General features: G+C 35.7%; 7 protein-coding genes across 15 annotated transcripts; 4 read left to right on the forward strand and 3 right to left on the reverse strand.

The window, feature by feature from the left end:
* The first annotated feature begins 1,396 nt into the window (after nucleotides 1-1,396).
* On the forward strand, nucleotides 1,397-13,022 carry LOC106057527 (uncharacterized). Of its 2 annotated transcripts, none has more exons than XM_013214761.2 (2): nucleotides 1,397-1,520; nucleotides 9,144-13,022. In XM_013214761.2, the coding sequence occupies exon 2, from the start codon at nucleotides 9,147-9,149 to the stop codon at nucleotides 10,623-10,625; it is 1,479 nt and encodes a 492-aa protein (XP_013070215.2). In that variant the 5' UTR covers nucleotides 1,397-1,520; nucleotides 9,144-9,146; the 3' UTR covers nucleotides 10,626-13,022. The 2 variants fall into 2 exon arrangements, with proteins under 2 accessions (XP_013070215.2, XP_013070216.2); XM_013214762.2 differs by having other exon boundaries at nucleotides 1,411-1,544.
* Nucleotides 13,023-17,339: 4,317 nt separating this feature from the next.
* On the forward strand, nucleotides 17,340-93,203 carry LOC106057528 (uncharacterized). 4 transcript variants are annotated; one of them, XM_056032207.1, is made up of 6 exons: nucleotides 17,340-17,698; nucleotides 41,473-41,576; nucleotides 68,853-68,972; nucleotides 78,101-79,542; nucleotides 83,119-83,281; nucleotides 85,394-93,203. In XM_056032207.1, the coding sequence occupies exons 4-6, from the start codon at nucleotides 78,800-78,802 to the stop codon at nucleotides 85,658-85,660; spliced, it is 1,173 nt and encodes a 390-aa protein (XP_055888182.1). In that variant the 5' UTR covers nucleotides 17,340-17,698; nucleotides 41,473-41,576; nucleotides 68,853-68,972; nucleotides 78,101-78,799; the 3' UTR covers nucleotides 85,661-93,203. The 4 variants fall into 4 exon arrangements, with proteins under 4 accessions (XP_055888182.1, XP_055888179.1, XP_055888183.1 ...); XM_056032208.1 differs by lacking the exon at nucleotides 17,340-17,698 and adding an exon at nucleotides 31,692-32,116; XM_056032204.1 differs by lacking the exon at nucleotides 68,853-68,972.
* A 6,161-nt stretch (nucleotides 93,204-99,364) lies between these two features.
* Nucleotides 99,365-113,724, forward strand: LOC106057570 (somatostatin receptor type 5-like). Its single transcript, XM_056033497.1, has 6 exons — nucleotides 99,365-99,491; nucleotides 103,165-103,444; nucleotides 105,883-106,041; nucleotides 107,472-107,588; nucleotides 108,585-108,644; nucleotides 113,552-113,724. The coding sequence occupies exons 1-6, from the start codon at nucleotides 99,442-99,444 to the stop codon at nucleotides 113,678-113,680; spliced, it is 795 nt and encodes a 264-aa protein (XP_055889472.1). The 5' UTR covers nucleotides 99,365-99,441; the 3' UTR covers nucleotides 113,681-113,724.
* A 6,185-nt stretch (nucleotides 113,725-119,909) lies between these two features.
* LOC106057530 (uncharacterized) lies at nucleotides 119,910-125,245 on the reverse strand. The gene is made up of 5 exons (XM_013214766.2): nucleotides 125,113-125,245; nucleotides 123,781-123,917; nucleotides 123,168-123,370; nucleotides 121,765-121,882; nucleotides 119,910-120,166 (listed from the first exon to the last, which is right to left on the reverse strand). The coding sequence occupies exons 1-5, from the start codon at nucleotides 125,174-125,176 to the stop codon at nucleotides 120,059-120,061; spliced, it is 630 nt and encodes a 209-aa protein (XP_013070220.2). The 5' UTR covers nucleotides 125,177-125,245; the 3' UTR covers nucleotides 119,910-120,058.
* Nucleotides 125,246-129,122: 3,877 nt separating this feature from the next.
* LOC106057531 (superoxide dismutase [Cu-Zn]-like) lies at nucleotides 129,123-131,786 on the reverse strand (the record flags this gene model as incomplete). Its single annotated transcript, XM_056033356.1, has 3 exons — nucleotides 129,123-129,292; nucleotides 129,533-129,650; nucleotides 131,707-131,786. Coding segments are annotated over 3 exons (306 nt in total), but the record flags the coding sequence as incomplete, so codon positions are not given.
* A 27,992-nt stretch (nucleotides 131,787-159,778) lies between these two features.
* Nucleotides 159,779-250,550, reverse strand: LOC106057486 (tyrosine-protein phosphatase 10D-like). 5 transcript variants are annotated; one of them, XM_056031704.1, is made up of 39 exons: nucleotides 250,352-250,550; nucleotides 244,951-245,243; nucleotides 226,881-227,172; nucleotides 223,806-223,906; nucleotides 220,509-220,680; nucleotides 219,564-219,652; nucleotides 213,180-213,363; nucleotides 212,231-212,509; nucleotides 210,182-210,298; nucleotides 208,727-208,870; nucleotides 206,088-206,214; nucleotides 205,239-205,357; nucleotides 200,845-200,990; nucleotides 198,977-199,100; nucleotides 198,230-198,508; nucleotides 196,887-197,049; nucleotides 196,463-196,596; nucleotides 195,486-195,586; nucleotides 194,552-194,723; nucleotides 193,510-193,779; nucleotides 192,343-192,627; nucleotides 191,517-191,777; nucleotides 190,219-190,506; nucleotides 189,662-189,804; nucleotides 188,849-188,932; nucleotides 187,921-187,984; nucleotides 187,585-187,723; nucleotides 186,599-186,712; nucleotides 183,762-184,006; nucleotides 180,231-180,411; nucleotides 178,318-178,402; nucleotides 177,501-177,668; nucleotides 176,579-176,713; nucleotides 176,312-176,434; nucleotides 175,371-175,519; nucleotides 174,171-174,306; nucleotides 171,252-171,354; nucleotides 170,997-171,056; nucleotides 159,779-165,936 (listed from the first exon to the last, which is right to left on the reverse strand). In XM_056031704.1, the coding sequence occupies exons 2-39, from the start codon at nucleotides 245,005-245,007 to the stop codon at nucleotides 165,905-165,907; spliced, it is 5,865 nt and encodes a 1,954-aa protein (XP_055887679.1). In that variant the 5' UTR covers nucleotides 245,008-245,243; nucleotides 250,352-250,550; the 3' UTR covers nucleotides 159,779-165,904. The 5 variants fall into 5 exon arrangements, with proteins under 5 accessions (XP_055887679.1, XP_055887678.1, XP_055887681.1 ...); XM_056031703.1 differs by lacking the exon at nucleotides 250,352-250,550 and adding an exon at nucleotides 249,393-249,555; XM_056031706.1 differs by lacking the exons at nucleotides 170,997-171,056; nucleotides 250,352-250,550 and adding an exon at nucleotides 249,393-249,555.
* A 12,395-nt stretch (nucleotides 250,551-262,945) lies between these two features.
* On the forward strand, nucleotides 262,946-270,230 carry LOC106057571 (molluscan insulin-related peptide 3-like). Its single transcript, XM_056031709.1, has 3 exons — nucleotides 262,946-263,064; nucleotides 265,734-265,978; nucleotides 270,034-270,230. The coding sequence occupies exons 2-3, from the start codon at nucleotides 265,765-265,767 to the stop codon at nucleotides 270,183-270,185; spliced, it is 366 nt and encodes a 121-aa protein (XP_055887684.1). The 5' UTR covers nucleotides 262,946-263,064; nucleotides 265,734-265,764; the 3' UTR covers nucleotides 270,186-270,230.
* Nucleotides 270,231-280,969: the final 10,739 nt, after the last annotated feature.

Raw genomic sequence — 280,969 nt, forward strand, 5'->3', positions numbered from 1 at the left:
TTCCACTCATTTTGTTAACAAGCTATGATTTCTCAAAAAAATGATATAGTAATTCCACTCATTTTGTTAACAAGCTATGATTTCTCAAAAAAAATGATATAGTAATTCCACTCATTTTGTTAACAAGCTATGATTTCTCAAAAAAATGATATAGTAATTCAACTCATTTTGTTAACAAGCTATGATTTCTCAAAAAAATGATATAGTAATTCCACTCATTTTGTTAACAAGCTATGATTTCTCAAAAAAATGATATAGTAATTCCACTCATTTTGTTAACAAGCTATGATTTCTCAAAAAAATGATATAGTAATTCCACTCATTTTGTTAACAAGCTATGATTTGTCAAAAAAATTATATAGTAATTCCACTCATTTTGTTAACAAGCTATGATTTCTCAAAAAAATGATATAGTAATTCCACTCATTTTGTTAACAAGCTATGATTTCTCAAAAAAATGATATAGTAATTCCACTCATTTTGTTAACAAGCTATGATTTCTCAAAAAAATGATATAGTAATTCCACTCATTTTGTTAACAAGCTATGATTTCTCAAAAAAATGATATAGTAATTCCACTCATTTTGTTAACAAGCTAAATGATTTCTCAAAAAAATAGGACCGCCTCCTTCAACTAAAGGGTTTAGGTGGGAGGGGCAATAGATGTATCCGCCCCCCTCCCCCCTATAGGCCAACAGGGGAACGACATAATATAAAATGGATTACAATATCAATAACAAGTTTTAATTATATAGATATTTAATTGATTCTGTTAACAAGCTGTGATTTCTACAAATAAATTTGACCGCCCCCTTTTGGAAATTTATCATCGCCCCCTCCCCATTCCAACAAATTGGTCAACATACTAGAAAAGGGGGGGGGGGGCGAAATAATCTAAAAATACGTTGAAATACAAATAATTATTATATATTATTAACATAAATAATAAATTCTTATACATATTGTGTGATTTCTTTACTAAAATTTGTCCGCCTCCCCTGTGGGGGTGGGGGTTGGCCGTGTGATCGCCCCCCCCCTCTTAGATCCGCCAGTGCATGTGTTACTCACATTTTGGAGCTACACTTTTATAGGCATTATATTAATTCATGACCATGATATGACTTTCTCTCTCCATTCCTATGATAATCTAATTACAGTCAACTCATTAAAAAAATTTGTTGTATGGCTTGACTTGGTGGACACCCCCCACCCCCTCGATTTTGGTGACGTGGTGTCAAAGGTTGCTAACTGCAGTCCACCCCCGCAGTGTCGTCAATGAATAAAACAAACAATAATTGAAGATGCGGAGATTTCCGAAAGAGTTTTAAATAGAATATAAAATTAATTAGAGTGATCTACCCTGTACAGAAAACTAAAAATATATGTTAAATTTTCCAGAGATAAAAATCCATAGAATTCTGGTTTCAGAATATAGATCTAAATAACGTTTTTGATTAATTTCATTTAATTTTTAGAACACTGCAAATACACAAGACTCCAGAAAACGTTAAGAACTTTTTGTGAGTGTTACTGTTAGATTATACGTATATAGATTTAGACTATATACTATATTAACTATATATATAGACGCCTCCAGTCTAGATTCTAGATCATCATCTAGATCTAGAATCAGAATCTAGATCTATAATCTATCTAGATCTAGTCATTCTTAGTTACTTGACTTAGTCTTAGTAGTTAGATCTAGATCTAGTGGTAATAGTTTAGATACGCAGATACCTTTGCCGACCACCATGTTGTTTGTTAAGCATATTTATCTCCCTTACCTATATTGAACTTTCAATAACTTTTTTTAAAGAGAGTTTTTGTTCTTATGCTGTCAACTTATGATTTTTTAAGTGTATTTACTGAAATGAAGGTCTAAATAAAATGTTATTAATAAATTGATGAACTTGTTGTTTCTTCTTTTTTTTTCTACTTATGAAATTATTAATTTAAAAATATATGTTAACAATTAGTTCTATAATTAATATATTAACTCACCAAGCAAAGCGAAACAATGATAAAATAAAAAACAAATATGCATGAATTAAATGAAATGAAACACGCATCGAGATATAGATCTACATGTTATGTTTAATTATTATTATTTTTTGAACAAAATTATGCATTATGACTTAGTGATCTTTTTAGAGCAATGACAATAAATGATATAGATCTAGTACGGGAAACTTATTGCTATAAGAAATAATACTTTTATGTTTATCTGTTGATGATTAAGACTAGAGTTAGATCTATACATTTCTAACGAATTTTGAGCGCTCTCTATTTTCGTAAAATCACACCACGAAGAGAAAGAATTTTACGAAGCTAACACAGATCAGTGTCCCTTTCTCTTTCGCCGTGAGGTCTTCTGAGTGGAGTCTACTGTCTACCAGAGATTGTTTGGCGTGTGTTTTATGATCAGATAGGACTAATGTCTGTGTTTATAACTCTTACCACTACCTCTGGCTCCACCTCTCTTGGAGGGAGGATAGGTCGAGTGTAACTAGATCACGAACGTCTTTGTTAAACGTTACGTAGCACCTGTTAAACTATCATGTTTCACAATCTGAAATTTACTTCGCGTAGAGTGGGGAACAAAAGCCAATGTATAAAGAAACAGATAAGAAGCATATACACTACTATTTAGATAATTTATGCATCTTTACTTTCGGAGTTCATTAAAAAAAAAAAAACTCCTCACCTATTACACTAAATTTGTTTAAGATGTGTAGTTGTGGGGGGGGGGGGGGGTTAGCGACTCCACCTACCAACCCTTCTCTTCACATGGATCCACTATTAGCGCCCATGTATTACATTCCGTTACGGAGTCCAAAGCAAGTTTTTCTCTCCCGCCGTACCGTACAGATGGCGATTGTCTCCGTTTATTCTTTCGTACCTTTAAACCCTCGCTGCGCCGGCCGTCACACGCGATCTTTGTCTTTATGGCAGAACTAGGTGTGATGTAACATCACCTTCCCCTGCTCGGAGCTTCGCCGGCGCCGTGGTCATAGTACGTCATCTACTGCTAGGATCGCTGGTATGCTCATAAAGGGAGAAGGGCAAGGTACGGTGTTTTACTTGGTCAAAATGTATCCTTCTTCGCTTTCTTTGTCGGTTCGTTTCACCGACATGCAGTTCAACTGAGGTCTACGTGGGATGAGACTAATACTGAAACGTGACGCAACATAACGATGTCATAATCAAAACTCTCTTGGTTGTATCCTATAATGTCGGCCAGCTTCTACAGATAGTTATGTACGACAAAAACTCCCGTGGTTGGATCATATCGTGTTGGCCGGCAGTCTATAAGTAATTACATCAAGAAGTAGTTACGTATGACAAATACACTCTGATTGTCATAGATTCTAGTCCCCCTCCCCTATTTGGTCCACAGAAGTAGTGACATAGTATTTTTATCTTGAAGCTCTTTCATCTCATTAAAGAGATTTTCATCGCCCCATCCCTATTTGGAGCCATCACAAGGTTACTAACTGTGATGCCATTGTAACATTTCCCGAATCTGTTATAAAAGGAGTTCCCTTCCACTCTTCAGTCCTATCATTACTTTCTCTTCCTTGTTGTAGATATTGCTTGTTCTTATATTGTGCATTGTTTTTCATTCAATATGATTATAAGTTACCGTACATAATAAGAGAAGGATAAAGAACTTGTACTTATAGCTACCATATTTTTTTTTAACAGCAGCATATGGAGCTGATGAAAAAAGATACAACATGGGCCACAACTGCAGAAATGCTTGCAGCTGCTACACTACTGCAAAGAGACACCTATACATTCTCACCAAACCACAACAAAACAAAATACTCATGGCTATTATTAAAACCTTTATTTCATGATGCAAACACATACATACTATCTCACACAGACAACCATATATGCTGCAACATAACACTATTGCATACAAATGGTAATCACTTTGATGTGGTTGTACCACAAGAGGCCACATGTAACTGTTTTTTGCCAAATCCACTGCTTGGAGTATGATGCTTTAGCCTAAATTTTTAAGTGTTGATTAATATTTCATCTTACAATCTATTCATATTAGATCTATTTGGCTATTTGATTTTTTCTTGCATGCTTTTAATATCTTAAATAACATTTAATGTCTATTATTTTCATGTATTTAAAGTCAGGGTACCGGTATCTATTTATTTAATTACTTTTATTTTGCCAATAAAAGATATTGTGTTAGGCTTAGAGTTATTTTTTTATTTTTCTATTAATTTTTTTGTCTGTTGTTATTACTTTAACTACATGATTTTAATTTCGATTTTTAGTTATTTTTCAAAGTACAAAAGATTGTTTGCATTTTAAATGAATTTTAATATTAGATCTAATAGCTGTTAGAAAGAAAGACAAAGCAGCAACAGAAAAAAGTTGGCAAGTAATTCAAGGGAGATAGTCTAGTACTAAGCCTTAAAACCAAAATGGCGTATTTCCAATGACAATATATGGTAATAAGAAATAAAACTTAAAAATATATATTTTAAAAACTATTTATCTCCGAGGAAATCAAATTACATATTTGTAATCTGCATTTTTTTCTGCATATTCTGAAAATATAAGAGAAACCTAATTTAGCGTTTCTAGTGTCGTATACTAATACCGATCTAGTTATATATAGATTCTAGTTAAGTCACTAGAATAGATCTCTAGATCTATGATCTATCATCTAGTATTGGACTTCTTGGCTGAGACTCAGATTGTTCCTAGATAATTATAATAGATCTAAATCTAGATCTAGATCTAGTAGTAGTCTAGTAGTATTAGTAAGTTATTAGTTGTTAGTGTTAGTGTTACTGTAACTGTTACAAACAAAATTAAGTAACACTAACAGAGTCAGAGTAATGTCACTTAATGTGTAATTGTAAACACTATAATAACTATAAAATTAGATAATTAGTTAGTATGTGACTAATGCGACTGACTACAGAGTTTTTGTTAAAATCATAATCATATTTACATAAAAATGTTAACAGAATGTTGTTATAATCATAACCATAAAAATGTTAAGCGTAAGACTATAAGTGCTATTAGAGCATGGAATGGGTTGCCTGAGCTAGCTAGGAAAACCAGGGACTTGGCTAAGTTGGCAGAATTTGGGTCATGCATGACTGAATGCTGGGCGCGTAGGACGTAATCATCTTCTTTTTTGAAGTAACGTCTGTATTATATAAGATAAGTAAGAGTGTAAGACTAGAAAGAGTATATATAATATACACTAATTCACTAATATAGATCTACTATACTATAAAATAAAATATTATAGACTAAAATACTAGATATAGTCTAGTCTAAACTAGAATTTAGGTCTATAACTAAACAACCAAAATACAAAAAATACTTTAAAAAAAAAATAATAAAAGATGAAAAGCAAATTATGATTATTATCTATATTAAGACAGTGTATCAATTAGTTTGGATCACTAATGCAATGAAATTTGTAATAAGCCTCAGATGACATTCTATAAAGGGGACTAATTCAGCTTATACCATCACTTCAGTCAAATGCTATTTCTTTCCCTTTTTATTACCAATAGTTAACAAACTAATTGTTTAATTTTTTTTTATTGAATGTATTGTGTTGTCAGGTACAAGAAATAATTGTGCAAAATTTTAACTTGATCTTAGGAAAGTCAGGAGCCAATGATCCTTAGGCAGTCTGCAGCACACAGCAGTGCTACATTCTGGAAGAGTCTGAAATGCCACTGACCCCAAACTGTATCACCACTTGTCATTCTTTTGGATACATCAGCTCTGTTGAGTTGGGCGCAACATCTTTCTGACTATAGATAATGCCTATCTGGCATTCACTGAGATGATTAAAAGTCTCCTCGCAACTCATAACTTATATTACTATTTTTAATAATTAGACTATACCTTAAATGTATTTTTTATACTGTTATAATACTATATGGCTGAATTTTTTCTGAGAATAGCGAAAAGAAATGTTAAGAAAATGTTCTATATATATATATATATATATATATATCTATATATAAAATAAAAAAATGCTTGGTTTTATAATAAATTAAAGAAACTTTGTAAACAGAATGAAAACCTATTAAAAATGTAAAGAAACTAAGGCAAAAAGAGTTTTAAAAAAGTATATTAGAATTAAACACCTAAATCAAAAGGTGATCAGACAGCTGCAAAATGAATTCATAAACAATGTAATATCTAAGGATAACAATAAAAAGATAAGGTCATATATTAAATATAAGAAAATAGAAACAACTAGAGTAGTGCTATGAAAAGAAGAAAACTAAAGCATAACATTTTAAATAAATACTTCGCATCAGCATTCTCAGCCCCCGGAGATAAAGACATATTACTTAATTTGGAAAGTGGGAGCTTATCCCCAATTTCACACTCGGCATTGACAGTCGTTTGGAACCCATAAGAGATATAGATGTACAAGAAAAATGGATCCGAAAACTATTAGCTAACATAAAACCAAATAAAGCATCTGGACCTGATGGTATATTCACCTAGAATACTCAAAGAATTAAGCAATGATCTAGAATCTTTGTTCAAAATACTTTCTCTGGCATCTCTTAACCAGGGCAGAGTACCAAGGGACTGGAAAGAAGCTTACATCACCCCCCATATTTAAAAAAGGAAAAAAATCTGACCAAGGAAACTAAAGACCATCACATGTAAAATCCTAGAACACATAAGAAGTAGCAGCACCATAAACCTCTTACTCCATACCAACATATGTTTAGGAAATATGAATCATGTGAAACACAACTAATATAACTGATTTATGATTTTTCAAAAGGCTTAGATGAAAATGAACAAAACGATGCTATTTTTTTTTTAGATTTTTATATGGCATTTGATAAAGTTCACCACCATAGTTTGCTTTTGGCATTGCTGGCTCATTACATCAATGGATTCATGATTTTCTGATAGGGAGAGAACAAACTGTAAGAATAAATAGCTCTAAATCAGCACCAATAACAGTTAACTCATTTGTACCTTAAAGAACAGAGTTATGACCATTATTATTTTTAATTAACATAAATTATTTACCAAATTAGATTAGTCCAGGAACCAATGTGCAGATCATTGCATAATATATAGATAGAACAATAAAAACAACACAAGATTTTATAAAGAGAATTAGATGAATTACAGAAAAGGAATACAATTGGATTGGCTTTCCACCAGAAAAATGCCTGAGTAACAAAAAACTAAAACAAATAAAAACTACTTATCTTATTCATGGCAAACCAGTAACACAGACTAAAAACGCAAAATACCTAGGTGTTATAATAAATGAAAAACTGTCATGGAATCCACATATTGATGAAAAAAAATCAAACAAAGCATTAGGGTTTATTCAAAGAAATTTCTACAAATCAAATAAGAACATAAAACAAAATGTAACTTAACCTTGGTTAGGCCAATAATAGAATAGAATAGAATAGATTAAGGATACTCTTTTTGGGACCCCTCCACTCAAGAAAACACTAAGAAACTAGAACAGCGGTATTCAGAACTAATGGATATTCACAATTGATTAGAGTAAAACTTTTAGTAAAATCATTAATTTAGAGATCCTTAAGGATAGAAGACTAAAAAGTAGAATAGCAATTATACATAAAACACTGAATGATATACTCCAAATACAAAAACAAAACCTAATAAAATATTTAGAAAGACACAAAGATAAAGGCACATCTGATGTTCCATATGCTAGGACAAATTTATAAAAATACTCCTTCTTCCTTAGTGCTAGTAGAGCATGGAATGGGTTGCCTGAATCAGCCATGATAATCAACGACTTGGCAGATTAACGTGCATAATTAGATTGACCTCAGGACATGCGTAGGATGTAATCATCTTCTTTTTGAAGTAACATCTGTATTTTATAAGATAAGATATTAAAGTGACAAAACACAAGACCGGATTAATGTTTAAGAGGATAGAAAAAAAAACAACAAAAAACCCCCAAAAAACCCAAATGCAATTAGAATCCAATTTATGAGTTGCACCATTTATCATTTCAGTATTTCAGAAAAATAAAACTACAAATCTATTTAAAAAATCATTTCTTCCTTAACTATCAGTGATGCTATCACTCATTCTCATCTAGTGATATTAGTTAATTAAGACTTTGGCCAATATCTTAATTCTTGTTAACTGCTATAGTAATCTCAAAGCTCAAACACTGCCCAAGTAAGACTATATTACTGTCTTGTGTTTACTTGCTATGGAGTGTTAAAAAGCAAGAGAAAAAAAACTCATTACTGTATAGTTGTTAATCAATAATAATAAAAAAAAAAGAAATTATAAGCAAGAAATCAAACAACAAAAACAACAAAAAGAGAGCTTAGTCAGTTCACTTTTGCCTTATAGTTTATCATTGACATAAAGCACTTCAATAGGCCTTAGCATTTATCTTTTGTTGACAGTATCTAAAAAATTCAGCAAGTAAACTTTTCACTATGGAATTGTCTAAACAAAATTAATGTGATTTGAACTAGAACAAAAAAGGAAATTAAGATAGCAATAGCTACATAGGGCTTACTAAAGAAAAGAAAAGAAAAAGAACTTGCAAAATAATCTTTTATTTAAATTGAATAGATTAAATTAAAATAAAATTTAAATTGAATTAAAAAAAAAAATGTTATTGTTTCACAATTATGGGTCCAAATACTCCGCATAAAAACATAATAAAGAAAAAAATAAAGGCCATAACTTTAACATGTACCTTAATTTATTCCAGAAACACTTTTCTTTTTCTTAACCAATATATGTTACTTATACAAGTTAGAATGTAAAGTTCCCATTTCAAACCTTGCGATTTATAGGGCAGATGATGTATAGGTCATCTGTTTTTGTGGCCAACAGTTAAAGAGGGTGTAATGTGTCCAGCACAATGATTACTTTTCCCCAACTATTTGTTAGTTACCCATTAGAGTATGGTGGACTCAAGAGGTGCCCAAAGATCCTGAAATTAAAAATCGCAGTCTGCACCAGGATTCGAACCCAGGATCTCCAGTTCAGAAGCCAAGAGCTTTACGCTTAGCCACAGCGCCTCCTTCATAGAAGATACTTTTTTTTTGTTTGGGCTACCAGCATTTACATTATTATTTTTCTATTAACAGGAAATGGGAGAAGATGCCAACTTAAATTTATCAGCCTGGTTTAGAAAACTGCTTCAGGACAGAAAATTTGAAAGCTTGACATGGATAAATGAATCAGAACAAGTTTTCAAGGTGCCTTGGTCAAATCAAAAGAAAAGACAATGGCTACCATGTGGCGACGATTCAAAATTGCTTATTGAATGGGCCCAACACAAATATGGATACAGGCAAGGTCAAGAGGAACAACTCCCAAAGTGGAAGACCAACCTTCGCTGTGCGATTAACAAATGTCCTGACATTGAAAGAATCAAAGATAAGGACACGGACTCATATATGGCCTGCCAGTTTAAACTACACCATCCTGTTAGAACGGACTCTACCTTGTCATCGTGTAGTGGCACTAGTCTGTCGGACATGGACTATGCTTGTGCTTCATCGGTTTCTTCATCAGCCATGTCGGAAGTTGATTACTTTCATTCAGACAGCAACAATGTCCCCACTGTTGTTCTCGACACAGAAATGTCTTCCTTAAGCAACGACTCCTATAGTGAGGCAGAACTTGTTGGTAATACTGAATTTTTCTCCAATACACAGGAACCACTGCTTGATAATAACAGTGATTTTAACACATGTAAACTACAAGTTAACAATGAAAATTGTTTTAACACATATGGGCCTTTATCAAGAGAAATCACCACTAACAATTCTACATATTTTCATGCAGAGTCTAATGTTAATGTGCCATCTGTTGACCCCATCAACAGATGCCAAGCAGCAATAGAAAATAACCAATTGGAAAATATGGCACAAATACTTCCTGTGGAACAGGAAGATGAAAAGCAAATTATGATTATTGAAGCACTTTATGATATTCCCCAAAGACCAGTTATGAGTTTGTCTATTGAAGCTCAATATCCTCATCTTAAAATATTCTCAGAGTTGGTCACCGACACAAGGTTGCAAAGTAAAATGTATCATCCTGGTGAATTTCTAATTTCTTTACCTAGCTTGGAGGCAGTGGCAGATTTACCAAACTCTAACAGAGATAAAATTAGTGAGGTGCTAAAAAATTTTACTCGTGGCGTTAACGTTCATTACGTTGATCACAATATATTAGTAGAGCGTAAAAGTAAAGTAAAAATATTTGCTACTGATGAAAAGAAATGGTGCAATGAAATCAAACGCAAGCAGAACTCTTCTGATCCAGACATTATTGTCAAAGTCTTTGATTATTTAAATTTTTTAGAGGAATTAGAGCAACATTTTAAGGACAGATCTATTCCTTGCCCCAAAGATTATGTTTTATTGACTATTGGACATCATTGCCGGTTAGATCAGCCTAGTCCTCTTAGTACAGTGCTAGTCGTCATTAAAATCCGTCATGTGAAAGCAGCCAATGACCTTAAAAGACTTTCGATCGGAAGCGATATACCCCCTGACCCTATGATTTCTGGTGGGGATTCCCTTGACAGACAACTAGAATTACTTAAATTAGAAATGTAAGGGTCAGTCAATTTTTTATACTTTTTAAAATCCTTTTTATCATTATTAATGACAATAAATAATGTAATACAGTAAAAGTATTATTATTTTAATTTATTAAACACATTCTTGATGTTAATTGCATTAGAAAAAATAACTTAATTTTTAGAGAACCAAGATATTTTCTGCTGCAAGGAAAACAACTAGCAAATTCAAATCATCCATCTCTTCTTTGTTCCTTTGTAATGTACATTACACAGTTCATCCATTTGATAATCTATAATCCATATTTTAAATTTTTATTCTGTGGAAAATTAAATTAATTTTCATTGGTCATATTTGCATTATTATCCTACTTTTGTTTATGTATTCTAATTTTGTTAAAATCAATTGAAAGTGTACTGAATTGACTTAGTGTATAGGCTCCTTTTATTTATATCACAATTAATATATTTTGATAAATGTAATCTTTGTAAGTTGACTTTCCGTTTAAGAAAACCTAACCCTCCTCTTTTCCCAGTCAGCATATGTCCTTAGCAGGACATTCTTCGTTAACCAGCCAACTTTTTTTTGGACGACCCTTTCATCATGCTCCCTTTACTGTCGTTTGAAGAATGACATTTGATAGTGAATTGTGTCTTACATTATGACAGAACCAGCTTAATTGACAATTAACGTAGGTGTCCCCATTGTCATGCTTTTTTTTTCTTGTAAATGTTTGACTCACTTTAATATTTTTTCTAGCAATGACATTTTCTACATAATAAAGTTATAGTTTTTTGACTGTTTTTAGAAACCTAATGTCTCTATAGATAATCTATTAATGTATAGGACTTTCTTGTACAGGGAAAGTAGCTAATTTTGGTAAAATATACATTTAATTATAAAGAAAATGTTAGTTATCACTTGCAATTAAAGAAAAGTAATTTCAAAATAGGTGTGTATTTTATTTAATGTAGAGATCTACATATATACATTTATATATTTTTTTTTTTATAGTAGAAAATCTATGTATTTGAAATGTTCAAATGAACTTTTCTGATAGCATTAGAAATGTATATGTCCATATTGTTACATCTGAAACAACATTTTAATTCACACCAATAACTTACTACATCCTCATTAAGACCAATGTAAATTATCCTGTGTTTTCTTTTTCATGTCAATATGAACCGATATTGAATATACTGGCACTTGATATTGTGATATTGCTAATACTTGCTTTACGAAACGCATTAATTATTTCAAGTTAATGTATATTGTATTTTTTTTTTATTTAAGATTTCACCATTTCACCTTTAGTATCTGAGATTAGGTTGAACTACATATATTGAAAGTAATCAAATTATGTTTTGAACTAATCTACACAAAATGAATATATATATATATATATATATATATATATATATATATATACTGCTGGTTTGGTAATGAAGGCAGAAAGGTTAAGCATCCTTCTTTTTTATCAAGGTTCTGAAGTTTCAATTTTCATTTAGACAGTTTAATTGCTCTATACACATATATATATATATACAGTGCTTTTTTTGTAAACAAAATAGGTGCTTGTACTCAGTGATTAGGTGCTGGTACTCAGTAGTTGATTGCCTAACTTTTAACTACTTAAAATTAATATTATACGTTAAAATACAAGAAAAGTAATAATTTTTTTAAAAGGTGTCGGTACGCCATATCAGTGCGTACCATCACAAAAAAGCCCTGTATATATATATAAATGTTTTCGAGTTTTCCCAAAAGTCTACCCAAACTTTCAATAATGATCTAAAATTACTAAAGGAAATTTAAAAAAAAAAAAAAATTGAAATATTTTAGTCTTACACTACCTGATATATTTTAGCTTTGTGAACCCCAAAAAAACTGAATTTTTATGTTTTCGTTTTCATGTTTTCCAGTTAAGACTGCTAGGTAAATGTGTGATACTCTATGGCTGTGTTTGACTATTATTTGAATTGTAATGATAATATTTTTGTAAAAAGATATTTTAAATAGATTTATTATAATTCTTTTTTTTTCTTGCCTTCTGGTAATTAGCTGAGACAATAAATTTTGTAATTTTTATTTACATGGCCTGCTTTTGTAAAATAGTTTTCAATTATTTTTTTAATTTTATGATTGCTGTATGTATACTTTTGTACTTTGCATGACCCGTTGGACGTTATCATCTTCTTTTTTGAAGCAACGTCTGTATTATATAAGATAAGATAAACATATCTGTGTACTTATTATCTTATTTATTTTGTTTTATCAATCAGTTTGATGTCTAAACATAAGTCATCAGCTGCTGTTACACTATGTACCAAATAATTCCATTTTTTTTTGTTGATATCTTGAATTATGAATATAAATAATATATTAAAAATGTTTATTACCACTAACAGAATTAAAGTTAGCTTTTTAAAAGTGTCTGTTTAAATATTATTAATCTACAACACTGGAGATAATACGCATTGCATAAAAAAAAGCTGGTTCGTTTCCGAACACTTAGCAGGACCTATATAACTCATCACATCTGTAAATGTTCTTTTGCTTTATATTAAACTATGACCTGCCGACTGATTCAAACTAAATGACAGAAGTACGCTTTATGTAAGCTTTGTTTTGTTTTTTTTTTTATTTTCTTGTTAAGTATTTATTATCAAGTTAGACTCTTTGTAAGTGATGCTTGCCTCTTTGATAGCACCCAATAAGTCCTAATACATTTGTAAGTTTCAATAGCCTTTTTTAAAACAAATTGGGTAGGTGATGAAAAACATGGGCAAGCAACTTTGTTTATACTATGGATTTGTGTGTTTCAATGGATTATTTCCCTTTATTTTCTCCACTAACATTGTGCATACAAATAATTATTCCTCTCAATGTAACGTTTTTGTTTTCGACAATCTCAAAATTAAATTAATACCCTCCCTTCCTCCCCTCCCCCCTCCAAAAAAAAAAAGAAATTAGCAAAGAAAATTTAAGAAAATATGAATTCTTTTTTATAAGGACACTCTTACTAACAAGGACATAGAGATACGTAGAAAAAGTCATACGCATGAGGAGAAAAGACAAAGCCTTACACAGGAGGATTGAAAAAAAAAGAAGGGAAAACTGTTAAAAAAAAAGTTACTTCAGGTTTCGGAAATTGACCTAAACATTTCTAATCTGAATCATGGAGAACCATTTTTTTTTTCTGCAGCCCAACAAAATGGTAAATTGATGAACCGCCAAAAAACCCCTCTATTATGGAATAATTTTATCTGCTGTTCCTGACTCCGGGTGTGAAAGCACATATAGAGGGCATTGAGGACAAACAGGAAATTGAAAAGGGGGGTTAATATCTGTACGTGTGTTAGGGAGGGGGTCTTCTACTTAGAAAACGAGAAACAACTGAATATAATCAAACTTATTCCGGAGACTCCTGACCATTTTCATTTGTTTGTTTTTTTAAAGTTAAGGGACGCTACTCAGCCTCGGGTACTCTGGTACCTCATACATATACGCCAATGGGAAACAATAAAAAAAGGTTTGATACCTGCACTGGCGAAAATGAAGAAAAGGGAGACATTTAGCCCTACAGTGCACTACACGATGAGGCATGGTTAGATGACGGATGTTTATTTATTATAAAGAATGATCACAACTAACACAAAACAGAGTGTGTCAGGCCTTGGTTTCGCTTCCGCCGCACATTAATTCTTAGATTCACGAATGCATTCCGACTTTTCACAAATTTCCTTCGTGCGGCACCAACAACACACTTGTTTAGGAGTAGCACTAAACATTTTTTATTTGTTTCGGATGTTCCTTCAGAATTGAAGATAATTCAATTCCTAGTCCAAACCTATCACAGGACGACGGGGGATAGGGGATGGGAGCGTGCAGAGTTTGAACCCCGAGACTAAAGAGACGACCTAACGACAATCCAGCGCGCATACCAAACAACCAGTCAGCCATCCTTGGACTTCACAGTGTTTTTATCAGTCTATGATGATAGCCTCTAAATGTCACAAGGCAGGATGCGGGAAGCATCTCTCTTTTTGTTCCAGAACGCTAGACTCAGTAAATTTCCAGTTTGGTGCTTTGGACGGAAGGAAGCTTCTCCTCTATCACAACAGCGTGTCTCTGCTGAACAGTGCCTTAATATGCACCATAAAGGTCGGTGCTGGGACAGAATTATAAAATTATTTTCATTGATATATTCATTAAGAAGCATATAGTAACTGAAGAGCTGCGGTGGCCAAGTGGTAAAGTGCTTGGCTTCCAAACCGAAGGTCTCGGGTTCGAATCCTAGTAAAAAGTGGGATTTTTAATTTCGGGATGTCCACCCAGCTCTAATGGGTATAAGTTGGGGAAAGGAAATGCGGTTGGTCGTTTTGCTGGTCATATGACACCCTCGTTAACCGTGTGCCACAGAAATAATGATTTTTACATCATCTGCACTATAGATCACAAGGTCTGAAAGAGGAAACTTTTTAGAAAATGAATTATATCCTAACCCTGATATGTTTTTCATACATACTCTTTATATATCTTCAAATAATGCATCTATAATTAGAATCCGATTAAAGAGTTGGCCTAGAACAGAAATGTCTCAAAATAAATAAAAATGATAATAATAATAATAATAATAGTTCCTCCTTCGTAAACGAAGATCAGCTCATTTCTCACATCCTACGAAGATGCCTATAAAGTCCAATCCTCGCTTTGAAAAAACCGGCCGCAAACCTGGCTAGGGTAGGTTTGGTCAGTTGCAGATAGGCATCTATATGCGTTGTGTTGGTTCGGCGCTCTTTCAATCTGGCCACTCTTCTTGCTTCATATCTCGTGACGTTCACAGCTTCACGCCATGAGGAGCGATCGAGAGCTAGTGCTTCCCAGCTATGAATGTTAATATCACACTCCTTGAAGGAGCTCATAAGGGTGTGTCCTTACAGCGCTTGTATTGATCTCCATGGGAGCGCTTTCCTGCACACAGATCCCCGTACAGAAGTCGTTTGGGAAGGCGATTGTCTGGCTTGTAGACACTAAAACACTTTTAACGGTAAGGCATTTATTATTATTGTTTCATTATTATTATTATTTCTTTATAAAAAATGCATCCTTTTATTTTTTTACCAAATTAACAATCAGCATTATATATTGTATTCGGCGAGGTCTGGGGGATGGAGGCGGGCAGGGTTCAAACCCGGGACCATCGAGACGACAGTCCAGATGCACAACGCCCGACCAGGAAGCAAGGTAAAGTTATTGATACCCCAAAATATCAAAATAAAAAAAAATCAATGTCTTCATCAGGATTTGTCCTCGAGATCCTATTTTAAGTACCGAGCATTACTCTGAAAGATTTTTTTAATGAATAAGTTTAAATGTAGGCGATAAATTTCACTGCATATTTTAAAAGATTTGTTTCATTTGGCACAACCAACTACGAAAGTTGACAACTCAAGACAATTCATGCTTTTTTAGTGGCCCCATAGATAGAGTTGCTATTGTGTTAATGTTGTTGTTGGTTTTTTTTTGGTCGAAAGCTTTAATGAAATCCCACTTATTAACAAAAAAAAAACAAACAAACTAATATCCAAGGAGTATGATATGCTATAATAGAAAGAGAGTTCTCGTAAATTAAATTTCATTTTCCTTCGTTTATTAACTTTTTTTTTAAATGCATATTTTCATCATCATCATCATCTGTCCATTGACTTTCGTCCTAGGGGGTGCTCTGACAGTTCGCGTAACCAAACCCTTCCACTTTTCCCGGTCAGCAGCTCTTTTTTTAGCAGGATATCAAGAGAGAGGCTGGTCAATTCTTTTATGTTGTCCAGCCAGCTTTTCTTCCTGCTCCCTCCCCTGTACTTTGAGGTATAACTTTGATAGTAAGTCATGTGACAATACGACCAAACCAGCTCAGCCTTCGTCTCTTCACAGTATTGAGGGATTCTTCCCTTTTTGCCATCCAAAGTTGTTTTTTTTTTCTGGTATCTGATACCCAGCATTTTTTGTTGTAGCATTTACTCTCAAAAGCTTTAATCCTTCTTTCAGCCTCAGGGTTCAGTGTCCAACTTTCACAACCATATAGAAGTACAGAGACTACTAGCGAAGAATAAAGTTTTAATTTTACTGGGAAGCTAATTTTACTCTTCCAGATGTTCCACAGTTTGGTCATGGCAGCGAATGCCAAGCTTAAACGGGTTTTCAGTAACAAAAAAAAAATGTAAATTTGAAGGGTTTACCCAATGTAGTAAAAAATAAGAGCCCTCTATAAGCCTTAGGGGGGCGCCACAATCAATAAAGTACTTTGCCCCTATCGCCGGTTTTGCTCACTACGCCTCAGCTATAAGCGGACACTATTGCCGCGACAGTTTTGTCAACTTAAAGATTTAAAGTATTTTTAGTAAAAATGCCTAAACAAATATTCAGAAAAACAAGAAAAAAAAACAAAACAAAAAACGTCGGATTTTCTCTCTATTGTGGGGGCCCCTTTCTTGTGGTAAATCTGGCTTTGCACACATACATATATTTGAACAAAAAGGGGGGGGGGGAGAGGACGAGGGATTTTTAACGTTAACTATAAGGACTTAAAAATAAATTGCACCCTTGTACCCTCTGTTTCAATGGAACAAATTGAAGTGGCAGCACGCCTATGAAAACATCAGTAAGCGGTGAACCGGGACAGATAGAAACCGGCCCACAAACACAGACCTATAACATAGTGCGACACCGTGTGTTGAAAGCTCGCGACAACCTCGTCCGATCGTCCCTCACAGCTGGTTGTCATTCGGCGGTACGAATCGCCGTGCTAAAATTAACTGTGTAAAGTGGAAAGAACGACACCGGTTTTTAGTGTGTGTCGTCATTGCTTTGTTTATGTACAATGTACTTTATTAATAGCCCTAATCATTCAATAGATACGGTGACAATTCACTGTATTTCTTAACTCTTACATGCCTGACCTACGTGGATTGAAAGACGGATTCATTCATGCCGTTTCATTCAATGGATTTGTTGTGAAATCGTTCATGTAATCTATGTAACAAGAGTCAAATCAGACAAGTGGATAAGGCTGGTTGTCAAGACATTTTGATTTTTTGTTCTCGCCGGTAAGTTGAATAAATGCCGTTTTTAAACTGAAAGCGATTTTAAAAAATATCTAATCTTGATCAAAATTCTGGAATCAAGAAATAATAGACTATACATCTAGACCCCTAAACTAAATGTAGGTAGTTCCTTACAAATTCCAAATACAAACAAAGAGGAGATTACTGGAAAAACTGGAATTCAAGATCTATAGATAGATTTAGATCTAGATCTAATTTCTATATTAATGTTTTTGTTTTTACTTGAATTTAGATAGTTTATATCTAATCATTGAAAATCTATTTCCTAATTAGAGCTAGATCTAGTATTAGATCTACAATTCATTTGTTCATGTTCCATTATTAGATAGACGTAGGCCTACATCTTCTGAATAGTTTAATAAAAACAATTTTTCCTGTGCATTTAGCTTCAGGCATATGGTAGTAGCCAAGCCAAGTACCATTGGGGGCTCGGGTTCTAGGCCTACCACCTCCACCTTAGAAACTCAAAAGAGTATAGCAAAAACAAACAAATCATCCTGCATGAATCAGAACCTATTTCCACCGTAGCCATCCAAAAGTAGATGTAATTCCTTTTACAAGAAATAGATCTCTGGCAACATAGTGTCACTCAATTCATTGCAGTCATTAAGGTCCTTTTACAAGTAACAGTGCCATGACACATGATTTCGAAAGGTCCTTTTACAAGTAACAGTGCCATGACACCTGATTCCGAAAGGTCCTCCTACAAGTAACAGTGTCATGTCTCTCAATTCCATAAGGTCTTTCTGCAAATAGCAGAGCCATGACACAAAATTCCATAAGGTCCTCCACAAGTGGCAGTGTCACATCTCACAATGGCATAGTTAGGCCCCTATACACGCGTAGGACGTAATAATAATCTTTTTTTGAAGTAAATCTATATTTCATAAGATTAGATAAGATGTTAACGGGATCTTAAAATTTACGGTATAACCAACGCACAGATTACAGTGATTAACTTTAATGCGAAAATCCCCAATATTATCACGTGTGCTCATTATTAACTAGGCCTATTAGTTAGTAATGTTATTGTTTAGTTCCCAACAGCCAATATCTTTCACTGTGACGTCCTTGACATTGTTTATTTTGTCTATTTCAAAGGTTTCAGTATATCACCACCGCATTTTTTTTTCCCTAGCGTCTGCTCCTGTTTTTCTCTTACCTTTGATAGTTTAAAGAACGTAAACAGAGAGCAGGTTACCATGGTTTTTAGTTCGAACATCCACAGTACTATCAGAAATATTATTATTATAATATAAGCATGTAGGGACATATTAATGAAACTATAAAATAAAATCCAACAAAGCATTAGGATTTATTAAAAGAAATTTCTATTAATCAAAAAAGAACTAAAAATGTTATTTAGCCTAGGTTAGGCCAATAATAGAATATGCATCCTCTGTTTGGGACCCCTCAACTCAAGAAAACATTGAAAAAACTAGAACAGACACAAAATAGATCAGTGAGATTCATAACAAACGAATATTCACATTTGACTAGAGTAACACCTTTAGTAAAATCACTAAACTTAGAAAGGCTTCAGGATAGAAGACTCAAAAGTAAGGTAGCTATTATACATAAAACACTGAACCATGATCTTCAAATACAAAAACATTCCTCTTTCCATATGCTGGGACAAATGTGTACAAATGCTCCTTCTTCCCTAGAGCTGTTAGAGCATGGAATGGGCTGCCTGAGCTAGCCAGGAAAACCAGTGACTTGGCAGAATTTAAGTCATTGGTTAATATGCATTTCTAAATGCATGACGCGTAGGACGAAATCATCTTTTTGAAGTAACGTCTGTATTATATAAGATAAAATATTTATGAGAGGAGGGGTGTGGACAACTATGTAGATGAATAAAATACATGTAGACATAACCACAGAAATCCTGGTTTTCGTATTTCCCAAAACAAAAAAAGTTAGAAAAATGAAATAAAAATGTAATGAAATAAGAATTCCTTATCCTATCTTCGAGACCAAACCTGGTGTATCGAGTAACTCAAATCAAATTGACGTTATCAGCAATCGTGCAACGTTGCGCTACCATTATAGAGCTGTTCAGAGGGCCTCGATACATGTATCTTATGACCCAATAGCGCTCCATATCCAGGCAACATCACGAACCTGTTCGACTTGAGAAGTCCAAAGCAATCTGCGTCCTGGTGAGGGTACGAAATAGGGGAATATTATTGTGATCAAGATCACAGGTGTGCTAGGCACTTCAAGTGACATCAATGATGTTGTCAGGACACGATGGGAAGGCTGATATTCTTAGGTTGAAACACTTAAAGCATGAATCATCGGTATGTTTACTAGTTAAAACATGAATCATCAGTATATTTACAAGGTACGCAAAACAATAAAAAGAAGTATTTTTTTCTTTTATCACAAGCACCACTATATAATATTTCCTCTCGTTACATATCCCTTAGTCTGTTGGACCGTTGGGGCGACCGTCTTTCTCCATTCCTGTCTTTTGCCTTAGTTAGAACCTCTTTCAATGGCAGGCCTGTCCATTCTTTTATGCTGTCCTCCCATCGCTTTTTCTGTCTGCCTCTTCTTCTTTTTCATGGTACTTTTCCCTGAAGGAAGGTATTTGCGAGCCCCGAAGATCTTGTTATATGGCCATAGATTTTTAGCTTTCTTTTTTTTACGATGTTTAGCATGTCATCATGGGTTGAAATCGCTGCAGTAACCCTGTCTCTAATCTCTTGGTTTGATATAAGTTAATAGAAGACATATTGGACGTTAAATAATTGGACTTTTCCCCCTCGTAACAGTTCATGTATAAGAGATACATAACTGCTCCATCGTGGCACATTTCTCATTTCCTATGAACTCGAAGATGGCTATGGAGTCCAATACTCGCTTTATAAAGCCGACCACATACAGGTCAGGGGTAGGTTTTGTCTTCTTCTGTGTTCTCACCCTTTCAGTCGTTTGGATCTTCCTTCTCTTATGACGGCCTATTTCCTTGCCTCGTATCCTCGCCTCGTATTTTGAAACTCCGACACTCACGGCTTCGTGAGCTAGCGTTTCCCATTCGTAAATGTCAATCTCACACTCCTTAAGAGTGTCTCTGTAGGCCTGGTATCGACCCCCCCCCCCTGTGAGCGCTTTCCTGCACTTAGCTCCCCATAAGAACGCTTAAGATGGCAATTTTCAGGCATACGGACTACATAAAATAGTTATATTAACTTATATTATATTATAATTGAAAAAATGAATACAGTTCGGGTGGGATACCCCATTCAGACCTTCGATCTAGGGGACATGATGTAACGCTATTTATGTGGCAAACCACACGTACTTCCACGACGTCTGTTAGGTTAGAATGACTCATGAGCGTTCTCTAAATCTCGGCTCCAAAGCCCATCTTCAGCGGGATTTGAACTCCAGACCCCTTGGTTCGAAAGCCAAGCGCTTTACCATTTAGCCTGCAAGTCTCAAGTTCATATTCAGATATTGGTGTAAATTATTTGTCCACACTTTCCACTTGGTGTAAATTATTAGCCTACACCTTTCGCTTCAATAGCTTTCAAAATGACAGTATTTCAGGTCAAGACATTGACGTTGTATATGTAAGCCTCTGTGGCATTGTATTCTCGCGATATAATCTATTCCTTTTGCAACATCTCATGTGACTTAAGAGGCCAATCTTTGATATACAGCTGCGGTTACAGGTTGGGCATCTGTAATCATCAGACGCTGTTGCATTTTCATCCTTCTTTCTACTTCATATGTGTAAACCATCTACAATCCAGGACACCTCCTTTATGTTTGTTCTCCATGTGGATCTATCCAGTGCCTCTTTTTCCACAACTGTCTGTGACTATTTTGAAGAGTATCATGGCACGTTTGCATACATCAGTATAACTTAAAAAGTAGATGACCAGCGGCACACCAGCCTTCCATTAGATGTAAGCACAAATGTAATGATTTATGATCATTGTCTGGGCTCAATGGTGAGCAAGCATAAATGAAAGGTCCTGGAAATAGAAGCAAAGTTGAAATGCCACATGTCTGGGTTTTCGAAGTCATGTGACGCACTGGCTCACTCTTTATCTTTTGACTCGAAGTCATCCATTTATTATTATCTAATCCAACACATAAAGCATTAAACTCTCTGTTGTAAAAAAAAAAAGGGGGGGGGGATGAGTAAGAGCGACTGTAAGGAAAATGACAGACACTACACTCCGAGTTGTTTGCGCATCGGACTGGCATCACAATGTTCCGAGTTTAAAACCTTTCCGCTGACTTCACCTGCTGTCCAGTTTTGGACGTAAGACATAATAAGGCCTAAGGATTAATTTAGTGAATATAATATACGTAATATAAAACTACAATAGAAATATTGATACATTTACTTTTATCTCTTTAATAATATTTTGTTCCTATGCTTTCTATGTATCTTTTTAATTTCCCTTGTGCGACCCTGGTGTTTTGTTTAAACAAACATCTCCTGGGAGCCTAAACAGGAATAATACTGAGGTCATTGTGTTCCGCTGAAGCTTTTTATTCTTATTTTCATACTTGACGAATATATCAGGCTGTCGATCTTCCGTGGCTATGACACGTTTTATAGCACTTCTGCTCAGCAGATCCCAGACTGATTATATCGCTTTAGAAGAGAACTCTTCTTAGTTAAAAGCTTCATAAATTGAAAAAATGTGCTCGTTTAAAAGTTCAAGGTTTTGTTGAGGTGCTATCTGGCCCATCGAAACTTCTGCTAACAACGTATAATGAAGTCTCAGAAGATAAGTTTCGAAGATATTTTTCGTGAAAGGGCCTTCATTTAAAAGAAAAATTGGGCGCAGAAAGGAAAATTGAAAAAAAAAAATAGGATATGAAGTGCGAAGACAAAAATGATTTCACAAAACTAACGTCTGCATCGTTTCGTTTAGGCGCCAATAGTATAGCAACAAGAACCAATCAGATGCTCACGATACCGTGACTGCGCTATTCAGCAGCACATAATGATAGATCTATATGCTGAAGCTACCCTCTGAAGATCGATGTTTTCTGTTATAAAATTGTGTCCGCGTTGTAATCTGTGTTTTATGATCCCTTGCAAGGTCTTGAGAGGTCCATTCATCTGAAATGTTTTCTGGCACGAGGCAATAAAATGGCGTCTGGATTGACCGTTTTGATGTCCTAGCGCTGTATACAACGTTCGGCGTTAGATGTCGCTGTGTTTGGAGAGGCAAAGGTCATGGATTTATTTTGATCTGTTCTTGTTAAAAAAAGACCCAGTCTTGTGCTTTATTATATTCTTTATAGTTTCGTGTCCGTTGCCCAGATGGTAGAATGCATTTTAAACACGCGGTCGTTTAAAAATATGGAGTATACGAAATTAATATAAATAAAACAAATAAATATAAAATATATAAATGGGAAAATAAAATTAGTTGGGATTTTCATGAATAATTTTCGTTTCTAATCAAAGTCAAGGACGCTTTATAAAAAAAAAAATAACTGTTGCCAACTAATTAATGAAAACTAGTTTGTTCTGCAAGTGAAAGATGTCAGAAATTTTTTACTAATTTGAAAAGTGCACCAAATTTTCTTGTGTACTTTAAAAATTACATAGTTTGTCAACTCTACTTATATTACTAAAAAAAAATAATAAAAAAAAGCTAGATATTTATGGTTATACTCAATAGTGAACAAACTCAAATAGTTTTAAATTACATTTATCATTGTTCAAATACCCTGCCCGCCGCCTCCCCAGTTGTCCTACAGTGGGTTTGGGCAAGGAGGTAATAGTCTTCATTTCTGAAGAAACATCTGAAAATTGCATTTCATGATTCTTGTTCAGCTATTGCGAACCGTAATGTTTAACTTTGTGATTGAACCTCCGAAGTTGTGTATTTGCCTGGCCAGTGAAATCATTCCTTCTCCCAGGCAATGTCATTCGATAGTCAGTTCATGGTCCCACATACAGAGATCACAAAAGGATTCCATTTTGTACGGACGGGGTTTGAGTTTCCAAACCAGCGTCACTTGGGCAAGGTGTTTTTGAATTGTGGCAGTTACGTGCTGACAGAGAGGACAATTTTTTCTTTACAAAGAATCTGTTACAGCGCTAAAGGTTGAATCATTAAGACATATACTTACAAATATACATATATTGATAATAATACTTAGAGCACTAAATTAAATTTTACATTCCAACCCCATAGTTGTATCCGTCCACTTTTTGGCGTATGCTATTTTAAAATGACTCAATTTAATTCTGCGGCTAAACGGATTTCTCTCTCTGTGGCATTTTACGTCTCGAAAGAAAGTGTTTTCCCTTTGCAACTTCTCATGTGACTAAAGAGGCCAATCCTTGATACACAGTAGCTGTCACAATTGGGCATGTGTAATCACCTGGCGCCGTTGCATTTTCACCCTTCTTTCTACTACTGTTAAAGGAGATCTAGCTCTGTATTAAGGGCGTATTGTCAATACAGTTAATGCCATGGAGATTTTACAGTTAACTAATTGACTCACTGGTCTGCAAGGCATGTGTTGGCGACTGTCAGGTTTGCGGTGCTATGTAGATGTCACGAGGTTACCATGTACTTGCTATAACAACTTCCGTTCTTTTTGGTGCCTAGTGATTCTAAAATTGTTCAGTAAATTGGTTCATTTTTCATCCCTAAATATTTATACAGCCGTGAAGGTACAGCAGATGTGTAGATTGAAAGAGAAATACTTTATAAAACTTTTTTTTTTAAACATAATCTCGGTTTCCGACATTTGCATTAAATCTTTTATCTTTTTAATGCAAAGTCTGAGTTCTCAGTCTAAGTTCATGCAAGCACTTCTCAAGACTTGGCCTGATTGTCCTGCTGGGGGCTGTTACTTATATGACCATACCTTATTACTGGAAATCTATAACATTTGACTTTACTATTTTCATTTTGGTTTTATGCTCAATAAGAATCAGAACAAAAACAAAATATACACAAATATTAAACAAAAGCTGAGAACAGTATTGCAAAAAAAAAAAAGGACACACGCTGAAGATCTACAGTGTAAAATATAGGCACCGTATTTAGGAATGGTACACAGCCAGCAGAGTGAGATCTTGTTTAAAGCTGTCGCTACGTTGGAATAGGCGAGGGGAGTTACTGGTAATGATTGTTTAAGTACTGACCGTGTGTGGCTTTACTTTTCATCCATCATGGTCTGACATCTCTTTCTCCCCCTCCCCCCCCCTCAGGTTGAGAGTATGGTAATGCATGAGTCTTTTTTTTTTTGCTCTTATACTTATTAAATAAACTTTGAGTATGAAATTTATTGCGATTATCTTTCTTGTTAATTGTAAGTTGTTGTTTTTTACTAAAAATATAAACGTTATGCGCTATGCCTTGGAAGGAAAAAACAACAACAATTTTCATTATATCGTTGTAATGAAGCTCGAAAAAAGAAATAACGGCAGAAAAGAATTTGTAAACTTTAATTACCTTTTGTACGTTATAAATTATTTTTGTAATAGACATAATAATCAACTAAAATGGGGTCCCCATTACCATAGTAGACCATATAGTATCCTCATTAGCTATATCGTTACGATGGAGGTCTTCTCTTGTTACTGACGGGCGTCCTTCAGGCGATGGGTCTTAGTTTTTAATCACCCTTTATGTAATGCTTGCTGTTCGCGAAAGCTGGAGATCACTCTAATATCGGTTTTGTACTATAATATTGGTAGAGTTCGCATGTTATTGAAATAGAGAGAGAATGCACCTATCACTACTTATCTCACAAAGTAAGTGAAGGGGCAAAAAGTGCATGATTTGATGTTCACTAATTTCACTGCTTCGGAAATCTTACACTAAATACACATATTTTTCAAGCCTCGTTGTGGCTGCTGATACTCGTATCGGGGAGTCCCTGCGTGCGTGTAGGTTCCGTTGTCGCGGTTAATTAATCGTGGATTAAATCCGTGTGTTTCTTTAATGAGACACTGCTAGCGTACTTTAAAGAACAACGCGATTGTGAAGGTAGAACAGCATCAAACGACATGGTCTGTCTACTGTATATATACATCGCCCAGCCCTTGTTTATTTTAGTTTTATTATATTTTTAGATTGGCCCACTAGTAGGCTTAGTAAACAAGCATTTTAATGTAACTCTTTCTCTCCTAACTGACAATACCAGCGTTGATTCCACTAGAATGTGGTAAATAATTACGGAGAGAAAGAGTTAAGGTCCTCAAAATCGGAGAAGAGTGGGATCCTACTTCTTTTGGTTTTATATATAAAGCTGACGCTTATGTATTTGACTTTATAATGTAGTCGGGCAGGAGGGGCTCGTTAGCCTTGGTTGGCTACACATCTAGGAGAAGGAAAACTCTGAATCCAAACCTCCGCTGCCTTGCGGCTATACCCAAACATGGGAAAGGCTTCGGGAGACAATCCTGAGGAAAAGTCAGGAGCTGGTGACCCTTGGGCAGATTGCTGCACACTGTGCTACAGCCTGGCAGTGCTTGTGGCGCTACTGATCTCAAAATGTATGGTATATTCCGTTCCTTTGGTCTCGTCAGCTGCGCGGAGAGGGGGAAACTGCTGTGTGGGCGACATCGTTCCGACCATAGACAATGCCCATGCTTTCATCTCCCGAAAATCATTCTGTACGGGCAACTTGCGCCTGGCTCAAAAAAAAATGGTCGCCCCCACCGCCGTTACGTTGATATGATAAAAAGGGATTTAAAATCAGTAAACATTGATACTGACTATTGGGAAGACATAGCCTTAGACCGCACTAGTTGGAGAGAGACGTTGACCAAGAAAGTTATGGACAGCGAGAAAACATGGGCCTCGATTCTTAAAGAGAGCGTGCTACACGGAAAATGGCCAGCTCCTCTACCACCAAAGCGAAAGAAAGCCACCTTGACATGCAATATATGTTTCTCCAAAATAGGGCTCCACAGCCATACTAAAAAGTGTATGAGATGAACCATAGTCGTTTCACGACTGAAGGAAGCCAATGAAGATGAATGTAGTTGAGTCTTGAGTTACGGCAAATGCTGACGCATTAAACGTCATAATGATAACAATAACAATGATAGTACAAATAATAAAGATAATTGCTTGACATATGACTCTTCTTATCCGAGGGCGTTTCTGCTGTAGACTTGTCACATTGTAAAAAAAAATTGTAGAGCGGATAGCGAAATATGTTGTACTCAACATTTTGTTTCCCAGTAATCGTACTGTAACCAAAGGTTTTGTGGAATGTGAAAATGTTGCTTTTTGTTTGAAGTGTTACTTTTTATTTATGTTTTGGAAGAGGTGATTAGGGACTTGAATAATAGCATTTTTAAAATACACTGTCTGACAATGTTAGAAATTGAATTGATGAGGAAAAAAAAACGGGATCGCGCAAAAAAAAAAAAGGGGGGGGGGGAGGAAATTCGAAAATTTATAGATTAAAATATAAATTTAACATAATATTAATTATTACGTTTAAATTAATACACTGATTAATTTATACAAAATGTATATTTTGCTTCTCCCTAAAAGTCGAAATAATTTTGGAACTGATGCCAGTGACCCTACCGTTCCATCCATTCTTGGAATAGTGCAAAACTATTTTGATATTTGATATGAAAAGAAGCATTTAAAACATGCACACATACAATAGCAACCACAATTAACTCATACAAGCTAGATAAACTTCAAAGAAAGACGCCAATTAGCATTATCTATTAAATAAAGAGTTCAATCGTTTTCTGAAGTCATTCGAGATTTATTATATAAAATAGTATCACTTACCAGGGAACTTTAATGAAGAACTGGTATGTGGATATACAATCAGAAGGAGTCTCTTATATATTAAGAAACTAGATCAGAGTTTATGAGTACAGAAAATGAAACTGCTTGGAAAATGAAACTTCCACGCAATACTGGAAGAACTATGCCACGTCATCTTTCCATTTCTTATCTAGTATTTCTCTTAAATTATTCTGTATTATAAATATTTCTATATTTGTTTTTTTTTTGTTTAATTTATTACATTTCGTGTTTTATTACCGATCTTTATATAATTAGCATGACAGGGTTACATGCATAGAAATGGAAGTAGAAAAAAAAAAGACAAATTGAGTTTTCTTTGCTGTATTGTTTTAGTGAATTCACTTTTCTTCAGTAACATCAAAATGATAGCAATAGTGAATGGGAGAGAAAGTAAGAAAGAAAGAGAGAGAGAGAGAGAGAGAGTAGGAAATGTGCGAGCTGAGACACTGAGAGATACTAAAAGAAGAGAGAAAGAGAGAGTAGATTCCTGCAACGAACCAGCGAGTTGTTGCCTGTACATAATCTTTGAATATCTTTATTTTAAATCTTCAACACATTACACTCATTTATTACCACACAGTTTCTCGTTTAACAGAAAACAACAACAACATGTCACCTACGTATCTTTTATACTGGACTACTGGCACAATTCATTAACTCGACAATATTTTCTTTTGGGCACAAAATGTTCTACATCAAATGATTTTCTAAGTTCTAAATGCTTGAACCCTCTCCTATCTCGTCTACCACTCCTTCCCAACCCGGGAAAACATTGACCATAAGTATTGTCCACTCCTAAATACCAATCGATCGACTCTATGGAGCAAAAGCTAATCTACAAGAAAAAAAAACAACAACTACAAACAAACATAAAAAAACTGACCTCACAGCTGGCAACGTATGCCGTCTCCTAACTGACCTCACAGCTGGCAACGTATGCCGTCTCGTATCTTCCTCGTCACCTCCATGTTATCAGAAAACAAGTTATAGTAAACTGATATAATTAGTCATAGTAATAGTCCTCTTTTCTCTATTTTGTTTAATCACTGTTGAATGCAGAATCCAACCCTTACCTAATTGCATTAGTAAGAAAGAGCGATATATCCACATTTGAAAGCAACAATTGCTAAGATAGTAATCATCACCGCTATAAAAATTAATCTGTTCGAAATGTAAAACGGGTTAACTAGTCGTAAAGCAGTCAATCACCTGGGGTTTGATCTTGGAGATACATATCTCCCTGCTGGGAAACAAAGGGAATGGCCAGCCACATTACTAATACCTGGTTTGATACAGCAATGTGTCAGTGAAGCCACAATTCTGTTGCCCGCCCACCTCAGTAGCCTCGAGGCCTTACTTTAGCTCGATAGTATTTTAGCTCAAGTTTGTAGGCCTTCATTGCAGCAGAGAATAATAATTGCTTCTAAGCTGCAGGCTCCGTTTGCATTCTGTGCAATAGTTGTAGGCATAGTAGAAGTTACTGCGCAACTCTCATGCTTATGGGCTATGGTCCAATCTCATTTGTAGACCAGTGGGGAAGAGGAGACATCTCATGCTTATGGACTATGGTCCAATCTCATTTGTAGACCAGTGGGGAAGAGGAGGCATCTCATGCTTATGGACTATGGTCCAATCTCATTTGTAGACCAGTGGGGAAGAGGAGACATCTCATGCTTATGGACTATGGTCCAATCTCATTTGTAGACCAGTGGGGAAGAGGAGGCATCTCATGCTTATGGACTATGGTCCAATCTCATTTGTAGACCAGTGGGGAAGAGGAGACATCTCATGCTTATGGACTATGGTCCAATCTCATTTGTAGACCAGTGGGGAAGAGGAGGCATCTGAGAGGTTTCCGTGCTGCGCTCAGCAAACACAACTCTGATCGAATCGGGATTCGAACTATAGCACGCTCGATAGGTGGTCAAAATGTTGCCAAGAGGTTCTGGCCTCTCAGCCACACATTCCCACAATTGAAGCTGGCTAGATTAAAAAAATAGAAGTTTGCACTACGCAGCCTTTCTTAATACTTGTTCAAATAGCCGCTGCTAAATTGTCAGACAATCTATTGATTGGTGTCCTTAGAACGAGACAACATACGTGTCAATGTTTGTATCGTAAGTCAGAAAGATCAAGATTAAAAGACATTATACAATTTTTGAAAACTAAAAAAAAAACAAGAACAAATCATATCTAAAGGGAACATCTCGGCAGTTTCAAAGGTTTAATAATCTGTTGTAAAAGTTATTTCACTTTTTCGGTATCAAACAAAATAAATTGCCAGTAATTAATTGACTTATTGGATATTTTTCTTGTTAAAATTGATTCGTATTTAGTTAGGTAGAATACATAATTGTGTTCACTTTCAACTTCTTCCAAGAATGGGTGTGGTGGGAGAAATAACGTGCTCAAAATTTTTACCAGACAGATGGGGTTGATATAAGCTTTGTAGCTTTGTAATGAAGATTAAAGAAGGCTATCTATTTAAGTCCTCTGTACCTGTCTTTAGCATTACCTTTTATTTTGGATCTTAAACACATGTATCTCGGTCTTTCTAACAGTTCTAATAGCTGTATATATACATTGTATATACAAACATGGCGTAGAGAGAAGAGATACCACCTGATGACACCGGTAAAGAGCAATTCATTCAGACGTTATTCATGTATCACTAGGCTTAACATCTGTCCATCCTCTTTAAAGCTATTTTTATCTAGTGATTAGTCACAGAGCACAACAAATTGTGAAAAACATTAGCATAAAACACTTCATGTAATTTTCCAGACATTACAAGTGTGTGTGTGTAACTTAAGTTTATAGTCATTGAATAGGTGTTTTCACTCAGGACTTAGTTTTTGTGGACAATTCGTATTTCGTCATTGGGTGAAATTCAGTTCTTATCCAACTTTATGGAAAGGTATATCGTAAAAAAAAAAAACCGCAAGCTAAAAATCTATTACCATATTACAAGATCTTCGGGGGTCACAAAGTCCTTCCTTTAGGGACAGTACCCTGAAAAAGAAGAGGCAGACAGAGAAAGCCATGGGAAGACAAAGAATGAATGGGCCTGCCATTAGCAAAAGGCACAAGACAGAGAAAGGCGGTCGGCGAATCCTGCATGGTGCCTCAACGGTCCAACAGACTAAGGAAAAGGTAACAGGTAACAGATACTATGATTGATGCATCCTTTTTATACGACCACAAATGCTTTAAGACTTGCATGTTATCCGAGTATCACTGGTGTGCACCTGCGCTGGGTCGGACACTTATCCCGCATGGGAGACGACCGCATGCCCAAAGCGATCTTCTTTGGCGAGCTTAACGTAATAGAGGTGCCCCCTCCCGTAAGCGATATAAAGATACATTTAGTCACCATTTCGCCCGCACTGGCATAGAAGAAAGGAGTTGGCAGCAGATGGCCTCTGAGACAGTTGGAGAGATCGTACAAGTTAAAGAAAAGCCATTATTGAAGACAGGCGCAGAAGACGGAAAGAAAACTTAATTAGACCGCCAATGGACATCGGCTTTGTCTGCACGAGATGTAGGAAAATGTAGGTCGCAACTGAATCTGCATAGGCTACTCATGTGAAACTCTGCACGCACATTTAATCTTGGGAATGGGAGACCTTGCCATTAATATTGAAAAAAATAAATAAAGAAAACCAAAAACTAAAAAAAAAAAAAAAACAATAACAAAAAAAAAAAAAAAAAACCCATCAATACAGAGCATAGATACACATTAAATAAAACAATTTTTTTGCATCATATCATAAACTAACAATTAGAATCTAGAAAGTGATGACCTCTTTGTATGTGGTTTTTTTTTTTTTTTCGCAAACACATCTATTAAAAGCTATTACATCGCACCAGTGGCGTTGCTAGGGTGGGGGAGGGGTCCAAATTTTTAACTTCCGTCCAGGGCCCCATCATGAGGGGTCCTTGAATGAGTGTCTCGAAATTTGTATTTACATTAAATATTACTCAATTATCTCATGTCATGATGTCGAATATCAAAACGCAGGGCCCCCTAAAAAGTCAAGTCCCGCGGGCCCGCAAATCCCTACGCCACAGCATCACACCATCAGACGACTTAAGATCTATTTGTTTCTGAATGATTTTCAAATTTGGCGCCTTTTTTTTTTTTTTAAGTAATTATAAAGTAGGCCGTATGTCGTATGCTGTAAATAGAATTCCTGCTTTGGCCTGTTTCTCCGCCCGCTATGAATAATGTATGGGAATTGATATTCAAAACCTGTCTGTGTTTCTTGTACTATTTATTCGCAGCACTCAGTCGACACACTTCTCTCGGCAGTCGATCAAGGTGTGCGAGGGGAAATAACTCGCGCCTTTTACAAGTTGTCAATTTAGAAAGTCATTCGGCTCTTTGGCCTAAATATTAAAATTGATCGTCAGGCACATTACGGATTAATGCAGCGTAACAGTAGGACTGACTGTGCTACAGATAAGAGTGTTCAATGAATGTGTGGATTACTAGCCTATGAGTGAAGTATTTCAAGCGACGATGGGTCTAGATCTATAATTCTATCCATCGTTCTTCCTTATTGTTTTTTTTTTAAATTCCGATCGTTAGGTCAGAATGAATAAATTTCTGGTGAGTTTTTTTTTTTTTTTGCTTCTTTTCGGTTTAAAACCATTGAGACTATTCTTATCTTATGTTATCTTATTTGCCTGATATCGTGGTTAGATAGCAGACAAACAGAGAAAATAATTTAACACTCGCAGAAACTGTAGGCTACATTAAAATGCCATACAGCGAAACTAGAGATCTAATAGATATACTTAGATGTATACATACTAATTGTTGTTTCGTGAATCCAAAATTGTAGGTCAAAATAACAAAACTATCGTAGATCTATTTAACAAGGGCACCACTGCTAGGGATTGGGAGGCCCGCTGGGCTTGAGCTCTTTAGGGCCCCCTATATTTTGACATTCGACATTATGACATGATGATGATGACGTAATACTTAATGCAAAAGCAAATTTCGGACTCATTTGGGGGACCCCCCTCAAGTGGAGAAGTAGGGGCCCGCGTGATTTGCAAATTTGCACCCCCCTCCCCCTCACCTTAGCTACGCCATTGAAGGGAACGTGTTGGAGCCCCAGACTTATGAGAACCTCGTTGGCCCTAGGGAGAAGTAAGACCTAACTGTGACCTAAATCATGTTTTCGTTAGTTGAAGTGACTGTGTTTGTAATTAATCCCTAAATTGTTCATTCATTCCTTCTAAGTTTATTTCGATTTCTTGTCTGACTGCCTGTTCAGGTCTATTACAGATAGTCGTCTATCCAGGGACATTAACAATTCTACATTGTAACATTGTGTATCGACCAGCTTGGATTTTTCGAGATCTATTCCACGTTAGCCCCTGTTGTATTTTTTAACTTTTATCTCCCGTAGTTCTGTAGTGAAGTGAATAAAGTTGTCAGAGGCATCATCGTGTTTCAACAGTGCAGTAACTAAATCTAAATGATATAAGTCTATCTCTATTGAACCCCCTCGCCTATTTATATGACATTAATGCCCATTGTTATTTCTGTAAATCCGATCGGAACAATAGATGTTGCCAGTTATTAGGTTGATAATATCTATCTATCTATCTATCTATCTATCTATCTATCTATCTATCTATCTATCTATCTATCTATCTATCTATCTATCTATCTATCTATCTATCTATCTATCTATCTATCTATCTATCTATCTATCTATCTATCTATCTATCTATCTATCTATCTATCTATCTATCTATCTATCTATCTATCTATCTATCTATCTATCTATCTATCTATCTATCTATCTATCTATCTATCTATCTATCTATCTATCTATCTATCTATCTATCTAATCTATCTATCTATCTATCTATCTATCTATCTATCTAATCTATCTATCTAATCTATCTATCTATCTATGGCCTCCTTTAGTCGCGAAGCGACTATGGACCGTCTCATGGAAATGAAATGAATGCCTGGGCATTAGCTGTGGTCGGAACGATTTCGCCCACACATCAGTTCCCCCCTCTCCACGCAGCTGATGTATCCAAAGGAACGGCAGTGCCGATACAGTTTGGGGTCACCGGCGTCGCAGGTTCTGCCAGAGCGTAGCACTAGGTGCTGCAAACTGCCTTAGGGTCGCCAGCTCCTGATTTTTCCTCAGGGTTACCTCCCGAAGCCTTTCCCATGATTGATAATATAATATTATTCAAATGTGGCAAAATAAGTAGGTCACAGCTGGGGCTCCGTAGCCACGGGAGATACTGCATTCCTCATTAATCTTCGGACTCGAAGACAAGCCTTATTAGTATTAATATTAAGGAACTACATTCCACGTCCAACACATGATTCTTAAAATAACTTGATAGCGCTCTTTTAATCCGGTACGAATACTTGATTAAAATAATTTGATTTGATCTCTCTTTGATAATTGGAGATTTTTGAATACAATGGTATGAGTAGCATACCGGTGTACATCCGATGTACGGAATATGAAATCATTGAGAAACTTTTCTTAGACCATATAATTTTGTGCACTTTTTTAGCACTGTAGAATCAGAAAACATATTAGTATTATATACCTCAGTAAACTTAGACAAACTGTGAAATAATACTCAACCTCAATCTCCTATGCAAAATATTAGAGATTTTCAGATATAGAGGAAATACTAGAAATAGCTTGTATTATGTGTCCGATGTATAAAATAAAGAAAGTATTGATAAGCTCTTTTTAAAAGGTATATGCAGATACATATAGACTGGTTGACAGGAATAGTTTTCATTTTGGTGAAAGATACATAGATGCATTTTTATGTCTGGCTTTTCCCGTCTGCTAGTGTTATTAAAAAGATGAACGTTTTAAATTTCGTTAGAATAATGTACTTTGAAAAAAACTGAGGCCCAACGTAAAAGAGATTAAGGATGCAGACGTGGACTGAGTTCGACGTGTCGAAATGTCGGATGTAGATGTCTGCGTTATGGGCCAGCCTATTGACCACACAACGATTTCAATGAACTTACGTAAACACTAAAGCTGAGTGGACTTGGATACATCCTCCTACTTAGCCCATTGGTTTTTCAACTTGGCAGAATTTAGGTTATTGCTTAAAATGCATGACTAAATGCATGATGCCTAGGACGTAATCATCTTCTTTTTTGAAGTAACGTCAATATCATATAAGATAAGATGGATATTCTTTTGATAAGATCCAGCGTTTTTTATACTAGGCTTACCTATTTCGGGATCACATGTCTCACTGTGCGGTTGAGGTTAAATTAACTTCATTTGCGTCGACACTTTTGGAACTTGATTAGCGATTTTTATTTTAGTATGGATATGCTCATGCAGTTTCAATAATCTCAGTTGGACCTGTTGGTTAAAGAAAACTTATGTTAGTACAATGTATACTGTCTGCTATTGTAATTATGGATATAGAGTTTTAACTTTAAAATTTAGCAGATCATTCTCAGAGACAATGCATCGCATTGATAACTTTTAATTACTTGCATTTTATTAACAAACCAGAGCTATACCAATTCTGATAATATATATTATAATAATTTCTTGTTCAGTTTTAAGAAATGTGTGTGTGTGTGTGGTATTTTCTAGACATTCGATTGATGTCACAAATTGACTTCCCCTTATTTCATTATTATTTCCCCTGATACGAGACCAAACCAGATCTGAGAGTTGCTTGATGCCCCAGAAATCAATAGACTACCGACATTTGGCATCTTGGTAGTCATTTTTGAGCGATCTTATCTTGTCCTAAAAATTGGCCTTTGATTTAGACATCAGTCGAATGTAATTTACAAAATCAAAGATTCTCACAAGTGTTGAAACAACAATAACAAACAAGAAAATGTTGCCAATTGTGGAAATTTATTTTTTCTGAAGAGAAATTATGTACAAATATGGTGTTTCCGAAAGATAACCAGGCAAGTTGCGTGGCTTTCATATTTCACCTGAATCTTGTTTTGTTATCCTCTATCTAGAGTTACATGTTTGAAATATTATTGGTGTACAATTACAAGCAGAAGGGGGCCAATCTAAGATTCACTACACAATCTGACTTTAAGCATAGAGTTTGGCATTCTTTGAGCCTGTCCAGAAACTTCGTTTGATTGCAAGATTTTCTTTTTGTTTTCGCACTGACATTTTTGTTTACTAGCCAGGTAATACGACTGCTGTTGTGTTTGATAACTATTCTTACTGTTAAGAAAGGTCGATATATTATCCTTATTCTTTTTCATCATAACAGCATAATGTATATATTATTTAGAGTTATCTTTAGTATGTATGACCTTTGGACGTTATACATTTTCATTTCATTTTACTGCGCCGAGTTCCCGTTTCTCTTTATATTTCAATACTTATCTTGTGGGTGTCAGTCAAGCTAATAGATTGTGACGAATACCTTACTTGGTTTTGTCCTAATTTCATGAGACGTAACAACCCAACACAACGGCACCGTGTGCCTGTATTGGTCTAGGCATCCAGAATGGTCGATACAGAAGAAGGGGCTTAGCCAAATTCATGGACGAAAATCTGATTTAGAAACAATGGACCAAAATCTAGTTTGGACATTCTGAACGAGACATGGGTTGGACACATCGACACAATAAGTATTTCTATAAGTTAAGCGCGACTCTAGAAGAAACCGAGAGGACCGGAAAGAGCTGGCAAACTATCAAAAAATTAGCAAGAGACCGTGGAGAGTGGCGTGTTTTTGTCGAGGCCCTATGTTCCACGAGGAACCCAGAGGAATGATGATGATGATGATGAAGCGTGACTCTAAGTGAAAGCATATATCTGCCAGGTCACTTCCATTTTCATGGAAGTTTTGATGTGGTGTAAATATATAAAGTTCCCCTTTCAGACCTTGTAATCTATAGGGCGGATGATGTTTAGATTAACTGTTAACGAGGGGGCCATGTGGCCAGCACAACAACCAACCGCCTTTACATTTCCCCAACTAATGTCAGGTACCTATTAGAGCTGGGTGTAGAGGAGCCCAAAGATCCCGAAAAAAAAAATTCCAGTCTTCACCAGGATTAGAAAACCAGGGACCCCTGATTCAGAAGCCAAGCACTTAAACGCTCAGCCTCCGCTCCCCCTGGTGTGAAAATATTTACTAAACTTTTATTCATAAATTTTTAATAAGCTTTTATCACCCATAAACCTTTACTATCTTGGTAAAGTATACAGCGTAACACATTTAACATGTTCAGAAAATACAGAGCACTAACACGAGTTTGAAATCAAGCTGTGTGGTCAATGGTAAAAAACAACACATTACTTGGAGGACACAGACTTAAGAGATAACATTTACTTATGCACACGGCCATAATGCCAAGCTGCTCATCACAACACATCGATACTCTGTATACGAGCTTTGAAATAGAATGCCGTGTTTGGGTGAGTTCGGATCCTAGGGATGTATTGATCTGTTTCGGTCTCGTGGTAACCTTAATAAACTCATTCATATATACAGAATTGACTTCATTCTCAGTCAGAGGTGTAGACGCTAGGGAGGGGAAGTTTATTTTTCTCTTGATGACGTATTTTCTTGCACTTCTCCTCTCGTCTAACACCCATGTGTAGTATTCTTCCATGTTCACCCCCCACCCTTTTTTCCTCGTTTAGTTCCTTAAAGGAAAGACTCGGTTGATAATTTTTTAACAAGAAAAAATATAAATAAAATACTTAACAAAAAAAAAAGAACAAAGCTTATATTAAGTGTAATTGTATCAATTAGTTAAGATCAGTCCTGTAATTAAATTAGTAAAAGATTGAGACTAACCAGAATAAATCTGTTCAATTAGACATGTTTTTACCAATTGTTTTCGTTTAGCGCAATTTCATGCTTTTAGCTTTCTCAGTGCGCTATGATACTATTACTCGCGTGGCCCGATTGGGAAAGGGATTGGGAGAGGGAGAGAAAGAAAGGGATATCTGAGTGAAAGTTACCGTGATAGATTTGTAAAAGCATTTATTAATTTAAAAAAGTTTTACGACTTCAGTTGGAACTCTAGGGCTCAAGCCTCTTCAAGCCAATACACTAACCACTATGCCAGCGAAGTGCCTATGAAAATCAAAGTTTACATAGCTATCCATTGTTAGTTTAAAGGGGAATAATTCAACTTATACCACCACATCTGTCAAGTACAATTTATTTCCATTGTTCTATACCAAACGAAATAATTAAATTATCAATAATAAGTTAACTAATTGGTTAATTTCTTTTTATTTTTTTATTTTTTTTTGCTGAAAAAGAAATGATTGTTCAAAGTCTCAAGTTGGTCCGAAATTGGGTGTGGGAGAAATAACGTGTTAAAAATTTTTACCAGAGTAATTTTCTAATTTTTCCCCTACTTATAGGGCAGATGATGTAAAGGATGGACTCAGGGACGCCCAAAGATCCCGGAAAAAAATCTCATCTCAGCCACCTCGCCTCCAATATGTTATTGGGTTTTTGATAATTGTTGACATGCTTTTCATAAATAGGGCAATATCATACACAAAACCTGTATTCCTTTATTTGTGATTATAGAATTTTATCTCGCATAGCTCCTTCTGAGGTCTATACATTACCGAAACATTTTCAAACGAAATCTTCCGAATCAGCTTTCCTTACCTCTAAATATAAATTAGCTGGATCTACGCGCTAAGCGTACACAAGAATGGCGTAAATTAAAAGTACATTTATCGACCTTTTGTTTTAAAAAAACGAACTAGAACGACAATAACACGAAACAATAAATTCAGTTCATGGGCGTCTATCTCAAAAGGCAGCATCTATCAGGATCTCTACACCTGTTGACACTTCTGAAGGAATTAGTGAATGGTTTGTCATTCTGTTATAAATATATATATAGGCCTGTATACGACAATCTTGTTTCATGTCTGACAAGTTTGTTTTCAGGTGGACTTCTTGGGCTTTCACTGCACACTGAAAGCCAAAGATGGTATAAAACATGTATGACTGTTAGCTAACAGAACACAAGTTGTTTTGGAAGCACAGTCTGGAGGCGTAGAGCTTGCCGGACGAGTCATTCTGTTATGTCGTCTTGCTCTGCTGCCTCCAGACTGTCATTGATTTCCCCCCCCACGTTCATTGCATCGACTCATTGGTGTGCCAGTTTGTTCGCTGCACATTTCAAATAGTCTTTTTTTTTTTTTTATTTATGTTCAAACAGATACAACCTTGTCGGCAGTCTAAATATGTACACATGTTTTGTAACGTGGGCGGGAGGAGCTACACATGGTGTATTAGATAGAATAGTCATTTGTACGATTTGTACCTGTGTTATGGGCCCAGGCTGTCGCAGTCATTTTAGTCCTTTGTACACATGCGTGTTCTGTTACTTGTGTTTGCGTTCGATCGAGGCTCCCCGTGGCGTGTTTAAACAACTGTTTCATTCATTTAGTATTGATAGACGTTTTAAATACAAAAAGCTGGACGTTATCGCCATCTAAAGATCCATACTGGTGATGTAATTGTACATGTCACTATTCTAATAGCCAGCTGTTGAAGAGGGTGTTTTACGACCAACACATATGTATGGCTTAGATGTATGGCTTAGATGTATGGCTTAGATGATATCCTTTAGCTGTAAATACAGCTGTCGAGTTTCCATTTCCAACCAAAACTCGAACTATGGACTCTCCCTCGTCAAGTGTTCTAGACCAACTACATGCCACATCTAACCTGACTGTTTCTATATCAGGGCTTTTTGTCCCTTTTTGCAAAGCTTATATTAACCCACTCTGTCTGGCCAAACGTTTGTACACATTATTTCTCCCACAGCCAATCTCGGATCAAACTGAAATGTTTTACAATTATTTTTTTTACCTGGCAAAACAAGAATCAATAATAAAAAATGTGTTTGGTATCTAGAACAAGGGAAAGAAATTATACTTGACTAGTGTGGTAGTATAAGTTGAATTAGTCCCCTTTATACTTTGTAGAGAGATTTTTTTTTAAACCTTATATTTTCATAAGCACTTCACTGGCATAGTGGTTAATGTATTTACATGAGAAAGCTTTAGCCCTCGAGTTTGAATTCTGTTCATTCACCTTTTTTTTTAAATAAATGCATTTAAAAAGCTATTCCCCCAGTTACCATGTTCTTTCTCCCCCACATTTTTTTTCAACTGGCACAGACATGTGATAGGATCATAGTGTATTGAGAAAGCTAAAATCATAAAATTGCGCTAAACGGTAAAAATAATTATTGTTGTAGGTCTGATTCTAAAGTGAAAAAAAAAGTTCCCATTTCAAACCTTGCGATGTATAGGGCAGATGATAAGGCCATCTGTTTCTCTGGCCAACGGTTAACGAGCAGGGTGTCATGTGGCCAGCACAACGACCTACTTTCCCCAACACTGTTCCGCTGGGCTCAATATCTCAAATGATGGATTTGAGAAGATTGCCATTTTAAACAGTTCGTATGTAGGGCAGTGCTTAAATTATTACCACTTCCGGCAAAAACAATTCGTTATATAGTCATCATATTTCAACATCATGACGCAGTATTTTTCATAAGAATTTAACGTACAAGACAAGACATTTCTACTCCAAATAAGTCTACGCTCTGAACGCTAGAGCTAGATTTATATGCACACATAATCATTACATATTTCAGTCATTCAGTAGTTTGTCATCTACGATACTTTACCACAGTTTACCCATGTGGTAGACAACACTTTTCTGTATTGACGGGTGGGGGGGGGGATATGAATTCTCCGCCCACTTATCGTCTGCCCCTACCAACTAACAGTACAATTTGATGTCATCGCTAGAGCTTATAAGTACTAACTGGCAAAACTTATGTATTTATATCAAGTCATCATCTTTTTTTCAGAAAGAAATGGTGAGAATATCGAAGATAGGGAGAGGGGAGGGGGCGGAGACAATGTTGTTGTTGAACTGACACTAGTTGTATGGTTGACCGCCTCTGTTGACCTGATTCCATGACACAAAAGAAAGAGAACTCGCTACAGTCAACGTAGTCAACGAGTTGTATTGTGCACTTGTTCAGAAAAAAAGTCATATATGGTACTCTATGACTAATTCTTGAACTTTTCAGGAGCGGTGATCGAACCCGGATACATTTTGAAATACACGCATCATTTTTATTCTTGTTGTCCACGCTCCATGACAAACGTATAATCGCAAAAACTTGTTAGGATGTTACAGTTTCACAGGTTTCCTAACACCCCTTCCCCCCACCCCCTTGATAGGGGCCGGATATGACAGTCGGGTCGTAGTTTGGGCATCACTGATTTCCTGTTCTGTCCCTTAGTCTGTAGGACCGTAGGAGCACCACGCATGATCTGCCATCCGTTTTCTCCATTTCTCTATTGTCTCTTGCGAAGAACTAGAGTCTTTTTCCATACTCAGGCTTGTACTTTCAACTTGATCCGATAATGTGTTGGGAGAAATAACGTTTACAAAATTTGTACCAGACAGAGTCCGTTGATATAAGCCTTGTATAAAACTTAATTCAACTCAGTTTGTGAATGAATGTGTCTTTCCAAACATTTCTGCTTATCTAAACTTTTTCAACTTTGCCGTCTCGTAATTGGTTTTTTGGTTCAAACTATGCCAGGTCATGATTCGTGCGTCTATCGTGGACCTCGAATGTAGGTCAACCTGATTATAAAACATCAAAACTAACAACACAGAACGTGCCTGGCTTAGGAAATTACCTACGGTTACTTTTGAGGCGTTTCTTTTTTAGCTACTTCTGGACAGCGTCCACTCTACCCATCGAAAAGAAAAAGAAAACAACTATAAAGTCAATCACAGCATACAGCCCCAGGGGCTGGCCGTGAGTTTGACATTTGTTGGTTGGAGAATTGATAACGATTTGTGCTTGTTTTGTTATTTCTATTTCATTCTACTTTGTAGCTTTTATTGACATATAATGTCTATCCTCTTCTACAGTGCAATGATATTTCTGTTTCTTGATGACAATTTATAAGGATAGCTTCCTTGTCCTATTCTTGAAGGATCTACATTGATAATTGTTGGAACTACACATGAGCAAGGTATGTGTCATAAGCAATATATGTACATTTTATATATGTTAGATATATCCCTTCCTCTTCTTTCTTTTCTCTCTCTTTCTCTCTCTCAAACACACATATAGATCTAAACTAATACGATAATTGCGTAGAATTCCTATTAAAACTATCTTCTTCAGATGATCTTTTATTATAAAGCTTATACATTTTATACATGTATACTAGTATTCATTTTTAACACGTTATTTCTCCCACATTAATACTCGGATCAAGTTGAAACTTTACACATTTTTTAATGCACCTAACAAAACATGAATCAATGAAAAATTAAACAATTAGTCTATTAATTGTTTTGCTTGGTATCGAAAAGGGACATAAATTCTACATTATTGAGATATATAGTTGTAAATGTGGAGTTCCTCCCTTTTGATAAGCTTTTTTCGAAAAAAATATTTTTCTTTTATTTTGTTCATTGTTTTTCTCCAGTCTTTCTTTTCTTTTCTTTCTTTCCTTTATCTTCTTTCTGAACCTATAACTTAATTGTTTAATAGTTAATGCTATTCCTTTGTCTTTGTGTCCACCCTAACCATTGAAAGTTTAGTAATTGCCGGAACATGTTGTAATTTGAAATGCCCTTCAGTATAAGATTACACGCTGTAATAAAATTCCTGCTGTGTTTTCCTGTTAATTTGTATCCCTTGTATCTGCAGAGAGGCCACCTCTCCTTCTAACCACTCGCCCACACAAACACACACACGCTGCTCTCTTCTCCCCCTCCCGCTCTCTCTCTCTCCCATTTCTTTCTCTTTCTCGCTTCCCCCCCCCCCTTCTCACTCTCCCCATTGATCTTCGAATTAACAACTGATTAATCTTTAAGCCCAATATTTATGACCGGACTGTGTGATTTACTGATAGGGCTGTTCAGTCTTACACTACGTGACAACATAATTTATGTAACATTGTAAAACAAAACAAACCCAACACTAAAACATTTCCTTGAGGTAAAATAAAACAACACTATAACATTTGGAGGCGCGGTGGCTGTGCGGTAAAGCGCTTGGTTTCTAAACCTGGGTCATGGATTCGAATCCTGGTGATGACTGGGATTTTTAATTTCGGGATTTTCAGGCGCCTCTGACTCCACCCAGCTCTAATAGGTACCTGACATTAGTTGGGGAAAAGTAAAGGCGTCGGTTGTTGTGCTGGCCACATAACACCCTTGTTAACCGTAGGCCACATAAACAGATGACCTTAACATCATCTGCCCTATAGACCACAAGGTCTGAAATGGGAACTTTACTTTACTATAACATTTCCTTGAGGGGAAAAAATAACCCCTTTATCAATAAAATAAGAACAAGTAGAATAGACAGTGGGTAACCTTCTTTGATCTTGTGGCTTGCCTACATCCTTGTAACGGGCCGCATCTAAAAAGGAATTAAAAATCGAGTCTTATGGAACTGGGACGTTGCGGCGTCATGATCGTGGGCATCATTGGGCAAACCTCTATTTGTTTTGGTTGCTACTGAAGAATGAGAAGCAATGTTGGCAGGATGGACACGGCAAAGAAACAACAAAAAAAAAACAAGGACAAGAGAATGGACATGACAAGAAGTCAGGACGGCAGAATGGACATGGACCCAGTCAGTGAGAGTTGTCCAAGACAGAATCCGATGGTGAAGTTAGGAGTAAAAGCGACATCTATTAAGAGTTAGGATATATGAACATTCACACGGGACAAAGATTTGAAAACAAAACTTTTCTTTTTGCAGTACATACAATAGTTACTTTTCTTTATGCAGTGGCGACACCCTGTGTTCTCTAAACCGCCTGAAGTAAGCATTTATTGAGCAGTGGCAGACACGGAGCTAGGCTAGGACGGCTTGTTCCTCACCACCACGCAATCTATCGGTTTGGACTACGCCCCTTGTCCGAAGCATCCCAGCTATCAGTTGTCTGCTAGAGATCGCATACTTTCGTACGCACACGGTGCGTCATTTACGATTGCCCGTGACCAAGTCGCTAGTCTCTATAAAACATTTATGTAATAGCTCGTGTAGCAGGACGCTCGTTTAATTCTATTCGCTCAACATGGAACTTTACTTTGGCCATTGGTTGAGAATCTGTTTGAAATTTATAATTATTTCTCATCTAGTACGTAGTAAAAAATGCGAAACATTGACCTGCAGAAGTCGTCCTCGTTCTGAAATAATTGCATCATATTTCTAAAAATGGCGACATGATTAAGGCCAGAGAAAAACATGTTTACAGGTTCAATTAACATTTGATGTAAACAGCAGCTGGTTGTCGCAGTGGTCGTATCATGGTTCTTTGTTCTTCATATCAAATTATAATTATGGTTCCTTTTCACTAAGATTTACCCCTTGTTCATGAACTACCTCCTCCTCCCTTTTGCCTGATGTTGTACATTTCCGTCCTTTATTTGGTATTAAACTCACCCTCTCTCATTCTACTTGTTGGATTGCCCGTTGCACTGTTCCCCAGTTTCACAGCAATATTAGTCTAAATTAAGTTTACTCTTTAATTATGCGATAAAGAACTGTTTTCGGAAAGGTTATCTTTTCACTCTTGGGTTATTCGTTGATCATTTTTATACAACTTAGATTGTTATATTGATCTTTAATCCAAGTAAATTTATTAACTGAAAATAAATTGCTTTATTGGCTCTCTTTCTCTCCCTCTTTCTCTCGCTCTCTCTCTTTCACCCTCTTTCCAATTTTTTTTTTCACACTTATCTCTTCCTTCATACGCCCGACTCTCACTAGTTTTTCTGACCTCTGAATTAGAATTCTCTCTCTGTCTCTCCACTCATACCCCTCTCTCGTAGTCCTTCTCTCCATTTCCCTAATCGCTTTCTTTTCTTTTCCGTTCTCTTTCATTCCCTGACTTCATCCCTTCAAAAACTTATAACAATGAAAAGAAAAACATAACTCTAACATTTCAGCATAGCAGACCATAGTTATTATCATACAAACGGATTAGGTACACTAGGGCCACAGCTCAAGGGTTTGTAGGTGTGACGGTTAACTCAAGTGGCTCAACTTAAAAAACAAGAACACTGGGGATTAAATTACATACGTTTCTTTGTGTGGCTGCAAAACTAGTATTTTAACGTCAACATGCTGTTTGAACGAAACAAACAAATCAAATAAGTTAGATTGATGACAGACATGTTGCAGTCTTGATGGCAGAAAAGAAATCCTAAAGGAAACTTTTAAGTGCCATGTGTAGAAAGCTTCTGAGTCTAGCTCCAAGAAAATTGAAAATGCAAGCTAAATTGCGCTTTAAAAAGCTTGAATAGGCATCGCATAGCTAATATCTAAATAGAGATTCAATAGATTTTCATTTACCAGGGTGTCAATTCAGCTATAAGATACTTGAAATTCAATATGCGCGCCTAGCAAATGAAGTATCTACAACAGCCTTATTTCATTAGTGATATGTGTTTACAAAAGGGCCTATATTTATCCTTATTAAGTATAGGTATTATCGCATTATATTCTAAATCTTCTACGGTGTTGTTGTTTTTTTTAAATGAACGAGACATTGTGTAGAGTTTGAGTCAAATACACAGAGACTTAGAAGTCACGCATGTTTCAGACGCTTTAAAAATATAGATCATAGGCATGACAGTCAGATTCTATTGTATAACTTCTAGTTGGCAGTGTGATTCTATTGTATAACTTCTAGTTGGCAGTGTAATTCTATTGTATAACTTCTAGTTGGCAGTGTGATTCTATTGTATAACGTCTAGTAGGCAGTGTGATTCTATTGTATAACTTCTAGTTGGCAGTGTGATTCTATTGTATAACGTCTAGTTGGCAGTGTGATTCTATTATATAACTTCTAGTTGGCAGTGTGATTCTATTGTATAACGTCTAGTAGGCAGTGTGATTCTATTGTATAACTTCTAGTTGGTGTTAACTCTTTGGATTCAGGTTCCTTGTTGTTTTCCTGAAATAAATTCTGACTTATGTCATGTTTATTTTTATCCCATTGATCTCGTACAAAGCTTTTGCGCCGCAAGCTGTACGTGAGTTGTTTTTTTTTTTAATGTTTTTTTTTTGTTTTTGTTTTGTTTAATATTGATCAGGAAAGCTAGAGGAGAGGGGATGAGGGCCCCAGTTGAGATTCTGATCTGTTTTGGATGATCAAATGATTTAAAACGATTGACTCAAGGTTGACACCAGGACCTTTTTTCCATACTTTTGTTTTATTCTGTAGAAGATAGCATTGTTGTTGTTTTTTTAAATAATAATAATAATCTTTATTGTCCATTAGAAAATTCGTCTTACAATTTGTGCATTACACTAAACACAACCTGATAACTATAGAAAGCAAAATATACATTCACACCAGAGTAACTCATAATTTACATATGAAATGTTTATATCAGATAATTAAATTGTATTTGAGTTTTGTGTAGCATACTATTTCTTCCTCCGTTCCACACACAGACTTTATTTTTAGTATACTTCATTTTAACCATTGATGAACTTATTTTGGTCCTCTACTGTTTGAATTATATTATAAGAAAATTATTATATTTACTTATCGTCTATTTGTCAGACATAGGTCTAAAACATGGCTTCGTAATTGATACATGTTTATGTTTAGGTTCGTGACTCGACGTTCGGTTGGCAGGTTAGGGAGGATGTGGAGAACATACTAATGAAAAAAAAATAGGGGGGGGGGGGTCATAAAGCTTTATTACATGGTTGGCTGTACGCTGAAATCGATTCTGTTACCGACACTACATTACACCTGAGCCACCGAGAGTCACACAGGTGGGCGTCGCTCGCCCACATTCCCCCCCCCCTCTTCTCTCCGTTCGTCTATTTGCAAAGGCTACATGGGGACACAGAGAGGGCAGGGCAAGGGCTACAACTCTGGGGTGAGTTTAATTACATGGCCAGTGTTGCCATGCCCAACTAAGACTTGGCGGTAGTGGTATCAAGTTATAATTACCATGACATCGCGAAGTGTTATGATGTCTGGAGTAAAGTCTATCTATCTATCTATCTATCTATCTATCTACCTATCTATCTATCTATCTATCTATCTATCTATCTATCTATCTATCTATCTATCTATCTATCTATCTATCTGTCTGTCTGTCTGTCTGTCTGTCCGTCCGTCCGTCCGCCATCCATCCATCCATCCATCCATCAATCTATCCGTATGTCTGTTTGTCATTCTGTCTGTCTGTCTATCTATCTAATGCTGATGTCTGTCATTCCGTCTATTCGTCCATCTATCTGTCAATCTATCTAAATGTTTGAGTGTTTGTGTATGCGTGTGTTACTATGATAAGACATAAATAAACAATATTTCTCGACTGTGCTAAATCAAAAATATTACTGTATCATTTTAAATTTTCTCTTGCTCGGAACGGGCAGATCCGACCTTAAACCTATGCAAAATAGGCTGCCGCGCAATGCCTCCGAATGGTGGGGCCTCGCACAGGACTCATAACAATTTTTTAGAGATTAAATAGCGAAATTTGTCCTCAATGTTATTGTTGGAGCACACCAGTTTTTTTTTTTATAAAATGCGTAACTTTTTTTTTCACTTTTTAGCGGCCCCCGTAAGGGGAAAAAGCCGCTATTAGGTTTGTGCAAAATGTCCGTCTGTCCGTCTGTCCGTCTGTCCGTCTGTCCGTCTGTCCGTCTGTCCGTCTGTCACACTCAGATCTCAAAAACTAGAAGAGATATGAAAAATATTATTTCATCATTAAATCCGGCTTGAAAAGTTTAGGTGCAACGGCTACTTTTGGTTTTCTAAAAGCAAACCGTTTAATTTATAAAATTAATTATGCAAGCGATTTTTTCATAAAAATACACCAATTCTAAAACAATTACGTAAATGTAAGGGAGGCAATGTTACAATATGCTAACAAAGATGGACAATTTTTGTGTATTTTCAGTATCACTAAGTCAAATATATTTTTAAAATGTACAGGAAATGTTTACAACAAATACAAATAATAGTTAAAGACGTTTTTTCTGGTCAACTAGCTGCTAAAATTAAAAGAAAACATTTCTGTTTGTTTATAAAGGCTAATAATGCACTTTGTATGTAAATATCACGCACATTTTTTTAAATGGACTTTTTATGCAGCGATTTTCGTGCAGTAGCGTAACGTCGCAACATGATCAGGTGCTAAACCAATTCCTTAAACTTTTTTTAAAAATCAGATTTTATTTATTTTTTGTTTAGTGCCCCCATCCGAATAAAAGAAGCTTATTTTTGTGCGTTTTGTCTGTTGGTCGGTCTGTCCGTCACGATTAGATTTAAAAAACTAGAACTCTAAAAGCTATTGAAAATCTGATTTACCCTTTAATGTTCCTCCCATAACATCTCAATAGTTTTAAGTATCTAAAATTGATTGTTCCGGATTTTTTTGTGCAAAACTAATCAACGCCAACAAATGTTTGTTTGCTCTTCTAACTTATATTACATTCAATTTCCATGCTTAAACGTTGCAAAAACACATTATCAATAATATGTTGTTCCGTTTTTTATGTAAATAGCATATTAATGCTAAATCATAATCTCTATACTGACTTATATTTCATTAAGTGTAAAAATGTTCCGGATATTGTTTTATAAAACATGAATTATGCCTAATGATTGTTTGAAATCGCATAAGGCTTTTAAAAAAAGTAATTTACTAGAATTGATTACTGAAAATTACTTCTTAGACATTTAATTTTCTTGTAAAACATAACATAGAAGTTTTGTAATCGATAAAGAAAGTTCCGGATTTTGTTTCTTACAAATCGTCGCCAGAAATTTCCGAATTTATTTAAAAATCTACTAACGCCAAATAATTGTTTGAACTCCCTCTTCTAATTAATAAACAAATAATCTTCTCATTTACGAAATAATGTTTTTACGGATTTTTATGAAAAATATTTTAACTCACTACTCTCTTACAGTACATTTAACTTTCTACCTAAAACATTAAAAAATCTAATTATCGTTAATATTATGTTCCGATTTTTAAGGAAAACAGAATCCAAACACCAAAGTAAGGTATGAAAATCTCTCCACGTGGCTGTAGTACATCTCATTTTTATACGAGACCATCCAAAAAATTTAATTAACGGTATTACATTTATCTGAAATTCTCTTTTTCTTTTACTATTTATACAAACATCCGGAACAATCTATTATATAAACTTTTCAATTGTGTTCATACCTAAAAATTATTGCGATGTTTTGAAACGTAAAATAAAGGTTAATCAATTTTTAATAACTTTTAGTTGTTTTTTTTATATCAAGATAACGGACAGACCGACTGACAGACAAAACGCAAAAACAATGTGGCTTTGATCCTTTTTAAATAATATCTATTAGAACTCAGTGCACCAATGTCTATGAACCCTCGTTAAATATCTCGTGTAAATAAAGACATTTTTTTTTATGGTACCGGTACTAGCCTATTGTGAGGTAATGGAATTTTTTTTCTTTGACGTCATATGAATGGACTCTTTAAATGTAATGTTAAAAGAACGCACTCGGTGCACCAATTTCTATTAACCCTCGAAAAAATTGCTTGTATTAATGAAAACATATTTTAGTCTAACTAAGCCGTGTGACGTAGTGGTTTTTTTTCCTTTGACGTCACATGGAATGAATTCTTTAAATGAAATGCTAAAAGAACGCACTCGGTGCACCAATGTCTATGAACACTCGAGAAATGGCTCGTGTTGATAAAGGTGATTTTTAGTCTAGCTAGGCCTTGTGACGTAGTGTTTTTTTTTTCCTTTGACGTCATATGGAATGAATTCTTTAAATGAAATGCTAAAAGAACGCACTCGGTGCACCAATGTCTATGAACACTCGATAAATGGCTCTTATAGATGAAGGAGATTTTTAGTCTAGCTAGGCCGTGTGACGTAGTGTTTTTTTTCCCTCTGACGTTATATGGAATTAATTCTTCAAATGAAATGAAAAAAGAACTCGGTATAGTAATGTTTATTAAGCCTCGTTATGTGACTCGCGTTTAAAAAAGGAATGATATCTTGATTTAGATCTAATCTAGATTTTTTAAACTAGATCTAGATTTTTATTACAGTATATCTAGATCTGGATTTATATTCTAATTAAAATTATTTTAGAGTCTAGATCTAGAATTTCTAGATCTAGTTTAGACTAAAATAGACTAGATTAAGATGTAGAATTTCAATTTCTAAACTTAAAGTGTAAAAAAAAAAGTGTAGATTTTCATTTCCAAACGTTTTGATCAATATTGTAATGTTTTAATATACTAAAACTAATCTACTATTTTTTTATTAAATTTAAATTTAAATTTACGGCAAATGAATCTTTGAAACATTATTACTTTTGACCATCGGATGGCTGCCTGGTCGTGCGGTTTGCGCGCTGGACTGTCGTTCAGATTTATGGATGGCCCAGGGTTCAAACCCTGCCCGCTCCCATCCCCCGTCGTCCTGCGGGAGGTTTGGACTAGGAAGTAATTATCTTCAACTCTGAAGGAACATCCGAAACGTGTAAAACATTTTACATCAAAATTAAATCACCTATTGAATATTATTTGCGAATATGCAGATCCGACAGGGATCCGACTTCGACGGGGGCCGCCTCTGAGTTTGTGTAACACAAACTCTCTTTGTAATCTTGTTTATTTTTTTTTCTATTTCATTTGGGGCCACCAAATTCACTTCGCCTAGGGCTTATAATTATCTAAGGCCGGCCCTGGACGGAGGGTAGGATGTAGTTAAAAAAAAAGAGGATCGAAATAGACATTAATACCATTTAGATCAGCGGTTCTCAACCTTTTATCCTCGGCGACCCCTTTATACAATCCCCCACTCTTCCGCGACCTCCGCACATACACACATACAGCAATAGAAGCGGTGGGAAGCGTGGTCGAGAGGCCAAGTGCGCTTGAACTTGGCTTGGCTTGGCTACCTAGAAGGGGGCTCGAGGTTCGACACCTAAAGGCAGCACGGAAAACCAACTCCTAGATACCCCCTTCCCCCCACCGGTCCACAAATGAGATTGGACCAAAAGCGCTCTGAGCATGCTATAAGCATGAAAGTAGCGCTATATAAAAGCTATAATAATAATGGTAAATCGTCAATCGACCCCCAAGGGGGTCGCGACCAACAGGTTGAGAACCCCTGATTTAGATGGTACTTTATGTAGTCTATAAGAAGGACACGAGTTGGACTATGGTCATACAGTTATACCGAACTTGTTTCTACCTTGATGTCATTTCAAGTTTATCACAAGCCGCAGGATTGCCAAAGCCCCCATTTCAGTGGTACCTAGTCTCTTCGAGACCAGGCGTCATACATGGCCCTAACACTGACCTGCAACCTCACAGCCTGTGGGCAGTAGAGACCGAGACCAAAAGCTCTTTGCCACGTCACAGGTCTGTGTTGAGGCATACTATAACAAAAGGTCTCGGTCTCTTCAGCTTCATGTGCAGACGTTTCGAGAGCCGGAAAGAACTGGTCAGATCAAACTCTTGGGTCGGTTTTATGAATAAATACACTTTGACTAAGTCCCAAAACAAATCTATTAATAACTTGATTTCTTAAAACAAGGTCACGTGGTTTCTCCATGCAGTTTACGAGATCAGCAGACGAGCCAGTTACGATGTTTACCGTTAAATTTTCTCCTTAAATTGATCAAGAATCAAAGTTCGTAACGAAAAGAAAGGGAGAAAGCTTTCACACACCTGACTGAACTCTGAAGGTCCCAACGACGTCCTTGTAATGTACAGTCCTATGCAGATTAAATGTCCTTGATTCTATCATATGCAGAGTGTACAATCTACGATTCTACATTGTATTTGTAAAGAAACTCCAATTTTAATTATATAAAATTGTTATTGGATTTTTTTTTCACAAAGCTTATATCAACTCTGCCTGTCTGCCGCTCCATCACCTGCCCCATAGATCTGAAGTCACACAAGTAATGGCGCTTAGTTACTAGCTCAGATTTCATGAGTAGTTAAATTCTCAATTCCCACTGTCCCTAAAACTTGTTCCAGTGCATAAACATGTTTCAGTGGTTAAGAAGCCTTGGTATTTTGAGAAGATAAATCAGATGTCTAAATTATACTGGAGATATTTGATTAGGTGAAGAAATAACAAGATATTCTCTTTACGAAACAAAACACTTCAATTCACCAAGTAGAAATCGCGTCAGTTAATTACACACAAACTATTACCACTACCAGTGTCGTCACCAGTTAGAACAATGTCTATATAAAATATTAACAAATACATTTATATTTTTTGCAAAGATAATGCTACTCTGAAACTTACTCATAATAGGAAACACAAAAAAAAATGTAGCTTAGAAATAGAAAATTCTGTAAATATAACTTACAAATTAACGAATCAAATGACTTACAAATATATAGGAAAACATGCACTAACCTAGTGCCTTGGGATCATGCAATCGGTTCTTTGAACCAACTCCGAAAACTGATCATAAAAAAATCAATTATGATCTCAATTATCTAAGACTCACTTAGGACGGAGACATTACGAAACACTCGAATGACGATCAGGTTTCCGGGTCTCGTCCTGGGACAGACATCGGGATTTTTATACGACTTTGTAGACTGTATTGGAACTGAGCATTTACTGCCTCATTATTCATTGTGAGCAGAAGTGAAAGAAAATAACCAACCCTGCCAGCACACAAAGCTTATATTAACTCTGCCTGTCTGCCGCTCCATCACCTGCCAACACCTCCCAATAAAACACATGGTCGCTAAATGGTAAAGCGCTTGGCTTCCGAACCGGGGGTCGCGGGTTCGAATCCTGGTGAAGACTGGGGTTTTTACTTTCGGGGTCTTTAGTGCACCCCTGAGTCCACCAAGCTTTAATGACAGTTGGGGAAAAGTAAAGGCGGTTGGTCGTTGTGCTGGCCACATGACACCCTCGTGAACCGTGGGCCGCAGAAACAGATGGTCTTTACATTATCTGCCTCATAGATCGCAAGGTTCGAAAGGGGAACTGTTACTAAAACGTAAAATACATAAAACTATGGTCTTTTCCTACGGCCAGACCTATTCGGCGAAATGTTGTGTGTTGAGCTGTAATAAATTTATTATCACATGACAGTGAACTGTGAGTACATCCTATACCCCCCTCCCATGTTTTCACATCCAGTGTGACGCGTGTGTTGATCTCTGGAAAGAGGAGGGCCGGGATGACCCTACGTTGAGTACGGTATTGTTGTCTAGTATCTCCTCCCCCCCCCCCTTTTTCTCAATTGTCCTTTGTTAGCCGAGTGCTCCAGGCGATGGGGGGAGGGGGGGCCTTATCCATTCATTAATAATGCGCTCATCTGGCCAATTCTGAAAGGGACAAATAGAATTGTATTGTCTGGCTCACTTTGTTGGTTCCATGCCAGCAGAGGACATCATGTAACATTGTGATCATTTTTATCCAGATTTCATGTTTAAATTATGGAATAGTCTGTAAATATATGTGAGCTGAAGAGCCAATATTGAAACACATTTCAATACAAATTTCAAACATTAATTGAGAATTTTTTTAATCAACCAAAACATGTTTAAAATTATCGCAAGATATGGTCGCTGATTCGATGTTTCAAATATAACAGTTTCATTTGACAGGATTTTTTGTTTTATTGCTAAGACTAAAAAATGTTTACTTTTAAAATGCTTCCAATGACATGCTGCTCAAATGGCCTCTACCAGTTGCCTTCGCGTACGGCTCAGATATTGGGTCCTGTGGAATTATTAGCATTGTTAATGATTGATAAGCCTATAATGCATATTGATGTAACTGTTTCATTTTAGCTAAGTATACAATTATGCTATGTGATAGGTTTCCTATAATTTTATGTAACAAGTTGTGTTTTGCTTAGTTAAATATATACTTGCTGAGATAAAAGAACCTGAGTTGCTTAGGATAAGTTTAAATTACTTTATGTTTTGTTGATTACTGCTTCAACTGTTCAACACACTCTCTGTCTGTGCCAGTGATTAGCTGTGTTGATTAGGTCAAACAGAAGATATGATCTTTAGAAAAGACTAACTGTGGAAATGTCTGAAAGGCTCTACAGTTGACAGACGAGAGATCACGTGATAATTTTATCACTGGGTGTATTGTGACACAATAAAGATTGCCAACTTTTTTTTCGGGTCGCTGAAGACTATTGACAAGTCTATTTTTTTGAAAAACGAAGAGAAGTAAACGCTGTGAATAAATAGACCGAGTCTCTTGAATAGACGTTCTTGAATTTAGTTCTAGAAAGTAATTAAATGTATATTTTTAAAATGATTTTTTTTTTGTTATAAAAGGAAGTATGTTAGCTATTATTTAGTGACAGTACCATCATCATCATCAAACTCCATTTGAGTGAGGGCTTGAGAGGCTCAAATCCTCTCTTGCAAAAGCCCTGGACAAAAACCCTTCGTTTTGCGTAGTGCATACATGTCGAGAATTTTTGGTTTCACAGACCTGTCGAGTCTGGGGCAGTCAAAATGAATATGAGACACGGTTTCCTTTTTCCCCGCAGCGGGGGCGAATTAAGTCAAAATTTGGCCATAGCCTTGAAAAATACGGGCCAACAGGACAGTGGCCTGTCCTGCACTGTGCTTTAATCGCTTGCTCAGGCCTGGACAGCCTCCAAAACAGGGAAAATGCGGTGAGGGCGCCTCTTGCACTCCCAGACTCCACCGGCTTTTTGGGACTTGTCCCAGCACTCAAACCACTTTTCCATTTCTATTTTTTTTGGACTATAGCCAGAGCTTGATGAAGACTCGCAGCCTATTAGGTGGGTGGTGTTAGTCCTACCTGGTGTGCCAAGAAGTCTACAATTTTGTTGCCAGTCACACCTATGTGACTTGGTACCCACTTTTTACAGAGGTGCCATAGCCTTGCTTCATAGAACAGTCTAAACTACTACCTTTGGATGTCAGTTTCTTAATATTTCACGCCATGTATTGATATTAGACGAGGGTTGAAGCGCTTAGCTTCGGAACTGAGAAGTCTCGAGGTGCATCATTAAGCTTTTAGAACGCCCCTGAGTGGACACAAATCTATTGGGTACCTGATTTACATTGGGCAAGTAAAAGTGGTTTGTCATGACACTCTTGTTAAATGTTGGACATATGAACAGATGAGATTTACATCATTTACCCCCAATGTCTGAGGAGGTACTTTTATTTTCTTCTCCTTTACCATCGCCTATCCCTTAGTCTATTCGACCTGTTGGGACACCACACAAGATCTGCTGACGTCTTTCTCTTTTCCTCTCTGTCCTTTGCCTCTTAGTCTCTTTCAGTGATAGGCCTGTTGTCTTCTCATCGCTTTCTCTGTTTGCCCTTTTTCCTGGTGCTGTTCCTTGAAGGAAGGTTTTTCGAGCCCAAAGGACCTTGTGATATGGCCTTAGAGTTTTAATTTGCTTTTTTTTGACAGTAGTAAGCAGATCATCGTGGGGTCCGATCGATGAACTAATCCTGTCTTCATTTGTGATGCGGTCTTTGTATGTGGTACCTATGACCTTTCTGTAGAATTTCAATTTTATTGAAAGATTTTTATTATTCGAAACACCACGAAGATACAGGCATACTATGAGAGATGGAAATGTGGAGGCTACAAATAATGGAGGGGAATTTTTTAGACTTTAGTAGTTTTATCATGTGTGTTTCTAAAGTTTATTTGTTTGTACCTTGTTTATCTATACCAATGGTTAATCAGACATTCCTTATATATATATATATATATATATATATATATATACATATACACACATCGTGCTGTCCTAATCTATTGGCTAGAATACTACTGCTAATATACAAAAATAACTTCAAGGGTTCATATCTTATATTAATTTATGTAAATACATGACAACTCGACATTAATCAAAATATCCTAATCTTGCCTGAACGAACATGTGTGCTTGCTTGCGTTGCAGTTTTTTTTTTTTTCGACAAGAAAGGTTTATGAAGAGTAAACCCACGTAAGCAGCCAACCTTCTAGAGTCTAGCTGCTTCACTGAACCTATTTACCAGCCAACCTTCTAGAGTCTAGCTGCTTCACTGAACCTATTTACGAATCTATTCCTTCGTGTTAAATGAATCGGATATCCAGGCTTTGATGTGTTCTTTTGCCAATGTGAAGGCTAGACATCGGGTGTTTGTTAATACAATGGCTCTATCTTGTGGATGGAATTATTTTAGAGGTTAAAACGCACTTCTTTATGCTAATGGTTAATCGTTTATTATAGTTTTCAATCAATCGATTAAGCATTGAATAACTTATGAAATTGATCATGCAATAATTTTATATATCTCTTTGTCGCTGTTTGTGCGTATCCACACACACACACACACATACACTCGCGCGCAAACAAACTCGCAAATATATGCTTTTAAAAATCTTTTGTTCTTATAGAGTCTGGTAGTACCGTCTACTTTAATACGTACCTCATCTACCTAGCAGCCTAATTACCTCTTTGTCTGCTTTGTTATATGTTTGTTTTCATAGACATATAAATGTATATATATATTTACAAAAACTACTGAACTACTGGCAATAGTATTCTGATGGGCAAATATTTGAGATAGACTTATCTCTTGTAGTTCCTGAATGTCCATTGCATCCATTGGGAGAACACTGCTATGAGTACTTACATTTTCCTCACAGGTAGACCCTTATGTGACGGTTATCTCACTCAAAGTCGTGTTACATTTACACTCCCCCACCCCGCAATCTCTTTTAATCCTCCCCCCCCCCAAGCACACACATGCTTAAGTTATCAAAATCAAATGCAATGTCTGAATGTGAACTTGCGTAGCTGTGACAACTATTGTGACAGCTGTGTGCAAAGCTTTCAGACCTGAATGCAGCCATTACATTAAGAACAACTTTTGATGTAAGCTTTGTTAGAAACATTCAGGTGATTTTACAGTGGGACCCCCCAGGTTCATTACTAGGCCACGCTTTAAACACAATTTAAAGACGTGTTTATCTTATCTTGATTAACTGTTGAATACCTGTGTAGATGTTGGTTGGTTATTTAAAGCTGGGATACACATTTGAGACCCCAAAGAAAATCCGCTACCGAGGACAGACGCAGACGGCGAAAAGAGAATCAAAGTTGACCACCGGCGGACAATGGTTATGCCTGCGCTGGGTGTGGCAAAATATGTAGGTACAGCTGGGGCTGCTTAGCCACGGGAAATTTTGCAAAAAATAATTAATCTTCAGACTCGAAGACAAGCCTTATTTTTAATATATATAGCTGGTGATGAATGCATGGTCGTAGAATATCCGCTCTAGACTGTCGTAAAGATGGTATCCGCTCTCATTCCCAGCCAATTTCCATGAGTGTAGGGCAAGGAAGTAATTGTTTTTATTTTGGAAGGATCGTCTGAAGCTTACAATTTAAATCTGGAGCCTCTCTTTCTTTCCCACTCTCTTTCACACCCCTCCATCCCACTTTCTAGCCCACTTTTTGGTCCTCTCCACCCTTCAGCTTCCCTCTCTCTCCCCACTCTTCTCCATCTCTTTCTCCCCACTCTCCCCCCTCTCTCTCTCACCACTCTATGCTTCTAAAAAAAATTGAAGTTCCTCTTTCAGACCTTGATGGTAAAGTCTTATTTTTTTCCCCCGACGGTTAACGAGCAGGGTGTCATGACCAGCACAATGACCAACCTCCTTTACTTTCCCCCAACTAAAGTGGATGGCTGCCTGGTCGTGCGGTTTGTGCGCTGGACTGTCGTTCGGATTTATCGACCTTCGAGGGTTCAAACCCTGCCCGCTCCCATCCCCCGTCGTCCTGCGGGAGGTTTGGACTAGGAAGTAGACTATCTTCAACTCTGAAGGAACATCCGAAACATGTCAAACAAACATTTAAAGTCAAGTACCCTTTAAAGTTGGGTACACTCAGGGGTGCCTTAAAAATCCCTAAATTCAAAATCCCAGTCCTAATCGAGATCCGAGCCCAGGTTCGAAAGCCAGGCACTTAACAACTCACACTCTCTCTTATTCCGTCCCTCTCTCCATCCCTCTCTCCATCTCTCTCTCTCTCTCTCTCTCTCTCTCTCTCTCTCTCTCTCTCTCCTTGCGAACTAAATTAAAAGGAAAACACTATATAAAATAGCACGAAGATCACTTACAGAACATAATGCTATTTAAGCATTTTTTTTTGGAGCGAGTCTATAAAAATATATAAATTACAAATAAAATTAGTAGGATTATAATAGAACAGCTGCACAAACAGTTGGTATATCTTAGATTCAATAACGACACAGCTTTCAGATTGGAGAACACTGCGCATGCTCATGAGTAATCTCACTTACCTATGCAAATCGGCTCCAAAGCTAAGTCACGTGTTGAATCGAGTTTTTTTAAATAATATTCCTCTTCTCATAGTTTAATTCTTTATTGCACCATTGACTACTGCTTCTACCTTTAACTGTGGCTACTACATTTGGCTACAGACAGGGCCGGTCCTAACTGCGCGGGGCCTAGTCTGGGTGGGAATAAGGATAATAAATGAAAATTAAGATTTTGTATTAGAAAATACATTCGGCTTTGCATTTTATTCATTCTTTACTAAGTACAAAATTGCGATCAAGTTAATTTTACTTTACCAATCTTTGCAACCTATGGTATATTTATATTCCAGTGACTATAAAAGTAAATACAGTGTTGGAACTTTCGGTTATGAGGAAAATTCGTCCGATTATTACATTTTATCGCATGAAAGCTGACACTGCCTTTTTTTTTAATCTCGCGTAGGAATGGCGTTTTCCATAATGAATGACACACACAAATGATATATTTGTCTATTTTTTATGAGTTTTCAGGAAATTTTAATAAGTGCAGGTTATTTCCAGGAATTTTTCGTATATATTTTTGCAATTAATAATTACACATAAAATTAGCGCGGGGCCTATGAAACCGCGGGGCCCACTGCGACCGCATATGTTGCAGTGGCCTAAGACCGGCCCTGGCTACAGATATTAACATTCACTACTTCTACTACCATTGACTACTGCTTCTACCTTTAACTCTGGCTATTACCTTTGGCTACAGATATTAACATTTACTACTTCTACTACCATTGACTACTGCTTCTACCTTTAACTCTGGCTACTACCTTTGGCTACAGATATTAACATTCACTACTTCTACTACCATTGACTACTGCTTCTACCTTTAACTCTGGCTATTACCTTTGGCTACAGATATTAACATTTACTACTTCTACTACCATTGACTACTGCTTCTACCTTTAACTCTGGCTACTACCTTTGGCTACAGATATTAACATTCACTACTTCTACTACCACTGACTACTGCTATTCACTATATTTGGTTTATATTGGTAAATCTACAATGTTATATTTATGTGTTCAAAGTTTTCTTATTAAACCCTGTCTGTCTGCCTTTTTGGTAAAAAGTTTGTACAAGTTATTTCTCCCACAACCAATCTTGGATCAAGCTGAAATTTCGCACAATTATTTCTTTTACCTGACTTCACAAGAATCAATAAAAGAAATTAACCAATTAGTTAAACTATTGGAAGTTATCTATTTTGTTTAGTATCTCGAACAAAGGAAAGAAATTGTACTTGACTGCAGTGGTGGTATAAGCTAATTTAGTATCCTTTATATGTCGACGCATTTAAAGTAAGTTTGAAACAAACAATACATAACTAGACAATCTTCTATAATCATAATCAATTCACTAGAATAGTGGTTAGCGTGACGACATAAGTAGGCGTGAACCATGAATTTGAATTTCAGGTCGTTACCACTTTTTGTTTCTTTTGTGAATGCTTTTAAAAACCGATTAAGGTAAAATTTGCACAGATATCACTTTCTCCCCCCCCCCTTTTTTTTTCCCATTTCCCCAACTGGTCCAGATAAGTGATAGAACCATAGCGTTTTGAGGAAGCTAAAAGCACCCAGTAGCTCTAAACAAAAACAATGGATACAAATATATCTAGTCGCACAGATTTGTTGTTGTTGGTCTTGAGACATTACACATTTATTTACACGACTGATCCAAACTGATTGATACAATAACACTTCGTATAACCTTTTTTTTTTTTAAGTATTTCCTAAGTTTTTTTTACTTTTACATTAAATCCATTGTGCTATGTTGTCGTTAAGGTATTTTCATTTCTTTAATACTTGCGCCCATCGTTCATTATCAGTGAGTACTATTAGTCTCCTCTTCTTGCTCACCAAGCAATGACGTCACGACATGTTTTCAATGGAGTGGACAGCAAGGACTTAGCTTCGTCTTCTGGCCACACAGGCCCGAGCTCTTCACAGACTTCTCCTCAGGCCAATCTGTCAATGTTATCTTAAACCCATTGTTTGCCCCCCCCCCTTTCCGGAAAAAGACGTTTCCATAGTAACACACCGGCAGTAAATCATTGATTTGGTTACGATTTAGTATAAAAATCGACGCTAATAAAAATAAAATAAAACGGGAACACGGTGGTCCAGTATGCTGTCCAGCGCCTTGCTTTCAAATCAGTGGGGTTCAATTCGTTAACGTTGTTATCTTAAGGCTTTCAACTGGTTTGCTTTATTGTCTCTCCATATTATAGCATGCTTGCGGATTCTTTTAATCATACATTTTCTAGGTTACTATTTTGAAAAAGACATTACCTTTACATCATCTGCCCATGGATCAGAAGGTCTGAAAGGGAAACTTCACTTGGCATTCGAGTCCTTTGAGTGATGGTTTATACTACTATAAAAAGGTCTTAAATAGTTTATTAAAGTTATATAAAAGGTGGACAATCAAATGCATCTAAAGGTTATATTTTTATTTCGACGTTGTAAACGTTGTAAAAGAAAACACAGTTTATTAGTTGAATGTGTATGGCTCAATAAAATAAGCTTTGTTGACCGAACAACTAAAAAGCTTATGTGAACGTTTATAGTACAGTGAATATCTTTTAGACGGATCAGTTCATGTGTTGACCTAGATTCACGTTGCTGTCTCACAGTCCAGTGTTAGAAGTCGTTTGTTATTGAGGTATTTTCGACTCCATTAAAGGAACTCTATCAAGTTTTCACTTCTATTCATCAATATTGATTCATGTGTTTTTATTCGGCCCATGTGCCAGCTTTGTTCAGGCCTAGTTCATGTTGAACTTGAAATAACGAAACTTTTTAGTCGTGCTTTGGGAAACAGTAAACACGGTTGGGGAGGGGGGACCAGTGACAAGAGACGCACTTCAGAATACTCCTGCAGTCGTCAGTTCTACAGTAGTCGCTAAGAATAACCCTAAGAGAAATGTTAAGTCTCCCTTTTACCATTCTAGGATCAAGTTGAAACTTAACAAAACATGAACCAATTAAAAAAAATTAACCAATTTTGAAATGAATTATTGATAGTTAATTTATTTCGTTTAGTATTGAAAAATGGAAATAAAGGCTACTTATTGAGATATGTGGAACTATTTCCCTTTAAACGTTTTTCTCCTTTTTCTCCCGGATCTAGTTAAAATTTTGCATAATTATTCATAGTCGATGAATATACATGAATCATAATATAAATTAACAATTAGTCAATCAATTAGTGTGATTAACTTATTTTGTTTTATATAGAAGAAAGGAAGCTTATTTATGAAATATTAACATATATGGCAGTGATTCTGCGGTACTACCCTTTAGATTATTTTTAAAATATTTATATTTTGCTTGTTTGAGGCATTATAGTATCAATCAATACAGAGAACAACAGAGATTGAAAAAGAGATTGAGAGATTGTACTTGCCACTTTCCAGTCTTAAACGCTGTTTAACTTTATCATCTTTATAAAAAAATACGTAGACAATGAATGAACTTTTTACCCACGAGTAAAATCTCCATTTTTTAACATTCAAACATCGCACCATACTCTATAGCAGCGGTTCTCAACCTTTTAGGCTCGGCGACCCCTTTTTACAATCCCCCACTCTGCCGCGACCCCCCGCCCCACCCCGCACATACATACAGCAACAGAAGAATAGACAATAACAATCCATTTTTCGATGGTCTTAGGCGACCCCTGGCAAATCGTCAATCGACCCCCAAGGGGGTCGCGACCCACAGGTTGAGAACCCCTACTCTATAGTCAAGAGCCATGATTCATACCATCTTAATTATAATATGATGCTACTATATCAAACGGTGTTCAATATTTCAGTAGAATCTGGCATTACCAAACGCTAAAATCAGTGGGGAAAAAATACTCATTAGGAGATTATTTGATAGTTTGCTTCAATAAAAGAGAAGCCCCTAAACATCACTGTCTGCTTCGCACTGCTCATCCAAGCGGCAGTTCGGTTCTCCTTGAAACGTGAGCAGTTAAGATTCACCTAGGGAATGGAGGTTTGATCGTTAAGTCGTGCCGATGACAGCCTAGCATCATCCACTTGTGGGCCGCATCGATTCCACCCAATCCTAAGCAGTCTTTAATTCTAGTACTCGTTCATTATTGATTTACTTCTGCTGCCCACATTTTTTTTTAATCCGCCATAGGAAATGAGTTACGATGAAAAATGGATTTTGAGTCGATAAATAATGAACTGAAGGTAATTACTCATTGTCGTAATCTGATAATTATTAGAGTCAGTGTTTCCTGTTATTACGTAGGTCAGAAAATGCTGAATAATTCTTTATCATTTTCCATTGCGGTATTATAATCTTATAACAACATAATGCATTGCATGCTCTTATCCTTACTTTATTTCTCACCGACTCTTTCTCTCTCTCTCTCTCTCTCTCTCACACACACACAATTAGTCATCTCTAACAAGTTACACAACTTCTACCTCCCTCTCTCTTCCCCACCCCTCTCTCTATCTATCTATGTTTGTCTGTGCGTCTCTGTGTGTGTGTATCTATCTATCTATCTATCTATCTATTTATCTATCTATCTATCTATCTATCTATCTATCTATCTATCTATCTGTCTGTCTGTCTATTTATCTATGTATCTTTTTATCTATCTATCTATCTATCTATCTATCTATCTATCTATCTATCTATCTATCTATCTATCTATCTATCTATCTATCTATCTATCTGTCTGTCTGTCTGTCTGTCTGTCTATTTATCTGTGTATCTATTTATCTATCTATCTATCTGTCTGTCTGTCTATTTATCTATGTATCTTTTTATCTATCTTTTTATCTATCTATCTATCTATCTATCTATCTATCTATCTATCTATCTATCTATCTATCTATCTATCTATCTATCTATCTATCTATCTATCTATCTATTTTTGTCTGCCTATCGATCTATTCACCTCTCACGACTCATCTCTCATTCAAAGAAAACTCTGTTTGACCAGATCAGGTCTTCACAAGAACATTCCCCCCACCCCCTCCCAGTTTTCCTAGTTGTTTTAAGGACAGTTCACTCTTTTACTCTAGTGCTACGACTTCAATATACAATCCCCACCCACACTTTCCTCACCTTAACGGTTATTTCTATTTAACGTGTGCGTTAAAGTAACTAGTCTCTAATTATCTCCCGTAGAATAGTTAGTCTGTAATTATCTTATCATACTAGTTAGTCTCTAATTATCTCCCGTAGAATAGTTAGTCTGTACTTATCTTATCAGACTAGTTAATCTCTAATTATCTCAGTAGAATAGTTAGTCTGTACTTATCTTATCAGACTAGTTAGTCTCTAATTATCTCCCGTAGAATAGTTAGTCTGTACTTATCTTATCAGACTAGTTAGTCTGTACTTATCTTATCAGACTAGTTAGTCTGTACTTATCTTATCAGAGTAGTTAGTCTGTACTTATCTTATCAGAGTAGTTGTTCTTTACCTATCTCAACAAATTTGAAGGCCCGTTAGCTTAGTGGTTAAGCGCATGGCTTCCGAATCATGAGGTCCTGGGTTTGAATCTATGTGAATACTGGGATTTTGAAATTCTGGATTTTTATGGCGCCCCTGAGTCCACCCAGCTTCTAATGAGTACCTGACTTTAGTTGGAGAAAATAAAGGCGGTTGGTCGTCGTGCTTGCCACATAACACCCTGCTCGTTAACCGTTGGCCAAAGAAACAGATGACATTAACATTATTTGCCCCATAGATCGCAAGGTCTGAAAGGGGAACTTTACTTTTTTTTTTCTTACCAAATCAGCTCGTTTATATCTGTCTTTTACCTAGAAGAACTGAAGTTAGAAATAGTTCAATCTTGCTTGAAGCTCAGGAGTAGAGATTGACCGAAGTGCGTTCTTTTAAACACATTTGCTATTTTCATCCAAGCTGACGATGTATATTAATCAGATTGTCGCTTTTGATGTCATGCATGCATTTTTCGATCCTGTTCTGCGTTAACGTTTTTGTTTGAACTGGCGATAAGGCAAATACTTTAAAAAGAATTTGAACAACCCCGATGGCAATTTATATTTTTATTCCTTGTTCAAGCATATTGAACATTCCTTTTTACAGCAAGTAGGCCTAAATTAACTCGCTTTGTACCTTGCTTGTATCTTTGTATCTTTCTTGTATCTTTGTATCTTTCTTGTATCTTTGTATATTTTTTTGCCTCTTTCTTGTATCTTTGTATTATTCTTGTATATTTGTATCTTTCTTGTATCTTTATATCTTTTTGGTATCTTTGTATCTTTCTTGTATCTTTATATCTTTCTTGAATCTTTGTCTCTTTCTTGTATTTTTGTATCTTTCTTGTATTTTTGTATCTTTCTTGTATCTTTGTATATTTTTTGTAAGTTTAGATTTTTGCAATCGATTTTTCTATCACTTCTCATCTAAGCATACAAGCTCATGCTCAATGACAACACAGGAATCAATGTTAAAAAGAAAACAAAAACACACAAACCAACAAAACAATTAATTTTTGTTTTCATGTAGGAAATAGTCCACACGCAGGGGAGGTAACTCTTGTGTAGACAATTACGCGATTAAAATTGAAAGATAGCTAGAATAAAATAAGTTAATTCAATGTTAGTATAAAAAGTTTGTATCCAAAAAACATGTTAATGTAAAAGAGAGACTGTACGTATTTGAATCACTATTAAAACATAAACATTGCTATGACATCCGTAATTAACATTGTCAACATAGTCATTTTCACATATAAAATTTTCTTCTATAAAAAGACCATGAAATATTTTTCTTTTATACCAGAACTCATGCTTTTTAACATACCAGCAGTACACATTGTTTACTAAAGATTAAGACTAAAAGGACTTCATTAAGTAAATAGTAAAATAGACACCTCTTATATTAAAACCATTTCAAGCCTGTGAATACTAAATACGTTGTTTGAATTTGTTTACCTTTATATTTTTTTTTGTACAATGCTTCTATTCAGGTCACTCCTTAATGGAACCTGGACGCGATTCTCGAAAACAGCTCTAACGATTTCCCTAGAAATTTTACATTTGACCTATATTGTTGGAGAAGGAACTACTGGCTAAATGGCCACACAGGAAAAAACTCAAGTTTGACAGTTCTAATGTTTCAAAGTATAAAAAGAAAATAATTTAAATTTGGCTAGAGAACTAGAAAATATTTATCTTAAACAAGACTTCTTCAGGTCTTTCCGCACGTATGCCCTATTCATTCAAAAGTGTAATAAATTAATGCGCGCAGTCCCCTACGTCTAGATCTAAAGGGCTATAATAAGTATATTATAATTTTTGTAGATGTATAGGCCTACATTTTGTAGATGTATACATTTTGTAGATTTATACATTTTGTAGATTTATATACATTTTGTAGATTTATAGATTTTGTAGATTTATACAATTTGTAGATTTATACAATTTGTAGATTTATATAAATTTTGTAGATTTATACATTTGCTTAACCAAAATTTTATCTCATGAATGGGGAGGGGGTAAACTTTTTTTTTCCATTTAAAAAAAAATGTACTATTCAGTTACTAATCACTCTATAAGAAATAAAAAGGAGGTATTGTCTTTTCTTGTTAAATTCGATTCTACTACTACAGACATAAGAAATGATAGTGCTATGGGATTCACTAAGAATGTTTGATAATTATATTCTAAGTAAAATTACCTCCGACACCGCTGTGTAGTACGTTAAAAACTATCTATCAGTCTAAGCCTTTAATATTTCCAAACATCTCTCCGGACACGGGGTGCATGTCTAATCTGTTACTCGAGACATGTGCAGTAAGCAAAGACGTGCAGTAAGCAAAGACAAGTGCAGTAAGCAAAGACAAGTGCAGTAAGCAAAGACAAGTGCAGTAAGCAAAGACAAGTGCAGTAAGCAAAGACACGTGCACTAAGGAAAGACATGTGCAGTTAGCAAAGACACGTGCAGTAAGCAAAGACATGTGCAGTAAGCAAAGACATGTGCACTAAGCAAAGACATGTGCAGTAAGCAAAGACGTGCAGTAAGCAAAGACAAGTGCAGTAAGCAAAGACAAGTGCAGTAAGCAAAGACACGTGCACTAAGGAAAGACATGTGCAGTAAGCAAAGACACGTGCAGTAAGCAAAAGACATGTGCAGTAAGCAAAGGCATGTGCACTAAGCAAAGACACGTGCACTAAGGAAAGACATGTGCAGTTAGCAAAGACACGTGCAGTAAGCAAAAGACATGTGCAGTAAGCAAAGACAAGTGCAGTAAGCAAAGACATGTGCAGTTAGCAAAGACACGTGCAGTAAGCAAAGACATGTGCAGTAAGCAAAGGCATGTGCACTAAGCAAAGACATGTGCAGTAAGCAAAGACAAGTGCAGTAAGCAAAGACAAGTGCAGTAAGCAAAGACACGTGCACTAAGGAAAGACATGTGCAGTTAGCAAAGACACGTGCAGTAAGCAAAAGACATGTGCAGTAAGCATAGGCATGTGCACTAAGCAAAGACATGTGCAGTAAGCAAAGACAAGTGCAGTAAGCAAAGACAAGTGCAGTAAGCAAAGACACGTGCAGTAAGCAAAGGCACGTGCACTAAGCAAAGGCACGTGCACTAAGCAAAGACACGTGCAGTAAGCAAAGACACGTGCAGTAAGCAAAGACACGTGCAGTAAGCAAAGACACGTGCAGTAAGCAAAGACACGTGCACTAAGAAAAGACACGTGCAGTAAGCAAAGACACGTGCACTAAGCAAAGACATGTGCACTAAGCAAAGACATGTGCAGTAATCAAAGACATGTGCACTAAGCAAAGACATGTGCAGTAATCAAAGACATGTGCAGTAATCAAAGACATGTGCAGTAATCAAAGACTTGTGCAGTAATCAAAGACATGTGCAGTAAGCCAAGAAGAAACACAGATTTGGAAACACTGCTTTTAAACACATTGAACGGATTATACTGTTGTTCGCTCCCGAACACAACCCACACACACACACATACATACCTACACACACACATACTCACACACACTTTCATTATATATATACATATATATTATGTTTTCCATCAGGTCAATATCCCTTTAAAGTACTTTTCTTTCTTTTTTTAATAAAAAAAACTTTCTTCCCTTTTCTAGTTCTTGCCGCTACCCTTTCTCTTTCTTTCTCTTTCTTTTATTCTATTTTTATTTTTTCGTTCTCTTATATTCTCTCATTCTCTTTCTTCGCTATTTCTTACTTTTACTTAAAACTTTATTCTCTCTCTCTCTCTCTCTCTTTTCTCTCCTCATTTTCTGCTCTCTGCTGTTTTTCTCCATCCAGGGGCAATAGAGTTAACTTCATTTCCTACACAACAATTAGATCAGGAATCCCCCAGGAGGTCAGGACAGACAAACATTGTTAATGGAGGGAGAGATCTGTTCTAGCTATTGGTGGATTAGCTGTACATGACTTGTCACTAAAACCAAACTACCCCTTGCTGCATACGTGGTCAGGATACCTGCATTTCAAATTGCCTCAATTCTGTCTTGTTAACCCTAATGGTTTAATAAGATCCTGCCCTTCTATCTCCAACCCTTCTCTAGAGGATTTGAATGAGCCAAAATAGATTTCATCACATCCATAATGGAATTGATCAGTTGCAATTTAACAATCATTAGTTCGTCCAGTTAATGGTTTCAAATTATGTTGTTATGACTATGAAGTATTGCTGTATTACATAAACTTGTCCGCCTTATACAAATGCACAAGCATGTCCACCTTATACAAATGCAATATTTTAACTAATAAAAACATTCTAGCGGTCTATTACTGATTTAAACTATGCGAATCAAAAGAGTTTTAAATGATTTTCAAATTAACAGAATATATATGGTGAATTATTAACAAAGGCAATATTTCAATAAGAAAGCAATGCTAAAATAGCGTTATTTTGTATTGTATAGCTGAATTGACCACACAATTCCCAACTATACTGTCACTGTCTCAGTCCGTTTAGTGGTTCGACAGGACAATAGTACAATTTCTTTTCATTTTTCACCGCAAGCATGTATGAGGCCAACACTTATCACACTTTTTATTAGTGATACATACAATACATCTTTGATACTAAAATAGATATTGAACTCCCCATAAAAGTTTTTTTTGGGAGTTGATTTTAAAGCGTTCGGACTACATGTCCCACCCATTGTAATTTGGACATTTTTTTCTGTGGCGTGGACACTGTCCACCTCATTTCAACGTCTGTCATGGGGTCAAGCTCATTCACCTGAGGAATTGTTCTTAGTGTAGGTGGAAGGAGCTTAGCTTTTTGATGTGGCGGGAATGTAAGGTCAAGGACTCCGATGCATATTACAGTCCTCTCCTTCACCCGAACTTGTTCTTGACGTCTGCCAAAGGTGGCACGCGCAACAAGGAAGTCTACCTCGTCATCTAGGTTGGCATTTACTGATATGGTGCTTCACAAATTTACAAACTTTTTACATTTGCTAGTTGTTGTTTTATTTTTGCCATTTATGAGACTGCGTGGTTCTGTGACTGTAGTTCATTTATTTAAAATACATCATGTCACGATGGCTGAATGGTTAAGCGCTTGGTTTCCGATACTGGTGTCCTTGGATTGAATCTTGGTAAAGACTGGGATTTCGAATTTCGGGATTTTTTAGGGTCCCCCTGAGTCTACCCAACTCTAATGGGTACCTGACTTTAGTTGGGGAAAGTAAAGGCGGTTTGTCGTTGAGCTGGCCACATGACACCCTGCTCTTTTACCATTGGGCAAAGAAACAGATCATCTGCCATATAGATCGCAAGATCTAAAAATGGAACTTTACTATCATAGTCTGATAATTCATTTTTATAATTATTTGATACTGTCTTCTACAACTATCTGGTGACTGGTGACAGTCTAAAATTACAAATTAATTTTCTACAGACTTACAGACTCCACCTTCACTGACTCTCCCGACTGACGTCTCACTGACTGTCCCAACTGACTGACGTCTCAATGACCTCCGGTCATCTGATAATGTTCACACTTTCATGAGTTCACGCTGTAAGTCAAACCGATTCACATTAAATGTAATGAAGTTCTCAAAGGTTACACATTTTTTATCAACTGTAATATTATTTTCGTTAACAATAGTATTGGATAGCGTCAATATTTTTATGTCAATCTACTACTTCAATCAGCATTTCAATTTTACTTCATAATCAGTAAATATTATCTTCAAATTTGGAGAATATTCAAGTCACATGACATTACATAAATACCAGCTATTCAGGGTCATCTAACTCTCTGGCTCTCCTCTGAATAGCCACTGACTCATTCTCAGGAGAATCATCGATAACATTTTTCTTGTCTGGAGAGTTCTTCAGAAAGTACAACTCCAAATGTTCTCCAGACAAAAGAGTTACTTTGTTTCGATACCCCTGCAGTGTTGAGTTACTTCCCTTTCCTCTATTCACTCTGCCCACCAGTCTCCTTTCTTTTTTCACTCTTGGCTGCTATAGTTAAAGAAACCAGTTTTCTCACGAGGACATACTGAGTTGTTAAATTACCAGGCTGGAGTTTCACGGACCGCAATAATTACAGAAAATCTCAAAGTCTGAATATTTTTACCCCCCCCCCCTTTCCTCCCTTTTACGTCCTTTCTATATTATTTTTTTTTTTTACAAAGCATAAATTATCTTACTCTATCTGTCTGGTAAAAAGGTTGTAAATATGTTTTTTTATCCCACATTCATAATAGGATTAAGTTAAAACTTTACAGAATTATTCGTCGTACCTAAAAGAACATGAATCAGTAAAAAAAAAAAAAAAGAAGTTAATCAATCAGTCAATTAATCATTGGTAATTAATTATTTTGTTTGATAACGAAAAGGGAAATAACTTCTATATTATTGAGAGATAAAGTTGTAATTGTGACGTTCTTCCCCTTAGATAAGCTTTTTTTAAAAAAGTATTTTTATATTTTGCTTGTTTTTAAATATACTTTTCTCTTTTCATAGAATATTTCTCTCTTCCTCACTCCACCCCTCTCTCTTCCTCCCCTCTCTCTTCCTCCCCTCTCTCTCTTCCTTCCTCTTTCTCTCTTCCTCACTCCACCCCTCTCTCTCTTCCCCTCTCTCTCGTTTCTTTCTAGTTTCAGACTTATCTATAGAAATACAGAGTAAGTTTCGAACTGGGACCATCGCGACAACAGCCCAAGCAAATAACTTTCTCTCAGATACTTTATCCAATAGAGTTTAATTATCTCGTTATGTATCCACCCCTCCCTCCTCCCAGGTCCATCTCCTGATATCAGAAGCAGATCCTCCCACCATTAGCTAGTCACCCTCAGCCATTAGCTAGTCACCCTCAGCCATTAGCTAGTCACCCTCAGCCATTAGCTAGTCACCCTCAGCCATTAGCCAGTCACCTTTATTATCAATAGATTCTGTTTATGCCTTGTAAGCATTTAAGTTCCGCCTACGCCTTGACCCACTATTGATTACATTGTCAATCGATCTATCGCCTTCCACTTGTAGCTGTTTCAGTACCTAGTAGGCAGACTTCACACGTCATAGATTTGTGGGTCACCAAGCGTGTCATATTGACCTCACTTCCTGGAGGGAATCCTGGGTAAAGGAGAGATAGGGAGGGAAGAGGAGAAAAGATAATAAAGTAGCTTTGTAGATAATTATAAAGATAGGTAGATAGCTGTAGAGTGAACTATGATGATAGGTAGGTAGCTGTAAAGTTAAGCATGAAGATAGGTAGGTAACTGTAAAGTTAAGCATGAAGATAGGTAGTTAGCTGTGGAATTAAGTATGAAGCTATATAGATTAGTTATAGTATGATGTTATATAGATAGTTATATAGATAGTTGACATAGAAGTCATGAAGGCTTTGCTTTTGTTATTTGTTCAAAAATAGCTCAGTATGTTGGTAGATTAATCTAGACATATAGGTAGATTTGGAAAGTATTCTCTCTGTATTGGTGTAAACAGCGCAGTGTGTCAGTAAACTATCACATCTATATCTTATTTTAGCTTTAAAAAAACAAAGCTTTAAGTTTTATTGTATCAATAAGTTTGGATCAGTCATGTAATTAAATTTGTAATCACTCCTATCCCATATCTGGACTAGTTTAGAGTGGGGGGGGGAGGAGGAAGAAATGGATATCTGAGTGAATTTTTATCATAATCGCCTTTTAAAAGGAATTATAAAAAAGGGAGGAAGGACCTGAACTCGAATGCATGGCTCAAGCCAACATTCTAACTACTCCTTATGAAGACAGAGGATTTTATAGTTACCTGTTGTTTTTTTTTCCAAACTTACTTTCAAGCGGCGACCTTTAAAGGGGGGACTAATTCAGCTTATACCACCAGGTTCAGTCGAGTACTATTTCTTTCCCTTGTTCGAGATACCCAACAGACTAATAAATTACCAATAGTTACTTATCTAATTTTTATTTTATTTTATTTTTTATTTTCGTGTTGTCATGTCAAAGAAATAATTGTGCAAAGCTTGATCCGAGATTGGATGTGGGAGAAGTAACGTGTACAAACTTCTTGCCAAACAGACAGACAGAGTGAGTTGATTATAAGCTTTGTAAAAGACAAAGAAAAGAGCTTTTAAGATGGTTCTGGGTTTATTTCAAGCCAGGTTTGAAATAAAAGCGTTGAAAGTCTTTCTCAAACTCGTTTGCCATTACTTAACAGCTTGTAATATATTTTTAAAAGACACGTGTCCCAGATCCTGTGACCTGTTTCCTGTCTATTTGATCGATTGGTTTGAAATTGCTTTGGCGACCTTGATATTTAGTCTCTTCATAAAGCCCTTCAGAGTTGAACGATGACCTTTCAACGAGTTTGTAATTCATAGTAAATAATCCAAAAGATAGAGGCTTGAAGTCATCAAACGTTATAGGTTCGAATCTTGGATTTAACTGATATAATATTTGATGACTTTGCTAAACTTTACGTTACCGGTAATACTAAAACATGATGCTTGTAAACAAAATGAACAAATAAAAAGGGGAGAGCAATGTGTGTTTGTGTCAAAGTATAGTGTTGGTCATTGGGTTAGCCACACATTCTTTCTCATTATAGATATTGAGGATTGTCCGTTTTTTGTTTTTTTTTATTATTTGTGATGCCCCTTTAAACCAGAACGTTCGCAGGATCCAAAGCGGAGCCCCTGATCAAAACATTTTCCTGCTTTTTGTGTTTCGAAAAATAATTTTCCTGGCTTCTACAACTGTTTACCTAGTCAAAAGATCGCGTGTCAAATTGAGTTAAAGAAGAGATGGGAAGGGACGATACTCTAGTAAATTATGTACGTCTGAAACGTGCCAGAATTCAGCAGACGTTATGCTGCGCGCCTGTTCTGTACACGCAAAAGACGTCGAAAATCATGGTACGTCTTCAGGGAGCATTGAGCGTTTTAACATAAAAAGGATGGGTAAATCTCATTGGCGAAGACGTATTTAAAATGTCATTATCATTATTGAAATCTTTGATGTATCTTTTACGGATGTATTTCTTGAAAATCCATCTTAACTACTATGCAAATCAAAAGCTCTTTTGTCATTGAATAAAAAAGTACCCTCCTTCGCGTCCTCTTATCAGCAGGTCGCTAGCCTCATAGTTTGAGAAGCGCTGTATTAAAGTGTTTATTTTACTCGCAGGCTTGCTTCAGTTACGACGTAACTTTTATTGTCAGGAGAACAAGACATAGTGTACTCTTTGACATATACTCATAGAAATCCACAGACTTCTAAACACTTGACATTTAATACAGGCTTATGACTGACAGTTTTATGTACACTTTCAGAGACACATGTTCAGGGGTCTTTTATTTTTCACCACCAGAGGTGTAGCCGTCTGGGAATAAGAATATGCGATCACCCACCACTCCTTCCAGACACGTTTGTTGTACTGAAACCTTATTCCAAATGATCCACACTCCTGAATTTTTAGAAGGGGCGAAACGAGATAGGATTATATTCTATTTTAATGAACCCTACCTGTTTAGAAATGTCCGCTACACCTTTACATCGACATGCTTATAAAAATTCATCAAATTATAATTATTCATGTCATTTTTTTTCTTTAAAACATGTTTAAGAAGTATAAGATTGGAATCTCTTTTTTCCAGGAGCCCACCCCTTTCTCACATTTATTAGTTTGAACCACGCTACTTCAGTACGTGTGACGCATCTGTGGGAACATGTCTGCACTTTGGGTGGTGGGAACTTGTTTCTTTGGTCTAGTCCCGGGGTCGGCAACCTGCGGCTCGCGAGCCACATGCGGCTCTTTGGACGTGAAGTTGCGGCTCTTTAGTTACATACGCAAATATTATTTATTTTATCGAAACATTTTTCAAATAGATCTGAATCTTTAACTAAGAAAAGGCACTGATTCTATCTCTCAGCTTTATACCACCCCCCATTACACGTGTCGTCAGTCGTCGGAAGCTCTCAAATGACGCCATGGTCGGATGTTTCTATGTAGGTTTTAATTCGCTTTCGACGCAAGACGAAACGGTATCTTCACTGCGTGCTTTGGCTGTGACGTATAGTTTGTTGTTTTAAGTAAATGAGTTAGAAGCGAATAATCTTCTCAAAGTTAGAAACATCTACAAGTAATGCTAATCTGGCAAGCTGTGCGGTACCAATAGAAATTGTACAAAAAGACAAACCATTTTCAGATGGTGAGTATGTCAAAGACTGCTTCCTACGTGCGTCTGAAGAACAGTTTCATGATTTCAACAAAACAACAAAAACAGAAACCTTGAAAAAAGTCAAAGCTATGCCATTATCCGCTAAAACAGTACAAGATAGAATAGCTAAAATATCTTCAACATATTTCCAGGTGGAAGATATTCAACTTTCTGCCTTATCACTTGCTAGTCTTGCGGCCTAAAAGGCACGGCACAAGTTGTCCGTTTTGTCTGGTATATGTCTTCCCAAGGTCCAAAAGAAGATCTTCCAAGATTGCTACTCTCATGACGAACTAAAGGGGAAGATAGAGCGAATGCCGTGCAGACATGCCTTGAAGACAATAAGATCGAGTTAAATAAAATCGTTTAGGCAGTAACTGATTGAGCCAGAAGTATGACAGGAAAAGTTAAGGAGCAACAACGATTCTTCGAGCCAAATAAACCACCGAATTCTTACATTTCACATAAAGGAAGAAGCGCTTTGTGCCCAAACATTTATGGCCGAAATAGTTGAAGTCATAAATTTGATAATCAAGATAGTAAACATCATCTTATCAAAAACACTCTACCATCTTCATTTAAAAGAACTCTTTAACGAGACACAGTATTCCGACATTCTTCTTTACAATGAAGTGCGATGACTTGAAACGTTTTGCTTTGTGCTGGAATGAAATAAATACATTCCGAAATGAAATAAATACATTCCTAAATGAAACAAGCATTAATCACCCTGAATAAGAGAACGACAAATGGTTGCAAAAATTGTACTTTATGGTGGAAGTAAGAGCGAAATGAAATGAGCTAAATCTTAAACTACAAGGAAATTAAAACCCAGGCTACGTTTTGGTAGAAGAATTAGTTTATTTTGAAGAAAAAAAAATATTTTTTTTTGCAGAAGATATGCACTTACTTCATTTTCAATGTCTAAAGCAGTCTCGCGATAAAACCAGTGCAACTATTGACACAAATTACTTCAGCACTGTTATAAAAAAAAATCAAAGATGAGTTTCTTGACAGATTTGAGTAGTTCAACAAAACTATTCTAGCATTCCTAATAAATCCTCTCAACACAAATCGTAACGAAATCCACATTGAGCCATTTGAAATTGATACTGGATCTCTAGAAATTCAATGGATCGATTTAAAAAGTAAAGCTTTGTGGAGTGAAAATGTACAGAGTCAAAAAACAAGTTGGAAAATTTGGAGGTCCAGAAATGTATGCACATTACGGCTTACGCAACAAATTTGACAACTTTAAAATAAAAAATAAAAGAAATGTCTCGAGTTGAGGCACTTAGCCTATATTCAACGCATGGGATAGTCTTCCAGAATGCTAGAGTGAGGTGAAGTTGGCATTTGAAGTACTGAGTATTTTCGGATCGACATATTCGTGCAAGTGTTATATTCATATATAAATAAAAGTACAGTAAGAAGTCAACTAACAAATGAAAATTTAGAGTCGTGTTTGAAATTAAAACAATTTATGAATCAAATGTATCGTATCCAAACTTTCTAAAACCATGCAAAGCCAACCTCCCATTGAATTTTGTCAATTGTTTGTTATTCAAGTACAAGTTAGTGTTGTAAGTAAATGTATAAATGCTTTAGTTGTTACCGAAAGAAAAATAATTATCTAGTAAAACCATATATATATTATCTTATTTGGTGTGGAAAAACGTATATATGAATTAATATATTTTTTTTTTAAATTAAAAATTAATTGTGTGAATACTATTTATTGTTGGCAAGAAAAAAATTGTGGCGGCTCTTTAAAAACTTTAAAATTTGGTAAATTGTCGTTTTTGGCTCTTTCGCTCAAAGGGTTGCCGACCCCTGGTCTAGTCAACCCTAGCGTAACGCATAATGTTTAACCTGCCTTAGCATACTATTATCTGCAGTAAATAAAATAGATCTAGTTGTATGTTCGTTGGAACTGACACACTATACCACCACATAATATTCTGTTCTTGGATTATAGGTCATTGTAGCCCAATCGTTTTCAAGCGTTTTTTGTCTTAATAACAGGTTGGTCCCTATACACGATTATTTTCTATGTTACAGTAATGTCTCAGTACTTAGGAATTCATTCCGAACAAGCGGCTGTTCTGATTAACCGGTGGTCAGATTAACCGCGATTTAAGTAACTTCAATACATTTGCATACATGTTTAATAATACTCGAGATTTACTGTTAAAATAAACATTAATGCAAAACACTGTCGTGACTGTCTCGTCTTTATCACTTCATAGTACGTTGTATGGTACACGTTTGATGTATCATTCCCATTCCCCAAACCTCCCACCCACTTGTTTAAAAAAACAAACACGAAATATGCGCTAAGCTTGATTCGTAAATGTTGATGGTAGAGCTCTGGGCCTAAAACCAAACTAACCAGCTTGAGCATTCTCATTTGTAGGCGTTTGTGGAAGTGTAGAATAGCAAACATATGAAACATGTTACCGGACTTTCATTTTCAGTAAATACAGACTAACTTTCATTTCTATCCTAGTTATGCATGTAGTTGACAAACTGTTATATTACCATTATTTATGTTATATTACACAGTTGGTGCTGCGTAGCCAAGGGGAAGGAATACCGCACTTCTCATTAATTATTATTATATTAACATGGAGTCTATTATTAAACCTCTCTTCAATTTTGGAGTTTTGATGTATATATCCTATCATTCCGACTTCCGGTTCCTAAGCTGACTTCCGAACAGCCAACTATTTGTAAGACAAATTTCCTTAAGGACAATAAAGGTTATTATTATTGTAAGATCCTGTCTCTATCAAAAACATACAAATATTTCGCACTAGCCATCTTGAATGTGACTGAATGTGGCGCATGTAGTAACTTCATTTTTTCGAAATGAAAGCATTAAAAGGGATTGGTTATTAAGCCAGGAGATATACATCATTTTGTGGTCGTCAATTACATGCATAAATAATTACAAAGAAAAAGAGAGAGAGAAAGAGAGCTAGTAATGGAGAGAAAAAAATAGTTTTGCTAAAAAATAAATAAAGTAGAGGAAGGGATAAAGAGATATTTGAGAGAAAAAAAGAGATGGAAAGAATGATAAAAAAAAAAAGATTATAAAACTAAATTGCAAGAATATATTGTTGTTTACGAATCAAACTGTGTCCAAACTACGGCCCGCCGACCACATTTGACTCGTTTGCTCTTCGGCACCTTTAAATTTCTGTCAACACAGCGTAATGAAAATATGCAAAAGCTCCAGACTTTTGTTAACAGATGCCTACGCCAGATATTAGGAATAAGGTGGCCAGAAAAGATAACTACTATCGATTTGTGGGAGAGAACTAGACAAAAGCCCATAGCCCAAGACATCACAAAACGAAAATGGAGCTGGATAGGGCATACCCTGCGAAAACTAGCTACCAATGTTGCAAGGCAGGCACTTGACTGGAACCCACAAGGAAAGAGGAAAATGGGCAGACCCAATCAAACCTGGAAGAGGTCAGTCATCAGTGAAGCTGAGTGTACTGGAATGACATGGCAGCAGATGAAGAAAGCTGCTCAGAACCGAGTTCGGTGGAGAGGTGTGGTTGCGGCCCTATGCTCCCCTGGGAGTGCACAGGATTAAGTCAGTCACAGCGTAATGATGCTGTCACCATATTTCTTCAAATCTCTTTCTGTTTTTTGCTAAGTTTGTCGGCGATTTTTTTTTTTCATTTCAGTCACTGACTGGTGTCGCTTGAGCTACCTAGCACATTAAACACAACCAACCCTTTCATTCATCTCACCAATGTAACACGTGCGAGCATTGCTACCTCTCTGCATGACACCTCACCTCCGCAGCTTGCTCTAATTGTTTCATCCAAAGTTTCTACAGTTTTAATCTACTTAAAAATTTACATGAAAGGCGATCGTTAAGACAAAACAAACCCAACGTGTTTTGCATTTGAAGAGGCGCGGTGGCTGAGCTGTAAAACGCTTGGCTTCTGAACCAGGGGTCCAGAATTTGAATCCTAGTTTTAATTTCGGGATCTTTGGGCGCATCTGAGTCCACCCAGCTCTAATGGGTACCTGATATTATTGGGGAAAAGTAAGGGCAATATGTCGTTGTGCTGGCCTCATGACACCCTTGTTAACCGTGGGCCATAGCATCTAATGATCTTTACATCATCTGCTCCATATTTCACAAGGTCTGAAAGGAAAACTTTGTTACTTTTGCATTTGTAACAATATTATTGAAATTCTAGACTCGGCAATAAGTCTATGTTCTAGAATATAGAGTGGAGCTCTTCTTTTGATACCCTAGTAAAATCCGTTGAAGCGATACCATATTGACGAGATAGTTTCAATCTTATTCTAATTTTAGGATTTTAAAGTTTTGAACAGAAGTCATAGCTACACCGTATCGCTGTGTATGATAAATACAGATATTGACTGATTGATTCTAACCAATAGGTATTAAACTCTAACTGAATTTTTTTTTTGTTTTGTTTCAGAGGTGTCTTCATAAACTGGTTGAGTTTTATACCGAGAAGTTTGGTTAGCTGACTTGAGTTTAAACAGAAACTATTGCATCGATCCAGGTTGAACTACTGTCTGCTGTCCATTTTTCAAACACTAAAAGTATAGGAAAACGGATTTTCCAAGCTTTCCGCTAGCTTGGCTGGACAAATTCAGATAATTACATCAAGTTAATTTTTACGCTCAAGTCGTCTTTGTTTATATAAAAAAAGATTTTTTTTAGTTGTTGGCTTTCTTCCAAAAGTGTAGGCTAATCAATTCATTTCTTTGCTTCTCTGAACAGCCAGAGTTTGAAAAAAAAAGAAAGAGTCTGAACCCCCCATTAGATATGGATACAATGGATATCACATAATGGGGCGGCATATGGTGGCTGAAACAAATTCTGTTAAGGATTGGACATTCATAAAACCTTTCAGTTTGGATGACGTCATCTGTGTACATTAGCTTGTCAGTTGCCAACTGTGTTATTTTTTTGAAAAAAAAAATGATTGAATTATGAGTGGTAACTAAACTTCATAGTTGGCTCTGAATCCGTTTTAATATGTTTATATGGAATATATCTTGGCTTTTCTGAAAGTTTGATTTCACCGTGAATGGACTTTTGGGATTAATCGCAAATTCAAAGGATTAAGGATATATTCTTTTGTTGTAAGACTAACTTTTGGAAAAGGAAAATGACCAGTGTTCCAAGTCTACGACTCTATGACATCAACTCCAACAAGCGCCAGGACAGGGGAGCCTACAATGACTATAGATCTCCGTCTGTCTCCTCGCTGGACTCGCTGGGGCCTTCCTCGCCCGGGCTTCTCTCTCCGAGGTCTCCGCTTCTGTCTCCTCTGCCCTCCCCGATTCCATCACCTCTGGGCCCTCCCGTTGCTGTGGAGACCCGCCAAGATATAGAGTACACCCGCGCTCCGGACACATTCCCATGCGGCCACGTTCTTTGCCACAATTGCGTCCGGAAGTTCATGCGGATGCGGCAGCGCTCCGGCTACTCCCAGTGCCCCGTCTGCCATATGCCTGTGGACGAGGATGCGCCCATGCATGCAATGGGAATCCCTACAGGCGGGGGCGGCGGCCGCTCCTCCTCCTGCACCAGCAGCTGCTCTGACCACGACTCTGAAGACCACCATCACCATCAGCCCCATCAGTCCCATCAGCCGGAACCCTCAGACCCGACTCCCATCTCCTTGCTAAACAACTTTGATGAGATTGTGGAAAAGTTTAACGGGATCCAGCTCAGCCTGAGGCAGCTGAAAAACGAGTCCGTCATGTCCAAATCGATGGGGATGACCTTCACCAACACCCAGTGTCACTTGTGTATGGAGAGCCACGGGACTCTTAGGGTTGTCCAGGAACTTAACAGGCTCTCCGTCAGGCATGAGAGACCCACGGTCTGGAGTCCTTATTTTTACAGGTAAGTTGATGATACACATCTTTATCTCAGAGCATCGGTTTTACCAAATAAAATTATTATAAGAACAATGTTTGTTATATTTGTAAGAGATTCAAATACATAGTTTGATGGTCATCTATTGATGACAATATTTTCTCCAAACTGCCTGTCTTATGTAGTTGTAGGTCTCTGTTAGGTTTTAGCTCCAGACAGCATGTCCAACTAAGCCGTTGAAGGCGTAGTGCTTTGCTTGATGCAAACCTTCTAAATACAACTTGAAAAGGTCATCCTTTTTAAACAATATTAACCTAATTTGTATTTATAAAATAAATACAGCTCATCCTTCAATGTTGATGTATGTAAAAGCAAAATGAAATAACAGGATGTCCAGCAATTTAAACAAAACATTAACTTCACTGTAGTATTGCAACATTCTGAAAAGATAGAACAATGCCTGCCGCTATATTCCGACGTCCTGCGTGATGGTTGGAATAGAGTGCAATGATATTACAATTCTGAAGGAACATCCGAATCACGTAAAACACACACACAAAATACATTAAACACATCGTAGAACAACTGATGAAAGTAATTCTTGTATAGTCCCTAATTCATGTGATATACAGTCTACTCCACATGAAAAACAAAATCTTCACTTTACCCCCACTGAATGTAATATTCTGCAATTTAACAACAAAAGAAAAGGCATTACGGTCAGTCAGTCTAATTATTATCTTTGTGCTATAAAATGTGAATTTATCAAATTACCTGTTAGGTAATTTTTCTTTTCCCCCCGTGTTGGAAACTTTCGGTTATTGACGTATAATGCACTTGCAAATAAAGAAGTTTGCAAAGTAACTTTTATCATGGAAAAGTGATTGTTCTAAAACAGGTATTAAGTAGACCGAATAAAAGATAGGGAAAATCTTCAGAATATTAGAAGTATTTAGAATTGTTTGACCTAAGCAGTTGCACTTTTTCATCTCATCGCAAGAGATCCCTTAAAAAACAATTGTGGACACTATCTCAGACCTTTATCATGGAGTTAGAATTTCTACGAATTAAAATGTGATAAGCGCAACGTTTGAGAGATGGGGGAGTGTGTGTGCGTGTGTGGGAGAGAGCGTTAGAATATAGCACTTGTCAGTTTGAATGGCCATGAACTAAGTGTAAGTGTTCGAAACCCGGCGGATGATGGTATTTTTAATTGTGGATTTAATGGTCGTTCTCGAGGCCGCCCAGATGAAATTAGCTAGGAACCTCAGCGCTGTAGGTCATAGGTCATTGTGTGAATTTCACTTCATAAGTCATTGGGTCTTGGAGATGAATACATATTTTTTAAATGTATTAAACTGAGACCACTCTCTGACACCACTGTTGACCCTGGACTAAATGAGATCAAGGCATTCACATGGAGAAATCTTTCTAACGTAAAACTAAGCTTGCTTAATCCTTGAGTCTATTTGCTAAGTCTCTTCAGTCTTGTGTGTTAAGGGGAGGAACTTCAACACACGCAGGTCTCACCTGATTTAAATGTAATTCATCTTACCCTCCCCCCCCCCCCCAAACCAACCACCCAGAGGGATGAAAAAGAAAATAATACTTATAATAGATCATATACATCCGATGAAAAAAAAAACGTGTAATTACAATGTCGGAGTAATGGTCAAGGCGTCTTAAATAAATATATATAGGCCTATATTTAATGGACGATAGCATAGGAGTTCCTTGTAAGAGGGATCTTTCGAAAGTTTGTGACTCTCCAGTATAAAAGATGTTGGCCTATTGCAACTCTTGTCTATTTGTTGTTTTTATATTTTGACGTTTTTGAAATGTAACACCTTACAATGTTTGGCATCTATTTTGAGCATAAACTTTGCTAGGCATGGTCACACCTGCATTCCACCTTTGAAATCACGAGTCCTACGTGGCAGGTATGAAAATATTAAATTCTCATGTTTAAAATTAGAACAATTACTATACAGTCTTGAAGTCAAAGAAATACTTTAAGTTTGATTCACGTTTAGCTGCTTGAGCTAAGTGTTTGGTCTCAAAATCACACCAACAACCTTAAACTTTTGATCGCTCAGAGAAACTTGGACTTCAACGGTGCTTGCGATCACACTAACAACCTTAACCTTGTTCGGCAAGAACTGAAGCATTGACTCCTCTCACTTTGTTCTAGTTTAATGAAGACAATTTTGTCACTCTGAGATCTAGTTCATATTCCTAGACGTCCCTTGACTTCCGTCGTAGGGTGCTGTAACAGTTCGCGTAACAAAATCCCTCAATTTTTCCCGATCAGCAGATAGTAAGATATCTAGAAAGAGGCCGGTTCATTCTTTTACATTGCCCAACTAGCTTTTTCTTTGGATAATCTTTCTTTGTGTTTCCTCCAATGTACCTTAAAACGATGATTTTTGACAGTGAGTCTGGTCCTACTAGATGACTAAACCAGCTCAGCTTTCCTCTTCACAGTATTGAAGTGTTTCTTCTTTTTGCAAGCCAGAGTGTTGACTTGTTACAGAGCAAACTCATTTGTCTTCTTTTTCTGGTATCTGATAGCCAGCATTTTTTTCTGGAGCATTTACTCTCAAAAGATTTGATTTATTTTTCAGTGCCAGCGTTCAGTGTCCGATTTTCACAACCATATAGAAGTCAATTTCGTTTTACACATAGGCCTACTCATTAAGTTCTTAATTAGGCCTACACGTCAATAAAACTACTTCACTGACCCGTATATTTTTATATTTAGGTCTGTGATTTCGTTGTTCACATCATTGATATATGTTTACTGAGGTTGCTAGGATATATTTGTTTATCTTTTTTATCTTTAATTGTTATTGAAACAGGGCCGGCACTTACAGGAAAGGGGAAGTGTTAAGGAGTGTATGTGTGTGTTTACAAGGTAACGACGTGGATTTTGGTTGTGTAGAATGATGAAACAATGAGCTGGTCTGTCAGATTTTATGTTAAAAACTCACTTGGGTCACAGTTGAACGGGAGAAAAAGCAGTGACGTAAGCGAGTGAAGACTTGAACTTGCTGTGAGTTAGATGTTGTTTCAAGATCCTTTCATTGTGGTATTACTATTGCTATATAGCATCTCAAGTTGAATCTTCCTATATTATTAACAAACGTTATATACGCCTACATCGGTTTAGTTGTACTGTCTTGAGCTACAATACAATGACCATCAACAAGAGTCAGAATGTCAGATGTATGTGTATATGTATTTTGGTGTAGATTTAATATGCCAGTGCGGTGCCGGCTGCTAGAAGCTCAGCAATTCTATTGGCATAAAGTTTTGTCCCGAACTTTTTATCTCAGCGTCGGCTCTGATTTAATTTGTACGAGAGGAAAAGACTAAAACATTTTTTATTAGGTTAAGCGATCAGTGTTTGGACTTCTGATGTATGTGACGACGACGTGGACATCATTGGATATAAAGTGGACATCGTTAGATATAAAGTGGACATCGTTGGATATAAAGTGGACATCACTGGATGTACGTGATACGCGCATGCTTGCTGTACGTAACATATTGTTGGAGTTCAACGTATTTTCATGACTTTCTGTCACTTTTCTTTCCTGACAGGCTCCAGCAAGGCAAAGTGGTGACTGAGTTCTACAGCCAGGTCAACTCTTCCTGCATCTGCGTGCCCTGCACTTACAAGGAGCTCCGGCTGCAGAACCACCCGGATTTGAAGGCGCTGCCAGACGTCAACCCACAGCAGAACACACAAATATGTCTGGCAGAGGTAAAAAACAACAACTCTCTCTTTCTCTTTCCCTCTCACCCTCATTCTCTCTATTAGCCACTCTCACTATCTCTCTCATTCTCTCTCACACTCTCATCCCCTCTCTGTTTCTGTTCCTCTCTCTTCCACTCTCTCTTTCTTTCCTTCATTCTCTCACTTTCTCTCTCTACTTTTTCCCTCTCCATCTCACTCTTTGTCTCACTCTCTCTTTCACTCACTCTAATATTTTCTCTTTACCTCTTTCTCTCCCTTCTCTCTCTCTCTCTCTCTCTCCCTTCTCTCTCTCTCGTTCTTTGTGAAAGTTATTGGGTGAGGCTTAACATCGTGACTTGTGTCCATCTCATAATTAAATGATAAATCTTCTGTATTCATGTTTTCTTGTTTGTTTTTCTTGGTAAAGAAAACAGTTGGACATGTCACTGTATTTTATGAGACAAAAACAAAACACAACACACTTCTTACATTGCTCCTAGTATGTTAGAAAATATGCTGGAAAATCTGGTTATTATGAATGGTGAGAAAGAGGCATTGTGAATGTGACTCACTGGGTTTCATTCTAATTATTAATGAATCAATGAAAATATTAACCAAATTGGTAATTAATTAAATTAATTTGATATTGAAAATGGTAAATCTTACAGTATTGAGATATGTCTCTAAATGTGCAGTTCTTTCCATTATTTTTTATATTATTTTTTAAAAAGTATTTTTACTATTTTGATTGTTTTTAAGTTATTTCAACATCTGTCACTTCTTAACAAAGGAGTCTATTAGGGTTAGATTATGAAAATGAGACATGCTTCATCGAGGAGTTTACATAGTGCTCAGAAAAAAAATATATGTAATACAGTTTAATATAAAATTGTCCCAGCTTGATAGTGAGTCAAAAAGTGATTCATGATTATTTAGCAGGGAATGTGAGTTAAATCAACTTTTGCTGCATGATTGAGCTAATCAAGGTATAGAAGTTTTTGAAAGGAATGACATGAACAGTGAAATAAGTTGCAATGAAGACAACTATAAGCTAAAAAGTAAAGCTGGAAGTAACAAATCTTAGACTGTTTTTTTTTCTAACTCAAATAACAAAAATAATATAATTATTAATATAGTATCACATCTTTTATTGGGCGCTGTGGCTGATTGGTTAAGCATTTGGCTTCCGAACCTGGGTTCGAATCTCTGTGAGGACTGGGATTTTGAATTTCGGGATTTTCAGGGTGCCCCTGAGTCCATCCAGCTCTAATAAGTATCTGACTTTAGTTTGGGAAAGTAAAGGCAGTTGGTCATTGTTCTGGCCAGATAATACTCTGCTCGTTAATCATTGTCCAAAGAAACAGGTGACCTTAATACCATCAGCCCTACAGATTGCAAGGTCTGAAAAGGGAACTATCACATCTTTTAACTATATGCTTTATTTGTAGGTGGTTCTATTAGATTTGTTTTTATGTTTGTCATTTTTTACTCTATACCTGTCTATTTCTGATTCAGTTGCCATTTCTAGTTTACAAAATGGTCATCTTTTACATTCTATTCTATTCTATTTATATTATAAAGTCATGTGCTGATTTAAATTTACAGTTGGATGCATATACATTTAAAAAAAATAATCATTTAATTGTTTTAGAATGAATACATCTGATGAACTATCTTTTCACATTTATGTTGTGTTTAATATCAAGAACATAGGCTACTGATAGAGTTATTGAAAACTTTGATCTTATCTTAAAGATAACCTGCACCCATTAAACCACTGTTACATAAGATCTGAATGAAGTGGTCATCTCCTTTCCATTAGGACTAAAACAGAAAGATTTAAAAACTCCTTCATCCCACTTTCGGTTAGAGTGTTACAAGATCATCTGTCGTCGTCAAGAAGTACATAGAAGTCTATTTATAAAGCGCTGGTTAAGAGTGTGTATGTGTTTCGTGTGTGAATGTTTTTCGTATTTGCATCTATATTGTTATTGTACAGTAGTTACGCTGAGGTTGTCAATTGTAGTCAAACTGAATTTCCATTTGATTGAATCAATAAAATTATCTTATCTTATCTTATCTTAATAATTAAATGTATTTTTATATATTCTAATTTACTTTTTTTCTTCTTCATTTCAGGTGGGAAAGATAGTGGCTAGAAATTCTGCTCCCATTATGGCACTGCAAGGAAAAAATGTGATCGAAATTGATCACACGATCCGTCTGCGAGAGCGTGCTGACCAGTTCAACTTCCTAGATACTGCCAATGAGATCGAACACATGGTCAAGCAGCAGGAGGAGACGCTGATCAAGATGGCTAGCAAACAGATCAGAGATACTGGACGTCTCTACCATGTTAAAGAAAGCAACCAAATTGAGATGGATCTTGATGAGACTGCGGTTTAGAGCTATCACCATAGGAACAGTTGAAAGGAACTAAATAACTAATTACAGAGTGTCACCTGTTAGTAATAATGTACATAGAATTATAGAAATTATGCTGTGTCCTTTAATCAGTTTTTTTTTGCCTTTTGTCAAGTTAATGTATAAATAAATTAGTTGCTTTACTTTAGCATTAATGTAAACAATTTAACAGTGAAACCTTTTTGGAGTTTAACTCAACTGGGGTGCGCTATTGATTTTAGCATCTTATGCCTTTTCATACAAGTAAAGAAGAATTATATCTGGACATTTTTAACAGGTTGTGTCATAGGATATTAGGCCTAATTGTTAAAGAGTTCTACTTAGCTTTAATATTTCATTGGTAAAGTTATTACATTTTTAATGTATTTCTATTCTATAATATGTTTTGTTATGTAATTATTTTGTTGTAGATGCTAAGAAATAAATTATAGATTTTGAAATAATAATATTAATTTTTGTTTCGATTTGAACCAAATGATAATGAGATCACTTTTAACACATTAGTTATTGCATTGTCAAAAATGCATTGTAAGGTTACAATGGGGTTAAACTTTATCAGATGTAATTCTTTGCCATCTTGAAAGATCTGGAAAACTTTGCTATTTACAAACATTTAATTAAGAAAATTTTTTAATTTTATATTTGAAAAGCATATTATTTAGCTTAGCTAATTATAGTAAAAAGCAGATTGTTTTCTGAAATAAAATTTTGGCGAAGTGTCTTTATAATATTTCTTCAACTATTTATTTTTCAATTTAATAAAGATCTAAAGTCAGCTCAAGTAAATATAGATTTTCATAGATTATGTGTTATAAAAATATCACTGAATCATTATTCATTTATATATTTGCAAATAAAAGTTGATTTTTTAATTTAAAAATTTACTTTTAACAAGAACTTCATTTATTTCAAAGTTTTAAGTTTGACTTCATTTAAAGATATATTTAGCTCTATATATAATAACTGACCAATGAGGCCCTGCTAAAGTGATGAAGTTTAAACTGTGAAGTTCTTTGATTGCCTGCAGATATGTAGATAAAGTTGTACAAATCAATCTGTCTCAGAAGTAACTCAATGTTCTCAATTTCACTTTCCATTCTTTGAATCTCACTATGCAAGTCATTGTCTGTTCGGGTTGTGTCATTGTAACATTGCTTTATGTAAGATGTATAATGCAACAAGTGTACAGTGTATATAGCTTTTATGTCATTTATTATTGTCAACATGTGGCAGACTAATTGATTTCAAGTTCCATTGGTAATTATAGTGGCACTGCAAAGGTTTAGTGTGGTTGATACAATACCATTTTCTGTGGTTGGAACATAGGTACATCATTTGATTATACTGTACAGCTTGTGCCTTTTTTTTTTTTTCAGGTAAGCTTACTGCCATCAAATAAATGTCAATTTATTTTTTTTATACATTGTGCGTCTAATTTATACCAACTTAATTGAGGGAGCGGTGGTTGCATGGTTAAGCGCTTGGCTTCCGAACCTGGGGTCCTGGGTTCGAATCTTAGTGAAGACTGGGATTTTTAATTTTGGGATTTTGAGTGGACCCCTAAGTCCACCCAACTCTTATGGGTACCTGACTTAAGTTGGGGAAAGTAAAGTCGGTTGGTTGTTATGCTGGCCACATGACACCCTGCTTGTTAACCATTGACCAAAGAAACAGATGACCTTAACATTATCTGCCCTATAGACCTCATGAAAAATGAAGAGCTGTTTCCATTTAATATTGCACTGCACTTTCTTAAAAACCTGAAATCAGTTGGCCCAAGCTGGCAAGAGATTTTGGATGTCACTTGTAAAAAAGCTTACCACCCTATGCACTGAATGATACATGAGGTTCTATAAGACTATGATCATGATTTGGGATAAAAAAAAAATTAAGTAGTTTTGATAGTATTTCTATGTTCATCCCAAACTTCTTTGATAAAAGTTCTTTTTTTTTCCCTTAATGTAAACACTCATATAAATGTGAATCATCTGAGTTGAGACTATTGAATTCTACACTGTGCAGACTAAACAGCCTTGTTATTTGTTACATTATCAGCATCCATGTTACTTGCCATCTCTTTCTTTTAGATCTTATTCTCACATTGCCCTTTGACCTCTTCATAATTGTTCACTATTTATTGATGGAAAACAAACTGGATTGGTTTTTTTTTTGTAAACATATTTTTAGATAACTTGTTTCAATCTCATCCGGTGCTTGTGGCTGTTGATATATTATGAACATATAGAGGTAATTATACATATTATTTATTTGGAAAAAAATATTGATAATTTGATTTGAATACGTTTTTTTATTTAATTTTTTACCTGTTAGACTATTTCTTTTAATAGTCAAATAGAAAAATTGCCCAAATACATTTAAAGGGAGACAAGTTATATTTATAGTAAGACTGATCAAAAGATTAGTTAAAACAAACAAAACTGAAGCCATTAAAAGATGTGCTTAAGGCTTCTTTGCTGCTTTTATTCAACATCTGCAATACTCTTAGTTCAATGATAGCTATAACATAAGCTATGTTGCTGGCTCAAATTAGCCATGTCCAATAGCTTCATCTAATAGTACACATATCTTTCTATTGATATTTCTATAGGGATGTTTTTGTTTTGCAATATTGACGAACAAACTATAGCAGTTTTATTTTCGAACAATACTGTTGTCTTTTTTTTTAATGGATAAATTTCAGAGGATTTAATTTAAAAAAATATGTTATAGAGCATATTTATTCTTTCTTTGAGGAGATATTTGTGTGAGTATTGCTTTCACATTTTCTGACTAAATTTAGAAAGAAAATATTATTCTATACATCTGTCATCTTGTTTTATTCTAAATGCTTGCAATAGAACTAAGTGAAATTATTTTTATTTTTGAGTTCTATACACTGGTAGCATTAAATAATAATAAGGCTTTCTTTCAGTCAAATATTAAAAGGAATCCAGCATTTCCCATGGCTATGCAGCCCAAGCTGGGACCTACATATTTTGCCACAACCAGCGCAGACATAGCCATTTCCCGCTAGTGGTCAATTTAAATTTTCTTATTTCCGTCTATGTCTGTTCTCTTTTGGCCTCATTTGTGTATTCCCCGGCCTTTGTAAGTGAACTCCAGCTGTCATGTTCCGAAGCCGCCTGCAGCCAGTTGCTCTCTTCTATGTCAGTTGAAAGCAAGTTTGTTCCTAAGCTGGTAGGATTATGTAAAATATCAAGAAATGAGACTCTGTTTTGTCAAAATAAGTTAATAGGAGATGTAAGGAAGTGACACTATTTAAATTTGTAAATAACTTTTACATTTCCATCTAAAGCCCTAAGATAATTTTATTTAATGTGAATGTAATAAGTATTTCATTTTTAAGTAAAAGAAATACCAGAAATATTCCAAGAGAGCAAATGATATTTGAATGGCATCCACGATTTTAAAGTAAGCCTTCATATAATGTGGTTCACACATAAATATATGTATTGTAATAAATAAATCTTGTAAAAATTATAATATACTCTTTAAAAAAAAAGAAATCCATTATTTTCATTAATTCAATAAAATTGAGAATTCAGTGTCCAATCTTCAAAGCCTGATTTTACAAAAGTTTTACCCAAAAAAAATTATTTAGTCTTTTTAATAATGTATATACATGTACTCAGAAACTGTGGTACATTTGTGACTTCAAGCCTCTGTCAACCACCATTACACTCTAACTATATCAAAATTAAAACACAAGACCTGTATAGCTTCTAGACCTCCAAGAATATGCTATCTCAAAAAAGAAACCATTTTCAAATCCTTTTCTTGTAAAAAAAAATATAATAAGTAGGCTTAGAAAAAAAACAATTTCATAGTTGCCATAATTTGTATGTATTGAAATTTTGGGCCCATGCTTAATTATATATTCACATTTATAAGTTGGACATCAAGTGCCTTTAATATAAGTTCATTTTTTTGTTAAATTATTGATTTGACATATATGCATTTCGTTAATGTTATAGTTTGTTTTTTTCACCAGCTCATCAAATTTTGTTTTTGAACACATAAAATTATATGCACTTGGAGGTTTTTAATGTTTTGTTTATATGTGTGCTGTAAATATAATAATGTTCTGATAATTTATTAACTTGTTGTTCTATTAGAATTGTTAAAACCCTATTTGTTATATGTGATTTTTTTTTACATTGGTTGAGTACAGGGGGCCCTGCAGAATGGTATGTAAACAATATGTAGTCTAATTTGTAAAGTTATGAAGAGATTGAAGTTGATACAAATAGATTTAGAATGGGTTTTAGTAGTTAAATACAATTTCAAAAAAACTGGCGTTTTAGCTGTGGGAGTTCTTCTTAGAAGCTTCGCTACAGAGAAGTCTGAAATTTTTAACCTGTCAAAATTAGTTCTAACTTATTGAACTATTGCTGTTCAATTACATTTTATCACTATTTTACTTGTAAGTTACCATAAATATTTAAATATTTTGTATTAATTATTTTCTTTTTTTAAGATATGTGTTTAATATATAAATATATATAAATATATTTAAATTAGATAGAGTGTCTCCAAATTTAGAGGAAAAAAAAATTAATTGGATTACAAAAAAAGCAATTATTTACCTTTTAAGTTGGTTAAAATTATGTAGTTCTGAATACTAGAATATCTTGTATAACTATTTAATATTTAGTATGAAAATATAGATATAATTATTGCACATTATTAGGTGCTGTTGTCGAAAGAGAATGTGACTCATCCTAGTGAGACAGAATTAAGTCCTGTTAATTCAGATTTATTATATCGTCAGCAGCCATCACTACAGTTTAAATCTCTTCATCTTATTCCCACTGAATGCCTTTACTCTGGAATCTCTCCTTTGCTGTGTTCTCCACTCTTGTGATTATAAACTTTATCAAATGTGTACAGAAAAAAAACCCTCTTTAACCACATTATGTAATATATATTCTATCTTCAGGTAATTTTATTTTCTGGCATATGTATTACACTTATGATATTTCTGTGTAATATTTTCTTTTCTTTTTCTAGACTAGTCTGCCTTTCATTTGTCTGTGATTGCCTTGGCATTTTTTAACAGTATATTTTAATGATACTAAGTGTAAAACTGACCTATAAAACTTGTAACTGGCTTCAGGTTTCTTTCTTCTCAATAAAGATATATTTTTTTTTATACATATGTGTGAAGTTGTAAATTTTCATTTTGATGCATCACTCTGCTAAAATCTCAAAATGTATTGTCTTTTATGAAGTTCCTTTGTTTTTAGTTAATTTTTTTTTTTAGTATAAGTGAATTTTTTTATAATGTTTTCTTTGTGCTTTGATCTGTGTCCTTGCAATAGCTCAGTTAGTCCTTTTTTTAAAAATTAGATATGTATCAACCTCTTTTTGTTTTAGCTAGATGTGCTGTTAAGATCATCATTATTTATATTGACTATTTACTTGGATACTTAGTGTAACATTAGAGAGTTATTATTTATTCTGCTTTTGTTGTTGTTTTATAATATATTGCTTCAATGTCTCATTTGTTAATTTTTTTTTGTATATGACAACCTTTTGTTTGTTACATTCATGAATTGTTATTTGTTCCTGTCTGTCTAATCTAAGTATATAACTATAATTTTGTACGACCTACATGGATAAAAAAAAAAAAAAAGTGTAAATAGCCTATTGCCCTACTTATACAAGTAAATAACAAAATGAATTACTTCCCTAGTTAAATCAACATTCTTTTGATGGCCTTCTTATTGACCTTATAATTACTTGATTTGCTAAAACGTATTGCTTTGAAACTGCTCTCTTAACTTAAGAAGAGGCTTTGGGATAAAACCATATTTCTCATTCAATCCCAACACCCATTGCTTTTAGCCATTTATAACAAACATAGTGCTTATCACCACATGAAATATATCTACATGATCAACCATAAGAAAACCTTAGCTTAATAATGAAACTTGTTTATTCATTTAAAAATGTTGACCTACTATTAACACTGATTGTGTCAATAATGCCATTATTATAAGTTTTAATTAAATATAGTTTCAAGGTTTTATTTATGTATATATAAGTATATGCTTACTTATGCTAGATAATCTGTAGATCTATATTGATGCTTGCTTGCGTTTAGCCTAGAGGTAATAAGCAGTTTTAGCCTCCTGCTATGGATATTAAAGATCTTAGTTTAGTGTGTAAGAGTATTATAAATTAGGACACTTTATTTCTTACTAAGATATAATATACAGGATATGATATACATAAGAATTGATACAACATTTCAACAATACAGTTCTTTTTTATAATGTTTACCCATAAAAAATGGACAAATTAAACTCAGTGGTCGCAATAAGTTTTAATCCATAAAACTCTTGTTAAAGCAAGGTCCTGTGTTACCCTTATGCAAGTTTTAAAGAAATCAATAGTATTTAAGTTATTCAAGTCATCAATAACCAATCATGAAACATATGATTGGACCATTATAATTGAAACATACTTTATAATGGTTGGACTTTCCACATATCAGAAACAATGATCTTGAAAATATTTTTTTTCTCCACTTAAGTTTTTTTTCCCCTCATGCTAAATAACATACTAAGAAAATCCAGAGACATTTAGTTTAGTTATTACTTAGAAGTGGAAATAGTCACATTGTATATCTGACTATAAAGTTATGGGTATTTGTATAAGTACCATTGTAACTTATATTAATGTGTTTGATTTTTTTTTTTTATAACAGCAACAGTAAATCTTTTACACACTTTGAGGCCTACATTTCACAAACCACAAAAAAATCATTCCATTACATTTCTGGTACTTCAGTGTACTTCAAAAAGACAACTTTTGATTCATATAAGCATAACTTGACAAAAAAAATCAAGAAAGGCAAAATAAAAACAACACATTTATTATTTTGTAAGCTGGGATGAGTATTTTGAAACCTTTTTGTAAGTACCATTCAAATATGTGATAGGTCGACTAATATTTTCTGGTAAATTTCTGATGAATATAAACTACAAGATAAATGAATGAATACTATGTGAAACATGCATTGCCTTTTTAAAAGATAGAAAATTTGTAATATATTAGTTATGATTAATTGAAAAAAAGAAAACAAAAAACTATGTAATTGAAAGTGATGTCACAAAATTATTATTTTTTAACTTCTTTGTTACTTTCAATTTAGACCATATCAAGGGATCTAAAGTTGAGAATAGGGGCATCACTTTATTTCCTCCTTACAAACCCACTTGTACCCTTTGAACATTCCATTCAAAATTGACCACTTCTGATATGTAAGCATAATATATAGTGTGTATGATCTGAGTGAGCTGTGATGTGTTCAAGTGATCACTTTTGTTTTTGGTCCTGTTACTTCTCTTTTGTTCAGCAAGTTGGCTGCAGAGTGTAATGTGCGTAGTCCAGTGTGAATATACATAGATCTATGTAGCTCAGCAGCAACTACTGTTTTAACTTTCAGAACATCAGTTGTGATTTTATTTGAGAATAAATAAAAGTATTTTAAAAAATGTTTGTGTAAATTTATTTTTTTTGTGATGCAGATTTTAAGACAGTTTTTGTCATTTTGGTAATTTTTTTTTCTGTTCTTAAAATTCCTAATCATATTTTTTTTGGTACAATAAATAAATGTTTAAAGTTTCAACTTGATTCCGAGAATGGATGTGGGAGAAATAATGTGACCAATTATTTAAAGGGACAACTCACATATTTAGCCAATCTCTAAATATTGAAGGATTTGTTTCCCTGGTTGGAATCATAGAAAATAATTAATTACCATTAATTTATTCACTAATTTGTTTATTTTTATTTAATTGATTCATGTTTTGTTTGGTATGATAGATAATCATGTAAAGTTTCAACTTGATCTGATGATGGGTGTGGGAGAAATGTAAGCTATGACAGCTTTCTATTAGTCAGACAGAATGAGTTAATATAAGCCTCGTAACTAGTACAAATATTATGGTCATTTGTTTTAACTGAATTTGGTTTAATTTTCTTATATAATTCAAGTCGTAAAATAAATGATTTATATTCTTTTAGTTAGGCCAACTAACCAAGAGAAAAAGAGAGTGTTCTTAGGGAAGATATCAGAAAGAGAAAGAAGAAATTGGAAAAATTTAGAAAGAGAGAAAAAAGTCTGACAGAAAGAAAAAGAGTGAATTTTATATAGAGGGGAGATAAGTAGTTTTTCAACTTTCTTTAAGATTTCCGCATCAATAAGGATGTTATTCGTCTCAGCGTAAAGAATTTCCTGTAAATATATACAATTATTATCTCCCTTTAATTTTCTTCAAGACCTGTCCAATAAAACTGATGTCACGCATCATCTACTTTCTATTTGTGGCATATCATTCTCGCGCCTAGCCAAAGCACTGGAACTCTTGCTGCAAGTCTTTGATGGCGAGAGCTGGGCTCAATAAAAATCTATACTATAATGTCTGCGTACCTGAGTTTCAATGTGTCTGTAACTTATGACTTGAAATCTAAATTCTGAGGAGTTTATGGATAGACGGGACAGAACTATTATATACAATTTAAAAAAAAAATAAGACGTCTGCCAACAAACATGGTTTCTGAAGGATGAAACAGTTTAACGATTTATATTTATCGTGTGAGATTATTTTCATAGCAGAAATGGTTCAGCGATTCTAATGTAAAAGTTCAGAAAATATAACGAATCATTTTGCTTATAAATATTAAATTTGTTGTTATTAATATTTACCATGTTTGAGAATGTTATTGTATAGGTCGATTTTATTAGACTAAATACATACAATTATTTACATTTTCAGTTGACTTATTGTGCATTAGAACTTGCGAGTCTAAAATGTCGGAAATTTCGATGGGGTATTGATTGAGGATCTCTTCCCGCGGATATATGTCTCTTTGACAAAGGTTTTTCAGCAGACGACTTCATTTGTTGGTTAGGTGGCAGTAGTAAGCTTAATAGTAGTCGTGCTAAGTCTGCATCTAACTGACTATGCCGCGCTTGATAATCATTATTCCTATCTATCTTAAGCCCCATCTGTAAATGCATTTCACTTTAATTGAAAATTAAAATATTAGATTTACATAATCAAATAAAACTGGATCCAGAACTGTGAATTATGAACAGCGTGACTGTGTGTAATGAGCGCCTTGATTCCAGGAGCTTTTGAAGGTAAAACAAGAAGATTTTGTTTTCAAGGTAAATATTTACTTTGGTAAATCTTATTTCATTGACTAGAACTTTTTACCGTAGGCCTAGATTTACAAGACAATGCCTCTTTATTTAGATGAATCAGTACCCTACATTGAGTACATTGTAGGACTAGATGTAAAGACAAAATTATAGAATAAGTCTTTTGATTTTTACAATTGCTCTTATCAGCTTGCAAACTCTTCATGGATAAAAAAAAAAGGTGGGTGGATACAGGACATGGATCTCAAAATTGGCTCTAACGATTTTCCTAGACGTTTGACAGGCCTAGGTTTTGGGCAAAATATTACTAGCTGACTGGTCAGACAAGCAAAAGTTTGATTTAACCGTTATGATTTTTTTTAAATATCCTTTTTAGCGGCCCCCGAAAGGGGAATAGACGTTATTAGTTTTGCATGGTCCGTCCGTCCGTCCCGTTTAGATCTCAGAAACTCACACATTTTTAGGTTACTTGTTGCCAGCTTAATGTCAGGCCTATTCATTGGTTTTAAAGTTAACAGGATGTATACTTTAATACTTTATTAGTGATTGAACTTCATTTGTTTTTAATACAGCTAAGACATTGCTTTATTTGTTTCCAGAATCACAACTTATAATTTTAACTTCATCTCACTAATGGCTAACTATACCAACAAGACAGGTCGCCACCCTTCGCTGTAAGTAAAAAAAAAACAACCATAATTCTTAATTTTTGTTTGTTAGTCTATTTATAATTATGATGTTGGCATAGTCTGTTACAGGTCGTTCTATTGTAATAGAAAGAAAAAAAAAATAACTTTTAAAAAAAGAAAACGTAAAAAAATGTTTATCCAAGGGAAAGAATTCTACAGTTAACACTTTACATCTCAATAATATATAATTTATTTACCTTTTACGATATGAAACAAAATAATTACTTATTTAAAAAATAATTAAAAAAAAAACAAAGTACCTCCAAGGGGAAGAACGCCACATTTGCAACTATATATCTCAATAATATTTTTTTTTTCGCTTTTTCGATATCAAACATGATAATTAATTACTAATTATTAATTAAGTAATTGGTTAATTTTTAGCGCCCTCCGAAAGTGGAAAAGACTTTATTAGTCTCGGGTGGAATGTCTGTCCGTTCTTCCCGTTTAGATCTCGCTAACTAGAAAAGATAGTGTAAATCCGAGATCACAATATTTTAGGTCATTCAAAGTTCTGATGCAACGGCTACTTTTTTTCTTTTCTGAAAGCGAAAAATTGAATTTTTAAATCAATTATGCAAGCAGTTTTTTTTCATAAAAATACACCACTTTTACAACTATTCACTATTAATAGTAACAAGCACTGGAAGCTACTAAGTAGGGGGGATGGGCATTTACCACATTTTTAACAACTTTATGCAAATGGTTTTAGATTTTTTGTCAACATTTTTTTTTTACATTTGTATTAAGTTAAGTAAGTTCTGTTATATTAACTACACATTTCCACACTTTTTTTAAGAGAAAAAATCTATTTAGTATGCATATAAGTCGGACATAATTTAAAACAACAATTAATAAGTAATTACTCATATTATAGCGTGAATTGCAGACCTCCAATATGGGTAAAACACCGAAATAAAGGTGATTCCTCTTATTTTTTTACGGAAATGTCTTTTTCTTGAGAAATAAAGGATCTTCCCTTTACAAAACAATTATTATGTATTCATTATAAGACATTAGTTAGGCCAGGTTCACATCTAACTCCACATTCACTTTCACATATCCCTTGGTCTGTGGACCACACAAGATCTGTTAACCTTCTTTCTCCATTCTTCTCTGTCATTTGTCTTTGATAGAATTTCATTCTAATGTTCTTTATGAAAATATTGAAACCTTCCTTTCTACCTGCCTAGGTGGAACGATTCGGGGGCGAATTCGCTTTTTTATTTTTAAAAAAAAATTGATTCATGTTTTGTTTGGTGCGATAAATAATAGTGTAGCTTCAACTTGGTATCATAATAAGTATGGGAGAAATATCGTGCTCCAAATTTCTACCAGAGTGATTGATATACGCTCTGTGATCCTTCTTCATCTTCCTCGTTCTCATTGTTATGTTGGAGTGCTCAGATGACTAGACCAATATATGAGATGAACTGTTGGAGTGTTCAAATGACTAGACCAATACATGAGATGAACTGCGCAGTGCTTTCCAAGGCAGGGAGCTCTCGATATAGTTTTCTTTCTAATGGGGTGTTTTGGGGCCAGTGTATTTTATGGGCCTCTTGGTAAAGAAAACAGTTTTGAAGGACATGGTTAGCATTCTTTGGTGACACTCCACATGGGCAGATTTCAGTGGTTCCAATTGTGAGCTTCCGGTACGTATGTTTTGTCATTCTGTTGTGCCAGGTCCTGAGTCGAAAGTTTAGACGTTGATCTTGTCGGAATCGCTTATAATAGGCATCATCTTTCTTGTGATTCGGATGAGAGCTTGCCCATTTCTCATTTATTTTATTTACTATTAGTTTCTTCATTTCTTCTGGATAGTGTACAGTTCTTCCACTCTTGGCGAGTGTGTCAGCCTTCTCATTTTCTTCTAGTTGTATCTGTGCTGGGATCCATTGAATAACATTTTTTTTGTTGAGATTTGTAAGTGCTGCCCTGAGTCATTCTATATAGGAGGAATCAAAGTTTTCCAAGCTTTGAAAGATTGTTTTTGCATCAGTTAGAAATACAATATGACTGTGTGGGGTACTTGAATGATTTGCTAGCAAGTAGCAGCTAGTTGGTGTTTTTTTTTTTAGGTTTAGAGATTCCTGTATAAAAGTTTTCCTTTTGAAACGGTTTTAATATCAGCTTTGTGGATTTTGGTTTTGAGTGGGTGCCTCTCCAAGGTTTCCAATTTAGTGAATTGGGAAAGGATTTTTATTTTTCTTCTTTTATCCAGAGATACCAGGGCAGCGTTTTCCTCCATAGCTCTTATGGGTGTTGTTTTGATTATTCCTAGTCATCATCATTAGACCAATATTTTGAACCTTGTCTATTTTTCTTAGGTTGGTTTGGGCTGCTGAGCCTCATGCTGTGATATCATATTCTAGTACAGGTCTTACGTAACTGGTATATGTCTTTTTACAGGATGTTATGATTAGCTCCCCAATCTGTGCCAGCTAATTTTTTCATAAAAGATAGTCTCTGGATGCCTTTACTCTGTGTTTTATTTATTTGTTTTTTCCAGGTTAATCTCGGGTCATAGGTGACTCCAAGATATGCAGGGCTGTAATTTTTTTCTAAAGCTTTCTTGTCTAATGTTAATTTTATTATATGTTGATTTGTTGACAGTGAAAAGATGGTATATGTTGTATTTTTTGTGTTGATTGACATGCCCCAGTCTTTGGCCTATTATTCAGACGAATAATTTATAAAGGGGACTTATTCAGCTTATACCACCACTTCGGTCAAGTACTATTTTTCCCTTGTTTGATGTACCAAACAAAATAAAATTTATTACCAATAATAAATTAACTAATTGGTTAATTTTTTTGTTGATTCTTGTGGTGTCAGGTAAAAGAAATAATTGAGAAAAAAGTTTAGCTTGATAAGAGAATGGGTTTCGGAGAAATAACGTGTACAAACATTTGACCAGACAGACAGATAGACAGACAGAGTGAGTTGATAGAAGCTTTGCAAAAAATATATATATATATACATCGTGGTAATTAATCTTTTCTATACATAATGACGTTTGTAGTACAATTTGAGCATGGCCTGAAATATAGCGCTGACTCTATCTGTTACTATTTAAGGAAAAGATTTATTATTCTGCCATGGGAGCCAGAAGCCGTTCCTCAGTCACAAAACTCAACATTGATGGGCGCCTTCACATACACCCCAAGGTCCATGACACAGTTCCAGATCTTCGAGATTGTCTTCCTGATTAGCTGCCTTCTAGTCTCAACTATAGGCAACAGTTACGTCATATGGCTCTCAAGACAGAGACTGAAACAAAGAAACACTGTCGACCTCCACATTCTTGTGCTGTCACTGTCTCTAGCTGAACTATTGCAGTGTGTATTTCAGGCGAGTGATGAAGATATTATTATTAAACATATTTAAATTGAAAGGCAATATCGCGAACAATAAAAACATTTAAAAATTAAAAAAAATAATAAAAGACAATATCTCCTTTGTACAGCTTATTGAGCTATAAAAAACATTAATGAATGTTAGATTTAATAACCTTTTTTTTAAACCCCTCACCCCTTCCTCCTGGTTAATCGAATGTATAGATCTAGTACACCTTTTAAGGAGGAATGGGGGGAGGGGGGAATCGGGACGGGATAAAAAAAATATTTTGTTGTTTTTTTTAAATCTAAAATTTATTAGTTTTTAGGAACAAAAAATATCGCTCTATAAGTTGTATAAAGCAGGTATTGTCTTTTAAAAAAAATTTTTAATACTTTTCTTGTTTTAATAGATAAACTGGGTTTAAACATTGTCTATTGTTTTCTGTGTTTTAGACTCTACCCTATTTGTCTCAAGTTATCTTAGGTGAATGGGCGTGCGGAGAGTTTCTATGTAAAGTTCACGCTGTGGCAAGAACAATGTTGGCCAATATTACTATATCCACGCTGGCCATCATAGCCGTCATAAGGTAGGTATGTTTTACGTGGCCAATTTTTCATAGGTAAAACTCAAGGACAGGCAAAGCTCGTCATCTGAAAGGCAATATGCAGATGTGGGTACCGCGCCAGCCGAAAAACAATGTATATGTAAGAATTAAGAACAATGCTATGCCCTTTACCAGATCGCATGCAACTTTACTGAATGCCCTAAAGCAACGGTTCCAACCTTTTATGCTCGGCGACCTCTTTAAACAGCCCCCCACTCTGCCGCGACCCCCCCCCCCACACACACACATACAGAAATAGAAGAATAGACAATAACAATCCATATTTTCGATGGTCTTAGGCGACCCCTGGCAAATCGTCAATCGACCCCCAAGGGGGGTCACGACCCACAGGTTGAGAACCCCTGCCCTAAAGGATTAGAGTCCCAAGAAAGACATAGTTCTAAGATTGGTAATATATAGTGTATGTATAATTTTTCTTACGAGTTTCTGAATTGAACGTTATGTAATTGATATTGTAATTTATTAACGGGAAAAGTTAAAGAATACCCCAACATCGCTGCAGAAGTTAGTTATTATACACCTACTTATTTAAACCATTGTTTTTATTCGTACTTCTGCAGCACTTTTTTTATATATGTGGGAAGCGTGGTCCAGAGGTTAAGTACTCTTGAACTTGGCTTTGCTTGGCTACCTATGAAGGGGGCACGAGGTTCGACACCCGACTTGGGCAGAATTGTGTTTATTGAGCACCTAAAGGCAGCACGGAAAACCTTCTCCCAGATACTCCCACTGGTCCATAAACAAGATTACATCATATCGCTCTCAGCATGCTATAAGCATGAAAATAGAGCTATAAAAAAGTGCTATAAAAGCTATAATTATTATTATATTATTATATCAACGTATAGACTCAATAAGATAGGCCTAGATGATATCTTAAGTATTAATGAAATACTATTACAGTATATATCACTCCACATACACACTAATCTGTTGGTTTTATAATGACAAAATGAGAAATACATTTATAGGCGTTCATTTCACCAAAGCTCATTTTGAAAGAAGCGAATCAGCTTGCAAACTTTTCTTGTGTCCTGGGTGAGTGGGTAGATGCTGGACACGAAAACGGCTCCAACATTTTTTTTCTAGAAGTCTGACAGTTTATGTATATCAACGGGAGAAATAAATTACTACCTAATTTAATTTAAAATTAAATTTGGTCTTGAGATCTAGTTGACCTACATCTTGAACACACGTCAGTGGAAATTCCCGATTATATTCATTAAAGAGTTAAATAATCGTAGAAATCTACCTAGGCTACTTTCTTTTAATGCTACCATATCTAGATCTGTATATCAAACACGCGCGTAACAAGATTTTTTTTTTTGGAACAGTGGGGATAGGATTGTTTTTTTTTAAATCTATCATTCAAACAAACAAATAGCTCTTACAAAATGTTGTCCGCCTCATAAAGGAGATATTGTATAAGCAAATAAAAATTCAAAAAAAATAACACTTTTTTATGTTTCTTTAATAAGTTGACTTCCTAAACATCTTGTAAGACGAACATTTAATGAACAAAATGAGAGTTGATCATGGGTAAAGATTGTGTTGATTGCTTGCAGCATTATTTCCAAGACAACTGAATCGATATTATCTTAATTAAAATCAAGAAGATTTTGTTTGGATACTTTGTCAGTGATTCCATGTATAGGCTTATATTATGAAATTATATTATTTTAATTCTTGTTATCTTTTGACACTCACGTGCAATCATATGACTCAGGGACAGAATATTCCCTTGTTCATCGTTTTAAAAGAATTATTTTTTTAAAGTCCTTCTTAGACGCATTGATTTCTTAGGGAGAGGTCTCACTATCAGATCAACAAAGCTCGTTAAGGGAAAACGAATCGCATCTCTCTTGTAAATAAAGAAATACAAAGACTAAATAATGAATAAGTCATCGTTGTAATCGTGAAAGAGAAACAAAAACAACTGCCTATTTAGAAGCAACCGTCACACACACAAACACTCGAAGACTCACATACACACTCATACACACACTTTTTAACTCACACACACGCATACGCATTCACACGCGTGCTATCACAAAAAACACACACTTACTGACACACTTTTTGACACACACTCACTGACACACACTCAGTTTCTATGCTCTACTTCACAATTCAAAATAACACTAAAATAACATCAATACATAACCCTGGTCGTGCTTTATGTGCATTTAAATTGTCGAAAGAAAGGTCCCTAGTTCGAACCCTGCCCTCTAAAATCCCCGGCCATCTTCCGGGACTCTTGGACTAGGACGTAATTATCTTCAATTCTGAAAGAACGTCCGAATCTTATAACAGTTATAAGACATGATAAAAATAATAAAGTCTACCCTGAATGGTTTGCTTTCTTTTTTAGATGATAACTAAAATCTACAAATAGGAAAACATAATACATCTTTAATCTAACCAATATTTACTTAAAAAGCTAATAATTTATAATTATTATAGACTGAAATTATAACAGGAGAATATTTTTTGCTGATCTTATCTAAAAATTTACTGTCGTTTCCTAAATAAATACACACACACACAAAAAAAAAACAACGTCTCCATTTTGAACGTGTTAATCCAGTCGTAGATGTTAATACAAGATTTCAAGTCAACTAAGTCATTGGTTTTTCTGGCTAATCCAAGGCGTAATCCTCTTTTTTTTCTAATGGAACGCCTGTATTTTAGAACAAAACATATGTTAAGATAAGCGTCCCATGCTGAAATGACAACAATTTCTCACTCCGAAATGTCGCTTTAATTGTTTATTTTACGCTACGTTTTTGTATTTGTAAATTATAGTTTAGTGTTGAGTGTATAATTGCTACTTTAATTTGAGTCTTCTGCTTCAGAGTGACTATAAATGGAAAATATCAATCAACAAACGAGATACCATCGGTTATATTGATTTCTTTAAAGATAGCCTTCAAAATATCAATTGCGATAAGTGTCGGATATGTGGCTGAGTAACAAAAACAACTTGGCTACCGATGGCTCGAGGTGGAAACCCTTCTTGACCTGAGATTTGTATGCTGGCGCTTATCGAGTTCACAGCAAACTTCTCCCAGATACCCTCTTCTCCCACTGGTATAGTAAAGAGATTAGCCCAAAGCGCTCTAAACATGCTATGCTCTTGAAGATTGCGCTATATAAAAACAATTTTTCAAAGCTGTCAAAATCGGATATATTTTTTACAAAGCATATATCAACTCTGTCTGTCTGGTAAAAAGTTTGTACAAGTTATTTCTCTGACACCCAATCTCGGATCAAGCTGAAATTTTGCACATTTTTTTTCCTTTCACCCGACAACACAAGAATCAATATAAAAAATTAACTTATTAGCTAATTAACTATTAAAACTTCAATATTTTGTTTGGTATCTCGAATATGGGAAAGAAATTGTAATTGACAGCTGTGGTGGTATAAGCTGAATCAGTACCCTTTATAGCTCACCGCTTTAAAGTAAGTTTCAAACAAACAAGCACATCCCTAGCAAAGTGGTTAGTATGTCGTCTTTTGGAGGCGTGAGCCTTAAGTTAAAAACCAGTTACGGTAAAAAAAAAACACCCAGATATACCTTTCTTTCTACTTTGTTTTGTATGTTTAAAGTATTTATTTTTACCTTTCTCAGGTTTGTTAACATCGAAGTCTTTGATAGAGTTCGCAACTTAAAAGGATACATCATTGCCCTGATAGTTGTCTGGCTGCTGCAATGCGGGGTCTCCGTCCCCAACGGAATATGGAACACAGTTCTGGCCACAACCAAAACTTGCAGCATCCCGTTTGAGAATCTGAACCGGACCAAGGAGTACACTCTGATCGTCCGCGTCCTTTGTTTCTTCGTGCCACTGGTTGTCATGTGGTTGAGCAATGTCGGGGTTGTCATCAAGATGAGAGCTTCCTCTCTGAAAGTGAGTAGGGATATTTTAACTCTTTCTCTCCGTAGTTATTTCCCTCGTTTCGATAGTATTATTCATTTTGCTCATTTGTATTTCATTACATTGTTATGATTAAAAATTCAATAAAATATTTTTTTTTCAGAAAATGTTATATTTTGTTTTGAATTATAGGAGAATGCATGCTCTTTTATATAATACAAATTAAAGTTTATAAATCCAAAGTCAGTTTAATTAAATGTGGGTCAAATCAACGTTGACACCGTCAATTAGGAGAGAAAGAGTTATATATATATAGTTCGTCCGTCGTGGTTCGATGATGACCACTTTGTCATCCAGGGGGCTGAGGGCCTTGCACTGGGGTTCTATGCCTCCTCGTGTGGCTGGTGAGACCTATGTGAGCCCGGAATGTTTGGCCGCACACTTGGCAGGTTATTCCAGCTGGAGCTTGTGTCGTGGGCCTTGCTTTTCTTTTCTGGCGTTTTTCTTCTGCCAGCATTGTTCTTTTTTCCTCAGCAACCTGTGCGCCAGTTTTCACAGCGCGACGCCATGATGCTCTGTCATGTGCCTCTGTCTCCCAGGTGCCTGGGTCTATGCTGAACGCCTTCAGAGAAGCTTTGAGGGTGTCCCTGAAGCGCTTTCTTTGACCACCTTGCGAGCGCTTTTCTTCGCTTAGTTGGCCATACAAGAGTCTCATACAAATCTCAGGAGAGAAAGAGTCACGCATTTATATATTAAGTATTTAATGTGAACAAGAACGCGGGACAGCAGAGGTACAATACATCTTTAAATATTATGTAGTTAAAATACCTAGAAAAAATGAACAAAGCAAATAAAGTGTCTTTGTCTCAATTAGTTTGGATTAGTCATGTAATTAAATATGTAATAGATCTACACTAACAATAATAACATAATCCAAATCCATATCGTTCTTGAAACAATGAAAGCAATGAAGATAAGTCCATATATAATTCTATGGGCTAATGGATTCTTGACACTTGAGATCTCAGAGAGTTAGGGTTAACAGCACAGTATCTGACGCATGTATCTTTAATACAGGAGCACCCCAAGGGGCCGTGACATCGCCTTTGTGGAACATTCTGTATACCAAAGATCCGGAGGATTCCAGCTACCCGTCGCCTCATCGTGGCGGTAGAAACGTCTAGTAGTGGAACTAGATAGGCTAGGTGCGAGCAGCGAACCAGGCCCTTACGGGATTCCCACGAAAGAGGCCGTCATCAGTGACCGGATTAGCTGGAGTGGCGGCTTCCTCTCACGTGCTCTAAGGGAGTATACTATTCCTAGCATGGTTCGTTACTAATGGAGTTTCTCCTTCTGATTCGGAGTGGCGGCTCCCGCACGGAACAGTGGTGATAACATTATAGGAATATGAGACAAGCTACCCATGGTCAGCACTTCTCCTGACCACTTATAGACTTATAACGTGTGGACTAGTAGTTATCGGGAACAGTGCGCCGTGTACGTGGTACGGCCCACTCATGCCCAGTCATCATGGCCACTACTATTGGGAGTCCTCAGACAGGACACGGGATGGGGAATCCCATGTCTAGGCCTGGTTGTTGGATAAAAGCCTTTCTAACAATCAACGGGATCACGGCGCCCTTGCAGGCGCCGATTCCCTACTGGACTTCATTGAAGGTATACCAAAGATCTTCCAGCAGGTAGTTCCTTTTTTGTTCCTTAACAACCTTTGCAGAGGACGTGTGGCTCTTCTTGCCAGGCTCTCAGCGCGCGGATGTAAATCATTATTTAAGAGAAATAAATACTATAACAAACTACTGTATTGAAAATTGTTTAATATAGAATGTAAAAAAAACAAAAAAAAAAACAACAACAACAACAACAAGGAAATGATTATCGACTTCCGAAAGGAAAATAAAGAAAGTGATAATGTTTTAGTAACTCCTCAATACGCTAACCACTGTGCAAGCAAAGTGCTTATGAAAATAGAAGGTTTCATAGCTATATATAGTTAGTTTCAAACTTTTACGCGTCGACCTATTTCTCTATACACAGAAAAAAATAATAATAAAGGAGGCTAGTTCAATTTATACCGCCACATCTGTCAAGTACAATTTGTTTTCCTCGTTTCATACCAAGCAAAGTAATTAATAACCAATAGTTAATAAACTAATTGGTTAATTTTTTAAAACTGATTTTTGTTTTGTCAGGTAAAAGAAATAATTGGGCAAAATGTCAACTTGATCCAAGATTGGGGGGGGGGGAATAACGTAAACACTATTTTTTACCAGACAGACAAACAGACAGACCAGTTATTAGCTTTGTATAAATACATAAATAAATAGATGCATACATGAATGAATATATAAATAAATGAATAAATGTATATATACTGTGACTTATTACTTAAAACCCCTTAAACACGGTGACGTCTTATTTAGTGTCTCCACCATGCCTTGACCCATACCCAGGTCCAGCCTTTTTCAGCTCACATCAACTACGCCATGCAACGGCATCGACGACACCGCCGTGTCACTCTAACCTGTCTGTTCCTGGCTCTAGTCTTCACCATCAACCTCACCCCGTTCGAGGCGTCTCTTATTGTCATTCATGTGGACAGTGGTCTGACTGTAAGTTCTTCTTCAATCATTGTCTCATGCATAGGTAGAGAACTGGTTTATATATATATATATATATTAGGGGTGCACCGGATAGTCCCTCCGGCTCCGGCTTCTGCCGAATATCCGGCATTTTTTACTATCCGGTGCTATTCGGCTCCGGTCGGATATCACAACCGGATAGTAAACCGGATAGTAAAAAGTACATAATTTAATATTCATAAAGTGGACCTAGTTCCATTAATGTCTGTTATAGAATGTATTAATGTTTATATGAAAACAAAATAATGTGCTTAAAAATAGAGCCATTATGAATATGCACCAAACATCGTTTATTATAAAGACAAGGCGTGTTAATAACTTAATATAAATAGAGATGAAACTTTACATCATAAATGCGCTTACATACAGAGCAGCAATGGCTGGCACTTTTTTCAATTTGTCTTGACCTTTGAGTAAGTTAGTTAACATGTTAAAATGCTACATTCCTTGACTACGTCATGCTGACCAGACGTCTGTCTAGCTGTGCGGGTATATCTCCAGAGGTAGAGATGAACAACTCCCACCCCCTTTTATTTGTTTAGTCCATCACATTGAGTTTTTTATGGGTCAGTAACCACAAAAAAAGTTAAATACGTTGGACGTAGGTTTAATGTCAGCGTATTGACTCTCTAGTGGTCACACCTTTCGAGGGAACTGAGTTTGTTTACTAATTAGTTAATCTTTATTAGGGGGGGGGCTTGACTATATATATATAAAATAAATACTTAAAAAAAACAAAGTGGGAGAATTCCACATTTACAACCATATATCTAAATTCTATAAGATTTATTACCCTTTTTCAGTATCAAACAAAATTATTATTATTATTATTTAGCTCACCAATTGTTTTTTTTTGTTTGTATTTTTTTTGTTTGTATTTTTTGTTTGTATTTTGTTGTTTGTATTTTTTTGTTTGTACTTTTTGTTTGTATTTTTTGTTTGTATTTTTTTGTTTGTATTTTTGTTTGTTTGTATTTTTTTGTTTGTATTTTTAGTCACATTTTGTCAGAAACATTGAATACTTGTGCAAAGTTTCAACTTGATCCAAGAATGGGAAGTGGGAGATATAACGTGTTCAAAATTTGTGACAGACAGACAGACGGAGTGAGTTGATATAAGCTTTGTCAAAAAAAGGATCGGCTTCTTGGTTTGTATCATTCAATACATTTGGTATGCTTACTGTTCGTAGACAGGTACATCTTTACTTCGTGGGTTCCTTAAAGGATGGACAACTTCAACACATGACGTCGTCCCACGTGGTTTTGAAGCGAGATTAGAGATAAACTAAGTCTGGTGCATTTATAATGTCACATAATAGGCCTAATAATACAAAAAGTTTTACGAATGTTTAACTCTTATTTAACCATAATACGAGCTAATCTTGTGTGTGTTGCTTTCAGAAACAGCTGTCCCTCAATGTCTTGGAGTATCTGTGGCTCCTGACGGTACTCAATACCTGTGTGAATCCGTTCATCTATGGTTTCTGTTTTAAAGACTTGAGACAAAGACTTGTTCGGGTACGTTAACCTCAAAGTTGGTAAGCGTACATGGGGAAAAATCAAAGCGGTTAGTTGTTGTGGTGGTCACATGACATCCTTGTTAGCCTTAGGCCACAGAAACAGATGACCTTTTTATCCTTTAGAGTTGAAGACAATTTAATTCCTAGACCTTTGATACGTCCAAACGACAGTCTAGAGCGCATACCGCACGACCAGGCTTCTTCTTCTTTGTTCTCATTTTTATGTTGGAGCGTTCAGATGACTAGACCAATACATGAGATGAACTGCGCAGTGGTTTCCAAATCAGGGAGCTCTCCATATAGTTTTCTTTCTATAGGGGTGTTTTGGGGCCAGTGTCTTGCACGGTCCTCTAGTAAAGAGAGCAGTTTTGGAGAATGTGGTCGGCATTCTCTGGTGACACTCCACATGGGCAGATTTCACTGGTTCCAATTTTGAGCTTCCGGTACATATGTTGTCGCATTCTGTTTTGTCCGGTCCTGAGTCGAAAGATTAGACGTTAATCCTGTCGGGATAGCTTTTAATAGGCATCATCTTTCTTGTGATTTGAATGAGGGCTCGTATATTTCTCATTTATTTTATCCACTATTAGTTTCTTCATTTCTTCTGGATAGAGTGCAGAGTTTAATTGTGAGTTTGTTCTCCCTCTCTTGACGAGTGTGTCAGCCTTCTCATATCCTTCTTGTTGTATATGAGCTGGTATCTATTGAGGGAAATAAGGGAAAAAGCTTCTACACTATTTAGATATAGTTGTAAGTGCGGAGTTCTTTCCTTTGGGCAATTATAAGGTTTAATCCTACCAAGTCATTTTATTTAAATGGGAATATTTTGTCAAAATCTTAAGGTTTCCGTTAATATAGGTTTTAGAGCCAGTCTTGCAAATGATAAATCTTGAGTGCTCTTTCCTGTAAACAATTTGGTAAACGAGCTTTTTAGTATAATAGCAAGTCAGCACATACTTTTTTGTAGTAATATATTTTGATTGTTGGCTTGCAGATATTAGAAAGCATCATGCCTCGAGCAACAAACAAATCCTCCACAAACAACAGAGATCCAGTAAGTGTTTGTTGATAATGTTATTTAACTCTAATAATTAATGTTTCTTATTATAAAAATGGGGGGGGGGGGAGGAGCGGTTGTTAACCAAGTGGTGAACCACTTGTCTTCCGAACCTGGGATGCTGGGGTCGAATGTAGGTGAAGACTGGGTTTTTTAATTTTAGGATTTTTAGGGGGGCCCTTTAGTCCACCCAACTCTAATAGGAACCTTGCTTGTTAGCCGTTGACCAAAGAAACAGATGACCTGAACATCATCTACCCCATAGATCGCAAGGTCTGAAAGGGGATTTTTGTTTATAAAGATAATAAGAAGAAGATTGTTTACGATTTGCAAAATTTTGATTATTTCAGAATTTTAAATAGATACGCAGGCCTTGGTGCTACTTATATAATATTATAATTTTTTTTTCATAAAATAATTTGAAAGTAATCATCATAATAATAATTGCAATTTTATAGTATCTTTAAAAAATATGTAGGCTCAAGGCGCTTCCAGAACGCCCCAGACATACAACAGAAAATCTACGCTAATGTTATGTTTCTCTTGATTATTTGTTTCAAACCAACCAGTCCTGAAATCTTATCATACAGCATTCTGAATCCACACGGAGTTGGGCTTGAGAGGAAATGAAAAGTCGATACGTCCTACATTTATTCTCCCGTTATTTTGTTTGTTTAATTTGTGGAATAACAATGTCATCGCGCCATTGACAAAAGGAGAGCATTAATAATTTAAGCCCACAAAACTAGACCTCTCTATTTCTGATATATTCTTTGGCATTTAGTGTAGGCTTGGTGTTTCCTCAGGAGTTTGCAATTTTAAAATATAATCCCCTCATTTTAAGAAAGTTTTAATTTATGCCCACAGAACTAGACTGCTCTATGTCTATGATATGCAAATTATGCATAGATTAAAATAAAAGTTATACAGTTATCTTTACAATTGAAATTGAAATTAAGTAAATAGTTTTAAAAAAATCTTTGATTCAATTTGCTAGTTACAAAGTAGTGTGAGAGAATCCGTAAAAAAAATATAAAAACTTGTACGAATGTGTTTCACTTTATTGGAAAAGAACTGAATAAATACTATACAGACAGCTCAAGTGTTTAATTTCATTTTTGTTTGCTTTTAGAGGAGTAGAAAACACAACGTTCACATCGGATCAGCAAAAAACAATATCTAGAGTTGGGTTACCAAGGTAATAGTACCGATGTAATAGTACCGATGTAATAGTACCAATGTAATAGTACCAATGTAATAGTACCAATGTAATAGTACCGATGTGATAGTACCGATGTGATAGTACCGATGTAATAGTACCAATGTAATAGTACCAATGTAATAGTACCAATGTAATAGTACCGATGTGATAGTACCAATGTAATAGTACCGATGTAATAGTACCGATGTGATAGTACCGATGTGATAGTACCGATGTGATAGTACCAATGTAATAGTACCAATGTAATAGTACCAATGTAATAGTACCGATGTGATAGTACCGATGTGATAGTACCGATGTGATAGTACCGATGTGATAGTACCGATGTAATAGTACCGATGTAATAGTACCGATGTGATAGTACCGATGTAATAGTACCAATGTAATAGTACCAATGTAATAGTACCAATGTAATAGTACCGATGTGATAGTACCGATGTGATAGTACCGATGTGATAGTACCAATTTAATAGTACCGATGTAATAGTACCAATGTAATAGTACCGATGTAATAGTACCGATGTAATAGTGATGTAATAGTACCGATGTAATAGTACCAATGTAATAGTACCAATGTAATAGTACCGATGTAATAGTAAGCGCTAACTCAACATACCCATGACATTTAGAGTAACAGCGACGTACTAAGGATAGGTTCTGTTTTGCAGTGTCTAGGGATCATTTAGACATCATGTTCCTTTCTTTTTTTTTTTTGCTTTTTCTAGAAAGCTTTCGTGATTGTATTTTCTGGGATCATAAGTGACAAACTTTTAATAACTTGGTCGATGAGAAATGAAGGTCTGGTTGCGTGTGGCGAATTTAATTCTAATGTTTAAAGTACAGCGAGGTTGTCAACGATCAATGCTACATTGCAAAGCTACAGATTGGATAATTTAACGTCTGACACGAAAAAATATATATATGAGATTAAAAATGGAGTTTATGGAAACTTGTGTTTTTTTTATCGAAAAGCGCGAAAATTGATTTTAAAAATGTCACTCACAGAGAAAGAATATGTTATGAATTAAAACTAGACTGATCTTGTTATTCTTACTTATAGCTCAAGTTTTCTTCAAAGCCAAAAATTGGTCGGTCAAAAGTCTCATGTCAAAAACTAAAAAAAAATAATTTCATGGTAGTATTGCAGGTTTGATAGAGTTGCATTAAGAATGTGAATGCTATGGGTTCCCATTCTTGCAAAATCTATCTTTGTTTTTTAATGACAGATAAAAGATGAATGTTGAGTTAATTGTATTATTTGAACATAAAGTAAGATTTTTTTAAAATTTTTATATTAAAATGTTTGGTAAAAATTTTGTATACGTTATTTCTCCCACTCCCAATTCGTGAATCAAGTTGAAACTTTGTACAATTATTCTTGGTCCCGTACAAGACATGAATCAATCAAAATACCAATTAATTAATTAATATAGAAAACGGAAATGAATTTTACAGTATTGATATAGTTGACTGTAAATGTGCAGTTCTTTCTCTTACATAAGCTTTTTAAAAATATTTTTTTTATATTAAGCTTTTTCTTTGACATAATCACTTGATCAATGTTCATGTTTCTCTACTTCAACTATTTGTTACCACTGACTCAACCTGGTATTCAAAATAATCATGTATTGATTAATATATTTTAAATTCTTAAAAAGCTTTGGGCGTCAAAAAGAAAGTTTGGGCTCATTATCCACCTCCCATTCGCTCTATACAAACTATGTAAACGCTATATTATATTTCTTTTAGCCGTGGATTAAAACAAACAAACAAAAAACAAAACCTTACAGACTCTCTTTCCTCAAACTTATTGTTTATGGGCCTTGTCAGTACATGGCTTGGAACTAAGCTCCCAGTTGAGTTGAGACGTATCATGTGATTTACTTAACTCAAGAGGAACATTAAGCCCTACTTGTTCAAAACGTATTTAGATTAGTTTAATGTCCGAACAGAGAAGTATCGGGTTCAAATCACGGTTAAGGCTGGCATTTTACATTTCAAGATTTTTAGCACACCCATGAGACCACCCATCTTTGAAGGAGACATGACTTTGGTAAAGGCGGTTGGTCGTTGTCCTTGCCACATGACACCCTCATTAACAGTTGATCATAGAAACAGATAACCTTTACATTTTCTGCTATAAAGAATTTTTCTTTTTTTTGCTTTGTAAAATATGTTTGTTTTATCATCTCTGATATCATGGGCGTAGCCAGGATTTTTTTTCGGGGGTGGGGGGAGGGGGAGGATTCTCTCCCCCCCCCCCCCAACACGCTAAAAATAAATTATACTAATTTCTACGCTCTATTACAACCTTACTAAGGTGTCGACTCCCAGTTCGGCATTGGATTTTCTTGATTGAGACCAGATCTCTCCTAAAATTCGTCTTAGCTATTTTGTTAAGCCACATTATTTAGTCTTTTTCAATTTTGGCAGACTATTCAATGCACTTTAGTGAAGCCCAGCCACTGGTAGAAATTTGTAACCTCTCTTGACTACGCTCTTGGATTTAGGTGACTGTAGTTTGCTTTAGATTTTATATCGAAAAGGAAAGTTTTATCGTTAAAATCATCTGTTGAGGGGTTTTAAACTAAAAAATCTCTGGAGTATTTTTTTAACAAATTCAAAACCCCATTAAGCTACGCTCATAGAATTTGGTGAGAGTAGTTCGCTTTAGAATAATATTGAAGAGGGGGTTTTCAACCTCAAAACCCTTTGTAGGGGGGGGGATTTTAAACTCAAAACCATCTTGAGGGGTTTTAATCTTAACAAAAAGCCTTCTGGAGGAGGGGGGTTTAACCTAAAAAAAAACAACCTTGGCTTAGATACGCTCAAAGTATTTTAGTGTGTAATTTGCTATCTTTTTCATATTGAAGAGGTATTTTTTAGCTTCAAACCCCGCTGAAAGCGGGTTTAAGCTCAAAACCTCTTTGGCAACGCTCATAGCATTTTGAGATCATAATTTGCTTTTTTTTTATATTCAAGAGGTATTTTTTAGCTTCAAACCCCGCTGAAGGGGGGTTTAAACTCAAAACCCCTTTGGCAACGCTCATGGTATTTTGAGTGTGTACTTTGCTTTTATATATTGAAAAGGTGTGGTGGGGGGGGGGTTATCGTAAATTTCGGAGGGGGTTTTAAAATCTAAATCTTCCTTAGCTATGCTCTTGGTTTTTTGGGGATTGTCGTTTGTATTTTATTTTTATACAAAGGGGGGGGGGGCGTTAACTGCAAGGCCCCCTGGTAGAGGGTTTTTAACTTAAGGCCCCTTGGCGGGGTTGGATCAAGTGATGGTTTAGTATTAAGATCTCACCTAAAATAAACAAAATCAAAGCAAAAAATCAGTCAATTAATTCCGACCAACCCTGCGGGGGAGATTTCGTTGGGGGTGGGGGTTGAACTCCAATTCCCTCTCTAGCTACAAACAGTGACTATATGACAATTACATACGGCTTGCTGTAAATGGAGACATTAATGTTCTTAAAACATAGTATAATAATTTATTTCAAAACAAATCCGGACCTTCAACTCGAGCCAAATACAACCAAATAAAATTTTAGGGCAAAGTACTTCAGGGCATTCTAAACTTCTTTAATATGTAGGCCACACTTCATTCAAAAGTAATTCACTTTTAATTATTTCAGCTGTGATAAAAGAGAGATGCAATTAACTCCCCCTTGTATTTCAGATCACTGATAAAACGCGAAGAAATCTTCCAAGACAAGATTCCATTAGGATTGACGTCAATCAAAGATCGCCATCATCGGACCACACCATCAGAAATCAGCTCCACGTTCACGTCATCACGTCCACGTGACCCGAAGGTCCAAGATACTAGTTCATTAAATTGGATGAAACCAAAGTACAAAGCAACAAAATAAAATAAATTAAAAAACAAACTTGGTCTTGAAATAGCTAATTTATTTGAGATACAAGAACTGATTTATCTGGGAAGACCACACGTTTCAATATCACCATTTCAATACGCTTCTTTTCTACTTGGAAAAATATCTGCTTTGTGATTATCATTCTAAAAGTTAATTACAGTTACCTACTCCATGTTCTCGGTAGCCACATAAAGAGGAAAAGACGCTATTTGTTTTGTGTTATTTATCCGTTCGACCGACCGTCAGGTTAATTAAGACTGCAAAAATTTTAAATATAATAAAAAAATCCGGTATTATATTTAAAATCTTAAAAATATTTGGTGCAACAGTCACTTTTTAATTAATACATTTGCATACGTTTCTTGTCTACATAGAAAAAGATCTAGAGTGTGATTTTCATTCTAAAAGTTGATCACATCAATCCTCTCCCTTGTTTTTAGCAGCCATAGAAGGGGGGAAAGCCGCTATTTGTTTTGTGTTATTTATCCGTTCGAACGTACGTCAGGTTAATTAAGTCCGGAAAAAAAGAGAAAGAGAATATATTGAAAATCTGGTATCATGATATTTTAAATCTTATAACTTTCTGGTGCAACAGCCACTTTATAGCATGTTATTAGATTGTGTTTATTGTGGGAAAGGTATATATATATATATCATGGGCGTAGCCAGGGGGGGGTTCTTGGGGTTCAAACCCCCCCCGAAATGAAATCACCCCCCCCCCCCGCAGGGGGGGGGGCGGAATTAAGTGACTGATTTTTGCTTTCATTTTGTTTATTTTAGGTGAGATTTTAATACTAAATCATCACTTACCACAGCACAGCCGAGGCAGTTTTGAGTTAAAAACCCTCTACCAGGGGGTTTTGAGATTTTAAAAACCCCTATCAGGGGGTTTTGAGATACAAATCCCTCTACCAGGGGGCTTTGAGTTTAAAACCCCCTACAGGGGGTATTGAATTTTAAACCCCCTACCAGAGGTTTTTGCAGTTAAATCCCCCTCTTCTATAAAACAAAACCAAAAAAATGCAAACAACAATCCCAAATTCCAACAGCACAGTTGAGGAAGATTTTGATTTTAAAACCCTATCCAAAATTTACGATAACCCCATCTTCAATATCAAAAAAGCAAATTACACACTCAAAATTCTATGAGCGTAGCCAAAGGGGTTTTGAGTTTAACCCCCCTCCCCCTTCCAGTTGGGGTTTGAAGCTAAAAAGTACCTCTTCAATATAAAAAAAGCAAATTACACACTATAAAATCTATGAGCGTAGCCAAAGGGGTTTTGAGTTTAAATCCCCCTCCTCCAGATGGCTTTTTCTTTAAAGTTTAAAACCCCTCCAGATGGTTTTGAGTTTAAAATTCCCCTACAGAGCGTTTAGAGTTGAAAACCTCTCTCTTCAATATTATTTTAAAGCAAACTACAGTCACCAAATTCTATGATCGTAGCTAAATGGGGTTTTGAATTAAAAACAAAACAAAAAAAAAACCCAGAGATTTTTTAGTTTAAAACCCCTCAACAGATGATTTGACGAAAAAACTTTCCTTTTCGATATAAAATCTAAAGCGAAATACAGGCATGTAATTCCAAGAGCGTAGTCAAGAAAGGTTAGAAATTTCTACCAGTGGCTTGGGCTCCATTAATTAAGTGTGAATAGTCTTCTGCCGAAATTGAAAAACACTAAATGTGGCTCAACAAAGATGGCAAAGACAGATTTTAGGAGTCAGTCATAGAGATCGGGTCTTAATCAAAGAAAAATTATGCCGAACTGGGAGTGGAATCCTTAGTAAGGTTGTGACATTGCGTCGCATGAGGTTTTGCGGGACATGTTTTCCGACAAAATGAATTACGCAAAATAAGAGTTGCGGAAACAGCTTGCCGGAAAATGCGCCGAACGGCGCGAGAGGGTCTAAGTCAGTAAGAATAGCACATTAGGTTTTTGAAATAAATTTTTTTAATAGCAAGATAATGCACTGTAGATACCTCAGAATATGCATTTTGTTGGCTTTCAATACCAGAAATAGTGCTCGGAGGCGGGGCTTCGCCCCGCGCTGGGGGAGCGCTACGAACTCCCCCAGACCCCCTTGCTAGCAAGGGCGGGGAGTCTACAATAAACAATAAACGTCTTCCGAAAGGGTCAGAATGTAATAAAGATTAATTATGTACACACACACACATATGTATATATATATATATATATATAATTTTTTTTCGCGGGGGGGGGAGGTCGGGGGGGGGGGAATCCCCCCCAAAACCCTCCCCGAAAAAAAATCCTGGCTACGCCCATGATATATATATATATATATATATATATATATATATATATATATATATATATATAATATATTAATTGCTTCATTTCTGGTACACTAACCAAAAAAAAAAAAGGTGACAGAAAACATGTCTTTTCGTCTATAAAAGTTAAGAATGCACATTGTATGGAATTATGACGTGCTCCTTTTAGAAGTGGAAGTTGGGTCGTGCAGTGGCGTGCCGTCTGTTCAATCACTGGTCTATTTTATTGAACATAGAGTCTTACGTTTTTTTTAATTTTTGTTTTGTAGCGGTCCCTGTAAGGTTAAAGCCGCTATTTATTTCTTTTTGTTGTCTCTCTTTCTAGCATGTTTAGATAGAAAAAAAAACTGGAAAAAGTTAATGGAAATCTGATTTAATTTTTATTTGTAAAAGCAAATTAAATGTAATAAAGGTCAGAAATCTCATTATCGATAATAGGAAGCTCAGATTGTTTTCAAGCTAAAAGCTACTTACATTTAATTTTTCTTGCCGAAAAATCCAAAAGTCTCATTTTCGATTTTCGTTTATAAAGGCTGAGAATACATATTTATGTTAATATTACATATCATTTTTTAAAAAATCGAGTTGCATACACAACGGTTAGTATTGTCATCGATCAAGCTCTAAGTCTGTCTTTATGTTACTTTTATCCATCACAAAAGACCATGGCTTGAATATTTCGTGTCCATTAACAGATCTTGCATTATCTTGTTTTGTTATGATTCTGTGGATACCGTTTACGTAGTTTAAAAACGTGATAAAAAGAAAAGAAAGCAATTTGGAGAAATATTTCAGTGACGTAGCGAGGGATTTGGGGGGCCTGTGGGCTTGACCTCATTAGTGACCCCTGCATTTTGACATTCGATAACATGACATGAGAAAATGGCGTAATATTTAATGTAAAAACAAATTTCGGGCACTCATTTGGCCCCCTTCAAATTGGAGCCGGGGGGATTTTCAACTTTGGACCCCCCCCACTCCACTCAGCCTAGCTACGCCACAGATGTGGGGGGTGATACAAAGAAACCAAAAGAAAAATGTTAAAAAATAACACAAAGAGGACGATCAAGGACGCCATATTAAAAGATTAATTTTACAAACTAATGAGTTAAAAATATTTTAATGGCAAGAAAAAGAACTTGGGAATTCGACTCCACAGTGCTAAGAAGCACACAATTGTTGACATGTTTCGAAAATGCTTCTGTTTTGTAAAGATACAAATGCACTAAAATTCTTGCTATTTCAGGATATATTTATTTATGAAAATGTCAAATGGAGATGAAGCCATGATCTGACAATAAAGAAAGAAAACAAATAATGATTTATCATTCTTTAACTGCTTGCGTATTTGATTAGCTCAAATCAGACAAGTTTCATAGAAAGCAAATTATTATGAGTGTTTTTTTTTGTTTTTTTTTTTGCCTGTGAAAAATACTTTTTCATCTTATAAATTAAAGACATTCCATCCAAAGCGAAGATGACTATACGTCCTACGCGGATCCATATGTTAATATAACTCTTCTAAATCATTGTTTTTTTCTGGCTGACTCAAGCAACCCGTTCCATAGACTAATGGCACTAGGGAATAAGAAGGACTTCTTTAAATTTGTTCTAGCATTTGGAGAAAGAAATGTGCCTTCCTCTTTGTATGATTCTGAGTATTTGATTTGATTGTATTTTATTTGTAATTTATTGGTTCATTGTTTCTGTGGATTTGTACGTCTCCACAGATGATCTTCTCCTTTTGCAACTTCTTGTGTGACTAAAGTGGCCAAACCTTGATACACAACTGCGGTCACAGATTGGGCATCTGTAATCATCAGTCGCTGTTACACTTTTACCCTTCTTTCTATTTCTGGTCTGTATGTCATCTGCCAGCCCGGACCCTTTCTTTATGCTCGATCACCATGTGAATTTATCCAGTGCCTCTGTTTCCCAACAGTTGGTGTTTTTTATTTTGAAGAGCTCAAAGTCGTATTTGCATACTTTAAATGTGTGCCTTTCTGTTAGATCACCATACATGTAGTATTAATTATTTACTTTTAAGTCTTGTCCTCTACATGTAGTGGTGTAACCGTGGTCAAATATTCGTAAATTTTCATTTGTTCTAAATCTCACTACTCTTTTTTTTTTGTGTCTGTTTTAATTTGTTCACACTTTTTTGTGTGTGTTTTAATTTGTTCACACTTTTTTGTGTCTGTTTTAATTTGTTCACACTTTTTTGTGTGTGTTTTAATTTGTTCACACTTTTTTGTGTGTGTTTTAATTTGTTCACACTTTTTTGTGTCTGTTTTAATTTGTTCACACTTTTTTGTGTCTGTTTTAATTTGTTCACACTTTTTTGTGTGTGTTTTAATTTGTTCACACTTTTTTGTGTCTGTTTTAATTTGTTCACACTTTTTTGTGTCTGTTTTAATTTGTTCACACTTTTTTGTGTGTGTTTTAATTTGTTCACACTTTTTTGTGTCTGTTTTAATTTGTTCACACTTTTTTGTGTCTGTTTTAATTTGTTCACACTTTTTTGTGTGTGTTTTAATTTGTTCACACTTTTTTGTGTCTGTTTTAATTTGTTCACACTTTTTTGTGTCTGTTTTAATTTGTTCACACTTTTTTGTGTGTGTTTTAATTTGTTCACACTTTTGTGTGTGTGTTTTAATTTGTTCACACTTTTTTGTGTGTGTTTTAATTTGTTCACACTTTTTTGTGTCTGTTTTAATTTGTTCACACTTTTTTGTGTCTGTTTTAATTTGTTCACACTTTTTTGTGTCTGTTTTAATTTGTTCACACTTTTTTGTGTCTGTTCTAATTTGTTCACACTTTTTTGTGTCTGTTTTAATTTGTTCACACTTTTTTGTGTCTGTTTTAATTTGTTCACACTTTTTTGTGTCTGTTCTAATTTGTTCACACTTTTTTGTGTCTGTTTTAATTTGTTCACACTTTTTTGTGTGTGTTTTAATTTGTTCACACTTTTGTGTGTGTGTTTTAATTTGTTCACACTTTTTTGTGTGTGTTTTAATTTGTTCACACTTTTTTGTGTGTGTTTTAATTTGTTCACACTTTTGGCTAATAGATGAGCATGTATTTGAATTTAAAGAGACAATTTAACACAAACCGTTGTTTTTTTTTTTACCATAGCTGTAATCAAGTCAGAACGTCCCGGAACCAGCAGAAACCTGGATCCAGGTACCCGGACAAATGATCTCGAAAATGGCTCTAACGATTTTCCTAGAAATTTAATAGTTGATGTATATCGCTGAGAAAAGAATTACTAGATCGTCGGTTACACTGGGAAACTCTAGATTGACAGTTGTAATTTTTCAAAGTAAAAAAAAATAATTAATGTAAATTTGGCTGGAGACAATATCTAGGCTTTAGAGCCAATATGGCGTATACAGCCGTATTACCGAAATTATGCGATAATAATACATTTAAATTTTTTTCATTGAAGTTTATAAGCGTTACTTCAATTTTAACATAAATCTAATGTGTATTACATATAGACATTTGCTACCCAGGGATTAAATATAACATTTCTAGATCTAAACTTTAGATCGAGTTGTAGATCTAACTGTCCATATAATGTACATACCAATAAATTATCGTAAAAGTATATATTCCTCGCTGTCCAAAATAAAAAAATGTGTATGTTTTAAAAGCTGACGGTATCACGGATTTGAAACCCGTATTGAACTACACATTTTTAAAATGATTATTATTATATTATATTTGAAGTTTAATACTAGAGGTATTGTGTTTTAAAAATATATATATTTTAAAAACGTTTTTCTTGTTTTGTAAACTTCTCTTGGGCCACCGTGTAGGCCTATATGAGTTTGACAATTTAAATAAACAAACATTTTGATACTGTGTCTTCATTCTTTTATTTAGTCTCAGCCCTAATCATCCATCAACATAAAGACAAAGGGCCGCCAATCATTAGGTATAAAAGTAAACATTTTACAATCGTTAGACATTTAAGTATCACTTTGAAACTGTCCAGCAAAATGCATAAGCCAATCAAGGGGTGACTACTATTGCACAACAAGCTAATCTAGGTCCAGCGTTGCCGTTGTAAATACTTCCTGGGTTGCCTCCCCTTCCAAGATCATCCCGAGCCGCATGAACCTATTCAATATATATAAACAAAAATTTAAAATAATTGACACTACATTCAATGTGGGCAAATACTATGGGGAAATATAAGTACGCAACATTTTGTTGCAACCGTTTGGAATGAGACGTTTTTGATGTAATTCTGATTATAAATTTAAAAAAATGGGGAAACATTAGTAATAAACACTAATTATTGACAACGCTTTAGTACGATCAGTATTCTTTATTAAAAAGTTTATATCAACTCACTCTTTCTGTCTGGTAAAAGGTTTGTACACGTTTACTTTTTTTTCCACACCCATTCTCGGATCCAGTTGAAACTGTGCACAATTATTCACTGGTGTAGACAAGACACGAATCAATTTAAAAAAATAACAAATTAGTCAATTTATTACTGGTCATTACTAATTTTGTTTGATTCCAACAAGGGAAATTAATCCTTCAGTATTCACTGATATGCCTATGGTAAATATGCATGGTTTGGTCTTCTTAGATGATTATACTAGTTTTTTTCTCTCTTAATTTCATTCTCTAATTAAGTTTAAACTTGAAACAATCATTTATTGTACTTAACAAAACATATTATCTATGGGCCCTTTTGTCTCCACCTTTCATGCTTAATACCTTCAAATTCGTATAGAAGAGGTATACAAAAATATGTGAAGGACATCCTCTTTCTGTTGAGACTCCGGACTAGGGTCCTGTACAGGGCCGCCTTTAAGTATGTGGAGACCCTATGGCAAAATTCTTTAAAACACTTTTTCGAAAGCTTTAATAGTATTTAATACAAATCCACATATTTAAAAAAAAATACGAATATCTAAAAGCCATATTTTGAAAGAAAGAGATCACTTGTAAATTACATTAATTTTTCTTGGTTTAAAAAAATAAAATTATTTAATATGCATATTCCAGTAAAAGAATAAGTGCAAATTTTCAGGGTTTATGCAATGAAGTACATCCAGAGTATATTACGAGAATGTGGGCACACTATAAGCAGACCACATTTAAACCACAGCAGTGCAGTCAACTGTATGATTTAAAGTACTGTTGGTAAAAAGGCGAAATAAAATATATTCAAAGTATAACGTAAAGTTAATGACCCGTTAAAATATGGACCTTTTCTCTATTGTTGGGGCCTCCTTTCTTGTGGTGTCCCCTGGGCTGTAGCCTCAGCTGCACTCCCTTAAGTCCGACCCTGGTCCTGTCTGTTCCTCCTCCTCCCTCCACACCCCGGAGGCTGGACAGAAAGGCCCATATCTTGATCAGGTGTAAATATTTTGTCGCTCAACATACTACGACCAGAACATAAAGGCAAGTCAATCATTTCTCAACGATAAATTCTTTTATTCTGTTTTGAACTAAATTAACCCTTTTACGACTGTTCTTATTTTTAAAAAGGAAGTCTTGGCTCTATACAGCTTATAACTTTCACACATTACCCAATCAGCACAGGCTGCGAACCAAATAAATTCTATTTTTTCTATTTCTTAAAGGGAAAAGAAAAAAAAAATTGGATACTGAACATTTCGGGTACAGGATCGGATCGGATTGTGATTGTAAGCCGAGGTACCACAGTACTTCTAAGCTCAATACGCATGTCTACTTACCACGATTCCTCTGCCCAGAATGCTAATAGAACCGAACAATGAAGCTTGGCTGTCATAGAGAACAACATGCAGAGTGCCATCTGTCTCCTGCTTTATGTTTCCTAAGTCACCTATATGTCTGGGGTAATTTTTTCAAATAAATTAATGATGATAACATACAAAACATAGAAAGTACTTTTGTTTTTTAACAGAGCTTATAAAAGGGAAAGAAAGGCTGCAGTTTCTCTAAACATTGCATGATTTATTTCCCTTTTTATAAAAAAAATACATTAATTACCAATTAATTAATTAACAAATAGGTTAATTTTAATGTTTTTCTGCCCCTTAAGTTAGTGAGGCTAAATTTTAAGCCTATCTGTTTGCAGTGATGTAGTGCCAGCTTTGCCTCATTCTGACTAAACAAAAATGCATAGGGCCTACTATGTTTGTTATGACTCGATTTGGAATTTAGCACGATGTTTTATAAAAAGGGAAAGTTTTTTACTTTCGTTATGTGACTATTTATAATGTACACATGTCTGTTCACACTATAATTATGAAAAACTACTTATTAACTGCTGTTTTAAATTATGTGCCATTAATATGCATATTAGTAAATAGATTTACATAAATAGATTTGTTCTCTTTAAAAACAAAAGTAAACAAGCAATACATTTGTAAAAAAAAAATTTGACTAAAAATCAAAAACTGTTTGCATAAATATGATAAAAATATTGTAAATGGTCATCTCCTTTACTTTGATACTATTTATAGTGAATAGTTGTAAAAATGTTGTATTTTTATGAAAAAAACTGCTTGCATAATTGATTTAAAAAAAAAAATTTTTCACTTTTAGAAAAGAAAAAAGTAGCCTTTGCATCAGACCTTTGAATGGTCTAAAATATATTTTCTAGTTTACGAGATCTAAATGGGATGGACGGACCCCACAAAACAAATAACGTCTATTTCTCTGTCCGATGTGGCTTAAAAAAACAAGACTAGGATTTAAAATAAACCCAGACAACTTTTGGAAGCTTTGGTTTCTGAAGTAGATATTTAATTTAGCGACATTCGACGGTTCCCTTCATAACGTATTAAACTTCTTGTTTGACATCATTCATCAGTGATGATTATTTTCTGCATTGTTGCCAGTGTTAATTGGATTGGTTATTTTTTAATGTTACCTCCGTTTAGGCTTATCTACTCACAATATACAAGACACAGCGTGGAGACGACTAACATTTAACTCTTTCTCTCCTAACTGACGATACCAACGTTGATTCCACCAGAATGTGGTAAATAATTACGGAGAGAAAGAGTTAAAACATCCATGAATCCACTTAACAATCTGTTAAAGATGGTTTCGTCAAAGCTTCCACCCCTTTTCATTGATCACAATAACAATACCTGAAAGACGAACTTACCTTACAGTGTCAGCTATATCCCCGTGGTTCATACTCAGTGGGTTAAAGTGACTTCCTTTAGACAAGGTGACACAGCCGTTATCTACGTCCCCGTAATGGTGAATGTGAAGCCCGTGGAGGAGCTCAGAGTCCGGAGTGTCCGGCGGAAACTGTTTAAACCCGGACAAGCTAATATTTATTTTTAATGGAGCCCATTCGTTCGTCTGCATAAACAAGATAGTTAGATTATAATTATAGTTTACAAAGATTTGTATACTTGGTAAAATATACCTTAGAAATAATGCTCTGTAAACTCGGTTTGATTTCTGGTGAAAAATGGACTGTTATATTTCGGGATCTATAATGCCAAACAATTCTAATCGGTAACCACATGTCATCCTTGATAATTGTCGGCCACAGAAACAAATGACCGATACATCATTTGACCCATACATCATAAGGTCTGAAAGGGATAGTTAACTTTTTATTACTATCTTTTTTAAATAATACATATATATATCTTTTAAAATAAAGTGCGAGTCCAGGTCAGCCTTAGAATGAAAGAATCTAACCCGCTTTAAAACGCTACGCTAGGTAAACTAATCTTATCAAATGAAATTCCGACCAAACTTACTTGGTTGAAAGTTATGATGCCTGTAACGTTTAATGGAGACTTTGCGTCCGGGTGCATGTGACATACTGCATTTATTGGCAGTGGCGTAGCGTCCGTGATCCCGCCGGACCCATGATCATCTGGGTCCCACAAGGACACTTCAGAAATTGAAAACAAAATACGTTGAATGTCATTATTGAAATATATTTATATTTTTATTATTATATTTCTATTGTACCAAGTTGTTTTTTTTGACAAACATTACGAGGCTCAACAGGCTTATGAAATTGTTTTGTGATGATATAAACCTGTTGAGCCTTGTAATTTTTGTCCAAAAAAAAAAGTTATTTTTTAACTTTTCTTTTTAAGTAAAAATTTGGACAGCATTCAAAAGATTGCAAAATGTTGATTAGATTAGCATTGATGTCTGATTTTTTTTCGTAATCTCTGTTGATGTAATACCAAAAATAAACAGCCATCAAAACAAATCATTTTTTGGGGGGATTTCCTAGCTGTGAGTACAAATAGTTGGTAGAGTTTGTGAAATAAGTCGATCAATTAATAATCCTCAGTTGTCTTGAAATAAACTGCAACCCCCCCCCCACCCCCCAGCTTTTTGGTACACAGAACGATGGCTATGGGGCATTAAAGTAAAGAGTTAAGTTCCCCTTCAGACCATGTGGTCTATAGGGCAGATGATGTAAATGACATATGTTCCTGTGGCTTACGGTTAACGAGGGTGTCATGTGGCCAGCACAACGATCAACCGCCCTTACTTTCCTCATGTCAGCTACCCATTAGAGCTGGGCGGACGGGTTAACAACAGAGGCACCCAAAGATCCCGAAATAAAAAATTTCAGTCTTCACCAGGATTCGATCCCGGGACCCCCGGTTTGGAAGCCAAGCGCTTTACCGCTTAGCCACCGCGGGCATTACGTCAACAAATATGCGCTAATTGTTTATAGTTCAAATCACAACTTTTAAAAGCCTTCGGCGATGTTTGACAATATGAAGACGTCTATGACGTAGTGTGAAACGATTGTGTTCTTCGTTGACACCATTTTAAATTGGTCGTTTCTGTAATTCAATAGTTCGAGTATAATGTATAGGACAATAAACACTGAGTCGTCAGGGTATTACCTATTTATATATTTGAATGTACTTAAGGGGACCAATGAACGCATCACACACTAAACTGGTTGTGGCAAAATATGTAGGTCAAGCAGGGGCAACGTAGCCACGGGATATACTGCATTCCTTATCAAAGAATCAAAAGACAAGCCTTTTTAGGATTAACTTAATATCATTTAATTAAGAAAGCTAACTACATACAGTAAGAAATGACAACATTACCTGAAGACCGAACAGCTGAGAATATAACAAAAAGTGACAAACAATTAGATCCACAGACCTTCATTGGGACGCTTTAAATTACTGTTAGGTGCGTCCTAAAGCTAAAACTCCACTTCGTTCAATTAGTCGATACCTGGCCAAATGATGGGATAGCTGGCTAATTAAATTGAAGATAATTTACTTCCTAGTCCAAACCTCCACAGGACGACGGGGGATGGGAGCGGGCAGGGTTTGAACCCGTGAACAACGATATGTCAGAACGACAGTCCAGTGCGCAAATCGCAGGACCAGACATGATGTTTTAAAGACGAGCATAGTGATATTGATGATGATAGTGGTACAAATAATAGAAAGGGACATGTAACTATGATTTAAACTCGACAGTTGACATGCATATGGACAAGAAATTACAAGTTTTTTGGATAGATTTTGACCATAGACATAAACTGCGATTTTATGATTTTAACCTCACTACTTCTACGTGGGGGAAATAATTTGTCTGTAAAACATAATTTGTACAAAGCGTAAACCAACTCAATCTGTCTGTCTGTCTGTTTGGTAAAATGTCTGTGCACGCTATTTCTCCGACTCCCAATCTCGGATTAAGTTGAAATTTTGCACAATAATTTCTTATACGTGACAAAACAAGAATCAATAAAAATAATCAAATCAAAAACTATTAGTAATTAATTTATTTTGTTTGGTATAAAACAAGGGAAAGAAATAATACTTGAAAGATGTGGTATAAGTTGAATTAGTCCCCTTGAGGAGGCTTGAGCTATGAGTGAACACGTTATCTTATCTTATCTTATCTTATATATCTTATATTATACAGACGTTACTTCAAAAAAGAAGATGATTACGTCCTACGCGTCATGCATTCAGTCATGCATATTAACCAATGATTTAAATTCTGCCAAGTCACTGGTTTTCCTGGCTAGCTCAGGACAGTTTTTCATTTATTAAAACACCTAGGTATTTTGCGTTTTTAGTCTGTATTAATGGTTTACCATGAATAAGATAACTGGAATTCATTTGTTTTAGTTTTTTTGTTACTCTTAATAACTGACATTTTTCTGGGTGGAAAGACATGCTCCAATTTGATTCCCATTTCTATAATTCATCTAATTCTCTTTGCAGAATTTCTGTATCATGTGTTGTTGTTATTGTTCTATATATATTATGCAATCGTCTGCGAATAATCTGACTTTTGTTCCTGAACTAATGCAATTTGGTAATATTGTTTATGTAAATTAAAAATAGTAGTGGACCTAAGACTGTTCCTTGAGGTACGCCTGAGTTTGTTATTGGTGTTGACTTAGATCCATTTGTTATTACAGTTTGTTCTCTCCCTATCAGAGAATCTTTAATCCACTGATGCAGTGGACCATCAATGCCAAAATATTTTAATTTTTTAAGCAAACTATGGTGGTGAACTTTGTCAAAAGACTTGGAAAAATCTAGTAAGATAGCATCTATTTGTTCACTATTATCTAAACCTTTTGAGAAATCATCAATTAGTCCTATTAGTTGTGTTTCACATGATGTATATTTCCTAAAGCCATGTTGGTACGGTGTGAGGACATTATGTTTGTCTAAGTGGTTTATGATGTTGCTACATATTATGTGTTCTAGGATTTTACATGTGATGCTGGTAAGTGATACTGGTCTGTAGTTTCCTGGGTCTGATTTTTCTCCTTTTTTAAATTTGTTGTATTTTGTATTTGTTGTATGCATTTGAAAAGGGATCACGGTAACTTTCGAAAATATAACTTCTTTGCCACATTTTCTCGACTGGTCCAGTTCAAATTATAAAATTTATTCACTGAGTAAACTAAATGCATCAAATTGCGCTAAACAAAAATAATTAGTAAAAATATTTCTAATCGCGCAGACTTTTTATTAATCCAGAACGCTAGATCAATTACATATTGAATCACACGACTCAATTTAATTGTTACAATTACACTTTTTATAAGCTTTGAATTTTTAAAGTATATTTTCATGTTGCACATTGACACTACAATATGCTCGTGATAGAGCAAAATATTTGAAGTGATGGTAAGTATGAAAGATGAAGAGTCAAGACATATAAAGTTAAATATTGCTTCACTTGATCTTGTGCAGGAGGAAGACTTGATAAGCCCATAGTATGTTTGGATATTATACTGAAGGCAATGAATACCAAAATACACAAATTTTAACATGTTACAACAGTGCATTATTTTTTTTAATTCATTTTACCTTTGCGACTTAAAAGTTACCAAAAAATGTCAAATTAAACTGTCTTGAGGAGAAACAATGTTTACATGGGTATCATGTGACCAGCATAATGACTGCCATTGAAATTCTCACGTTGTTGCAAGTAAAGAGCCCCTTTTCAGACCTAACGATCTATAGGACAGAGGATGTAAAGCTCATCAGTTTTGGTTGCCATGGTTAACGAGGGTGTCATTTGGCCAGCACAACGACCAACCGCTTTTACTTTTCCCCAACTAATGTCAGGTACCCATTTCTTCCCCATTTTAGCGACACCCGTAAATGATTCTTTTAAAGCTATGTTATTATTTTCTTTAATAAATATTGAAAGCTCTAACCGATATTAGGCAAGTTCTCACTTCCAAACAATAGGAGGGTCCATGTTTCATGCACTGGTCAGGAATGTCATTTAGTTCGCTTTATCTAATTCTCCGTTTTTTTTTCGTTACAAATTAGGTCCCTAGTTCTGCCTTTATATATGTAATATGTAGGCATCATTCAATGTTTCAGCCCTTAGATTAACATTTGAATTCCCACAGAGCACATTGACGACCAAACTATTTAACTACATTGCTACTGCAATGTTTGAATGTACATTTTTTTTAGTTTTAAAGTTTTGTTTGGTGTAATGAACAAATTGTAAGACAAATTGTATAATTCCTTACGGACAATAAGATTATTATTATTGGTATTTAGTCTTCTCAAAAGTAAATTGAAACTAAGTTTACTTTCCATTCCTACGACATACAACCATCACTTTTTTTTTTTTTGGGGGGGGGACTAGTCTAGAGCTGGCTCCACTGCAGTGTATCTCGAGACTTACTTCCCGTGGCTCACTGAGGAGCTAAGTGGCTCATTCAGTGGCTCATAAAGTGACTCACTGGTTCATTAATTGGCTTTTTTTTGTTAACTTTTCCCACTCCTCTGCTTGTAAGATCAAAAATAAAAAAAATAAAATAAAAAAATAAAATAATGAGTAGAAAATTGTATTCAACCGACCAATGTAGACTTTCTTTTTTCATTGATGTACAAAAATTGGTTTTGAAATATATCAGAAACGAAAGGGACTGGAGCCCAAACTGATCATTAGCATTGGCCACTTCTCTTAGTTTCAGCTTTAGTGACTGAATAGAAGTATTAAATCATCTTGGCAGAAGCATATACTATACCCAAAGCGGGTTCATTTTCTTCCCTGCTTTTAAAATTCTATTATCCTGATTTACTGACAAATGTTCTTCCATTTTGTCAGATCAAGTTTAAAGCACTACAAGCTAAAACGATACATATTTAACCAGGGACCAAGCTTTTACATGACAAAGAATAATGAATTAAAGGCGATGAAAATAAGGGATTGTGATTGAGAGATACATAATTAGATAGTCATTGTTTGTCTAATAAATTCTACAAATACATGCCTAACAGCTGTCTGTGTCGGCTGGCTGTGTTGGCTGTCTGTGTCGGTTCTGTTGAAATTGTTAGTGAACACGGATGTGGCGAGGTGGGGCGGGGCTGGCTGGGGCCTTGGTCGGGCAGTCCCTGATTTACGAATGATGTCCCTGGTGCTGCTTTTCATTTATGTTTAATATGTAATTATGTATGTTCTTATTACATTGCATTCAGCACTTAGCTTCACATATATATATATAAACTAAAATAAAAGAAACATTCTAATTTAGAAATAATTGTATTGTGTTAATTACAAGTGTCACATAGAAAACATTAACAAATCAAGTGTTCACTTTCTTAACATGTTTGAAAAAAAAAAAAAACAGAACTGGATATTAAACTTTCTCCTTGCTTTTTGAACATATACTTAAGGGGATATAACTATGGAACAACAAGCCAGACGAGCTCCAGCATTGCCGTTGAGGAGACTTGCTGGGTTACCTCCTCTGCCAAGATCATCTGGCTTTTCATGTACCTGTAAAGAGATACAACTATTGAAACAGAATGATTCATTATTGCTAATATAGCTATCTTTACTTTTACAGATAACATCTTAAGCTTGTGTTTGTCTTTGAAATATTATTGTATTATTGTTCTTTCCCTTTAGATAAACATTGTTTTTGTTTTTTAAAGGACTCCTTTAATCACTTCAATTATAATAAATATAATTACAAGCTGTAAATCCAATCAACATTAAAGAGTAGCCACTACCCACCACGACAGCCCTGCTCAGAACGGAATACGTTCCGTACAATGTAGCAATTTTATCTTCGATGACCTTTTCCAGGGTGCCGTCAAGTTCTTGCTTGATGTTTCCAAAGTCTCCAACATGTCTGAGGGTTCAACAGTCTTAATTAAAGTTATGTAGAGAATATAAGCGTTATGGAGAGAGTATGAAAGTTACGGAGAGATGATGAAAGTTACGGAGAGATGATGAAAGTTACGGAGAGATGATGAAAGTTACGGAGAGATGATGAAAGTTACGGAGAGATGATGAAAGTTACGGAGAGATGATGAACGTTACGGAGAGATGATGAAAGTTACGGAGAGATGATGAAAGTTACGGAGAGATGATGAACGTTACGGAGAGATGATGAACGTTACGGAGAGATGATGAACGTTACGGAGAGATATGAAAGTTACGGAGAGATGATGAAAGTTACGGAGAAAGGATGAAAGTTACGGAGAAAGGATGAAAGTTACGGAGAAAGGATGAAAGTTACGGAGAAAGGATGAAAGTTACGGAGAAAGGATGAAAGTTGCGGAAAGAAGATGAAAGTTGCGGAAAGAAGATGAAAGTTGCGGAGAGAGGATGAATGCTACGGAGAGAGGATGAATGCTACGGAGAGAGGATGAATGCTACGAGAGAGGATGAATTCTACGGAGAGAGCATGAATTCTATGCAGAGATGATGAATGCTACGGAGAGAGGATGAATGCTACGGAGAGAGGATGAATGCTACGGAGAGAGGATGAATGCTACGGAGAGAGGATGAATGCTACGGAGAGAGGATGAATGCTACGGAGAGAGGATGAATGCTACGGAGAGAGGATGATTGCTATGGAGAGAGGATGAATGCTATGGAGAGAGGATGAATGCTATGGAGAGAGGATGAATGTTACGGAGAGAGGATGAATGTTACGGAGAGAGGATGAATGCTACGGAGAGAGGATGAATGCTACGGAGAGAGGATGAATATGGAGAGAATGTGTGCTAGTGCGCATCCTGATGGTCTAATGAAATTTAAGATTTTAAGTGAGATGCGATTCATTTTAAATCATTTGACGTCTTGCAATTTGACGTGTTGTAGCTGAATGATAAAGTACTTGGCCTCCGAACAGATTACAGGGTTCAAATCTCGAAGACTGGGATTTTGAATTTCAGAATTCGTAAGACCCCCTGGGTCCACCCAACTGTAATGTGTACCTGACTAATGGGAAAGTAAAGGCAGGTGGTCATTGTCCTGGCCACAGAAACAGATAACCTCTACATCATATGCCCTATATATCGTTGTAAGATCTGAAAACGATAGTTTCTATTCATTTTAATTTGTGTTTTTATATATTTCTTTAGTAATTATCTGGGAGAATGCAATACTCCAACAAGGATAAGTTGGATTAGCTGTCTGGGGCTGTACTCCAACAATGGTAAGTTGGATTAGCTGTCTGGGGCTGTACTCCAACAAGGGTAAGTTGGATTAGCTGTCTGGGGCTGTACTCCAACAAGGATAAGTTGGATTAGCTGTCTGGGGCTGTACTCCAACAAGGGTAAGTTGGATTAGCTGTCTGAGGCTGTACTCCAACAATGGTAAGTTGGATTAGCTGTCTGGGGCTGTACTCCAACAAGGTCAGTTGGATTAGCTGTCTGGGGCTGTACTCCAACAAGGGTAAGTTGGATTAGCTGTCTGAGGCTGTACTCCAACAATGGTAAGTTGGATTAGCTGTCTGGGGCTGTACTCCAACAATGGTAAGTTGGATTAGCTGTCTGGGGCTGTACTCCAACAAGAGTAAGTTGGATTAGCTGTCTGGGGCTATATATATAAACATGTTTGAGTTTTGCGATTACTAAAACACTGTAGTATTAGGTGAAGCTCCTTTAGATTATAACATATCAGTTCTCTTTATCTTTGGCTTGTAAATTTAAACTTGGTCTTAATATACTGAATAAAATAAAACGTTACAGCATAAATTATTCCTTTATTTTGTTCAGCTTTTTTTTCTATTTGCTAATTCTCCTTCATGATAACAATAAATAACTCATATGTTAAACAAACGTTTCTATTTCCTTCAGTATTTGCATTATAAGCTAACATTGTAATATCAATATCTCGGAGAATTCACCCAATCATATATTGCTAAAATAAAAATGCAGCTATAGAAATACACTTACCTTACGCGGTCAGTGATATCGCCGTGATTACTATTTTTGGGGTTGTAGTGACCGCCAGCAGCCAGACATCCACTAGCGAGGAATTAGTTATTTGTTTCGGGAATAGGGTAAAATTTTAATTAGCGACAAGTGACGTGACAGATCTTTTAAAATTAAGAACGCTCTAAACGACGCTAGAACGAGGACGCTTATTGTAGAGTAGTAGACTTGAGTACGACATTATTGACATCGGACGCTTCCCTTTTTGAGTATTAAACATATTTGTAGAACAACATATCAGCGTCGACTACCTATTTGATTGTTTCGGCCTTTCGCCGGTGTTACTGAAGTGTTGAGTTCAGCGTTACCTACAGTCAGATCTACACTAGACAGATTGTCAAGAATCAACACCGCGCAGAGGTCTTAACAACGTGGCGACCCCAGACTCGGAGCTCACTGGCATCAACGTTCAGAAGGATAGAAGCCCTCTGTTAGGAGGAGGCAGAAGTTAACGTCATCGGCCTAGTCTGCAGCTAGACCCTGATTATACAGCCACGTCGGCGAAGGAAAGCCAGTGAGACCCTGGACTCGTAGACCTAGGAGGTAACGAAATATAGATCTAGATCTACATTTGTAATTTGTAAACGCCCACACGTTGGGGCATCGTATTGAAGCCTGTAGCTCGGTATCGAGAAGGCTACAGTTGGTGGAAGGGAAGAAAACCGTCCTGTCAAAGCCGTACTGAAGAGATATCGCTTGCCCGGCATCGTGAGAACGAACGTTAAGGTCACCTCTGCAAGGCCAAGATCGACCGTTGAGGTCACGCCCGCCAAAGAACTTTTGACGTAGGAGCCCTCTTACTACCTACGGCACTTAAGTACAGTAGTGCTAATTTGATCTACGGCTCGGCTGAATCTGTGCTACACGTTAGATAGCCAGATAGCCGGTATTCGAGCACTGGACTTTGACTTTGTCGCTGTGTCAACTGTTGGACCGTTCCAGTTTCACTTTGGACAGACGACCACCTGGAACCACCGTACCTGCCTTGGAACCAGCAACCGGAACCAGACTCTACGTCACCGACGAACCGGAGCCAGACGACAGATCACCGTGAACCTACGGCACTTAAGTACAGTAGTGCTAATTTGATCTACGGCTCGGCTGAATCTGTGCTACACGTTAGATAGCCAGATAGCCGGTATTCGAGCACTGGACTTTGACTTTGTCGCTGTGTCAACTGTTGGACCGTTCCAGTTTCACTTTGGACAGACGACCACCTGGAACCACCGTACCTGCCTTGGAACCAGCAACCGGAACCAGACTCTACGTCACCGACGAACCGGAGCCAGACGACAGATCACCGTGAACCAGAACCAGACGCCGTACCACCGAAGAACCGGAGCCGTTGCAGACCAGTACCGAAGGACCTTGGAGAGCCGAAACGTTCGCTGTCTTTATCTCACCGCTAGGGAAGACATCGCCGTGAGCCTTGCCGCCGGGACAGACATTAGCGTAGGAAGAGTGGACCCGAGACTGACTGTGGAGTTATCGCATCGCCGCTTCTTAGACAGATAAGTCAAGTGTTATTTAACTACTTTCTCCTTAGAATAATTAGAGTCTGTAGGGAAGTGACCACTCGCTAGATTATCACTACCAGGTTAAATCGTGGTGGATTGGGGATATCCTTAAAATTAGGTGTAATCTAGCAAGAGGTCCAGATATACGTTTAGCTGTTAATTCGTCCTGTATGTGAATGTGAATCATTTAGTTAATCATTTTTAGTAACGTCATGTATTAATTGTTTGCAATACTCCCGTCTTAAGTCTTACTGTCAGACGAAAGTCTCATTCATTAGAACTAGAGCTATAGTTTGGTGTTTATCGTATTTAGGTTTAATTTCATAGTTTATTGGTATGAGTAAGTTATATACACTCCTGGCTGTGAAAGCAGGTAAGAAGTAACTAAGATCTAGCGTAATCTAGACTAGATCTGGGGAACAATCGAGGTGAAGCCTGGTTGCCCATTTGTAAATTTTAATATTTGTAAATAGACAGGTTGGTCTATTTACCTGCGACTCGTGTGAGTAACACGTAGTCGGGTGTGTGTGCGTGTGTCACACAGCGTATTCAGTCGGGTCAAAGGGTAGCCTACACACTGGTACCAAGGATACTAAGTGTATCTTGGAAAGTACAGAAGTTATTATAAGTCGGATTTGGCAGTTTAGACGCCAAGGGTAGAGTGACGAATTTAATTTATTTGAATCAAGAGGTATTAGGTAGCCGCGGAGCGAGGTTACGCTCAAAAGGTAATTTGATTTATAGAACATAGGTAATAGACGCTATTAGGCCTGTGTGTAAGATAATTTAAATAAAAAAGCGAGGTAAAGTAACAAAGGTAATATGGCAGCTACTTCAGGTTACGACCTGGAAGAGTTTAGGAAAAAGCTAATTCATGAAGCTAAGACAGAACTAGAACTGCGCGGCAAAGAACTAACTGCTTATGTACAGCAGATGGTGGCGGCAGAAGCAGAGCGCTTGGAGAAGGAAAGAATTAGAGAAGCAGAGCGCTTGGAGAGAGAGAAAGCTAGAGGCAGAGAAAGAGAAAAAGAAGAAGCAGAACGCTTGGAGAGAGAGAAAGCTAGAGGCAGAGAAAAAGAAAAAGAAGAAGCAGATCGCATAGAGCGTGAAAAGGTTAGAGAGGCGGAACGTGTAGAGAGGGAGAAAAAAGAAGAGGCGGACAGAAAAGTGAGAATTCAAGTAGAACAGATGAGGATAGAGGCTGGTGTAAGTGGGCCCACCGAAGGAAACAGCAACAATAGTGCCAACATAGAAAGCCATAGTAGCGCCGCATGGATGAAGAAGAAAATCCAACCTTTTGCGGAAGACAAGGACGACATCGGCGACTATCTGAAACGCTTTGAAATTAAACTTGCAAAGTTTAATGTCCAGGAGAAGGAGTGGTCCGAAATCTTGTTGGACTTCGTACATGGGAAAGCCCTCACGATTTGCCAAAACCACGACCACTCGATGCAAAACAGCTATCAGGTGCTAAAGAAGGAACTGCTAAACGCATACGGGCACAACGCGGCAACATTCCGAAAGAAGTATTACGAAAACACCCCATCCAGCCAAGTTGATCCACAAACAACTATCAACTCAGAGAAAGACTTCTTCACTAAATGGCTCGGATTCGAGAATGTAGAGAACACCTACGAGGGGTTGAGGAACTTTATCTTGATTGATAACTTTATCAATAAGTGCGACCCTCAGCTACAGTCCTTTGTAAAAGAAAGAAACCCTAAGGTAATTGAAGACTTGGTAGAAATCATTGGGACCTTTAAAAACGCGTACCCAAACAACCCACTTTCAGTTAGCGACCACAAAAAAGTTATTGACCTGGTAAATTATGTAAAGAGAAATGATGGTAATGATAGGGATTATGGTAGGAGAAACGATAGGTCCAGGGAACGTGGGAACAATGGTCGGGATAGTTATGATGGCATAAAGGATAGATCCTGGGAAAATGAAAACAATGGCAGGGAAAGTTATGATAGGAGAATAGATAGACCTAAAGCGGGTGATAGAAACATTAGGGATGTTACATGTTTTAACTGTCAGGAAAAGGGACACATGGCATACCAATGTAGGAAACATAGAGGGAATGGAGCTGGCAATGGGAAAACACAGGGTAACAGTGGCAATAGTGATAGGAGAGGTAATCAAGGAAACCGTAGACAAGAGAGGGATAATCGGACACCGGATAGGGTTAATTTTGTAAGGAGCATCCAAGACAGGGATCGTGATAGTGGACATAGTGAACCAGATGAAGAAATTAATTACGTTGATTGTGGGGAAGATAGATTTAAACTATATCCAGGCATGATAAATAATAAACAGGTAAATGTGATCCGAGACACAGCTAGCAGTACACTCGCAGTTCGAGGGGGATTAGTGAAATCTAAGGATTATTTAGGCTTTACCAAATCAGTCAGATTGGCAGACGGCGCAGTTAAGAGGTTCGAAGCATGCAAAGTGTTCCTTCGATCTCCATTGTACACAGGGTATTGCGAAGGGGTAGCCATGCCAAGGTTATCTAGAGATGTTTTACTTGGAAATGTAGCAGGTGTCAGCGCCGCTTCTGACAAACAGGTTAGAAGTTGGAAAAGCAGGTATGGCAACATGAGGCGAAATAAACCTAGAAATGACAGAATTTGTTTTAACTGCCATAAACATGGGCACATCGCTAAAGACTGTTGGAGTAGGGCAGAACAGTCTGAACAGAAGATTGCGAGTTCGGATAGGAGGCGCAGGTCTGTATCCGATAGTGAGGATAGAAGAGATGACTGTGGTAGCGGTAATCGCAAGTCATACCGAGGTAGATGGCCACGCGCGGGCTATAGTGGAGTAAGAAGAGATGTAAACTCCAGTTGGAGAGAACAAATGCATGGCTCGGGCAGATAGCGGATATGACATAACGCTATACGACCCTAGTATGTCTATAAATATGTAAATAGATGTTAGTTTAAGTATTTCATTCTTCATTGATTGACTTAACTAGTAGTCATAGTTAGATGGATATTAGGTTGCTTTAAGGTATTTTTGAATAGGATATTTATGTTATAATATAAATGCTATTGCGTTATTATTAGATTAACTCGTGTTGGTTATTGATTTCGGGTAGTATGTATGAATTGTATGTATGTTGGTATGAAGAAAAAAGGCATTTATAAGGCGACGATGTAGTTACATCAAGGAAAAGTAAGTTTTATAATTTAGTCTTTGTATTTGATCATGATCATACATCAGTAAAGAGTTAGATCGTGTGGGGACAAGTAAGTGGAGAGAGGAAATAAAATACACTTCTAAATGCCCGAAAGAACGTTAGGTGTATAGTGGGAGAACGAATATTGATAGATGTCAATTTGTCATATTAGGTAAATTGTCTGTCCTGACGTGTGAGGGAAAGCGGTGTAACCTCTGGAACGTAATGTGATGAAGTATAGATAGACACACCTATAGTGTCAGCGCAAACGAACTATGTCTGCGGTCACCTATGGCACATCACAGTGGACAGTATCAGTTAGTGACACTTGAGGGAAATAGGTGTTCAGAGGAACTTGATTGTGGACACAGAAAGAGAAGTTGAAATCGCAATCAAGACTCAAGTTGTGTTGTCTTTTATGTTTCCCTACATTTTGGCCCTTGCACATTGTAAGACTAAGACAGTAGATTAAAAAATTGACAGGCAATTTTTTTTAGCGGGAGGGGGAGGAGTTGTTATGACATGATTAGGAAGTAGTTAGGAATTAGTTATTTGTTTCGGGAATAGGGTAAAATTTTAATTAGCGACAAGTGACGTGACAGATCTTTTAAAATTAAGAACGCTCTAAACGACGCTAGAAGGAGGACGCTTATTGTAGAGTAGTAGACTTGAGTACGACATTATTGACATCGGACGCTTCCCTTTTTGAGTATTAAACATATTTGTAGAACAACATATCAGCGTCGACTACCTATTTGATTGTTTCGGCCTTTCGCCGGTGTTACTGAAGTGTTGAGTTCAGCGTTACCTACAGTCAGATCTACACTAGACAGATTGTCAAGAATCAACACCGCGCAGAGGTCTTAACAGTAGATCTATAAATTCGCTTAACCAAGGTTTTTCTCGTTGAGAAAAAAATGTTCAATTATCTTTTAATCTAGCTTTCATTAATTTTTAAGAGAAACACAATCGCTCTATAAGTTACATAAAGGAAATATTGCCTGTTTTAAAAAGTATTGTTAATGTTTTTTTTTGTGTGTTAATTTGCCTAATTCCATCTCTATTTGAATGTGTGCCGAGATGTACGTCTTATTAATTAAAATATGTATTCAAAAGCAATGTTTATTGGTTGAGCGTCATTCTTTAAGAAGAAAATATAAGCTAAGAACTAGTTGGTATGTGTGGTCAATACAGTTCAGAGTTCAGACAATGTTATGTTTCATCTATCAGCAGAATAAATACGTAGTTTTTTTTTTCAAACCAAGGGGAGGTGCTTCAATATTTAAGGTATGTCTTTACGGAGTTATCTTTGCATGAGAGGACACAAAGAAAAGCAGTGCTGGACAACAGAAAAGTGATGTCCAGCTAATCCATTGCTACGTTAAAGTGGATGATTTCTGACCAGAGTGTTTGTACTTACGATTGCACACTATGTGACATCAGAAGTATTGTCATTAGTTACAAAGTCAGTGAATTCATGTTTTTAAAAGCAGTAGAAAGAGATGCTGACATGTTTAGAGAGAGAGAGAGAAAGAGAGAGAGAGAAATAGAAAAAAAACTGGTTCATTGTAGTATTCAGATTACCCCTTGTAGGGATACGGAAACCCTATGAAACACTGCCGACCATTCTTTTCAAGTAGACCCCCTACTATACCACGAGCCTAACTCTCAGAACTGTCATATCGTCAAGACAGGGGTTCAAGATGTCGGCAGCAATAAAAAAAAACAACTTTTAACAGACTAAAGATGGGCTAGTCGAGGCTCCAGCAAAAAATGTAATTCTGGCGTAAACAGCCAACATACAAAAAAAAAAAAAGAATAAACTTACTTGGTTAAAGATTACAATGCCTGACACTTTCTGAGTTGATGCTGGGTCGGGTTGAAGGCGACATATTGCATTTCTTGGAGGTTGGGAATAACCTGGTCAAATGAAAATATCACCATGTATACGAAAGTGAGTTGCAGAAACTTAGGGGGCTCTAATAGAGTGATATTAGTTAAGGGACGAGGCGCTTATTTTAAACAAAATCTAAATGTCTTGTGAGATCAATAAAGACAGTTAATATTAAACACATTTTATCAAAGGTATTCATTATGCTATTTAAGTAAACTAGGTTGTAAAGTGACATTCGGTTATAAAAATGTTTGGGGTATAAAGTTGCCAGTGATCATACAGCAAAAGTCTTCAAATGTGAAAAAAAAAGTATGCAGTCTTTTAGGTGGCTATGAAAATATGAAAATGGATGACAAAGAATTAATTGTTTTAATTTATTATGTATAATATAATATAATATAATATAATATAATATAATATAATATAATATAATATAATATAATATAATCATATAAATTAATATAATTGTGTAATTATATCTGTCAAATCTAGGGACACCAGACGAGCAGAGGACATGTCCTCCTTATTAAGGTTGTGTCCTCCGTACGACAGACAGTAACCTAAAGTTTGAAAATGCTAATTATGCCCCAATCGTATTCAATAATTTGATTTAATATAATAATAATAATTTGTTTATAAGGCGCTGTCAAACAAAATGTAGTCTCAAGGCGCTTTGATAACATTACAAACATCAACACGAGAACTAAAATGACAAACTATTCTAAAAAGGTTTTGGACAGAAAGGTCTTAATGTTCTTCTTGAAAGTAGTGTAGCATGTCTGTCTGAGATGGATGGGGGAGAGAGTTCCAGACCTATGGTCCGTGCACAAACGCCCTCAAATATTTGGTAAAAATGATACAGTTTTAGGCAGACCTTTGGACCGTGCACAGAAAAAGCCCGCTAACGCCCTCATAAATATTTTGTAAAAATGATACAGCTTTAGGCAGACGTTTGGTCCGTGCACAGAAAAAGCCCGCTAACGCCCTCATAAATATTTGGTAAAAATGATACAGCTTTAGGCAGACGTTTGGACCGTGCACAGAAAAAGCCCGCTAACGCCCTCATAAATATTTGGTAAAAATGATACAGCTTTAGGCAGACGTTTGGTCCGTGCACAGAAAAAGCCCGCTAACGCCCTCATAAATATTTGGTAAAAATGATACAGCTTTAGGCAGACCTTTGGTCCGTGCACAGAAAAAGCCCGCTAACGCCCTCATAAATATTTGGTAATAATGATACAGTTTGTTTGTTTTGTTGTTTGTTTGTTGATTTGAGGCACATCGGCACAATTTAGGCCATGTCGTGCCTGCAGTCCCTTAAGGACTACTCTCTCTCTAAACAACAAGGGCCAGATTCTATACAGTCATATAATTAAAATTAAGGTCTATTCACAGTTAAAATAGTAAAGGTAGTAAAAATTTAAATATTTGGTAAAAATCTAATGTAAATAGTGCATGTTCACAAATTCAGAAATCAGATCTTCGTAGATAGCCCCACTTCCCGAATAAAGCCCAGTACCTTCCCAGGGTCGACATTATTAAATAGTGTTTTTAGATTAGTGGCTCTAAAATGTTTCGCCCTGACATCCTGGTATCTGGGGCAATCAACGAGGATATGTTCCACGGTGAGGCGAGAGTCACAGTACTCGCAAAGTGGGGGCTCCTCTCTCTTCAGTACAAAAGAGTGCGTGATGTAGGTGTGGCCAATCCTAAGTCTGGACATGGTTGTGCTACCACGCCTTGTCAGACCCTTAGATGTGGGCCGCCACCTGACATCTGCCACAATCTGCCTGAGTTTACTGTGAGTCTCAGCCTCCCATCGGTTCTGCCACTCTCGATAGGTGGCAGAGGCAATACTTTGTCTCAGGTCCGAGTAGGGAATTTGGGTTCCTGACACCGCATGATTTAGGGCTCTCTTTGCTTCTCTGTCTGCGGCTTCGTTTCCCTCAATGCCAACATGGGAGGGGACCCAGATGAAGGTGACATCCCTACGGTCGGCTGTTATTAGGTCCGACAGCTTCAGGCTCTTATGTACCAATGGGATGTCAGTCTTCATCCGCCCCAAAGCTTGCAATGCAGATTTGGAGTCGGAGCAGATTATAAATTTACTCCTTTCTGATGCTTTTACGGCCATAAGTGCAAGCAATATTGCGTGCAATTCGGCCGTAAAGATGGAGCAGCCATCGGGGAGTCTACGGGAGATTGTTTTGTTCCGAAAGGAGCAGGCACACGCGACCTTTCCCTCCATTTTGGATCCGTCTGTGTAGATGGTGCCACAATCTCCGTAGCTCTCCTGCAGTTCCCTAAAGTGGACTTGTAGTATGCTTGGGTCTGTATTTTCTTTTTTGAAATTAAGGAGGGATAAATTTAATTTAGGTTTATTCATTAGCCAAGGAGGATTCTGAGGGGTTTCTATTTTAGAGATTTGGTCAATGGGTGGGGTTAAATTTTGGATGGGTTCTCTCATTCGAAGGCCCAACGGCTGTATGACGTTAGGCCTTCGATTGTATAATTCTACCTCTGTGGGGTTAAATATGGAGTCAAAAGCAGGGTTCGTGGGGTTGGATTTTAGCTTGACTATATACTGCATTGCAAGCTTTTTCATTCTTATATCCATGGGGAGTTCTCCAGCCTCCACATGGAGACTTGGGATAGGTGATGTACGAAACGCGCCGAGACAGAGACGCAGGGCAGCATTTTGTATTGGTTCCAGTATTTTTAGGTACGACTTCCTTGCTGCTCCATATATTATGGATCCGTAGTCTAGCTTGGATCGAATTAGACTCCGATAGAGCAGCAGCAAGGTATCTCTGTCAGCTCCCCAGTCCGTATGGCTGAGTACTCTTAGTATGTTTAATGACTTTTGGCATTTCTTCTTTAGTTCCTTAATGTGGGGGAGAAAATTAAATTTGGAATCTAAGGTGAGGCCTAAAAATTTTGTAGTTTTCACGACAGGGATCTTCTTTTTGTGTATAAATAGTTCAGGGTCTGGGTGAAGTCCCCTTAGATTACAAAAATGCATACTAACTGTTTTGGAGTCTGAGAATTTGAAACCATTATAGTTTGCCCAACCCTGAATTTTGTTTAAACATAACTGTAATTTCCTTTCTAAGGTGTTCATGTTTTTCCCATAAGTAAGAATGACATCAACATACAAAGAGCACTCTATGCCAGGGGACAGCGCATTTATGATGCTATTTATTTTAATGTTGAACAGGGTGACTGACAGAATGCTGCCCTGGGGTACACCCATTTCCTGGTCATGAGTGTCAGAAGCGGAGTTGCCCACTCGGACCTGAAATTTTCGATCTTTCAGGAATTCCTCCAGGAATTCCTCCACAAAACGGGGGAGGTGTCCCTCAAGCCCCATAAGCGCCAGGTCACGTAGAATGCCATGTTTCCAGGTTGTGTCATAGGCCTTTTCTATATCGAAGAATACAGCTACTAGATGTTCTCTTCTGAGTAATGCATTTCTAATATAAGCTTCCAGCCTTACCAGGTGGTCAGTTGTTGTCCGCCCCTGCCGGAATCCGCACTGGTAGTTTGAGATCACTTTATTCCTTTCCAGGTACCAGACCAGCCTACTGTTAATCATTCTTTCCATGGTTTTGCAGATGCAGCTTGTTAGTGCTATTGGTCGATAGTTAGCTGGGTCAGAGCCGTCTCTTCCCGGTTTAGGTATCGGTATAACTGTGGCTTTCCTCCAGCTGTTTGGGAAAGCGCCTGTTTGCCACACACAGTTATAGACCCCTAGTAGGACTGCCAATGAGGGTTCGGGAAGGTGCTTGAGGAACTGGTAATGGATTTCGTCTTCTCCAGGCGCTGTGTCATGTGACTTGTCCAGCGATTCCCTCAGTTCCTCAAGCGAGAACGGTTTGTTGTAGTCTTCATTGTTCTCTGACCTGAAATCAATGGGGTGTCTTTCCTCCCTGGTTTTGACTTTTTGGAACTCTGGCGTGTAGTGTGCAGTGGATGATTTTTCTGCTATTGAGGATGCAAGGCAGTCAGCTATTTCTCTGGGGGACGTGACAGTTCGTCCTTGGTTTTTCAAATGCCCTATTGCATTTGATTCTTTCCCTTTGATTCGCCTTACTGCCTTCCAAACCGCTCTAGCAGAAGTTTTGGCATCCAGACTGCCGACAAAACTTCTCCAGGAATTCCTTTTGGCTGACCGTATGGTTTGTCTAGCCTTTGCTCTAGCTATCCTGAATAGCTTTAGGTTTTCCTGGGAAGGATTCTTTATAAATGCAGCCAGTCGTTTTTTCCTATCACCAATAGCACTTTTGCAAGCTGTATCAAACCATGGTTTGCTAGGCCGTTTTGGATTTGCAGAGGTTAGGGGTACAACTTTCCTGGCTATACTTAGTAGCTTGCTAGCAAAGGTATCAGCTGGGTTCTGTTCATGGAGGATATTTTCTGTGATATCCTCAGAGCATCTTTTTTGGAATTGTTCCCAATCGGCCTTATTCAGTTTCCACCGCTGAGGTCGTCCCAATGAAGGGAGATTGTTAGTAATGATGATTGGGAAGTGATCACTTCCCCGTAGATCATTGCTAACTGACCATTTAAAATCGACCAGAAGTCCGGGGACGCATACGGTGAGGTCAATGTATGTGAATGATCCAGTTCCTGGGTGCAAGTAGGTCGGTGATGCATCATTAAGTATGCATAAATCATGTTGGAGGAAGATATCCTCCAGCATACGACCTCTTGTGTCGGTATTGTTGGATCCCCACATGGTGTTATGGGCATTGAAATCCCCAAGGATTAAATAAGGCCGGGGGAGTTGTTTCAATAGGTCCTCCATGTCTGTTCGGTTTAATGGAGCGCCTGGTGGTAGATACAGGCTGCAGCAAGTGATAACCTTGTGAAGGGTTATCCTAGCTGCTACGGCCTGTAGTGTGGTCTGTAGTTCTACCCTCTCATGGGGGATGCTATCCTTCACAAGGATACAGACTCCACCTGATGCTCTCTCTGCATCCTCAACATTCTTGGTGTAAGCACGGTAGCTTCGGAAGCTGATGCAATCTTTTAGAAATGTTTCCTGTAAGCAGACAGCTACAGGAGTCTCAGAGTCCATCAGTAGCTGCATTTCCTCGTAATTGGCCTTGAGGCCTCTACAATTCCACTGTACAATTCTGGAATCCATGGCTTATTCTAGATGACCTACTTGGAGCTTTTTGGCCTTGGGAGGCCCCCGGAGGGGTTTCCCTTTATTCCAGTGACCTTGGTATTTTTATTCTTGGGTTTGGATGGAGAGGAGGACAACCCCCTTTTGGGGGAAGTCTTTCTCTCTGGAGAGGGGAGATCCCTCTGGTTAGAGCGGAGGTTATTTCCTCCTCTCTCACCTCGGGCATCCTCTCCGCTTTGATTTCTCCCCTTAGGGAGTTGGTCAACCTCTAACTCGGTAGAGGTTGGGGTGTCTGGCTGGGTTCTCTGAGGAGAACCTGTGTCAGACATGATGTCTCCGGGTTCTCCCGGAGTATTGGTTTTGACATGCTGCTCAGTCTCCATGCTCTCATCAGCGAGCACAGAGAACCTGTTCTTTAGCATGACAACAGGGCTTTCTTGTTTCTTCAGAGGTGTGTTCTTTGGCGGTGTTTTCTTCTGAGTTGGGGGAGGAGGAGGGGGTGGTGGGGTCAATGTGTCCGTCTGTGTGGCTATGGATCTTCCTTTCTTAGCAACAGCCTGGGCGTAGGTCTTTGTCAAGCCGAATTGGCCCTTGGGTAGGGCCAGTACAGCCGATTTCGCCTGGCTAAAGGTACATCCGTTTCTTGCCTTGTACTCCTGCACGGCAACCTCCTGTTTCCACACAGGGCAGTCCTTGGAGTAGGCTGAGTGGCCAGCTTGACAGTTTGGGCATTTGAACTGGGTTGTGCAGCCCTTGTCCTCATGACCCTCTCCAGCACATCTGGCACACACAGTGTTCCTCTTGCAGACTGCCGCGCCGTGTCCATAACCCTGGCACTTGAAGCACCTCATGTATGTAGGGCCTCACTGGAACTCGTACGTATCCTGCCTTCACATACTCTGGCGGTGTCCTAGTTCCGAATGTGAGGATAATAGTGGCGGTTTTGACCTCCTCACCCTCCCTGCGCCTGGTAATGCGCCGGGCATGGATGACTCCTTCAATGCCCTCCACTATTTCCTTCTCGGAACATTCCAGTAGGTCCCTAGAGCTGATTACACCTCTGCTGGTGTTCAGACTTTTGTGTGGCATGACTTCCACTTGGAGATCACAGAGTCTTCTGCATCTTAAAAGCCCATCAGAGTGTGTCTTGCTGTCTACTTCTACAAGGAGTTCCATTGTTTTGTGTAGCTTAGACACACTCTTGGGCTCTCCCACTACTGACTTGAGTCCCTTATAGATAATAAAAGGGCTCAACTTTGTCAGGCTTTTCCCCTCCTCTGTGCATCTTACCACCAGAAATGATGGCCAGGTGGCACAGCTTTTTGGGACCTCCTCTTTTTTATCGTCAATTCGTCGTTTCTTGCCCAGACATAGGTCTGGGGCAAGTAGTTTTGTGTGTGTTTTTTTGTCCATATATATTTTGGTTAATTCGGCACCTGTGCTCCCCACCCGCCATCGAGTCCAACAAGGGGACGGGCCATTCGGATGTCCAGAATGAGCCCGCCAGGGCTACACAGGTGCTATACTCAGTCAGCTGCTACATCGGACATGTGTCCGATACAGCAGCTCCCTGATTGACCCTCCAGCCACCGCCCTCCAGCATAGGTCGACGACCTATGCTGGTAGCTCGGCATGACCAGCCGGTTGACCCAGAGCGGGCCATCTGGGTCTCAGGTCTAGGGGAACTTGGAGCCAAAGTATTGTGTTGTTGTGGTTTATCCTCAGATAGCCACCACTCAAACACCAGGATCTCTTTATCCCCCCCTTACCCGTCGCAGTCCACGGCAAACGGACTGGTCTAGGACGTAGTGAGAATTTAAAGTTAAGGAGACAGTGTGATGATCAATGAAGGCAGACTTAGGAAAAGAGGAGGCAGACACAATGATAGAAAAGAAGTAGGGCACTTTTGAGCTCCAAAAGTGCTAAGGAAAGAGGAGCGCAGTTTAACGTCATGTCTCGGGACGGCAATAATGATACAGCTTTAGGCAACCTTCTTCACGAACGCGTAGGTCTACGTAGAGTCACTCCTGTTCAAATGAAACGTAGGGGTCCTACAAAGTCTTTCAAGTTTTCTTCCGCATTCCCCGCAAAGTTTGTAAAAAAAAAAGAAAAACAAACTAGATTTTTATTTTTATTTGAAGAAACATGACAGTATAGAATTATGTAAAAACTACACAAATAAAAGTATTTCTCCTCCAATGCGATATGTCATTGTTCATTTGTGTAACTCAAAGCACGATATTTTATTTCGAATTGTAAAAATGCCCTTCACAGAGTTATTGGAGAGACATTTCTCTTTTTTTTCCATCTGTGCGTTGATTATCAAAAGGGCACTTAGAAAGTTAGCATTATACCCGGGGATGTAAAAAAGATAATCCAGATCTTCAGGTGCTCTGAGTTTTTTTTTTCTAAACAGCCTTGAGTATACCAACACCTGTTTATGAAGAAGTTTGTCCAAATAAAAAAAGCTATAACTTATGATTTATGTCCAAGTATGAGTAGTTTGTGTTTAAACCAGGAGATATAAACGATAGGTGAATCAGAGCAAGCTTTAAGTAATAGGAGGGTCCTATGCGAAGTGAATTTGGTGGCCCCCAGACATTAAAGTCTAAATCTTTCCAATGGAAGCCAATATGCTGACTCTTCTCTGAACTTGCATCTTCGGTGACCGTGTCAATGACTTTCTTGCAAACTAACCGATTCGATGATCCCTTCTTTTAAAGCAATACAGCTTCACGTTTGCCTATTGATGCACAAGAATCGAAATAACGAGCCTACATTGTCACCAAAAGGTCTTTTGACACTGGCAAACAACAAGTAAATTTAAACTTTCGTCAGGGTAAACACTTGCTAGTCTAGCAGACATAGAGCAATAGAGCTTTGTTATATTTGACATTTGATCAAATTTTTGCTTTTTTTTTTTTTTTTTTTTGTTTTCCTATTCGAGTCCTTAGCCCAAGGCCGGCCCTGGATAAATAAAATGTTATTGCAATAAACAGCCGGAGATTTTTACAATTTATACCAATGCTGCTGGACAGAGGACACAACCCCCCCCCTCCAAAAGGAGGACACGTTTTTTCTTTTACCGGACCTGTCGTAACCCTACTGTCAGCAATAGAAATTGCTGACAATAAAACGATTTCAGGAGTTTAAAAGCCCAAAGCATTGCTTGCTACAAATGCATCTAAATATTGATATAGTAACTATGCAAACCACAGATAAAAACTCTAGACCCACAAATCTCTAAAAGATAACCTTGTAAAATATAGCGCCTATAATGATACAGTAACTAAAATGCGATCACTTAGGCCAAACAAAAAGACCCACTTTTGCAAAAGCTTAATTAACAAAACAACAAAAGTACAATCAAAGCGTATAATTAAAGATCTCTATTTCATTCCTGTTTTTACCAGCGTGTGTTGTACTTTTGTTTTTACAGCCCGTTTGTTGCGCTAAAGTGAAAATAGAAACAATAATATAACAGGTGCACAGGTGGAACATAGGATTGAGTTTTAATGAACTTGGTGATTGGAGGCTTGTGCATTACATTTGGAGGAGAGGCGACAAAAGATTTAAATGAATCGCAGTGATGGAGGAATGGTAGAACTGAGTACATTTAAATGAGCACCAGTAGCCTATGTAATGATAGGACTACAGTACATTGAAATGAAATCCAGTGATAGAAGTATTCTGTAGTAAATTTAAATGAGCCATAATGTAACCATGGTACATTAGCAATACATTCAAAGGGTGTAATGATAGGACTACAGTACATTTAAAGGATGTAATGATGATGCATTATTCCGTAGTGGAAGATCAGTAAAACCTATCATACCACAAAAAAACAAACATTTATCTAAAGAAACTGGTGAAATTGTAACTATCCCAATATGAGGGTGTTTAGGGAAACAGTAGACTATTGGCTGTTATTAATCATCCTAGGATATGTACACCAATACAACTTTTGTCAGATGTATGCTCGTGCGTGCACACTTTAAGCAGCATAGATGGTGGTGACATGACTAAGCGATATCGCTGAATACATTTTTTTTTTATTCATGTCCTTTGACAAACATCTGGCGCCAGGTTGCCAAAGGATGCGAATAATTAATTAAACAGTTAATAGTTCATTTTGTCAGCAGTAAACATTGCGTGAAAATAATGACTATATGTTCAGTCCTGACAATATAGTAGCTAGCTTATGAAACTTCTTAGGCCATGTTGTTCCCATTGAGTCAGTCAGGAAAACCAATGACTTAGCAGAATTCAGGTCATTGATTAAAGTGCATTAGATGCATGACGCGTAGGACCTAATCATCTTCTTTTTTTGAAGTAACGTCTGTATTCTTGAAGATAATTTCATGTATTAATCTAGTCATGCATGTTAATCAGTGACTTAAACTATGCCAAGTCGTTGGTTTTCTTGGCTGATTCAGGAAAACCATTCCATGCTCTATCGGCACTGGGGAAGAGGAAGCTTTGTACGATTTGCCCTAGCATGCGAATGAAACATTTGCCTTTATCTTTGTGTATCTTATTAGGTTTTGTTTTATATGCCTAAATTATGTATTATTGCTACTTTCATATTTATTCTACTGTCATGATGTGTCTCTAAATTCAATGATTTTACTAATTGTGTTACTATAATATAATGTGAATAATCGTTTTGTTATAAATCTCTCTGCTCTATCTCACGTCTGTTCCAGTTTCTTTTTCTCATGTTTAGGGGTCCAAAACGGAGGATGCATATTCTAATATCGGCGAAGTTAAGTTTAAATAGCATTTTGTTTTATGTCCAAATTTGATTTGTAAAAATGTATATCTATAACCATAATGCTATTTTAAAATTAATATTGGGGCTCCATGTTAGCTTATTATTACACCTAGATAATTTGAGTTTTTAGTCTGTGTAACTGATTTACCACGAATATAATCAGATTTTATTTGTTTTTAGTTTTTTATTTTATTTAATTTTTTGTTACTCTAAATAGCTGGCATCTTTCTGGGTGGAAGGACGGGGCTTCAATTTGATTCTCATTTCTGCGTTTCATCTAATTCGCTTTGTAAAATTTAAATACGTTGTGTTATTTTTGTTGTTCTATCTCTTTATGCAATCGTCTGCAAATAATCTGACTTTTGCTCCTGAACTGATGTAAAGCAAGTCTTGTAGTATTTTAATTACATTCCTATTAACCCCCCCCCCCAACCTGAAAGTGTTTGCTTACGGAAATGAGTTTCTACATATTTTAGCCAGTGTTATTTAACCGCTTTGGTTTAACCTTTTAACAAACTGCAAGCTTATAGTATAACAATCAGTGCTGGCCCCTTCGTGGTTATTCTGTGTATATGGAAGCGCTGGAAGGTTTATGGTATACACCCTTTTTTTTTTGTTTAAAAAGTGGTGTCAATGTTTGTTTGAAAATGAATATTAAGGGATAGCACAAATCTTTTGCAGTGTGCACTGTTTGATCATGGGTCATCGTGACGACAGTCCAAAGTGAATACCAGTCATCTACATCTAAGATAATCATATTTGTTTTGTATTTTGTTAATTCTCTTCATTTAGGCTTTTTAATATTTTTGTTGGCGAACTGTATAGGCTATATAGGTTCAAAATTCTCTAAAAATGATTATGGATAAACCCTAACCCGACCAGTTAAATTTATTTTTCTGGCAAGTAGTGGGGTTATGGAGGTAACAATTGAAATTAATATTTCTTTAAATAAGAGACGTCTCCTCTTTCTTATAATAATTTGGTATAAACCGTTATGTAACCACAGGGCGGGACTTAGATAATTGAAGGCCCAAGGCAAATGGAATTTGATGGCCCCAAATGCAATAGAAACAAAAAAAAATAATAATAAAAAACAGCGACAAAAAAGAAAAATAAGCAATTTATTTAAAACCTAGTGTATTCCAACAATAACAGGCCACAAGTTCCCCTATTTCTTCTCTTAAAAATTGTTTGTAGTCTTGTGCGAGGCGTCCACCAATCGGAGACCTTAGACGGCTGCCTAGTTGTACTACTTCAGTTTGTGAATGTGAGGGCAAAGTCAAGGAAACTACATTTTTAATGACGATTTTAAGACCTGTCTCAAACTGCAATAATGTCATGCACAAAATGAGATGAAACACAAGATCGGGCCATGGACCTAGATTTGATTTGTTGTTTGATTTGTTGATTTGAGGCACATCGGCACAATTTAGGCCATGTCGTGCCTGCAGTCCCTTAAGGACTACTCTCTCTCTAAACAACAAGGGCCAGATTCTATACAGTCATATAATTAAAATCAAGGTCTATTCACAGTTAAAATAGTAAAGGTAGTAAAAATTTAAATATTTGGTAAAAATCTAATGTAAATAGTGCATGTTCACAAATTCAGAAATCAGATCTTCGTAGATAGCCCCACTTCCCGAATAAAGCCCAGTACCTTCCCAGGGTCGACATTATTAAATAGTGTTTTTAGATTAGTGGCTCTAAAATATTTCGCCCTGACATCCTGGTATCTGGGGCAATCAACGAGGATATGTTCCACGGTGAGGTGAGAGTCACAGTACTCGCAAAGTGGGGGCGCCATGGACCTAAACGACAAACGGAAGTGCATACCATACAGATGCTCACATAATGAAAGCGCTCAAAACAAAACACTATGTCGCTCTACCCTATGTTTGTCTGTATATTAAGATGGCATTGCTATATCCCTCTCTTAACTAATTAATTGTATGTGCAGACAAGGAAACCTTTCTTGAGGTACCCGTGCGTTAATTTCACTCTTTAAGGAACGAAGGATGAACAATGTATTTAGTCCATAGCGAATGAGACAAAAAGAATCGTTTAAATAACTGAAACAAATGTTTTAGCATAGTATCGTCTAATTAAACAATTTGTTTAGAGAAGCATCTCCTATTTAAACAAATATTCACAACTGCTAGCTCCCCTACCCCTCAACGAAAAAAAAGAATTTAGGGTTGGGGAGCGCCCATTTTCAGCATCCTTGAGTAGGACAAGTATAACGTACCTCGTTGACTACAGAGTTGAACTGTAAAGAAACAGTTTAGTCTACAACCGATTTCTATTTAAAACATAGCTGAGCCTGTATATTAAAACTTTAACATTCCTCAATCCGTTTCAATTCATCAATATTTACATCTGAAAAAAAAGGGAGCGTCCATTCTCAATCCAAAATAGGCCTACTAATGACGCAAATGTACCGTATTTCGTTGAAAACGAGGCTGATGCCCAAGGGATTAATGTAAAGTAGAACATATTTTTTTTTTAGATCGCTAGGCCTATACATTGAAACGTTTAATTTTCATCGAACTGAATTATGAATATCTACTCCCTTGATATACTATTATCATATAATTTAGAAGGCTAAGCCTACTAACATTTGACTAGAGTAACATCTTTAGTAAAATCACTTAATTTAGAAAGCCTTAAGGACAGAAGACTTAAAAGTAAAGTAGCAATTATACATAAAATACTGAACCATAATTTTCAAATACAAAAACAAAACCTAATAAAATACTCAGACACAAAGATAAAGACATATTCCTCGTCCCATATGCTGGGACAAATTTGTACAAATACTCCTTCTTCCCTAGTGCTATTAGAGCATGGAATGGGTTGCCTGAGCTAGCCAGGAAAACCAATGACTAATGTAATCGTGAGCGTTAACTAGAGTATTTTATTAGGTTGTGTTTTTGTACCTTTAAATAATGGTTTAGTGTTTTATGTTGTTTTTTTTTCCCCACTTTACTTTGAGTTCTTTTGTCTTGAAGCATTCCGAATTTTTTCGATTTCATTAATAGGGTTACTTTAGTCAAATATAAAGAATATTCAAAATAAGAACGTAATTAATTATCTATTTTGAAGCACGTCATTATTTTCTAAGATAATAATCGTTTGTTATAAATCTTCAAATACAAAAACAAAATCTAAACAAAGATAAAAGCACATATGCTAAGACGAATTTGCACAAATACTCCTTCTTCCCTAGTGCTATTAGAGCATGGAATGGGTTGCCTGAGCTAGACTGGAAAACCAATGACTTGGCAGAATTTAAGTCATTGGTTAACGGTTAACATGCATGACTAGATGTATGACGCGTAGGACGTAATCATCTTCTTTTTTGAAGTAACTTCTGTATTCTATAAGATAAGATAAGATTATATAAAAAAAAATAAGCAGGTAAGGTTTACAAATCGATGACCAGACGCTTACCTGAAACTTGGACAGCTAGACACACGACAGAGAGCAACAAACAGGTGAAAGCACAGACCATCATGATGACGCTAGTGGTGGTGTTGAAGAACAATATCCCTAAGGTAGAGACTCCACTTCATTAAATGTAGTCGATACCTGGTCACGTGGTTGGAAGACCTGTCAATTAAATTGGTGTAAGAGCCGAGAGGGGTCGGACACGGTGGGCAATCCCCTTGTCCTCGTGTTTCAAGAGTTGTTGTTTTTAAAGTCCAGTTAAAACGTGAGCTGTTTTTTCAGCCTAGTAAATATAATTATAGTTTAGGCCAGTCGAGTCTATATTAAACACAAGGGCGTAGAAAAAATATTTCGGAAAAAAATAACTTCCCCCATTTAACATTCATTAAAATGAAAAGGTAACAGTTTAAGATTCGTTTTGATGTATAGATTTAAAATAGTTAATAATACTGGGTGTTGGGTAAGGAGTAGTGTCTTGGTCCCCTGAAAGCTACGCCCCTAGTTGTACAATAAAACATAGCTTAGAAAACTTAATGATCACATGTGTTTCTGAGTGTGCTACAGTAGACCTACTTGCGGGATGTGTGTGTGCGTGTGTGTAGAACAGTAGTAGGAGGGGCGTTTGTTTGTGTGTATATAATTGTTTTTAACAAATGTTCCTGTCTGCCTTCACCTTAAAAAGGTTACAAGAAAAGATCATTGAATTATAAATCAAACGATGATATTGAAGCACGCGTAATAAAGCATAGACATGGTTACGTTAGTCAAAGTAGGTGATTTATGGAAAGAAAGTCTTATTCAATTATATGTGTTTCTCCAATTATGTATGTTCAGATAGTATAATTAATTTTTTTTTTTACTAAGCTTATATCAACTCACTTTGTCTGGTAAAAAGTCAAAGACGTTATTTCTCCCACACCCATTCTCGTAATAAGTTGAAACTTTGCTCAATCATTTATTGTACACGACAAAACAAGAATCAATAAAATAATTTACCATTTAGTCCATTAACTAACTATTGTTATTTGTATGGTATCGAACAGGGGAAAGAATGTACCGGTATAAGCTGAAATAGCCTCCCCTTATACTTCGTGTAGAGCTAACAATAGATAACTACAAAACCATTTATTTTCATAAGCACTTCGTTGGTACAGTGTGTTAGCTTGAGAAGTTCGAAAATTTTAAATGCATTTAAAAAGCGATCGCGGTAACATTTACACAAATACCAGCTTCATTTCTCCCCCACCCCTTTTATAATTTTTCCAAACAAGTGATATGATCATAGCGTATTTAGGAAGCCAAAAACATCAAATTGCACTCAACAAAACATTTGGTAAAAACATTTCTAATCGCACAGATTTATTATTGTTTGTCTAGATCTATTAGAAATTTAACTACATGACTGATCCAAACTAGTTGATATGATAAGCCTACACTCAATACTAGCTTTGTTTTTTTTTAAAGTATTTTTTATATTTTCAAACTAGATTCTTTTCTGCTTCTTGGAGTAGTGACTACTACTAGTAAGAATACATAAATAAAGTAGTTTGACTTATCTTTGTTGATTTATTGATTTCAAAAATTTTATCTTATCTTATCTTATATGATACAGACGTTACTTCAAAAAAGAAGATGATTACGTCTTAAAGTACTTTTATGTAGATCAAAGTTCAAAGTTTTAAAAAATCCATCGCATATAGCTTCATCTTTTATTTATATGTGTAGAACTGCAGACACATAGTTGCATCTTTTTTTTTATATGTGTAAAACTGCAGGCACATAGTAGCATCTTTTATTTATATGTGTAGAACTACAGGCACATAGTAGCATCTTTTATTTAAATGTGTAAAACTGCAGGCACATAGTAGCATCTTTTATTTATATGTGTAGAACTACAGGCACATAGTAGCATCTTTTATTTAAATGTGTAGAACTGCAGGCACATAGTAGCATCTTTTATTTATATGTGTAGAACTGCAGACACATAGTTGCATCTTTTTTTTTATATGTGTAGAACTGCAGGCACATAGTAGCATCTTTTATTTATATGTGTAGAACTACAGGCACATAGTAGCATCTTTTATTTAAATGTGTAGAACTGCAGGCACATAGTAGCATCTTTTATTTATATGTGTAGAACTGCAGGCACATAGTTGCATCTTTTTTTTTATATGTGTAGAACTGCAGACACATAGTAGCATCTTTTATTTATATGTGTAGAACTGCAGGCACATAGTAGCATCTTTTATTTATATGTGTAGAACTGCAGACACATAGTAGCATCTTTTATTTATATGTGTAGAACTACAGGCACATAGTAGCATCTTTTATTTATATGTGTAGAACTGCAGGCACATAGTAGCATCTTTTATTTATATGTGTAGAACTGCAGGCACATAGTTGCATCTTTTTTTTATATGTGTAGAACTGCAGACACATAGTAGCATATTTTATTTATATGTGTAGAACTGCAGACACATAGTTGCATCTTTTATTTATATGTGTAGAACTGCAGGCACATAGTAGCATCTTTTATTTATATGTGTAGAACTGCAGGCACATAGTAGCATCTTTTATTTATATGTGTAGAACTGCAGGCACATAGTAGCATCTTTTATTTATATGTGTAGAACTGCAGGCACATAGTAGCATCTTTTATTTATATGTGTAGAACTGTAGGCACATAGTAGCATCTTTTATTTATATGTCTAGAACTGCAGGCACATAGTAGCATCTTTTATTTATATGTGTAGAACTGCAGGCACATAGTAGCATCTTTTATTTATATGTGTAGAACTGCAGGCACATAGTAGCATCTTTTATTTATATGTGTAGATCTGCAGGCAAATAGTTGCATCTTTTTTTTTATATGTGTAGAACTGCAGACACATAGTAGCATCTTTTATTTATATGTGTAGAACTGCAGGCACATAGTAGCATCTTTTATTTATATGTGTAGAACTGCAGACACATAGTTGCATCTTTTTTTTTATATGTGTAGAACTGCAGGCACATAGTAGCATCTTTTATTTATATGTGTAGAACTGCAGGCACATAGTAGCATCTTTTATTTATATGTGTAGAACTGCAGGCACATAGTAGCATCTTTTATTTATATGTGTAGAACTGCAGGCATATATTTTAATATTTTTTTATATGTGTAGAGCTACACATGGTGCGACAGTAGGCCTAATGCTGGGAAGGGCACGTATCCCGTTCGGGGGACGAACGTCTGCCAAAAGAAATTTTTTTTTGATGAGCTAAAAGGTGGTCAGAGGTGTCCCACGGAAACGCTTTAAAGACCAGCTTAGGTGCCAATTTGCCTTAGCTGGCATAGGTTATGCGGCATGTGGCCTCATAACGAGACAGCTGGAGAGATAGGCCTACAAAGGCCGCGGGATACACATTGGAGACCAAAAGAAAATCCGCTGCCGAGGACAGCGTAGACGGCGAAAAGAAAATCTTAATTGACCACCGGCGGAGAACGGTTATGCTTGCCCTGGAGGTGGCAAAATATGTAGGTTCGCAGGTGGGGCTGCGTAGCCACGGGAAATACTGCATTTCTCATTAATCTTAGGACTCGAATGCAAGCTTTATTATGTAGAACTACAGGTGACGCCTCCAAGGACCTCCAATGACAAGCCGCTCATGTATTCTTAAATCTAGAAAGTTTCTGAATCATTGAACATCCAAAAATGGAATAAAAAGGCCTACCGTTGTACGTCACCGCAGTTCCATCATTGATGTTTTCGTTTCAAAAGAGTGCCTCTACGCATGCGCATACTAAAGTGCAGAGAACAAAACCCTCTCGCAAATCTTTCAATTAATGCTGACACAACTTAAATCTATTATCAATTTTGCAAATCAATACTCCTTCTAATAGATAATTTAATAACAATGACATTTTGTAGAATCGATGAAACGGCAAACACGATCGATAACCAAAATTTTATTTACAAATAAAATGTGCACTGTGCAAGCGACAGCAATAAAAGTCAATCGTAAAAGACAAACAAAAGTAGGCCTACATAACGCCTCATGATGATTGGTTTCTTATTGGTAATTGAAGGGTAGCCTTTCTTTTCAAAAATAATAGTCTGCGCAAACTTTTAGAGACACTATAAAGATGATTCGTAGCCTCACATCCTGGGGGCTTATCAATTAGCTTAATAAGTATATACTATCCAAATATATAAAAATTAATTTTAAAAGGCGTATGCATTAACAGTCCGCAAGCTAGCTACCACTGTTTGCATAAAGCATTTATGTGTACAGACACACGAAGCCTGTATTATCTGTATATAATTTCTATTTTCACTAGTAATTACTGGATAAAAAAAATTATTTTAACAGTATTGACTTTATCAGTCGTCTGGTGTTTTAATGAATAACATAAAGAAAGGTTTATATGCTTGTTGACGTACTGTCTTTCAAAACTACGGCGACATCGTCACCCTTTAAAACATTTAGAGAAAAAAAGAAACGGACTTAAATATAGATCTAATATTGGACACTTAGGCTCGTTGAAATGGATTAAATTGAAATCCCTGACTTTAAAAAAACAACAAAGAAATCAATCAATAAACTCCAACTTTCTAAACCTCACACTTTTGTCATTTGAGAGGGTCTCACGTTTGGGTGGTAGACAACGTTAGAATTCTCAATGTCGCCATTTTAAGATATCTCTAAATAAAAACAACAACAACAACAAAAAACAACCTCGCATTAGTTTGAGAAAGTAATTATGGTTATGTGAAGTTGTGCTGGCCACACTACATCCTCGTTAATCAAAGTTCAAAGATGAGCTTCACATCATTTGCCTTAAGACCTTTTTCTTAGCTCTATTCGCAGAGAACAAGTTACTATAATACATAGTTTTTTTCAACTTTCTTTTTTTTTAAAGAGTTTCTAAATATTATTATTAAATACACTATTCAAACGTTTTTACTAACTGAAATTTTCTATAGCCTCTCATTCTATTCAGATACAGAAATACAATACGTTCAATTAGACCTCTCAGTCTATTCAGATACAGAAACACAATACGTTCCATTAGACCTCTCAGTCTATTCAGATACAGAAACACAATACGTTCCATTAGACCTCTCAGTCTATTCAGATACAGAAATACAATACGTTCAATTAGACCTCTCATTCTATTCAGATACAGAAATACAATACGTTCCATTAGACCTCTCAGTCTATTCAGATACAGAAACACAATACGTTCCATTAGACCTCTCAGTCTATTCAGATACAGAAACACAATACGTTCCATTAGACCTCTCAGTCTATTCAGATACAGAAACACAATACGTTCCATTAGACCTCTCAGTCTATTCAGATACAGAAACACAATACGTTCCATTAGACCTCTCAGTCTATTCAGATACAGAAACACAATACGTTCCATTAGACCTCTCAGTCTATTCAGATACAGAAACACAATACGTTCAATTAGACCTCTCTGAACCCACTTTTACGTGCTCGCGTTCAGTTTTCGATCATGGATGCATTATCAAAGCTTTAAGTATTATCAGGGCAGGTAACAATAGATGAACATCATATGGAAATCCGTTAGTGAGCCGGATGGTATGGTAATGCCAGGGCTTAGTTTGAAACCAGTCCGCCCCACATGTTTGCGACTGACTGTTTTTACTATTATTGCTTTTTTTTTTAATGTGCCTCTTTTCTGTAGGCTTGCTTTTCAAAAATATTACTTGTCTAAAACAAGGTAAGTTAATAAATGCCTACACTAAACATTTAATAGAAGAGCCGCAGCCAGGGAGTCAAAAGCCGCGAGCCGCAGTTTGTGAACCTTTATAAAAACAATTTTCTTTCTCATACATTTACTATCAAACCTAGTCCTAGCTCACACTCTTGTTTGACACATATATCTTCACACATGTGTGCGTCTGTGTTAATTGTATCAAACCTAGTCCTAGCTCACACTCTTGTTTGACACATATATCTTCACACATGTGTGCGTCTGTGTTAATTGTATCAAACCTAGTCCTAGCTCACACTCTTGTTTGACACATATATCTTCACACATGTGTGCGTCTGTGTTATTGTATCACATGCTTGCGTCTGTGTTATTGTATCACATGCGTGCGTCTGTGTTATTGTATCAAACCTAGTCCTAGCTCACACTCTTGTTTACACATATATCTTCACACATGTGTGCGTCTGTGTTATTGTATCAAACCTAGTCCTAGCTCACACTCTTGTTTTACACATATATCTTCACACATGTGTGCGTGTGTTATTGTATCACATGTGTGCATGTGACCCCCGGTGTGTGTTATTGTATCACGTGTGTGTGTGGCCCCCCGTGTGTGTTATTGTATCACGTGTGTGTGTGGCCCCCCGTGTGTGTTATTGTATCACATGTGTGCATGTGTGTTATTGTATCACATGTGTGCGTGTGTGTTATTGTATCACGTGTGTGTGTTATTGTATCACATGTGTGCGTGTGTGTTATTGTATCACGTGTGTATGTGTGGCCCCCCGTGTGTTATTGTATCACATGTGTGCGTGTGTGTTATTGTATCACGTGTGTGTGTGGCCCCCCGTGTGTTATTGTATCACATGTGTGCGTGTGACCCCCCTCCCTCTGTATGTTATTGTATACACATGTTTGCGTGTGTTGTATCCTATGCGGAATGTGCGCGCGTTTGTTTAAGAGTTGTATTATTGAGTAGTGATCACGTGGGTTTATGTTTTCGAAGCAGAATAAATGAATATGGGCTCGCCCCTTGAATCATGCATCCGAATTTAACTCCTAGAGTGTAGGCTTATATAGGTAGTTTCAGGATAACCAATGTCAAGGACGATATATTTAATTTCAGTTTTGCCAACCAAATAAATAAATAAAAAGGAAATGGGCTATAATGTTGACAGTATCCACACTAATGCTTCATCCATATTGAAAGCATTCGTGCTACAAACAAAACAAGGAAATCCTATACTGAAACGGGAGTCGACCAATCAGACGTTGTGACAGAGCGTCGCGTGAGGTTTGCGGGACATGTCCTCCGACAAAATGAACTACGCATGCGACCAAGAGTTGCGAAGACATGGATGCAATTCGAGGAAAGCGCAAACAGGGACGTCCTCGTATAACTTGGCGCCACACTTTCATGGAGGACCTCAGAGCAGTGGACACCAGGTGAGAGGAGGCTTCAGGCATTGCCGGTGACAGATCTTTGTGGAGTCAGCTTGCCGCGCAATGTGCCAAACGGCGTGGGAGGATCTAAGTCTAAGTTTGATTCTGTCGTGAGAATGTTGACACAATACTACGGGCATAGACTCTTGAAAAACCAAATCTCCTCAGCACTTCCTTTAGATTGTACACCTGAGACACCAAAAAAGCTGAGCTATTTAAAGTGTTTCGCCATGTCTATAAATCTCCATTAGTTAAGTTTTCATAGTTAAATATAAAGCCAGCTTTCAACATGTACTCACGTAGGCCTACACATCTAGTTTACCTACTTGTATTATTTTGTCTCACCTTGAGGTATGAAACACTCAAGAATTGTCAGATTTCTGGTTATTTTAATGATTGATGAATTTGATTGATGTATTATTGTGAAATTTTACTACTTAACACTGACTTGAAATCTTTATAATAACGAGGCTTATATCAGCTTACTCCGTCTGACTGGTCAAAATCTGTTAAGTTATTTCTTTCACTTGTCATTTTCAGATCAAGTTGAAACTTTTCACAATTGTTAATTCTCGATGACAACACAAAACAAATTAACCAATTAGTTATTGAAATAGTCATAATAAATTTTCAAACAAAAGACCTAGATTGTACAAAGCTAGTGGAAGATAAGCCTTGCAATATTGCAGCGATTGAACAGTGCTCTCCCTTCTACATAAAAGCGAGGTCTTCAAAGGGTATTTTTTTAAACTTCTTTTTTGGTTATATAAATCATGTATCAATGAATCTTGAATGAGAGTATTGTTAGTAACTGCTGATAGTAAAAGCAAAGAAGTGAAAGAATTCAATTTGGAGATTTTTTTTCTGTCTTGAAAATGCAAAAACAATGTAATAAAAGAAACAAAAATAACACCACAGTTTCATTCAATCTTTTATATATATTTTGTTTTTAATAAAAAAAAATGACTAGGCTCATAAATGCATGATTTCATTTTAAAATAATTTTATACATAGAATTTATCTTATATAAAAATATCTTTTAAAAAGCCTTAAGCAGGTAACTGTAGGCAGAGGCTCTGGTTGATAGAAAAATGTTTCAATAGGACCCTAATTACTATTCACCAAAACACAAACCTAAAGATAAATGATACTATAACAAGGCATGATACTATAACACTTGAAAGTAGTCATTCCATTCATTCCTATGATGCTTGAAAGTGTTCATAAAGCTACTGTACAAAATTAGATCAATGTTAAATCTAATGAAATATTTCAATAGCTAGACTAAACTCATCATTTAATTACCATCTAGTTTTGCCTGGGTTGGTTGCTTTTAAAGTTGTTCTCTAAATCACTTGACATTGTGTTTGTTCTAGTATTTTACAGGAATACTAAATGAGGCTCCTTGTTTATGATAAATACAAAATGTTTAACAAACATTTCCAAGCAATAAAGATGAGTCATTAAAGATATTCCAATAAAATTTAAAAAAAATACAAGTCAGGATGTTATGAAACTGAAAACAAATGACAGATTTAGCGACAAGATGTTCAGTGATTTCCCAATGTGACCTTAGGTCACAAAGCCAAAAAGGGCAGCAAGAAAAAATGAATAGAAAATTTTAACAACTATAAAACTATATCTCCTACACATCATAAAGTTACATCCACATTTACTTTTGAAAGACAGAAAGTGATTTCTTTTGGTAAAGAGTACAGTGAGAAATACAAAGAGGCAAGTTTTTGTATTGAGGGTATGCAAAGAGCATTTGGTGCTACAATGCATGAAAAAACCTTTCACATCACTGCCAGCTATTTAAACTTCTGTCTGCATGAAACTAACTCCAGCATATCGATGCTCAGTAGATACACAGTCAAGGAATTCAATTTGCTTTCAAACATTTTATGAAATAAAATCTTTATGGAACTAAGAAAGCTTCCCTTAATACGTCAGACAATAGAAGCCATTAGAATGCGTTCTGAAGATGCATTAATTCTACTGACAAAATTGTTTGGTTGCAGCTGGGTCTTTACAATCCTATAAGAGAATGAACTATTTATAAAATCTTGTCTAATAACATTTGAAACTAATTGAACTATTACTTTTTTCAATATGTATGACATGTTAAAGTATGAAATGAAATGTATACATATTAAATAAATATTAAATACATAAATAAATAATTAAAAATATTTTTTAATGTTAATGAGTTTACATTTAATTTATTGCCAAAATATAATAGTTCAATTAGTTTCATACATTTGTTAATGGAACTATCAGAAATACTACCGGTACTAGATTTATTTGATCAGAAAATGTTGCTATAGAGAGGGAAAGACTTTTTGGTTTCAATGTCACATTTATGTGTGGACAAAAGATATGAAAACATTACAGAGATCTATATAGAATAACAAGATATTGCAGATTTGAAAGCACTCTGAAGCAACTCCAATATCTATACCATACTTTTGAAAAATGAAATAATATAATGATTTTAGCTGATCAACCAATATGTGATACAAATATTAAAACAGGCACTTAGATTAACATTTGGTGTCAGCAATGGTTCATTAACTCTTTGACTGCTGTGTTTTGTTTTCAAAAAAATGCTACTTTTTTTAAAAAAATAAGAAAATGTTCCAAACATGGCTAAAACAAAAATTTATTGTTTAAGTACCAATGATGCTATAGTAACAAATTTGGTATCAAAGTAAAGGTAAATGAATGGAGAATGTGAAAATGTAAACATTTTTCTATTTAAATATAAGATACAAATTATAATCTAAATAATATGACACTCAGAAAAAAAAATGGATGCCAACTTTAGAACTTTTGAGACCTAAATTTAGATTTTGTTCTTTGTATTACTGTTGAAACAGCATATTTAGACTATTTACAGCATTTTCAAAAAGAAATGTGATAAAACAGTCAATAAAAGATGATGAATCATTGATTATATTATTATTTTTACCTTGTTTTTTAGTCAGAAAAAAAGTGAAAATTATTGCGCTTTTCATTACTACCAATAACAATAGATACCAGTACTAAATCTATCAACCAAATGCACTCAAATATTATGTACATTTGAATCAATGGGATATAGATCTAGATTTGTCTTCTTTTTATTTGCATAGAACATCTTTCATTCTAATACTAGACCAGTGCAAGACATAGGCTAGCGAGAGATCAAAGCCTAAATCTCTAACTAGATGAAGAACAATAAAAATCCTAATTCATTTTACCTAAGATTTAGACATCAAATAGATCATTATTACTGTTCCTTTGTGATATTTTCAAAAAGAAATGTGATAAAATAGTCAATAAAAGATGATGAATCATTGATTATATTATTATTTTTACCTGGTTTTTTAGTCAGAAAAAAAAGTGAAAATTATTGCGCTTTTCATTACTACCAATAACAATAGATACCAGCACTAAATCTATCAACCAAATGCACTCAAATATTATGTACATTTGAATCAATGGGATATAGATCTAGATTTGTCTTCTTTTTATTTGCATAGAACATCTTTCATTCTAATACTAGACCAGTGCAAGACATAGGCTAGCGAGAGATCAAAGCCTAAATCTCTAACTAGATGAAGGACAATAAAAATCCTAATTCATTTTACCTAAGATTTAGACATCGAATAGATCATTATTACTGTTCCTTTGTGATAAATTATGGATTTAGAATAGTTTTATATTTTACTTTTATTTAGTAGTAAACCTTTTGGAGTGCAACTTGAACCAGTATAGTGATGGTGATGATTTTTACCAAAAAACAATACTAAAAAAAATTGCTAGAAAATATACCAAGAAAAGGCCCAGCATGGTGGATGAATATTGGATTTAGATCTGCCAATTCTGTTGTTTTCATTTATCTAAGGGTTAGATCTATAGGAATCTACAAAGGTGTAAAGATAAAAGCATAGATCTAGTCAACCTTGATCTACATTCAAGACCTAGCCCTAGTCTAAGGCTAAGGCCTAAGCCTAAGCATATAAGGCAATACTAGATCTAGATCTAAATCTAAATGCTAATAATGTCCAAGTCTGCTTCATTCTATGCTAAATCTTAATCAAGATCTTCATTATTACAATTCATAGAAGTATAAATAAAACAATAATAAAGCTTCTTCAGTAGTAAACATTGTGGGTGTGTCTTGGACAAGCATAGCCATGATGTTGTAGATTTTTACAGATAAACAATACTAAAAAAAAAAAAAGAAAATGGGGAAAAAATGCCCACAGTAGATGATTATTGGATGTAGATCTACCATTTCCTTTCTTTTTATTTACCAAAAGCTTAGATCTAAAGATATATCTAGATCTAGAGTCCAAGTCTAGAGATAAAAGCTTAGATCTAGTCAATCTCGATCTACAGACTACACCTAGCCTACTGACAATAATAGATTTAGATCTAAATACTAATAATATAGATATATCATATAATCATATAAATACGCTAAATTTAGACCTACCTGAAGCCTGAATCTAATCTAGATCAAATTCTTCATTATTACTATTTATTTGTGATAATTTTTAGAATAATTATAAAGTTTCTTCAGTAGTCAACATTGTGGGTGTGTCTTGGACTAGCGTAGTCATGGCAACGTTTTTTTACATTGTAAAAAAAAGTAATAAATAAATGTCTAAATAAAGCCAAAAGCTTCTAATTTCTATGTAAACAAAGGATGAAGAACTCTTTTATAAATTAAAAATAGTTCCACTGTTGTTAGTTAAAATTTTTAATTTAAAAATGCAACGAAACAAAGGTAGGGTAAGAACGTCTATGGGATAGACGTTCCGTGCGTTTAGGGCAGACAGACCGTCTATGGGATAGACGCTCCGCACTCATTGAGTTAAAAAACATGACATAAAAGTAAAACAGTTACAAACAAACAAGCAATGGTCACAAAAGTGGACAATTAAAGTTATTATGTAAAATATTTATGCACCATAAACATATTGCATGTGAGGCATATTCAGAATGTAACATTTGATTTTGATGGTTTATGATGCAGCTATATGAACATAAATTAAGTGTTTGGAAATGTTCTTTAAGTACACACATTTGGAGTTACATTTTAAAAGCTGCTAAAATGTAATCATAAAACCAAACAGGAATGGAATAAAAAAAACAAAAACTGTAGAATATTTTTTGTTAGTAATTATATTGGAAATTAAACACTGCATGATTTGGTTAAACACTGCTATTACTAAATATCATGAAACATTTTTTTGTTACTAATGATATTAGAAAGTAAACACAGCTTGATTTTCTACAATGATCACCTGGAAGGGGGGGGGGAGATGTCTTTTCAATAGTTCACCACTTTTAGACTAAAACTAAAAGATAAAATTAAATTTTCAATTCAATGGGAAAAAAATGCAGCTCGTCTGCAAAATCGCCGCCCCCCCCCCCTTAAAATGAGAACAATTCTTCTCTTACATAATATTTGGAAAGTTGACAAGAAACAAGCAAAAACTTTACAAAATAATAATAAAAAAAAATAATAATACAAAAACAGAAAGTTCAAAGCTTTTTTTTTTTGGTTGTTGAAAATATACACTGGTTCAAGTTTTTCATTATGTCAATCAAGCAATTTCTGAAAGAGTAGAAGTTTCATCCTAAGCAATGACTTAAAATAATTTCAAATGTTTGTAAAAATATCTAAATAATTAATTTATCTTTGAATTATGTTCTCTCTCTATATATATTTCTATAAAACAAACAGTAGACAAGAAATTACAGAATATGTTTTGTACAATAGTAAAAAAAAAAGTGCCAAATATAAAAGAAATAACATTTAGAACTAAAGATTGTCTGTGCTGTAAACAAGAGGTAAAAAAATCCACATCCCTCTTCTAAAAAATGAAATGATAGCTTTCAATAAATTTTCCTTAACATTTGGACAATTAACATTCTAGATGTAAGGTTTTCAAAATGATATCACATAAAAAATTTATTGACAATACAAATCTAAATGTACCAAATTCAAATAAAAATGTATTTCCATTCTATAATCTTCTATTACATAGCCATAATACCTGTAACATATTTATTCATTTATTATTATTTGAAAATATCTTAATTTATTCAAAAAATATATTAGGATGTCGCAAAATATAATTCATCATAAATGAAAGTGATTCATTAAAAAAAAGATTTTTTTAAAATTCAAAATCACTATTTAAAGTATGATTAAGATTGTATTTAAAGATCATCATTAGACAAAATCCTAACTTGAATGATTACAAAATAAATACACAGTCAGCCAGAAAAATGACACAATTGTGTCACCACTAATAGTGCTGAGAAATGCATTTTCCTGACAGTAATGTGTTAGCTACAAGTGATCTAATTACTGATTGTGTTTCATCATTATCATCACCATCTGTCCCAATACTTTTGTCTTAGGAGTGCTGTGACTCACAACCTAATTCCTCCACTTTTTCTGGTCAGCAGTTAGTCTTAGCAGTATAGCAAGAGAGCGGCAGGTCCATTTATTGTATTTTAGACACAGAAAAATTAATTTAACAAACAGTAATATTACACCAAAGTGACTGCCTTGTCCTGAGGTATGTGCTTCAGACTGCTATTTCAATTGCTCAAACACCACACTCCCCAGCATCCCTTGTTAGGCCATTATCTTGATTTCTAGGTTCATGTCCAAAACTTATATAACAAAACAGTTTTGAGATTGGTAAAGAAAAGAAAACAAATAGGCGATTCAAAACCTTCATATTATGTTCTCTGGTAAGCAGATCAATTACACTTGAAGAAAACATGGAGATCACAGCTGGTTTTGTATCGACACTTTTTTAAAATGAAACAAAGAACAAAACAACAACCCATTCTTATCTTTTGTGATTCTTGATTTGTTTTAGCTGGAGGTGACAACCAATATCTAGCAGAAATTAGTTGTAAGTGATGACAAGCAACCAGTTCATAGTTAACAGCGATGTTCAATAACCATCATGTTGAATTTGGCAGTGATGTCCAGTGACCAGAAAGCCAATGTTGGTGATGATGACCTTTTCAAACAGTTTCAACATTGATGCCCTCATCATCTATTTCCAAAAAAAAAACAACAAAAGATAAAATATTAATGAAAATACAGAATTAATAGTATGTTGACTTAATCAAAGACAAGTTGCAGGAGAATTAGGAAAGTAATGTTCACAGATCTTGTCAGTAAGGTAACAGACCCTTTCAATGTGTAGGACATACTTACAAGTGACGAGGCATATTAAATGTTAAGTCTGAATCTAAAGCCCTTGTTTGTGTAAAAAATTATCAGCAAATAAACTGTTTTTAAAAACTCCATTTTGATCAGAATTTGAAAAAAAAAATGCTGTTTGATATTTGGAAGTGGAAAGAATATCTTAAGCTTATGATTCAATGTATTATTCATAAGTTATACACACTTAACCTTAACTTGATTAGTTTAAAAAAAAACGTAATGTAAAAACATATATATTATAAAGCTAAAAAAAAAAAAAAAAATATTTGAGGCCTACTTGAAAAAAAAATGTAAAAGACAATAGGGATTTGTTTAGGACTAAAACTAAACCTTGTATTCAAATTTGTAGAACCTAGAAAATAACATTTCAATGCTACAGTACTTGTAGTGTTCTCAAATAATAAGGTTCTGTCACGAAAATAAAAGGTTGGAAATCTCTGTCAAAATAAATGAAACAAAAAAAAAAAAGTTTACATCTCTTGAATAACAACAGTCTAAATATAGAAATAAATCTATAAGCAGATATAAAAATGATGCTTATTAAAAAATGCAAACTCTCTAAATTGATAACTTCAATGAAGCAATTAATAAAATATATAGAAGACTACATCTAGTAGCTTAAACTATTTGTTTGGATAAGCTTCTAGTTTTATGTACTATAATATACCAAGCTTGATTCATTTATACCCATACAGTGTGTGGAAAAAGTAACAAGATTTGCTAACAATTTAATATCATTATGAAATTTGTTTCACTAGACATTTTATAACCTATAAAGTTCAAAATTTGGGTTGATAAAAACATTTATCATTTGTACTATTCAGAGACAGTGGGCTGTATTATTAGGAAAAACACTTTACATTATCTTTTGAAATAAGTTCTTAAGTTCAGAAGATGTATCAAAATTCTATGTTACAATCAGCCCACTGTTATACACTAGCGGATTCAGAACTTTGGCGTGGGGGGGGGGGGGGGCAATTTTTTTCCAAACCCTAACCCCCTGTAAACCATAACCCTATGCATAAACGTGAGTACAGCATATATATGAGAAATAAAAAAAGCCGTGTTTCTTGCGAAGAAAAAAAAAGACAGACATGTTGAGCCCTTTCTCTTGATAGTATGGGGGTCTGGGGGAGTGCTGTAAGGCTCCTTAGTAGGGTTCGGGGCTGACGCCAAAATCGTTTTTTTTGCATTCGTCACTGTAGAAACGCATTCTCCTGACATTTACAGCTAATTATTCATCAGTGGGGTTCGGGGCAAGGCCCCGGCGCCAAAAGCGTTTTCTTACATTTTTCACTGCTGAAACGCATTCTCCTGACATCTACAGTTCATTATTCATCCTATTAAAAAATGACCTTTTCAATAATGTTTTACTTGAAAAAATATTCTAATATGAATTAGAAAGGCCCTTACTACATTGCAAATAAAACAATTTGAAGATACCCCAAATATTTAGATTTAGGCTTTGAAGATCGCCAACGAAAAAAACAATTAGAATAATAATTTTTTTTTTAAAGTACATTTGTAAGTGATACATTATGTTCAATAAGCATGTTTGTAACTTTGTTTTGTTACAGAACTATAACTCAAAGCTCTATCGAAACGTTTCGGAAGTGGGAGGAGAAATTAAGTGGACCAATTAGACTGTACTCTAAATTTGTTTGCATTTTTAGGATTGAAGCATAAATTATGAGCTATATTCCCAAATTTATTTAACTAGAAAAATAGCAGATTGAGTAAAGGTTGGAAAAGGCTACTAGGAAAAGAATATTTGAGTTCAGAACTCATCTCAATTGTTACTCTTATTCAGAAAAATTTGTATGAATTCTAAATTTTCCAAAGCAAAGTCTTTTTTTGTGATAAATTTATGTGAAATTACATAAACTCTGTCATCATATTTGACTATTTTGTTTTAAAACATCATGTTTTCGTCTGGAAAGGGGAGGGGCAGTAGAATGAAAACGATTAATCCTCGCTCCATTTTATAATTTCTGTTAATGATTGCATTTGGCATTAAAGAATAGGGGTTGTGCGACTCGATATAAGAATTTATTTTATAGCACATATAAAGTATATTAATGACAGATTTTTCTAATAATTTTGTAATTTCTTAACTATAATTCAAAAAGAAAAAGCATTGGTTTGTCAGATGGGCGAAGGCGATTCCATGTATCGCCCCTTCCACCTAGTACAACCCTTTTTCATTTCATATTTACTAATGATAAAATTTCAAATTATAGTGTGTGTGCGACTTAATATACAAATGGGTTCACATATCAATACGTAGCTTATATTATATAGATATTCAACTAATTTTGTTTACAAACTATGATTTCCCCATAAAAGTAGGACTGCCCCCCCCCCACTCAAAGGGTTTAGGTGCGAATGGCAGTATATGTATTCGCCCCCCCCCCCCCACCCAATCGGAAAACAGGGGAACGACATAATATAAAGATCGGTTAAAATGACCAATAACACGTTTTAATCATATAGATATTTAATTGATTCTGTTTGCAAGCTGTGATTTTAAAAATTTATTGGACCGCCCCCCCCACTCTGCCGAGTTTTACTCATATACTATTCATTGAATTATAATCTGTAATCAGAATCAGAGTTTTTTATTAATAAAAGATTTTTATATTGAAAACCCAATTACTTCTGTATATTGTGACGTACACAGAGCATTGTATCCAACACGGGGAATACATCAGATTTAATGCGAGCGGAAGTCTCCCTTAAAATTAAAATTAGCATAAGGGCAATTTATGAGACATCTACTCTAGTAACAAAAGAAGGAATTAGATCTATGGGAAAATGTTTCCTAAAAGAAAAAAAAGTCCAGAGAATCATTTTTGACTTTGAAATGCTTTGCGCCCCTCTGCGTTTGTGTTAGCACACAGCTAAGAGTGGTGCCTGGGACATGATGCCCCATCCCTCACTACGCCTCTGCCCCATGGTCAGGATGAGAGATTGGCTATTTACCAATCTTCCTGTCAGCAGGCTACCAATACAAGGTGATCATTTATTCACACCTGCCTTTCAAGAGACATGGCTTCTTGAGCCGACAATGTAAGTTCCTCCCTCTTAAAGGCTGGAGGCCTTGTACCAAAGCTATTGCCGTGGGAGGACCATCCCCACTGGGGAATGGATCGACGGATTGGGACTGGGTTAGTGAACCTCTCTCACATCCTCACCATGTGTAATGATTGTTTGCTAGACTGTACTGTGGTAGCCCATTGGAGACCATGTTTGTTCCCATACTTAGCCTATCTGACTCTCGTTTCCACATAGGCACCACACTTAGGCGACGGGAGCTTTTCCTTTGCATGAATGGATCCTCCCATTCATCAAATTCATTCCTAAGCTAATATAATTTGATCAATTTCTAGTTACAGTGTATCATCTGTTTTGTGAAGTGATCATAATTTTTTGAAAGCTATGCTTGCATTCCATGTTTTATGAAGTAGATCTACAGGACAAAGGTGCCGAATACAAATGTAGTAGACCAAGTAGAAAGTGGTTAATTGAGATGGTGGTTAGTAGGTTAAAATATATAGGCAAGTGCAGAATATACATTTTACTTTAAGCTACATTGCTTAACCCAATAAATCCTAAATCCAGTTGTGACAAAGACCTTTATATTCCTAAGCAAAGGGAAATAACTCATTTTAAGATATACATTTTTTCTTTTCTTTTTCTATTGAAATTTATTTTGAAAAATACAAACTAGAGCTAGAAAAATAGAAAAATTAATGAACTTTCAGAAAATATAAAAATATTTGAATAGTTTTAACATAAAAACATACAAAAAATAACACCAAAATATATCCATAGCCTGAACAGGGTACATTTTTGACAATTTCCCATAAGGATTGTAATAGAAAATTATCTATAAAGAATCTTTTCAATGCTACTAAAAAGTAGATTCTGTATACACCAAAATGATTTGCAATCATACTTGTAACGAGACTAGAAAAAAGCTTTTTTTTTTTTAAGTTTTAAGCAAGCATATTGAAAAGGGGATTTTACAAATCTTCTTCGATGGTTTAGAACTAAAAAGAAAAAACTTTCCCAAATGCAGAAGGAGCTAATGGGTTAATTGAATAAACTGAAGGACTTGAAGAGGTTTTTTTTTTCATGAAAAGATGTAAAGGGTAAAAAAAAAGGTCAATATGAAAAAAAAGAGCTGGATAGACAAATGTAGCAGACATTGACTGGTTTGTCTTGTAAATATGATACTAAAGATTTCTATAAGCAAAAGGATTGGATTGCATTTGCTACTTGTATAAACATAGCCAAATACAATGCTAGTTTAAGCAAATAATACATTCCCCCCTAGAAAACCCAAGGTGAGTATTCTGTGCTAGTTATTATAATCAGAAAAGGCATGAGAAAGCTCTAATTCCATTCAAAAAGGTCCAAACATTTTTTTCAAATGTCTTATTGCTCTTTTTTTGTTACATAAATAAATTTATCTTATCTTATATGATACAGACGTTACTTCAAAAAAGAAGATGATTACGTCCAACACGTCATGCATTTAGTCGTGCATATTAACCAATGATCTAAATTCTGCCAGGTCACTGGTTTTCCTGGCTAGCTTTTTAAGATTGAAGTAGGTAAATCTTGTTTGTTTTTTTAAATAAATGCCCTGATTCCATCAAAGTACTATATATACTCCTAAATACAATATTCAATCATTACAGTTTTCTATAGTAGAGCCAGATTCTAGTCTAGTGGGTTGTTTGAGTTAATGTCTTATTATTAAAGTTTTAAATAGCTAAATAGCGAAGCATGATGTATAAGCTTTATTCAATTGTGCTGGAATAAAATCTTTTTTTATATAATGTGCTGAAGCAGGTAGCATGTTCAAGAATAAAACATTACCGTGATCCATATTGATACCAAAATCAGTATCTTGATCCACTATTGACTGTTGTTGGCCCTCTATTTACACAATAGTTTGGTACAGAAATAGTCATAGTGTTAAAATGAATTGATTATTTTCCTTTTCTCTTTTAATGTTTATTTATTTAGTAAATTAAACTCTAGGTTTTATATTGATGATTGGTATTCTGATTTATCTTACTGCTATCTAAACAGTACATTTACTGGTAAAAAGGTCATGCCAAATAAGCTCACCTTCAAATGCAGCATTAACTTGTCCAAAGTTCATGTAGGTTATGTCTTCCTCTCGCCCTTCTAACACACACAATAAGCATTCATGGATAAACTTGTACTGTTGCTGTTTGAGGGAGAAACAATAACATCATAACAAAGGACAATATAATCTAAGATGGTTTCATTATTATCTTTCATCTCAGTGCAAGCTAAGCATTTTGAATGTGGGTTATGGAATCAACCCTGGTCAAGTTTAAAGTAACACACAATATGTTTTGGGTTTCAAAATGCAAATTCATTTATTATGTATCTCTAAATTGGTGAATATTAATATGAATAATAATATTATGTTTTATTGATTATCATGATAATAATGAATTGCTTAGTTGTAATAATAAATAGATAAAAAAGTAAATAAATAACTATATAGATGTAAAATATATAATTGTGTTAATGGTGTTAATGTTATTTTGAAAACATGAAAATTTAAATAGTTTTTTGTTTTTTTTTAAGACAAGGGACACTTTAAAAGAAAAAAAACAAACAAAAACCTGAAGATGAGGTTGTGATTAGATGGAAAGAGGGGTTACTCGCTGATTATGAATTGTCCAATTTTCACAAATAAATGAACAAAATATAACTGTTTCAAATAATTCTTGAAAAATATCAGTTTTGATCTTAGCATTCGATTTAAAAAAAAAAGACTTCACTAATTCAAAAGGAAATTAACATTTAAACTCTTTAAATCAGGTAAATTGAATCCAAGTATTTATAAATTTTTATTGAGAATAAATTATCTCCACATCAAAGTGTTTAAAAAAAAACAACAACAATGGGGGGTTATAACACCACAACCAATGTTAAAGTCATGATATAAACCGTAGTCACCTAATGTCACCACATTTTTGTTTGTTAGTTTTGAGCTCTCAGAATATAATTTATCTTCCTGTATTGTGGTAGATTAATACATACAAAGTAAAAACTAATAATATACAAATATGTGCTTTGCAAGATGTATTTGTTTTTCATATAGTTCTAGAAGATTAAGAATATCACAGGATATTGGGAAGAAGATTCTTACATCCTAGGCCAATTCAATACAGAATGACAGTTTACACCAAGTCTCAAAGTTGGCAGGATTTTGTTTCTGAGCAATGTGTTGACAGTGAAAAAAATACAAACCAAAAAACTAGAGGTTTAGTCAGCCATCATGTTGTAATATTGATAGATTACATACAGAAGGTTCAGTATATAAACATTGATTTGTGAAGGGGTAAAATCTAGATGCTTCCTTTTAATTCTTTAACCAAAAGCAAGATGAATGAGGAAATCTAAATAAAACTTTTGCTTCCAGATAGATAAAGCCATTACCAGTTTTTATTGAGAACCAACTATTGCGCTGATTAGGGCAGATATAGGAAAATATAAATGGCAGCACACATTGACAGGAGGTATATAAAAAAAAAAGGCAGGGGAGATTACTCAGTTGTACAGTAAAACAATAGCAGCTTAGAACAATGGAAAAGTTTTAGAAACTGCTAAAAACTAACAAACTTCTGAAACCAAAAAGAGACAGCCATATGGTATTATGTGCTAAACATTACAAAGAAAGTGAGTGGTACTGAAAGTTGTTCTGCCAAACATTTTGAGTGTGACTTTTAGAACTGATTATTGAAGAGAATTTTTTTTTTTCTAGAAATTTGATAAGGACTTCAATAAATTGTTCAAATTTATTCATATAAAAAAAATCTTCCAAACAAAGTATTCTAGAAATATGTAACACAATAAAGTCTAACAATGTATTTCGACATACATAATAAAAAGCATTGTCATCAGGTCCAAAGATGAGGAATGAATAGGACTATGCTGACCCATGTAAAGTAATCCAATTTGTTTCTGATGAGGAATTTGTGCAGAGTTTAAATATATCAACAAAGAACAGGATACATCACAAGAAAGTTGAACCTATAATAACTAAGACAACCTTGAGATGTAAGTTCTAAAACTTTATCACAAAAGGGAACAGTCTGGTCTCAGTGACTATAAGAATGATGTTTACACTATGAAAGCCTAGCATCAAATCTCAGCTATCTCTAAGCTATAGTCTTCAATTAATTTCATCATTTTTGCGCATTCACTTGTGGTCACCCTAAGGTGTGTCACTACAATCACTATATCCAGTTACATTATAACTCTGTAAAGCTCTATTTAGACCCAGAACAAAATGCAAAAAAAAAAAAATATATTTCAAAAACTTAAGGGAAAAAAAAGTAAAAAAAAAAGTTTTAGGAGTAATGTAATCCAAGAATCCCAAATGTTAAACAAAATGTTTTCTAAACACTATCAATGTAGTCCCTAAAAAAAAAGGTGTTTTTGTTTCAAATAAAACAACCTACAAGTGACATGTATTCTTGCACTTCAAATCTTGGTCTAAAACGCTGAAATTTAAGGGAATAGACACAAAATAAAAGGAAAAAAAAATGTATAAAGTTACCTCTAAAATTACATTTGTACAGATCTAGAGAGAAATCCTCTAAAAATTTGAGATGACTAGTTATAAGCATTGCATGTAACTAGACCACTTTGTTTTGTTTTTTGATAAGTTTTGGGCACTCCTTCAGCAATGAAGATAATTATGTCTAAGTCCAAACATCCTGCAGGACAGCAGGAGATGGACATGGTCAGGGTTTTAACTCAGTAGCATCATTACTACAATCGGAAGCACATACCACACTGATATTACTTAGAAACTTAGGCAAAAAGAAAAATAGAGCAATAAAAATAAATGAAAGAACTAAATTTTTTTAATGAGTGCAAAATGCTAGTAGTTTTCATGCAACCAAACCAATATCTTCGATTGGTTATCTCGACCCTTCAAGAAAGTAACTTTCTACAGATTTCTAACCAATGTATTCATAGATAGTCAAAACAGAAGCTAACCTCAGTCTGAACCATCAGGACCCTTTCCTTGCGTAGCTTGTACACCAGGCTGAAGATATCTACTTCATCCTTCTCTCGTATAAGTTGCAAGAGATGATCCAAAACAATGAAGGTACCTGACCGACCAACTCCAGCACTGAGGGCAAGCATAATCACAATGTAATAACAGGCTAAAAATGTATGATCTTTTTAGACTAATAAGACTTACTAATAATATTAATTTATAGCTTTTGAATAGCGCTGCTTTCATGCTTATAACATGCTCAGAGCGCTGTGATCCAATCTCATTTGTGGACAGTTGGAGAGAGGGTATCTGTAAGAAGTAAACACAACACTGCTCGAGTTAGGTGTCGAACCTCCATCCCCCTTCATAGGTAGCCAAGCCAAGTTCAAATGTACTTAGCCTCTCGATCCTGCTTCCCACTAATGAAAATATATTTTACTGTATCAGAAAAGATGATGACAGTATATGCATAGCAACAATGGGATATATGTCCCCCTGGGCCCATGACATAAGAAACAACAAAACAAATGAAAGATAAGTCATTTGTATTTAAGAAAACATACAAGTATTGAGTGTTATGACATATGAAGTCATTACTGAATTGTTATAGAAAGGTCATACAAACACTGGAATTCATTTTGTTAAGTACTGAGACATACTGCTGGGTGACTTAGTTTGATGACTCAGAATAAACTTTTTTCTTCATGAGGGGGAACCACAGTCATATCATCAGACACAGGCCCATGCTTCCCAAGCTCTTAAGTTCACTCTGGTTTTATACCATTTGTAGACATGAAGGGGGGGGGGGAATCAGGGAAAGAAGTTTCAATGCATTAGGCACCCAGCAAACAGACTTTAGATTGAATCCAATCTTAAATTTAAAAATTCTAGTTACTTTGGGATTCAAGCTCAAGTCTCTTCAGTTAGGTAGCCAAAGGTTTATAGCACTCAGCCAGAAAGGTAAATGCTAAGGTTTGCAGAGAAGGCACTAAAAATGGTCCATTTAATGACAACATCTAAAGAACCCAAAAATTCGTTTAAAATGGACATAGGATAAGATCCGTACAAACTTTATAACACATTTCCTTTCATCAATTCCAAATGCAACAGTAATACAGCATGGGAAGAGAAAATAAAGTTCACACTTCATTCGTTATGAGATTAAAAATAAACTGAAAAAAAAAAGTGAATGTTACCTGCAGTGAGTTACAATGGGTCCACCTTCTCTGATCAGTTTCTCTCTGACTGTCCTCACAAAACGTATCAATGATGTGCAGGTGCTAGGCACCCCGAAATCTGGCCACACAAGATAATGAAAGTGGCGAACATTCCTAGATTGCTCACCCTGTAAAAGATTGGTACACGCTGTATACTTACTTCATCTAATGGCAGCAGGTTATACAAAAAAAAAAAGAAGCTTTAGATTTTGTACATTTCAGTAGCAATTTCTAATATACTTATTGCATATACCAGTAGAAATTAAAGATTTCTTTCCATGTAGATATTTTTCTAAAATCACAAAGTAAAATGATGTTATAAATAAATATTACAACTATTAACTCAGCAGTACAATAACGGTTCATTGACCATTCTGGGATGGAAACTATAGCTCAGGACCCCCAAGAAATACTTAGCTTAAACATATGATATCTGTACTTAGAAAGGGCAACATGTTTCAAATATCTTAGGGCCTTTTAAGGTCTAAATTGGGCACTGTAACCATTACATCATTACAGTAATGCCCAACCTGTTTCAGTAAAAAGCCACATAGACATAAAAGATTAAGACATGTGTAGTGGGCAGTATCTTCACAAAAAGCCATCTAGTCTGATAAAACCAAGGCCTCTGAAGTTTCATTATGTTTTGTGAGCAGACGTTCTGAGGGGTAGATAGTACCATATTATGGGCAAGATATGGCCCACAGGTTGTAGTTTAAGCATCACTGCACAAGTAGATTATAATCGAATAAAAAAACAACAACGGATATGTCCAATTTTGTTTTATTAAAGTGGATATACAGAAGGAAAGATTTGATCACAAAATGTGTCAAATTAAAACACAAAAAAATATTTGAAGAAAAACAAACTTGCTGGTCCATAAATCTAATTATTGGTATACTGTAATGTCAATGACTTACCATGGCAACTTTAAATTCTGTTATAGTCCAATCTGGCATATGAGTCTCATTTAGAATGGTTACTTGAAGATCTCCATAAAATTTGGGCTCAGCATCATTGGGCCAATAATGATCACTTTTTTCCTAAACCAAGATAGAATTAAAAAAATGCTTTTTTTTTTTTACAAATCAGATGCTGTAAAGTACTTAATTCAATTAACAATTAAATTAAACAAAAAACATTATGGTTCTAATTATTAATAATTAAAGTTTTACAAGACACCTTACCCTCCCTTTCTCCTGGCACCTGGTCAACATGACAATATTCCTACAGTTCTGCTCCCAAATCATTCTCCAGAAATCATCTCGTGTAGATGGAAGTGGTCCTTGTGTGGCAATGTACTCTCTTTTAGAACTATAGCCCTAGTGAAGTGCAAAGCAACAAAAATATAGGTATTCCTTATCTACTCTCAAGTCAAATGAGTTGAGCAATCAACTTAAAAGTTATGGTAAAATAAAAACCTAGCTTGCAGGAAGGAATTTTAATATTTTTAATTTAGTGAACAACAGACAAAAAGATTTTTTTTTCCCTTTCATCCGCAGTCATAGTTGACTAATATACATTTTTGTGTGAGATTCAGAGTCTCTTTTATCTTTCAGACAAATAATATTCCATCATTAAAAAAAGAATTACTATGTTTGGCACTTATCTATGTATTATTATACTAAACTTGTTTCAGAAGTTCCTTAATAATTTAAGAAGATTATTACATTCTAACTAAACGTCCCACTGAATAGTCACAGGCAGGGTTTAAAACCAGGATTATTAGGGCAACAGTCCAGATTGAATATCACATGACATGGCAGTATTATTAATGTAATTCATTCATTTAACTAGAGAATTAATCTTACTTTCAAAGGCTGATTAAAGTGAATATCAAAAGACATGGCAGAATTAATAATTAAATTCATTCATTTAATCATAGAATTAATCTCACTTTTAAAGATTGATTAAAGTTTAGATTCATCAGAGAGTCTATGTTGTAATTGTTTTTCAAAATAGATTTAAATTTAGAAGTCTCCTTACTGACCTTGTTTTGTCCCCACTTTTACTAGATTTAAAGGGTTGAGGTGGAGCTCATAAGTTACAATGGTAATTAGATTCCTGCTTAAACAGTTTACTTAAGATTTAGATTTAAAGTGAGCTTACAGGCATGTAGTTAGCATTGATATAATCTGACCCTTCTTCATCGTCTGTGGGGAGTAACTTGACACGGGAATGGTCATATGGAAGTATGTTGGTAAACCTATTCTTGGGTCTGTTAGGGGGGAACTCTGCTGCTGTACATGGTTGGTCTCTGCCAACATCTTTCAGATCCTGAAACATAAAAATGAGTGCTAGCATTCATTATAAAAAACAAAACAATTATTACCGCTTCTATAAATACATAAACACTGTAAACATTTTCTTTGTTACTTAATACTACAGAATGTTACTTAAGTCTGGCACTCTATGAGACAAAAAAAGGAGGAAAAATATACATAGTAGAACATTATTTATGAGTAAATGAATAAACTATTACTGTATATTTTTTAAAAAGTAGACTGTCTATAAAAATAGTGTTTTCAGATTATGTACTGATGTGAATACTGAACTATGTACCATAATTAGTACTTAAGTAATTTTAATAGTTGAAAAGTAAGGCCTCATCATTAACAGTGTGTATATATATATATATATTACAAAGCATTATAAACAATTTTATAAAAAAATTTTTAGTTAAAAGTAAAGTTTCTCTTTGTAAACTAGTGGCAAATGATCTAAAACTAATTTGTTTCAGGTGGCATGAGCTAGCACAATGACCAAGTATCTCAACTTAACTCCTTACAACTAGGAACACAAAGTAATGGCATGAAATCCTGGAGAAAAAATAATGGTATTCACACAAAAAAAAAATATTTGGCTACCTTAGGTACAAAATGGAAAAAAAAAAAAGGTCAAGAGAGACACATAAAAATGTAAGTACTTCATATTCCTCAGCATATTTAAGGTCTGAATCAGATGACATCTTTTGGACATGAGTTGGAAAATCCACAAGTTTCACTGGACGGCTGTAAAAAAAGATATATAAAAAAAGAATTACCTTCTATCTTATCTGAAAAGATCGAACAGAGGTGTAACATAGTATATTGGACCATAATAGTTTGGCACATAACATGAATTCATTAAAGGTATAAAGGCACTTCATTTAACCCTTAAGGTGCTGAGCTGTTTTACAATGAATGCATACAACATTACAATTTTGATGTTTATAGGCTAAACTATCACACGCATCATAAGGGTTAAATAAAAATAGTTCAATAACTAATTTAAAAAGGCATGGCTGATTAAATAGATAAAAAATGGGGTTTGTTTCAGGGAGCCCCAGAAAAAGAGAAAAGGTGCATTGTGGTATAGTTAGTGAGATAGGGTAAACATTTATGCACAGGACTAAATCTAGTTTTTTCATTCATTTGTAGTAAATTGTGTCACTGTCTATTGAGAAGGACTTGTGAACTGATGGCAAGAGGAAGATAGAAGATAAGATTGATTAAAGATCCAACAAAGTAAGAATCCAGGCTGTTACAAGAGGAATGTATAGAGCAGCACTGTCAGAAAGATATGCAGAGCTGAGGCTTCCAAAACAAGACAAATGGCTGCTGTAAATGTCTGGAAGAAAGAAGGACACATCATGAGCAATGTTTGAAAAGGGAAAGTGATTATAAACAAACACCAACTTATTTTCTGTGTTTATAGTTGACAGGAGTGGCCTATTTGTGCCATGTAGAAAAAAAAAGCTACATTCATTGTACATAAAAGCAGAAGACACTGTGGCTGAGGGGTAAAGTGCTTTGCTTCTGAACTGGGTGTCCCACGTTCAAATCCTGGGATTTTTAATTTCAGGATCTTTGGGTGCCTCTGAGTCCACCCAGCTCTTAACGGTACCTTTCATTAGTCTGAGAAAAGTAAAGGTGGTTTGTCATTGTTCTGGCTCTAAGACATCCTCGTTAATCATGGGACACAGAAACAGATGACCTTGACATCATCTGCCATATAGATCGCAAGGTCTGAAAGTGGAACTTTACTTTACGCATATATAAAAGCAGGACTGAAAATTGTTCCATTGTCTTTCACTCTTGCTATCAACTATTCATTGGGCGATATTACTCCTGACTTAAAAATGTACAGGTCAATGATAAGAAGATCAGTCCTTAGTTAATTTACTTCTAATTAGGGCATTCTCATGCCACAGTCGTAGAAGGAACTTTCTCATCTCATCTGTCCTTTGACTTTTGTCATAGGAGTGCTGTGACAGTTTGCATGACCAAACCCCTCCACTTTTTCCAGTCAGCAGCTGTTCCTAACAGGACATCCAGAGAGAGGGTATATCTTAATACTAAGCTGTTAAGTTTTGAATAGAATAAGATAGATAGTCTCAACATTTGTATGCATTAAGTGCAAAACTCAGACATTATGACTTCTAGAGGGCCAAAGAAAAAAAATGAATAGTCTAAAAAGCAAAAGAAACAAAATCTTTGGTGGAGTGTCATGTGGAACTTGATAAGATGGAGAAAAAAAAACACATCAATAAGTCTTGACATGCCATTCCTCTACCAGTATAAAAAAACATTAAATAAAGAATGAGATGGTGTTATGTAACACTTGGTCCCCCCTTCAACCTCATTCTCTACTACTGGATGGGAGCATGGGAGAAGGGGGTCACAGTGCTAAACAATTAGTGGTCAATTTTTCTACACCCAAAAGTGTTTTTAACAGAAAGTTCTAAAAATGTTTTTTTAAATTCTATGCTACTGATAATAGCTGGGAAAAAAAGATTCCTTAAAAAAAATTTGAAAGTCATAAAAGGAATAACTCATAATTAATATGAAAGAAAATGACCTTAGCTGACTCATTACTGAGTGCTTCCAGTGTGGCCTTGGTGCTGAATATTTCACAGCTTTCTTTGGCTGGTTTCTGATTTTCTTCACCAGCAATACAGCAATAATGATCAGAATGATCAGTATGAAGATGCCTGCGACCACTCCTCCAATCAACTCTGCCTTTGATACATCTAACTTTTCTATTACAAATAAAGTACAAAGTTTTAGGAAATGACTTTGACAGAAAACTTTATATATCAAACTAATTAGAATTACAGTTAAAACATTTAGAACAATTTAATTTTAGCTTTTGATGGGCCCTTTCATGTTAGTAGATAATAGCCTGCTGAAAAAAAACAACAACAAAAAAAAAAAAACAGAATGATTCTCATTTAAAAACAAAAGCTGAAAGAAAAAAATACATAATTTAACATAAATAAGAGAACATTCTTTAATGATTCCTTGCTGTAGTGTATGACCTTACTTCTGAAAGTAAAATATTGTCTGCTGCAGAAGCCTTTTTATAAAGCACATGATTTAGTACATAAAAAATATTTAAAAAAAAAAATTTTAACTTTTAAATAGAACTTTTCAATTTTTATTTTTTGTCTGCATAATAACAAAATATGTTCTAATCCCTTTTAACTCTTTCACTGCAAATTATTTTGATCAAAATATTCTGTTTTCCAGGATGAAAACAAATCTGCAAAGAGGGTTAGGGTTAATAAAACTATTGCAATTTCTTTTGTATTTACTATGTAATGTAACATATTGGCTTTTATTTTAAAGGAAAATGAATTGGCTACAAAATATATAAAACAATAAATTATTCAAAACAAATATTATTTTTATTAAGTAACAACTGAGCATGGAAAAAGGAAATATCTAAAAGATTCATTAAGGAATTGATATACTGAAGGATTTAACCTTTTAATTTTACATTTAATCCATGAATATTGAACAATCACAAAACTTAACACATTTTATCACTTTAAAATTCTTAAGGATGAACAACTGCACTAAGACATTATGTTATATTTTATTTGGGTCCCGCTAAAGAAACTAAAAAAGAGGAACCACTAACACACTGTTGTCTTCTTTTTTAATGCGTTGTTCCAGCATCCAATATACAATCAAAACAGACAAAAATCTGGAAAGTAAAACAGAAAGAGAGAGAACAAAAAATAACATTAAAAAGATTGTGACAAAATTATTATACGCCAAGTTACTTGCTAAGAGTAACATCACACACACCAGCAAAGTTACTCCCGGAGAGTAATGCTGCACTGAAAGAGTTAAAAAGCCAGAATTGTAAGAGCTCAAGAATTTCGTATAAGATGAGCTCAGGAGAAAAAAAAATCACAGGTTGAAAGGAATCAAGATGTGTTTGAAGATGAAGTGTTTCCCCAACTTTTTTTTCTTAACAGAACACTTCACATATTCTGAATATTTATCAGAACACTTTGCTTAATTTTTTTTAAGAGAGATTAATTCAAGTTGTGCCCTACTAATTAATTATTCTAGTAGTTTGTGGAACACCTATTTAGGGATTGTGGACCACAAGGGTTCTGTGGGAAACAATGCGTTATGAGATGAAACACCAACTGATATTACAACATTCTGTCCTTAAATAACCATCATCTTATACATTTAGTGATACATAAATTGTTGATTACATTCACACTAATCTCTCCCAGTGCCAATGCTACAATAATATAAATATAAGCAAGACAGTGAAACATTTGCACATTACATACATAATCAAATGCAAGAGTAGAAATACAAGGTTTACAGAGCAAGGGTAGGTCATGTAAGAACATAAATTATAGAGATAACAAAAAAAGTGCAGCATATATTCATTCAAGATGTGCACTAGGCTAAAGCAATCTCCAGTAAAAGCAGCAAAGAAAGAAACAAACTTGCAGTTACCATAGTGTGAGAAATATTGGAAAAGTTCTTCATAAAGCTCAGAATTTCAACAAAAAAAAAAAAAAAGAAAGAAAGAATATTGTGACGAGCAAAGGTGAAATAAAAGCATTCTTAAATAATAGAAGATAACTTCCTGGCCATGTCAAAAGTAAGAGAATCTGCTACCTGGGTTTAAACTCAAGTATCCCATTGGCTGAAACATATAGAATTATTTTTCATTGCTTATATTACAACAGTTCAAATGTTAACTACAACAAAGTAGGTCATGAATAGTTTCTTTTTTTAAGTAACGTCTGCCATTTTAATTTTAATGTTATTTTAACTATGTTCCTTCAAAAATGTATACTGACATATCCATAATTATGTTAATTTTTTAAACTTAAATATTGTGGTACATAAGGCAATCCTTTAGCATTTGAAAAACAAAAAAGTTTTAATCTTATACCATAAAGAAAAGAGCATTATTACACATTACAATAGGCATGCTGGTAAGTGAATTTACAAGTTGTTATTTAGTTGATACTGAATTTAAAGTCTTATTCGTGGTTTTATTTTACTGAAAAACATCTGTCCCTTCAGTGTTATTTAGCTATAACTTTGTAATAAGACTCACAGCTATGTTTAGGATTTGCTTAAATGCCTTAATGTTTCATTTAGTATAGGGATCTTAGATGCATGACATTTCAGTAAAAGTCTCATCACAGATGCATAGCATTTTAGTTTAAGCCATTTTTTTTTTTTTACTTTAAGGCCAAATCTTTTGTTTAAATTTTTAAAAATAATTTATCTTTGACACATTTCTAATTAAACCAAATATGTTTTTGAGAGAAATATAAATTGTAAATAAAACCAAACTCTAAACAGGACATTCTCTGAAGAAATTTGTTTCTTAAGATATTTTTTCGTAACACATACCACTTTGAATAGTACATCTTTAGTCTAGATATAAAGAAAGACATATATGTAGTAAAGGTTTCATCAAGAAAAATTGTTGCCTTAATAACATGACTGCTGTTTTTTTTGTTTTTTTTTATTTAGTTTTACCTGTTTCGGGTGTACTTTCAAAATTGAATATTATTAAACCCAGCCAAAACTTCCAACATAACAGCAGGGTATGACAACAGGCAGGGTTTAACCAGGGACTATCAAGATGGCAGTCCAGAGTGCATACCCCACCACCAAGCAGCCATCCTCATAACACATCCTAAATCTTTCTACGTTGTGGCATGTTTGGCATGCTCAAGTGGTAATGCATTTTACAACACTGTTGGACTTAAAGTAGCCTAAACATGTAGCACATAAGAATTTACACACATTTCCTTTTATACTTCAAAGTCTTACTTTCAAAAACACAGAAATACTTGTTTCTTCACTCAAGCAATGTTTTAAAAATGAACCTTATTACACCCTACACATACGCATGTGTTTAGAGGTATATGTTAATTACAAGTTTAAATTATGCTATGTCATTGTTTTTCTTTTCCAGATATTTCTAGAAACCCTTTGTAAATATGCATCATAAGTCCTTATATAAGCTTAACCTATTGTATTTGGAAATAGGTGTATTGTTCTTTATTGATTGGCCAATACAAAAATATATCTATATATCTGTTAGACATACTTGTTTTAACTTTGTCTGAGTAAGCTGTCTCCTGGTACTGTCCAGAGGCTGTGTACCCTCTCAATTTGATAGCATACTCTGTGCCAGGTGTAAGTGGTCCATTACAGAAGGGCCTGTTGATACAGCTGGTACTAGTCTCCCCTCCCAGGACAAAGGTTTGTGAGTCCAGTTCTCCAGTGTCTCTCCTGTGTCTGCTTTCAGAAAGAGCTTCGCAAGCAGATTCCCTTGCAAACAAATCTGTACAGCTAACCAAAATATGAAAAAATAGCATAGCTTAGTGAAGTGAAATTTATAAAAAACATCCAAGTGAATTAAGTTAAAAGCCTTTCATTCTACCATGAAGTGAAATGTAAAAAGCTTAAAAGACATTAACTTGATAAAGTAGCCTCATTATAGAACACGGTCAAAAATTCTTGACTAGACTGCCATGACAGTAGATAACTGGCCCCATGACAGTAGATAACTGGCCCCATGACAGTAGATACCTAGCCCCATGACAATAGATAACTGGCCCCATGACAGTAGATAACTGGCCCCATGACAGTAGATACCTAGCCCCATGACAATAGATAACTAGCCCCATGACAGTAGATAACTGGCCCCATGACAGTAGATAACTGGCCCCATGACAGTAGATACCTAGCCCCATGACAATAGATAACTAGCCCCATGACAGTAGATAACTGGCCCCATGACAGTAGATAACTGGCCCCATGACAGTAGATAACTAGCCCCATGACAGTAGATAACTGGCCCCATGACTAACCAAAACATCAGTTAAAAATTTACTTCATGTTAAATACATTTAAATGACATCTCAAAAGGGTCTGGCATTCATTAGGTTTAGCTCATAATAGGGTATATTGTTTTCCACATTTTAAGACAGACAAGACAGCAATAGAGCAAACAAGACAGCAGTAGAGCAAACAAGAGTTATAATCTCACTACTGGCCAACCAATGTCAGCTTCAATGTGAAAACAAGAGTAATTCTTTGATGCTGTCATGAGTGTTGAACAAAGATGGAGGAAACTGCACCCCTACAATGGTATGAATAAATAGATTCTAAAAAAAACAAAAAAAAACAAAAAAAACAAAACCATTGAAATTTTTAGTCAAACCTTTTGGACATGAAATGACACAAAAATATATTCAAAACTATGTCAATGCTGGTAGGCGTTGTGACCTACTTGTAGAGCATTTGTCTTTTAAACCAAGGTGTCACCAATTTAAATTGGTTGAAGACTGATATTTCCAACTCTTGACTTTTTTAGAAAGCCTCTTAGTCCCCCAAACTTTAATATGTTGGGAAGTAAAGGCAGTAGGTCATTGTTCTGGCTACAAGACACCTTGCTAACTATCTGCCTTAGAAACAGATCAACTTTACACCCTCTGCTTACTTTCTTCTTCTTCTTCTTCTTCTAGCCAGCTTTATTGCTGCTGAGCTGTGAGCTCTTTTGCAGACTGTGCCAAGGAAAAAAAGTGTGCTGTTTTCTTCAGTTGTTCAGCACTGCCAGACAGGGTGTTGGTTATGTTGGGCTGTAGTGGAAGTAGGGTCTGCCTAAGGTGGGTTAGGGAGGGGCATTCAAAGAGGATATGGTTTACGGTTTCAAAGGGGTGGGCGCAGTGTCTGCAAAGGGGTAGTTGTGTAGAGTTTATTTTGTTCAGGTGGTAATTTAATAGTGGTGTGTGTCCTGTTCTTAGTTGGAAGATTGTAGATTGTTCTTTGCGGGGGAGGAAGTTAATACTGTCCAGTTTGTTAGGCGTAGTCATTTCTCTGTACATGGCTCTGCCTGTGTTTCCTGATGCCCATTGGTTGAGCCACTCTTCCTTGTGATTGTTGACTAACATTGACCTTAGGGTGAGGTAGTTAACAGGTCTATCTGGTTGATCCATAGATATAAATAGAGAAATAAATAACCCCACTGCCTTTCCACTTGCATTTCACTAAGTGAATAATAGTGAACCTCCCCCCCCCCCCCTCTAGGTGCTTTTTGACGGAGGTCTGGATTGCACTACACCAGATGGAGGTCCTTGTCTCACTACATTCTAATACTAGACATAAATCCATCATGAAGTGTTGTTTTTTTCTGGATCTGGTGAATGTGATATCGTGAAGGGGCCTGGATCCAGGATGTGACGATTCCACAGAGCATACCCAGGGCACAGTCCACTTTAAGCTTTCTACTGCAGAAAAGTTCCATTTGGAGAGCTCTATGGATGGCGGAGAATGGACCATTGGCCAACCCCACCTTGTCCCATGGATATTCCGGTTACAGTCTTCAGACCTAGATGTTTCCTTTTATGTCAGTATTGGAGAAAATTGCCAAGACCAAAAACTCCCTTAAAATGCGGGGACTATATATTTATATATTTTAAAAAAGCCTGAGGAAACACCCAGCCTACACTAAATACCCTCTGCTTACATAGAGTGCAAGGTCTGAAATGGGCTGTTATGGTACGATTAGAGATTAGTTCTTTGCTTCATAGAATGGGAAAGTTTTGACTTAAGAGACAATGACAAGACTAGTAAAAACAAGACTAGGTTTTTAGGAAGAATAGAGTTTTGACGGCTTTAGAGAAAGGCAACTTTTATGGATATAGAGATTTAGCTTGATGACATTCAATGGTTTCATTCGTTTTTATTAACTTGTTGTTCGACATTCGCTATAAGAGTTGACTAACTTATATTGTTGGCCTTTCAGCTGTGTTATTTGATTTCGTTAATTTGAGTGTTACCTCTGTCTTACTTATCTGCACAATATACAGTGCAAAAGTGCCTAACAGGCACTTTCATCTCTTTTTTCTAGCTACTACATTAAAAAAAAAGGTCACTTACTTAGCAGCAAGATAAAATTTGAGATTTGAATTTTTCTGGACATCCAGCCAACTGGGCAGAAGTGAGTCTTTGTCCGAGACAGATGGGTCAAGGGAAGCTATAACTGTGTAGTATCTGTAAGCAAAAGATATCATCCAAAGAGGTGATCAATGGCATTAGACATAAGTGTAACTTGATGACAGACATACAGGTGTGTGTATAATGTCTGACCTATATGGGGGAAGACAGACTGACTGGTTATACTAATCGCATCATTAATGCAGATAGCTTGGTTTGTTAGAGAGAGAGTCTTGAGTGTTGTTTCTATTTGTATGAGTAAGGGTTAGAAAAGTGTAGACATAGGATTTATATATGGGCTTGAAGTTTTTTTTTAATCATTTTTTTTTTTGCCTCCTTCAGTCATAGAACGACTACTGATCATTTTGAACACTTTTTCACGTGACGGTGGAGCCCTATTTTGGATAGACACGCCCGTCCACATATATCACAGGCTAAGGTGGCTTTTGCTTTGGTGATAGAGGAGCTGGCCTTTTTTTTTATATGGCATGCTTTTCTTCCAAAGATGAGGCCTATGGTTTTTTTCACCGTCCATAGCTTTCTTGGTCACCATCTCTCTCCATCTAGTGCGGTCTAGGGCTATGTCTTCCCAATGGTCAATATCAATGTTCACTGTTTTTAGTTTCCGTTTTGTTACATCCACATAATGGAGGTGGGGGTGACCAGTTTTTCTTGAGCCAGACACAAGTTGCCCGTAAAGAATGACTTTCAGGATGCAATTCGTCCTCCATCCAGCGAACATGTCAGAGCCAGTGAAGGTGGCGTTGTGTGAGGACTGTAAAGATGCTGAGAAGACCCATTTGGGCTAGGATGTCAGTACATTGTATAAAGTAGGCTGATATACGAGTTAGAGTTTCTTCATGTAGAATGGGTGAAAACAACATGAAATGCAAGTAATGGAAATAAACTAATACAGAATTGTTTATTACTTGATTAAACCATTGTCTGGACTGAAAGGATTCTTTAACTCAAATGAAATCTGGTTCTGGGTGATCCCGGGCAGAGTTTTGTCAGACACTGTATGTGGCTTACTACTTTCAGCATCATAGTTGGCTTTAAATGTCGGAGCTGAAACAAGAAAACCAAACTATTCATTACAAACATTTTACACATCAGTTTCTAAAATCGTTTGCTTACACTTATAGTGTGTTCCCTTGTTTTAAGCAAAGATAATTAAAATTTCATTTCTTAAAGGAGACAAAAAATATCTACACCAAAATCCTGTAGACAGAAGTTGTCTTAAAAATTTAAAAAAAACTACTCACCAGCAGTTTTCATGGTAATCTCCCTTACTTCCTCATCACCTTTTTCAATGGTAAAAGCTGAAATCTGCATAGAATTTTATTGGTTCAAATATATGTTAACAATTCAGTATGCTAAAAATAAAATTACCTGATACTTTAAACAACAGATACAAAAAATACTACAATAAATTAACTAAGTATTCTAAAAAAAAATTACTAAAAAATATAAATTGTAAATTCAAATATTACTAAATCAGAGTTCTGTTCTATAAGTCATTTTTTAATATTTAGTAGATAGGTAGAACAAATCTATACAGCCAAATAAGAGAAAAATTATTAACAATGTCATGTTTCAAACTCTATGACAGTATCTTTTATTTCAATTTTATAGAATATCAGAAAATTTAACAAAATGAAGTAGTTTTATGAAAGTAAATGGTATAAAAATGCTTCATGTGAAAAAAAAAAGAATTCTATTAACTTTCAAAAATGTAAAAGAAGAAAAAAGTGTCTGGCATCTTTTTGTATGATCTGTCAGTGTTTTGCAAAACACCACAATGTAAATATTATTTTAATAATAAAGAACTTTTTGACAAATTTCTCTAAAATCCAAAAGGAAACAAAATTTTGGTCCTTTACAACCTAATAAAATACTCAGAAAGACACAAAGATAAAGGCACATTCCTCATTCCATATGCTGTGACAGTCTTCTACAAATGACCCTTCTTCCATAGTGCTATTAGAGCACAGAATGGGTTGCCTGAGTCAGCCAGAAAAACCAATGACTTTGCAGCAATGAAGTCATTGGTTAACATGCATGACTAGATGACCTAGGAACACGCATAGATCATAATCATCTTCTTTTTTTGAAGTAAGGTCTGTCTTTTATAAGATAAAGCATATCTGTTCTAAATATAATAATATATTGACACAAACACAAAAGCAGTACCTTAAATATGTATTTGTAGCCAGCTTTCAGATCAGTTATGGTGTTGGACAAACCATTTACTGTCAGTTCTTTCTCATCTCTAGTCTGTTGAATTAAAAAAAAAATGTATTTCATTTATGCATATTAATGTGTTAAAGAAAATTGTATCTAGTACATATTAGACATTTTTACAGCTCAACAGTGTTAAGTTTAAGTAAAATTTTTGTTGTTGTTTTAATTTAAATGATTATCATTTGTCCATTGAAAAACCACCACTTCTGTCCTTCAGAGGACTGATGGATTGGCTCTACATTTCATGTCTTTTCATGTGGTTTATGAGACCTTTTTCAGCAGGAATATTTGGCTGTATGCTGAGCATACAACTGTAGCTGGAGCTTGTGTGAAATGCCAAAACTTTCTGTGATGACACTTTTCTTCTGTTTTGGTGTCTCCATAATATTTCCCGCTAGTGTTTACAATGTGATGCCATAATGTTCAGTCCTTCATTTTAGTCTCTAAAGAGGCAAAGTCTATGTTAAAATCTCTCAAAGAAGCTTTAAGGATGTCCTTAAATTATTTCTTTTGTCCACCTTCTGCTCACTTTCTAGTTGCTAGTGGATTGAAAAAAAATAGCCTCTTTGGCATTAGAGTCTACAGATGTGACTAATTCAACATCCTTGGGGAACGGAACGTTGGTATATTACATTACACTAAAAAAATTAAAAAAAAACCTTTTTAACACCTTCCCCTATTTTTTGAAACCCACTGTATAGTCCTTCAGCTAAAGTCAGAGGACCACTGTGTGTGTGCATCTAGAATGTTATGTTTTCTCACCTCTGGGTCAGTTGGCTCACTGCCTACATAGGAGATGGTGTAATACTTAATATCTCCATTAGTCATTGAGGGGGGTTCCCATGACAACATAACTGAGTGCAAGTCTTTATCCACAAGGGTGAATGATCTGACAGGGCCAGGAGCTAAAAAAAAGCCATGAGTTAGATTTATCAGAGTTGCTCATTCCTACAATCAATAACCAAAAACAACAACACTCTCTTATCACATTATGTCTATAAGAATTGTCTAATAATAAATTAGTAAACATGTTATAAACCAATATAAAACTATATAAATTGTTTCACAAGAACAAAATTGCAGCTAGTGCAGCTGGTCCAAATGTTAATATCTAGTCAATTTATGCTGATTTATGTTTTAACAACTTATAAAGTAATGCTGAGAGAGATATAGCGAAAGTATATTTACTATTATTACTGTTCAAAAACTAAACATGATCTTAATACATTTGGTAACATTTTGCCACTCAACTGACGTTTGAATTCAAGAGTGAAGAATAATTATTTCCCAAACTAACAAAAGACATGTTAAATACTTACGCGCTTCAGCCGTTCTATACATAAATTCCTCTGTGGCCATCTTAACAGAATTGTTTACACTGGTTGTCTTGGTGATGACCCTGAACATGTACTCATGAAAAGGCAGTAGGTCAGTGAAGACAATAGGCTGCATTATAACCTGTGCCGCCACAGTCTTCTCCCCACAACTCCTATTGCTGGCAGATGTGCAGACGATGGTGTACTGGGCTGCCTCCCCCACTTGTGGGCCAAGCAATAGGCTCACAGTTTTGGATGTTGAGGACAGATGAACAGGGACTGGATTTGGATCTGTTCATTCAAGGTCAAAACAAAATTCATGATGATAATAATTAATATGTTGAAATGTTATGGGAATATAAATAAATACATACAAGCAAAGCTGCATATAAAAATCCCAAATGGATGGACAAAGGAAATTGTATGGGAAAGAAAGTCGATTGTATTTGAACATTACTTTTAGGTATTGGCTTCTTTTCATGGTCAAAGATGATTCCATCTGCCTCTATTTCAAAACCTATTTTAAACATTTTATAATATACAAGCCCGATATGACCCACGGCCTGTGGGCTTTAGTTAGGGTATTACTTATATAGTGCATTGGATTTAGATCTAAGTCTAATATGGCAATGTCCCTTTAACATTTTTTAATAATGCCATGAAAATGAAAGTAAAATGTAAAAATGGGTTTACCTGTTTAACAGACTTATTCAGATCAAATACAAGATACTGAGAAAAATGTTTTTTCCCAATTCGTCAGGTATCGTAAAGATAATTTTTTTTTTTTTAAATTTTACGCCTGCCAGTTCAGGGTGGGACACTAAGCATACACTACAGTCTCCAGTTCAGGGTGGGACACTAAGCATACACTACGGTCTCTGTCATGATCTACGGAACAATTATTGGTCAAATTTGTTTTGATTTCTATGCGGGACATACACACATACTCCTTATATTCTACCTTATATATTAGGTAGAAGGGTTGAAAATAATTATAATTTCATATAAAACATCATACCGATTTTCCACTCTATAATAGACCCAACTGTGACCTACAAACTTTTGAAGCCCTAGTCTTGTCTTCAAGTTTAATTATGAAAATCCTTATTCCTGGATAGTTATGTGGTTGAACTTTGGTTTGTCAACATGATGCTATAGAGTTTATTTATGGAGTTTGTTCTAGCATCTTTCATCCTATGCCATCTTGAATGAATCTTTTTACATTTAATCCTATTGATCATGTTTGTCTGTAATATATAAAACAAGAGCAACCAAAAGTTATTCAGTATAATATCACTAACCTGTGTAAATTTCTACAATGATAGGGCTACTCGATTCAAAATTGATCACAGTGTATGCCGTTACGGTATACTTTGTCCCTGCCTGAAGATTTGTAAAACCAACAGAGCTAGGCACATCACTTTTGGCTTTAATCACAGGCTGACCACCAGAGATGTTGAAGATGAAATGATCAAAGACATCCTCTGCAGCTACTGTGTATGTGATGGTGATAGAACTATTGCTACTGGAGCTCTCTGTCAATACTGAGTTGATCACAGGCTCTACAGGGAATATTCGTAAATGAGATTGTTTAACTGGTCAAAATGTTGAAGAAAAAATTAAATGCAGTAAAAGTAGACAAAGTTAAAGTACAATGCTTTAGTACTAACTAGATCATAAAAAAAAAAATTCCCCTTTCAGGCCTTGTGGCTTATATGGCAGATGATGCAGAGGTCATCTGTTTCTGTGGTCAACAATTAATAAGGGTGTCCTGTGGCCAGCACAACGACCAACTGCCTTTACTTTTACCCAACTAATATCAGTCAGGTACCCATTAGAGTTGGGTGGACTCAGAGGTGCAAAAAGATCCTGAAATTAAAAATCCTAGTTGCGCTGGCCACATGGCACCCTTGCCACAGACACAGATGACCTATACATCATCTGCCCTATAGATTACAAAGTCTGAAAGGGGAACTTACTAACTTTAATATCTTTTATATGTTTTTAAAACTAACTCAACATATTTTGAAAAATCAAGATTTAACAACTATAACCTTAACCAAATGGGATGAGAACTTGTGCCCTGACCAGGAGGAAAATCAACATTTATACAAAACTGGAACTCACTTGTGGTAACATTGGTAAATATCTCACTGGATACCCTGTTAACCACGTGACTCTTGATGGAAATATTGTAGGTGTGACCAGGTGTCAGCTGATCAATCTCCAACTCATAATCTGTCTGACCATCTATCTGTTCTACCACATGGGTCACCAGAAAAGAGCCATCCCTTGCCTGGACAGTCCACCACTGGTTGAAGGTGTCATCAATATTATAAAACCAGTAAACGGTGACACTGGAAGTTGTGGTCTTGCTTTTGTCAGGAAGCAGAGACCTTGGTGGGTCAGGATCTGTGGACACAAGGATGACAGAAAACTTATAAATTATGTAAATTGATAATAGCAGCAATCGTACTTGGATAATTTAATTTGAACTCATCAAAATAAAAAAAAAGCTTTTTTTCCAATGTAGCATTATTGTTAAAGAGAACTAGAAACTAAAGTATTAATCATCATCTAACTCCATGTGAGTGAGGGCTTGAGAGGTTTGAAAGCCTTGGACAAAAGCTCTGTGATTGTGTACAATGTGCAGATTTGTTGGAATGGACTTTGGCAAGTTTAAAACAGCCCAAAACAGTTTCAGACATAGTTTCTCTAACTTGCTACAGTGTGAGTCAAAGTTTGGCCTCAATTAAATTTAAATTATAGTTTTTTTTTTAATAGAGCGCTACTTTCACGCTAATAGCATGCTCAGAGCGCTATGGTCCAAACTCATTTGTGGACCGATGAGGGGGGTGGTGTCTGGAAGAAGGTTTACTGTTCTGCCTTTAGGTGCTCAATAAACACAACTCTGCTCAAGTCAGGTGTCGAACCTCAAGCCCCCTTCATAGGTAACCAAGCCAAGCCATGTTCAAGCGTACTTAGCCTCTTGACCATGCTGAACAATGCAAAGTAGAAATCATTGGAAAAAAGGCCCATCCAGCAAACAAGAATAGTTTGTTCAGTGGTAGCCTTCACAATGGGAGGTTTGTACAAAACATCTGATGTGCTCCCAAACATAACTAAATATTTATGACTTACATGGCATAACAATGTTTAAAAATCACAGTATGTGGTGTATAAAAGTCATGACTTTATTAATTTCCCCCCAAAGAAAACAACAACTAAGCAACCACAACAAAATCAAAATTATTACAAAGCATCAAAGGTACAAGTTGTTAACAATGGCCTTACCAATAACTGCCTCCCCTGTTACATGAGTACTTTCCAAACTGTTACTGACTGCTGTGACATTAACAAGATATTTTTCACCTGGAAAGAGGTCACTCAACCTGATGTTGGTAGAGCTGGTGCTGCGAGTGGACTTTCCCATGGAGGACCCTCTCAATATGGGCCAGTAATAGACATTATAGCTGCCCACACTGCCTAAGGCTGGGGGTGACCAAGAGAGCAGGATACGAGAGCGGTCTGCAGTGATGTTCAGATTCTGCACTGGCATTGGGGCTGGAGAATTTAGTTTAAACTGCAGTGTAACTTTGATCTCATTAAAAAAAACTTTCTTTTTAAGAAGAGAGACAAAGATTCAAAAGACATGGGAATAAAATAGAATTGAGAAATACAAGTTAGAACAGCAAGGTGGAGTTTAAGCAAAAATATATTTAAGGCAATTGACTTAACAAATGCATTGTAGGCCGTAATCATCTTCTTTTTTGAAGTAACGTCTGTATTATATAAGATAAGATACTTGTATAGATAAACATATAAAGACATAAAGGCAAAGACTGTGACAGAAGTTGCAGTATTAAGGATACTCCTAAGCACAAAGCAGCTAGTGAGGTAAAAAAAACTTTTGTCATGTGAAGATCTCATACCCTGAAATGTTATAATCTATTTAATATTAACCCAGAAAAACAAAACAAATAAAAGCTTTTTCTTATTCGCATATAAAAATTATGGTTCTGTACTTTCCTATCAATGAAACAGAAATAATTTTTTAAAATACTACAACTATTGAACCTGGCCAGACCAAGTAAAACAAAAGACATTTAGGCCATTAGACCTTCATTAGCTACAAAGCAAACAAAACAGAACAACATCAGACAGATAAGTTAACTTAAGCCTATTTTGTGTTAATTGTTGGTCTTTTTTTATTTCTCTTGAAGCTGATGAATGCTTTGTGGCCCAAAAGTCCTTTATTTTACTGGGTCTGGCAGGATTATATATATATGCATGTTTATTGTATTTTCTATTCTGTCAATCAAGAAGTAGCTATTACCTGTGTTGCCCCTGGCAACGGTCTCATTACTGCTCTCTTCATCTGTATCATTAAATCTGATGGCCTGGACACTTATGTTATAGGAGGACCCTGGCAGCAAGCCAGACAGCACAATACTGAAGTCAGACAGATTTCTGACAGGTAGCCTTTGTAATTTATCTCCATACTGGACCTGAGGCAATATTAAAATATATAATCAGTCAGCATACAAATTAATCAAAACAATTAAACTGCAAAATTTAATTCTAAGAGACTGATAACTTCCTAATAATCTTTGTATTATGTAAGTTACTCTAGGCACAATTTAAAATTTTAAAACAAGAAGATTTTATCAATTCATCTAGAAATGACTATTGCGTGCAGTTCAGGCGAGAACAATAACTAAGGTTATTATAGGCCTAATTGCAAAAAAAAAAAAAAAAAGATTGAAGGTAGCTGAAGACAACACAATCTGACTTTGTTCATTTTTCAACATAGATTCAATTTTTAAAAAGACTGTTAGTTGGTGACTGAGTGGTTAAGCACTTGGCTTCTGAAATATGCAGGTAACAACTGGGTTTGCATGGTTATGTGAGACACTGCACTCATCCTTAATCTTCAGATTGGAAAAAATTGCCATTCATTCATTCATATCATTAATGAAGTCAATTTCCTTCTGAATATTTAAATGATCAATGAGGTAAAGATTACTAGTTTATGTGGCCAACATCAACAGTATATAATATTGTGAGCTTGATACAAAAAAACAACATTTTAACAGTTTTCTTAATGTTCATTATGTCAAATTAAAAATCTGTGAACATATTTGGATAAACAGTAAAGATAATCAGCAGATGAACTAATATTGGGAATCAGGACTTCTTCAATAGCTAATGTCCACAATGAATTTTATGTTTAAGACTATATAAAAATTATGTTAAATATATTGACTAACCTGTACCCAGTTCTGTTTGCTAGTTTTATTAAGAGACCACCTGACACCAACTGCCGTTGTATTCAGTGTGTTGACTTCCAGATCCATAACTGGAAGTGGTTCTGGTGAGAAAAGTATTTCTCATATAAGCGCCATTAACGATATAAATTTTTTTTATTGATAAAAAGAGTATCAAATAATTATGTGTTTGCAAAATTATGAAAACTTTAAACAAAAAGCCAATCTAAGAAATGTTTAAAAAGTAACACAGATGCTTATAAAATATATGATTAGATAAGGGAAAAACACAAATGGCAATTTTAAAATGAGTTAAATTTGTTAGATTTAGATTTTTTTATGCAAGTTAAAATAAATAGTAGCCTAAAAACAATAAATTTATAAATTAGCAACTTAAATATACTTCTAATCCACAAAATTATAGCTGATTCAAGTTATATTGACTGAGTCCACCCAGCTGTAATGGGTACATGACATTAGTTGGGGAAAGTAAAGGCGGTTGGTCGTTGTGCTGGCCACATGATACTCTCATTAACTGTGGGCCACATGAACAGATGAACTTTACATCATCTGCCCTATAGATCGCAAGGTCTGAAAAAAGAACTTTACTTTTTAATTATATTTAAAGTATGAGTAGGAAAATGTATGGTACGGCTCCTTCTATCTTGGAAGTCAATGGATGCACCAGATGAGTCACTGGATTTGGTTTCGTCTTGAGAGGAGGCAGAATCTGGAGTGACTGATCAAGCCAATTCTGGAGCGGCAGAGTTTGCCACAGTTTGTATATGCATTTGTCCTAGGTCTAGCTTGTATAGTTGTGGACATATTGAACCACTTAAGAAAATATCCAATGCATTCTGAAATCTCTTTTCTATGCCTATAAAAATTTTAGACTGAGCATATTAGGCTGACTTGTTCTAGCAGCAGATACTTAATAGCATGAAGTACACAAATAAAAACAAATATAACTCCACTCTTACTAGTGACAGTCTTGAGTCTAACAGCTGGTCCAAACTGTGGTGCCTGGCCAGCAGGTCCACTTTTCACTGTACGAATGGCAATAGTGTAGAAAAATCCAGGTTCTAAGTTGCTGAATGTTGCATTGGTGACATTTCTGAGACAGTACGATGAAGAAAACAATGACTTAGTGATAGCTCAGTTTAGCCCCCCCCCCAAAAAATGACCAAAATAAAAAAAACTTTTGAGATAAATTTCATGGGGGAGTTACTGGATAGAAAATGTAACATTCGTTTGTTTCTGTCGTCAACAGTTACTAAGGGTAAAATTTGGTCATGACAATAAACAACTGTCTTAAACAATTTTTAAAAAATGTGGCCTACTTATTGTAAAGGAATGACATGCTATTAACAAACTTGAATTTATTAATTTAAAACTTAAACTTACTTTGGAACCACAAGGGGCGGCTCATTGGGTTTGGTAGTAACATCTTCTACTAAAATACCTAGTTGGTAGAAGTCAATATTGACACTGGTAGGGGCTGTCCAGTTGACAGTTATACTATCTGTGGTGGCCTGCACTTTTTGAAGTGCTGCGACTGAGTCAGGATCTATATCAATGTGAAAAAATATAAACCTTTAGAAATGTCATTACATGAAAAATTTATTGTTTTTAAAATTGACAACATATTTTGAATAAATTGTGTATCTCCAAACAATTATTTTTGTTCTCTAGACAATAAATTTATTGGCATAAAAGTGATAAACTTGTTTCTAATTAAATGAAACCTTAATTGAATTTATTTATTATTTAATTAATTGTCACAAGTTTGAATAGAAATATAATTTTAATTGACCTCTCCTTTTTAAATGTAAAATTTTTTAAAAATTCTAAATTCAGTTAGAAACAACAAATTTTTTTTAATAAATTGATTTAATCATATAAAAATTCATGCATTTTATACATTTAAATGTTAAACAAAAAAAAAAATTATATAAAAGCCTGATAAACTGAAAATCTTAAGAAGCAAACTATGAATAAAAAAAAAAAGCATGAGTAGATTAAATTATTTTGAAGCTTAATTTAGACTTTAAAATAATGGTACTAGTAACATTTATGCACAAAATGAATTTAGTGTTAAAAGGCTTATAAAGTCAAATTAATAACTGAGCTGATATTAAACAAAGCTACAAGCTATAAATTCATTACAGATATTTAAACATCATAATCTTTTATCAGCCAAAAACAATAATTAAACCAATATTTTCAGCCCATTTAATGTCTTTAAAATTTGTAATGAGTAGCAGACTATTTCTGGCAATACATATATATAACTGAGAGATAAAAATATATATTTTTTGGCATGCACTTTATGAATTACAAGGCAAAGGCGATGATGGTTTTTTAAGAACTCAAAAAAAAAATTAGCATTAAGACTCTATAAATACACAAACAAAATTTACATAATGTTGAATATGTTAGGAAAAAGTGATAAAATCAAGTTAGAACAACACCTGTACACCAAAATACAAAGTAACATACAAAAATAAATAAAGCAGTAAAAGGTGTAAAAAATTGAAAGAGTTGTAGATTCTAAGTAACATAAAATCATGTAACATTTGTTAAGATATTTGTTAATATAAAAAAAAAACAAAAAAAAAAACAACAAAGTTTTAGTAATTTAACAGAGAAATATAAAGACTACTAAAAATATTAGTACAGAAACGAGAGCTCCAAAAACCCTGAAAAAAATGTAAAAACAAATATTATAATGCTTCTGCCGGACATACAAGTGGTAAAGTTAAACTGGGTCGCCTGACTGTAAAGCAGAACATTATCTGGCGCTCTGCGAGAGTAGGTGAACAGCGTTACTGTGTAGTTAGTCCCTGGCTGAAGATCATCTAGCTTGTATTGTGTCATTTCCTTGGGCAGGCTCACGAGTGTCAGGTTCAGAGGCGCAAAGGTCAGGGCGTAGCCAGTCAAGGAAGAACCAAGAGGGGCATCCCAGGTTATGGTGCTGCTGCTGACACCCCTGACAGACACTCTGACCCGCATGATAGGGAGAGGCACTGAACATGGAGTCAGTAAACATTTTTAAACATTAATAAAAATTAAACCAAAAATTAGCTGAAGAGTTTGAAAAGTAGAATCAAGTAAGTATTAGCAGGGGGCAAGGTTCAAAGCAGCTAATTGAAAAAAAAAAATTCAATAAAAATGTACTGTAATAAAGCATAACATAATTAGTAATTTTCAAAGGGGTATCATACAATGGAAAAAGAATTATAAAGAGGAGGGACGTTAAATGACTAAAAATACCTAGTATGATTATCATTTGCTCAATTAAATTGACAAAGTTGACATTGACTAGCTCATCCCTTAACTCTGTGGGTAGCTTACTTAAGACTACTGGTTGAACAAATCATCTCTGTAATATTACTAAAGCTCACTGGTTGAACAAATTATCTCCGTGATTGTAGAGATACATTAATGTGAAGTGGTCAATGCAGCAGATAATACTATAATGCTATGTATCTTACCAGTGGTGTTCTCCTTTGAGATAGCTGTGCTGGCTTGATCTCCCTTGACTGTCACAACTGTTACCCTGTAGGTAGCTCCAGCCGTAAGATTGGGAAATCCAATTTCATTTTCTTTTATTGGGCCCTTTGGAAATAGGAGGGGCATGCAAGAATGGTACCCCAAAAGTTAAATTAAAAAATATTGTGTGTAGTGTGTATATGTGGGGTGTGTTATAATGCAAGCAGAAGGCTACAACTGATAGACCTAAGAAATATTTGTCCATATATATATATATATATAAGTATTCTGTAGGATAGGCATGACTACTGCATTTACCCGTTCTATTGTTTAGAAGACCAGCTATTGAAATTGTTGCTGAGCACCCTAAACTCATTGAGGATGTGCTTCCCTGCCTTCCAAGTAGCAGTGTCAACATCTGGTATCATGGTTGGCCCATTGTGGTCTGGTCGGTCATGAGAGGGCCGATATTTTAGCAAAAAACGTTGTCTGGATAGCATTTGTGCATGATGGGAAGCGTGGTTGAGAGACTTGGTACACTTGAACTTGGCTTGTCATGGCTACCTATGAAGGGGTCTTGAGGTTTGACACCAGACTTGAGCAGAGTTGTGTTTGCTGAGCACCTAAATGCAGCACAGAAAACATTCTTCCAGATACCCCCTCCCCCCCACTGGTCCACAAATGAGATTGGATCATAGTGCTATGAGCATGAAAGTAGCACTATATAAAAGCTATAATTATTTATTATTTATTTATGATTAACCGTGCACTTATAAAAAGCTAACAGCGGATTGCTGCCACTTTCGTACGATGGCTGGGACGCTTCAGACAAAGACCATGAGCTTCATAGGCAGTTGAGTAGACCAGATCGAAAGGATGCATGGAGGCAACTTAATCATGTGGAGCAGGCCATCCTGACCCAGTTAAGAGTTGGTCACTGTCCAATTGATGTTTACTTCGAACAGTTTCAAGAAAACTACAATACACGGTGTGGCTACGGCTGAGGACCAAGAGACAGTAGACCATATTCTTTATGACTGTTGCATTCTTCATGAAAGGCTATCGGGACAAGGATTTGAAAGAGAGAGAACTGGTTCCTTTGAGGCCTTTGGTCTGTCCTTGTACAGGGACAAGGCAACCTTAAAACTCACTGCCGGCTTCATTTTACATGCTCTAAGGAAGTAATTTAAGCATGTTTTATTACTAATGGGGTTTCTGATTTCGTATCATGGTTCTCTAGGATCCTAGCAAAGTTGATGATCAGTAATTGTCCCGTGCGAAAACAAGCTAAAATTGCTGTATCAAATATGGAAAAGGTTTCAGGAGTTAACCCTGAGGACAAAAGCCAGCAACAGTTAGGCAGCTTGCAGCACAGTGAAACACTAGCACTGAGTGCAAATGTAGGTATACAAATAAACCAGTGTCGCATAAATATTTAGTTTCAATTAAAGCATTAATTATGCTTAATTGAGCAACTATATACTTTTAATCATTTCTTTTTACTCTTTCAGTAAATATATACAAGTTTTCTCTTTTTTTTTTCACTTTTGCACACCACTGTACATGGATTGAGGGAGGGGTTGCTGTGTGGGCAACTAACTCCAACCAATAGCTAATGCCCATGCAACATCTTATTTCTATGAGGCTGAAGAGGCTATACTTAAATAGGATACATATAGATTCATATTTAAATAGATAAGAGCCTAGATAGATAGAGATCAATAGACAGATACAAAAGAAAGATAAAAAAAAACAGCATATAGATAAATAGATAGATAGTATGCCTCTATTCCCAACACTAAAAATTTCTTAAACTGTTTTCTTTTTCAAGAAGATCAAACAATAGTAAGACAACTAAGTGACTAATCACCTGGTGCTGTTCTATCAGAAACTCAGTTCCCACCAACTTGGTCAGTGTAACATTGAAGCCGTCAAAGCCAAAGTCAGGAGATTCCCATTTAGCTCGGAATCTTGTTCCATTAACCCATACATCTAATGATTTTGGTGGCTTTGGCTCTTAATGAAAAAAAAAAAAATAAATAAATTGAAAGTTAAAAATTGAATAAATGAATGCTATTTTATAAAATATATTGGCTTAGTCACATCTAAAACCAACCAATTACATTCTTTAATAGATTGGAAAAATTAAAAGTATATTTGGTAGCAAATCTGCATTGCATAAAGAGCAGCATAGTGTTAATTTTAAAGGGAAACGCCGATTGTTTTGACATTTTTTTTATATAATATGTGTTTTGATTTACAGATAATGAATATATGATTCTTTTTTTTCTTTGCAATAATAATCTAGTAAATGATGTTTTTCCGACGTAATTTTCCTGCGCATCCAAAACAGTCGGACATTCAGCAGGTTTCTATGTGACGTCACAAAGGTGTTTAATCTACTGACTTATTGTATAACAGTAGACCATACAGCAAAGTTTACATTCTCATAAAAGAAATATATCTTGGTCTATGCAGTTAGATATAGGATCTTGTAAGCAAAGAAAAAATGCGTATTAAAAGTAGATTTACATGCTTAACTAACCACGGCAGTGTGTATTTTCTCGCCAGACCACTCAACACACAACAAACACTATCGCTTGGTTGTCTTGTCATGACCGACTACACGTAGTCTCGACTAGCCTTACACTGACTAGTTTGTTCAAATCAGTCAGACACATGATCTATTTACTTCTTGGGACAGAGAGAGGCTTAGATGAAAATGCCTTTTTTTCTCGAGTTGATTATCCTAATGCTTTTAGATCTATCTATACATGTATATTGTTCACGAACAAGGAGTAGGATTTCTTGTACACAGGAACTACAACAAATGCGTTGTGAATTGTTACCCTATATCCAGTCGACTCATCTCCATACGTTTTAAGTACCACCCTTCAATATCACCATCATTCAAGCCTACGCTCCTACATCAACATATGACGATGAGGCAGTAGAAGAGTTTTATGATCAATTATAGGAAGTGGTCAATAAGGTCCCAAAAAAGGACATCCTTGTTGTACAAGGAGACTGGAATGCCAAAGTAGGAAGTGACTCCTATCAAACCTGGAAAAGCACTTGTGGAAAATACAGTAACCTCTCAACCAATGAACGAGGTCAAAGACTATTAGAATTTGCGAAATACAACAATCTCTTACTGGCTAACACAACAGGATGCCACAAAAAATCGCGTATAACCACATGGCACAGTCCGAGCAGAGAGCACCACAACCAGATCGTCTATATCATGGTGCAACAGCGTTTTAAGACAAGCATCCATACGGCTAAAACAAGAAGTTTTCCTGGAGCTGACATTGGAAGCGACCATGACCTTGTTATGTTGACCCTTAAAGTACATCTAAAAAAGGTAACAAAACAAGGACCTACCAGGATAAAATTTCACTTGGACAAGCTGAAAGACCCCCAAGTAGCTGCCATATTTGAGGCACATATAGGAGGACGCTTTGCAGCCCTCAATATCTTGGACTCCAATGACCAGGATATCGATACGCAAGTCAATATGCTAAACACAGCAGTCACAGATACAGCCCTGGAAATATTAGGGAAGCTCCACCCGCCCAAAAAACCCTCGGTAACAGAGGATATACTCAACTCTGTGACAAGCGACAGGAGCTTAAAGGAAAAAGCTGTCCGACCCAAAATATGTCCACGAATACAAAAGCGTCAACAAACGGATTAGAAAGGGAATGAAAGAAGCGAAGAAAAAGTGGATAGAGAATAAGTGTCAAGAAATTGAACAGGGACTTAATAGGAACAACAGCAAAAAAGCATACCAATTAGTAAAAGAACCTCACTACCTCAAAGCATGGAAGAACCAACACAATACAAGACAAAAACAACAAATGCTTAACCGAGGACAAAGATGTGTTGAAAAGATGGACGGAATACTGTTCAGAGTTGTATAACTTTGAAATCTCAGGAGATCCAGAGATACTAAATATCCCGGCAGTTTCCAACATTGATGACTATCCGATTCTTCGCTCGGAAGTAGCAGCAGCAGTAAAAGCCCTGAAAAAGGGAAAATCGGCCGGAGTTGACAACATTCCTGGCGAACTTCTTCAGGCGGGAGGAGAAACTATGATAAACGCACTCTATATGATTTGCAACAAGATCTGGCGATCAGGAGATTGGCCCAAACCCTGGACCCAATCACTCATAATAACCCTTCCAAAGAAAGGCAACTTACAACTCTGTCAAAACTATCGCACCATCAGCCTCATAAGTCATCCCAGCAAAGTACTGTTAAAAATCATATTAAACCGTCTAAAACCGATAGCAGACAACATCAAATCAGAAGAACAAGCAGGTTTTAGACAAGGTCGCAGCAAAACAGAGCAAATCCTAAACCTCAGAATACTCTGTGAGAAATATCTCCAACACCAAGAGAATCTTTTCCATGTCTTTATTGATTTCAAGAAAGCTTTCGATCGAGTATGGCACGGAGCACTCTGGGCGACAATGGAAAAGTACAACATTAATAAAAACATAATCAAAGTTATCCAGAACCTCTACAAGGATGCCACCAGTGCGGTGTACTTCAACAATAATATTGGGGACTGGTTCAAAACCACAGTTGGAGTAAGACAAGGCTGCCTACTGTCACCAACACTCTTCAATATCTTCCTTGAAAGGATAATGGAAGATGCCCTCGAGGGCTATGAAGGTACAGTTAGCATTGGAGGAAGAAGAATTACTAACTTGCGCTTCGCAGATGACATTGACGGCCTAGCAGGGACAGAAGAAGAACTAGCTGACCTGGCGATGCGCATTGACAAGACTTCCGCAGCATATGGCATGCAAATAAATGCCGAAAAAACTCATATTATGACCAATAGCCATCAGGGCTTTAAAAGAGACATCAGTATTGGAGGTGAAAAGCTAACTAGTGTTAACAGCTTCAAATACCTCGGAGCTATTGTCTCAGATGAGGGAACAAAACCCGAATTATTGGCCCGAATAGCACAGTCCACAGCAGCCCTTTCAAAACTTAAAATAATATGGAAAGATAAGGGCTTAGCCCTCGGTACCAAAATTAGACTGATGCGCTCTCTGGTCATGGCCACATTTTTATATGCTTGCGAGTCGTGGACGTTGAATGCAGAGCTTGAGAGGAGGATCCTAGCAATGGAATTGAGATGCTACAGAAGGATCCTAGGTATCACATTCCAAGACCGCATCACAAACCAAGAAATCAGAGACAGGGTTACTGCAGCGATCGGAGCTCATGACGACCTGCTTACTATTGTGAAAAGACGAAAGCTTAAAACCTTTGGCCACATTACAAGATCTACGGGGCTCGCAAAGACCTTCCTTCAGGGAACAGTGCCAGGGAAAGAAGAAGAGGCAGACAGAAAAAGCGATGGGAGGACAACATTAAAGAATGGACAGGCCTGCCATTGAGAGAGGTTCTGAACAAGGCAAAAAAAAAGGGAGGAATGAAGAAAGACGGTCGTCAAATCTTGCTTGGTGCCCCAATGGTCCAACAGACTAAGGGATAGGTAAAGGTAAAGGTATACATGTATATATATATATATATAAGTATCATAGCTTTGGACTAGGCCTTCACTAAGCCTAACAGCTACTGTAAGAATGAAGCGATACAATTGGTTAAATCTAGTTTCTCTTTCAGTATTGTTTAGGGAAGTGACGTATGAACTAGCTTAAAACAAAATCTCATAGAACCCCTTTTTTTTTTTGAGATGTCCAGAATTTACTGACTAATTTATTAAATATAAATGTTTCTAAGCATTTAAATAAAAAAAGGTAAAATGTTTACTATTACAACTTTTTACACAGAATTTAAATATGTCAATAACTAAAATTTGAAAAACCATCGGAGTTTCCCTTTAATATAAGAATATGAATCTACCCTTTGATTAAAATAGTACAAATATATACATTATCTGACTAAAAACTATGGGTAGTCTATGTACTATAAGCTAAACAGTGTTCATTTCTCTACTTGAATAGTATACATTTATTTGTTAAATTAAATTCTACAAAAAACAATATATATATATAGGCCTATGTCATTTGGTTTTATTTAAAATAGTTTCTAGATGTGTGCATACTTATATGCTGTTTATAAAAAAAAAATGCTTCTGAAATGTTTTAATTAGATTAGAGGCCACACTGAATCCCAGCATGATAACTGAATTTATTGCGAGTGCCAAACAGATAATGCTAATACAATAGCCTCTTTACTTGCAGTGCAGGTACCAACATCTAAAAAGTGGATCCACTTACTAGTAAATAAATTAACAGTGATGTTGTCACTTCTTGCCACACCAATGGCTGTGTAAGCTTCTAGTCTATACAGTCGTCCAGGTTCCAGGTTGTCAAACTTAACTTCATCCATCTTTACTCTAAGAAACAAAATAACTTTACAAATATTGAGGCAATATGAAATGCTCTTTGTTTCTGTGCTGTTTCTGTGAAAGATGTTTTGTAGGATTTAAAAAAAAACACAACTTTGTCAACTATTGAACAATTTTTTATTAACTCTTTTAAGGGCTGAAATAAAAATCCTTCTAGCTATTCAATATTTCCTTTTAAGATGCATAATGAGGCTGCAGAAGCTTGACTACATTAAGCTTGATATTTTGTGGTGATGTGGACCAAGACATGTGTCCAAAATTTGTATGGTCTCCCAGGCCAAAAAAACTTGGACACCACTGCTCTAATCAATATTTCTAGCCAATAAATTTTATGTTAAGGATTATAATGAATCATTATTATTGATAAATATTTATATAATATAGGTGTATGAAAATTCTATTTTGTAAATTGTTATTGAAGAAATTTGAATGTACATTTTAATCTACTTGTAACAAAAAGGTTAAAACTAAGAAACATTTTTATACGAGTTTAATTTTATAAAAGATTTTTTAAAGTATTTTTTTGGGGTGCTAATTCATGTTGTTTTAACACAATATTTTAAATAAAGTTTTTTTTTATATCTTGTTGAATTCAAATCACAAACCCTTGCAATGTTGCACAAAAAAGTTTAAAAATTAAATTTTAACGAGAACTAGAAGTTGTAAGAAAATTATCGAATTCCCTTCCCCCCCAAAAAAACAACTATTTCAGACTTACTGAACAGATAAAGTGTTCAAGTGGGTCATGATATAATCCCATTCACCTTCTGAACTTTCTCTGGTGATTCCAATGGTGAGTGAGGTCTCGTTGGCAATTACTGAATTAATCTTTGGCTTCACTGGCTCTGAAATAAAGTGAATAAAAGGATATCTAATGATGGCTTCTTTGGACATAAAGGGTAAAATTCATGTGAAGCTGCAAGCTTGAACTTGGAATTTTTACGTAACCCATGTGTCCACCCTATTCAAATGGATACATGACATATAATGGGGAAGTCACAGCAGTCTATCATTGTGCTGGCCACATGGCACACTCAGTAACAGTCAGGCATAGAAACGTTTAAGATTTACATGAATTTTCCCCATAAATCAAAATGTCTGAAAGGTGTACCATTAATGTTTTGCTCTATGATTACTATATAATTACAATGGTTGTAAACAATTTCTTGGAGTGTTTACATAATAGTAGTTTTTCAAGTCCTTAATAAAGCTAGGATTTACCAAGTCATTGCTTGCAGTGAAGTGTGCACCAATGATTGACAGATCTAACCTTTTATGGGGGAGGGGGGGATAAGGTGGTTGAGTGTTAATGCTCTTGGCTTCTGAACTAAGAGGTCCCAGATTCAAATGTTCGAAGATATAAGGAAGCCCCTGAGTCTATCCAAATCTAAGGAATAGTTGGGAAAAGTAAAGGTGGTTGGTCATTGTGCTGGCCACATGACACCCTCCTCAACTGTCAGCCAAAGAAACAGATAAGCTTTATATCATCTAAACTATAGATAGGAAGGTCTGAAAAGGGGTAATTTACTTAATGGTAATCTTATATTTCATTATATATTTTTTTCAAAATTTCAAAATTTCATTTTTTTTTTCATCTCCAGTAGCTGACATGTTTCTTAAAGAGATAGATAGATATGTACTGATATGCAAGACTAAATTGTAGCATATTACAGATATTATTGTCTCCTATAGCATACAAAATCTATGAAAGTGTAGCTGCAGCTTCTAATGAAATGAGTTGTAACACTTGCAGTTTGCATTTCATATAATCATAACTATTTGTAGCTGGACCTTTTTAGCTTAAAGCAATATCACAGCATTACCTGTTAATCAGAAGATCATAGCTCAAAAGATTTTAAATAAAAAAAAAAACATCATCTGGACCAGAATTATGAGATTTTACCATCACAAAGGAGATACAAGATACCTTTTACAAAACAAACAGACAAAAAAAAACTCCCTTTGTTCAGCTGGCAATCAAATCATTGAATAGGATTGTTCTATCTGATGTAAATATTTCAGGTTTGAGTGAAATTAGTGTGAAAATATACTTTGTTTCTATTGTTAGGCCATGGGATACTCATTTGAGACCAAAAGAAAATACGGCGAAAAGAAAATCTAATTGACCACTGGAAGACAATTGTTATGTTTGTCCTGAATGTGGAAAAATATGTAGGTCACAGCTTTAGAGGGGCATGGTAGCCTTGGGTTGCTGCTTATCTAGAAGGAAAATTCTGAATAGAAACCTCTGCTGCCTTGCGGGTACACCCAAACGTGTGAAAGGCTTTGGAAGTCAATCAGGAGCCAGTGCTACATCCTGGCAGAATATGCTACACTGCAGATTCCAAACTGTTTCTTTGTTTGCTGCTTGGGGCGGCAAGAAATGCTAGGTCCAAGCTTTTATTTCACAATCTATAAGATCAACCATAGATGTTCTACAACTGAAGACTGTCATGGGCATGTTGAGTTTGTTCTTTGTTTCTCTTTTAGGCACCACATTATTTATACATGGTTTCAAAGACATGCTCTCTGTGAATGGTCATTGCTGCTTGTGTTTTGGCTTGGATGGCTGATTCTCTGTTGGAGCTTTTTTTTTTTTTGTTGTTCCCCAGTAGTTCATCTTTATTTTGTTGCTCCAAATCAGTTTGTCGTTATAATCATGTTGAGTGGCCATCACAAGACATTCATATTTGTCTAGTTTAGGGACTCAGGCTTGGGACTCTGTGGTAGTCAAGCTTGTTCTGAATGAAGGCTGTTGGCTTTGTACTTGGCTCTGTACGGGCCATAACTGGTCATAGTGCATGGGCCCCATATTTGGTTGTGTGCAGTGTGAGCCTGGATTGTATAGCTGGCATTATCTTTAAGGTGAACCTTTATGCTAACCCAGTAATCTATTTGTAGCTAATGCATGTTCACTGAATAGTATATAATATGTAACATTGACTATTTGGTTTCCTCTTGATGCTAAGTATGAGCTGTAATTCATATTATATCATTAAACCTTTGTTGTGTTGCTGGTATTAGCATCTATATTGTCATTGTTGCAGTAGTTATGCTGAGGTGGTTCAAATATAGTTAAACAGCATTTCCATTTGTTTGTATCTCATCTTATCTTTTTACTTGCTGTTGAATACTATACGTTAGCCGATTGGCACTAATTGTTAACCTTGATTAATGTAGTATATTGATAAACTGTCAGGGGTGCTTAGGCAGATAAGCCAAGGCAAAAATACAACCTTGACAAAGAGCAGAAATGTTGCTTAACATATGAAGGCTCAACCTCTCACATAGAAATTTTTTTGGGGACAAAAAAGAACAACATTTTTTTAAAGTATCAGTCCAAGTATTTCAACTTACTTGTTCTGAAGTCTTTTTGAACTAATGGACTAGGGAAAGCAGGGTTAATATCACTTATGGTTACAATAGAGACATTGTACAGATTTCCAGGCTTTAGGTCAGTGATGACATAGAAGGTAGACTTACTGATCTGTACCATACTTTCTGTAAGGAAAAAATTAAAGTACTATTAAGATGACATTTATTGTCAAGTGACACGGCTGTTGATAACTTTTGTTAGTGCCAATGTGTCATTATTTATCTATATAGTAGTCATGCTGATTTGGACAGCTGTAGTAAAACTGAATCTACATTTCTTGGGACCAATAAAATGATCTTATCTTATCTTAAATCCTATTATAATTATAATATAATAATTATGATCCTATTAATATATACACAATTAACTATTAAGCTAATAAAAAGGAAGGTATTGACAATACTAAATATCATAGAGAAAACTTCCTGAATGTTGAACGAAAGTAACTGCCGAAACCATACACAATAGTAGTAGAAAGAAGAGTGAAAATGCAACAGCGACTGTCAATTACAGATGCCCAACCAGTGACTGCAGCTGTGTATCAAGGATTGGCCTCTTTAGCCACAAAGGAAGAACATTGTATTTCGGGATGTAACATGCTACAGAGTGCATAATTATATATATATAATACATAAAGTAGAAAGTAAGGCGTATGTATGTATGTAGACTATGTATGTCCTGCAAAGAAATCAAAACCTGACCAATCTTGATAAAACTTAGCATAAATGCTCATTAGATCGTTTTAATGACCCACCCACAAGAGGACGAAAAAAAAAAACCTAAATAGATTAAAGAACAAAACTTTTTAACAAATAGGGTAAATCAACTTTCAAAATATTTGAAATAAAAAATTTGGCTAAATTGGTAAATCTATTTTCACACTCTTTCTTTTTCGTTTCAAAATATAAAAAATGATAATGGAAAATTAGCAATGTTTGACATACATCTAAATCCAATCTACTGATCAGTAATAACCATACTAAGGCCTGCAGGCTGCGGTCGTATGTGGCTAGTGTATGGGAACAACTCAAGGTTTAATGATGAACCAGATAATCAAATAGAGAGCAAATAAAGTATGTTTACCACAGTCTCTACTTTTCCCTTTTCACTACCCCAAGAGCATCTCTTTCTTACTCTATTGAGTCACCAATCCACATCACAGTCTCATAACAATATATACATACATATATATATATACATATATAATGGGATAATTCTTTAAGTCCAACATTGAAGTGAACACGATAATAGTAATTAAATGTCCTATATTTTACAGGCTGCAAAACCCTAAGTCTGATGAAACCATCTTATGTGTCTTCAATATGCACTCTTGGAAAAAATATTAAGGGTGCTGATAACACAGCATTACGAGTTCTATGTGACCAGGGCGATCTAATTTGGGAATCACTATGTTGAAACAAAATCATAAACAGTACCTGGTGAGACAGTTATGTTGAGGTAAGCAATTCTAGACCTACTGGACAAGTCCCAGGTCAGATTATATGCTGTGGTATTGATGGCCACTCCTGAAAGGTTGTTCACTCTCTCTGGAACTGATCAGAACCACATATACATTAGCTCAAGACATAAATACTAGGTAATTAATGAAAATATCTCCTTCACTCTCTTTCATTCATTTATACAATTTTTGTTTAGGAATCAAAGAAATGTAAAGAGAAAGAAACAAGGTTACAAAAACAGTTTGTGTAAAAACACAAACCCAAAATCGGCCCCCAAAGTGGTCCACCCAGGCAGGTATAAAGGCATGTGTCAATATTTTCAGAAAGAATATTAGAATGAAATTCTATCAAATGCAATTGACAGAGAAGAATGGAGAAAGAAGGTTGATAGATCCTGTGTGGTGCCCCAAAGGTCCTGCAGAACAAGGGATAGGTGAATGTGAATTTGAAGTTAGATGTGAACCTGGCCTAACTGAGGTCTAATTGATATCATTGTTTTGTAAAGGGTCAATCTCTTATTCAAAGCCTCAAGAAAAAAAATAATTCTTATCGTTTAGTGTTCCACTGCAAAGGAACAGCTCTGAAAAACTACTGATTAAATTATGTTCCACTTATATGCATACTAAATAGATTTTTTCTTTTAAAAAAATGTTAAATTTTTTTTTTGTAAACATAGTACTTAGTATGACAGAATTAACTTACTTAAGTTCGCATTTCAAATGTAAAAAAAATTTTTGGGACAAAAAACGTTTGCATAAATGTGTTTAAAAATGGTAGCTATCTTCCTTACTAAAAAACCTTGTGTTTGTTACTATTAATAGTGAATAGTTGTAAAAATGGTGTATTATTATGAAAAAAACTGCTTGTGTGTTGATTTTAAAAATTAGATTTTTCGCTTTCAGAAAATAAAAAAAGTAGCTGTTGGATCAGAACTTTGAATGGTCTAAAATATAATGATGTCAGATTTTCATGATCTTTTCTAGTTTACGGGATCTTAACCAGACAGACAGACATACCACAAAAAACTAATAGCATCTTTTCCCCTTTCCGGGGCCACTAAAAAAATAACAATAACAGAAAAATAGGATAAATTCCAGAAAGGTCTTACAAGTTAATATGGATATATCAATGTAATGGATAGGAAGTCAGATAAAAAGAGATATTTTAGTCAAGGTAAGATACAGGGAATTAATAAGGGGAATGAGGGATGTACTGAATACGTGCAGAAACCAATGAGTTCTACTACTTCAATGGATTCATGAAAATTAGCTCTTTATCTCCGTAATTTTTTTCCATGTTCTGGCAGAACTGTTTATTTTTCACATTTGTACATTCTACCCTGTTATGATAAAATTTCAATAACATTTTTGTTTGTAATTAGAAAACATTACTTTTTGGTATAGAATTATAGGAGAATGCATGATCTTTTCATATAACACAAATACATTTTATAAAACCAAAAATTAATTTTATTTAATGGGGTCAAGACAACAATGGTATCCTTAATTAGGAGAGAAAGAGCTAGTTACTACTTTATAGTATTATCGTTTGGAGGCAAAGTGGTAAAGCAATCGGCTTCAAGACAACGGGGTCTCAAGTTCAAATTTCAGCGAAGGCTGGAATTTTTTTTTTTTACACCACCAAACTCCAATGGGTATCTAATATACATTGGAGAAGTAAGGGCAGTTGGTCACAGCACCTCTGATGAGCTCTTTATCATAGAAAGAGATAAGCTTTTACATCATCTGCCCCCATAGATTGTGGTACCTTTTTTTTCTAATAGTATCACCATTGTCACCATTCAGACTTATCCATGTAATCCTTGCAATATTGAACTATGGGAGTTTTACATACTTTAACTCATTCAATTTCTAATACTTCTGTTATTGAAAATCCTATCAAAGCACCAAAAGTATTTGAAGATAGAGTTGACCATCCCTACCTTATGGCAAAGGACATTATCTAGTCTATGACAAATATTGGCTGTTCATTTTGAAAAATTGTCTTCGAAAATAAGATACTAACGTGTATAAATATTGCTGGTGCTGATTTCTCCTTTAGCAAAAGTAGATTCTGCCTGTATTTTTACTTCATACAGAGAGCCTCCAATTAAGCCCATAATTTCCTTGGTGAAACTGGTTATATTGTTAGCAGGTTCACTGTCTATCTTAGAATCAAATAAACTGTACAAGTTTGTGGCATTGATTGTATAACTGACTTGTTCCGAATTAATAGGTGCTATCCAAGATACAACAAGCCCAGCTTCCTTCGAAGAACCATGAAAATTAGATACAGATCCAGGTGCTGAAAAAAATAATATGCAAATAGCTAAGTTGGCAGTACATAAGTTTGTTTTTTTAATGAAATTTTGCTAGAAAATAAGACTCAAGAAGTAAAAAAGAAATTTCAGGCATTATGCTAAAACAGTGTTATGAATGTCAAAAGACATATTTATTTATTTGTATGTATTATTGGCATTTTGAGAGCTTTGTATTTGAGCTTAAAAATTCATATAACAGAATATTGGGATAATCCAAAGCCAAATAAATTTGGAGATTTAATGTGCACAGCAGGTTATAATGGTTTGTGGGTTCAAACTTGGGACAATCATGATATTGGAAGAGCATATTGCTTAAAACACGGTTGTGTACTTAAAAAAAAAACAGGTTATATATTTAATTATAAAATCAAAAACATTTACTTTCAGAAAACCTTCAGTAGCTGTTGCTTCTTTTTTTTAAGCACACTACTGAATATGGCTAATTTACATTTTTGACAGCACTTTAATTTCGAGATCCAAACATGACAGATTGACAAACAGATTAATACTCTAATAGCAGCTTTCCGTTTTAAGGGGGCTTCTAGAAAGCCCAGTTAAACTTTATAGAAAAATCTCTGTACAAATAGAAATATGAAAACCTGATATTAAATCCGAGAATAGTAAAATAATTTGCATTCAGAAAATAAAACTCACCAGTTGAAGAGTTAACAGAAGCGGCAACACTGTAGATCCCTTGACTTAAAGAGTATACTGATATTAAGAGGGGCTGACCAGATGGTACATTTTTTGGAGTGAAAGTGCAAGATGATTTAGTACAGCCAGTAATGTTGACCTCTGCTTGTTCGCCACGAGGTGTGTACTTGGCTAGATAACTTCCCTAGATAAAAAAATGAAGTCATATTCTTAGAAAAATTGTTTTAAATAGCAATAATAGTGCTCCCTGGTCATGGCCACATTGTTATATGCTTGTGAGTCTTCAGTAGCATCTCAATTCCATTACTAGGATCCTCCTCTCTAGCTCTGCAGAAATGCTACCGAAGGATCCTAGGTCTCATATTTTAAGACCGCATCACAGACCAAGAGATTAGAGACAGGGTTACAGCAGCAATAGGACCCCATGATGACCTGCTAACTATCGTAAAAAAAAATGCAAACTAAAAATATATGGCCATATTACAAGGTATGTCACCTTATGCACATACATTGCCGTGGTGTGACAGCTTGAGTGCCTCAATGACCCTCAGAGCTATACCGACGGGAGCTCATCACTCCTGGCAGGTACTACTAAGCCCGAAAGGTCTGTTAGGAAAGAGGCCAGACAAAAGGTGCATCCCCCTCCCTGAGACATATGTTTGTGCAATAGGCTAACAACCTGTCCATGGAAAACAAAAAGTGTTATAGAAACCAGAGCAAAAACACAAACACGAAACATAGTCAGAGGCAAGAGCTCCACAAAGGAGACTTATGAAGCTGTGCAGGGAAAGCCGAGCGAATACTGTAAGGCCGACCACTCTACTTAAACCAATGAAAAAGAAAAATTTCCTATTCAGAAGGCAGCATTTAACTTGGGAACATGGAATGTCGACATTACTGGAACCAGGTAGATGTGCACAAATTGCCAAGGAAATGGCCAACTACAAACTACAGATCCTGGGAATGAGTGAAGTTCGATGGAACACATTCGGTAAAACAAGACTGCAGTCAGGAGAAATCCTTCTCTTCTCTGGAAAGGAAAAAGAAGATGACTTACATGAAAACGGTGTAGCACTACTACTTAACAAGGAAGCTTTCAAAAGTCTTTTAGAATGGTAACCAGTGTCAGAACGAATAATTAGAGCCAAATTTTTGTCTAAGTTCAAAAATATTCAAATCATTATATGCTATGCTCCCACCAACCTTGCAAGTGATACTGACAAAATACTTTTTATGACCAACTGCAAAGTACAGTTGATAAAATATATAAAAGAGATGTTTTGATCGTCATGGGAGACGTGAATGCCAAAGTGGTAAGTGACAACAGAGAGAGGGAGAGAAAAGTATGGGCCCCCATGGACTTGGCACCATAAATAATAATGGTGAAATGTTTGCAGACTTCTGCACATTAAATGAATTGGTGATAGGAGGAAGCATTTTCCCCCACAAAAAATGCCACAATGTGACATGGGTCTCACCAGACAATAAGACAGAGAATCAAATCGACCACATTACCATACGGCGGAACTGGAGAAGCACATTACTAGATGTACGAAACAGAAGAGGAGCAGATATTGGCTAAGACCACCACCTAGTTGTTGCCAAACTAAAAATGAAGCTGGCCAGCAATAAAACGGAGATAAACAAAAGAAAAAGATTTGACCTAGACAAGCTTCATAAAACCCAGATTAAAAAGGAATTCCAACTATTCCTTAAAAATAGATTTGCTGTGCTAAAACTAGATGAGGCCGAACAAAGCATTGATAAATTTTGGTAAAATTTCAAAGAAATTATTACTGAAACAAGCAATGAAGTACTAAGCCTTAACCCTAAGAAGAAAAAACAGTGGATTAGTGATGAGACATGGAAATTAATCGAAGAAAGGAAATGCGCTAAAAAGGCAGTTAACCTAGCAAAAACAACAACCCACAAGCAACAATCCATACAAGACTACCAAGCAGTTTCACAAAAAGTCACCAAATTGCTTAGACAAGACAAACGATCATTTTACAATAATCTGGATGAACAGGCAGAAGCAGCAGCAGGTAAAGGAGATATAAAACAACTGTACAAAATCACCAAACTTCTTAGTACAAAAAAGGCTAATAGCAATGTTCCGGTACGAGACAAATATGGAAAACTACTTTCTTCAATAAATGAACAGCTTGAAAGATGGAAAGAATATTTTCAAGAAGTGCTCAATAGACCCAAACCACTAAATCCAATAAATGTAGGACCAAGACTAGACATAAACATAGAAGAAATAACAAAAGAAGAAATAAGGAATGCACTCAAACAAATGAAGACAGGTAAAGCTGCTGGAATTGACAACATACCACCCGAAGTCCTAAAAGAAGTGAAATAGTTGACCAGCTGCACAAACTATTCAACAAAATTTGGTGAACAGAAACACCTCCTGGTGAGTGAAAAAAGGGCTTGCTAATAAAACTACCAAAGAGTGGAGATCTATCATAATGTGAGAAATGACAAGGCATCACTTTGTTGTCAGTATCAAGCAAGATTTTCCGCAGAATCCTACTGAACAAAATAAAGGGAGCATGCGATGAACACCTAAGAGAAGAACAGGCCGGATTCAGAAAAGGGAGATCTTGTGCTGACCAAATAGCAACACTCAGAAGAATTGTAGAACAATGTGTCGATAGCAATCTCCTTTTTATGCAACATTTGTCGACTTTGAAAAGGCCTTTGATAGTATCGGACAGAGAATCTATCTGGACAGTAATGAGACATAGCAGGATCCCAAATAAAATAATAACAATAATTATAAACCTTTATGATGGTTTCACCTGCCAAGTAACCCACTGTGGCAAGCTGTCAGAGGAATTTCCAGTCACAACAGGAGACAAACAGGGATGTCTTCTTTCACCACTCCTGTTCCTTCTTGTATTGGATTGGGTCACAAAAGAAGCCTACTCTAATTTAGGGAAAGGAATCCAATGGACTCTAACACAAAAGCTGGAAGATCTGGAATTCGCTGATGACTTAGCCCTATTAACACACAGACTACAGGACATGCAAGAAAAGGTCACAGCTTTAAGTGAAGTAGGAAAAAGAGTAGGCCTCAAAATAAACCACCAAAAAAACTAAATTACTTAAAGTAAACAACAAACAAATTGGAGATATAGAACTGGATTCTCAGACCATAGACCAAGTAGATACCTTGGGAGTGTGGTCAGTGTATCAGGTGGAACAGTTGAAGACATTAAACGTCATATAAATCTAGCGCGACAGACATTTACACAGCTAAAATCAACCTGGAAATCTTCCCACATCTCAAACAAGACTAAAATAAGAATCTTTAACTCTAATGTCAAGGCTGTCCTACTGTATGGTTCTGAAATATGGAGAACAACTGTAGCAACAACAAAAAAAAGTACAGACCTTCATCAACAGATGCTTGAGAAATATCCTATAAATACACTGGTACAATAAAGTAGAAAACACCAAACTGTGGAGATGAGTGGGCAGAAAAATATAGAGGTGCAGAGCTTAGAGAGGAAGTGGAGATGGTTTGGTCACACCCTTAGAAAAGATACCTACAACAGAGCTGAGCTAGGCAGGCCTTAGAGTGGAACCCCCAGGGAACAAGACGTAGAGGAAGACCAAAAAGAACACATGGCAACGCTGTATACTCAAGGAAGATGAGAGGACAGGAAAGAGCAGGGAAGCCATCAAAAAATGTCAAGAGACCGTGGAGAGTGGCGTGTTTTTGCTGAGGCACTATGTCCCATGAGGTATGCAAAGGAATGATGATGATATTATAAGATCTTCGGGGCTCGCAAATATCTTCCTTCAGGGAACAGTAACAGGAAAAAGAAAAAGAGGCAGAGAAAGCAATGGGAAGACAACATAAAAAAATGGGCAGACCTGCCAACAAATCTTGCATGGTGCCCCAACAGTCCAACAGACTAAGGGATAGGAACAGCGCATCAAACATTCTCTCATTGACTGATTGAAAACGTGAATAGAAAAATGTGACAATGAAGAAAGCAATAGGAGATGGCTGGGTACTTTAATATGTCAGAAATAATGTACAGAGATTATAAGAACAAATGTTTCTCTTTGCTCTCTCTCTATATATAGTTCCTCCATCATGGTTCCATGATGACCACTTTGTCATCCAGGAGGCTGAGGGCTATGCACTGGGGTTTTATGCCTCCTCATGTGGCTGGTGAGACCTATGTGAGCCAGAAATGTTCAGCTGCACACTGGGCAGCTAATTCCAGCTGGAGTAAGTGTTATTGGCCTTGCGTTTCTTCTCTGGCGCTTTTCTCTTTTCATCAGCAATTTGTGCGCCAGTTTTCACAGCGTGACGCCATGATGCTCAGTCATGTGCTTCTGTCTTCTAGGTGGCTCGGTCAATGCTGAAGATTTTCATAGAAGCATTCACAAGGTGGACAAAGAAAATGTTATGCTCCATATGTTATGAAGCCATGACAATAAAACCAATTCTAATCAGCTGTTGGGGTAAGAAAAAGCAAAGGTTAAGAGTCACATAAAAGATAAGCATTTTAATAGGGGGTAGGAAAAGTGAAAATGCAAGAACATTGTAGCAATTTTCCAAGCCACAAAGTCTAAAAAAAAAAGGTTGGATAAATCTTAGCTCTAGTCTGTTGCACAAGGGAGAAATATAACAAATCTAATTCTCTTTCAGTGTGGGGTAACTCTTCAGGGAGTAACTTCGCTAGTGCTGGTGAGTGTGGCGTTACTCTCAGCGAGTAACTTGGTATATAATATTTATTTTACTATCTTTTAAAGGTAAAATTTTTAATTCTCTTTTTTATTTTCTAGATGTGAGAGTGATTGTACTTCATTTAGTTTGTAAATTGAATGCAGGAACAAAACATTAAAAAAAAAGACTTGTGTTAGTGGTTCCTATTTATTTATTAAGTTTATTTCGCAGGGCTCAAAAAATGTAAATACCTGTAATACAATTTCTTAGTGCATATGTTCATCTTTTATACAATTCTAGACATATGCTACCCGCGGCATGCTGTTTTTTTTGTTTGCGTATAACTGACGATGAGTCACTGAGAGTGGTTTGTAAACAATTAAACGAAATAATAATGTTATAAGTAAAGTGAATTCGTAAATGTAAAAATAGTATGAATTGTGCTGTCAAAATAAGCTAATTTAATCGACTTAAATCTTTTTTTCAAATAAAAACATTTGCTTGTAGGCCTACATATATTTGATTAAAATTAAATGAATAGACTTAATTTTGTATGTTCATGTGTTAAAGAATAATGTAGATCTTGACTTAGTTAAATATTGGCTTGGATAGAGTTCATTTTGCAAGTGCGCATGCGTGACCTTTTTAATTAGATGTACGCGAATGAATGAAACTATTAGAATATATCTTATCAGCTTTAGGGTGAACGAATGCATGAAAAATGCTTTAGAAAAAACAAATTGAATGTTAATTTGATTAAAATATGAAATGAATGGACTATAATTAGTATGCTCATGTGCTAAAGTATACAACTATCTTTGTGAAGAAAAGTTATAACAGCTTAGAGTTTTAGACCTAGGTAGGTTAGGAATAGACGGATATGTAACATTACGGTATTGTCTAATGAAAAAATGCTCATCAGGAATTCTACATTCGCAGATATAAGGAACGAATTTATGTAAAAAAATGCTTTTGAAACACAAATTTGAAGGTTAATTTTATTAAATAATAAAATCAATGGACTATATTTTGTATTTTCATGTGTCAAAGTAAAAAACTGTGCAAAGTGTAGTTTTTAAAATTAGATCTAGATCTAGATCCTTTCGATCTTTTCTCATGTAAACATGGCCTAGATCAATGAAGTTATAATGCTTTCATATAGCTGGTCAACTTTTTTTTTTAGCGTCTTAAGTTTGTTTTAGGGCTACAATACATACACTACAGTCTAAGTTAGTACCCAAGGAACATTTCTGCCAAGTTTTATCAAGATCGGTCAAAAGGTTTTGATTTCTTTACGGATACATACATATATACATATACGCCTCACATTCTGCTTTATATATTAGATAAAAATGTGTTTATTTTTCTTATTTTTCAATATTTATAGATTAACTATATAATTAAAAGGTCAATCTTTCAGTATATCGATTTTTTTAATGAATTATTTATATATTTCCTTTTTCTGACCTCAGTTTTAACTTAATAAAAAAAAAAATTCTGGGTATTCTCTTTATTTATTTATTACACTTAAAATAAAATCAAATATGTTAGATTATATGATAAAATAAAAATGTTACATTAGTTTTAGTAACACTACCTCTTTGGAAATTTGTCAGGGAAAACATTTTATCAAAATAATTCACACTGAAATAGTGAAGTCATTTAGCTATTATTAGTATTATTTTGCATACCTGAAAGAATAAATCTGGTGGAGACCATGATACGGTAATTTTGCTAGAATCATTTGGCACTGCAGTTACATTTGTAGGTGGTTTAGGAGCTGAAAAATAAGTTTTGTTGTTTTTTTTTAAATGAAAACTATAAATACTAAAGAGATTCATTAGTCTGTACAAAGAAGGTGATCTATCACATAACTACAAACAAAGCATTAAAGCATTCACTCCCTGTGAGTTTTTGTATCCTCTTATAGTGCGGATATGCTAGCAGACTTTAGCTGTAGTGCTTATAGTCTGGACAACTCCATATGTATTGCCCATTTATCTTTACCTTTTTCCCCTGAAAATTTTTTGAATCCTGCTCTCATATATTATATGGCATGTCAAAGAAGTAAAGATAGTAATTTCTGGACGGCAGCCAGGTCATGTGGTGAGCATTCTGACAGTAGTCTTGTGCCCATCCCCCAATGCACTATATCTGTAGTACCCATGAGCTAGTAAATGAAATCTGTATTTACCAAGAGCTAGTGCACTATATCTGTAGTGCCCATGAGCTAGTAAACTATATCTGTAGTGCTTGTAAACTACTGGTACATGTGAAGTGACCATGAGCTTGTAGACCATATCTGTAGTGCCCATTATGACTTCCCTTCTTCACTTATTAACTATTGTACCCATAGGCTACAGTTAGTTATATGTTACATGTCATGCTTATTTATTAAACAATTTAGACTACAGCTGCTAGACTTCATCTTAAGTTACCATAATTTTGTAGACTACACCTCTGCCCATGAGCTTGTAGACTTCACCTATAGTGCACATAAAATTGTAAATTACACCTTTAGTGCACATACCTTTGTAAATAAAAGTGTACTCCTATACCCATGACTTTTTTACACTTCTCCAATAGTGCCTATTAATTTGAAGAATTATACTAAATACTTAATAAGTGAAACAAACCTGTGGATTCTGTTATTTTATCTGATTCTTGACTTTTAGCATCTAATGTTACAGCCACTATGTATACAACATATTTCGTTCCATGAGACAAATTAGTCAGTTTGTATTTATTGTCAGCAGAAGGAGAAAGAACCATTTCAGCATTCGTCTCATTCTCTTTTCTATAATAAATCTGAAAGAAGATAATTACAAGAGTTTGTTTAGATTAAATTTTAACATGCTCTAGATAACCACAATAGGCTTGATAATTATTAGGTTAGAGTAGCATATGTATGAAAAAAATTCCTATGTAAATGCAGAAAATAAAATAAAAACTGATTTTATTAGCTTTTCTTAGTAAGCGAAAAAAAAAATTTAACAGCACTATATATACGAACTTTGGTTTCATATAGATTAAGACTCTAATTAGAAACAAAAACCCAAAGGTGATCTTCTTTGGCCAGCTTAAACTAGGACAGCATAACAGAGGTGACTCCTGTAAGTGCTATAAAGATCAACTCAGGCACCATTTTGTCCTCACTGGCATAGAGGAAAATAGCTGGCAGCAGATGGCCTCTGAAAGAGATGGAGAGCTCACACAAAGGCTGCTGGAAAAACAATTTAACACTCAAAGAAAAGCCGCTATTGAAGACAGGCACAGAACATGGAAAGGAAACTTAAATAGACCGCCAACTGACAATGGCTTTGTCTGCAAGAAATGCAGAAAAAATATGCAGGTCACAACTTGAGTCATCGTTAATCTTCAGAATCAAAGACATTGACATTATTATTAGAAAGAGACACCAACAAAAAATACAGTCATTTTAAAGATATTTTATACATCTAGAAGTAGGAAGTAATAGAGTTTAAAAGATGATTAGGTCCTATGTGTCATGCATTCAGTCATTGGTTTTCCTGGCTGGCTCCATGCTCTAATAGCACTAGGGAAGAAGGAGCATTTGTACAAATTTGTCCTAGCATATGGAATGAGGAATGTGCCTTTACCTCTGTGTCTTTCTGAGTATTTTATTAGGTTTTATTTTTGTATTTGAAGATAATGGTTCAGTGTTTTATGTATAATTGATACTTTATTTTTTTTTAGTCTTCCATCCTGAAAGCTTTCTAAATTTAGTGATTTTACTAAAGGTGTTACTCTAGTTAAATGTGAATATTCCTCTGCTCTATTTTGTGTCTATTCCAGTTTCTTAATGTTTTCTTGAGTTGAGGGGTCCCAAACAAAGGATGCATATTCTATTATTATGGCCATACCACTGTTAAATAACATTATAGTTTTATGTTCTTATTTGATGTATAGAAATTTCTTTTAATAAACCCTAATGCTTTGTTTATTTTTTTAATAGTTTCATCAATGTAGGGATTCCATGGCAATTTTTTTTATTTAATATAACATCTAGGTATTTTGCATTTTCAGTCTGTATTACTGGTTTACCATGAATAAGATATGTGGAATTAATTTATTTTAGTTTTTTTGTTACTCTTAATAACTGGCATTTTTCTGGGTGGAAAGACATGCTCCAATTTGATTTCCATTTCTGTAATTCATCTAATTCTCTTTGTAAAATGTCTGCATCTTGTTACTGTTCTATTTATTATGCAATTGTATGCCAATAATCTGACTTTTGTTCATGAACTAATGCAATTTGGTAAATTGTTTATGTAAGTTAAAAATAGTAGAGGACCTAAGACTTTTCCTTAAGGTACACCTGAGTTTACTGTTGTTGGTGTTGATTTAGAGCCAATTATTATTACAGTTTGTTCTCTCCCTATCAGAAAATCCTTAACCCACTGATGCAATGGACCATCAATGCCAAAACATTTAAATTTTTTAAGCAAACTCTGGTGGCGGACTTTGTCAAAAGCCTTAGAAAAATCTAATCTTTCAAACACTGCTATCTATGAAAAGAGGAATGGGGGGGGGGGGACAGATTAAGTTAAGCTCATTGTCTCTAGAGTAAATAAAGTGAGATTCACCTAAAGATCACAAAAGTAAAAAACCCATTTTACACCAGTATTTGAAACCAGAACCCTGGATTTGGAAGTCAATCGCTTTAATGCTCAGCCACAATGCCTCCCTTTGTTTTTATAGCTGAAAATTAATAAGTGTCATGTGGCCTGCACAATGATTAGCCCCATATAAGTGATACACCCATTAACATTGGGTACAATCCATAGGCATTCTTAAAATCATGCTGTTCAAAATCTTAGTTTTCCCTTTCAATGGGACTTAAACTTGGGACCTATTAGTTCAAAAGCCAGGCCCATTGCACCTTGGCCACACAAACCACCAATTGAAGTAAATTTTTAAGTTTTAAGAGCCTAGTTTTGATGGCTGCAGAATTGTTTTGAATAATGTGCTAAAATTTTAATAAGCAGCAGTCTTAACTCTATCAAATAGAAATGTTCCACGTTGGCCAGTATATTTGTTTAGATTGTCTTAGCTTCTGCAGATCACTGTCCTCTAAACCTAAAAGTGACATGTGGACCAGCTTAGAAAAATAAACGTTCCATTTTTTTATGGCAGAGACTAAAGAGATAACAGCTTGTTACGCTAAAAACGCTAAATCGAAGACAAAGGGCTTTGAGGGTCACCATATTAAAGAAGCTGACAAGACAAGGCATTAGTGTGAATAGGATAAGGCATTTGTTCTACAAGGCTTTATTGTTTCAAGGCATTAGTGCTTCAATGTAGTATTTCTACATGGCATAAGGGTTATAAGGTAGTACTTTTACATGGCTTTAGTGCTGTTAGGCATTAGTGCTTTAAAGTAGTACTTTTACAAGTCTTTAGTGATGCTGGGCATTAGTGCTTTAAAGTAGTACTTTTACAAGGCTTTAGTGCTGCTAGGCATTAGTGCTTTAAAGTAGTACTTTTACAAGGCTTTATTGCTGCTAGGCATTAATGCTTTAAAGTAGTACTTTTACAAGGCTTTAGTGCTGCTAGGCATTAGTGCTTTAAAGTAGTACTTTTACAAGGCTTTAGTGCTGCTAGGCATTAGTGCTTTAAAGTAGTACTTTTACAAGGCTTTAGTGCTGCTAGGCATTAGTGCTTTAAAGTAGTACTTTTACAAGGCTTTAGTGCTGCTAAGCATTAGTGCTTTAAAGTGGTACTTTTACAAGGCCTTAGTGCTAAAACTATTGGCTTAATTTTGTAGCTAGTTAAATTTCTGGATACCATAAGAAAGTGAACAGTTAAAAGAATTGCCTTTTACTTTTTCAACATTTTTTTTCTTCCAAACCAAAGTGTGTCTGACTTGTAAATAATTGATCTAACATCATACTGGCTATAAAATTGTTTACCTCATGGCTGTCACGTACTGTGCCAAAGGAAGTATTCCAAAACAGAGTTAGAAAGTCCTCTCCCCTGTCTTGAACTTTTAAATTGACTGGTTTCAATGGCACTGTAGAAATGAAAATGTTTAATGGAAGGAAAGAATTATACTTATTAACCCCCTCCCTTTCCATGTAACTCAACCTTTCTCAACCTGTGGGTTGTTCTTCGCACTACAATTTTGGTCTATTCCATCATTTTTCCTTATTTTGCACTTTCATTCAGTGATGAAGCATGCCAGGACATGCTACCACAGCTAGATCTCTGCAGCTCAGAACACAGGAAAACACATGACGCTTGGTGAGGAAGAGGGGCAGACAGACAAGTGCATTCGTCTGGGGTGGGGGCTGTGGGTAACAAAAAAGGTTTTAGAGAGACCTATTTAATGTCTGATTTTACTCTTATCCATGTAACTATAAACCATAAAGAGAAGCTGCTGTTAGCAGTGGCGTCACTAGGGTCGGAGTCACCCAGTGCAGTAAGCTCGGGGTGTCACACCCCCCCTAGGAAAAAATAATCTTCCCCTCAAAAACAAACATCTTTCTTTATTTTGAACAATAAAACTGTAAGCTAATTAAAAAATTGTTTATACTCAAAAAATGGTTTTCAATTCTATTTTAAAATGTCGATGTTTTTCACATTTTATCAAATTTTCTTCAACTTCTTCGTTCTCATTTTTATTCTTGAGTGTTCAGATGACTAAACCAATATATGAGATGAACTGCGAAATAGTTTCCAAATCAGGGTACTCTCCATATAGTTTTCTTTTATTGCGATGTTTTGGGGCCAGGGTCTTGTACGGCCTCTTGGTAAAGAGAGCATTCCTGGAGGACATGGTCAGCATTGTCTGGTGACACTCCACATGAGAAAGATTTCACCGGTTCCAATTTTGAGCTTCCGGTACATATGTTGCACCACTCCGATGCGTCCCGTCCTGAGTCGAAAGACCAGACGCTGATCCTGTCGGTATAGCCCATAATAGGCATCATCTTTCTTGTGATTTGGATGTTATTGTATAAATTAAAAATGTACTATCATAGAATTGAGAAACATTGAGTTGAACATATTTTTTACTAGAGATTATTTAAGAGCTCCTTAAGGAAAAGGTCTTAAATTATATAAGTGTTTCTCAGGTGCTTCTGAAAAGACAAATCAAGCACTGAACAGGTTTACATCCTGCGAAACTTCGTCAACAAAAGCCTAGAATACCAACAAAGGACAAAAATTCAGTTTTGTAGATTTAAAAAAAAAGTTTGATAGCGTCCATCATAATCTGGAAAATAGCAAGAGAGTAAGGCATCTTGCAATAATTTGTCCAGATTCAGCGACATGTCTAAAGAAAATCAAGCTGTTGTGTCACAACAGACGGTGGAATTCTTCAACATCGATATGGATATGAGATTATGGTGTATCTTATCCCCGTTTCTCTTTCTTGTAGCCATCGACAATGTCTTTAAACAAGCTGCATTCGGATTCCCATGGCATAAACAAAACCGAGTTGAATTTGCAGACGACATAGCATTACTTTGAAATACAATTAAATGTATACACGAGATGACAGATAAAGACGCCCTCAAAGCTATACATATAGGGTGCAGGTTATTCAGTTCCCGATCAACATTGGTCATGCAGATCTTGAACAAATAGTAAAGTTAACCTATTTAGGCAGTGTTATCTCAAGCGATGGAGATATATATCATGGTGTTGCATGTAGGACTGGAAAGCAGGAGCCGTCTTTCAATAAGTACGGCCTGTCTGAACAAACAAATCAATTAGCTTGGAGATTAAAATCCACCTACTCAATAAAATCATTGTCCCAACAGCCATCTACGCTTCGAGTCGTGGAAGGTTGAAAAGAGGCTGAGTAGTGATGGCTGAGAAGGATCCTAGAAATTCTCCCGAGATAATTTTACCAATAGAGAAATCGTTTCGCACACAGGCATTCGCCATCTAAGGAAAGTGGCGACTGAACGTCCATTGACATTGTGAGACATGTCATGAGACAAGAAAAAACACTAAAGTCAGACTTAACATGAAAGCCGAAAAGAGGAAATAACAAAACATAGCCGTCCACATCTAACCTGGCGTCACACCTTTGTAGAAGTTCTGGATTTCGTGGGCACCTGCTGAGAAGTGGCCGTGAAAGTCACCTAAGACTGATTTTTGTGAAGAAAGCTTGCATCCTTATGCGTCAAATGGCGTGCGTGAGGCTTACGCCTATGTGTTTTTCAACACATTGCAACACAAATATGTTACGTTCACCACTCAACTAGTCAGATGTTTGGAGGAGTGCCTTAAATTCACTCAAAGTTGTTCGGGGCAAAGCGTTTTCTACATTTCTAAGCTTCAGAAATTCTTTCTCCTGGCGTCTACAACACATAATAAAGTCAAATAGAATGAAATTAAAAAGGGTTGGGACATCTTGATACTAAATTTTAGAGAAATTCAAGGCAGTAATTTTTTTTTTAAAGTTGCATTTTGGAAAATTGCATTTTTCCCACTTGGGTGTCACCCCCTGGTGGGTGTCACCCGGTGCGGCCAGCACCCCCCGCACCTGTCTAGAGATGCCACTGGCTGTTAGACCTCAATAAAAAAAAAATTTTTCATGTTTGTGGACAGAAATCTCTATTCATATTCATAGTTATGCAAACAAAACATTATATTTTGAGAAATTTTCCCAAATACAACCATAACTGATTTGTATGGTTGTTTTACATGCTTCGTATGTTACTTCAGAACTGAAGACTATTGCTTTCATAACCCAAAACTCCCTGATAGCAGGAAATGGCAGTGGGCATAGTTCAAACTTAAGCCCATCAAGATAATAGCCCACCCCGGGTGTATACCACGCCACAAGGCAGTTGAGGAAAACTTGAAGTCACAAAGATTATTTTTATGAATAATTTGTTTTTTCTTAATTGCTTTTTAATTGCTTAAAACAATTTTTTAAATCATTGCAGACATTTAGAAACCATTTAAGGTAAAAGAACATTATAATAAATCAAAGTAAAAAAAAAAAACATAAGGAAAAGTTTCAACATTACCCACTGCAACAGTCACATTATAAATGAAAATTTTGATATTGTCACTGTGAACCTCCTCCACTAAGACTCTGTACTTTTGTCCAGACACAGTTTGGTTGTAGGTAAATGAAATAGGATTGACAAATGGTGGAGAAGAAGTAGGAATTGTATTTGTAAAGTCATAACCTCCGTCAATTACAAATGAAGCAGTGTAGTTAACTGTCTTAGGATCAAATATGCAAGTGACAGTAATGTCTTTTATAGAGCTAGTATAGTTACAGCTACCAACTCCAAGTGCAAGAGGAATTAAAACCTGCGGAGGAAAAAACAAATACAAATGAATAAAAATATTTCTGCAATATCTCATTTTTAGTTTCGTTATATAAAAAAATATCATGATATATGAAATATATATATATATTGGGTTAGAAAGCTTGGGTCCTGCAGAACAGTTATCACTGTAAAGAGAAGGGGCACAAGCCAGCAACTGGCATCTACCTAGGAGACCACACAATATATATTGGGTCCTGCAGAACAGTTATCACTGTAAAGAGAAGGGGCACAAGCCAGCAACTGGCATCTACCTAGGAGACCACACACCTAGGAGAAGGAAAATCTGACTTCGAATCTCTGCTGTCTTGCAGCATTACCCAAACATAGGGGTTTCGGAAGTTAACCCTAAAACAAAAATCTGGAGCCGGTGAAGACAGAACCTCTACAAGAAGGACACTAGTGCGGTGTACTTCAACAATACATTGGGGACTGGTTCAAAACCACAGTTGGAGTAAGACAAGGCTACCTACTCTCACCAACTTTTTTCAAAATCATCATTGAAAGAATAATGGAAGATGCTCTCTAGGGCTATGAAGTGTTGATGGTCTGTTTGTTAATTATAGATTCTAGATGTTGATGTTGCATGCGAGTTCGTTGAAGACACAACAACAGATTGAACAATGAATATATTTGATAACGCAGGCTGATAACTTCAAACTATTTAATAAACAATAAAAAGGACACAGTCCTATATGTCGTCACTAGCCTAGCGTCATCCAAGGCGTCTTGTCCGTTACTCTCTCTAGTTCGTAATCCTACTTTTTAATTACTCGTCACGTCACTAAAGAAAAACCCGATTAAACTCAACTTCTACGCATCTTGTGTCATTACAGAATTACCAGATTGTGCATCGCGGATGACATAGATGTCTATATGCTAATAAACCTGTAGAGTTTATCTCAGTGGGGTTGGTTAAATACTATATAAATGTACAGGTCCTAATACAAGTTGAAGTTACAGATCTAGTTGTTATTTGCCGCGTGTTTAAGAATACGATAACTCGACATATGACAAGTTCTTTTGTGTTATGTAGATGCCATAAGCCATACTAAAACTTTGGTAACCACCTACAGCGCAGGGCCCCCATAGCCTACCCTAAACATAAGGACAGAAAACTTAGTATCAAGTCAGTTATATATAAACGCGACATCAATAACGTAACCGATTCCCAAATCTGATGACCCGTGTCTCCTTACCTACCTACTTCTTTTTGTATAAAACTGCCCATCTTTTTTTTTTTTTTTTACTTAAATAGGGCCTAACCAGTTTAAACAAGAGTAATAGGCCTACTTCTAAACCTTACACTTTGTTGCTGCTTTTCCGTATCGTTTAATAAAAGTCAGTGATATCATTGAAAGAGATTCTATTCAAGGCAAAAGACTGAGCGGAGTGGAGAAAGACGGTCGACAGATCATATGTGGTTCCTCAGCGGTTTAACATAGGTAAAGGTGAAGTGAATCATGTCCGAAACTACGGACTGTAACTGTTACGCAGTGCAATACTTCCCCTTGATACTTAGCCTACAATGCATGACGATGCCAAAGAAGGAAAAGTTGAACTGGACGAATTGTTGATGCAAATGCGGCCAGAGGCACAGGCTTCGTAAATGTGCAAGTCCCTTCCAAACCAAAAATTGTTTGGCACCAATGCACTAGCCTCATTATGAAATACAAATAATTGTTTCATACTTTTTGTTTTCTTAGTAGGGTTATGGATATGAGTACGAGGTAGCACTAATTGGCAGCAATTCAGAATAAAACACAGGAGAAGGACGAAACAGGATACAGTCGAGTGAGTCACGACTTTGTACGTCGCTGACACAATGACGAAGCGACTTGTAGTGACGTAAACACTACAGCAATCTACTCGCCATCACCATGGTGACGCAACACACGCTATTAAAGTTTACTTTTCGTGCGAGTGGCACGTGCGAGTTGTTTGCCCTTGCCGGCAGACCATTGTAAAAGTTATCGTTCTGCTTGTCTGTGCACTGTGTCAACAGGACAACTAATTCTCTTTACCTAGCGTTTACCACCGAGGGGTGTAAAGGAGGAGGGGGGGGAGTACTGCTTGCACACAAATAGGACATTTTAATAAATTGCTGATAGTGAGTGATGGTACGGCGATACACTAGTGTTGCTCCAACTTTTAGTGGCTACCAGACATACAAACACCATTAATAGATAACTCCTGCACACACACACCAGTGGAAGTAAGTACCTCAGACTCCCAGACCTTGCAATCTACAGGGCAGATGATGCAACTGTTTTGTTTCCATGACTGACGCTTGACGAGGGTTTCATGTGGCCAGTACAAACACCGTTGCGCGGAGTTAGTTCAGATTGGCGATAAAACATGAAAGCTCTAATTTGACAATGAATCTCCAACTAACAATCCATTTTTTTTTTACACCGGTCAACAGGTCATCGAAGGGCCCAAGTACCATTATGATCTTGTTCCATATTTCATCGTTTACGATGCATTCTTTGTGTGTGATACCTAGGATCACTTCTATATAATCTCATCTCAATTCCATTGCTTGGGTCATCTTCTCAAGATCTGCAGTTAGCGCCCAAGATTCCCAAGCATACAAGGAGCTCATCAGTCTGATTTTAGTGTCGAGGGGCTATCCCTTCGTTTTCCAAACCGTTTTGAGCTTTCCAAGTGCTCTAGTGGGCTGTGAAATTCTGGTCAGTAGTTCAGTTTGGTTTCTACGTCCGTTATTTAAAAACAAAACAAACTTGCCAGCTCTTGCCTCCAACACTGAGATGCCCAGCAGTAATAGAAAAATAGACAAGTGACGTTCAGAAACAACAAAAACGCAACATCAAGGTCAAGGCCTAGTTATCTATCCAAAATTTCGTATCCGTTCAGATGATCATGTGACCTGTCAATCAAGTTAAACCTTTGGATTGATTCATTTATACACTTGTGTCTCCTCACGCCAAGTATCGAATGAGTCACTGCACATGTCAGTTGAGCGCTACAGTGTCATGACTTGAATGTACGCTGTGATGTGTTGAGCACGTGAACAGCGCGACTGCCACAATCTGATTTAAACAATATTGTTCAAGTGAAACAAAATAATGCTATCAGACTGATCGTGGCATAAACTTCAAATAAACAAATGCATGAAAAGCTTATAGAGATATGGACATTTTTTTGTTGTTGAAAAACAAAACGTATTCTCTCAAAAATTCTGCTTTCCCATGGTTCATCTCTAATAGCTACCATCCTACTTGTTTAGCCACTAAGCTTCAAAAACATTTTTATTTTCATTATTATTACTGAATGTATGTGCGTGAGATTCTGATGTAACCACAAGATGGTCCTTCGTAATTAGGGATGCACCGGACAGTAACTCCGGCCGAATATCCGGCCATATTCGGCTTCAATAAAGATCATTGCGTCCTACACATACCTATAAACTCTACTTAGTCATTGCTTTCCTGGCTGATTAATGCTACCCGTTAGTCTTCTAATGATATTAGGAAAGAGAGAGTACTTTTACGATTATTTCCAGTTATATGTACTAAGAATTACCATAAACATACCTTTATCTTTGTGTTTTCCTGATTCTTTTAAGTAGTATTGCTTGTTTGTTTTTTATATTATTTTTAGCAGAAACGTACATTCTGCAAGATTAATGAGTTTTTGCACAACAGGTGGGGAGGGCCTATAAGACAAAGAGAAGCTCTTCATAGCCAGGGTCAGACATTTCCTAGTACATAGACAAGGTGACCAGCGGCGAGTGGTAAAGCGATTGGCTTTTGAACAGATTTCAGGTTTGAATCTTGGTGTAAACTGGATTCTTTACTTCGTGGTTTTGTTTAGGTTAGTGCCTGGCGTAAGTTAAAGAAAGACGTGGAGTTGGTATTTGTATTGGCAATACAGCATCCTCGTTGACCGTCGTAGAAACAGATGTTCACATCATGCGCAGATGGCAAGGTCTGAAAGGGCTACTCTACGTTTAGACAAGATGACCAAGGGGGAAAAGACCTGCCCTGTGTCGTTCAAGAGCTGTCGTTTTCTTATGGAACGGTAATTTATTGATACAGGACATGCTATTTTCTATTGAGAAGGAACGCTTGTGCTATGGATTTTTAAAAAATACTATTAGGAACAAAAGAACTTTTAAATTAGAATTTCATTCCTTTTGCTCATTTGTGTTTCACTACCCTGTTATGATTAAATGTCAATAACTTTTTGGTATGTAATCAGAAAATGTTATATAAGGTATACTCTTTTTATATAACACAAATTAAAGTTTATATAAACAAAAATTAATTTAATTGCATCGGGTCAAATCAATGTTGATATCGTCAGTTGGGAGTGACAGAGATAAGTCCCTTTTCTGAAATGTAAGCTCCTTCCCCTCCCCCCCCCCTTTTTTTTTTGGTATGACAACAATAAACGTAAGTTTGAATGTGAAATAAATTTGAGAAATATAAACTAAAAAGAATTAGAAATATGAAGACTTTGAAACATGCATATACTATGCACGGAGCCTAACGTGACCATACGAAAGCCCTCGTAACAAAGCTCCATTATTTACAAAGCTTATATCAGCTCTCTCTCTCTGTATATCTGTCTTTCTGTCTTGTAAAAACGTTTGCACACTTTATTTCTGCCACACCCATTATCAGATCAAGTTGAAAATTTGTACAATTATTCACTGGCATTGACGGAAATAAATCAACATTAAAAAATGCCAATCATTCAGTTAATTACAGGTAATTATTTTGTTTGATACCAACAAGGAAAATGTATGGGATCAAGTCGAAACTTTAAAAACAAAAATATTTATTGTAACAAACAAAACATAAAATCAATTTAAAGAAGATAAAAAACACAATTAGTCAATTAATTATTGGCTATTTATTATTTAGTTAGATATAAAGGTAATAACTTCTACATGATTGAGAGATTTAGTTGTAAATGCGGAGTTATTTCCTATAGTGGGAAACGTGGTCGAGAGACTAAGTGCGCTTGAACTTGGCTTGTCTTGGCTACCTAGAAGGGGCTCGAGGTTCGACACCCGACTCGGGCAAAGTTGTGTTTACTGAGCGCCTAAACGCAGCACGGAAAACCAACTCCTAGATACCCCCTCCCCCCCCCCCCCCCCACTGGTCCTCAAATGAGATTGGATCAAAGCGCTCTGAGCATGCTGTAAGCATGAAAGTAGCGCTATATAAAAGCTATAATAATAATAATAGATAGCTTTGTTTGTTTTAAAGCATTTTGCTTGCAACAGTTTGACTTTGAAGTCGCTCTAACAAAAACAGAACGTATAGTTTAGCAAAACAATTGGTTAGGACACACTAAACAAACTGTCTGCAGCAAAAGGTCATGGGCTCCCATAACGCTGTCATGTACCTGGCATAAGGTGTGAGAGGGAAAAAACGTACGGATGTTTGAAAAGCTGATAGCACAGCTCGCTATGTTTGTATTAGTCATGTCTTTCTTGATTATTCGTATTCACACACTCACACACATACATATATATACATATATATATAGTTCAGACATACTCTTGTGAACGTATACAAACCAAAGAGAAGGTCAAGTGAATGAAGTTGTTGTTCTTGTCGTCTGCATCCGCAATTGTAACACAGACCAACACATTTACGCGCGTGCAGCGCCACCTGACGACAAAGCTTTATTCATAGTTCAAAGAAAAATAGACAAAAAAAGAAGGGGGAGAGAAGCGGGGCGGGGAAGAGAAACCTCATCGTTTCCTTCAGGAAGTGGTTTTTTTTTTGTTTTGTTGTTTTTTCAAACTGTCGTCAAAAGGTATGGCATGTTTTGATCATTACCTGAAGGGATTTTAGTCAACAAACCTGACCAACCAACAGGATGGGAAGGGGGCGAAATGTACGACTGGACGGACAGTACCTGGGAGTGGTGGCAAGTGAATTGATAGATCGATGGCTGAGGGGCTTCGCCCATTTGACACCCACCGAAGCCTCTCCACCCTTTCCCGTCATCACCTTACGCGAAGCCCCCCCACGGGCAACACCAGACATTATCTCGATTAATTAGTAAATTCGATAAAATGTCTCTGATTACCTGGCCCTAGTTGAACGACTTAAAACAGCGTGTTGATCAACACGGCTAGTGCGCATGCCTGAACATTATGACGACAAATGGAGAGGCGTGTTTAAATATGATAGTCTACTTTATTCTCTATTGACGCATGATTACTAAATGTAATGATAATCACAGCCTCCTGTCCACAAATAAAACTCTTTAGGAATTGACAAATGTAGCGTGTTCATGTCGTTGAAACTGCCAAATATTATGATTGGTCTATGTTTCATGTATGATTGGTCTATGTTTCATGTATGATTGGTCTATCTTTCATGTATGAATGGTCTATGTTTCATGTATGATTGGTCTATGTTTCATGTATGAATGGTCTATGTTTCATGTATGAATGGTCTATGTTTCATGTATGAATGGTCTATGTTTCATGTATGATTGGTCTATGTTTCATGTTTGAATGGTCTATGTTTCATGTATGAATGGTCTATGTTTCATGTATGATTGGTCTATGTTTCATGTATGATTGGTCTTTCATTAGAGAAGGTAAAGACCGCATCACAAACGAAAAGATTAGAGACAGGGTTACTACCCCACGATGACTTGCAAACTATTGTAAAAAAAAAAACGCAAACTAAAACTCTAAAGCCATATTCTAGGATCTTCGGGTCTCGCAAAGACCTTCCTTCAAGGAACAGTACCAGGAAAAAGAAGAAGAGGCAGACAGAGAAAGTGATTGGAAGACAACATAAAAGAATGGACGGGCCTGCCATTGAAAGAGGTTCTATCCAAGGCAAAAGACAGGAATGGAGAGAGAGAGACTAATCTTGCGTGGTGCCCTAACGATCCAACAGACTCAGAGACAGGTGACGGCGAAGAGAAATTCTTGAAGACAAAGACATTTACAATAGCGTTGTTCCGTTGTCATCTCAAATTCCTCAGACACATCAGTGAAGTGAGAGGGTACAAAGAGCTTCGAGAACACAGAGAGAGTGAGAGTAAGAGAAGTAGGGAGAGAAAGAAAGTAAGAGAAAAAGAGATAACGAGATGGAGAAAAAGGAAAAGCGGGAGGAAGAGAGAGTGATAAGAAAGAGAAACATAGAAACCAAAGAAAGAAAAATAGTGAAGAAGAAACAGAAAGTGAAAGAGAGTGAGAGAGAGAAATAGAAAGACAGCTAGGGAAAGCAAAGAAAAGAAGACACACACAAAAAAAGACAGAAAGCAATAAAGAAACAGAGACAGAGAGAGAGAGAGAGGTTTTAGAAGTTTCAACAAAAGTTAGACGAGCACTTTTCAAAGTCAACAAAACTTGCATGTTGAGATATTTTCTCGAAATGTTTCCATGGGTTTCTAAAGCATGTGGAGTCTTCTTTTTTCTTAAGCAACAATGTTGATCGCAACAGACAACAGCATTCAACTGCAGAAGCCGGTGTTTTAATAGTGGAAGGGTCAAAGGTCACAATGGACGCGTTATGAATTACTAAAGGGTTAAGGTATTGTTGGATGCTTCCTGATACATTAAGAGATGTGAGTAACGGAGGCAGGGATATAGGTTGTGAGGAGGAACTTTTTATTTATTACGGAATGGACAACGCCCCTGTTAAGGCCTATTTTATTCCCTCCTTGGTATGGAAGCGAGGGCAGAGATCCGACATTGAATTCCTAACTGACCCTTAGGTGCAAATATTACACGTTCAAGGTAAACCAGTGCAGTACCGAACGGTGTGACAAGAACGACAACTGGCGAAACGATCCAAAATTATCTCCCTTCATCAATCTCTGCCTAGTAGCCCCGGTCTAGTGGTTCTCGAATAGTCTACAGTGCTCTCTCGGGAAATAAAATTTGGCTTTTTTTTTCTGCCATCAATAGGCGTATAATTTGTCTTAGTGAAGGTGGGGCGGATGTATGATCTGTTCAATATGTATATTAGGCAATGCTTATAATAAAAGAAAGGAAAATGTTCTCTTTTTTTAACGTACTCGCTAAAAATGACATTTTAAAGAGGAACAGATCAATGTGTTTTTACAGTAGTTACGCTGAGGTGGTCAATTGTAGTCTGAATTTCCCTTTGATTTGACCAATAAAAAGTATCTTATTTCTTATCTTATCTTATTGCAGAAAACAAATAATAGATTTAATGGCCAGCCAGTAAGCTAATGATCCAATAATATTAACTAACAGGAAGCTATTTAATTAGAAGCAGTTTTTGGTCTTACTGAGCACAGGCTCTGTTAAGAATTCGTTTCATTGATAGTGGGTTTTACTGAAGATTTAAACTGGCAATTGGTTCTACCGAACATTGGCGCTAATGAACATTGGTTTCATCAATATCTGTTGGTTGATTTTAATGAAGATTTAAGCTTGAGCATAGGATTAACTAAATGTATTAATATACATGCATTGAAGATTGGTTCTACCGACCAGTGGTTCCAACACACTAGTTTTACTGAACATTGGTTCTATTGAACAGGAAAGGCAAAAAAAATTAATTACAAGTTTTAGGATTTAGCCTAAAATCCACGATTATTTCAGCATTTATTTTCCCTTTCAAATTTGAACTGGAAATGATCATTACAAAAAATATGTTTACCAAAGATAATCAAAATTAAGGTATCTTTTTTTTATACAATAGCGTATGCATACTTCGGAAAAACAAAAAAAAAGTTAAGGTCTATAGAACTAGAAAACACACGAATTTAAAAATATAAAGGTCTCCTATTAGTCTTGGTAGGAGGGGTGGAGACTGAGCGGTAAAGCGCTTGACATGCGAATCGGGAGGTTCCAGGTTCAAATCCTGGGAAGGACTGAATTATGTAACTTCGCCATTTTTTTAGGGGAACTTCTGAGTCCACTCAGTTCTACTGTGTACCTGTCTTTAGTTGAGGAAAAAGTAAAGGGCATAGTCCTGGGCCACATGACACCCTCGCTAACAGAGGGCCACAGAAACAGATGAGCATTACATCTTCTGCACCAATAGATAGCTGGATCTGAAAGGGGAACTTTACACACTTCTCTTGGTAATGGGCAGCAAAAAAACAAACAAACAACAAAATATAGCCTTTGTTAGACTGGGTTCACCTGCGCTATTCGTGAAGTCGTTCTCACTCATTAATGATGAACGAAAATACAGCCTTTCTAATTCCACTAGAATGAACCCTTTCTCTCAAGGGTCCACGAGTACTCTGTCACACTCTTTAAGAACACTAAGCCCTAGTGGAGAGAGCAGCTCAAGTTTTGAATAAGGCAAACTAATCTATGTTCAATGTACTTAAAACTTAATTCATTCGCTTACTCTGCACTTCCGTCTGTCGAGCTACGTCACGCCGGTCGCATCATGTCAGTATTTCAAGAGTTGACTTAACCCTATTGTAAGTATAGGCCTACATCCGTACTTTTATAAGATCCTTTAAACACCAACAATACAACAAGCAAAATACAAAATAAAAATAATTTTAAAAAATATATTATAATAAGGTTTATATTAATGTGTATCAATAAGTTTGGATCAGTCATGTCATTAACTTTGTAATAGATCTAGACTAACAATAATAAATCTGTGCAATTAGAACTATTTTTTTTATACCAATTGTTTTTATTTAGTGCAACGTCATGCTTTTAGCGTTCTAAATGCGCTATAAACCTATCACTTGTCTGGACCTGTTGGAAAGGTGGAGAAAGAACGGGGTGATCGCTTCTTAAATGTATTAAAAAAGGCAGGTATCAATATTTTTATAAAAGAACATCAGAATTAAATTCTATCAAAGAAAAAAGACAAAGAAGAATGGATAAAGAAGGTTGACAGATCTTGTGTGATGCCCCAGCGGTCCAGCAAACCAAAGGATAGGTGAAAGTGAATGTGAAAAGGTTAAATGCGAACCTGGTCTAACTGATGTTTTATGATGAATAATTGTTTTGTAAAGGGTCCATCTCTTATTCAAATCCTCAAAAAAAAAAAAAAAAAAATTTTAGTTAGACAAAAAAAAAATTCCTTTGGTTTATTGTTCCATGGTGGCGATGTAGCACACCAGTTCACGCGATAATATTAAAACCTTATTAATTGTTGTTTTAAATTATGTCCAACTTATATACATACTAAATAGATTTTTTTCTCTTAAAAAAAAAGTAAACATAATTTTTTTGTAAATGTAGTAGTTAGTAGGACGGAACTTACATAACGTAGCAATACAAATATAAAAAAAAAAAAAATTAACAAAAAGACTACAACTATTTGCATAAATGTGTTAAAAATATGGTAAATGGTCATCTCCCCTACTAAAAAGCCTCCCTTGTTTGTTAATATTAATAGTGAATAGTTGTAACAGGAGTGTATTTTTATGAAAAAACTGCTTGCATAATTGATTTAAAAATTATTTTTTCGCTTTTAGAAAAGAAAAAAGTAGCCGTTGCTTCAGAACTTTGAATTGACTAAAATATTATGATGTCGAATTTTCACTATCTTTTCTAGTTTACGAGATCTAAACGGGACGGACGGACAGACATTTCACACAAAACTAATAGCATCTTTTCCCCTTTCGGGGGGCGCTTAAAAACGGAACGACCTGAATTCGAAGTTATGGACTACAGCCCTCTTATGCTTCTCAAGCCAAGGCGGTAACCACTCTGCTAGCGTAGTCTATGGACATGAAAGATTGTAAAGTTATCTATTGTTTCTATTTCATGTTTGTGTTTACTAAGCCTCAGACGGAGCCTAATATAAAGAGGATTAATTCAGCTTATACCACCACTTCAGTACTATTTCTTTCCCTTGTATAAGATACCAAACAAATTAATTTATTACCAATAGTAAATTAACTAAATGAAGTTTTTTTTTTATTGATTCTTGTGTTGTAAGGTAAAAGAAATAATAGTGCCTAATTTCAGCTTGATCCGAGATGGTGTGTCGGAGAAATAACGTGTACAAACTTTTGGCCAGACAGACACACACACAAACAAGACAGACAGAGTGAGTTGATATAAGCTCCGTAGCAAATGGAACAGGATAAAAAAAAATGTTCAGACCAAATATCCTATACTAAACTACGTAGCAGTTGAAAAGACATAAAATTAGATTCTATATTAGAAAGTCTCACATGATTATAGTCACTCAAGCAAAACCTTTCCATTATAAAGTGTCACTTTACAAAGAAATAATCATTGTCATATGTTTGTCCACGCCTGGGCTTAAAAAAACTTTATACTGTCTTTCGCTGTAATATGAGTCTCACCAATGCCATGCGTGTTCATGTCATGTCTAGCGTTGAGTGCTTTTAAAATGGAGTTCAATTGTGAGAGATTTGATAGTCGTAGCTCAGTTGTTGAGCGTCTTACTTAACAATGTATTGATGCTAATGTGTGTGTCTGTGTTTTTTTTTTTTTTAGGGAAGGTTAAACTTACTAACATTGTTAATATATTGGACAAAGTCAATATTTTTACACCCATGTATACGCTGACTAACTTCCTCATCGAGCGAGGTATGACTAACTAGTTCACAACAGTTGTTTGGGGAGAGGGGGGGAGACTACATCCGTCAAGTAGTTAAAACTTTAAAATGACACTTGCTAAAGTATATCGACATATCTATATATATATGTGTGTGTGTGTGTGTACCCGAGAGAGAAAGAATCTGTGTATTAGTGACTTTGGACTTCACTTTTGTAGCTTTCACCATTCGAACGGTCCACTTAAAACTGAAGGTAGTTTAAGTGTTCAAAGTATATTCAGACTGCAATCTGGTTAAAACAAACTGAGAGAGAGAGAGAGAGAGAGAGAGAGAGAGAGAGAGAGAGAGAGAGGGTGAAGGTTTCCGTGCTGCAACTTCAAAAACAAAACAAAGAGGTCTGCTCAAGTCAGAATTCTAACTCGAGCCTCTAAGATGAGAGGCCAACGTGTTTGGCTTCTTAACTATTCAAGTACTTTTAGAAATTGAAGGTTTTATAAGCCAAATTTTTATCAGACGCCCTAGTCATCTACAGTAGCCTACTGTTTTAGAATTAAGTACATTTTCCATATAAAAGGGAATTAATTAATCATGCCTAATTGATTCGCTATATTAGCTAATTATTTATTGATTCATGTATTGTCATCGACAATAAATAATTGAACCCATCTTCTACTTGATCCGAGAATGGGACGTGAGAGAAACCACGTGCACAACATGTGGACCAGACAGTCTAAGCTTGGGTCAAAAACAAAAGACTTGAAATATGTGAAACTAATTCCACCAATCATCACAACACTAAAAAAAGTGAATTCACAAGGAAATTTAAACGAAACAAAATTCGAAGCCAGCATAAACATAACATAAATGCTTAAAACTCTTTCTCTCCGCAATTATTTTTCCACGTTTGACGGAATTCTTCATTTCGCTCATTACTATTTCACTCCCCTTGTTATGATGGGGCTTCAATAGCTTTGTGGTTTGTTATCAGAAGATGTTGCATTTGGTATAGAATTAAAGGGAAATGCATGCTCTTTTTATATAATTCAAAGTCAAGTTTAAATAATTAAACATTAATTTAATGAGGTCAAAATCAACGATGCTATTGTCGATTGGGAGAGAAAGAGTTAACGAAAAGGGCGCAGTGAGAATTGTTCATGTATACACATGATACACGACTCTATGGTTTTACATTCAGAAGTGTTTAGTTCACTTGAAAACTATTGTAAACTTGAAGTTACACTACTTTATATCTTAATGTACCATACTTATAGTTGAAAATTTACCACGCTCTAAGATAAACCTCTTCTAACAGCAATATGTCAAGAAAAAAACTCAAGAGACATTAAAGAAAACCTACAAGTGGAGCACTTGACTGCGGTGAGACTTCACATTTGAGATGAAAAAAAAAAAAAACTGGTTTCTCAAACGCTTTAACTTTGAGGTTTCGCAGCCATCAGTGTTTGGATTCAATGCAGATATATAGTTTTCGAAATAAAACAGTAACTTGTTTGTTAGAAGTCAAACAAAAACGTTTATCTGTCCAATAGATTGCAAAATCTGAAAAGGGAACTTCATTTTTCCCCCTATTAAAGCTATCCTTTATTTCATATCACAAGGTCTTCAGGACTCGCAAAGACCTTCCTTCAGGGAACAGTACTAAGAAAAAGAAGAGAGGCAGACAGAAAAAGCGACGGAAAGGCAACGTGAATAAATGGACGGGCCTGTCATTCATAAGTGATTCTATCCAAGTCAAAAGACAGAGAGGAATGGAGAAAGATAGTCAACATATCTTGTGTGGTTCCCCAACGGTCCAACGACTAAGGGATAGGTCAAGATAATAACTATCATTGTAATTATCACTGGTAGCTTCCGAACTTGTTTTGCGACTCTGAAAACTATAAGAATTAATGCTATAATGAAATCTCGATACCAGGCTAAGGAGAACAACGAGTTTTCTCACGCTTATACGTTCAGACTTTGACGAAACAGGAAGATCTCAATAACAAAACTGGTCAGGGAAGCTGGAACGGTTCAGGCCTACACTCAGGCTTTAACTCAGCACGATAGTACAACTGTATAGCATGAAGCCCACTAAGTCGTCAGGGGAAAACAAACAACGAAACAAACAATGAGAAGGCATGGACCGATCTGTTATTTGATGCATTAACTCTTTCTCTCCTAATTTACGATACCATCGTTGATTTGACCTCATTAAATTAAATTATTGTTTAATTTCATAAACTTTAATTTGTGATATATAAAAAGAGCCTGTATTCCCCTTTAATTCTATACCAAACATTTTCTGATAACAAACGATAACGTTATTGAAGCTTTATCATAACAGGGGAGTGAAATAGTAATGAGCAAAATGAAGAATTCTATCAAAACTTGGAAAAATAATTACGCAGAGAAAGAGTTAAGGCTTTTGGTAAGTTGGTTTTAAAATGTAAGAACAGCGCGCACTGTCACGGTCACTAGCGGATCCAGAACTTTGGAGTGGGGGGGGGGGGGGCGATTTTTTTCCAAACCCTAACCCCCAGTAAACCCTAAACCTATACATAAACGTGTGTACAGCACACACACACACACACACAGATATATATATATATATATATATATATATATATATATATATATATATATATATATATATATATATATATATATATATATATATATATAACAATAAATAAGCAGTATTTCTCAGTATTTTCATGCATTCTTCACTGCAGAAACGCATTCTCCTGACATCTACAGCTCTTTATCCATCAGTGGAGTTCGGGGCGAAGCCCCGACGCCAAAAAGCGTTTTCTTGCATTTTTCACTGCAGAAACCCCTGCTCCTGACATCTACAGCTCACTATTCATCTGTGAGTTTCGGGGCGTAGCCCCGACGCATAAAGCGTTTTCATGCATTCTTCACTGAAGAAAAGCATTCTCCTGACATCTACAGCTCATTATTAATCAGTGGAGTTCGGGGCGAAGCCCCGACGCCAAAAAGCGTTTTCTTGCATTTTTCACTGCAGAAACGCCTGCTCCTGACATCTACAGCTCACTATTCATCAGTGAGTTTCGACGCATAAAGCGTTTTCATGCATTCTTCACTGAAGAAACGCATTCTCCTGACATCTACAGCTCATTATTAATCATTGGAGTTCGGGGCGAAGCCCCGACGCCAAAAAGCGTTTTCTTGCATTTTTCACTGCAGAAACGCCTGCTCCTGACAACTACAGCTCACTATTCATCAGTGATTTTCGGGGCGAAGCCCCGAAGCTAAAAGCATTTTCTTGCATTCTTCACTGAAGAAACGCATTCTCCTTACCTAAAGCTCATTATTCACCCTATTAAAAAAGGAGCTTTTGAATAATATTGTAATTGAAAAATATTCTAATTTGAATGTATACGCCCTTAATACATTGCAAATAAAACCGATTTGTTCCTTGAAAAGATCAGACACCCCACATATTTAGATTAAGGCTTTGAGGATCGCCGCCGGAAAAAAAATTCGATAAATAATATTCAATAAAATTCAAGCATAAATTGTGAGTTATAGTCCCAAATTTAACTAGAAAAATATTAGATTGAGTTGAGGTTGGAAAAAAGGCTACTCATCTCAATCGTGACTCTTATATTGAAAATTTTTGTTAGAATTCTAATTTTTCCAAAGCAAAGTCTTTCTTAAAATAATTATGATAAATTCATGTGAAATTACATATTATAAACTCTGTCTGGAAATGGGAGGGGCGGTAGAATGAAAACGATTTATCCTCGCTCCTTTTTATAATTTCTGCTAATGATTGCATTTGGCATTAAAGAATAAGGGTGGGGCCACTCGATACGAGAATTTAATTTATAGCATATATAAATTATATTAGTGGCTGATTTTTTTTTACATTTTGTAATTACTTAACTGTAATACAAAAAGAAAAATTATTGCTTCGTCCGATGAGGGAAAGGAGATGGCATGTATCGCCCCTTCCACCTTTTTCCTTTCATATTTACTAATCATAAAATTTGAGATTAGAGTGTGGTGCGACATAATGTACAAATGGTTTCACATATCAATTATATAGAAATTCAACTATTTTTGTTCACAAACTATGATTCCTCCATAAAAATATGACCGCCCCCCCCCACTCATAGGGCTAGAGCGGGGAGGGCAGTACATGCAATCGCCCCCCCCCCTTACCCCACCGTATCGGCCAAGATACCCGAAGGAGAGCGACATAATATCAAATTTTTATATCAATGCAACTAATCTTGCTCACAAACTATGATTTCTCCATAAAAGTAGGACCGCCCCCCCCCCACTCAAAGGGTTTAGGTGGGAAGGGCAGTAGAGGTTTTGCCCCCCCACACACACACCAATCGGACAACAGGGGAACGACATAATATAAAGATCGGTTAAAATATCAATAACAAGTTTTAATCATATAGATATTTAATTGATTCTTTTGGCAAGCTGTGATTTCTACAAATAAATTGGACCGCCCCCCCCTACTCAAAAGTTTATGGTTGGGGGGGGGGGCGGATTGATGCTATCGCCCCCTCCCGACCCCACCTAATCGGCCAACATACTAGAGGGGGGGCGAAATAATCTAAAAAAAGTTTGAAATAGAAATAATTAGTATATATTATTAACATAAGTAATAAATTCGTATACAAATTGTGTGACTTCTATACCGCCAGTGGTCACGGTACACACCACGTTGGAACTAAGGGGCTCTGTAATAATGTCAAAACGACGAAAATTTTAGTAGAAGCCAAAAAAAAAAAGAATACCCACGCATATTTATCATCAGGTATTTATCTAACGGTGTTAACCGTTGGCCAAAGAAAAAGATAACACAAACATCATCTGCCCTATAGATCGCAAGGTCTGAAAGGGAAACTTTACTTTTTTTTTTTATTTGTTATTTATCTAACGGTCATTGGTTAGTTTGAGGACCACTGAATCTGACTAATCCTAGTAGATGAGCGTGAACATACTGACGTCTACTCTTCAGCCACTTGAGTTAACATTAAGATCTTGTTAAGCGAGGCTGCGGTACACAATAGCTGTCAGGCAATGATCTTGTATACAGATTGAAATATTTGCATCGCCACTGTGGCCATGCAAGCTGGCTGAGCGCTGCTGAAGAATAGAATTCATCAAACATGCCAGGAAAAAAAAGGAGCATATATCGGATATTATACTGCCCCCATCAGCATCTGTCTATGATGTCTTCATAATTGTTTGTATAATTTATAAACACAGCCAACGTGATTTCCGACCCATCAACGTCCTGGCAAGTGACTTAATAATGAATGTTTTGTCTTTTTTTTTTAAAGAACTGCTTAAACGACATCGCACTAAAATGTAGATACTTCAGAACAAGACAGCTGGAGGTCACTTACAAAGGCCGCTGGATACACACGTGAGACCAAAAGAAATTCCGCTGCCGAGGATAGACGTAGACGGCGAAAAGAAAATCAAAATCGACCACCGGCGGACAATGGTTAGAGCTGGAGCTGCGTAGCCACGGGAAATAGCTGCATTCCTGATTAATCTTCAGACTCAAGACAAACCTTATTATTATTATTTTAGAAAGAGGAATATTGTTCTTCACTGAAAAAAATTTCCGGCATGATTTGAACTTTGAGTCATCAAATTTATCATCTGAAAATACCAAGACATAATTAACCACTAACCACCCAAGTGTATAAGATAAATCTTTTGAGGATAGGACCTACGTGAGCTCTGGAGTCACCTGCCATATGTATCTTAGGTATTAGGGCCTACATTAAGTTTAGCATCTCTTAGCGCTTAAAAGTAGCCTATGTTTCCAGAATACCTTGAAAAGTGGGTGATCAATTGGATAGTTCAATGTATTAAAACAGTGATGCCCAATATTTAATGTAAGTACTAGATCCACGGGGCTCTTATAGTTTTTAAGTCAGTTTTATTAAGATTTTGATATCTTTTCGGTATTGTGGCCCGCGACCTGGTTGGGAAATTCGCAGATCGAATTAGGTTGGGCATCCCAGTATTAAAAGATTTAGAGATTAGAGACAAGTACTTTCGAGCATCGCCCACACAATGTTCAAATCAAGGGCCACAATTATACATTCTAGTTGGATTGTTTACAAGCGATATCATCTTAAATGATAGAGTGTACAATAAAAAACAAAATTAGGTCCCAACAAGTAGGCCTAAGTAGATATAGACATAGAACAAAAGTATTATTCTTTACATAAAAAGCTAAATAAAATATTTAAAAAACACATTTCCTTACCAGCCATATATATACCAGCACAAGACTGAATGTTACATCTCCAGTTCTGCAAGACATTGTTCTTAGATTAAGGCTTTAGCAAGAGTCTCTGTTGTTAAATTATTCAATGCTGACCCACTCTGATTTTACTTAAAATTTGATACAGCAGCACTTTCCTTCAGTCCCTGTTGGTAGTATTTTGGTCATGTATTTTCACTGATTCAATGCAAGACCTACTTCTAAGAAAGAAGATCTCATTCAACTTGAACTAGCAGGTCACTTCCTTGACGTCATTCACAAGCTGTCACAGATATCTGAAGTGTGGATGATACAAAGTATTGGATTTAAACAACCACTTTGAGGATGAATTCAAATGTGGATAATTAGCTCTTAGAACTCTTTTTGTTTTTTGGCAAAGCTTATAATAACTCCGAGAAACAGTGGATAAGTGATAACATGCTTGGGTTCTGAACCAGAGGGGCTGGGCTCAAATCCTGGTGAAGACTGGGATTTTTAATTTCAGAAACTTTAGGGAGCCTGCAAGTTGGGGTAAAGTAAAGGCGGTTGGTCATTGTACTGGCTACATGATACCCTTGTTAACCAGAGGCCACAGAAACATCATCTGCCCCATAGAATGCATGGTCTGAAAGGGGAACTTTATATCAATTCACACTGTCTGGCAGAAAAGTTAAAAAAATGCTATTTCTCCCACACCTATTCTCAGATCAAGTTGAAATAATAATAAATAATAATGAAAAAATAACCAATTAGTTAATGAATTACAGGTAATTAATTATTTTGTTTTTTCACAGACAAGGGAAATAAATCCTTCAGTATTTACAGATATGGCTAACTATGTGGGGTTATTTATCTCACACTCACTCTCGGATCAAGTTGAAATTTTAAAGAATTATTTATTGTACCTAACAAAGCATGAATAAAAAAAAAATTAATGGCTTTGTAAATTTGGTAATTAATTATTTTGTTTGATATTGAAAAAGGGAAAGGAAAGAAATTACCCATTATTGAGATATAAGGTTGTAAATGTGGAGTTCTTCCCCTTAAATAAGCCCTTTCCTTTTTCTTTTCTCAAAATATTTTACAATTTTTTTTCCCCTTGTTTTGATTTCATTTCCCAAAAAGTGTACTAGTTAAGGGTCAATTCACTCGCTTGAATTCTGGGAACCTCACAAAGCCTTTCTTATACATCTTACTTATTGAATGTGACAGGAAGTTTATTCTTTTGTACTTATGATGGTGGTTTTACAGTGAGTCAACCTATCAGGAAGCCTTTGAATAGGGCTTGAGTGGATTGCTCACCAATGATGGCAACAGCTATCAAAAAAAAAAACAAGCTTTCTGTATGTTAGCATTGTATCCTTTGAAAGATACATGCATTCATTTAGACTAGAGTTTGCTCAGCAATGATGTTTTGTGAACCATAGAGCTTAGAACAAAAGAACAAAACTTTTTTGTGTGACCTCCCACTTTTCATTTCTGTTCTATAGTTAACAAATTATCACATTCACTTGGTCAAAACAGTTAAACTCTTAGGCAACTAAACCCATTATAAAAATAAAAATATACTGGATACAAACTTGACTATAGCTACAAGCAGTTTCAATTCTACTAGAGTTTAGTGATCATAGAATAAACAAAAAGCATCCTGTTTATATGAAATATCTACTTCAAAACATGACTATACAATTTCTAAGGAAGTACTTTTCATTCATTGTATTAATAGATGGTTTAGCATAAGGTGGTATGGCTTTCAATGAAGAGTATTGGACCATTAAACTTAAATTTAATGTTAGGTGTACAGTACATCTACATTTAAATTGGCCCTGCAATGTTAATGAGTTACAAAAGTTTGTATTGGCTATTTATTCTACACAAGTCTAATATAACTATGCACAAATAGGTGAAAAATAAGAGTTGGATCTTTGTATAAAGAAAGTACTGGTACTACATTCATACCTTGCTGTGATACCTAGATACTATTCAATCATTATGCTAATTATGTGCTTGACTATACATGGTTCACCGTCAACTTCACTTTCACCTATCCCTAGTTTGTTTAACCCTTGGGGCACCACCTAAGATTTGTCAACTCTTTCTCCATTCCTCTCTGTCTATTGCCTTGGATAGAGCCTCTTTCAATTCTTTTTTTTTTTTTTGCTTCCCTTCACATTCTCCGTCTGCCTCTTCTTCCTTTTCCTGGCACTTTTCCCTGAAGGAAGGACTTTGCATGATGGCAAGGAATCTCAAATCAATTGTTGGATAAAAAAATGCTGTGGATCCTTTGTGTAGCCCTCATGATATAATCTTTTAAGAATTAACTAGGCTGTTAAAAAATCTGACAGTCAAATGATAAAAAAATGTTTTATCCTAATCTTAGGGTTTGTAGTTTGGATAATACTTTTTTACAAAGGTAATCACCCAATCCTGAAAGTCTTCCTCCACACACAAAGATGTACATTCTTCACATGTGAATGATTCTAGCATCCAAGCTTCTCGATGAAAACCTAGTAACATATGAAGTTTGTTTATACTAGGCCTAGGCCAGTCTTTTTTTACAGTCAATTTAGTCTTACATTTGTTTCATAGCGAGACTCCAACCATCTTAGTCTAATGCCTTTTGGATCTCTACACCTTTGGATTTCAGCATCTGGTGAAGAATACCGTGAGGATCTTCAGCATTTTGTATTGATCACCTTATGAATTTCTTATTCTTTATCTCTGCTTACTTTAGATGCTTAAGCAATGAACTTTGGGTCGTACCTACTTACTTAATCCGCAACCACACCTCTCCATCGAACTCGGTTCTGAGCAACTTTCTTCATCTGCTCCCATGTCATTCCAGTACCCCCAGCTTCACTGATGAGTGACCTCTTCCAGGTCTGCTTGGGTCTGCCCACTTTCCTCTTTCCTTGTGGGTTCCAGTCAAGTGCCTGCCTTGCAACATTGGTAGCTGGTTTTCGCAGGGTGTGTCCTATCCAGCTCCATTTTTGTTTTGTGATGTCTTGGGCTATGGGCTTTTGTCTAGTTCTCTCCCACAAATCGATAGTAGTTATCTTTTCTGGCCACCTAATTCCTAATATCCAGCGTAGGCATCTGTTAACAAAAGTCTGGAGCTTTTCCATATTTGTTTTATGAGTCATAAGTACAACTTATCCAGTCCACCAGTGTGCAACACCCTCATGATCACATAATTACTTAATGATTGAATGACCTACTATACTTTTCTACTATTGAAACATCTACCAATGTATTTATCATAGAGATATCCTACAGTAATTCTAGATTAGATCTAGTCTAGTATCATCTATAATTTTCTATAGTCTATCTTATTTATTACTAGATTTACATGTCTCAAGATATGTAACTTATAGAATCTACTTATTTAATTAGGACTTAGATCTATGTATTACTTTATACAGAGTCAGATCTACCATAGTTACTCTATCAATATCTAGATAAGTTTGATATATTATTATACATTATATTAGATCTATATATTGTCTACACTCTACATGATAACTAGATTGTATCCAGCTTTATTTAAACGTTATAATATAAGTAAACTATCTATATAGACAAGAACATAAATCTAGGGTAAATTTATATCTAATTGATAAATAATACTAACTAAATTAATAGGTTTTATTCTAGATGTAGATAAGATCTATTATAGAGTCAAGATCCTTTTATAGAGTTATGAGTTACTACTTAATAATTAACTTCTTAAGTCTAAGTAAGACCATTACTGGTGGCCAGTACGGCAGTAGACTCTAGATAGAGACACATTTCTTATTGCACACAATAGAACAAAAATTAAGTTAATATTAATATACAATTAAAATCTGAGTTTATTAATGCCAAAATATAGAGACTGTTTGAAATATATTTTGGTGGTTGGAATTAAATAATTTGTGACAAAATTTGTTTGAATTAAATGAAGACACATGACTCTTTGGTTGGAGTTAAATAATTTGTGACAAAATTTGTTTGAATTAAATGAAGACACATGACTCTTTGACCTTAAATATAATAACAAATATAGGTTAGAGTTAGGGGTACAAATATATGTAGTCCTCCTTATTTTCCTTAAACTTAAGCCAAGTTTAAAGTTAAGCTAAAGAAGATTTTGATACTTCATTTTCTTTTCTAGATGTCAAACCATTATCAAATAATGAGCGGTCAAAGTAAAACTTTGACTTTTTGGCCAATAGTATTACTATAATTAGTAGACTACAGGCTATACAATACTTATACTGACATAGGACAGGACATAGATATAGATCTACTACAAAAACATAGGTGTTTGAATAGCATAAACTACTCTGACTCTTGAGTAAAAATATAAATTAAAAAATGCACACAAGGTGACAAGCCCCAGCCCCAACCGTCAAGATTTAAAAAGACTAAAAATGAAAGTAATCCTACAGGCTAGAAAAACTCACCGCATCGAACAACAAATAGGCCTTCATTGTTACTCTCGCAGTGTAACAATGACCCATTCTTCCCAATCCATGGCCTACAAAATGAGTACACAAGCCAGTAACTAGATCTAGCAGCCTAAATCAAAACAATTTGTTTGGTTTCGTTTCGCACTCTCCCACAGTGAAGAATACTGAAATCTGACTTTTCTTTGGACTACTTTAGAGAGCTTTCGCATTATTACTATTCTTTTTTCGCCTTTTTACAAATCCTTTAAATTAATAAATAAAATTAAGGCCATTAAAATAATACATTAATTGCAAGGTCGGGCCAGTAGCTATAGACATTTACTTTTTTCTTTATCTTTAATATAAACGAAATTACACGGTTGTGGAAAAGAGAAATTAATCTCTTTAGGTTGGACATCTTACTATGTGGAGAAACAATCTATGGTGTGCTCCACACAACTGAATTTTACATTCATTTGTTGTGCACTGTTTCTTTATCATTGTAGCGCCATAGCTTTCTTTTCTTTTGGCTTCTTGTTGGGTTTTACAGGGGATATGAGTGCAACAGGACCAAAAGAAGGTTTATGCTGCTGCGACCTTCTTGTATAGCATTTATAGAAGTCTTTTTTTTTTTTTTTGTCATGTTGGGTAGGGTAGGTATTGTTGGAGCCCACACATACCTTGCTGTCTGCGGCCCAAATATTTCTTTTGGTGGACCTCGACCAATCAACCTTAAGGATTCCATATTTTTTGTAAACATATTTATTCCTTTATAAGTATTTTCAAAGTATTTGTTAAAGAACACAGACTGACATTAATTAATATATAAAGTATAAAAGACTAAACCTCCAATCAATGTTAGATCTACCTGTCTATCCTTCAAATAAATTATATTATCATGGTATTTTTTTTTATTACAAGTATAATCATGCCAAAAAATATTATGACTATTTAAGTAAGTATTGTATACAAACCAAATCACAGTTCGCCTTGTGTGTTGATCTAATTATAATCTCTGAACATATTTTTTCACACCTTGAATGTTTCTTGTCACATGACTCAAACAGTCAAAACATTCTCCAGACTAATTTCAGCGTACGTTTTGAAGATAAGACTTAGTTTACATTGACCTGTCGACTAATAATTAACCTTTTCGCCTAGCTAGCACTCCTAATCACTCCTCCTTTCCCTTCCCATCTCTCTCGCTCTCTCTTTCTCCCTCTCTATACTTGAAGGTATTCACACCTGATTGGACGACCAGTCACTAAGTTTGACGCACTTCAGAGCTCGTTGATTGATAGTCTCGTTTGTCTAAAGCTGACAATCTAAATTTTATTATTTTTGTTTGTTTAGTATATACCGTACGGATCATTTACCCTATGTGGCATCCAGAGGCGGACCGGGAATCAAATTCGGTCCGGGCATTACCATACTATTCGATCCAAACTTTTTTGCATATGAAATGCATACAACTGAATGCATTATGCTTGTATGCAATCGTGGGTCTAAATAAACGATTTGTATTTCTACTGGCAGTACAGAAAAACCTTCTCCAAGATACCCCCTCCCCCATCGGTCCACATATGAGATTGGACCATAGCGCCCTGAGCATGCTATAAGCACGAAAGTATCGCTATAAAAAAGCTATAATTATTATGTACATAGACTTAAGGCAGTTAAGGGCTATAGAAAATCTCAATTTGTAAAAAAAAAAACATTCTCAGTGCAATCATAATCCTAATTAGTCGATCACATTATGTTGATATTACTAAAAGAGTAAAGCATAGCACTTGATGGTTGCCTATTCGTGCTCTGGAGTGTCGTCTCAATGGTTCTGGATTCGAACCCTTCCCACCGCCCACTCCACCTCCGGCCGTCGTGTGGTATATTTGGGCTATTTTCAAGTAACAACCAATTTGCGTATCAAAGGCTGCGGAGATGTCCAGAATGGAAAGTATTGCTATGTGGCCTATGTCGGAATTGTGAAGTAAGTCATTTAGTAACTTGACCACTGCTGTCTCTGTGCTACGGCACTTCCTAAATGCAGATTGAAATTCTTCCAAGAGACAATACCGTTCACGAAGAGAAAGAATTTGCGCTAACAAGATGCGCTCTTGAAGCTTTGACAGGAAGGGAGAGATCTCATACAGGCGAAAAGTTGTTTTTTTTAGACATTCCTGGTCAAGTTAGGATTTTAAAAATAGATCTGGTGTGAATGTATATTTTGGTTTTCTATAGTTATAATGTTTGTTTTACTTTATTCAAAATTTATAAGGCAAGTATCGTTATAAATAATAATAAAAGGTTATTGTTATAAGATAATGGTTTTAATCCAGGCTAGCCTGCAAACACTAGATCTAAATGGTTTGAATCTCACCATCTGGCCCACCTTTGGATTGTTTCTTGATGTACTGCAAGACTTGACCGCTAGTCCAGACGGATAGCCACGTGAAGTGGTCATACACGAGAGTTTGAACAACACATGTGCTAAGCAGATATATGGCATGGGCTAGATTTGGAACAACAGAACACACAAACAGGCACACAAATAATCTGCATAAATGTGACAAAAGAAAGTCGTGCGGTAATGTTCAGTTGCCTCTTGGTTGTCCTGAGAAGAATAAGAGAGGGGCGGCTATCACTGTGCAGTCTCATCTCAAAAGAGCGGGAATGGGGGTGTGTTCGAATGAAGTAATAGTGGTAGGCTAATGGGTATGAGGATGCGGTTCGTAAAGGTTGACACACACACTAGCGCCCCCTCAAATTGATAGGGTTAGACCACTGCCTGTTTAGCAGTTGGGAGGGTTGGTGCTGCAGACTAAGTTTGTAGTTGTTATCGTAGAATGATCTCTCAGCTGTGGTCTCTAGCTCCTAGATAGCCGTGCTAACTCACACCGGTTTATTTTCTGTAGCGAAGGTTGCTCTAAGCCGTCGGCAGTGGGCAGTAGCTATTGGGCAGTGGACCGCTTGGGCCGGATAGTGGACTGATGATTCTGGGCCGTAGGCACTATGGATACTGGGCAATATTCTATGGCCATGGACAGTAGGCAATGCCTTTTTCCTGACAGGTTTGAAATGGGGGGGGGGGGGGGATCTGATGTAGTCGGCTCAGTCACAGCTTTGAGTGGAGATCTGGCGGATATAGGCAACTGCGGGTCTACGTTGATAATGCGTTACCAGCAACCAGATACAGCTACCAGTTACATCAACCAGGCTGGGGTTGTGATAGACGATTAGTAATCCTCTAAAAGCATTGATTATGGATTCTCATATACCTTTCAATCATTCAGATGCAGGCATTGGTATCAATCCCAACAAGACATTTAAAACAATTAGGCATAAAATCTTAAAGCATACATAAACAAAATACAAGGGAGTTAACCACAATAAATGTGTTATCTTACGATGTAGGATGATAATAGTCAAGATTCATCCATTGAATGTGATTAAGTCGATAAGTAATCAGTTATAGTATAAGATTAGTCCATGTATAACATAAAGGGCTAATGAATTTTTGACTCAGAGACCTCAGAGGGTTAGGGTAAATAATGTAATGCATGCATAGTTAACACAGGAGCGCCCCAGGAAGCTGTGACATCGCCATTGTGGTTCATTTTGTACACCAATGATTTTCAATCCGATAGTCCTAATTGCTCCTTCACAAAATTCGCTGATGATGCGGCTCTTCTTGCCCTGCTCTCAGAGAGCTCAGACGTAAATGAGTATTATTAGAGAAATAGAACACATTGAAAAATACTGTAAAGATAATTTTTAGCGGCCCCCGTAAGGGGAAAAAGCCGCTATTAGGTTTGTGCAAAATGTCCGTCTGTCCGTCTGTCCGTCTGTCCGTCTGTCACACTCAGATCTCGAAAACTAGAAGAGATATGAAAAATATTATTTCATCATTAAATCCGGCTTGAAAAGTTTAGGTGCAACGGCTACTTTTGGTTTTCTAAAAGCAAACCGTTTAATTTATAAAATTAATTATGCAAGCGATTTTTTCATAAAAATACACCAATTCTAAAACAATTACGTAAATGTAAGGGAGGCAATGTTACAATATGCTAACAAAGATGGACAATTTTTGTGTATTTTCAGTATCACTAAGTCAAATATATTTTTAAAATGTACAGGAAATGTTTACAACAAATACAAATAATAGTTAAAGACGTTTTTTCTGGTCAACTAGCTGCTAAAATTAAAAGAAAACATTTCTGTTTGTTTATAAAGGCTAATAATGCACTTTGTATGTAAATATCACGCACATTTTTTTAAATGGACTTTTTATGCAGCGATTTTCGTGCAGTAGCGTAACGTCGCAACATGATCAGGTGCTAAACCAATTCCTTAAACTTTTTTAAAAAATCAGATTTTATTTATTTTTTGTTTAGTGCCCCCATCCGAATAAAAGAAGCTTATTTTTGTGCGTTTTGTCTGTTGGTCGGTCTGTCCGTCACGATTAGATTTAAAAAACTAGAACTCTAAAAGCTATTGAAAATCTGATTTACCCTTTAATGTTCCTCCCATAACATCTCAATAGTTTTAAGTATCTTAAATTGATTGTTCCGGATTTTTTTGTGCAAAACTAATCAACGCCAACAAATGTTTGTTTGCTCTTCTAACTTATATTACATTCAATTTCCATGCTTAAACGTTGCAAAAACAAATTATCCATAATATGTTGTTCCGTTTTTTATGTAAATAGCATATTAATGCTAAATCATAATCTCTATACTGACTTATATTTCATTAAGTGTAAAAATGTTCCGGATATTGTTTTATAAAACATGAATTATGCTAATGATTGTTTGAAATCGCATAAGGCTTTTAAAAAAAGTAATTTACTAGAATTGATTACTGAAAATTACTTTTTAGACATTTAATTTTCTTGTAAAACATAACATAGAAGTTTTGTAATCGATAAAGAAAGTTTCGGATTTTGTTTCTTACAAATCGTCGCCAGAAATTTCCGAATTTATTTAAAAATCTACTAACGCCAAATAATTGTTTGAACTCCCTCTTCTAATTAATAAACAAATAATCTTCTCATTTACGAAATAATGTTTTTACGGATTTTTATGAAAAATATTTTAACTCACTACTCTCTTACAGTACATTTAACTTTCTACCTAAAACATTAAAAAATCTAATTATCGTTAATATTATGTTCCGATTTTTAAGGAACACAGAATCCAAACACCAAAGTAAGGTATGAAAATCTCTCCACGTGGTTGTAGTACATCTAATTTTTATACGAGACCATCCAAAAAATTTAATTAACGGTATTACATTTATCTGAAATTCTCTTTTTCTTTTACTATTTATACAAACATCCGGAACAATCTATTATATAAACTTTTCAATTGTGTTCATACCTAAAAATTATTGCGATGTTTTGAAACGTAAAATAAAGGTTAATCAATTTTTAATAACTTTTAGTTGTTTTTTTTTATATCAAGATAACGGACAGACCGACTGACAGACAAAACGCAAAAACAATGTGGCTTTGATCCTTTTAAAATAATATCTATTAGAACTCAATGCACCAATGTCTATGAACCCTCGTTAAATATCTCGTGTAAATAAAGACATTTTTTTTATGGTACCGGTACTAGCCTATTGTGAGGTAATGGAATTTTTTTTTCTTTGACGTCATATGAATGGACTCTTTAAATGTAATGTTAAAAGAACGCACTCGGTGCACCAATGTCTATTAACCCTCGAAAAAATTGCTTGTATTAATGAAAACATATTTTAGTCTAACTAAGCCGTGTGACGTAGTGTTTTTTTTTCCTTTGACGTCACATGGAATGAATTCTTTAAATGAAATGCTAAAAGAACGCACTCGGTGCACCAATGTCTATGAACACTCGATAAAAGGCTCGTAATGATGAAGGCGAATTTTATTCTAGCTAGGCCGTGTGACGTAGTGTTTTTTTTCCTTTGACGTCATATGGAATGAATTCTTTAAATGAAATGCTTAAAGAACGCACTCGGTGCACCAAAGTCTATGAACACTCGATAAATGGCTCTTATAGATGAAGGCGATTTTTAGTCTAGCTAGGCCGTGTGACGTAGTGTTTTTTTTTCCCTCTGACGTTATATGGAATTAATTCTTCAAATGAAATGAAAAAAGAACTCGGTATAGTAATGTTTATTAAGCCTCGTTATGTGACTCGCGTTTAAAAAAGGAATGATATCTTGATTTAGATCTAATCTATATTTTTTAAACTAGATCTAGATTTTTATTACAGTATATCTAGATCTGGATTTATATTCTAATTAAAATTATTTTAGAGTCTAGATCTTATCTTATTAAGCTTATATAATAGAATTTCTAGATCTAGTTTAGACTAAAATAGACTAGATTAAGATGTAGAATTTCAATTTCTAAACTTAAAGTGTAAAAAAAAAGTGTAGATTTTCATTTCCAAACGTTTTGATCAATATTGTAATGTTTTAATATACTAAAACTAATCTACTATTTTTTTATTAAATTTAAATTTAAATTTACGGCAAATGAATCTTTGAAACATTATTACTTTTGACCATCGGATGGCTGCCTGGTCGTGCGGTTTGCGCGCTGGACTGTCGTTCAGATTTATGGATGGCCCAGGGTTCAAACCCTGCCCGCTCCCATCCCCCGTCGTCCTGCGGGAGGTTTGGACTAGGAAGTAATTATCTTCAACTCTGAAGGAACATCCGAAACGTGTAAAACATTTTACATCAAAATTAAATCACCTCTTGAATATTATTTGCGAATATGCAGATCCGACAGGGATCCGACTTCGACGGGGGCCGCCTCTGAGTTTGTGTAACACAAACTCTCTTTGTAATCTTGTTTATTATTAAATTAAAAAAAACAACAACAAAGAAATGATCATCGATTTTCGTAGGGAAAAGAAGGAAAATGATATTGTTTCTGTGGCTGGAGAGACTATTGAAATAGTGCAAACTTTTAAATACCTTGGTACTAGACACTAAACTAAATTTTGCTGCCAATACTGATTATATCAGCAAAAAAGGGCAGCAAAGATTACGGTTAATGAGAAAACTGTCCTTGTTAAATGTTAGCGAAAAGGCATTGGCTATGTTTTATCACGCTCATTTCTGCAATATTTTAAGTTTCAACATCACTGCCTGGTATGGCAATCTGAGCATTAAAAATAAAAATAAACCATAGAATCCTAAATAATAATAATTTTTTTATAAAGCGCTGTTAACAAACAAAATGTAGGCTGAAAGCGCTGTAATAACATTACAAACACAAACACGATAGCAACATTCAAGAACTAATCTAAAAAAGTTTTAAACAAGTAGGTCTTAATGTTCTTTTTAAAAGTGGTATAGCATGTTTTCTGGCTGAGATCAATGGGGAGGGAGTTGTAAATGTTGCTGGTAAAGTCATTGGCAAAAAACAAACCCCATATGGGCAGCTGTTTGAGACAAACATCCATAAAAAGCTAAAATGATTATAGAAATAAAAAAATCACCCTTTGTGTCAGGATTTTGTGATTTTACCATCACAAAAGAGATACAAGACACCGATAGCAAAAGCAAACAGACACAAACACTCTTTTGTTTCCCTGGCAATCAAATCATTAAATAGAAACAATCTGATTTAAGCTTTTTACATGTGAATTATGAGTGAGTCTTGTGTGAATGTACATTTTTTTTTATAGTTATAAAGTTTTGTTTCGTGTAATGCACAAATTGTGAGACAAATTTCCGTGCGGACAATAAAGATTATTATTATTATTATTATTATAACAGAACGAGTATTCATTCTCTGGCGAAGCCAGGGTCGAGTTTCGTTAAAGGGAAACAAAAATTCAGTGTAGTCCCTTTATCAGTTTCCACCGTGAAATTTTCTGGTGATGTGGCAGGTCTGCAGAAGTACCGCCCTCTGACAGGCAACGAGAATGTTCCTAGGAATGCCAAGGGCCTTAAAGGTATCTGTGAGGTTAGTTATTATTATCCCCTCGGTTGATATGACAATGGAGTATATTGTTGTTTTAGATAATTTCCATATTATTATTATTATGTTAGAAATGAACGAGTAGTCATTCTCTGTTGCTGCTAGGGTCGAGTTTCGCTAAAGAGAAACAAAATTCATCTAGTCCCTTTAACAGGTTCCACTGAGGAATTTTCTGGTGATGTGGCAGGTCTGCAGCAGTACCGCCCTCTGACAGGCAACGAGGATGTTCCTAGGAATGTTAAGGGCCTTGAAGGTGTCTGTGAGGTCAGTTGTTATTATCCCCTCGGTTGATATAACAATGGGGTATATTGTTATTTTTTGGACGATTTCCATAGACGCTTAATCTCCAAGCCTAGGTTCCCATATTTTCTTTGTTTTTCTATTTCAGTTTTTCTTAAATTATGAGACAGTGGTACGGCGATATCGATAATGGTAGCGGTTTTTTCTTTTTTATCGATGAACAGCAGGTCCGGGAGATTGAAATCTACCGTTTTGTCGGTCAGAATAGGCCTATCCCAATACAGCAGATGTTCAGTAGACTCGAGAACCTCTTGTGGAGAGTATTTATAATAAGAAGGAGTGTCCTTACAGATCAAATTGTACGTCAAAGCCAGGTGTTGGTGTATTAACTTTGCAACTTGGTTATGGCGACCTAGGTAGGCTGATTCTGATATGGCTGGATATCCTGCCATAATGTGTTCAATCGACTCGCCCACATTTCCTAATTTTCGGAATTTGTCGACAACATTGAGTTTCAGGATATGCTTCTCGTAATTTTTTGTCCTGATTACTCTGTCCTGTATTGCTGTAACAAAGCCTTCTGTTTCAGGGTAGAGATGACCCGCTTTGAGCCATGTTAAGGAAGCAGCCTTGTCGATGTTGTCCCCATGTAATAAAGCCGGAAATTTTCCGTGGAGTGTTTTTTCTTCAAACGTTCAAACGGACATTGACATCAGCATTGTGTAGGTTCCGAGGGATTGCTTCGGAGTCATATTTGCGTAGAAAGGAAAGTAATTGATTGCTGGAGGCGAGCAGTTTTGATCGTATTTTTAAAACTTACACAATTTGAAGATGTTCTGCAATCCACGACCCCCGTCCTTCCTGGGCAGGTATAACCTAATGGTGGAGGACTTGGGGTGTAGGCATCGAAATTTGGTTAGTAGTTTTCTAGTGAGTCTGTCAATGTCATGTAGGTCGGTGTCAGTCCATTTGATCACACCGAACGTGTAAAGGAGCACTGGGACGGCCCAGCTGTTTATTGCAGTGATGAGATTACTGTCAGACAGTTTGGTGTTGAGGATTTTATTAACTCTTTGCTTATATTTTCTAAGAAAGTCCTCTTTTAATTTCTTATGGTTTATCTTGGAATTCTGGTTTATTCCAAGATATTTATAAAGAGAGGCAGAGTTCAATTCCTCGATGCCTTCAAATGCAATGTTGGTGTTCGTTGCCTTGCCCTTTTTAATGCTTATGATGCCACACTTATCCAGGCCAAAAGGCATGCAGATATCGTCACTAAAGCATTTTACCATTTTGATTAAGGTGTGTAATTTTTGCTAGGTTTCTGCATATAGGTTTAGATCATCCATGTATAATAAGTGGGACACACATTTTGTACATTTAGTGTCAACCCTAAAACCGTTTGTAGAGTCTTGGAGTAATGTAGATAGAGGATTAATCGCTAGGCAGAACCAGAGTGGAGATAGTGAGTCACCCTGGTATATACCTCTTCTTATGTGCACAGAACCTAGTTTATCACGAATAAGGTGCAGATTTATCTTCCAATTATTCATGCAGACTTTCAATAGTTGTTTTATTCTTGGGTTGATTCTATGAATATCCAGGGTTTTTAATAGCCAATCATGCGGAATTGAGTCGAAAGCTTTTTTGTAGTCGATGTAACACATGTGTAAATTTCTCTTTCTTCTATTAGCTTGGTGCAATATAATACCATCTATAGTTAGCTGTAATTTACAGCCCATCGACTCTTCAAGCAACCTTGTTGTTCCTCTGCTAGTAGCTTATGGGCAGAGCAAAATTTATACATTTTACTTTTTAAAAGTGATGTTAATAGTTTATACACAACTGACAGACAAGTGATAGGGCGATAGTTTGATGGTTGATTCAGATCACCCTTTTTGGAGAGGAGAGATGTTCTCCCTTCAGTGAGTTCTATCATCATTGAAGACGGTTCTGATATTAGCTCGTTAAAACTTGATGTTAGTGGTACATGTACGGCTGTAAGTTTTTTCAGCCAAAAGTTGTGTATATTGTCCGGCCCAGGAGCAGTCCAGTTGTGAGTTTTTGATATAGCTGCTGAGACTTCCTCAGCTGTGAAATCCTCATCAGGTATTTCTGGTATTAGGTTGTTTTTAGTTTGGATTTCCTCGATCCAGTCAGCCTGCACATTGTAGTGTAGCGGGTCGGACCAAAGCGCCGCCCAGTAGTCGATAAAGGAGCCGTGTTTAGTGCTATCAATGGTTTGAATTTTGTCAGCACCATTATCAGCTAGTTTACGGAAGAACTGTTTTCTCTTGTGTTGAAAAAGAGCATTATGCTCCTTCCTTTTGGTGGTTTCGTTGTAGCGCTTTAACCTAGCTCCCTTTAATTTAGCTTTCTGTCTCAGAGTATCTTTCAAACATAAGAGACGTGCGTGGCTATCACAGTCCGTCAATTTGATTCCAGTTGTTCTTAATATTGTATTCATTTTGTTAAGAATTTTCGCGGAATGGTTGTTTCCCAGATATTGTCCAATTGTATCCATTTGGCTCCTCAGTTGATTTATATTGTCTTCAAGGCGCCTTTTCCATGCTGGCACATGTTGTTTTGGTCTCTGATTGATGGGGCTTAGCTCGAAGGTCTTTTGACCAGAGAGCTCCGTGACAGCCACAGCGGCGCAGTATGTAGCGAGGTGTGTCTCAAACAAATTTCTTGGTGTTTCAAAATGGTTGGCCAAGACTTTATTTATTTTATCAATATAAGTGTTTGTCTCTTTCTTGGCGTTTAGCTTAGGGATACGAGGCCTAGAGTTAAGATTGGTGTTTTTATAACGGTCTATAAGATTCGAAAATTTTGAGTGTAGCTCATTGCTTATTGCCGATGTTGGGTCATTCTCTTGTTGGTTGGGTGTTCTACTAATGTTTTCGTTGGTCGGCTGTGTAGGCGTGTCATTTATATCTGAGATGAGCTCTTGTATCTGAAGCTCATGACCTACTTCTCTTCTTATCACGTCAATTTCTGCAGGGGTCAAATAACATTTTTTAATTATTACAGATCTTCTGTCTACAACATTCTGCTCTGTAAGGTTTAGATTGGGATATAATTTGTTGAATTCCAGGGAGAGTTTTTGCCTATAACCTGGGAGAGGTTTATCATCACACTTGTTTACACGGAAGAACGATTTGATAACGTCTATATTCATTTCTCTCGTCCATTTGATCCTTTTGGCTCCTCTTGTTCTACCACCAACAGCACCTCTCAATTGTGTGGGGTGCGAGTCAGGGAGTAGACCGACCTCTTGTGTTTGGTCATGAGGTTGTAAATTACCTTCAGTAAACACTCGACTCATTGGTGAATAATATTTACCGCCTAATTTATTCCATATTCATCGTGGTCCTGGAAGAAGCAATGGGTCCGTTCTATTTCCTCAAAATTCAAAAATGAAGATAAAAAAATGAACGTGCGTTGACTAGTTTATTTTGATCTACTGTCTCAATAAACAAGCTTTTTAGATCTAGGTCTAGTAAACATGGAAGTGACGCAGCGAAAATGGCGTCCCTAGCCTAGGATAAGAAGTGATCTTAAAACTAATAAAGTCTTCAAACCCAATGCATAAAAACATCCTAAATACAATGGCAGATAATGAAAACAATATAACAATAAAAACCTCTACCTGGTGCTTTTGTCAGATGTCAGCATTACTGCTTGGTCCAAACCTCTCATTTCACAATACCTCTAATTAAGTAAGTACTTCATGGAAACTGGAGGGTGGGCGAAGGCTGCAATCTAAACACGGAGATTCTTGCATTACTTTAGCCAGAAATACTGGGATAGCATGAGTTTTGTGTAATGAGTTTTGTGTAATGTGTCTTTTTGTCCGTCTGTCCGTCCGTTCGTCCATTTTAAATGGCAGAAACTAGAAAAGATTTTGAAAATGCGATATTATGATATGTTAGACATTTAAAAATTTCTGATGCAGCAATTATTTTTTTGTTGACCAAAACGTTAAATTTTAAAAAAATTCCCTTTTAAATAAAAATCTTCAGTAGAGGTATTTTTTTTAAAAGGTCACAGACTTCTACATCAGTAACTCAATATTCATTCATAGATACGCGCATTGGTACAAACAAACATGAATCTAAGTTCACTATGACTCATTATTAAATATCTTACATTTATTAAATAAATTTTTGAAAAAGATGCTCATTAAATGTTTTTTTTAAGACCTTTTCCCCTAAATGCTGATAAAATACAAAGACAGAAAAAATGAAGTAATTTTCAGAGGAGAGAGATAGAAAGATTGCAAGAAGGAAAAAGAAAGAAAAAAATGAGATAGATAAATAGATAGATAGACAGATAGATAGATAGATAGATAGATAGATAGATAGATAGATAGATAGATAGATAGATAGATAGATAGATAGATATAGATAGATAGATAGATAGATAGATAGATAGACAGACAGATAGATAGATAGATAGATAGATAGATAGATAGATAGATAGATAGATAGATAGATAGATAGATAGAGAGATAGATAGATAGATGGATAGATAAATAGATAGATATAGATAGATAGATAGATAGATAGATAGATAGATAGATAGATAGATAGATAGATAGATAGATAGATAGATAGATAGATAGATAGATAGATAGATAGATAGATAGATAGATAGACAGATAGATAGATATATTGATAAAGAGTTAGAGAGAGGGATAAAAAGTAATAGGAAAACAATGATATAATTAGTGTAAAGAGAGAGAGAGAGAGATAAAAGAAAGAGAGATAGATAAGAGAATGTGTTTTAGAGAGAGAACGAGATGACCGTGAGAAAAAGAATTTGTATTATTGAGATAAGGGAGACAAAAAGTGTATAAGAGAGATGACAACGAAAGACAGAGAGATAGAGATAAGAGAGAGAGAGAGAGAGACTAAGAAATAGAAATGGATGACATTGTGTGAGTGAGAGAGAGACTAGAGGGAGTGTGTAAGTGTAAGTGACAACAAGAGAGCAGAAACATTGTGTGAGTGGTAGAGAGAGAGAGAATGTATTAGAAGGATGAATATGCGGAGGAGGATGAGAACAGTATTTAACAAAAAAATAAATTTTCTTATTTTAAAAATATTTCCAGCAAACATTGTCTATCCCACAAATATGTCTTGATGATAGACAAGGAAACCTTCAAAGAAACGCCTGCAAATTCACATCCCCTGGTTCTACGTTTCTGCAACGGATGCAACACGTCAACCTTTCGGTGTCAGTTTGATCCGTATTTGCCAAAATATTGTTTTATCGATGCGCCAATTAGATATATGACTTTATACCATGTACGAAATAATAATCCTAAAAAAACAAAAAGCAAGCAAAAGTGTAGGCGGCCATTGCAGAGTTCACCTTGTAAAATCTTGTATATAAGTTCAGGAAAACTACAGACAATTACAAGCTCTACTGGACACCATAGACGAAGAGTTTCTTCTGTAGCAGGTAATATGGTTAAAGTCTTTCTTTCTTTAGTCACTATCTATCTATCTATCTATCTATCTATCTATATCTATATATATATATATATATATATATATATCCTTCTATCTATCTATCTATCTATCTATCTATCTATCTATCTATCTATCTATCTATCTATCTATCTATCTCTCTATCTATCTATCTATCTATATATCTATTTATCTATCTATCTATCTATCTATCTATCTATCTATCTATCTATCTATCTATCTATCTATCTCTAATTATTTTTTTTCGGTCTGTCTGTCAGTGTGAATAGGTGTAACAAGAAGTTTAGATACTTCTTCAGTTGTTTAAAGGAACCTGAAAACTAAAAACGTAGTAAGATTATCTAGATCCACAATTACAAACGTCTATTTATTATCAGAAACGAATCTAATGTTGATTAGATTATTTAAAATCTCCATCGACAGCTAAAAATAAAAAAAAGAAAACTAAAAAATCAGAAAAAAACATATCATAATATTTATTTTTTAGTATCAGTTTCTTCTAGCATAGTTAAACACAGAGATAAACAAATGTAGTTTGTAAAGAGTAAATGTAGTGCATTGAGGTGCAAGCTCTTGTTCCCGGTGTGGTGAACGTCCCAATGAGTGTTTTAGAACATGTCAGATGTTTGAGAGTTAAACTGGATTGCACTACATCTCTTTTTAACAATAACTTTCGATCATTTTCTTCTTCTATCCAATTGACAACTTTTTACTAGTTTATAGATCAATTTTAAGTGATGTGGTTGCATTTTAAGGGTTTTATTACTCCTATTATTATTCTGCCATTATCTTTTATACAACACAGTTTAAAACATCTTATTATGAAAAATTTACAGTTAATCTTAGTCTTCAACATTTGTAGTTTAAAGGAATTTGAGATGACGACAAACCTGTATAGAATACCAAGCCAAAATAGAAATATTTTTTCAGAGATTTATATGCAATATATCACCTTCATTTATATCTTAGTCTGTTGAACCGTAGGGGAACCAAACAAGGCTTGTCAACCGTCACTCTACATTTCTCTCTGTCTTTTGTCTTTGATAGGACCTCTTTTAATGGCAGACTCATACATTCTTTTATCTTGTCTTCCCATCACTTTCTATGTAATAAATACAATTCTTTAAATCATCATTATCATCAGTTTACATTGTCAATATCTAAAATCGACAGTTAATTCTTTAGTTAAGGCAAGAAAGAAAGAAAGGATAGATTTGGATTTCGTACTTCAAGTATAACATTAATGTATTAACATTAATACAATTCAGAAAACTTGTTAACCTACAGCCCACTTTGCTCTGTAGGATAGTTCTAAAAAGAACTAATATTGAACCTTAAAACATGGCTTTGTAATCCTTTTGGCTAAAGAAAATATTTAGTAATCATAGTATTTCAGTATTCACAGATATAATTTGTTGGGTTTTGTCCCCTTAAATAATTGTTAACGCCTTTCTCCTTCACACATTCTCCGATCAAGTTGATATTTTTATTGTAGATACGACAACACGAAACAATAAACAAAAATACTCAATTTGTCTGAAAAATAGTTGATTAAGTATTGGTAATTAATTATTTTGTTTGATATTGAATACGGGAAATAACTTTCATAGTGTTAAATAGTTTTAAGGTCGTAGTTTTTCCCTTTAGAAAAGCTTTTTTTTTTTAAAGTTTGTTTTTTATTTTTATTTATTATAATAATTTAATATTGCAAGAAGTCTTACACCCCTACATGATCAAGTTTTTTTTCAAATTACCAGTTGAGGTAAAGATTTCTACATAGGACAAAGTGGAGGCATATATTTCCGTCTATTTATTAAATAAACTTCCGATTACAAAGAAACATTCGAGATGAGTTAAAAAGAAAACAACCAAAGCCAAATTTAAATGAAAGTTAATAATTAGGAAACAAATTTATAACGGTCAAACCTAAGTTCTTCCTGTGTGGGGAAATTAGGTAGTTTTTTTTGTATGCACTAATATACATTAACGGTCAAATTTCTAAAAAAATTGTTAGTGCCATCTTTGAAATGCACGCTCAGTATTTAGACTTATTTTTGAATGTACGAAGAGTTTGCAAGCAAATAGGAGGAATTGTAATGAAGCAAATTTAAACTAAACTTCTCATCCTTTGTAATATCCAATGTTGTTTACGCTATAAAAATAAAAAAAACTTTCTTTTTGAACAAATTATTTGTAGTTTTTACAAAGTTTAAATCAACACTCTGCCTGTATGCCTGTCTGGTAAAAAGTGTGTACACGTTATTTCTCCCACATCCTTTTTCGGATAAAGTTGAAACTTTGCACAATTATTCACTGGCATACAGAAGACACGAATCAATAAAAAAAAAAAAGTAACCAAATATATATTGGTGGTAAATAATTATTTTGTGTGATTTCGAATAAGGGAAATAACGTGTACATTATTGGTACATATAATTGTAAGGATGGAATTCTTCCCCCTTTAAATAAACTGTTTATAAAGGATTTTTTTCATGTGGCTTGTTAGCTTATTGTATATGTATCTGTAACGTTTAGATATCAATACTAGTTTTGTTGATATATAAAAGTAGTATCAAAGAAATAGACTCTTTTTTTTTTCTTTATCATCTAACGCTTACACTGAACTTTTATTTCAACCAGATACGGCAGTAATCTATATCCAGGTAACGAAATGTCTTCCGATCTTACAAATGCCAACCTGTTCCTGACAACAGCCTTGCTAGTTCTAGTTCTTGGTGTCACGCAGACGAATGGGGTCCCAACCAAGGTGTGCACCTCTTTTGATCGGCCTCACGCTCGTGGCATTTGCGGCTCCCGACTGCCGGACACGGTTCAGGCCCTGTGCAGTATCTATTCTCAGAGAACCAGAAGAGACACTATGTCAGGTGAGTACTGGTCGTTTTTGCTAAATGCTGTACAGTTAGAGTGCCGAAAGTAAATAGAGAAAGGTGTTAATCAGAGGCATGGGCGTAGCCAGGATTTTTTAACAAATTCATAACCCCCTTAGTTACGTTCTTAGAATTTTGTGACTGTAGTTTGCTTTAGAATAAAACTGAAGAAAGAGAGGTTAGAAAACCTCAGAACTCTCTGTATGTGGGGTATTTGAACTAAAATCATCTGGAGGGGTTTTAAACTTTAAAAAAAAATCTGGAGGGGGGTTTAAACTCAAAATTACCCTTGGCTTGGTGACGCTCATATAATTTTGAGTGCGTAGTTCGCTTTTTTTTTTTATATTGAAGAGATATTTTTTTTTAGCTTCAAACCCCGCTGAGGGTGGTTTAAACTAAAGAATCCCTTTGGCTACGCTCATAGAATTTTGAGGGTGTAGTTCGCTTTTTTTTTATATTGAAGAGATATTTTTTTTTAGCTTCAAACCCCGCTGAGGGTGGTTTAAACTAAAGAATCCCTTTGGCTACGCTCATGGAATTTTGAGGGTGTAATTTTCTTTTTTTTTTAATATTGAAGAGGTAATTTTTAAACTCAAAACTTTCTTTGGCTACGATCATATCATTTTGAGTAATTTTCATTTTTTTTTATGTATTGATAAAGTATTTTTAGCTTCAAACCCCGCTAAAGGTTTTTTTTAAACTCAAAACACCTTTGGTTACGCACATAGAATTTTGTGTGCGTAATTTGCTTTTTTTTTTATTGAAGAGTTGTTTTTTTTTCAGCTTCAAACCCTCCTGAAGGTTTAAACTAAAGAATTCCTTTGGCTACGCTCATAGAACTTTGAGTGTGTAATTAGTTTTTTTTATATTAAAGAGGTGGTTTTTAGCTTTGAAGAGGTTTACACTCAAAACCCACTTTGGCTATCATTATAGCATTTTGAGTAATTTTCAATTTTTTTTTTAATTGAAGAGTTATTTTTTAGCTTTACACCCGCTGAAGAGGGTTTAAACTAAACAATCTATTTGGCTACGCTCATAGAGTTTTGAGTGTTTAATTTGCTTTTTTTATATTGAAGAGGTAGTTTTTAGCTGCAAACCCCGCTAGAGGGGGGGGGGTAAACACAAAACTCCTCTTGGCTAGAATCTGGTGACTGATGTATGGATAGTCTTATATTGAAGAGGGGCTTTTATCATAGATTTCTGAGGGGGTTTTAAAATCAAGATCTTCCTTAGCTATGCTCTGGGATTGTCGTTTATATTTTTTTATATTCTTTTTTTTTTGTTTTGTTTTTAGAAGAGGGTGTTTTGACTGCAAAACCCCCGGGTAGGGTTAGGGCTGCGCTGTGGCAAGTGATGGTTTAGTATTAAAATATCAATTAAAATAAACAAAATCAAAGCAAAAAATTCAGTTACTAAATTCCGATTTCATTTCGAGTACGTCCATGATTAGAGGAATGCTGAGCTTTTGGTGATTCTAAAGTTGCTACGCAGCTTCAGACATTGTTTCACAGACTGTGAGTAACATGTCATACGTTAAACATTAGGCCGAAATACAAGCTTGGCACATCAAGTGACGATTAATGGCCACTCCCTGCTCATGGCTATTGTTGATCATTTATGTTACCTTATCTCCAATGATAGGCACAATGTCTGGGTTACATAAAAGAGTCTGAGATAATAGTAAAGGTCCCCTTTTAGACCTTGTGATCTATAGAGAAGATATGTAAAGGTCATTTGTTTCTAAGGCCTACGGTTAACGAGTGTGTCATGTGGCCAGTTCAACGACCAACAGCCATTACATTTCCCCAATTAATGTCAGATAATCATTAGAGCTGGGTGGACTCAGAGGCGCCCAAAGATCCCGAAATTATAAGTCCCAGTTTGAGATAATGCTACTGTATTAATACTAAAGCCCTCTTTCATCGAGCCTGTGTGCATATATGTCTGTGAAACATCTTGTCAGGAAAAGAAGCTCCTATATCCAGTGCTTTAAGGAGGAATCGGACGATAAGGTGGAAAGATAAACTATCCGAGGAAGTCCATCGAAGAGATGGGTGCATCGACATTCGCGCCTTATCCCTGCCTGTCGTAGACATGTAGATTGACATCTACAAAATTTAGTATACTCAATGATAATCTAATACGACAGATCGCTCACTCCTAAGATACTCTAAAGAAGCGGTTCTCAACCTTTTAAGCTTGGCGACCCTTTTTACAATCCCCCACTCTGCCGCTTTTCAAGTTCGATACAAGCAATTGATTGAAAGAAGCACAGGATGGGATAGGTCCACAAAGAGATAATGAATAAAGGAGTGGTCCTGGATCATAGATAGTGAAGACACCAGAAGTAAGGGATAAACAACGTTTCTGCATTGCATTATTACAATTGCCTAACATATGATCTCATTTTATACAGCGTCCAAGACATGGTTTAGAGTCGAAAGTTTATTGTGAAAATCATGTATGGTTAAAATACTGTCCAACGCATTTGGTTTCATAATAAAGTACTGTCCGATTCATTTGGTTTTATATTAAGTGCTGTCCAGTTAATTTGGTTTTATATTAAGTGCTGTCCAGTTAATTTAGTTTCATATTAAATTGCTATCCAATGCATTTGGTTTCATATTAAATTACTGTCCAATGCATTTGGTTTTATATTAAAGTGCTATCCAATGCATTTGGTCACATACTGTACCGAGTATAGAATCTGTGCTGTATATCTTGTGGAAGTTCCTAGCTTCCGTGAAGAGATTTATGAACAAAAACTTAATAATTGGTAGTGGAGTTTCAAGCAAGTGTACATATCCATGTAATAGCGTTTTCTTTCTGTTTTTTTTTTTAAATAATATTTAAAATACGTATTTTAAGCGGCCCCCGAAAGGGGAAATGACGCTATTAGTTTTGTGTGGAATGTCTGTCCGTCTGTCCGTCCCGTTTAGATCTCGTAAACTTGAAAAGATAGTGAAAATCCGACATCATAATATTTGAGACCCTTCAAAGATCTGATGCAACGGCTACCTTTTTTTTTCTGAAAACGAAAACTCTAATTTTTTAAATCCTTTATGCAAGCAGTTTTTTTTTTTTTTCATAAAAATACACCACTTATACAACTATTCAATATTAATAGTAACAAACACGGAAGGCTTCTTAGTAGGGGAGAAAACAATTAACAACATATTTAACACATTTATGCAAACGATTTTAGAATTTTGGTCAAAAAATCTATTTTTTTTTTTTTACATTTGTATAGCCAAGTTAAGTAAGTTCTGTTATACTAACTACTACATGTACACACACATACAAATGTTTAATTTTCTTTTTAAAAGAAAAAATCTATTTAGTATGCATATAAGTTGGGCATAATTTAAAACAATAAGTAATTTTTTATATTATCGCGTGAATTGCAGCGTCAAACTGTCAACATCAGATAGTAAACTAAAGGATTTAAAAAAAAATTGAAGGAAATGTTTATATCTTAAGGAATAACAGATTGTCCCTTTACAAAACAGTTAGAGCAATTATATATTCATTATAAGACATTGATTAGGTCAGTTTCACCTCTAACTTCACATTTACTTTCACCATTCCGATTTTGAGTTTGTCTCCACACAAACTGTCTTTGTAATCTTGTTTTTACAGTATTGCTTTTATTTTTTTAATCTTGTAGAGTTCTCCTCTTGAGGGTAAAACTCGGCCTGTCGGCATTGTAGATTTGGCCCTTCCCAGTTACCTTGGATAACAAACATTAATTTTATTTGTCAACACTGTAATCTATTTTTTTTTACAAAGCTTATATCAAGTCACTTTACCCACACACTCAGATTAAGTCTAAACTTTGCACAAATGTTTATTGTTAAGGATGATACATGAATCAATTCAAAAAAAGGACCCATTAGTCAATTAATTACTAGTTATTAATTATATTGTTTTATACCAAGAGGTATACTGAGAGGTTTAGTTGTAAATGTAGAGTCATTCCTCTTAGATAAGCTTTTTTTTTTAAAAGTATTTTTAACATATTTTTATTTTTTTTTCTTGTTCATTTTCTACAGAGCCAGTTGATTCATTAGCGGACATCTCGCTTAATAAACCAAACGCATTGTCGTTCTTGAACAAAAGAGAGTCTGGCATGAACATTGTTTGCGAATGCTGCATAAACCGATGTGACATTTACGAAATGCTGGATTACTGCCAATCCGGATAACTCTACAGGAAACGTCAAATTCTTAAATAAAATGTGTAAACTCAATACGCTAGTATTTTTTTTTTGTAACGTCTGATTATCCCTGATATTATTTTAGATATTCGGCTAACAATAATAAAACTACTTAGTGCTTTGTTTTAGGTAAATTATAAACATATCGATACTATTTGACTTAAGGTCGATAACTTCATACCATGACATATGCTACACAATATAGATTATATAAAAAAAAAGACATAATATAATAAAAAAAATGACACTACACATTCAAATTGACATTCAATAAATCAGTAATGTATACTATAAAGCAGAATATAATGTGAAGTAGGCATCTATGTATTATGTATGTCTCGCATAGAAATCATAACCGTTTGACCAATCTCTGAAATGTCACGCATGCAAGATAGTTTTTCACTTTGACGCATGAAAATACAAAACATAGTCTGTTGATTTCATTATTTAATAAAATTAACCTTCATTCGTTCCTTGTATCTGTGAATTTAGACGACGTACATTATATCCCATTCAATCGAGCGCTTCTTTTATTAGACATTAAAAACCAGAAGGTTACGCATGCACAGAACTTAAATCTCTTGAAGCCTAGATCAAATTTAAGTCTTAGATGATAGATTTACTCTTCGCAAAGATAGTCTTATACTTTAACACATTAACATACAAATATAGTCCGTTTATTTCATATTATAATCAAATTAACCTTCCAAATTGCTTTTCTAAAGAATTTTTACATTCATTCGTTCGCTACAGCTGCGACTTAGCCCAATTGCTCAATATCGCGCGCTTCTTACATTAGTCGCGACCCCCTTGTGGGTCGATTGACCATTTGCCAGGGGTCGCCTAAGACCATCGAAAATATGGATTGCTATTGCCTACTCTTCTATTGCTCTGTGTGTGGGTGGAGAGAAGGGGGTCGCGGCAGAGTGGGGGATTGTAAAAAGGGGTCGCCGAGCTTAAAAGGTTGAGAACCGCTGCATTAGACACTACCGAAAAGTCACGCATGCGCCGAACAGAAAACTTAAAAAGTATTTATTAGGTCAATTAGATTTTTTTTTTTTAGCTCCATTCATAATATTCATATATTCACGCACTCACTTTACTTCTAACTTATAACATTATTAGTTTGTTTAATTGTTTTAAATACACTATATCACCGACTTTATATGCGATACACTATTTAAGACCCGCGAACCGAGAGTAATATCTGGCTAGTACTAAATATACTTCTAAATTTTTAAATATGCAATTAACGATATCGCGAAGCTATCTAGTTAAAAAAAATAATTTAATTTCGGAAGCATTATCTGTATTGTCTCAAACGTTTTTAAAATATGAGTATGTTTGCTGTTATATTTTAAATATCAAATTGAATGAATGAAAAAATAGTGTAACGAATTATAAGGTTGTCAATAAATAGATATCTAACTTTCATTTTAATACCCATTCAACTCGCCTTAAAATAGCAGTTAATTTTTGCATGCGGACCGCACCGAGTGACACCCATTTGGGGCATGACACCAGAATGGAAAAAAATGAATATTGCAAAGAAATAGAAATAAAAACCCTAATGGAAAAATTTAATATAGAAGGGAAAAAAAGAAGATTTAAAAAAATATCAAGATATATACCCAAATATATCTAGGCATATCTACTGTACTAATCCAGATGTATATATTTAATTTTAGGCCCTATTCTAAAAGTAACGTGATAACAAAGGGACTCAGAGGCAGTTTTTTTTTAAACAAAAAATTTTTGTATTAGCATTGTAGTTATTTTATATTCTCGTATCAATTAGGCGAAAGAGTCTAACTTTTAAGACTTATTAAATTATTATTCATGTGACATCGTTTTATCGCCCCAAAAACTTTTTTTTTGCTTGAGCAGTAAGATCGATTCAAAAGATTCTTTTAAAGAAAACAGTTAACTGTTTCTCTCCGTAATTATTTACTATATTCTGGTGGAATCAACGTTGGTATCGTCTGTTAGGAGAGAAAGAGTTAATGCCTCTTCAACGTGATTCTAGAGTCTACCCCGTTTTTTGGGCAGTACGGATGATCTTAGGACAAGTCCATTACAAACTCGCATGAACTACTGCAGCCTTCCTTAAGCTGTGGTGGGGGGGCACACCTTGGGAGAACGCGACGTCTTGAGCAATAGGGAGAGGGTGAAGCATTTAAATTATTTTACACGGATGAAAAACAAAAGGCTGTCTGTTCTTTGAAGTTATCTATCAAACTTTGAATATGAACCCAGTGAAATGGTATTGTCAATTTTTAAAAAGTTAAAATATTGTAGGATAAAAGACTTCGTATCATCTACTAATAAGGATCTTTTAAAATGTATACCGTTTTTTGTGTAAGGCGTCTGCAAAAATATCGATTAAAAATGTTTTGAAGAAGATCTTTCAAAACATCTCTTTTTCAATGGTCAGAATGGTCAAAATTCTCTCGTCAGAATGGTCAAAGTTCTCTCGTCAGAATGGTCAAAGTTTTCTCAAGGGTTTAACATCGTTATGTTGTTTGACAAAAACTAAAAAGTTTGCGGCAAGAAAATATTTCTTTATCGGAACGTCCCACTCCGTTATACTATAACATTGACATGGACTCTTCTTACTACGGGAAGAAAAATACGTTGAAGACGACACAAGCTGAGAAAGAAGGAAAATGCTTGGAGGAGCTAACGGCGCTTCAACAGTCCACCTTGCTGGATGAATAGGGAACCTGATGCCTCTCTAATACTATCTCCAGAAAGAACTTTATCGGTTATACAAAACAGTTTAAAATTATGTACATAGCACTATTTCTGAAAAAAACAAAACGTTTAGCTAGAGGCGGCGCCAAAGGTATAAGTTTGAGAAGCACTGCTTATTGTGCCTCAAATGTTTCTCACACTTAAGAAACGGCCCGTTCACCTCTTTTAAATTTAATCTTTTTTGACCTGCAATCTTCTTACTAGTAGAAAGTGTATATATTGGATATACGGAAAATGAGTTTCTGAAAGTCAGAAATGCTGAAAAATGCTTGGTGCCCTGGGCCTGGCCCCAGACCTTTTAGGTGACCTTTAAGCACTCCCCTAAACAAATAGATGACCAAGGTAGTGGCAAACTTATATTTTCCCCTTTAGATGGTATTCAAAGTTAGAATAACAAAGCAACATATTATACCGTTTCCTTGCAAAAGTCTAACAAAGAAAACATGTTTAGGTGATTTTAATAAATATACATTATAAGATAGAGAGGATGCGTGGTCGAGAGGCTTAGTACGCTTGAACTTGGCGTGGCTACCTTTGAAGGGGGCTCGAGGTTCGACACCCGACTCAAGCAGAGTTGCGTTTACTGAGCTCCTAAAGGCAGCACGGAAAAACCTTCTCCCAGATACCCCCTTCCCTCACAGGTCTACAAATGAGATTGGATCATAGGGCTCTGAGGATGCATGAACGTAGCGCTATTTAAAAGCTATATATTTATTTTTTTAAAGTAAAACTATTGAAAACAATAGGATTTTCAAAAAGAATTAGAGCAAAAATCGATGAAATAGGTAATCAGTTAAAATGCACTAATTCAACAAAATTAATTTCTTAATTTCTATTGGGAAAACTGGATTAAGTTGATAGAGGGTTGTGGGTTGGGGGAGGAGCGATACCCTGACCTAACCGGACCGGGTTATACCGACCCTAGTGACGCCATTGTATATATATATATATATATATATATATATATATATATATATATATATATATATATATATATATATATATATATATATATATATATATATATATATATATATTGTTACGAATCTCACTATCCAGGCTCTCTGCAAACTGCACCATACACCACCAACTTAAAGAACTTGACAACTCAGGGCTCCAAAGTAACGTAACACTTTAATGGTTGAATAAATAACAGCCAATACTGTACAATTGGCAACACGTAACAGAAGACTGTACAAATATCTCTTCGATAACACCGTTCCGTCGTATCAACTCTTGCACTGGCCTCTCCGTCTCGTTCCGGGCTTGCACTGGGTTCAACAGTTCAGGATTGACTTCACACACTAGGCTCGTTGTGTCGGACTCGATCGCAGACCAAGATCAAGACGCCAGTTGTCTCAACTGTACTTGACAGTACTCTGCACTGAACTGTCGTAATGCTCCGTACAGAACCACACCGCTGAACTGTGCTGTAGTCGACCGGACTGTAGTGAACCGGGCTCTGAACCTTGCTTAATGAGCCCCTTTTCTCGACCGTCTCGACTGCGTCACCTCCGCTCTTATATAGGGTCCCTACTGGCCTTCTCGAACCGGACAGAACACCGCTCGACGTTTCTAGGTGGTCAGATGACTACAACTCCCGTGACGCTCCTGAGCTCTGTTCACGACATCGATCCTTCCCGAACCGCCGTCGATCCTTCCCGAACCGCCGTGTTGACACTCGTTTCGGCTGACCGTCGTAACTCGTCACGGTTGACCGCTGGTCTATCGCTGGCCTGGGGCGATTTGCGTCGGCTGACTACACACACACACCACTACCCCCATTTGTGCCACCACCAGGTTTATAACAATATATATATATATATATATATATATATATATATATATATATATATATATATATATATATATATATATATATATATATATATATATATATATATATATATATAAAGTAAAATATAATTTATAATATATATCTTATGTTCTACTTAGAGATATTGCATAACGTTGGAAAGTCGATAGGCCTACGCTACTCATTAGAATGTGCAACATTGATTTAAATTATTGTGTGTAAGCCTACATTGTGTGTGTTGTTGACAGCAATATTGCTCAAAAAAAATCTAAGCCTGTTCTTTTAACGTCCCAAGATCGACATGTGTCCTGCTTTCACTCCCCAAATATCTGGTCACCTTTAATCTGACCAGGTTGTTAAAATCAGTCAGCCAGGGAAACCAATGACTTGGCAGAATTTAAGTCCTTGGTTACCATGCATGACTAGATGCATGGCGCTAGGACGTAATCATCTTCTTCTTTGAAGTAACGTCTGAATTTTATAAGATAAGTCGGACATACAGGTGTTGTTTTTTTTTTTTGCTTTTTGGACAGTGAGGGTGTATAACTATCTTAATGTAAAGTTTGATCTATTTGACTAACTCTAGACCAATGTGTTATTTTCTTGTCTGACCACGCAACACTCAACTTACAGTATTGCATAACGCGCAAGGAAAAAAACGCAGTTCGTTTTGTCATCATTTACTACAATACACTACAATACACTAGGCCTACGTGTATACGTCTATCTACAGCACTACAATACACTAGGCCTACGTGTATACGTCTATCTACAGCACTACAATACACTAGGCCTACGTGTATACGTCTATCTACAGCACTACAATACACTAGGCCTACGTGTATACGTCTATCTACATCACTAAAATACAATAGGCCTACATGTGTTCGTCTATCTACATCACTACAATACACTAGGCCTACATGTATACGTCTATCTACAGCACTACATTACACTAGGCCTACATGTATACGTCTATCTACAGCACTACAATACACTAGGCCTACATGTATACGTCTATCTACAACACTACAATACACTAGGCCTACATGTGTACTTCTATCTACAGCACTACAATACACTAGGCCTACATGTATACGTCTATCTACAGCACTACAATACACTAGGCCTACATGTGTACGTCTATCTACAGCACTACAATACACTAGGCCTACACGTGTACGTCTATCTACAGCACTACAATACACTAGGCCTACATGTGTTCGTCTATCTACAGCACTACAATACACTAGGCCTACATGTGTACGTCTATCTACAGCACTACAATACACTAGGCCTACATGTATACGTCTATCTACAGCACTACAATACACTAGGCCTACATGTGTACGTCTATCTACAGCACTACAATACACTAGGCCTACAAGTGTTCGTCTATCTACAGCACTACAATACACTAGGCCTACATGTGTACGTCTATCTGACCAGTTTATTAAAATCAGTCAGACACACAGTCTATTTACTTTTTGGGCAGGGATGACGTGGACTTCTTTTCTATAGTTGGTTCTCCTAATGCTTTTAATCTATGTATTAGGCCTGACTTAAGATTTAGACTTAAAACTAAATTACAGGTCTACTAAAGACTATAACCTATTGTAATCTACGGCTTTATCTTAGGTTTATGCCATAAAAAGATAATACTAAATGTTCCTGCAGTTAATAAATTATCGTTTACCACAAATGAATTTATTATAATCAGTAAATATTGTCTTAACCCGCTTATCAGATTCCCCACTATGAAACAAAAGAAATTTTAAACCACCACGTGACTCAAAAAATACAATCCTGAACAATCAAGTCATAATATTGCATAGAAGCTTTTGGCAAAAGAAATGTTTTACAACATTTATGATACCAATACGTCCAAGTGCAGATATTGGCTCCATTCTATCACCTTCTGTGAAGTCCAGTAGGGCGTCGGCGCCGTAGGCGCCATTATCCCGTCGATGGTCAGAAAGGCTTTTATCCAACCACCAGGCCTGGACATGGGGCTCTTCACCCCTGTCCTGTCTGAGGGCTCCCAACGGTAGACGGCCATATCGGTTGACTGGGCCGGACCGGGCCGTGCCGTGTACATAGCGCACCGTCCCCGTTCCTGGGTCCCACTCGCTATAAGTGGTCGAGAACAGTGCTAACTGCGGGGGGCTTGTCTCATATTCCTATACTGTAGCGCCACTATTCCGTGCAGGGACCGCCACTCCAGCTAACGGGACACTGATGACGGCCCCCATGTGGAACGGCGTGGCGGACTTTTTGGACTGGGTTACGGGCGTTCTTTCCATTCCAACCCCGAGTGAGAGAAAAAAAAAAAAAAGCTCACCCAAGGAAGCCCGGCCGGGCCTGGTTCGCTACTCGTACTTAGCCTATCTAGTCTCCACCCACTAGACGTTTCCACCGGAGAGCCACGTTGAGGCGACGGGTAGCTGGAATTCCTCCGGTCATTCTATCACCATCTTACTTTACCATTCACTCTTTTAAATGCAGACTGAATAGTTGTTACTTGCTTCATTTTTACTTTGGTAATCAACGCTGGAGGTGCGTTGCAACCGCTACCACATGTTGAAAAGGTCAACACATTTTAATTAAACTGTTAAGTTTGTAACTAAAAAAAATTGTTAAACTATGATTTAAAAAAAAAAATATATATTTTTTGTCTTATTAAACTTTGTCCTAAATTAAATTTTTAGTTAAACTAAAAGTATCTAGCTTGTTAGCTAAATTTTGTTCATCACTACTGTTTATATAAATGCTGTTCTAAAACCTAAGACATAAATGAATATTAAAGTAAAACCAAACTAGAATTAAGTTGTTCCCTAAATTTACACAAATAAATATACATACCTATATCTTATTTGCATAACTACGGACGATTGAACTATTTTAATTTAGGACATTCTTTTAAATAAAGCGTTTTTTATGAGCTGTTTAGTTTAAAGAGCAGGGCTCGTTCTTTTACCAGTAAAGAGAAAAATATGAGTCTCAATAAATTTAAAAAAATTATTTGTATTTGAGATTTGCAATGTCCATTTACACTGAAGTGCCCAATGTCAACAGAAAAGATGTTATACAAGGATGATACTCAAGAGGCTAACTCACACTGGTATAGATTAATATCTTTATCAAATTTATCACTAAAAAGGCAACACCTTCTAAAAAATGAAATAACAACTTCAATGATGCTGACTTGTTACAGTTGTACTGATTAGAAGTTATTTCAACTCTAGCAGTTAAATTTTTCTTTTTTTTTTCTCTACTTTCTCTGTCTCTCTCTTTTTCACTCTCTCTTTCCCTTTCTCTCTTTCTCTATTTCTTCACTTACACTTTTCTCTCCTCTAACCTTTTTTTGTCTTTAGAAAGAGAAAAAAGGGGAAGAACCAAATGTTCAAAGTCGGCCCTCCTAAAGAAATATAAGTGCCTTCAAAATAGAAAGATTAATAGAGCGTGACACACAAAAAAGTGCAGATTATAATGTACTGTTAAGAGGAGACAAAGAAAGTACAGTTTATAATGTACTGTTAAGAGGAGACAAAGAAAGTACAGATTATAATGTACTGTTAAGAGGAGACAAAGAAAGTGCAGATTATATTGTACTGTTAAGAGGAGACAAAGAAAGTGCAGATTATAATGTACTGTTAAGAGGAGACAAAGAAAGTGCAGATTATATTGTACTGTTAAGAGGAGACAAAGAAAGTGCAGATTATAATGTAGGCCTACTGTTAAGAGGAGACAAAGAAAGTGCAGATTATAATGTAGGCCTACTGTTAAGAGGAGACAAAGAAAGTGCAGATTATATTGTACTGTTAAGAGGAGACAAAGAAAGTGCAGATTATATTGTACTGTTAAGAGGAGACAAAGAAAGTGCAGATTATATTGTACTGTTAAGAGGAGACAAATAAAGTGCATATTATATTGTACTGTTAAGAGGAGACAAAGAAAGTGCAGATTATATTGTACTGTTAAGAGGAGACAAAGAAAGTGCAGATTATATTGTACTGTTAAGAGGAGACAAAGAAAGTGCAGATTATATTGTACTGTTAAGAGGAGACAAAGAAAGATGGAAGGAAGTAGAGGAAAAAAGATAGAAAGATAGACAAATAGATAAATAAATAGATTTTAATAATAATAATAATAATAATAATAATAATAATGGACTGACACCGACCTACATGACATTGACAGACTCACTAGAAAATTACTAACCAAGTTTCGATGCCTACACCCCAAGTCCTCCACCATAAGGTTATACCTGCCAAGGAAGGATGGGGGTCGTGGATTGCAGAACATCTTCAAATTGTGTAAGATGCAAGTTTTAAAAATACGATCAAAACTGCTCGCCTCCAGCAACAAATTAGTTTCCTTCCTACGGAAATACGACTCCGATGCAACCCCTCTGAACCTACACAATGCTGATGTCAATATCGGTTTGGACGACGTAGGGCATGAGATTCGCCAATGGGAAGAAAAAACACTCCACGGAAAATTACATGGGGACAACATCGACAAGGCTGCTTCCTTAACATGGCTCAAAGCAGGTCATCTCTACCCTGAAACAGAAGGCTTTGTTACAGCAATACAGGACAGAGTAATCAGGACAAAAAATTACGAGAAGCATATCATGAAACTCAATGTTGTCGACAAATGCCGAAAATGTGGAAATGTGGGCGAGTCGATTGAACACATTATGGCAGGATGTCCAGCCCTATCAGAATCAGCCTACCTAGGTCGCCATAACCAAGTTGCAAAGTTAATACACCAACACTTGGCTTTGACGTACAAATTGATCGGTAAGGACACTCCCCCTTATTATAAATACTCTCCGCAAGAGGTTCTCGAGTCTACTGATCATCTGCTGTACTGGGATAGGCCTATTCTGACCGACAAAACGGTAGATTTCAATCGCCGGATCTGCTGTTCATCGATAAAAAAGAAAAAACCGCTACCATTATCGATATCGCCGTACCACTGTCTCATAATTTAAGAAAAACTGAGATAGAAAAACAAAGAAAATATGGGAACCTAGGCTTGGAGATTAAGCGACTATGGAAATTGTCCAAAATAACAATATAACCCATTGTTATATCAACCGAGGGGATAATAACAACTGACCTCACAGACACCTTCAAGGCCCTTAACATTCCTAGGAACATCTTCGTTGCCTGTCAGAGGGCGGTACTGCTGCAGACCTGCCACATCACCAGAAAATTCCTCAGTGGAAACTGTTAAAGGGACTACGATGAATTTTGTTTCTCTTTAGCGAAACTCGACCCTGGCAGCGCCAGAGAATGACTACTCGTTCATTTTAACATAATAATAATAATAATGCAAGTTTTAAAAATACGATCAAAACTGCTCACCCCCAGCAATCAATTTGTTTCCTTTCTACGCAAATATGACTCCGAAGCAACTCTCTGAACCTACACAATGCTGATGTCAATGACGGTTTGGACGATGCAGGGCATGAGATTCGCCAATGGGAAGAAAAAAACCTCCACGGAAAATTTCCGGCTTTATTACATGGGGACAACTTGGATAAGGCTGCTTCCTTAACATGGCTCAAAGCAGGTCATCTCTACCCTGAAACTGAAGGCTTTATTACATGGGGACAATATTGACAAGGCTGCTTCCTTAACATGGCTCAAAGCAGGTCATCTCTAGCCTGAAACTGAAGGCTTTATTACATGGGGACAATATTGACAAGGCTGCTTCCTTAACATGGCTCAAAGCAGGTCATCTCTAGCCTGAAACTGAAGGCTTTATTACATGGGGACAATATTGACAAGGCTGCTTCCTTAACATGGCTCAAAGCAGGTCATCTCTAGCCTGAAACTGAAGGCTTTATTACATGGGGACAATATTGACAAGGCTGCTTCCTTAACATGGCTCAAAGCAGGTCATCTCTAGCCTGAAACTGAAGGCTTTATTACATGGGGACAATATTGACAAGGCTGCTTCCTTAACATGGCTCAAAGCAGGTCATCTCTACCCTGAAACTGAAGGCTTTATTACATGGGGACAATATTGACAAGGCTGCTTCCTTAACATGGCTCAAAGCAGGTCATCTCTAGCCTGAAACTGAAGGCTTTATTACATGGGGACAATATTGACAAGGCTGCTTCCTTAACATGGCTCAAAGCAGGCTATCTCTACCCTAAAACAGAAGGACAGAGTAATTAGGACAAAA

The sequence above is a fragment of the Biomphalaria glabrata genome, chromosome 6, assembly GCF_947242115.1.
Source record: "Biomphalaria glabrata chromosome 6, xgBioGlab47.1, whole genome shotgun sequence".
Classification (NCBI taxonomy): domain Eukaryota; kingdom Metazoa; phylum Mollusca; class Gastropoda; family Planorbidae; genus Biomphalaria; species Biomphalaria glabrata.

What these genes read in the sequence shown, in the direction of transcription:
- LOC106057527 (XM_013214761.2), top strand. Translation starts at nt 9,147, where the DNA reads ATGGGAGAAGATGCCAACTTAAATTTATCAGCCTGGTTTAGAAAACTG.
- LOC106057486 (XM_056031704.1), bottom strand. Translation starts at nt 245,007, where the DNA reads ATGTCTTGCAGAACTGGAGATGTAACATTCAGTCTTGTGCTGGTATAT. An exon ending in TGCTGGTATATATATGGCTG is followed by an intron (nt 227,173 to 244,950) that starts GTAAGGAAATGT and finishes TTTCCTCCGCAG; the next exon opens with GTTTTAATTCCTCTTGCACT. An exon ending in CAACATAACTGTCTCACCAG is followed by an intron (nt 208,871 to 210,181) that starts GTACTGTTTATG and finishes TTTTCCTTACAG; the next exon opens with AAAGTATGGTACAGATCAGT.
- LOC106057571 (XM_056031709.1), top strand. Translation starts at nt 265,765, where the DNA reads ATGTCTTCCGATCTTACAAATGCCAACCTGTTCCTGACAACAGCCTTG. An exon ending in CAGAAGAGACACTATGTCAG is followed by an intron (nt 265,979 to 270,033) that starts GTGAGTACTGGT and finishes CATTTTCTACAG; the next exon opens with AGCCAGTTGATTCATTAGCG.
- LOC106057528 (XM_056032207.1), top strand. Translation starts at nt 78,800, where the DNA reads ATGACCAGTGTTCCAAGTCTACGACTCTATGACATCAACTCCAACAAG. An exon ending in TGGAGTCCTTATTTTTACAG is followed by an intron (nt 79,543 to 83,118) that starts GTAAGTTGATGA and finishes CTTTCCTGACAG; the next exon opens with GCTCCAGCAAGGCAAAGTGG. An exon ending in CACAAATATGTCTGGCAGAG is followed by an intron (nt 83,282 to 85,393) that starts GTAAAAAACAAC and finishes TCTTCATTTCAG; the next exon opens with GTGGGAAAGATAGTGGCTAG.
- LOC106057530 (XM_013214766.2), bottom strand. Translation starts at nt 125,176, where the DNA reads ATGAAGGTCTGTGGATCTAATTGTTTGTCACTTTTTGTTATATTCTCA. An exon ending in GCATCATAACTTTCAACCAA is followed by an intron (nt 123,371 to 123,780) that starts GTAAGTTTGGTC and finishes TTGTTTATGCAG; the next exon opens with ACGAACGAATGGGCTCCATT. An exon ending in TTCTGGGCAGAGGAATCGTG is followed by an intron (nt 120,167 to 121,764) that starts GTAAGTAGACAT and finishes TATATTGAATAG; the next exon opens with GTTCATGCGGCTCGGGATGA.
- LOC106057570 (XM_056033497.1), top strand. Translation starts at nt 99,442, where the DNA reads ATGTTGGCCAATATTACTATATCCACGCTGGCCATCATAGCCGTCATA. An exon ending in TGAGAGCTTCCTCTCTGAAA is followed by an intron (nt 103,445 to 105,882) that starts GTGAGTAGGGAT and finishes ACCCATACCCAG; the next exon opens with GTCCAGCCTTTTTCAGCTCA. An exon ending in ATGTGGACAGTGGTCTGACT is followed by an intron (nt 106,042 to 107,471) that starts GTAAGTTCTTCT and finishes TGTTGCTTTCAG; the next exon opens with AAACAGCTGTCCCTCAATGT.